This window comes from Bufo gargarizans, chromosome 1 (assembly GCF_014858855.1).
Source record: "Bufo gargarizans isolate SCDJY-AF-19 chromosome 1, ASM1485885v1, whole genome shotgun sequence".
Taxonomy (NCBI): Eukaryota; Metazoa; Chordata; class Amphibia; order Anura; family Bufonidae; genus Bufo; species Bufo gargarizans.
In genome coordinates, this window is record NC_058080.1 from 609,155,117 (window position 1) to 609,443,474 (window position 288,358).

At 43.2% G+C, this 288,358-nt stretch overlaps 1 protein-coding gene across 1 annotated transcript; it reads left to right on the forward strand.

Annotated features, from left to right (window-relative positions):
• The first annotated feature begins 46,943 nt into the window (after window positions 1–46,943).
• DTWD2 (DTW domain containing 2) lies at window positions 46,944–227,213 on the forward strand. Its single transcript, XM_044282411.1, has 6 exons — window positions 46,944–46,987; window positions 52,419–52,761; window positions 131,893–131,983; window positions 206,662–206,756; window positions 222,672–222,864; window positions 227,175–227,213. The coding sequence occupies exons 2-6, from the start codon at window positions 52,460–52,462 to the stop codon at window positions 227,211–227,213; spliced, it is 720 nt and encodes a 239-aa protein (XP_044138346.1). The 5' UTR covers window positions 46,944–46,987; window positions 52,419–52,459.
• Window positions 227,214–288,358: the final 61,145 nt, after the last annotated feature.

A 288,358-nucleotide genomic window follows, 5' to 3' on the forward strand; every position in this document is an offset into this window, starting at 1 on the left:
GCCGACTGTGCTTCCCAATACTACACTGCAGATACAGATAATCCCCCTTCCGCTGCCCCCTCCCACTTGCCCCTAGCTGGTACTGCTTGGGTCGAACCCCTCGCCTCAATCGTGGTGCACCATATGTAACAGCAGAGTGTGAAGTCAAGGGAGCGCGGCCTCCTCGCTGCAAGTCAGGATAACCACGCCCCCTTTCCCTTTACCTCTGATTGACAGCCGATAGTTTTCGGCTGATCAGCAAAGACTACGGCATGCGCACGACATCTCTATTCCCGCAAACGTCTTGATGCGCACTCATACCCGGCACGGGAATAGATATGCGCCAGACTTCGGACGGCTCAGCTGAAAACTATCATCTGTCAATCAGAGGCAAAGGGGGCGAGATTATCCTGACGTGAAGTGAGGCCGCTGCCCCCTTGACTTCAAACTCTGCTGTTACATAGCGCATGCAGGCTTCAGCCCGGCAGTGTGTTCGGTGACGTCACCGGCTCTGATGGGCGTGCTTTGGCTCTGCCCTAGCCGTTTAACTGGCTAGAGCGGCACTAAAGCCCGCCCATCAGTGCCGGTGACGTCGCCGGGCTACCTGGCAGCCCCATGGAGAGCCCAGTTTGTAACCAGAACTCCTGAAAATGCATTTGCCCTGTGCGATTTAACTCAGGGCAAAGGAGAGCCTCAGAGCATGATGCTCAAGTCAGGGGGGCTGCTGGGGAGAAAATGGAAGTATGTCCGGGTTCAGATCTTAACCCGGACAACCCCTTTAAGGTAAGGCTGGTGGCTTAGGACAGGTTTAAGTGACAGGTTCCATTTAAACCAGGCATAATCCCTGGTAGGGTTGATCATGTTCCTCTATTGTGCCCTTCCTGAGCTTTTCATTAATAAGTATTGCAGCGGCCCGGGCAGAGTGTGTGAAGGATGGGAGTGGTAGTCGGTGGCTCTGAGGATGGTGGTAGTACTCACAGATCACAGTGGAAATGTCCACTTGGGTGCTCCGTAGGCAGTGCAGTGACTAGAGGGCACACTGTTTCTTTCCTTGGGACACACCCTGTTATTAGGGCTCCTGCCTGGTGGTAGTTGGGATATCGGAGACAATAATCAGACCCGTTGGTCGTAATAAATTTAGTCTCTACTAGGTTGATGATAGGGATTGTAGCACAAATATATACCTCCCACATGTCCCTCTATTATAGTGACAGTCCCTCATTTGGACCCAAGTCCCTCTTTTCTCCGTAAAGGTCCCTCTTTTTGACATGGCAGATACATTTGAATTAATAAACTTATTGAATTGTTCCAGACACTGTCTGCTTCCTACCTGTATATTAGACTTCACCTTATATATCTTTTCATTATTTGATGCAATTTTGACTTTAAAATATCTATAATCAGATGATTTTTGTGCTAAGATTTAAAGGGCTAGTCCCAGGAGCTGCACATGCATGGAAAAAATAAATAAAAACCGAACTTACACTAGGGCTGGGCAATTATGAAAAAAATGTAAGTCATGATTAATTGAACATGTAACCTTGTTTTTCGATTATAGAATGATTTTTTGGGGGTGTACTCTGGTACCATGGCCGCTTACTGGGCAGTTGTAGGTTCCGAGACTAGGGTTCTCTGAACTTGGGCCTAGTGGTGCAAGAAGTTTCTCAGCATGTCTTTCCTCCAAGCTGCTTCAGACTAGACTCTTTCTCTCTAACTAGCCAGGGGGCGGACCTGGTCCATCATTCTGACAACCTTACATGTTGACCATATGTTGTTCATACTGTGCTATTATGGTAAGTGCATGTGCATAACAAATCACAGTATTGCATTGACTCTGTTGATAGTACTTCAGGTACACCAAGGGGCAGTCCCGATCCTCTTGGAGTACTAGAGCTCCTCTCTGCAATGAGAGCCACCCTTCCCCTCTCTTGGACCTGTACTCTTCCGGCTGCAAAGCAGTCTACACTACTCAGGCTCACCACTCGGTGCACTGAAGACCCAATAAATAGTGAGAAACCGTTATTTTTATAGAAACAGCACGATGGAGGAACATAAATGAGGTATTGGTTTACTGAGCACAATCAATCCTACTGGGCAATCATAACTGTTAGGCTGGCGGCCTGTGTCCACTGCTGTCTTGCTGTTCTGGGCAAGCGCAGGCATCGCCCCACTCTCCCTGTATGTATTGGGACTAGTGCTCAGTGAACTTCCTTACAGCACTGATGGAGTTAATTCTTCCCTTTTTTTACCTGTCCAGGTGCTGATTAGGTAGTTCATCAGCTTCAGTATTTAGCTGGTCTGTGGTTCTACCTCTATGCCTGAGCTTTAAGGTTTTCTAGTATCTAGTAACCAATGATGGTGTGACCTTAACTGTCTACCGATTTTGTTCTTGCTTCCTTCCCCGACCTTGGAATTGCTACCTGGATTATGCATGTACTCAGTCTGCCCTGATCTTAGACTGTGTACAGACAATGACTATCAGTGTCTCTGACCACCATGGTTCAGCAGCCAACTACCCCAGGACTACTCTAGGAGAGAGGCCCTTCCCTGCAGTTAAGGCCAGATCACTGTATAGGGATTAAATGGTGAATACCAGGGAACCGTCAGGACAACGCCCTTAGGTTTAATCCAAAGTCAAACTGGTTATTTGGCACAGAGGGTCCACACCAACTGTTCGTTACAATATCTGGTTTCATAGGTTTGACCCTTCTGACATGCAGTCTAAGGCCCTTTTACACAGACCGACTATGAGGACAATTATTGGGAATGGACCAATCCCAATAATTTCCTGCTCCTCACAGGAGGTAAGAGCTGCATGTACATCTAGCAATCATCTCCTCTGTATGGGGACGTGCAATGGTTACTGAGATTGCTTGTCTCCATACAGATACATGGTTTTTGGGCAGCAAATAGCTGTTTATACACGATAATCTGCTGCCCAGAAATTACATTTTTGGGTGCTGCATTAGCATTTTTTTCACCCAATAGGTGATCAGAGGCACTTTTACTGAGGGCAATTATTAGGAATGAGGGTTCCTATGAATGTTCATTCCCAATAATCAGTGCATGTAAAGGGGCATAAATCAGACATGAAAATTATTCAGACTTCAGACCTGAGAGAAGAAAAACGTACTTGCTTCTTTGTGCCAGGACCTTGTACAGTTAGGTCCAGAAATATTTGGACAGTGACCCAAGTTTTGGCATTTTAGCGGTTTACCAAAACATACTCAAGATACAGTTATATAATTAATATGGACTTAAATTGCAGACTCTCAGCTTTTATTTGAGGGTATTTACATCGTAGTTGGAGGAAGGTTTTAGGAATTGCAGCTCTTTATTATGTAGCTGCCTCTTTTTCAAGAGACCACAGGTAATTGGATAATTATCTGAAAAGCTATTTAAAGGGCTGCATGGGCCATTCACTCATTAATCCATCGTTAATTAAGCAGGTAAAAGGTCTGGAGTTGATTCCAGGTGGGGTATTGTATTTGCATTTAGAAGCTGTTGCTGTGAAATCATAACATGTGGTCAAATAAACTCTCATTGGAAGTGAAACAGACCATCATTAGGCTGAAAAAAGAAAAAGAAATCCATCAGAGAGATAGCGTAAATGTTAGGAGTGGCCAAATCAACAGTTTGGTACAGTCTGGTAAAAAAACAAACAAAAAAAAACACCAGCGAGCTTGGGAACTCTAAAAAGCCTGGATGTCCACAGAAGACAACAGAGGTGGATGATCGCAGAATCCTTTCCGTGGTGAAGAAAAACCCCTTCACAGCATCCACCCAAGTGAAGAACTCTCCAGAAAGTAGGTGTATCAGTATCTAAGTCTAGCTTAAAGAGAAGACTTAATGAGAGCAAATACAAAGGGTTCACCACAAGGTGCAACTCTATGATTAAGGGTGCTAAAAACATGCACCCAAAATGCGTCAGAGAGATGTAAGGCCTGGTTTGTACCTACCATTTTGTAACTGCTTTTTAATGGAGAAGAAATATAACTGAATGGATTTTACCAATATCGGTGGCTGGAAATCGTTTACATTTGTTACTGTGTGAGTGCAGTCCTGGACTATCCGTGCCCCGGAGGTCCGAGCAGAAGCTGTGTTTGCTACTATATCAAACCATTAATCAGCCTCAAAAATAGAAAGGCCAGATTAGACTTTGCTAAAAAAAAAACATCTAAAGATGTGTCACCTCCAGATCTCTGAGAAGCTCTGACAGACGTTCTTCAGTACCTCTTGCTTGAGGTTCTTTTATTTTGGTTTCGTTTTGTCATCTCGTTTCCCTCTCTCAGCTGTCATCTAGTTGCACTGATTGTATCCCTTTATATCCCCTCCCATACTGCATCACTTTGCGGTTTATACAACTTCCTAGATTGTGCTCACTGCTAGATGCTGCAACTGCTGGTTCCTTAGTTAAGTCTTTTCCTTTATTTGTGTTTTCCTGTTGGCTTGGTTCTAGGTGACCCTGACTCCCTCCGTATTAAGTGCAGGGAGCCGGTGGTCATGTCCCCTCACTATTGTAGGGTTTTCAGGTGTCACTCAGTCTAGATACGAGGGCATGCAAGTTTCTATCATTAAGATCTTTGCATGGGCTGAGCAGTCAGGGAGAGCTCTAGGGCTTTTATAGGGCTCACCCATATGTTCCTTAGTTTGGGATCAAGTCAGTTGGATCTTTATTTGTGACTTCTAGTTTCCTGCAACACCATCCGTGACAAGATGCCAGGCCAGTTTTGGAAAAGCATTCTTTGGACTGATGAAACTGAGATCAACCTGTACCAAAATAATAGGAAGAAGAAAGCATGGAGAAGGCTTGGATTGGCTCATGATCCAAATCATCACACCACATCCTCTTTAAAACAGGGTGGAGGCCAAAGATTGAACCGTAAAACAGGGTGGAGGCAGTGTGATGGCATGGCTTCAGATGGTACTGGGTCACTAGTGTTTATTGATGATGTGACTGAAGACAGAAGCAGCCGGATGAATTCTGAAGTGTACATTATACTTTCTGCTCAGCTTCAACCAAATGCAGCAAGGTTGATTGGACGGTGCTTCACCATACAGATGGACAATGACCCAAAACATACTGCGAAAGCAACCCAGGATTTTTAAGGCAAAGAATGGAATATTCTGCAATGGCAGAGTCAATCACCAGATCTCAGCCCAATCGAGCATGCATTTCACTTGCTTAAGACAAAACTTAAGGCAGAAAGACCCACAAACAAGCAACAACTGAAGACAGATACAGTAAAGGCCTTGCAAAGCATCATAAAGGCGATAACCCAGAGTTTGGTGATGTCCATGGGTTCCAGACTTCAGGCAGTAATTGCCTGCAAAGGATTCTCTACAAAGTATTAACATTGACATTTTATTTATAGTAATATGAATTTATCCAATTACTTTTGAGTCCCTGAAATGATGAGGCTTTGTAGAAAAATGGTTGCAATTCCTAAAGGTTTCACGGGATATTTTTGTTCAACCCCTTGAATTAAACCTCAATGTCTATACTTCAGTTGCATCTCATTTGTTTTATTTAAAATCTAATGTGGTGGCATGCAAAGCCCAAATCATGTATAAGTGTCCAAATATTTCTGGATCAGGATTTTGTGTTGGGCACTCATGAGAGGGAACTGTGTAACCCTTAATCATGCCCACCACTTATATTTAGTAGCATGCCCACATAAACAAGGCCATCTGATTGCTTTCCATCTGTCAGACATAGTTCCATTAAAACATTTTGTCTGCCTACAACAGCCACAAAGGGTTGCTTACTACAATTATTTTTACACTGAAGGGCTCCAGCTTCCAGCGAAATGTTTACATATGCATCACAGATTCAGTCATGCTTGCAGCACTATTTTCATGTGCAAACAAAGGACCACTTGGAATCCAACAAACCCAATTACAGGCTAAGGGCGTCTGTAGTTCACCCCTGGTGTCCACTGTACAATGGATCTGACATGGCTCATGGTTTCCATGTGTAGCAGAAACCATGGCAAAGATGTGAACAGAGTCTAAATAGAAAAAATTAGCTCTTTCGAGCACCAAGGGATGGGCAGAAGGCTTGGGGCACTCCTATTCTAATGCCCATCTCCTCTGTGCACTCCCCTGTGCCCTTTAAGTGACAGGGCTGTGTCACAACTGCGACATGAATGCACCGTGTGGTCGTACCCTTAGACTAAAAGACACAGAAATGACAGGCAGTTTGTGTGTTTGATGTATTCATGAGAAGAGTACTCCCTGCCCCTCAAGGCGGCAATTAACAAGCTGCTATGTATACCAACAGGCTGCTTTGTAAATACGTATATTGAAACACTGCTGTGTATGCACGGATGCTTACAGACTGGCGTCTGTAAATAGGCAGCTGGGCTCAGAAGCAAGGTCTCTGTGTTGGGATCTGGGAGCCTTGTGTCTGGACGAAGGCTTGCTACCTGTTTGGCGTCAAAACAGGTTGGTGTTGCTGTGTTCTAGGACTCTTTGAGGCAGAATTGCCGCATGGTGCGAATTACCACCAACACCACAATGTGACTTTTTGCTTGTTTATGACTGCTTGTTTTGTCACCTGCCTAAAGTGTGAATAAAACACTGAACTGTTTCATCCATAGAACTTGTTGTTGCCTCTATACTGCGTCCGTTAATCATGTCTACCAGAGAGAAACCCCACAATTGGTGGAGGATGCGGGCAGGAGCAGTGAGGCTGGCGTGAACGCCGATATTTTTGGTTTCTGCATTTTTCAGGCACAGTTGTATGTCATATTATTAAACCAGCTGTATTACAACCAGTGCCCCACAACAAAATGGAGGCTATTGTGAAGGCTCTCATGGAGGCTAATCTGCAGCAGCAAGAGACAAACCTGCAGCAATGCAAGGCTAATAAGCAGCAACAGGAGACTAACCAGTTGCTGCTGCAACATTTTATGGCTTTGCAGACAGCAGGGGCAACCCCGAGCGTCCACAATGCTCAGAAAGCAGTCCGTGCCACGATTCCTAAGATGACCCCTGCAGACGACATCGAAACCTACCTGGCAATGTATGAGAAAGTGGCCATCAGGGAAAAGCTACCCCGTGACCAGTGGGCTGAGGTCATCGCTCCGTTCCGATTCCCAGCGGGTGTATTTCGACTTGCCGGACGATCAAGCAGCCGACTACCAGAAAGTCAAGGGTGAGATTCTGGCAAGACTGAGGGTGAATGTGTTGGTCCGGGCCCCTAGTGGGGATTCAACCCGTCTGAGCCTGCAAGACCCCAGTATTATAACTTCACCTCTTGCAAAAATGGCTACAGCCTGACATGCTAAGTCCCACTGCTATGCTGGATTGTCTGTTAGCCGATATGTTCTGGAGGGCTTTGCCATACCCTACCTTATGTACAGACGTGGACAAAATTGTTGGTACCCTTTGGTCAATGAAAGAAAAAGTCACAATGGTCACAGAAATAACTTTAATCTGACAAAAGTAATAATAAATTAAAATTCTATAAATGTTAACCAATGAAAGTCAGACATTGTTTTTCAACCATGCTTCAACAGAATTATGTAAAAAAATAAACTCATGAAACAGGCATGGACAAAAATGATGGTACCCCTAGAAAACACAGAACATAATGTGACCAAAGGGACATGTTAATTCAAGGTGTGTCCACTAATTAGCATCACAGGTGTCTACAACCTTGTAATCAGCCATTGGGCCTATATATATGGCTCCAGGTAATCACTGTGTTGTTTGGTGATATGGTGTGTACCACACTCGACATGGACCAGAGGAAGCAAAGGAAAGAGCTGTCTCAAGAGATCAGAAAGAAAATTATAGACAAGCATGTTAAAGGTAAAGGCTATAAGACCATCTCCAAGCAACTAGATGTTCCTGTGAGTACAGTTGCACATATTATTCATAAGTTTAAGATCCATGGGACTGTAGCCAACCTCCCTGGACGTGGCCGCAGGAGGAAAATTGATGACAAATCTAAGAGACGGATAATCCGAATGGTAACAAAAGAGCCTAGAAAGACTTCTAAAGAGATTCAAGGTGAACTTCATGCTCAAGGAACATCAGTGTCAGATCGCACCATCCGTCGTTGTTTGAGCCAAAGTGGACTACATGGGAGACGACCAAGGAGGACACCATTGTTGAAAACGAATCATAAAAAAGCAAGACTGGAATATGCCAAACTACATGTTGACAAGCCACAAAGCTTCTGGGAGAATGTCCTGTGGACAGATGAGACAAAAATCGAAGTTTTTGCCAAGGCACATCAGCTGTATGTTCACAGACGAAAAAATGAAGCATATCAAGAAAAGAACACTGTCCCTACTGTGAAACATGGAGGAGGCTCTGTTATGTTCTGGGGCTGCTTTGCTGCGTCTGGCACAGGGTGTCTTGAATCTGTGCAGGGTACAATGAAATCTCAAGACTATCAAGGAATTCTAGAGAGAAATGTACTAGCCAGTGTCAGAAAGCTTGGTCTCAGTCGCAGGTCATGGGTCTTGCAACAGGACAATGACCCAAAACACACCGCTAAAAACACCCAAGAATGGCTAAGAGGAAAAAATTGGACTATTCTAAAGTGGCCTTCTATGAGCCCTGACCTCAATCCTATTGAGCATCTTTGGAAGGAGCTGAAACATGCAGTCTGGAAAAGGCACCCTTCAAACCGGACACAACTGGAGCAGTTTGCTCATGAGGAGTGGGCCAAAATACCTGCTGAGAGGTGCAGATGTCTCATTGACAGTTACAGGAAGCGTTTGATTGCAGTGATTGCCTCAAAAGGTTGCGCAACAAAATATTAAGTTAGGGGTACCATCATTTTTGTCCATGCCTGTTTCATGAGTTTATTTTTTTACATAATTCTGTTGAAGCATGGTTGAAAAACAATGTCTGACTTTCATTGGTTAACATTTATAGAATTTTAATTTATTATTACTTTTGTCAGATTAAAGTTATTTCTGTGACCATTGTGACTTTTTCTTTCATTGACCAAAGGGTACCAACAATTTTGTCCACGTCTGTATAACCCCCAATTCCTCATAGATTGTAAGCTCTTGCGAGCAGGGCCCTGACTCCTAGTGTTTCAGTTGCATATTATCCAGTGTAAGGGATCACTGTACTTGGGGGGTCATTCTCACAAGAATCGTCGTCCACCGCAGCTTTCGGGGCCAAACATTGCATTTATTGGGACATTCATACACTGAACAGTCCAGTTAATAATCACTGGGGTGGTGAGGTTCCCACATACATCAAAACAAAACAAATACCTGCCCGGCTGGGCTCTCACTACACCTGTTAGCGTGGCCCTGACTCAGCTACAGAACCCTGTTCACACACGGAACCCATATGCGTCTTTTTCTCAGCCTGTAGTTCCCCAGCCTCTCCGGCTGTAATCAGTCCCGTGCCTGTATGGGGAAGTGTGGCCCAACAGTCCTCCTGACTCCAGCCTTGTGAACCTTGAATCCCGGTGTCACGGCATTCCCCAAACTTCAGTCTGTCACAGTGCCCCGGGGTCTCTCAGCCTGGCGAGCTGAGACCACGCACAGAGCCTCTGCTCTGGGTCTCTGTATCTCACAGCATATCTCTGATTACAGCAGGTCTCACCTGCGATCACCTCAGGTAGAAAGGAAAACCTGTACTGGAAGGGTGTAGACTGACAACTCCCTCTACCAAGCCTAGCCACCAGTCCAAGTAAAATCCAGCCCAGAAAATGTATACAAAAATGTCTCAGCAAACTTTGCTTTGCTGAGACTACTGCCACTCTCTGGATTTTATCTGTCTCACACATCTGAGGTACCTGAAGTGGGACAACACACCTTCCAGCACTGTTCACATTACCACACCAGTTATTATTCTTTTGTATATGAACCCTATGAACTTGTAAAGCCCTGCGGAATATGGTGGCGCTATATAAATACATTTATTATTATTATTATTATTAATAAACCCTCTCCAGCACTGGATCGGTCAGGTGTCTCCTGGCTATGCCCTTGAGATGTACCCCAGGTACCCCAGAGTCTCTAGATCATTTGTGCCAGGTGGAAGTGGGAGACACTCCGGCACAGGCTCTGCTGGACTCAGGGAGTCTGGTGACCCTAGTAAGGGCTACCCTGGTGCGGTCCACTGAGTATATTGGACGGAAAGTCGGGGTGATGTGCATCCATGGAGACTTAAAAGACTACCCCACTGCGCTGGTGTCTCTAACCACAGCGGCCGGTAGATGGACCCATGAGGTGGCTGTCGCCACAAATCTACAATATGAATTTATAATAGGGAGAGACTTCCCCGGTTTCCCGGCACTGTGGCCTGTTATGAGAGTGACTGATACCCATGAGACAGGGGTAAACATAGCAGAGTAGCCCAGCCCAGGGGGAAGACCAGAACCCTGGGAACCTGAGACTGAAGGTCCAGCGGTAGGGGTGACCACCACTTCGGTGGAAGAGGGGGAGACAACGTGTGATGGTGGGAGACATGGAGGACTTGCAGCCGGGTCCTGAACTGGCAGACCTAATGTCTCCAGGGATAATTTTGGTACTGCCGAACGTCAGGACCCAACCCTTTCCGACGCCTGGGAAAATGTGTTAATAGTAGATGGTGAACCACAATAACCTGGGGCAGAGTCAATGTTTCCCCACTGGGGCTGCAGAAAACTTAGGATCGTATTCTACAGCGGTTTTACTGGCCCAGCATATTCAAAGAAGTGGAAGGGTTCTGTAAGTCTTGCATGACCTGCCAGGTAACTAGCCCCCAGCCACATTTCCAGAGTCCCCTAGTACCTCTCCCGATTATCAAAATACCGTGAGGTCCAAATAGCTTTGGACCTCATAGGCCCTGTACCGAAGTCTGCCAGAGGGCATCAACACATCTTAGTCATTCTATACTACACCACTTGGTACCGGGAGGTGGTGCCAATGCGATATACCTCGGCCAAACTCATAGCTAAGAGGTTCTGACTGACCAAGGGGCCCCTTTTATGTCCAAGGTGATAAGGGAACTCTGTAAGTTGCTGCACAAAAAACAACTACGGACGTCCGTTTACCATCCACAAACGGATGGTCTGGTAGAACGGTTTAATCAAACATTTAAAAATATATTGAAAAAGGTAGTGTCTAAAGATGGGAAGGACTGGCACCTCCTTCTGCCCTATCTCATGTTTGCAGTGCGAGAGGTACCCCAGGCCTCTACTGGGTTCTCGCCCTTCGAACTGCTATATGGCAGACACCCTTGCAGCAGTGGCGTAGGGATCGCCATAGCAACCATAGTAGTGGCTATGGGGCCCTACGCCACTGGGGGCCCGTCCGGACCGCATCATTTTTTATTAATACACTCACACAGGCAGCCAGCAGCCAGGCCCGACCGCCCGCCCAGTGTAGTGGGCGGGGCGCGGGCGGGGCGCGGGCAGTCCGCGGCTCGGTCCTGGCTGGGGGGAAGGCGGAAGCTAAGGAAGGAGGAGAGGACAGTGAGTGGACTGTAGCACTAGCACTGCCGGCTGCCGCACAACTTAAGGAGTGTCTGGAGAACATGAGGTAGGCGGACGCGGTGGAGGGGGCCGGAACGGGGGCGTAGCGGAGGCGGAGCCAGGCTGGCACCAGCGCCGCAGACCGCACTGCACTTGCCTCTGTGGAAATTGAAGAGAAGCGGCGTAATCTCGCACAGGCGCACTGGCAGAGGCATCGAAGTGCGCATGCACCGTCTTCCTGGCCTCTGCCAGTGCGCCTGTGCGAGATTACGCCACTTCTCTTCAATTTCCACAGAGGCAAGTGCAGTTAATAAATTAGGTAGGAAGCTGCTCTTGGTGGGGGGGATATCTGTGGAAGACACTGAAGGGGGCGGATCTGTGGAGGACACTGAAGGGGGGATCTGTGGACGACACTGAAGGGGGGGATCTGTGGACGACACTGAAGGGGGGATCTGTGAACGACACTGAAGGGGGGGATCTGTGGACGACACTGAAGGGGGGGATCTGTGGACGACACTGAAGAGGGGATCTGTGGACGACACTGAAGGGGGGATCTGTGGACGACACTGAAGGGGGGATCTGTGGACGACACTGAAGGGGGGATCTGTGGACGACACTGAAGGGGGGATCTGTGGACGACACTGAAGGGGGGATCTGTGGACGACACTGAAGGGGGGATCTGTGGACGACACTGAAGGGGGGATCTGTGGACGACACTGAAGGGGGGATCTGTGGACGACACTGAAGGGGGGATCTGTGGACGACACTGAAGGGGGGATCTGTGGACGACACTGAAGGGGGGATCTGTGGACGACACTGAAGGGGGGATCTGTGGAGGACACTGAAGGGGGGGATCTATTGGATGACACTTAGGGGGGGGATCTGTGGACGACACTTAGGGGGATGTTCGGGTGGGAGGTCCTGGAGGGGTGTTTGGATGGGAGCTCTGGAAGGGGTGGGAGGTCCGATAGGTATGTGGGGGTGGGAGATCCGGGAGGGGGGGGCCGATAATTTTTTTTGCTATGGGGCCCAGTCATTTCTAGCTACGCCCCTGCCTTGCAGTCTCTTGGACGTGGCCAAAGAGGCGTGGGAACAACAACCCACTCCACATAAAAGTGTTATTGATTACGTTACCCAGATGCAAGATGGGATAGAGTATTGCCTCTTGTTAGGGAGCATATAGAGGCAGCTGAGCTAGCCCAGAGTCGGGTCTATAATCAGCAGGCTTGGGTCCGGATCTTTAACCCGGGTGATCGGATTTTGGTTCTGGTGCCGACCGTGGACAGTAAGTTCCTGGCAGGGGAAAATTGGAGATGTAAACTGCAAGGTACACCAGCCAGAGCGGCGAAAGCTGGAGCAGGTTTACCATGTGAATTTATTCAAACCGTGGAAAGATAGGGAAACCTTTACAGAAGACAGCCTGCAGCTGAGTTTTCTAGGAGAAGAGGTACCGACCCCTCTTTCTGATGCAAGAGAGGTGGCTGCCACAGTAAAAATTGCAGGAGGCCAGGGAGTTTGTTAGTCGGAACACGGATGTGTTCTCGGACCTCCCTGGACGCACTTCCATAATCCAGCATGACATTATCACTGAGCCTCAGGCAAAAGTCCGATTAATACAATACCGGGTACTCGAGGCTCAGCGACAAGCCATATCGGAGGAGGTGCAGCTAATGTTGCAGATAGATGTCATTGCGGAGTCAAAAAGTGAGTGGGCCGGTCCTATAGTATTGATACTCAAGCTGGACGGGACATTGCGGTTTTGTAACGATTTTCGAAAACTTTACGAGGTTTCCAAGTTCGATGCATATCCCATGCCCCGGGTGGATGAGCTCATCGAGAGGTTAGACAAGCCCGTTATTTTTCTGTTTTGGACATCACGAAAGGGTAATCGCAGGTGCCCTTAATGGAGGCAGCCAAAGAGAAAACTGCTGTATCATTATAAGGTCTTACCCTTTGGTCTGCATGGCCCCCCCTCCACTTTTCAGCGACTAATGGACATTGTGCTTCGTCCACATTGCTGGTACGCTTCGGCTTGCCTGGATGATATTGTCATCCACAGTACTTACTGGGAAAGTCACCTACCCAAAGTGCAGGCTGTAGTGGACTCCCTTCGGAAAACTGGCCTAACCGCTAACCCAAAAAAATGTGCGATAGGGTTAAAAGAGACTAAGTACTCGGGGTATGTCATTGGGTGCAGTCATCAAACCCCAAGTGAACAAAATAGAGGCGATACGGAATTGGCCCCGACCTGTCACCACTAGGCAAATAAAGTCATTACTGGGAATGGTGGGCTATTACATGAGGTTTGTTCCCCACTTTGCTACTCTAACCACGTCCTTGAGAGGACTCTTGAAGAGACACAAGTCAATGATGGTTTGCTGGGATAATCGGGCGGAAGAGGCTTTCTCCGCTTTGAAGTCGGCCCTGTGCAGGTCCTCTGTTTTGGTGACGCCCGACTTCAAAAGTGAGTTTATAGTACAGACTGATGCCTCCTAAGTAGGCCTCGGTGCTGTACTGTCTCAGAAAGTCAATGGAGAGGAGCATTCTGTTGTCTTCCTCAGCCGTAAGCTCACCCCAGCCGAGACCAGGTATAGTATAATGGAGAGAGAGTGCCTGGCTATCAAGTGGGCACTAGAATCTCTCTCCTATTATTTAATGGGGAGAAAATTCCACCTGGTGACTGACCATTCCCCTCTCAAGTGGATGAGCCATACCAAGGACAGAAATGCCCGGGTCACCCGATGGTTTCTCTCCCTACAAAACTTTACGTTTTTGGTGGAACACAGGGCAGGCTGGTTACAGGGAAACGTGGATGCCCTGTCCCGGGTACACTGTCTGGCATGTGTTCACCCTCTCAGGGTTGAACAAAGGTGGGGTATGTGACACAGTGAAAGGTTTGGTCTGGGAAAACAGGTATTTTCCTCCCAGCATGTGCTGCCGGGCTGATTTACAGCCAGGTGAGGTCAAATACCAGACCGGATTTTAAGTGCCGATCCAGGTTCTGGCAGCACCTGGCTGTCCTTAAATAGGCAGCTGGGCTCAGAAGCAAGGTCACTGTGTTGGGATCTGGGAGCCTTGTGTCTGGACGAAGGCTTGCTACCTGTTTGGTTTGAAAACAGGTTGGTGCTGCTATGCTCAAGGACTCTTTGAGGCAGAATTGCCGCATGTTGTGAATTATAACCAACACCACAAGGTGACTTTTTGCTTGTTTATGACTCTTTGCTTCTGTCACTTGCCTAAAGTGTGAATAAAACACTGAACTGTTTGATCCAAAGAAATTGTTGTTGCCTCTATACTGCGTCCGCTAATCCTGTCTACCAGAGCGAAACCCCACATCGTGTATAGTGAAAGTAAATACAGCACCCACCAAAAGACGGAGTCCTGAAAACTTAGATGTACGCCTCCAGAGCTGTATCCATAAAATCAGTGTAGAAGAAGAGGCAGCATCCAGCAAGATTGTTGGATGCTGCCTCTTCTTCTACGCTTATACACATACACTCAACAGCCTGTCAGTCACTGCTGAGGAGAGCACTTTCAACATAAAAAAAAGTTTGTGTGTCACTATCTGGTGATAACTTGCAGAAAAAATTATAGGTGACACATTCCCTTCAACCATTCACTCAGACCAGACAGAGCTCCCCTATAATAACTTACAGCATCACACATTACACTGAGATGTGCAATGCTCTTCTGTGGGCATCTTTATCTAGGCCTATTTAATAAAACTAGTGCTGCTATCCCAATTTTACACCTACTATTATGACAAGGATTACCTGGCAGATAACATTTTCCCCTCACAGAAGCAGTGAACTGATAAACTCCTGTTTAGGAGGTCTTATCACTCGGTGTTAACTGCTATAGGACACTATGGGGGGAATTTATCACTGTAGGTATATGTGACGTTAGTTTTAATATTGGAGTTGCTAGGCTCACCTATGCCAAATTTATACATGTGGTGCTCAGTGTTTTATAAATTTAGTGCAAATGCAATGTTGATTCGCCAGTGAAAGTACACCGAGCGTGGAGTTTCTACTTACTGACAGTCATACTTTAATGTGACTTAAAAGTTATCCACTGTGAAATTCTCACCAACTTTTCACTCCACCTCTGAAAGTGCCGTGGGAAGTTGCAGCTCACCAAAAGTTGCAAAAGTTTTAACAAAAACCACATGCAACAGTTTTACTCTAAAATAATCCATAAATGTCCCCCTATGCAATTAATTTACAATAGCATAGGACTGGCAAAATATAAAAGAAAACATCAGTAATGCTAAAAAAAAGAATGTGTTTTCTATGACTATTAACCGCCTCCGGACCGCCTAACGCAGATGTGCGGTCCGGAGGCGGCAGCGCTGCGCAGAGTCACGCGAGATGACGCGCTTTGCCGGCCCGCGCATGCGCAGTTCCGGCCGGCATTTCGTCAAGGGGGGTCGCGTCATCAGCTTGCCAGCCAATGATCGCGGCTGGCAAGCTGATGATTTTAAAAAAATCCAATGAGAAGCCAGATAACAGATCATATTAGTAAATATGATCTGTTATATGGCTGCCTGCTCCTCTGCTGGTCCTTTTCGTCGGTTGGATCCAGCAGAGGAGCAGGCTTCACAGTGAGTAGCACCAACAGTACACACTTAGCCCCAGATCACCCCCTACACCCCAATTAACCCTTTGATCACCCCTTTGATCGCCCCTGTCAATCACTAGTGAAAGGAAAAAAGTGATCAGTGCAAACTGTCACTTTTTTTTCACTGGTATTGACCGTTAGGTTTTAGTATAGTTTAGGCCCCTTGGTTAGGTAGTTTAGGGATCGGTTAGCGCCCAGCCCACCGCACCGCAGTCACTGATTCGCTGATTAGCGTATTGCTAATCAGCATTTGTACTTTTATAGTATCTGGAAGTGATCAAAACTGATCACGGTCAGATCTATAATAGTATTAGTGTCACTTTAGGTCACCCTCCACCCAAAACGCAGTGTTTGCCCGATCAGGCCTGATCGGTCGCCTACACGTGCGTTCACCCACGCCCGCCCCACCGCAGTGACAAAAAATATATTTTTTTGATCACTGCACATTCACTTTACACGCGCTGCGGCGATAAAAAAATCCGTTTTGATATTTTTTATCAACCGCAGTGGCCTCCGGTACTTTGCTAGCCTCCCCTTTGTAAGACAGGCTTGCTTTTTTTCTTGGGTAGTCTCAGGGAATACCCCTAAATTTAGTTGCCCAAATGTCAAACAGAGGCCTACAGGCTTCTGACCCAGTCGGATAAGGAATGGGAACCCTCATCTGATGAATCTAGCGGGTCAGAATACGAACCTGTAGAAAGCAGTGGCTCTCTGACCCAAAGTTCGGACGAGGAGGCTGAGGTCCCTGATAGCACCAGGCGTACCCGGCCCCGTGTCGCTAGACCACAGGTTGCGCAGGATCCGCTTCAAGAGCAGCAGAGTGGGGCTGGCGGTGTCGGATTACGTGGTGAGGCATACACCAGCAGCGCAGCCCTCCCTGGACCTAGTACCAGCACTGCCGTACAACCTGGTGAAGTGGCGAGCACCAGAAGGGCAGTTGAAGCTGGTACGGTGGCACGAGCAGTAGTGACCCCGTCGCAGCCACCGCAAAGACGGGCCCGTAGAGCCCCTAGAATCCCAGAGGTGCTGGCAAACCCTGATTGTCAGTTCCCAACTTCAGCCGCACCTGTAGTTCCCCCTTTCACTGCCCAGTCTGGAGTTCGGGTTGAGACAGCTCAGATCGGTTCGGCCCTGGGATTTTTTGAGCTGTTCTTGACTGCGGAGCTCTTAGACATAGTTGTGGCCGAAACAAACAGGTATGCCACACAATTTATAACCGCCAACCCGGGAAGCTATTATGCCCAGCCTTTCCGGTGGAAACCAGTCCAAGTTTCCGAAATTAAAACTTTTCTGGGCCTTCTCCTCAACATGGGTCTAACTAAAAAGCATGAATTGCGGTCATATTGGTCCACGAACCCAATTCATCACATGCCCATGTTCTCTGCTGCTATGTCCAGGGCACATTTGAGGCCATCCTGCGTTTCCTGCACTTTAGCGACAACACCGCCTCCCATCCCAGAGGCCACCCTGCTTTTGACTGGCTCCACAAAATTCGGCCCCTCATAGACCATTTCAACCTGAAATTTGCAAATTTGTATACCCCAGAGCAAAACATCTGCGTAGAGTCCCTAATACATTTTACCGGGCGCCTTGGCTTCAAACAATACATCCCAAGCAAGCGCGCCCGGTATGGGGTCAAATTGTATAAGCTCTGTGAAAGGGCCACAGGCTATACCCACAAATTTCGGATCTATGAGGGAAAAGATCAGACCCTGGAGCCGGTCAGTTGCCCTGACTACCTGGGGAGCAGTGGGAAGACAGTCTGGGACTTGGTGTCACCCTTATTCGGCAAGGGGTACCATCTTTATGTGGACAATTTCTACACAAGTGTGGCCCTCTTTAGGCATTTGTTTCTACAACGGATTGGCGCCTGTGGCACCGCGCGAACTAGTCGCACGGGCTTCCCCCAACGGCTCGTTACCACCCGTCTTGCAAGGGGGCAGAGGGCCACATTGTGTAACGAAGAAGTGCTCGCGGTGAAATGAAGAGACAAGCGTGACGTTTACATGCTCTCCTCCATTCACGCAGACACGACAATACAAATTGAGCGAGCAACCCGTGTCATTGAAAAGCCCCTCTCAGTCCACGACTATAACCTTCACATGGGAGGGGTGGACTTCAATGACCAGATGTTGTCTCCGTATTTAGTTTCCCGCAGAACCAGATGCTGGTATAAGAAGGTGTCTGTATATTTAATTCAATTGGCTCTGTATAATAGTTTTGTTCTCTACAGTAAGGCTGGGAGAACTGGATCCTTCCTCAAATTTCAGGAAGAGATCATCGAGAACCTCCTGTACCCAGGAGGTTCCGTGGCCCCATCCACCAGTGTAGTTAGCCGTCTACACGAGCGACATTTCCCCAATGTCGTTCCTGGTACCTCAACCCAACCGTCACCCCGAAAAAGATGTTGTGTCTGTAGCAGGAGTGGAATAAGGCGTGACACCCGCTATTTCTGTCCTGACTGTCCTGACCACCCTGCCCTATGCTTTGGAGAGTGTTTCCGGAAGTACCACACACAGGTACACCTAGCATAGGGATCATCTCACCAGGACAGGCACACAGGGCTATTAGGGCCCATTCACTCACAGCTGCTGCAAACCTCTCCTTTCACCTGGGACAAAGTGCATAACGCACTACGCCACATCTTTGGGCGATTTGCGCTTTGCACATTGACCCATGGGGAAGGAGAGGTTTGTTCTATAAAGGTAAAAAAAAAAAAAAACACGAGTAAGCAAAAAGGTTAATGTTTAGTTCAAAAAGTTCAAGTTTATATGTTCTTTTCCAAAGTTAATAAAATTATTGCGTTGCAGCCTGTTTTTTTTTTTTTTTTTTTTACCTTCCAGGTGGACCAACCGATCGAGTAGCTGCAGCACTGATGTGCATTCTGACAGAAGCATTGCGCTGCTGTCAGATTACACGCAAGTCGGTGTATGCGGCGCTGCAAGACGAGATTTCTACTCTGCAGTAAAAGATACGTTTGCCAAGGCATACGAGCTGAGGAGGAGGCGGCGTTCCTATGCTTTGGCAAACACTTTGTATATAAAAAATAAATAAAAAAATCCCGGCAATGATTTATTCATCCACATCGATTGATGTGAATGGAGAAATCTGGTTTGCCAGGGCATACGAGCTAAGTGGGTATGGATGTTGGGCGGAGCTCCTATGTCCTGACAGACGCCTTTCCCCTCCTTTTTTTTTTTTGGCAGAGATTTTTCATCCACATTGATCGATGCGAATGAAGAAATCTGTGCCGTTCATTTTTTTCTTTCAGCCCAGAGGCGATACCAGATGTGTGATACTTTTTTGCAGCCTAGGTGGGCAAAGGGACCCACATTCCAAAGTGCACCTTTCGGATTTCACCGGTCATTTTTTACAAATTTTGATTGCAAACTACTTCTCACACATATGGGCCCCTAAATTGCCAGGGCAGTATAACTACGCCACAAGTGACCCCATTTTGGAAAGAAGACACCCCAAGGTATTCCGTGAGGGGCATGGCAAGTTCCTAGAATTTTTTATTTTTTGTCGCAAGTTAGTGGAATATGAGACTTTGTAAGGAAAAAAGAAAAAAAAAATCATAATTTTCCGCTAACTTGTGACAAAAAATAAAAAATTCTAGGAACTCGCCGTGCCCCTCAGGGAATACCTTGGGGTGTCTTCTTTCCAAAATGGGGTCACTTGTGGGGTAGTTATACTTCCCTGGCAATTTAGGGGCCCAAATGTGTGAGAAGTACTTTGCAATCAAAATGTGTAAAAAATGGCCTGCGAAATCCAAAGGTGCACTTTGGAATATGTGCCCCTTTGCCCACCTTGGCTGCAAAAAAGTGTCACACATCTGGTATCGCCATACTCAGGAGAAGTTGGGGAATGTGTTTTGGGGTGTCATTTTACATATACCCATGCTGGGTGAGAAAAATATCTTGGTCAAATGCCAACTTTGTATAAAAAAATTGGAAAAGTTGTCTTTTGCCAAGATATTTCTCTCACCCAGTATGGGTATATGTAAAATGACACCCCAAAACACATTCCCCAACTTCTCCTGAGTACGGCGATACCAGATGTGTGACACTTTTTTGCAGCCTAGGTGGGCAAAGGGACCCACATTCCAAAGTGCACCTTTCGGATTTCACCAGTCATTTTTACAGATTTTGATTGCAAACTACTTCTCACACATATGGGCCCCTAAATTGCCAGGGCAGTATAACTACGCCACAAGTGACCCCATTTTGGAAAGAAGACACCCCAAGGTATTCCGTGAGGGGCATGGCGAGTTCCTAGAATTTTTTATTTTTTGTCGCAAGTTAGTGGAATATAAGACTTTGTAAGAAAAAATAAAATAAAAAAATAAGCATTTTCCGCTAACTTGTGACAAAAAATAAAAAGTTATATGAACTCACTATGCCCATCAGCGAATACCTTAGGGTGTCTACTTTCCGAAATGGGGTCATTTGTGGGGTTTTTCTACTGTTTGGGCATTGTAGAACCTCAGGAAACATGACAGGTGCTCAGAAAGTCAGAGCTGCTTCAAAAAGCGGAAATTCACATTTTTGTACCATAGTTTGTAAGCGCTATAACTTTTACCCAAACCATTTTTTTTTGCCCAAACATTTTTTTTTATCAAAGATATGTAGAACAATAAATTTAGCGAAAAATTTATATATGGATGTCGTTTTTTTTGCAAAATTTTACAGCTGAAAGTGAAAAATGTCATTTTTGGGCAAAAAAATCGTTACATTTTGATTAATAACAAAAAAAGTAAAAATGTCAGCAGCAATGAAATACCACCAAATGAAAGCTCTATTAGTGAGAAGAAAAGGAGGTAAAATTCATTTGGGTGGTAAGTTGCATGACCGAGCAATAAACGGTGAAATTAGTGTAGTGCAGAAGTGTAAAAAGTGGCCTGGTCATTAAGGGGGTTTCAGCTAGCGGGGTTGAAGTGGTTAAAGGGGTTCTCCGGGAATTAAAATGGAAATACGGAAATAGTACTTTATTATAAATATATTCTAAAATACCTTTCATTAGTTATAATGGCTTGTTTTGTCTGGGAAGCAATGATTAGGAGAAACAAAATGGCTGCCGTCCTATTAGTACACACAAAACCTGTCCTAATCACACAGCAGGACAAGTTACTTCACAACACTGAGGTAAAGAGCTGCCTCATCCTCCTCTCTGCTCTGCTTGTCAGGAAATATGACCCTTAATACAGTTTAATATGATATTTAGCTGAATTTCTGTGGGAATGGAGTTTATGAGGAGACATCAAGTACAGAGAGAGCAGACAGGACGGACTGTGGTAATGGAGACTGCATACAAGAGCTGCTGCTCATTAGCAACATCTGCTCATGAACTCAATTCCAACAGAGATCCAGCCAAAGATCTTATCATCTCTATTTAGGATCATAATCCCCGACAGGTAGAACAGAGAGGAGGATGAGGCAGCTATATAGCTCAGTGTTGTGAAGTAACTTGTCCTGCTGTGTGATTAGGACAAGTTCTGTGTGCACTAATATGACGGCGGCAATTTTGTTTCTCCTAATTATTGCTCCCCAGACAAAACAAACCATTCTAACTAATGTAATGTATTTGGGAATATATTTATAATGAAGTAATATTTAAGTATTTTAATTTTCTTAATTCCCGGAGAACTCCTTTAAGTTTAACTACATATATGCCTTTGTGATGGAAGTGTCCATTTAGGCAGATACTAGAAGATGACCAGGTTATTCCAGTTATTCCACCACAATAACATGGTGGTGACTGATCCATATCTGTACAGTTGGTGGCCTGTCAGGCCTGATCAGCATAAGGCCCTAGGTGTCTCACTTGGCTTCTTGACATCTTTGTTCATTTATAGTCAATTTTTAGACTTGTATGGAAATGTCTCGAGATCACATTCACATGCACTCACACTTTACATCTGTCCAGTTACACTTTAGCAGAATGTGTTCATTGATGAGTTTGATAAAAGTTTTTTCATTGATATTTTCCACAGGATATGTGATAAATGTAAGATTGCTGGGACTCCCATCAATGACTAAAGGGGATCCCAAGTCCTGCCGCCCAGCTTTTCCACAAGACTGTAGTGAGGAAGTCTTTCAATTAAGTGTTGATCAAAGGGACTGAAGGAAACAGCCCAGTGTCATTCAGAACGCTTTCATACGGGTTTATTTTTGTCAGTATTTTGCATTGCTATTTTTAATCCAAAACCAGAGGTAGAACACAAACAGGAAGGGCAAATGGAAAGATTTGTACCTCTTCAATTTTTGGACTTACACCTGGTTTTGGTTTACAACTACTGAAGCCAAGTACGCAGACTCATACTTATAAATATGTGATTAAATCTTAAAGGGGTTGTGCAAAAATGAAAGGGAAGGTTCTAAATGAAGGATTACTTACCTGCTTCCCGACACAAACTGTCCACCTCTACTCCTCCAGGCCTGTGATGCTCCACTGGGCTCCCCCTATGTCAACATCTAGTTTGACATTGACTTAGGCAGTCACTGCAGTGGAGATCCTCGTAGTGAGACAATCTGTCATGACGTAAGGGTAGCCAGTCACCACTGTGGCCAGTGATTGGCTGCTGCAATGTCAAACTAGATGTTGATATAGAGGGAGCCCAGCAAAGCATTGCAGGCCTGGAGGAGAAAGAGCGGGGAGCTGGCTCAAGGAAGCAGGTAAGCAATCTTTCCTTTACGGTCCATCCAAATGTGGGGTTTGCCAAACCCCCCACCCCCATTTTTTGAAACCCCTTTATAGGGGTTCTTCAGGCTATACATATTAATGACCTATCCTCTACACCCCCACGGATCAGATGTGTCGGGCAGCCATGGCACCAGAATCTAACAGTGTATGGAAGCAAAAGCAGAAGGCTCTATACACTGCGAGTTTCTGGCACTGGCGTACTCAAGCTCAGCCCCCATTCTCTTGATTGATGGGGGTGTCAGGTGTCAGACCCTCACCAATCTGATATTAGTGACCGAATCGGAGAACCCCTCTAAATGGTTACTGTACTTTTAACACAACTTTGCAGAAATCAATAGTACAGCCAAATATAAGAAACTTTGTAATATATCTTATCAGAAAAAATGCCTCTTTCTACCGTCATCAGAAGTTTTCCCCCCTACCTCTGCTAAACTAACTGTCTTTCTGATATTTGTGCATCATCAGAAAATTACCAATTGTTTTATTTTTTATTTTAAACATTTTTTTGAATTTTTTCATGTTACTATTTATATTAAAAAAATGGATATAATCTTGCAATGTTTCACACTGGCACTAGGTCTAATAATAAGTCATGATTACAAGCAGATTACCTGTTAAAATACTCTGCATTACCTGGTCACATAATGCACTGCCTGGCATCATGTGACCTATGATGTAAGAACACCAGACGTGGGAGATCAGACTGATTCCCTGGCAACCGGACGCTGGCACTGACAGGGATTCCAGGGACATTGGCATTGCCCTAACATTTACGTTTTCTTTTTTTTTTTTTTTTAAAGGCTGCTCCTCAGCTTGGAAGCCCTTAGTTTCTGTAGCTGGCTATAGATATTATATGGAATATGTATAGCTCTTATCTCTGATCTGACCTCATAAACACCCCCTTAAGCCATATTCTTTTGGTAACTATTTTTAGCTATAATAAGTGTTTTCGGACGTCAGGAGATCAGAAATAAGAGCTCTACATGAACCAAGGGACTCAGAGTAAACAGAAAGTGACAGTCTGCAAATAGACTGAAATTTAACCCCAGTATCACAAAAACTGCTGAAAACTTTAAATTTTTAAAAGACCAATTGCAAAAATGATTTAAAGGGGTTATCCCATCTTAGACAATGGGGGCATATCGCTAGGATATGCCCCCATTGTCTGATAGGTGCGGGTGCCACCTCTGGGGTCCGCACCTACAAGGAGAACGGAGCCGGGGAGAGTTGTGGCTGGAGTTTAGCGTTATGTATGTTGTTATCTATTGTTTTTGTACCACAATTTATTGCTATGTAAGCTTGCTCTATTACCACACTTCAGTCTGTTTCCTTAGTCCCCTGCACCCTGTGTCCCTTGACCCGCCTGCTTCAGCAGCCTCTGAACAGAGACTACTCCTACAGGTAGAAGACTGGTGACCCCTGCAGCGAAGTCCAGATCCCTGTACAGGGTTGAAAGGGTGACACTGAACACCAGGGGAACACCTTGACAATGCCCTTAGGTGTAGCCCCAAGTTAAAGCAGTTCAGCAGCACAGTGGGTTCACACCTGCTGTGTTACAGCCTTTCTCTAGCAAATGCAGCAGATAGTATGCATGTTTAAAGTTGAAGAGGTTTTACTATATACCATATTTGTCTCCTATAAGACGCACTTTCCCTCCCCTAAAGTGGTGGAAAATGTAACTGCGTCTTATGGAGTGAATACTAATTATTCCAATAATATAGAAGCGTTCAGTACCGGAGGACCGGGAAGCGGTGAAGGCTCTGTACTCAATGCTTTCTGGTCCTTGGCTATGCGTGTCGGGTCACAGCACAGTAGCGGCAGAAAGAAAAGATAGAGTGCTGGCAGTGAAGATCGGTGGCATCCGGAGCAGGAGAGGTAAGTGTTTTATTTTATTTTATTTGCTTTGTGGCATGGGGACTGATAAATGGGAGCTTGATCTGAGGCATGGGGGGCTGATCTGAGGCTTGGGGGCTGATCTGAGGTATGGGGGTCTCATCTGAGATCTGATTGAGGGTTTTATTAACATTGGGGGTCTAATTAGGGCTGTGAGCTGAGGTCTGATTAGCATTGGGGGTCTGATTGCTGGCCCGATCTGAGGTCTAATGAAAAAAATAAAAATTCCTATTGTCCAACTCTAAAACTTAGGTGCGTCTTATAAGCCGGTGCGTACTATAAGCCAAAAATATGGTAAATGTTATACAATGAAAAGCTGTATCATTTTTTTCAGTATACATTCTTTATCAATTATACTTCCCCTCCCTGCACATTGACATCTGTACAGATCACAGAACATGCAAAGAACACATAGAGATCAATGAACATCTCCATCCTACAGGTTCCTGCGATCCATGTGGTTGCTGTAAAGCATATTTCTGAATGCTGTTAACAGCTCAGGCAAGATGGCGGCCCCCATAATCATTTACGGAAACAGAATAACTAAAGAAATACTATTAAAAAAAAATATTAGAAAAAAAAAATTATTGAAAAAATGTGTCAGTATCTGTTTTTAACTACAGTAGTAACAGAATATAAGTGATCATTTCCTAAAGTTCTTCACTCAAGGATATATGTGATATCACTAAGTGTGTTAATAAATTGAATAAAAGTAAATACTTAAAGGGCTTTTCCAGTCATTTCTTCTAATCTGTGATTAGTAATAACCTGTGGAAGGAAGATTTTTTTTTACATGATTTCAATCATTGTGATGCTGTTTTAACAAAAGCTAAAATAAAGGGAGGGATCGGTTTCCAGCAGGCCCGGCACATTTATCTTCATTTACGCCAATTTTCAGGTGTTAATGAAGACAGAAATCTATCGCAGCTCAAAGCTGTTATAGATTTCTGCTTAGGTGCACGGACTGCTGGAGGATGCACCTAATATAAGGCGATGACTGCCGGTCTATGATAAATGCCCCATTAGTTACTAGAAGGACCACAAATTTTTGAAATATCCATTTCTGTTTCAGATACATTTAGGCCTTAAACCAATGTCCATATTCAATTACATTCGGTTGAATAAGGCCTTAGATAACAAGCTGTTTATATTAAAGAAGGAGCACCAACCCTTATCTCTATTACACAGAAGACACCGCCATGTAGGCAACGTTCTGTTACTGACTTGTTTTCTAAGCTTCAGCGCAGCACTAATGTGAGAGGTTGCAATCCTTATTCATGAAAAGATCAGGTCTGACTCATCGATTATAGCTGTGACGCACGCAGCATTCTCTGCAATTATACTGCTACGCGCCCACCGCTAACCTCTTATAAAGCACATGTAATCTGCCGGCCATGGGTCCTTCCTGGGCCTTAATAGAGTACAACCTTGGAATACTGACAGACGTGAAGAACAGGGTGAACTACAACAATGAAGAGCTCTAAGGGAATCGCAGAGCTCTTTGTTATTCCAACTTTAGAGTTTTCATCATAAATGTATAATAGGCGGGGGTCCTACCTTTGAGAGCCCATCTATTGGGAGTCTACTGACCCTTATTATGCATGCCAAGTTTGGTTGGATGTTTCCATAACTTTCACAGACTTTAATGAAGAGAGTCATATGTGGAGATACATGGTCACCACTCCATGTAGTCTCCTTCATGATGTGGAGACCATTCGCCATCTTGGCTTACAGTAGTGGGGTCACAGGCTCGTTCTCCTGGTGGAAATGAGTAGGACTCCCACCTATTAGAAATGTTTATAGTGTTATCAGGGGCAGATTAAGTGCATCATACTGTTTTTGGCTGTTTACCGAACTTGGGCCCCTTTCCTCTATTTATCACCGTCATTGACCACCCCTAACGTACACCCTTAGGCCACTTTCACACGGGCGAGTTTTCCACGTGGGTACAATGCATGAGGAGAACGCACTGCACCCGCACTGAATCCTAACCCATTCATTTCTATGGGGCTGTGCACATGAGCGGTGCATGCTCTATATTGTGCGTTTTTCATGCAACGCAGGCCCCATAACAGTGAATGGGGGCTGCGTGAAAAACACAAGCATCTGCAAGCAAGTGCGGATACGGTTCGATTTTCACGCATGGTTGCTAGGAGATGATCGGGATGGGGACCCGATCATTATTATTTTCCCTTATAGCATGGTTATAAGGGAAATAATAGCATTCTTAATACAGAATACTTAGTAAAATAGGGATGGAGGGGTTAATTTTTTTTTATTAAACTCACCTCATTCACTTGTTTGCGCTGCCCGACTTCTCTTCTGTCTTCTTCTTTGATGACCTGGGAGGAAAAGGACCTTTGGTGACGTCACTGCGCTCATCACATGGTCCATCACCATGGTGATGGATCATGTAATGGACCATGTGATGAGCGCAGTGACATCACCAAAGGTCCTTTTCCTCCCCGGTCATCAAAGAAGAAGACAGAAGAGAAGCCGGGCAGCGCGAACAACTGGAAGAGGTGAGTTTATTTTTATTTATTTTTTTAACCCCTCCATCCCTATTTTACTAAGCTTTCTGTATTAAGAATGCTATTATTTCCCTTATAACCATGTTATAAGGGAAAATAATAAAATCTACACAACACCTAACCCAAACTTCTGTGAAGAAATCCGGGTTCGGGTTTGGGTACCAAACATGCCGTTTCTTCTCACACCCGTGCAAATCACATTAAAACGCTTTGCACTTGCGCAGAAAAATCACGCATTTTCCCATGACGCACCCGCATTCTATCCTGCCCTCACACGCGACGCCCGTGTGAAAGAAGCCTTAGGGTGCTGGCACATAGCGCAGTTGGGATGCAGTTGGGACACAGTTACTGCATCAATAAACATGCAATCACAATGCAGTTTTTGATTGTAGCTACAACTCCCAGTATACCCAGACAGCCTACAGCTATCAGCCTCCAGCAGGGCATAGTGGGAGTTGTAGTTTTACAACACCTAGAGGGCCGCAGGTAGAGAATCCCTGATTTAGATGATTCCTATACAAATAACTAGGGTTTTAATTAGGTACTGAACTTGCTTAACCACTTAGGCCTCTTGCAGACGAGCGTGTCCGGATTATGTCCGGATGCGTTGCGGATGCGTTCAGTGAAAACTACGCGATTTCACAAACAAAGCCATTCAGTTTTGTTTGCGATCGCGTTCCATTGTTCACTTTTTATCGCGCGGGTGCAATGCGATTTACTGAATGTTTACAAACAACATCTTTTAGCGACCATCCGTGAAAATCGCATCACATCCACACTTGCTTGGCGATGCGATTTTCACGCAGCCCCATTCACTTCTATAGGGCCAGTGTTGCAGAATATAGAACATGCTGCAATTTTTACGCAACGCAAAAGTGATGTGTAAAAACCACCGCTTATGTACACAGACCCATTTAAATGCAGCTCGTGTGAAAGGGGCCTTAGTGTCCACCCATACGTGTTTTTACAGCTATCACTAAGGGGCCTTAGGCTGGGCCGCCGCTTTTTTACGGATCCGATCTGTTTAACACTTTACATGCCTCGGGCAATGACGCCCGCTGCATGTAAAGCGGTGACAGAGGGCGCGGACTCCCTCTGTTTCCCATCCGCACCCCACAAATCCGATCGCGGGGTGCCGATGTGTCTGAAGGCTACCTGGCATCTGTTGTAGGCCCTGGTCCCGGCTGTAGTAATTTTCAGCAGCCTGCTAATCAATGTTAAAATAGCATTGCTATTAAAATGCAATGCATTATAGGGATTATGCATTGCATTTTAAAAGCAATCAAAATACTGTCTCTTATAGTCCCTTGTGGGACTATTAAAGCGAACCTTTCACCAGGATTTCACATAATAAACTATTACCAGTACCTTATAGATTATCCTCATTGTGTTTGAATGCATTATTGTGCCGCTTTCCTAGGATGGATATTCATGAAAAAAACAAGTTATAAAGTCCTGTCTCCAGCTCCTGAAGTCACGCTCCTGAAGTCAAGGGGGTAGCCCTTCCCTCACTCCGGGCTGTACCTCCCCTGCCCTAACCCCGCCTCTAAGTAGTGTAACTGACACCCGGCTCAGTCGCCGGGACTGCGCTTGTACAGGCGGGGCATGAGCCGTCGGACTCGAGCGCGATCCTGTAACTGAATCGCGCATGCGCCGTCCCCGATGCCTGCCTGTCTTCTCTTCCTCACGCGCGATTCAGTTACAGGATCGCGTTCGAGTCCGACGGCGCATGCGCCGCCTGTACAAGCGCGGTCCCGGCGACTGAGCCAGGTGTCAGTTACACTACATAGAGGCGGGGTTAGGGCAGGGGAGGTACAGCCCGGAGTGAGGGAAGGGCTACCCCCTTGACTTCAGGAGCGTGACTTCAGGAGCTGGAGACAGGACTTTATAACTTGTTTTTTTCATGAATATCCATCCTAGGAAAGCGGCACAATAATGCATTCAAACACAATGAGGATAATCTATAAGGTACTGGTAATAGTTTATTATGTGAAATCCTGGTGAAAGGTTCGCTTTAAGTGTTAAAAAAACAAAAACAAAAAAATTCCATTAAATTTTTTTTACACATTTTCTATTGAAAATACGCTTTTTAATTAAAGAAGTTGCAAAAAAAATAATGTCCCCGTATATTTGGTAATGCCGCCAGACTACATAAATATCACATAAACTATCCCCTATGGTGAACGCCGTAACAAAAAAGACAGAATTGCTAATTTATTCTTAGTTGCCATAAATGATACCAATGAACTATACAAGTCGTCCCGCAAAAATCAAGCCCTCACTTAACTCCATAGAAAGAAAAATAAAAAAGTTATGGGTCTTTTTTTAGTAGTAAAACCTAAAAAAAACTGTATGTATTTGGTATCACTGTAATTGTACTGACCCATAGAATAAAGATATTTTGTTATTTATACAAAAAAAATTTAACGCCGTAAAATTTATAACGTAAAAACTCAGTGGCAATATCCCTCCCAGATAGAGTTAATAAAAGTTAATCAGAAAGTTATGTGTACCCCAAAATGGCGCCATTAAAAACTACAACTTGTCCCGCAAAAAACAAGCCATCATAAAACTATATAGATGGAAAAATAATGATGAAGAAAGGAAGAAAAATGCTTGGTCTGTAAGGCCCAAAACAGGCTGGTCACTAAGGGGTTAATTGGAGGAGGTGTGCAATTACGTCAGTCCCTCCCTCCTCGCTCTCCCTCACTCCTGCCACTCCAGGCTAGCGCTGCGTAGACGTATGAAAATGTGATAGTATTGTAGCTCATGGACATTTAAGATGGCAACGGGCCGTTCACTGACGCTGGGCCCGGGGCTGCCGACCCAAACTTTAGTTTTACTTTTTTAGTGGCATTTTTTGAACTTTTCAGGAAAAAACGTGGACGGATCCGGTGTTCAGATAAAAAATAATTCCTTTATTGACCCAGAACAATTACTTTATTGACTTTGAACCTGCCTTTTTGTATGTGTGTGTGGGAAAACCTCCAGATGTTACCGGAATATGTAAGGGAAATAGGAAATGACAGTTTTTGATGTTATAATTGTTGCAAGGCCCCTTTTTGCATCGATTAAAGTGCCTGAGAGACCATATTTTGTCATAGGGGCAGTTTTGCCCCATCCTTGCCACTTATGATTTATGATGAGATGCATGCCTGGTCATAAATGAGGCAAATCCTCCAGCAGCACAGGGGAGAAACAGAGGTATTTAAAAATCCGGTCTTAGTACATGACCCCACTGTTTGCAAAAAACTCTAGACTAATTTACAATATACAAGATAAAGGCAATCTTTCCATTACACAAAGCAAGCAGAAGGAAGAAGATGGGCCCGGCGTTTACAAACAAATAGCACCGACAGCACACAATGTATCCACACCACAGATGGTAGGTATGTACATATGTGTCTTTGTATGCAAGTCCCCGCTAGACTTCTTACATCCGGAGCACAAAAGATCGCCAATGAGGAGCTGTCATTGAATTGATTGTGCACATAGGGGGAGATTTCATTTTTGGCCACTTTTTTATATTGCGTTTATAATACCATTTTCTAAAATGGCATCTTTTTGTGCAAGAGTTTTTTCCAGGCTGTTTTTAACCCCTGACAATTTTCAATTTTTTTCGTTTTTTATTCCCAGCCTTCCCAAAGCCATAACATTTTAAATTTTTTCATTTACATACCTTATGAGGACTTGTTTTTTGTGGGACAAGTTACACTTTCTAATAGCACCATTTACAGTTACATAAAATGTGGTGGGATGCACCATTCCTACACAGTTTTGAGACTTTTCAGTATAACCTTAACCTAATGCTGTCAGTCTAATACCATATATTTCAGGATTGTAAGGGTTACACAGCATCATTAGGCCTCATGCACACAGCCGTTGTTTGGGTCCGCATCTGAGCTGCTGTTTTGACGGCTCAGATGTGGACCCATTCACTTTAATGGGGCCGCAAAAGATGCGGACAGCACTCCGTGTGCTGTCGGCATCCGTTGCTCCGTTCCGTGGCCCCGCTAAAAAAATATAACATGTCCTATTCTTGTTCACACTTTGCGGACAAGAATAGGCATTAATATTGACAGCCGCCCGTTCCGCAAATTGCGGAGGCGGCTTCCGTTTTTGGGGGATCGGCGGTTTTTGGACTGCAAAAAAACTGAATGGTGATGTGCCTAAATTAGTAGAATGTTGTGTGATCAAGGATGGGACCTCTCACTGACACACAGCTGCGAGTTTAACCCCTTCAGGCATTTTCATGTACATGTCGGAATGCAGTCTCTTGCCGGCATTATGATAGAAATGCCTTTTCTTGTCCGTGACTGCGGACAAGAATAGGACATGTTCTATTTTTGGCAGGGCTGTGGAACATAAGTGCGGATGCGGACAGCACACGGTGTGCTGTCTGCATCTTTTGTGGCCCCATTGAAAATAAATGGGTCCACACCCGTTCTGAAAAATTGCAGAACAGATGTGGACCCATTTTGCGGACTGACAGCGAGGCTCCTACTGTATCCGCCAGCATGTTTTTAATAATTATAGAAATAAAGGTTTCAAGGGAAAAAAAAAACGCCCTTTCACCTCAAAATCATGTACAATAAAAATAAAAAAGTCAAACGTAAAAACAGACATATTAGGTATTGTCGCGTCCATAACAAGCGGCCTATAAAAATATCACATGATCCTTTCAGGTGAACACCGTAAAAAGAAAAACGGTGCCAAAATAGCTATTTTTTGTCACCTTGTCGCACATAAAAACATAATAGCGAGAGATCAAAAAGTTGTATGCGCCCTAAACTGATACCAATGAAACCACCATCACATCCCACAAAAAACAAGCCTAAGACAATCTCCAAAAAAATTTAAAAATGTCTTTGAGAATATGGTAGCAGAAAAACTAGATTTATTTTCTTTTCCAAAATGCTTTTACTTTTTAAGTGTAATATTGAATGATGAAAAAATCATATATTCCCAAACATGTTACCAATACAAACATCAGCTCTTCCTACAAAAAAAATCCTACATGAGATGAAAAAAATAAAAGAAACATAGCTTTCAGAAACTGAAGACACAAAAAAAGATTTCTTTCCAAAAATGCATTTATTGTATAAACCTGAAATAATAAAATATATATATTAGGTATCGCTGCATCCGTAATAACCTTCTCTATAAAATTATCACATGATCTACCTTGTCAGATGAACGCTGTTTAAAAAATAAATAAAAATAGCCTTTGTGTCAACTTGCCGCAAAAACTGTATTATTGAATAATCAAAAAAAATCTGATGTACTCAAATTATAATAATAAAATGTCAGTTCTTCCCGCAAAAAAAGAGCCATGACACAAAATGATAGGCAGAAAAATGAAGAAACTGTAGCTTTTAGAAAATGAAGACACAAAAACATGATTTATTTTTTTCAAAAATGCTTTACGTAAAACTGAAACCCCAAAAATAAGAAATAGACGTATTTGGTATTGTTGCGTCCGTATCAACCTGCTTTATAAAAACAACACATGTACTGTAAGGCCTCTTGCACACGACCGTTGTGTGCATCCGTGGCCGTTGTGCCGTTTTCCGTTTTTTTTCGCGGACCCATTGACTTTCAATGGGTCCGTGGAAAAATCGGAAAATTCACTGTTTGGCAGCCGCATCCGTGATCCGTGTTTCCTGGCCGTGAAAAAAATAGGACCTGTCCTATTTTTTTCACGGCCAACGGGTCACGGACCCATTCAAGTCAATGGGTCCGTGAAAAAACACGGATGCACACAAGATTGTCATCCGCGTCCGTGATCCATGTCCGTGATCCGTGTCCGTTTTTTCCTATCATTTCAAAGGCAAACTTGACTTAGATTTTTTTTTCATTTTTCATGTCCGTGGATCCTCCAAAAATCAAGGAAGACCCACGGACGAAAAAACGGTCACGGATCACGGACCTACGGACCCCGTTTTTGCGGACCTTAAAAAAAAACGGTTGTGTGCATGAGGCCTTAGGAGAACGCCATAAAAAAACAATATAAAAACTGTGCCAGAACAGCTATTTTTGTGGTTATTTTGCCTCACAAAAAGCGTAATATTGAGCGATCAAAAATCATATGTATATGGGCTCGTTCACACGAATGTGTTTTGCGTTCCGTATACGGGCTGTTTTCTGCGTTTCATATATAATCCATTTACGGAACCGTTCATTTCAAAGCGGGCCCAGCATGCATGTGGAACCTACACTTGCTGAATTATATGATAGCCGTCATGGCACATAACAGATAGAATTTAGTGTTAGGAACCCGTCTAACTAGAGATCGCCTTGACGTGCGGCAGACTGGCTCAAATAATTTTGTACAAAATGATTTTTGCCAAGCATCTCTAACTTATTAGTATAGAATTTGCAACTGTGACGCAATTTTGTACTTTACTTGGTTTGCAGTGAGCTGTTGCGTTGTATGTCTAGTTTAACAGTCTTGTTCTCAGCCATAGCAACGTGCTCCTACGCTTTGGGATGTGCTGACTGACCCCCTTTTTCCCATTCATTTCAATGGTTGTGCAAAAAAAAACGGAATGTACTCTGTATGCATTCCGTTTCCGTATTTCCGTTTTTCTGTTCCATTCAACGATAGAACATGTCCTATTATTGCCCGCAAATCACGTTCCGTGGCTCCATTTAAGTCAATGGGTCCACAAAAAAACAATGGAACCACCACAGAATGTATTCTGTATGTCTTCCGTATCTGTTCCATTTTTGCGGAACCCTCTATTGAAAAATTTATGCCCAGCCCAATTTTTTCTATGTAATTACTGTATACTGTACAGGGAGTGCAGAATTATTAGGCAAGTTGTATTTTTGAGGATTCATTTTATTATTGAACAACAACCATGTTCTCAATGAACCCAAAAAACTCATTAATATCAAAGCTGAATATTTTTGGAAGTAGTTTTTAGTTTGTTTTTAGTTTTAGCTATTTTAGGGGGATATCTGTGTGTGCAGGTGACTATTACTGTGCATAATTATTAGGCAACTTAACAAAAAACAAATATATACCCATTTCGATTATTTATTTTTACCAGTGAAACCAATATAACATCTCAACATTCACAAATATACATTTCTGACATTCAAAAACAAAACAAAAACAAATCAGTGACCAATATAGCCACCTTTCTTTGCAAGGACACTCAAAAGCCTGCCATCCATGGATTATGTCAGTGTTTTGATCTGTTCACCATCAACATTGCGTGCAGCAGCAACCACAGCCTCCCAGACACTGTTCAGAGAGGTGTACTGTTTTCCCTCCTTGTAAATCTCACATTTGATGATGGACCACAGGTTCTCAATGGGGTTCAGATCAGGTGAACAAGGAGGCCATGTCATTAGATTTTCTTATTTTATACCCTTTCTTGCCAGCCACGCTGTGAAGTACTTGGACGCGTGCGATGGAGCATTGTCCTGCATGAAAATCATGTTTTTCTTGAAGGATGCAGACTTCTTCCTGTACCACTGCTTGAAGAAGGTGTCTTCCAGAAACTGGCAGTAGGACTGGGAGTTGAGCTTGACTCCATCCTCAACCCGAAAAGGCCCCACAAGCTCATCTTTGATGATACCAGCCCAAACCAGTACTCCACCTCCACCTTGCTGGCGTCTGAGTCGGACTGGAGCTCTCTGCCCTTTACCAATCCAGCCACGGGCCCATCCATCTGGCCCATCAAGACTCACTCTCATTTCATCAGTCCATAAAACCTTAGAAAAATCAGTCTTGAGATATTTCTTGGCCCAGTCTTGACGTTTCAGCTTGTGTGTCTTGTTCAGTGGTGGTCGTCTTTCAGCCTTTCTTACCTTGGCCATGTCTCTGAGTATTGCACACCTTGTGCTTTTGGGCACTCCAGTGATGTTGCAGCTCTGAAATATGGCCAAACTGGTGGCAAGTGGCATCTTGGCAGCTGCACGCTTGACTTTTCTCAGTTCATGGGCAGTTATTTTGCGCCTTGGTTTTTCCACACGCTTCTTGCGACCCTGTTGACTATTTTGAATGAAACGCTTGATTGTTCGATGATCACGCTTCAGAAGCTTTGCAATTTTAAGAGTGCTGCATCCCTCTGCAAGATATCTCACTATTTTTGACTTTTCTGAGCCTGTCAAGTTCTTCTTTTGACCCATTTTGCCAAAGGAAAGGAAGTTGCCTAATAATTATGCACACCTGATATAGGGTGTTGATGTCATTAGACCACACCCCTTCTCATTACAGAGATGCACATCACCTAATATGCTTAATTGGTAGTAGGCTTTCGAGCCTATACAGCTTGGAGTAAGACAACATGCATAAAGAGGATGATGTGGTCAAAATACTAATTTGCCTAATAATTCTGCACTCCCTGTATATGCCATACAGAAAAACTGAACGGAAAAACCAAATGAAATCGTAAACACTGCTGAAACAAAAAACATTAAAAACGGCTAGGTTTCAAGGCATTGAGGTGATTAGAAAGACTCCTAGAGGGGGTGACTGATACAAAACTGTTACAGAAGGAGTCAGAATGGACATTCAGGCTACGCACCATACGTCCTGAAGGTCTGAATAAACACATTTTATATACATGTTTCATTTAAATGGACATCTTATATGTACCCCAAATGGGAGACAATCCCCCCACCCCCTATTCTAATGAATAGGAGTCCTTGTTTATTATCCTACAGACATGCATGTCTTATTATTTATAGTAGCATGATACATGTGTCTGTATCTATGCATGTCCTTATTGCCTCACATGGACTGTTTATTGTGGACTTTTGGCACTTATATATCTCTGCAAGTAGAGGAGGATCGCGTCGCCGAGATGGGCGGAGGGGAAGGGCGGGTGCATTGAGTCCGTGCGACACGCCCACCACTCTCCCGTTTGCTGATGGCCGCTGGATCCGCCCCTTAGGGGAGGGGTTTCCCCTATTTTACTAGCTGTGAGCGGCAGCCGTATTATGGCCACCCTAGCGCGTTCCATGTGTCTGTTTGTCTGTCTTGAAGTTTATATACCTAGCTCCTGATGAGCCTTAACAGCGAAATGTCGAGCATAGTATAGGGTACAGGTTCAGCGCAATCCTCTTTATGGGGATAGGGTACACAGCCGCTTTGTTAATTTAGCCAAGATATTATAGCTGTTTAACAATATGGGCAGTGAAGGGACTATACATTATTAGTGGGGAGGTCAGCAATTTGCTACCCACAAAGTGTAATTAGATCCCTGCCTCACAGCTTTAAATTTATTGTCTGGCTACTAGTACCTCTGAACTCGCAGTAGCTGGTAATGTCCTGATAATATACTGCGCTACAGCGGTTTCATCAGTGTATACCAGTATGAACGTACACTCTGTAGAGCATCATTCTGGACAGCCAGTTATCCCACTTCAGATACGTAAAGAGGTACTGAGGGGTGATTTGGCTGCCCTCTATAGCAGTTCAGAGGGCCAATAAGATTTAGTTTCCATTTTTTTGTGTTTGTATATATTGAGGTAGGGCCTTACATACCCTCCCCTTTCTTTTAACGCATATCTAATAAACTTTATTTAAAAATATGTACCCCAAACTAGTACCAATAAAATGTCACCGTATCCCATAGTTTAAAAAATGCCCAGCTGTGCCCGTATTGAAGTGAATGGGTCCGCGTCCGCAGATGTCAGCCACATGGTTGATGCCTGTGATTTGTGGAATACACGGTCATGTGCATGAAGCCTAACATGAAGTATAATATCTCACGAGAAAACAATCTTGGAATCGCTTGAATAAGTAAAAGCATTCCAGAGAGAAAAAAAAGGTAAGTCGGTGCATGCCACCCCAATGAAGGCCAAAACGACACTATTTTGGTCCATCGGGTAAATGGAGGTGTATGGTTATGTTCGACACGAGCTTTAACAGCCCATATGTGCTTGCATAAAGAGATATGAGCCAAACATTAACACATTAAAAGGGTTGTGCAGCGACATGTCCTCAGGATAGGTCATCAATATCTGATTGGCAGGGGTCCCCCGCCGATCAGCTGCTTGAAGAGGAGGCGGCGCTCCATGTGAGCGCTGATTCCTGTTCATTACACTGCGCATTGCCTCAGAAGTGCAGTATAATGATGAGTACTCTCTCCATTCACTTGAATGGAGAGAGTACTTGTAATGACACCACGCTGCCACGACGTGTAGTGTAAAGACCAGGAAGTGGCGCTCACGTGGAGCACCGCCTCCTCATCAAACAGCCTATCGGCAGGTGCCAGACCCTCGCCAATCAGATATTGATGACCTATCCTGAGAATAGGTCATCAATATAAAAATCGCTGCACAACCCCTTTAATGTTTTATACACTGAGAGTGAGATTTATCAAAACTGGTGTAAAGAAAAAAAACTGGCTTAGTTGCCCATAGCAACCAATCAGATTCCACTTTTTATTTTCCAAAGGAGCTCTGAAAAATGAAAGGTAGAATCTGATTGGTTGCTATGGGCAACTAAGCCAGTTTAGATATATCTCCTCCTGGATTCTCAGCAGACATTTTATTTTATCATTTTCTCATTTTATCTCTATAGGTCAGTAAGACAAAATGACCCGTAACTCTTTCTATAGTCTTTTGTCAGATATAATCACAAAACAGAAAATTGGTGTATTGTCTGGGAAAGGTATTAATCACACCAGCTGATGTTTTAGTATATTTTTTGTTAAAGTGCGCCCTCTGCTGTTCAATACATGTCATTGCTGTAATATATGTTAGCACTTTACAGGATTTTCTACAATGGCTCCTTCACACACAGCGTTATATTGGCCTCAGAACGCCTCAAAAGTGCCTGACTTGATCAACATTTTTGTAGGTTTTTGAGACATTATTGGCCATATATTGTGTTTTAGCAGCTGGTGTTTCTTAATGGCATTTTTTTTTTTTTTAGAGGAATGCGTGTTCCCTCCAGTAATGTCACTTTCTCTGTAAAGCTGTTTGGGGAAAAAAGGATTAGTAAAAAAAAAAAAAAAGAAAAACATACATTGCACATGCATTTTTTTAAGCAAAACAAAAACTCTGTGTGAGAAAAATGCCAGGAAATAAGTTAAAATATGCCAGAGTATGCTGCAATTTGAAAATAGAGTCATTGACACAAAAACACACTTCAAGGGTGGAAAAAATACCAATCCAAAAAAAGCCTGTTTATCCTGTATTTTCTTCTCTGTTCTGTTTTGCAGAACCATTCTCTTCAATGGTGCTTGAAAAAAAAAAAACGGATACTACTCAAATGGCAAAACAAATAGTCCTAATCTTGTCCGTTTTGCGGACACACGGATGTCATCCCTGTTTTTTTTATCATGAGCCCTTAGGTTACCAGCTCACAGTGCAGATTAAGGGCTCATGGACATAACCGTATGTATTTTTGCGGTCTGCAAAAAAATGAATGACTTCTGTATGATGTCCGTGTTTTTTTGCGGCTCCATTATAATTATGCCTGTCCTTGTCTACAAAATGGATAAGAATAGAACATGTAATTTTTTTTTGCGAAACGGACTCGGACATATGGACATGGATAATGGATAAAAAAAGATTGTGTGCATGATCCCTTATGTCCAGAAAATCCACATGAAATCCACACTACTTATCATGGTTTTGGTGCATTTTTTTGCTCAAATTTTAATGCGTTTTTTATGTGTATGTCTGACATGTTGCAGATTTTAAAACATCTGCACAACAGGTCAGTTTCTGCACCTAAGAAAAGGGGCTGGCGTAGATTTTCCAACAGGTGCACGCCCCGTCATAAATTAGGCACACTTTTTCTGGCAATGGTTTTGAGGGTTCTTTTTTTTTTTTGCGGGATAAGCTGGCGTTTTCATTGGTACCATTTTGGGGTAAATAGCACTTTTTGGACACCGTTTTTATTTTTTAAGCCGTTCACCATACAGGTAGATTGTCATATTTTTAAAGAGCCACGTTATGGATGTAGTGATACCAAATATGTCTATTTTTGTCACAATGATAAATGGCTTGCAGTGTGCAGCTGTGATCTTTGAATGGACGCGGGCGGTTGGGAACTGGTTAAAGACACACAGTGTTATGGCAAAAAGTAGTGGCTTGTTTGGACTAAAAATTTGGCCCCAACGGGGACAGATCCCTGCCTCTGTTTATACACAGAAGAAATAGTGGCATATTCCGCACAAGTATTCCAAAATAATGCCTGCTCGTATTTAGGCTAGGGCTACATGGCGACATGTGCCGCATGGCTTCTTGTCGCAGACAAGTTGCACAACATTTTTTTTATTGGTAGTCAATGGTTTCGCACTGTGACATGCGACACGACAGTTGCAAAAAATCCATCCAAGTTGGATTTCTGTGTAACTGTCGCATTGCAGTCGCAGCGTGTAACAGTGCAACACCATTGACTATCATTACAAAAAATGTTGCGCGACACATGTTGCAGAATAGTTGTACAATATTGTCGATTGACACGTGTTGATTGTCAGAAAATAAGAGTGGCTTGTTCGGAACGAGCCTTGAAAAATTCTCCTTTTTCATGGGGGCCAGGTGGTGAGTGCGCCAGTCTCAGTCCTCCTGAATGAGCTGAGGCTGCCACATAAGTTCCTATGGAGAGTCTTCCTGTGGCAGGGCTCCATAGGAACATAATGTAATCCTACGGGAAGGCCTACAATATTCCAACAAAATTTCCCTATCTCCAGAAGCCAAAGTAGAACTTCTATGGTGGCTCCAACACATCCAGATCTGGAATGGGAAAATGATATTCAATTCCTTACCAGATCTGGTCCTAGAATAAGACGCTAGTCAATCAGGCTGGGGCGCTCGTTGCGGCCCTTATTCCACAGGAGGTGTAGTGTCCCACTAGGTAAATGTGGGCACTACACAAGGGTCAATTGGGCCACGTTGTTCTCCAACTCCTGTGGAACAGTGGCATTGTATTTTACATTACATTTTAATGTATATTACGATGTTTTTATGTGTATTTTCCCTGTTTTCTGTGTTTCAGGCCTGTTAAGGTGTAGTTCCTCCTCCTAGACAGTAGAGGGAGCTAGGGAACCCCTAGTATTTATAGTCAGGCCCAGCTCAGGGAGAGTGAGTCAGGAGTCTGTGTAGAGTCAGAAGAGAGTGTGATCTTTAGCCAGAGAGGAGCTGAAGGCCACCTCCTGATATGCAGCTAGACAGCCCAGGCTTCTAGCTTGCCACCAGAAGAAGAAGCTACCTCCTGAGAAACCTGAAGTTCCTATAACAAGTGCAGAGCAGAGCAAAAGTGTTTCCAGCTGAACCAGAGAGCTGAAGGGCAGAAGGATATATTTAAAGCAAGGATATATATACCTGAGGAAGTTCCCCCTAACCAAGGATAAAGCCAGCAATAGGGCATACGGGCCTTGGGATAAAGACAGACAGGATTCTGAGAAAAAGTGCAGCCTGATCTGTAAGTGTTTAACCCTCTGAGTATCTTGCAAGAACATTGTGCCTGCCAATTGATAAAAAAGCCTGCATGTTACTGCTTACATATGGAACTTTGACCAAAAGACTGTAAATAGTTAATTGTTCCAGTAAAAGGAAGTTTTGGTTCACCACAACATCGTGTCCCTCAATTATTCCTAGCATAAATCGGTGTGCCACTGTTACCAGCACTGGCGTCACGAATTTAAAGGGATCTTGCCACAGGCACATTAAACAAAACCTGCAACATCCAGGGCACCTCACCTACTATCAGGCCTGGTCCCTATACACAGAGAGTGCCCCAGAGGACCCCTGTGCCAGCCTCTCCATCACTGCTGTACATCTGCCCAGGGTATATAAAAGACTGTGAGTACTATAACCACCTTCGGTTAGTAACTACCCCTGTGACCTCACCATTCGCCTCACCCTGCAGGGCGGTGTACTGCAGAGGGAAATGGATCAAAAACAGAATCTCTCCTACACATCAACTGCTTGGAGCTCCTGGCAGCTTCTTTCACTCTGAAGAGCTTTGCGAAAGACAAGTCACACTGATGCATCCTACTGCGTATGGACAATATTGCCGCAGTACAGTACATCAATCGTTTAGGGGGCACCACTTCCAAAATGTTGAGCGACATTGTCAAGGATTTTTGATATTTCTGCTTGGACAAGGACATTATTCTTAAAGCAGAATACATTCCGGGTTTGATCAATTCGGTTGCCGATTGGAACTCCCGATACCTATCGGATTCCAGCGACTGGAATCTCCTTTTCCAACAAATCAACAACTTATGGGGTCCCCTCCACATGGATCTATTTGCGTCACGACTAAACACCCAATTACCCATCTTTTTCAGCTGGCGCCCAGATCTGGATGCTCTGGCCATGGATGCCCTTGGATGCACCAAATCTGGCCACAGAGACGCCTTTAAGCTTTTCCCCCCTTCGCTTTAATCCCCAGAGTTCTGCTTCAGATGATATCCCAGAGATCCATATTAGTGATCATCACTCCTTGGTGCCCGTCTCAAACATGGTTCCCCACTCTACTCAGCCTGGCCATAAATATTCCAAGAATTCTCCCACTTTACCAGGATCTCCTCCAAGATCCTTCAGGACATCCTCATCTTCTTATCTTGTTGAGACACCTATCATTAGTAGCCTGGTTGATCTCGGGCAATCAAGATTCGATCACGGCCTTTCACAATCTACTCTCGACATCTTCTCTGACGCATGGGCACCAGGTACCAGAAAGGCTTATAGATCAGCCTGGAAAATTTGCCTTCATTGGTGCTCTCAACGGATCCTGTTCATGCATCTATTACCCACATCTTAAATTTTTTATCTGCATCCTTTGAATCAGGAAAAGCCTATAGAACCATAAACCTTTACCGATCTGCCATATCATCGGAACATACCCCCGTTAACTCCATCCCTGTTGGTAAACACCCGATGATCTGCAGACTTATGAAGGGCATACAATTTAGGAATCCCCCTGAGCCTAGATATCATTCTACTTGGGATATTACCCTCCTCCTAAACCTCTTCTCATCTTGGGAAGACAACGAACACCTATCCCTAAAACTACTTTCCTTTAAACTCACGGTTCTCTTCTCTATTAAGAGAGTCTCAGACGTCAGAGCGTTGGACATCTCTAACAGATCTTTTACCCCTAACGGAGTAACCTTCCGTATTGTTAGACGAACCAAAACCAATCTACACACGGTCTTCTACCCAGCTTTCCCCTCCCATAATAAATTATGTGTTGTCCGTTGTCTAAAGACATATGAACTTATGACCCAAACTCTACGCACCCCTCAAGCGTCCCAACTTCTTATCTCTTTTCGTAAACCACATCTTCCGGTATCCTCTCCTACGCTATCCAGATGGGTTAAGCTCACCATGCAGATGACTGGGATTAACACATCAATCTTTGGTGCCCATTCAGTTCGAGGCGCAGTATCCACTAAAGTATTCCAAAAAGGAGGCTCCCTCTCTGATATTCTGAAGGCCGCAGACTGGTCTTCAGAATCCACTTTTAAAACGTTTTAATTCAAACCTGAATCTCATGTCTCTATGTCTATGTTATGAATCTTTATTACTTAGCTTTAAACTTGCACAATGAGAGCCTCCTGTTGCAATAAAATTAAAGATTTTCCTAGCTATTGTAACGGAAAATATAGATTTTATTGAAGACTGGAGGCGAACATTGTACCTCCCTATTAACCCAACCCTAACTGTATATATTTTATCTCCGTAGCATACTAGAACATCCTGGATAATTCACAGTTTCATACATCCTCAAAAGTTCCTGTTACTCCAGTTTCCTATCGTCTAAACCTACGACTATTCCATGATTGCATTATTCGGATTACTTCAGACTGGATCCACTCCTTCTCTGGTCGTCATCAAGAAAGAGGAGGGGTCTATGCTCTCTTCACCTTATATAAACTGGGATGCTTATTGATTGGCTACCTGTGATTCCTCATTTACATACTGATTACCTGTTTTGAAAAAACTTTTCATTCACCTGTTGTAATAGTTCTTGTTGCTATGGGAGTAGTAAAAGAAAGTTAAGCACAATGTTCGCCTCCTGTCTTCAATAAAATCTATATTTTCCGTTACAATAGCTAGGAAAATCTTTAATTGCTCGTTATAGTTCCCTATGGGAGCAATAAAAAAGTGTCAAAAATGTAAAATAAATGTTTTTAAAAATAAATTTTTAAAAAAATATATTCAACTCAGCCCCCTTACCCCAAAATCAAAACAAAAGTACAGCTCTGTATACGTAACTACAAAAAAGCTATACGGGTCAGAACATGACGATGAAAAGAAAAAAATAATTACTTTCTCTTCTAATTAGGGCCCCTGCACACAAACGTATTTTCTTTCCATGTGCGTTCTTTTTTTTTTGTTCAGACCGTATGCGGAACCATTAATTTCAATGGGTCTGCAAAAAGAATTGCTCCGTGTGCATTCTGTTTCCGTATTTCCGTTCCGCAAAAAAATAGAACATGTTCTATTATTGTCAGCATTACGGACCAGGATAGTACTGTTCTATTAGGGGCCAGCTGTTCCGTTCTGCAAAATACGGAATGCATACAGACGTCATCTGCATTTTTTGCAGATCCGTTTTTTTGCGGACTGCAAAATACATACAGTCACGTGCATGAGCCCTTACTCGGAGAATGAAAGTAAGAGGTCAGTTTTATCCCATAGGGCACGACATAAAAACAAAACCCAGATAACGGTTGCAGAATTGCGTGTTTTTTTTATATTTTTTTTACTTATTTGGAAAACACTTTCCAGCTCCACACTACATCTTATGCAATAATAAATGGTGGCATTAGAAAGTGCTACTTTTCCCGCTATAATCGGCGCAGGCGCAGTGGAGGAGCCGGCGCAGGGAGCGGTCAGACAGTCACTGCGCCGAATACAGATGCACACGGCGCAGGCGCAAGAATTCGGCTGATGGATGAGATGGAGACTGGCAATCTAGAGGAGATGGGCGGGCTTGACGGACGAGCGGGGCGGAATACAGGGTGAGTAGACGGAGCCTCTAGGTGCTGAAAAGACGCCCCCATAGCACCCGTCCTAGACGCTCATTTGCATAGCAATAAAATTGTTTTTTAGTGTAACGTATCCACACAAAGGTCTTAGAATAGCATGTTTAGGTAGAGCAGACACTAGCAGATCGCTAGTGTCTGACAGCTAATTAGGTCCAAATGAGGTGGTAGAAACCCTTTAAAAGTTCTGGTCCTGGAAAGCTCAAGAATTTGGCATAGGGAGGTGCCATTTCAATTTTTGCCTCAGGCAGTGCAAAGGCTATATGTTTCCCTGCCCCTGCCCACAAAGGACTGAGGGAAGGGGGTCCCAAGCTGAACTCTTGCACCAGGGCCCATGAGCCGTTAGCTACGCTCGTGTGAAACCCTTTTAAATGCTACCATAGTACACTATGTATTTATTGCTAGACTATGTCATACTGTACTGATAATTGGAGATCTGACTTGTGTACAGTGTGCAGCCCCTCTATCCTAGTAAGACTGCTTTCACACTAGCGTTTTTACTGGATCCGGCAAGGTTCAGCAAAAACGCTTCCGTTACTGATAATGCCGTCTGCATCCGTTATGAACAGATCCGGTTGTATTATCTTTAACATAGCCAAGACAGATCCGTCATGAACTCTATTGAAGGTCAATGGGGGACAGATCCGTTTTCTATTGTGGTAGATTGTGTCCGAGAAAACATATCCGTCCCCATTGACTTGCATTGGGAGGACATGACGGATCCGTCTTGTTCCGCATCCCAGGATGGAAAGAAAACTGCAGCATGTTGCGGTCTGGGAACGCAACCAAAGGAACGGAATACATTTTGGAGCATTCCGTTCTGTTCAGTTTTGTCCCCATTGACAATGAATGGTGACAAATCTGAAGCGTTTTTTTTCTGGTATTAAAGAGGACCTTTCACCTGGAAAAACATTGTGAACTAAGTATCATGACATATACAGCAGCGCCCGGGGATCTCACTGCACTTACTATTATCCCTGGGCGCCGCTCCGTTCTCCCGCTATGCCCTCCGGTATGTTCGGGGACTTGGTTATAGTAGGCGGAGACTGCCCTTGTTCTGCTGGGCGTCTCCTCCTCCTAGGCTGTAGCGCTGGCCAATCACAGCGCAGAGCTCACAGCCTGGGAGAAGAAAAACCTACCAGGCTGTGAGCTGTGCGCTGCGATTGGCCAGCGCTACAGCCTAGGAGGAGGAGACGCCCAGCAGAACAAGGGCAGACTCCGCCTACTATAACCAAGTCCCCTAAGTCTCCGCCTACTATAACCAAGTCCCCGAACATAACGGGAGAACGGAACGGCGCCCAGGGATAATAGTAAGTGCGCCGCTGTATATGTCATGATACTTAGTTCACAATGTTTTTCCAGGTGAAAGGTCCTCTTTAAGCCCCTGTGACGGATCTCAATACCGGAAAACTAAAATGCTAGTGTGAAAGTAGCCTAAGGGCTCTTTCACACGAGCGAATGCCGTGTGGGTAATCCTTAGCGTGAATGAGCGCCAAGCCCCGCTCCAGACAGCAGAGACACGGAGCAGTAGCATGACTGATAAAGCTCTTTGCCTCTCTGTGATCTTTTTACTACAAAATCACAGCAAGATAAAGTTATCAGTCATGTTACTGCTCCGTGTCTCTGCTGTCCGGAGCGCGGCTTGGCATTCTTTCACGCTGCGGTTTACCCGCACGGCATCTGCTCGTGTGAAAGAGCCCTAAGGGTACTTTCATACTCTTGTTAGAAGAATCCGGCAGGCAGTTCTGGCAACGGAACTGTCTGACAAATGCATTGCAATAACGGATCCATCTCTCCGGAAAAATGGATACGGTATTTATCTTTTTCACAGATTTAAAGGTCTGCACATGCGCAGACTGGGAAACCGGATCTGTTTTTCCAGAACACTTGGTATTGGATCCGGCATTAATACATTTCAATGGAAATTAATGCCGGATCCGACAATCAGGCAAGTGTTCCGGAATTTTGGCAAATACCGTAAAAGGGACTGAACTGAAGACATCCTAATGCATACTGAACGGATTGCTCTCCATTCAGAATGCATTGGGATAAAACTGATGCGTTTTTTTCCCGGTATTGAGCCCCTAGGACGGAGCTTAATACCGGAAAACTTTAACGCTAGTGTGAAAGTAGCCTAAAGGCTCATGCACACAACAGTATTTTGCGTTCCGTATACGGACTGTATTTTGATTCCGTATACAGTCCGTATTCGGAACCATTAATTTCAATGGGTCCGCAAAAGATGCGGACAGCACTCTGTGTGCTGTCCACATCCGTTGTTCCGTTCCGTGACCCCGCAAAAATTATGAGTCCTGTCCTATTCTTGTCCGTTTTGCAGACAAGAATAGGCATCTCTATAATGGGCCTCCTGTTCCGTTCCGCAAATTGCGGAAGGCACACGGGTGGCATCCGTTTTTTACGTTGGTGTGCATGAGCCCTTAGGGAAGTGTTTTTGCTGATCCCTGCCGGATCCAACATAAACGCTGGTATAAAAGTAGCCTATGTATTTTTCATGAGTTGGAAGGAAGGTGAAAGAATAAATACATATCTGTAAATGTTATGTAGTCTATTCTATCTAATAATGTATCCAGTCTAGTGGCTGTCTGCGTCCACTGCTGGTCCGTGTAAACTACAACAAAAGGAAACAATACAGAGCAACATGAAAAGGTGTTGTGTGTGACAAGGACATCGTGTATTTCGGTCTTCGTTGCCTCATCCCAGCTGAAGTCTCCGTGCAGCGTTTTGTAGTGAAGCCAGACAGTACAGTTAGATGAAGTTTGTCCCAACAGCCTTCCTGTAGTGTGAAGGCCGGAAACAGTCACGTGACCGGTGGCGCTGGAACGCATGAAGTTGTAAGTACGGTCAGAGAGAGGAGCCAGATGTCTGCAGCGCTGGGAGCTTTGCCTAGCCCATCCGAGTGTGAGCTGTGTTGGGTAAAGCTGCCCCCTAACTGCTGTGTATAGACCCCATTCACCTGACAGGACCCGTCCTCCGTCTGCACTGCTGCCATGTGGACGTAGCCTGCAGGGTGATACAGTGACAATGATATGAATGCAGGACCCCACATAATAATCAGCCCATGTATCAGAATCTCTTGGCCCCTCACATTCATGACCATCAGAATAATGCATCCACCTGGGTGCCCTAGTTTTTTTCTGTTATTGAATCGGATAGCCATCCAGGTGTTAAAGGGTTACTTCAGCATATTTGTCTTTTATTGTCTTGTTCTGGGGGTATATTCACATGTAGAGAAGACCAGAAAGGCCGGATTAGGCGACCGGGCCTGCTTAATCCCAAATTAAATGGCGTATGCACTGATCCCGCGGGACAGAGGGATAAAACTTAACATTTAATGTCAGTAAATTCTAAAATAGATAGATAGACATCAGAGGATGAGCCTCTACAACAAACGATAATTAAAGACAGCCCTATGGGCATAAACTTGTACACATACATACATAGTGTGGCCAAGATGGTATAAGTAATAAAAACAAGAACGTTCTCACCCGATTAACGACCAGGGTTTCTCACAGAGATGGCTAGTGATGGAGACGGTCCTGGAGTACTTGATGGCCACACTGGAGACAAGTAGGTATAGGTGCCCCTTTGACATAGGTGGGTAGCAGGGCGATTAACCCTAGACGGCCCTGAATAGGGGGCAGGGGCTAGTACGCCCTACCTACCTATACGGGGATCTTGCCCCGCAAGGAGCTTCCCCGTCCGGATACCTGGCCCTGGGGGGACAGAATCCCTAGTAATCCCTAAAAAGGAGCACATTTTTTTAGGGATTACTAGGGATTCTGTCCCCCCAGGGCCAGGTATCCGGACGGGGACGCTCCTTGCGGGGCAAGATCCCCGTATAGGTAGGTAGGGCGTACTAGCCCCTGCCCCCTATTCAGGGCCGTCTAGGGTTAATCGCCCTGCTACCCACCTATGTCAAAGGGGCACCTATACCTACTTGTCTCCAGTGTGGCCATCAAGTACTCCAGGACCGTCTCCACCAATAGCCATCTCTGTGAGAAACCCTGGTCGTTAATCGGGTGAGAACGTTCTTGTTTTTATTACTTATACCATCTTGGCCACACTATGTATGTATGTGTACAAGTTTATGCCCATAGGGCTGTCTTTAATTATCGTTTGTTGTAGAGGCTCATCCTCTGATGTCTATCTATCTATTTAGAATTTACTGACATTAAATGTTAAGTTTTATCCCTCTGTCCCGCGGGATCAGTGCATACGCTATATTCACATGTAGCAGATTAGTCGCAGAAATCTCAGCAACTGTCTCATCTGAATGAGGTTTATATATGCTGCAGAAGTGACCTCACTCAGATGTATGGAATGGATTTTTCAGCTCGTTCACACGTCCGTTTCCCGGGCAAGCAGCGGGTCTGCAATATGCGGGCACCGGCCATGTGCACCCTGCATCACATATGCGGTCCTATTTAGTGTTGAGCGAACTTGTGTTTTAAGTTCGGCGTCTAAAAATTCGAGTTCTGGTTATCGAAGAATCACGTTATGGATTCTAAATTCCGTTATGGTCCGTGGTAGCGGAATCCATAACACGATTCTTCGATAACCCGAACTTTAGACGCCGAACTTAAAACACAAGTTCGCGCAACGCTAGTCCTATTCACATGAATGGGTCTGCAATGCGGAACGGAGGCACGGAACCCCATGGAAGCACTCTGTAGGGTTTCTCTCCGTCAAGTTGAATGGACCCGTCTGCGGCAGCCGCACGGATGGTGCCCGTGCATTGGGGACCGCAAGTTGCAGCCCCTAATGTGTGGAACGGCCAAACAGCGGCCATGTGAATGAGCCCTAAGGCCTCGACGTAAATTAGGCGCATCTACGGCAGTTCGTGCACCTACAGTAATATGCGATTGCACTCCCCTGGTGGAGTAGTTTTTTCGCAAACACTTACACCCGGCCCCCACCACATGAATCCCAAGTGGCGAGGACAGCGTAAGAAATGCCTTTGCAATAGAATATTGTCGCACCGGCATTTAAAAAGTCTAGTGACTGACGCCATCCGTGTTTGGTCCATGGTTTTCACGGACCACTGATAGATGCTCTGGAAATGAATTTTCAGCCTAGCAGTGTCCGTGGAATATAGTTATCACATGGAGAGCACAAAATGGACGCTCAAACCAAACACAGATGCTTCATTCTTCACACATGAAACACTGACCTTCTTGTCACAGATGTCATCACGGATGTGTGAAGCCTGGGGCTGGATTCATATGTAGATTTTTAGGGATCTTTGCCGTTTGTTGATGCATTTTTCTAGGTTTTATTTTTGTGCAATTTTTTTGCAGGATAAACTCCAACACTTGATGTTAGCTTGAGATCTATGAGAATTTTGAAATGCAGGATATATATATATATTTTTTTTTTGCTTAAAAAAAAAATCTGCATGTCACTGCCAATTTTATCATTTTTTTTTTAAACGTCACAAGTTTCTTTTTTCCCTATATAGAAGAGGATGTGAATTTTGTTTTAATGCAATTCACATGTTTTAAGAAAAAAACACCAATAAAATACATGTGAAATGCAAAAGAAAAATATGCATTTTATTGGTGATTTTTTTTTTGCTGTAAATTACGTAACCAAAAGAGGGCTTTTCAATACTCAAAAAAAAGGCTTTTCTCCCCATGGCGCCTAATGAACTGACTACCTCAGCCTGGAACACCCATTGCAGAGAGATCATCCCCAATAATGGAGGGGAATTTATTAAAACTTCTGATTGTTACGCAAGTCTAAATAAACAAATCTAAAAAAACGTTAAAACATATAATGAAACCATTGTTTTGGCATATGTGTGGGCCAAAATTAAAGAGGTTGGTCCATCTCACACATTAGTGTTATATTGCTAGGATATGCCACCAGTGACAGATCGGTGCGAGTACAAAATATGGGACACGTACCCGTCTCTAGAATGGGGCCCCCAAAGTGAATGAGGGTGCACTGTCCAAGCACAGCCACCCTCCATACACTTCTGTGGGAGTGCTGAAAATGGCGGAGTGTCGGCTCTGCTATTTCCGGAACTCGCCAAGAGGTAAATGGAGGGGTGGCCATGCTCACGCGGTGGGCTCGCCATTCTCTTCTATGGGACTTCCAGAAATGGCCAATTGGGGTCGCTTGGCTCTTTTCAAAGCTCTAGTAGAAGTGTATTGAGAGCACTATCTGCACTATCCTTCACTTTGGGGGCCCCATTCTAGAGATGCTGGTCCCAGAGGTGTATATGACACCCATGTGTGAGCTGGGCCAACCCCTTTAAGGGCACATTTTTATACAGTGGGGCTGATTTACTGTTGCAGATCTTCCAGAATGTATTTAAAAAGGGTTTTCCATCCAGAAGAAAGGATTTAGAAAACACTTATGCCTTATTCACACAGTCAATGGGGGAGATTTACCAAACTGGTGTAAAGGAAAACTGGCTTAGTTTACCTTATCAACCAATCAGTTTCCATCTTTCATTTTTCAGAACTCCTTTGGAAAATGAAAGGTGGAATCTGATTGGTTGCTATGAGCAACTAAGCCAAATTACCCCCAGGGTTCGGTCAATGATTTCCATCGGTCACAGAACAGGTGCAGATCTTTCCCGTAGGCCTCTTTCACACCGTGTCCCCCCCGTGGGAGTGCTTCTGTGGGGTTCCGTTCCGTTCTTCCGTTTTGCAAAAAGATATAATTTGTTCTATCTTTTTGTGGAACCGAGGGATCGCTGAACCCATTCAAGTGAACGGGGTCGCGATCTGCATGCGGCTGGCCCACGGTCGGTGCCCGTGCATTGCGGGCTGCAGCACGGCCACGGGGGGCACATGTTCGTGTGAAAGAATCCTTATACCTTATATCTGTGGAGCCTCCACTCCTGATTTTGGCTCACAGTCACTGATGAAAATCACTGACCAAACACTGACGTGTGAATAAGGCTTTAGGCTGGGTTCAGACATGTTTGTTGTTGTGCCCTTTTAGAGGAGCAGAACAACTAAAATAATGGAGGTGTTGGATTCGTCACCTAACTGACCCAAACGGGGCCGAGCACTGTAATGGGGTCAGTTCTGTTTCTGTTCAGGATGCTGATATTTTTTTTTTACTGGAGAAGGACTTTTTTGTCTGCTGCTTTTGATAAAATCTGTGACAGAGGTCCTGAACTAAAGGGCCCTTTACACGGGCCGATATTCGCTAACCAGCATTCATAGGAATGTTTGTTAGCGATTATCTGGCGGTGTAAATGTACCGCCGATTAACCAACGAATGAGCTAAACACCCATTTATCGGGTAATCTGATCGTTTGTTCAGACACAAAAATCGTCATTTCCGGCAACAGACAGTACTACACTAGGGCACTGGTTGCATCCAGTGTTGGATTTTTTGTGATTCACGCTGGGTTCACACCTGAGCGTTTTACAGCGCGTTCAAACGCGCTGTAAAACGCTCAACACATGAAAACCAATGCTTCCCTATGGCCCTGGTTCACACTTGAGCGTTTTACAGCGCGTTTGAACGCGCTGAAAAACGCCCTACGCTCAAAAAAGTTCTTGAGCTTCTTTGGGGTGTTTTGTCGCGTGTTCCCGTACATAGACTTTCGGGAACGCGCGACAATGGGCGTTCGCTTGTCTCTGTATGCGCGATTGTAAACGCCGGTACAATCGCGCATACAGAGCGCTCCTTTCAGAACGCTCAGGTGTGAACCCAGGGTTAGGGGTTGTAGTCATTGCACACGTATGACTTGGGCTGTAGCGCCATTTATTTTATTTGATTACCACTACACTGCAATGCCCCTACGATCCTGGCTGCGACCTCGGAGAGGAAGTGGTGGGGGCATGGGGAATGTAACTACTCTTATTTCGTTATTTTAGAACATTATAAGGTGGGTTTTTTTATGTTTTTTTTTCAGGTTTAATAGATTTCTTAATCTTTTTGCAGGCAGCCTTGAGCTGATATAAGTAAAAGCATCAAATTTTTAACAAGATGCCCCAAATTGATCAGTAAACACGATGTGGAAAGACCTTTGCTTAAAATCACAGATCACCAAAATGCTCAAATAGGAAAGACATCAAGTTGCATCCTACAAGTAAAAAGTACGCTATACTGTAGAATGCCGTATGACGGGTTCTCCTGGAGTCATTGATTATAGCGGGGAATATCTCCTTAGTACAATGCAGTGTGGAGGAACATGGAATGTCTGCAGCGCGCTGTGCCTCCATACATCTCATGCATCTACTATTATCTAATAGAATAATCCTTGCTGTGTCTTATTTTTGTCTTCTTTCCATGCAGGGAACGTACTCTTTGGATCTCTGGAGAATCTGAATGGTCTAATGGCTCTCAACGCTGCACACGGCAGTGAAGATGTTCTCAGAAGTCCGGCATTATCCTATTGTGAGCAGCCTTGTGCTGATGCACTTGACAGCTCCCTTGTACTTGACTCCGTCCACGAGTCTCAGGAGCCGTCGCCGGAACGTACACAAAGAGAGATTTCCACCCTGACGCAGGAAAATGCGTTTGGCGATTTGTACAGTGCAGACGAGGCTTTATCAGATGATGAAGGAGCGTTTCGAGGGCTGTCTGCCCTTCCTGTGGAGAACAGTGCAGTCCGGAGAGCCCTGTGCGCGCGCTGCAGGTGAGGGTTCCTCATACAATCCTGTATCTAGATATCTTCTTAGACGCTTGGTTTAAGATGAAGATGTGGTATTCTGCAGAGTGCGCTACGTATTAGCCTTGTACAGTGTGGGAAGCTGCATTTATACCAGTTGATAAGGCCAAGTTCACATTTCACTTATTTGGTCAGTTATTTCCATCAGTTATTGTGAGCCAAAACCAGTAGTGAAGCCTCCAGAGATCAGGCGTAATGGAAAGATCTTCGCCTGTTCTGTGATTTTGTCCTGCACCTGACTTTGGCTCACGATAACTAATGGAAATAACTGACCAAATAACTGAAGTGGGAACTGGGCCTAAGAAATGTGAGATGCCAGACCGTCTTCATTTTTTATGCCAACCATAAACTGAGGGCATAACAGAAAAAGGGGCAGATAAGATCATTAGGTTGTGCGTATTGAGATTTGTCTCTTCTAGCAGTAGTTTCCGCTTCCATACTGATGCCTCTGTACACATAGTACCCCTATGTGTACAGAGGCATCAGTATGGAAGCGGAAACTACCCAATTCATTAAGCTCTTGTGCCAAAAATGTGCTGCCAAAAAGTTGCACATTTTTGCGCAAAGCCAGTTTTGAATGAAAGTCTGCGACATTTTGTGATTTTTACAATGCTCACTGTTCTTTTGAAATGTTGGTGGGAAAGTGGGCATGGTTAGCTATGTCGTCACCTCTCCTGACAAGTCCCTTTAAGCAACTACTTGCACTCCCCATTATTCTACAGCTTTTATTGTTATGACTCTTATGTTAAAGGGAACCTGTCACCGGGATTTTGTGCAAAGAGCTGAGGACATGGGCTGCTAGATCGCCGCTAGCACATCAGCAATACCCAGTCCCCATAGCTCTGTGTGCTTCTATTGTGTAAATAAACCGATTTGATACATATGCAAATTAACCTGAGATGAGTCCTGTCCCTGACTCATCTCACATACAGGACTCATCTCAGGTTAATTTGCATATGTATCAAATCGGTTTATTTACACAATAAAAGCACACAGAGCTATGGGGACTGGGTATTGCGGATGTGCTACCGGCCATCTAGCAACCCATGTCCTCAGCTCTATACACAAAATCTCGGTGACAGATTCCCTTTAAGCCATTCCATTATTATTCCTACTAGAAGTGTATAAATTAATTGCCAGCTGTCTGCAATAAATCTGGATGTTACCAATTTGTGGTGAGTTCCTGCAAAGTCTGACATGGGTAGCACTGATTTGATAGTATCAGATTGTGCAGGGATACTCCCCCACCTGGTAACACCCTGTTGACTGCGGGCAATCTATTCATCCACTTTTAATAGGAATAATCGGGCAACGGCACAACATGAAAGCCTCTTTCAGACGAGCGTGTCCAGTGCATAAGGCACACTCCGTTTGGGAGCATAATTTCCCATTCACAGGCGCGCATGACATTTTAAAGATTGTATCTTACTTGTATCTACTGAATTGTACTGACATAATGCTATCACTACAGTTCAGTAGACACAAGGTCAGTCGGAGACACACAGCATTCTAAATCATTATAGTGACGTGCGCTCCTATGAAAGCAGCAGTGTTCATAACTGGAAATCACGTCCCCACACCGCGCGTGCTTTATGCACTGGACACGCTCATCTGAAAGAGGCCAGAGTCATAAAAATGTATGTTCTAGAGTTGTTGTTACATGGGGGAGTGCAAGCCAGTTGTATGAATTGCGTCTGTTTAAAGTCCCCCAAAAAACTTGCAATCTTACTGCGTTATGGGGGTTGTGTATAAATAAATGGAGTGGAAGTGCACATGCCAGACCTACTGTTCCATCACATCAGGGGAACGGGATGCCAGTTCTTAGAATGGTTGGTGGTCCCAGCATTCGGATCCCCCTCGGATGAGTTAGTTACCCCTATCTTTTGTATAGGCGATAACTTCAAAGCTCAGCACAACCCCTTTAACTATTTAACAGTTTTTGCCGGGCTCTGATTGGCCTTTGTGAAAAAAGGACTTAACAGTTCAACCTGAGCAGTGCTCCGGCAGCATGGTGAAGAGGGAGGGCTACTTTAACCCATGTATCTCGGGATCCATAGCAGTTAGAGATATGGGCCTGGTCTTGTGATTGGCTGCTGCAGCCACATGACCTCCATCAATAGGAAGTTGATTCCAGAGACACCCAGGACCTGCAAAGGCGGGTGTGCAGCGCTGGAGCCAGAACCCAACGTTGGGGACCAGGTAAGTATGTGCAGGGAGGGGTGGAGTGGAGAAACTCAGCACAAACAGATACATTGTTACACTTTTGGTCTCTCATAGACTTAGTTTAGAGCTTCAAGGATACTTAAAGGGAGTCTGTCATCAGCATTTCACGTTTGTAACCCTTCCCATAGCTTTCTAGCATCCTTACAGTTAATAAAAACGTTACCTTTAGCATCAATCCTGGACTTATAAAACCGTCAAAAAACATCTTTGTAGCATATGCAAATGAGGGCTCGCAAGTGCCCAGGGGCGGCGATACCCTCGTAGGTGCCCTGCTAGCTCAGCCTTTTCTTCGCTTCCCCCCACCCCTTACTTCCCTCCGCCCACCCATCCTTTCCCTCTGACCATCTATCTACTAACTTCTTGTTTCGCTGAGATCCCACGCCTGCGCACTCAGTCTGTCGGCCGGCGCATGCACACGCTTCTAACAGAACCTATGGCGGGTGACAGTTGAAACCAAATTGTCCTTCTGACATAACCCATAAAGTAGACATGAATAGGGCCCTACTCACAACCTGCATCTGCTTCAGTAGTCTGAATAGAAGCATACCAGGATCAGTGCTAACCTGATACCGTGCCAGGGTGCCCCCACAGTAATACTGCTCCCCAAAGTCTCACCAATAGAAATAATTATCTACTAGACAACCCGTAGTAGTAATAGTGCCCCTACAGTAATAATGTCCCCACTGTGTCCCAGAAGTAATAATGGTCCCATAGTGCTCATACTAGTATTCATGTTCCTCATAGTCCCTTAACTGTAATAAACCCCACCATAATGCCACCGGTAGTAATAATTCTCTTAAAGTAAAAAAAAAAATGCCCTGTTGTGTGACAGTATAAAAAATACCTCCTTTTAGTGCCCCCTGTAGAGCCAATGTCCCCATAGTGCCCTTATAATGTGTGCCAATGCCCCCTACTGTGTGCCCAAAAAACCCTCTTAGTGCCCCCAGTTGAGACAAGGTCCCCATAGTGCCCTATAATTTGCACCAGTGTAAAATACTCCTATCTCGCGCCCCAATAGTGCGCCTCCCCTTATCCCCATGTTGCCTGACATGTGCCAGTATAAAATTCCCCTATAATGTGTGCCAGTATAATTCCCCTATATAATGACCTCAATAGTGCTCCTCTCCCCCTTCTCCATAGTGCCCCCCATGTGTGCCAGTATATAAGATAGGGTCCCCATAGGGCTCCTCTCTCTCCATAGTGCCCCCATGTGTGCCAGTATATAAGATAGGGCCCCCATAGTGCTCCTCCCCCTCCATAGTGCCCCATTAAACCGCCAGCAGTACCTTATTGCAGCCTGTAGCATGACTATAAAGGTGTCTGTGTCTTTTCTGTGCAATGCGGCAAAGGTCCAAAAAAAACCAACTTTTTTTCAACAGGCCATGCTGTGTAAACGATAGTCTTGAAGTCAAGGGGGCAGCAGCTTTCTCACCTGAAGTCAAGAGCGTCCCGCCCCCCCCCCCTTACCTCCCCAAAGTGTTTGATTGATAGGATGCCCGATTCCTTCACTGCCGGTTGCTTGAATGTAGTCTCGCGCATGCCCATGCTCTCGTGTGCCTGAGAATTGAGCTCATAGCGGAGTGGAGCAGGCACAGCGCAGGCGCCAGTATTGCAGGGACACGGTGAACGCGCAAGACTACATTCACGGGGGCGGGGCGCTTGACTTCAGGCGAGATAGCAGCTGCCCCCTTGACTTCAAGACTATCGTTTACATAGAGTAGTTGAATAAAAATATTTTTTCAGACTTTTGCCGCATTGCACAGAAAAGACTCAGACACCTTTATAATCATGCTACAGGCTGCAATAAGGTACTGCTGGCCGTTTAATATGCATTTTCTAGGTGACAGGTTCACTTTAATTATTTATTCAGGCACCCCCATATGCTCATTCAGGCCCCCTATATCGATGTGACAGACCCCCCTCAGACCTCAGATCAGACTTCTCTCCACCACCGCCTCTCTCTTGCGTACTAGAGGGGGCCCATTTATACTAGTGAGCGCTTCCAGAAGAGCTTGGGCCCCTGTGCAGCTGAAACTGCTGCACAGGCGATATGTCCGCACCTGTGCACACCACCGTATGTGTTTTGCAGTCCGTAAAACACTGATATTTGCCGTGTGCATGCCGCCCTTTTCTTTCTCCCTCCTGTAGAAATGTACTATCCTTGTCTGCAAAATGGACAAGTAATAGGACATGTTCTATTTTTTAGAGTGTGCTGTCCGTATTTTTTGCGGCCCCATTCATGTTAATGGGTCTGCATTCAATCTGTATTTTTTGTGGAATAAAACTCGTGTGCATGAGTCGTTATGGTAGAGCTAAAAATCGGTCACAGAAACTTTGGATAAGGGGCTGGTCTGCTCAAACGTAGTCTTTTGGAGACGTTTTATTGTGGAAGTCCCCTTTAAGAATAAGTTATGAATGTTATCTACGAATGACTTGGTAATTTTTTATGTGATTTTATTTTATTTTTTCCAGAGATATGTACGCATAGTCCCTGTTTTTTTTTTTTTTTCCTTCTTTATGAGAGAGACATAAGTCAGCGGCTGAGGATATCTCCTGGGCTTCATTGCTTTGAATGATTTTCCCCGGTGTTCTGCTATTTATGCAGCCTGTCTTCAGAATACACCCCATAAAAGATGCACAAGACGCAGCGTCAGGAATGAAACTTTGTGTAAACTTGATTATGGCCAGTGGTGCCTCGGCTGAAGAGAAAATAAAACAGGGTAATGATGTGTTTAACAAGATGCAGCCTTTTTTACTTCCTATAAAAATAAATGGGACAGATGTTTGTTCCCTATTGGATTTGTCTGTCTATCTGTTCTGAAAATCTCAATTAAACAGGACAGTTGTGCAAAGTAACATAAAAGCCCAGAACTGGAAAGCTCACAGCAGTGCGCGCTATCATTTTTAAAGGTTGCTTCGTATAAAATATATATTTATTAGCTTTGCAGGCTCTATAAGATAACCACGGGAATAGTATATTCACGGGAATGCAGAATGCATTCATCCACCAAACAGCTCAGTCTGTTTTCTTTCACATTTGTGAATACTAAGGCTTTTTTCATTTTTTTTATTTTTTTTTTATGAATTTCTATGAAAATCAAAAAGTAACATGTGAGCATAAGTTTTCATGGTTTAGCATATACCATTAAAGGGGTTGCCCGGGTTCAAAGCTGAACCCGGACATCAGGGTGGATAAAAATCAATGATTTAAAAAAATAAATAAAAATAAATCAGATTTTTTATTTAAATCAGATTTTTTTAAATATAAAATGCTTTTTGAGGAAAATATATTACCATCCAAAGGTTATTCCATCATGAAATAAAGATTCGTTTTTTAATTATGTAGAATAAGGCTGTACGTGGACTCCCGTATTGTTGAATGGATTAGACAGTGGCTGAGGGACAAACAGAGGGTTGTAGTCAATGGAGTATATTCAGACCATGATCTTGTTACCAGTGGGGTACCTCAGGGATCTGTTCTGGGACCCATATTGTTTATTATCTTTATCAGCGAAATTGCAGAAGGCCTCGATGGTAAGGTGTGTCTTTTTGCTGATGACACAAAGATTTGTAACAGGGTTGATGTTCCTGGAGGGATACACCAAATGGAAAAGGATTTAGGAAAACTAGAGGAATGGTCAAAAATCTGGCAACTAAAATGTAATGTTGATAAGTGCAAGATAATGCACCTGGGGCGTAAAAACCCAAGAGCAGAATATAAAATCAATGATACAGTCCTAACCTCAGTATCTGAGGAAAGGGATTTAGGGCTAACAGTGTTCCCAGTGATGTCGCCGGCATTAATGGACGTGCTTCAGCGGAGCCCTACTCTGTAAAATAGGCTAAGGGTACTTTCACACTAGCGTTTTTCTTTTCCGGTATTGAGTTCCATCACAGGGGCTCAATACCGAGAAAAAACTGGAGAACATTCTGTTCAGTATGCATCAGGATGCATTAGTTAAGTCCCTCTTGCGTTTTTCCGGCCAAAGATCCTAAACACTTGACGGAATGCTGAATCTGTAATTAATTTCCATTGAAATGTATTAGTGCTGGATCTGGCTTTCAAACTACCGAATTGACAGATCCGTTCTTCTGGTCCGCACATGCGTAGACCTTTAAATCCGTGAAAAAAATATATATACTAGATCCGCTTTTCCGGATGACACCAGAAAGACAGATCCGGTATTTCAATGCATTTGTCAGACTTATCTGCATCCAGATCCGTCTGACAAATGCCATCCGTTTGCATCCCGCAGGCAGTTCTGGCGACGGGACTGCCTGCCCGAATCCTCTGCCGCAAGTGTGAAAGTACCCTAAGGCAGCAGTAAAGCCTGCCCATTAGTGCCAGCGACATCACTGGGAACACTGCTAGGCGGAAGCCTCCGCCTAGCAGTGTAAGTTTGTAAAAAAAAAAAAAGACCCTATACAGCGCAGGGCAATGGAGAGCATAGGAGCGTCTTAGAGGGGCTGCCTGGGTGACGAAGCGGATATGTTCGGGTTAATCTTTCATCTCTAAACTCGGACGGAGGCACGCTTTCAACCAGTGGGACCCCCAGTGTTCATGAAAACAAAGGGAGCATGGTGCTCAGCTCAGTGCTGCAGCCACTTTGGCTTTTCTCTGGCACTGCAGATTTACCTTCTTCGTTGGCCAGCATCACATGGAGCACCGCCTCCTCGTTACACATCCGGTGGGGGTCTGACATCTGATATTATTGACCTATCCTGACTGTAACGGATCTCCTGGCACCCCGACTGGGTACCTCCGTCGAATGATGCTCCTAGTGCTTCCCGAGGACTCCAAGCACTCCACTTGACACCGTAAGCGCTGCAGACCCCACGAACCGCCGAAGCTTGGTTGAGGTCTCACCATCTCCTACCCACCCTGGACCTACGACAAGGCTTCAGGCTCCAGTGGGTGAACCTCTCCTACATCCAGAGAGTAGGAACAGCTCTTAGAAGAGCTAGTAGTTATGCCAGGGGAGTATAGCAAATCTTCAGCGTATAGCAATCCCCCAGTGTCGATCAGTTATCCAAACACCAGCCTCAACATGGTAAAGGGTAAAACAGGAACTCTTTATTGAGGGCTACCCGCCCGTATTTATGAAGGTCCCCATCTGGTGGACACTCCCCTAGGGGACCAGATGGTAGACTGTGACACAGGACAGATATGCAGCAATTCAGGATACACAGACACAATACATCCCCACAATGCATCATGGTTTCCTCCTCTCTGCCCTGGAGACACCCGAGGAGTAATTCAATTATCTCTCAGGACAAAGGGAAATCGCCAATACACAGGTGGGGACAACAGGACAGAAATCACCATTTAAACATACAATGTCACAACCCTTACAGTAAACACAGACATTTAACATATCCCAAAATGGCACGAATTAGACCAGGAATTCAAAAGTTAGTATCAGTCTCTTGGGCCTGGCTGTACTCATGGCTTTTCTGTCCAAAACCGGTTCTACAGTCTTTTGTCCTGGAGACAATTGAGAAGTGATCCACTTATCTCCCAACGACAGAGGCCAGACTCCATTAGCCACATGGTAGCAAAAGACAGCAAAATACATGAACTTATATAACTATGCCGCTATTGCATAAAACCGGTGCATACAACATGGGACCGTAATCACATGGTAAGAGGCTGGCAAGTAGTCCTCTCCAAGCACTCGTGGCAACCTCAAAAGAGGGGAGTTCGTCACATATCTTCCCTTTTGGGGTTAAGACTAAACAGGTATCTGACCTCCTGTCGGTCAGTACCTAGATTAGTCGGGAAGCCCACCCACAAAGAAACATTAGCAGAGTTGCTCACCCACGGTAAATAGTTAACAGGGTAGCTCACCCACCAGGGACAGTGCTGGTCTGTAGGTCCCAGGTTGCGGTGAAACAGTTCCGCATCCTCCATCTCCCTGGTGCAGCTAGGCAAACCGCTGAGGCTACTTGGGGAACAGCGGCCAGCGGCGTTCTGCACTGATGCCAGCACTTCTGCTGGGGCGAGGGGGGTACAAGCCAGTCCTGTAACAAGGGGGTCGGTGGAGCAGTGGCTAGCGGCGCTTTGCCCGGATGCCAGTTCTTCCGCTGGGAAGGGATCAGTGGGTATCACAGGCTCATCCCCTGCCCCCAGAACTCGGTTGGAGGGATCAGTGGGTATCGCAGGCTCATCCCCTGCCCCCATAACTCGGTTGGGAAGTAGCTGGGAAGGGGAGGGCTCGCTTGCCTCCTCCTCCTGGTATCCCTGCGGAGATGGCTGGGGATCTGGACCGACCGCCCAGCATCCCTGTAGGACTGGCACCGAGCCCGCGGTCTCATCTGTGCACGTGTAGAGGGGTTTGTGTTCCCCTTTTCTTGGTATCTCTGGCTGCTGTTGGAAGGTGAGGCTGGTTGCCTCTCCTCCCCAGGACTCTGGTTGCTGTAGGGCAGAGGGACCCAACATCTCCTCCCCCTGGAACTCAGGTTGCCGCTGGGGAGAGAGACCGGTTGTCTCCTCTCCCTGTGATATGCACTGCCGCTGGGGAGAGAGATCGGCTGTCTCTTCTCCTATTAACACCCTCTGCCGCTGGGAAGGGAGGACGACACACTTCTCTCCCTGTATTACCCCCATCTGGAGTTGGAGATCTGGGCCGGATGCCCAGGATCCCTGTAGGGCCGGTGGAGAGATCTCGGTCCCATCTCCACCTGCCATCTGTGGGTCTTCCCAGGACCAGTCTGTGAGGTCCCTCAACATTTGCGAGTAAGGACCACCTGCGTCCACACCTGGCAACTCCGGCTGCTGCAGAGGGTCTGGGCCAGCTGCCCAGCATCCCGGTGGAGAGACCTCGGACCCGTCTCCACCTGCCTGTTGTGGTTCCTCACAGGACCAGTCTATGAGGACTCCTACGTCGGGTTCCTCTGGCTGCCTCAGGGGGAGACTGCTAACCTCCTTGGATGCAGCCTCTGCTCGGCTGCTGTAACACTCCTTCTGCTGGGCCATTTCTCTCTCTTTCGCCAGTCGGAATTCTCGTTCCATCCTTGCATGTCGCTTGGCTGTGACCTGGTTCCAGATGGGTTGGTATATATCCGTGGACACGTTATCTCCATACTGGGCCACTCGCTGCCTCACCTCGGCCAGCCAGTCATCTTCAGAGCCTTCCATACTTGTCTGCTCCATATCGCTGGATATCTCTGCTCCCAGGGGCGCTGCACGAGTGCTAGCGTTGCCCTCAATTTGTAACTCCACACGTTACTGGTGTCTCTGAGCTGCTTCTCCTCGCACTAGGACGCCATCCCACTGCTTGCCACCAATGTAACGGATCTCCTGGCATCCCGACTGGGTACCTCCGTCGAATGATGCTCCTAGTGCTTCCCGAGGACTTCAAGCACTCCACTTGACACCATTAGCGATGCAGACCCCACGAACCGCCGAAGCTTGGTTGAGGTCTCACCGTCTCCTACCCACCCTGGACCTACGACAAGGCTCCAGGCTCCAGTGGGTGAACCTCTCCTACATCCAGAGAGTAGGAACATGTCACAGCTGAGGATGGGGAAAACCCTCAGCCGTGCGGTATCAGAAGATGGATGGTCAATGCTAGGACAGGAATCAGGGAGCAGGTCACCTCCTACACATTCCTAATTCTGACCCTGTCTCCTATCCGTATGAGCCAACCCTGAAGGTAGGAGGGCTCATACTCCGGAACCTGATATTCCTGCTAGCCCTCAGGGTGGCCCTGGACTAGGAGCAGGGTAAGACTACCTGTTCCTCCTAGACACGGAGGAACAGGAGTCTCACTGGCCAAGCTACATAGAAAGGGGAACATGAACAGACATATGGCAATGACAGGTAAGTGAGACTAGTACCACACTTACCTGCCACAGACACACAACCTGGAACCCACGTGCAAGTGCTGCTGTCCACAACAAACACAAAGGACACAGCACACAACAGACATCACACGGGAACCCAGGAAACCATATGCTGCAATAACAAATAGACCAAACAAACATCTTCTAAACACCATACATGAACTTATGACCACAAGGGTAGCCCCCACTGGCAGATGGAATTACACAGGAGGCTGCTCCAGCTAGCCATGGCTGAAGTACCCCTCAGACTAGAGCTATTCACTGAGGCTTTATAGGCCCAAGTAGCCACACCCAACAGACACACCCAGTGTTCACACACACACAGAAGGGAATTAACCCTTCCATCACAAGGCAAGGCGGCCACTTAAAGGGGAAATGCACACATAAACATACACTTCACCTGTTGCCGCGGGCAACGGCATGCGTGGCAACCATGTCCTGGGGATCAGCCATAGGGCTGAGACACTGCCACCACATGCACACAACACCACACGTTGCCACGGGCAACCAAGTGAAGGAAAGTGTCACAAAACAACATGGGACCGTAATCACATGGTAAGAGGCTGGCAAGTAGTCCTCTCCACGCACTCGTGGCAACCTCAAAAGAGGGAAGTTCGTCACACTGACAATAGGTCATCAATGTATATGACCTGCACAAACCCATTAACTGTATACTGCATTTTCTGGTGCCTACTTGTCTTGAACACGGCTGTGAATTAGAGTAAGGCAGGTTTGAAATGAACTGTGTCCTTTAGAAGCCTCACTTTTTGTGAAAGGGTGGTATTTAATATAGTTTTGGAAATGAATCAGTGCCCTGCTAAATATTTGTTGAATAATGTTCTCCGATTTAGTTATTGTTCAGTGCGTGACCTTGTACTGTCTGTTAATAGTTCATTAGGGGATCATAACTGAGTGAGCAAGGCCATCTAATATGTTGTGATCGTAATTGTTACAAACCTGTTAGCTGGAAAATCGGATTGACAGCCATTGTTAAGGACAACAAGCAAGGGTTCTACATCATTAGCTTTTCAAAACCAAGCCTTTTCATGAAGCCATGATAAAAGCGAACAGATGAAAAGTGTACCTGGGTGAACTTTTCAATGGCTTTTACTTGTCTACTTGTCTAGAAGAAAGCGTCCAATTTTCGATCTTACTAAGCCTGTGGCACTCACGCTCTTAACCTGTTGTAACATTTGTATCATTTAAAAAAAATAATAATTGAGGGACATTTACTAAGCATGTTGCGCCAGAATTATGGCGTAAAATTCGCCAAAAAGTATAGCGTTTTGATTTGCACCAAATATATCAACTGTTTTCTCCAGACGTTTCACCATAAAGAATGCATCATGCCAGAAATGAGTTATAAATGTCAAAGTGGGCGGAGCTATCAAATTGGCGCATATTATGCCTCATTTATCATCTTATAAGCAGAAGTGGCTCCAATTGTTAAGGACAATTAAGCCAGCCAGTGGTGGTGTTTTGTGTAAAAAGTCGCATTTATGGAATAAAGATGTGACTTTTTGTCAAAAAGTCACATTTATGAAAAGAAAAACAAACTCGTGGGAAGAAATGATAGGGGAGTATTAAAACAGGATGCACTTATTTTTATCTAATATAAATGAGCTAAACAGGGTTTTTGTCAGTAAATTGACATTCAATAAGGCTACTTTCACACTTGCGTTAGGAGCGGATCCGTCTGGTGTCTGCACAGACGGATCCGCTCCTATAATGCAAACGCTTGCATCCGTTCAGAACGGATCAGTTTGCATAACTGTTTATTTCAGATCTGATTTTTCACTTCGGAAAACTCAGATCCGATAGTATATTCTAAACACAGAAGCGTTCCCGTGGTGATGGGGACGCTTCAAGTTAGAATATACTGAGTACTGTGTACATGACTCAGACCCCCCCCCCCCTCCTGTATTTAACTTATTGGTGGCCAGTGCGGCCCCCCCTCCCTCCCCAGTATTAATTGTAACCAGTGCGGCCCCCCTCCCTCTATATTCATCGTGGCCAGTGCGGATTCCCAGTATTAAATATGACCAGTGCGGCCTCCCTCCCCAGTATTAAATATGACCAGTGCGGCCCCCCCTCCCTCTATATTCATTGGTGGCCGGCCAGTGCGGATTCCAAGTATTGTGACCAGTGCGGCCTCCCCTCCCCCCCCACCCCCTAATTAAAATCCCCCCCCCTTCCCCATCATTGGTGGCAGCGGAGAGTACCGATCAGAGTCCCAGTTTAAATCGCTGGGGCTCCGATCGGTTACCATGGCAGCCAAGACGCTATTGCAGTCTTGGCTGCCATGGTTACTTGGCAATAAATGCAAGCATTATACTTACCTGAAGAGCTGCGATGTCTGACTGGCCAGGCGCTCCTCCTACTGGTAAGTGACAGGTCTGTGCGGCGCATTGCCTATAGCACAGACCTGTCACTTACTAGTAGGAGGAGCGCCTGGCCGGTCAGACATCGCAGCTCTTCAGGTAAGTATAATGCTTGTATTTATTGCTAAGTAACCATGGCAGCCAAGACTGCAATAGCGTCTTGGTTGCCATAGTAACCGATCGGAGCCCCAGCGATTTAAACTGGGACTCCGATCGGTACTCTCCGCTGCCACCAATGATGGGGAAGGGAGGGGGGTGATTTTAATTAGGGGGGGGGGGGAGAGGGGAGGCCGCACTGGTCATAATACTTGGAATCCGCACTGGCCACCAATAAATATAGAGGGAGGGGGAGGCCGCACTGGTCATATTTAATACTGGGGAGGGAGGGAGGGGGAGGCCGCACTGGTCATATTTAATACTGGGAATCCACACTGGCCACCGATGAATATAGAGGGAGGGGGGCCGCACTGGCTACAATTAATACTGGGGAGGGAGGGGGGCCGCACTGGCCACCAATAAGTTAATTACAGGAGGAGGGGAGGTCTGCCCCCTGCTGCCTGGCAGCATCTGCCAGGCAGCAGGGGGCAGTCATGTACACAGTTCTCAGTATATTCTAACATGAAGCGTCCCCATCACCATGGGAACGCCTCTGTGTTAGAATATACTGTCGGATCTGAGTTTTACGATGTACCTCAAATCCGATGGTATATTCTAACATAGAGGCGTTCCCATGGTGATGGGGACGCTTCAAGTTTAAAATATACCATCGGATCGGAGAAAACTCCGATCTGATGGTATATTAATAGGGACTCCTGACTGATCCGCATCCACTCAGAATGCATTGGGGCTGTACGGATCTGCCGCTTGTGAGAGCCTTCAAACGGAACTCGCAAGCGGAGCCCCGAACGCTAGTGTGAAAGTACCCTAAAACAGTAACAAAAACCTCCCGAGTCTGAGACAAAAGTCACAAGTGCAGTCTGGCAGGGTTGGCTAAAATGGTGCATTTCAGTTTTAAAAAGTCGCATTTTAGTGCTATTGGTGTTAAAATGTCCCAAATCGAGAGAAATAAACGCATAATCAATTTATATTTGAAAAAAGTCACATTTTAAAATTGGCGTGTCCCTTGTGATATGAGGTGAAACGATTTGTAATGTTCAAATTTTTTAGTGCTAATTACGCCATTATTGATATACAGTACAGACCAAAAGTTTGGACACACCTTCTCATTCAAAGAGTTTTCTTTATTTTCATGACTATCAAAATTGTAGATTCACACTGAAGGCATCAAAACTATGAATTAACACATGTGGAATTATATGCATACCAAAAAAGTGTGAAACAACTGAAAATATGTCATATTCTAGGTTCTTCAAAGTAGCCACCTTTTGCTTTGATTACTGCTTTGCACACTCTTGGCATTCTCTTGATGAGCTTCAAGAGGTAGTCACCTGAAATGGTCTTCCAACAGTCTTGAAGGAGTTCCCAGAGATGCTTAGCACTTGTTGGCCCTTTTGCCTTCACTCTGCGGTCCAGCTCACCCCAAACCATCTCAATTGGGTTCAGGTCCGGTGACTGTGGAGGCCAGATCATCTGGCGCAGCACCCCATCACTCTCCTTCATGGTCAAATAGCCCTTACACAGCCTGGAGGTGTGTTTGGGGTCATTGTCCTGTTGAAAAATAAATGATGGTCCAACTAAACGCAAACCGGATGGAATAGCATGCCGCTGCAAGATGCTGTGGTAGCCATGCTGGTTCAGTATGCCTTCAATTTTGAATAAATCCCCAACAGTGTCACCAGTAAAGCACCCCCACACCATCACACCTCCTCCTCCATGCTTCATGGTGGGAACCAGGCATGTAGAGTCCATCCGTTCACCTTTTCTGCATCGCACAAAGACACGGTGGTTGGAAAGAAAGATCTCAAATTTGGACTCATCAGACCAAAGCACAGATTTCCACTGGTCTAATGTCCATTCCTTGTGTTCTTTAGCCCAAACAAGTCTCTTCTGCTTGTTGCCTGTCCTTAGCAGTGGTTTCCTAGCAGATATTCTACCATGAAGGCCTGATTCACACAGTCTCCTCTTAACAGTTGTTCTAGAGATGTGTCTGCTGCTAGAACACTGTGTGGCATTGACCTGGTCTCTAATCTGAGCTGCTGTTAACCTGCGATTTCTGAGGCTGGTGACTCGGATGAACTTATCCTCCGCAGCAGAGTTGACTCTTGGTCTTCCTTTCATAGGGCGGTCCGCATGTGAGCCAATTTCTTTGTAGCGCTTGATGTTTTTTGTGACTGCACTTGGGGACACTTTCAAAGTTTTCCGAATTTTTCGGACAGACTGACCTTCATTTCTTAAAGTAATGATGGCCACTCGTTTTTCTTTGCTTAGCTGCTTTTTTCTTGACAAAATACAAATTCTAACAGTCTATTCAGTAGGACTATCAGCTGTGTATCCACCTGACTTCTCCACAAGGCAACTGATGGTCCCAACCCCATTTATAAGGCAAGAAATCCCACTTATTAAACTTGACAGGGCACACCTGTGAAGTGAAAACCATTTCAGGTGACTACCTCTTGAAGCTCATCAAGAGAATGCCAAGAGTGTGCAAAGCAGTAATCAAAGCAAAAGGTGGCTACTTTGAAGAACCTAGAATATGACATATTTTCAATTGTTTCACACTTTTTTGTTATGTATATAATTCCACATGTGTTAATTCATAGTTTTGATGCCTTCAGTGTGAATCTACAATTTTGATAGTCATGAAAATGAAGAAAACTCTTTGAATGAGAAGGTGTGTCCAAACTCTTGGTCTGTACTGTATGTCCCCCATTATGTTTTACTATGTATATTTTTTATTATATCCCTTCCTTTATCTACTCCATTCTTTCAGTCCTAGTTTGTCTTATTCTACAATTAACCTGCAAACTGAGAACTACATAAAGAAATGTTCTTTGTTTCCCAGTAGTTGTTTAATTTTTTTGTTTCCGTTCCGTAGTTCTGCAAAAAATCTTTGTATGGTTTCTGTATGTGATCGGTTGTTTTTGGATCGCAAACAGAAACCTAACCTTTTTAATCATTACTGTAATGTACAGTAATATGTTTTAACAGTATACACATGGGCAAAGTGGGCATGGATCCGCAAAAAACGGATGACATGCGGATGTGTTCTGTATGCATTCCGTATTTTTTGCAGACCCATTGACTTGAATGGAGCCACGGATTGTTATTTTCCCCACGACTCCACAACGGCACTTCCTGGGGTACCCGCCTCTTCCTGGACAGGAAAACAACGAAGATCAACGTATAAAATCCCCCTCCCCTTTACCTTCACCAGTTGTTTTCCTGTCCCTCAAAAGGCAGGTGGAGATCGACGGTGCGCAGGGCCTTTGGTAAGTTGTCCCGGTTTTTCCGGAGGGCTCCTGCAGGGGGAAGGATCCCGGAGCATTGCAATACTGTTCCTCTTCCCCTATGGTGTTAGTCCGGCGTGTGCTGGCTGCCCCGGGCTCCCCGCTATAGAACAGGGCCATGTATTGGGTATTCGGTGGCTGGGGGGCGTTCCCTGGCAGGAAGGGCCCCGATCCTACTTCCAGCTGCAGCGTGCTGCGTTCCACCGTTGGAACGCAGTGCTGGAGTGACGTCATCACGCCTACCTGGAAGTCTTCAGGTGGCATATTTAAAGTGAATATTGGCGTCCTATCAGACAGCAGCGTGTTAAGAAGGAAGAAACAGCACCACAATGCCTGCCCCTGAGTCTGTAAAAAAGACCACTGATGGGCCCAGGCCTTCCAGCCAGGTAAGCCTCCTCCCTGAGGACATTGTTTTTGCCAAATTCACCCTATATGTGCACAGGTTGTTATGTCTTATCTTCTGGGTGATAGCTCTCCTTTAAGGGGAGAGATAGTCTAAGATCATCTGGAGAACCGTCACAGAAGAGAAAATGTCAAATATGCAAAAAAACATTATCCCCTGCCACGAAAAAATCTCTTTGCCCAAAGTGTATAAATAGAGTGGTAGCCGAGTAATCTCCGCCTATTGTGGACAATCTGAGATTCTTAATTAAGAAAGAGACTGGGGCAGCTATCGACGCTAGACTAGCGGCAGTCTCTCCTAAGCCATCCACCTCCAGAATGGTTCCTTCTGTTACTGAAGAACAGGGATCCAAATTGGATAAACAAAAGGCTTCTTCAGATACGGATTCTAATATATCTGAGGGTCTGAGGGCTCTTCAGGTCTCCCTTTGTGTTTCATTGAGGAGACTTAAAACTTACTTAAGAACATCAGGGCCACAAAAAAATTGGAAATTTGAAAAATTTGTCCGTCTAGGATTTTGGGACTTCAACTTCTGGGGGTCTGATACCCTCTGCAATGCATTACAACATGTAATGCATTGCATGTCAGCTTTTACACTGACAGCCTGCCAGTGAGACCCTGCCTAAGGGCCTGGATCTCACAGGGTTCCGTAGAAGGCAATACCCGATGCCTATAGAAGGCATTGGGCTGCCTTCAGGTCTCAGTCACTGCAGCGTCGGGACCCGATGGGGACACTGAGGGAACCCGTACCTTCCAAACAAAAACCTGCATGCCTCTATCAGCTTTGATCGTGGCATACAAGGGGCTATTAATACGCCCTATGCAGCAGGGGCCCGGCTGTCCGTAACTGCCGGGTTCGTGCTGCTGATTGGGCAGGCGCAGCTCCTGCACCCGCCCGATCAGCCCGCAGTACATGTACGGCGCTGGTCTTTAAGTTGCGTCTACCAGTGTCGTACATGTATGGCGGGGTTCCTCTACAGGTTAATTTCAATGGGATCAGCTTTTCTCTGTGATCCTGGCCCACGACCAGTGTCTCCGTGTACCCTAGCCTTAGCTGGAGAGGGATGACTATAATAGAATTAAAGAAGCGCTCAAACAAAAGTTTTATTCTCTGACCTGTTAGAAAGGTACATTAGGTAAACTGTGGTGAAGGTAATCTTCTTACCACTGACTGTATTTGGAATTATAACCTCTCTTCTGATCCTCAACTGTGTCATGTGACAAACTCTCTGATCCCCAACTGATACAGGATAGTAAGTCAGTTACTTATTTATTCATTCCTTTGAGACTGACATTGAGACTTCCATAGGAACACATGGAGAAACTGGCTTCTTGTCCACACATAAGATACTGTGTCATTTGGAGAGGCAGAGCGTTGGTCACATTGTTATAACTCACAAATACAGAAAATTACCTTCACTACAGTTTATATCATGTACCTTTCTAAGGCTTGTTTCATATTTGTGTGAAACGGATTCGACAGGCTGTAACGGCTGGGAACAGCCTGTTGGATTCGTCCCTGCCGGGCGCAACCGTGCGCTGCTGGAATTCTGTCCGGCCTCATTCACTATAATGAGGGCTGGCAGCGATCAGTCCACAATCTGCCAATCCGAGGAGCAGCCGGATAAATACATGGTTGTGCCCGGCAGGGATGGTTCCGTCAGGCTGCCGGAACTGTTTCACGCATATGTGAAATAAGCTTAAAGGGCTTCTGTCACGCCACTAAACGCATTTTTATTTTTGTCTACTTATAATCCCTATCCTGCCATATTGCCATACATTGTTATTAATAATTTTTGTTCAGTAGATTTTGCCAAAAACTTACTTTTATGATATGCTAATTACCTTCCTACCAGCAAGTAGGGCGTCTACTTGCTGGTAGCAGCCGCAGAAAACCGGCCCCTCCTTGTGTTGATTGACAGGGCCAGCCGCGATCTCCTCCTCCGGCCGGCCCTGTCAGCATTTCAAAAATCGCGCGCCTGTGTTGATTCGGCGCAGGCGCTATGAGATAAGGAGGCTCGCCTCCTCAGCACCCCCTCAGTGCGCCTGCGCCGATGACTTCACCGAAAGAGAAGACGTCATCGCCGCAGGCGCACTGAGGGAGTGCTGAAGAGGCGAGCCTCCTAATTTCAGAGCGCATGTGCTTAATCAACACAGGCACGCGATTTTTGAAATGCTGACGGGGCCGGCCGGAGGAGGAGATCGCGGCTGTCCCTGTCAATCAACACAAGGAGGGGGCGGTTTTCTGTGGCTGCTACTAGACGCCCTACTTGCTGGTAGAAAGGTAATTAGCATATTATAAAAGTAAGTTTTTGGCTAAATCTACTGAACGAAAATTATTATTAACATAATGTATGGCAGGATAGGGATTATAAGTAGACAAAAAAAAATGTGTTTAGTGGGGTGACAGAAGCCCTTTAACAGGTCAGAGAATAAAAAAAGATGTGGGACTGCATAAACTCCCCATCATCACCATTGGACTGGAAGAAGTGCATCATGCCGTCACTTCAGTCCCATACTACCTCTTCACAATAACCCCACCTTGGCTGCTGCTGGAGGAAACTTATCCGTGGCTTACAGCGCCTGTAGAGCCCAGCCAAAAGCCCTAAAGAAAGAAGAGAGAACCTCCCCTGTCGGATCCGACCCCGGTTGCACAGGGGAACAACTAAAATCTGGTCCGGTATTTGACCTCACCTATATATATTGTGACACAGTGAGAGGTTTGGTCTGGGAAAACAGGTATTTTCCTCCCAACATGTGCTGCTGGGCTGATTTACAGTCAGGTGAGGTCAAATACCAGACCGGATTTTAAATGCCTGTCCGGGTTTTGGCAGCACCTGGCTGTCCTTAAATAGGCAGCTGGGCTGAGAAGCCAGGTCTCTGTGTTGGGATCTGGGAGCCTTGTGTCTGGATGAATGTTTGCTACCTGTTTGGCTTAAAAACAGGTTGTTGCTGCTATCAGCAAGGACTCTTTGAGACACAATTGCCGCTTGGTTTGAATTACCACCAACAATGCAAGCTGACTTTTTGTTTGAATATGACTGTTTGTTTGTTTGGATTGGCACTTGCCCTAAAGTGTGAATAAAACACTTAACTGTTTGATCCAAAGAACTTGTTGTTGCCTCTATACTGCGTCCGTTAATCCTGTCTAACAGAGCGAGTCCCCACAATAAAAAAATAAAATAAAAAATATATAAATATATATATATATATATATATACAGTACAGACCAAAAGTTTGGACACACCGTCTCATTTTATAGAGTTTTCTTTATTTTCCTGACTATGAAAATTGTAGATTCACACTGAAGGCATCAAAACTATGAATTAACACATGTGGAATGTTATACATAACAAAAGAGTGTGAAACAACGGAAAATATTCTAGGTTCTTCAAAGTAGCCACCTTTTGCTTTGATTACTGCTTTGCACACTCTTGGCATTCTCTTGATGAGCTTCAAGAACAGTCTTGAAGGAGTTCCCAGAGAAAGAAGAGAGAAAATAAAGAAAACTCTTTGAATGAGAAGGTGTGTCCAAACTTTTGGTTTGGTCTGTACTGTGTGTATATATATATATATATATATATATATATATATATATGTATCATAATATATTTCATACCTTGAATTGCACAGTGTCATAAGGTGAACCACAAATTGTGAATAATTATATGAAATAAGATTTAGAAAGTACCGTATCTTGTGTCTTGTAAACCAGGTTAGTGGGTGGTCTGCTCCAGGTTTGCCTTATATTATTTTCTGCATTCATGTCATTTACAAATTATGAACTGCTGCATGATGCTGTCTCAAAAAGAATGTATGTATTTTAAAGCACCCTTGACCACTGTACAGGACTCCAGGCTTGTTTTGCACCCCTGTGGACTATCCTGTAGTTTTTCTGCAGATCTGGCAGTATAGCTTCAGCTGATTCCAGAGCAAGACATTTAATTTTTTTCTCCTTCAGCCAAGCATTTCTCATGATTCAGATAAATTTATTTTCATTTCATAGCGTTACATTTCAATCTAATCCTTATGGTTTTGCTATCCCAATTCTCCAATGATTTTTTGTGTGTGCAGATTGTATTGTTTTCAAATTTAATGCTGCTAAATAAAGTCAATTTTATGCATCTTCAGGGGATATTCTGTGCTCAAGTGCTTAACACTCCAGGACACACTAAGATGAGCCGGTGTCATGCTGTGGACCCGCAGCGCAGCACCCGTCCTGAACTTCCAGCACTGACCGGGTCACATAGCATTATATTGATTTATGATGCTATGTAACCCTTAGGCCTCTTTCACACGGGCGTCTTATTTTTGGCCCGGATAAGAGGCGGGTGCGTTGCGGGAAAATGCGCGATTTTTCCACGCGAGTGCAAAACATTGTAATGCGTTTTGCACTCGCGTGAGAAAAATCGCGCATGTTTGGTACCCAAACCCGAACTTCTTCACAGAAGTTCGGGCTTGGGATTGATGTTCTGAAGATTGTATTATTTTCCCTTATAACATGGTTATAAGGGAAAATAATAGCATTCTGAATACAGAATGCATAGTATAATAGTGCTGGAGGGGTTAAAAAAAAAAAAAGTTAACTCACCTTCTCCTCTTGATCGCGTAGTTCCCAGTCTCTTTACTTCTTGAATGATGAGCTGTGGGCTAAAGGACCTGTGGTGACGTCAGATCACATGCTCCAATCACATGGTCCATCACCGTGGTGATGGAGCATGTGATCTGACGTCACCACAGGTCCTTTAGCCACAGCTCATCATTCAAGAAGTAAAGAGACCGGGAACTACGCGATCAAGAGGAGAAGGTGAGTTAACTTTTTTTTTTTTTTTTAACCCCTCCAGCACTATTATGCTATGCATTCTGTATTCAGAATGCTATTATTTTCCCTTATAACCATGTTATAAGGGAAAATAATACAGTGAATAGACTGTCACCTAGCAACCATGCGTGAAAATCACACCGCATCCGCACTTGCTTGCGGATGCTAAGCGATTTTCACGCACCCCATTCACTTCTATGGGGCCTGCGTCGCGTGAAAATCGCACAATATAGAGCATGCTGCGATTTTCACTCAACGCACAAGTGATGCGTGAAAATCAACGCTCATGTGCACAGCCCCATAGAAATGAATGGGTCAGGATTCAGTGCGGGTGCTATACGTTCACCGCACGCATCACACCCGCACGGAAAACTCGCCCGTGTGAAAGGGGCCTTAGAGTTCTGGTATGTGTTGGATAACACTAACATAATGCTGTCAGTGTTTTCTAATATATTCCAGAACTGTAAGGGTTACATAGCATCATAAATCAATATAATGATATGCGACCTGGTTAGTGCTGGAAGTTCAGGGTGGGTGCTGTGCTGCGAGTCTGCAGCGTGACACCTGCTTGTCTAAAGAGGCCTAAAAGGGTGTATTAGTCAACAATAAGTTACCTTATTTTAATATGATCATTAAATGAGTGTTAGTGGGAAGTCCTGCAATACAATATTGATGTAATTTCTTCCAATAAAACGTTGCATAAGCCTTAATTTTTTTCATTTTCACAAGGGGCAATAGAAGAAAAAGCACCCCACTTTGTGTTACCTATTTTCTCCTGAACACAGCAACACCCCATATCTGGTCTTAAACTGCTGTGTGGGCACACGGCAGGGCCCTAAAGGAAAAGGAGCATAATTTGGCTTTAGGAGGGCAGAACTTGCTGGAATGATTTTCAGGCACCACGTCGCTTTTGAACAGACCCTGAGGCAGTGTTGTGGCGTGGGTTGCCAGCACCTGGGGCAAGCCAATTATTGCGCACACCCCAACCTGTCGAAACGCCCCTTTTTTTACAGATAATGTAGTAGATGTCAACTGCAGTCCTATGTAACACAACATGTAACAGTGATAACTCTTTTAGTACAGATCATCTTGTAGATGGATGGGAGGCCCTAAAATTCAGATCAAGCATAGTGTGGCCTTAAGTCCTCCCCCCCTTTCCCCCAACCCTACCATGAAAGAAATATGTAGATGGAGATTACATATATTGGAACAAAAAGTACAGTAGAATACAGCAGCACATACCTCTTATGTCCAGTGATATCTTCTCTGAGGTAGACTCTTTCCTCAACGTCTTCATTCGGAGATAAGACCGCCATGATACCTTCTTTAAGCCGCGTTTCGTCTCTACAGAGTTTATCACAGAAAAATGGTAGAGCCATACAGATAGTCCCCCATAATGACACACTCCCAAGCCTTCCTCCATGGTAATAGTGTTCCCTGCATCGCCCTCAATAGCAACCCCATTAGTAGTAATGTTCTCTATATTGCACTCAATAAAAGACCTCAATTGCGGACCACAAAACACATACGGTCGTGTGCATGTAGCCTTATAGTGCAGCTTGTGGATAGTAGGAACTCTACATCTACAGCAAGCATGTCAAACTCAAAGGCTAACATGGGCCAAAAAAACAAAATTTAAGTTTATGTGGGCCGCATAAAAAAAAAACGCCTGGCCGTGCGGAGGCGTGCGGATCCGTCCAGACTTACAATGGAAGTCAATGGGGACGGATCCGTTTGAAGATGACACAATATGGCTCAATCTTCAAACGGATCCGTCCCCCATTGACTTTCAATGTAAAAGTCTGGACGGATCCGTTCAGGCTACTTTCACAGTTAGAATTTTTTTTACAATATAATGCAGACGGATCCGTTCTGAACGGATCCACCGTCTGCATTATATGAGCGGATCCGTCTCAGACGGATCCGCTCTGAACGCAAGTGTGAAAGTAGCCTTAGGGGCGAGAACCTGGGATCTTTCATCCCTTGTCCTATTCAGCTCAGGGTGAATAGGACTTCACACTGTCCCTGCTGCTCTGTGCCTTGTGCACACAGCATCAGGGATGTTACCATGGCAACCAGGGCTTCTGTAGCGTCCTGGCTGCCATGGTAACTGATCAGAAGCTGCCACTGCACCACCAATGAGGGGGAGGGGAGAGGGGAGAGGGGAGAGGTCCCTGTGGCCACTGCCACCAATGATTTCAATACTGGGGGGGTTGAGAGGGGCTGGCGCACTGTGCCACCAATGATTTTAATGGGATGGGGGGGTTGAGGGGGGGGGGCACACTGCACCACCAATGATAAATTACCCCTTTATACAGGAGGCGGGTACTGGCAGATCAGCAGTTAACCCCTCAGGTGCGGCACCTAAGGGGTTAACTGCCTCTGATCGCAGCTCCCTGTCAGGGGCAGGGTGCCGGCAATGCGATTCTGCTGCCGGCACCCGCCTCCTGTATTGTGTTAAAGACTGACTTTCACTATCAGGCCACACAGAGCGGCGCCCAGCGATGCCCCAGCACTTACCATTAGTCCTGGGCGCTGCTCGTTCGACTGCAGTGCTCCATTACTGTCTCCTGCTCCACATGCTGCTGATTACTATCGGAGCGATGGGAGGAGACATCAGCTTCACTAGTGGGCGTTCCTTCTTCCTGGCTGTAGCGCTGTCCAATCGCAGCGCAGGGAGAAGAAACGCCCACTAGTGAAGCTGATGTCTCCTCCCATCGCTCCGATAGTAAGCAGCATGTGGAGCAGGAGAGGAGACAGTAATGGGGCACTGCGGGCGAACGGAGCGGCGCCCAGGACTAATGGTGAGTGCTGGGCGCCGCTCTGTGTGGAAATAGTCCAATCATTGGTGGCGCAGTGCTCCCCCCCCTCTATTCTCATTGGTGGCGCAGTGCGCCCGCCCCTCCTCCCCCCTCTATTCTCATTGGTGGCGCAGTGCGCCCGCCCCTCCCCCCCCCCCTCTCTTCTCATTGGTGGCAGCGGCAGCAGCACAGGGGGAGGGAGGACAGCTTCCTTCTCCCCGTGCTGCTGAGAGAACATGAGCGCGCCGATAGCAGCGCGCTCATGTTCAGAAATACTTGCCGGGCCGCAAAGATATTCATTGCGGCCCGCGGGCCGCATGTTTGACACCCATGATCTACAGTATCTAGATACGGTTAAGTGGCTGATTGCCTTTTTATATTTATACTTGTCACTGCGGCTGGCGTCATTGCCATGGCTTTGGCTGGGACAATGGTATTGACACAGTTTTGTGGAAACAGTCTACCACTGGAACAATCTATGGATGGATCTTCTAGGAGTAATATGTCGGGTTGATTTTGTGAGATGTGGTTGGACTTTGCGTTGTTTATAGGCTCCTAAATGACAGCTCACATCTGGTCAATATTAGAACTTTACATTGTAGTTATTCTAGGTCACACTAGGTGGCAGCATTGCATTAGTCTTCACACACCGCCCTGCTTGCTGCAGGTACTCTGGTTTATAACAGTACATTATATACAATTTTTTCTTTTCTCCTGTACCTGTAGTTTTTTTCTTATCTTTTTTTTTTCTTTTATTAAATGCTACTTAATCAATGGTACCTGACCACCATATTTAGTGTTCTTATGAGCAATCGTATATAAAGAACATTGTTATAGAACATGTGGCAGAAGAAGCATTGCCAGCCTATTAAGTGCAGTAACCATAGTAAAGCTGGTGACTAAATCACTGATCCACTGACTTTTGGTGTTTTTTTGTTTTATAAATTGAGGTGGATTAAGATGAATGCTGTTCATTATTTGGGGAATTGAGCTGATGTCAGTGTGCATCCGTGTTCTCCAGTTCTGTCGCGATCAATAGTTTTTACAGTCACATGGTTAATTTTTACATCCTTGAGGTCAATGGGAGATGAAGTGAACATTTATCATCAGATTAATTGTTTAGAACGATTGTAGAATGTATAAAAAACTGCTTTATTACTGGAGTTTATTTCCATAGGCTTCTCTAACGAGTCAAAATTTGCCAAAAACTCGTCAGGGTGTCTTCACACGTGGCAGATTTTGTTGCAGAAATGTTTGCGACTGAAAATAAGTTTCATTTGTCTGAACGGGGCTGGCAGAAATCCACATGCCTGCCGCCAAAACAACCTCCGTCAGGTGAACGGAAGTGATTTAAATTATTAGAAATTTCTGCAACAAAATCTGCTGTGTCTGAAGGAACCCTCAAAAATGTTACAAAATAAAAAATTTCACCTGAAAGCTCGTACAAATATGCGTGAAATTCATGATTTCTAAAAGCATTCAAAATAACTGAAAACATCCGTCATAGGATCTCAATACCGGAGGAAAACGCTTCCGTTTTGTTCCCATTTATTGTCAACGGGGACAAAACTGAACGGAATAGGGTGCACCAGAATGCATTCCATTTCTTTTGGTTGCGTTCCCATGCCGGACAGAAAAACGCAGCAAGAAAATGGATATGGCGCCCATTGACTTACAATGGTTTTAGTGCCGGATCCGCCATGGCTATTTTTGAAATAATACAACCGGATCCGTTCATAACGGATGCAGCTGGTTGTATTATCCTAACAAAAGCGTTTTTTGCGGATCCATGACAGATCCGGCAAAAACACAGATATGAAAAGTTAACCCTTTTAAAATAGCCATAATGTCTGGTAGGGCGGACCCACTTTGTTCCCTCGATCTGTTGCTGCATTGAGAAGAAATGTGTCTTTACAAATGTGCAAATTAGGCCCTCGCCGCGCTGTGCACACTAGCTCCTCCACTCTGCTATCCTCAACACTACCCCTTCCACTTGATTGACAGGGCCAGGCATCCATCCAACTTGGGAGGGTGCCTAGTGCTGCCAAGCGGAGAAGCTCAGGTGCACCAAGTGGCTAGAACAGTGATGGCGAACCTTTTACAGACCGAGTGCCTAAACTGCAACATAAACCCACTTATTTATCGCAAAGTGCCAACACAGCAATTTACCTTGAATACTACAGTCCAATATAGTATATCTTCCATGTACTTTATCATTTATCTACAATAGCCTGCCTAGATTCAGTGTGCGCCCTGCGCTGCTGAATGGCAGGAAAAGTCTAAGGCATATTGGTACACCATAGACTTTTTCCAGGGTGCTGGGTGCCCACAGAGAGGGCTCCGAGTGCCGCCTCTGGCACCCGTGCCATAGGATCGCCATCACTGGGCTAGAACCTGCCTTTGGTGCACTTAAGCCCTAATTCACATATTTTTTAAAAACACTTATTTCTCCTAAACAATCAGCAACTGATTGGGGGAAGAAAGATGTTTTCAGTTACCAGGGTCAGCCCTACCAGACATTATGGCTGGATTAATAGGGTTCATCCTGCTGACAGATGCCCTCTAAGGAACTATTGTTCTATCCCAGTGAGTCTGTAACCTTGGACCAGTGGCATTTCTAGTAATGGGCAAACTGCCACAGCCAGGGGCAGATTGGGAACTTAAAGTGGCCCTGAAAAAAAAACAAAAAAAAAAAAACTGGCCCCATGTTGTAGGCGGGACTAAATTCATTGGAGACAGGGCAACATAAGCAGACAGGTCCAACACAAGTAGGCACTGGGAAATTGACCCACTGGGGAATTTCCCTTTAGTGTCTATGGCCAATCCGCCCCTGCCCATAGCTCTTTTGACCACATTTTATGTTATCTGCCTCCTCAGGACATGGAGATGATTCAGTGATACACTGTGCCAGTAATCTTGTGGCTTCTGTTTTGAACATGAAGATATGACTCTGGCAGCAGCGGGCACTGTATTCAGGGTACCAAAGGCAGTGTTATGCCCAGTATTGAGTGTGTTAGTAGCAGAATACTAGGGATATGAGCAGCAGGGGCTCAGATCACCGGTTAGATGGCATATAATAATATATTTTAAGTGAATCTCCCTTTTAAATGATTTTAGTTAACCCCCTTTAAGCGGTATGCTCCTGGGATAAATGAGAAGCGCAGACTGTGGACGGGCTAATTCTTTGCTGTAGAGCGCTTCTGGCTAATGTCAGCACCTTTACTCAGGAAAGCTTTTTGAGCTGCTTTGTTCAAACCCAATGAATGATGACATGTGACACATGAGTGGGAGCCAGGCGTAGCATATGCTTGTCCGCCTTAAGACTGAAAAATGAAGGTGGTCTTATCCTTCCGCACAATACACTTCCTATGAGAAGGCTTTGGAACTGTGACGAACGGGGATAAGCGAAATGCATTCAGAAATGTTCACCATCCTAAGTAGAGGTATCAGAGAGCTTTCAGGCCGCAGCTATGTGCACAGCTCACCGCTCCGGTGCACCCGCGCTCAGCAGGCCCCGATCTGAGGCTCATTCATTACTGGTTAAGGTCATCCAGAGTTGATGGCAATGTGAGCGAGCGCACGTATTGATTTAAATCGCTTTACTTGATTGTCCATATGGTATTTTGCTCAGCAAACCTGGTTCTCTTCATGACCACGATGCGTTCATGAATTATGTTTCTCCCATTTTTCTATTAGTGTTGGGGATTTAGTACAGCAAAGCAGATATTTTACATTCGTCTGTATAATGTATGACATGTACGGTAATTCTTTTTCACAGTTGTTTAGTAACCTCAGGACAGGTTTATATAGAATAGTATATTATTTAAAAAAAATGATTTTTTTTTTGTTTTTTTTTCATTTTCTGTTTTATAGCTTTGAACAAAATAAACTAAAGATCTGCTTTAGATTAGTAATGGATTTATATTTAGTAAGTAGAAAATGAGTGCCTGAGTAACCTAACTTTAAAGGGAGTCTGTCACACTGCTTATATTGCCCTCTTGCACGGACACGCACGCTGTCGTAACGTACCTTTGTTGTTTTAGTCTGATTTTCTAAAGCTGCAAAAACAAGGTTTTAATGGTACGCAAATGAGGGCTCGCAAGTTTCTGCGCATGCGCACTGCTGCAAACAAAGCCGATGCCCTCAGTGGTTATCGGAGTGCGTATGCCCGGGCCCGGCGGTGAACAGTGCACGCGAAGGATCTCGAGAGCTGGAGAGGATGACATAAGATGATTCCAGGGCTGGCCAGACGAAGCAGGTACCGTTATGGTTGTGTGTGTGCAAGAAGGCGATATAAACAGTGTAGAACGTGAAAAGTTGGTGACAGACTTCCTTTAAAAAATTTTCACTTTTATTTATTTTTCAGTTTGTCTTTCCTAAATCTGGAAACTGTCAACAAGCAGGCTACTATTGTTTTTTACTCTTTGTAATATTAATCTATAGGTTGATTATAAGTGGCACATTACAGACTTGTCTTGTGCTTAGTTTCTACAGTACAACATGACCGTCTTCCTGAATATATGAAGAGGTTAAAAGGGGACTCCACCTTCAAAACATCTGCTGCCATGTCAGTGACGTGTCTAGATGCCATCGGTGGGGGTACCTGATCTTGGTACTAGATCAAAGGAGAAGATTTTAAAGGGCTTCTGTCACCCCCCCAAACAGCAATTTTCAGTATTGGAAGTATATATAGAGTCCATATATACCCCTCTTACCTCTGGCTGTGCTGTAATTTCAGTAAAAATCATACTTTTGTGATATGCAAATGACTTCACTACCAGCAAGTTTGGCGGTTACTTTCTGGTAGCCACCGCATCCTCAGTCTAAAAAAACGCCCCTCCTCCCCTTTATTGACAGGGCCAGCGAGCACTCTCCTCTTCTCGCTGGCCCTCTGAGAGGAGGACGCTCGCTTGCCATCTCCTTCCTCAGAGGCTTCTCCGGGTGTAGGCTGACGTCATCGGCGCAGGCGCACTGAGGAAGGAGCAGGCAAGCGAGCGTCCTTCTCTTAGAGCGCCTGCACCGAATGAGGACCAGTACGGGGCAGGCACAGGATTTTATGGGCAGAGAGGGTCAGCGAGAGGGGGGTGACAGAAGCCCTTTAAGCAGTTGTACAGGGAATTCCGCCTAATAAATTTTTTTGACTAGCAAGAGGTTTAGTTAAGATAAGTACCAGTCACACAGTTAGAAAAACAGTTAACCCATTGTGACACAATGGCTCAATATTTTTAATAAAGGCCAATTGAAAATATGATTTTTAGCAAAAATGCATAAAATGCAATCAAAAACAAAAATTGCCTTTAAACCGACCCAAACTCACAACATCAGTAAAGGGGTCTCCCCACACAGTAAGGATGCTGCCTTAGTACCCCAACACAGCAAGAATGTCTCTTCAGTGCCACCTCACAATAGTGATGCCACATAGTGCCCCCCTAGACAGTAATTAGTGCTGAGCGAACTTCATGTTTTGAACTTCGAGTATGGCGTTCGGGTTTTCTTGCAATTGCATTATGGATTTCATTAACACGGCTATGACGGAATGCATAACTAAATGCCTTTAATAGAAGTCTGTGGGCCGCATAACAGATGCGCTTTACAGGAGTCCTCTCAGCCTTCACTCAGTATAATGCCCCTAAGAAGCCCAACCCACAGTAGTATGTCCCCTACGTGTCCCCTTACAGTAGGTGATCCATTGGTGCTCCCCCCACAGTTTGCTGCACCTTTAGAACCGCTTAGATAATATGATGCCCCTTTAGTGCCTCCTCACAAAGTATGATGCCCCTTAGTGTCCCCCTCAGAGTAGGATGATCCACACCGAGTTGCCCCCACACAGAGTGACGCCCCCTTAAGTGGCCCCCACACAGAGTGACGCCCCCTTAAGTGGCCCCCACACAGAGTGACGCCCCCTTAAGTGGCCCCCACACAGAGTGACGCCCCCTTAAGTGGCCCCCACACAGAGTGACGCCCCCTTAAGTGGCCCCCACACAGAGTGACGCCCCCTTAAGTGGCCCCCACACAGAGTGACGCCCCCTTAAGTGGGCCCCACACACAGTGACGCCCCCTTAAGTGGCCCCCACACAGAGTGACGCCCCCTTAAGTGGCCCCCACACAGAGTGACGCCCCCTTAAGTGGCCCCCACACAGAGTGACGCCCCCTTAAGTGGGCCCCACACACAGTGACGCCCCCTTAAGTGGCCCCCACACAGAGTGACGCCCCCTTAAGTGGCCCCCACACAGAGTGACGCCCCCTTAAGTGGCCCCCACACAGAGTGACGCCCCCTTAAGTGGCCCCCACACAGTGACGCCCCCTTAAGTGGCCCCCACACAAAGTGACGCCCCCTTAAGTGGCCCCCACACAGAGTGACGCCCCCTTAAGTGGCCCCCACACAGAGTGACGCCCCCTTAAGTGGCCCCCACACAGAGTGACGCCCCCTTAAGTGGCCCCCACGCAGAGTGACGCCCCCTTAAGTGGCCCCCACGCAGAGTGACGCCCCCTTAAGTGGCCCCCACACAGAGTGACGCCCCCTTAAGTGGCCCCCACACAGAGTGACGCCCCCTTAAGTGGCCCCCACACAGAGTGACGCCCTCTTAAGTGGCCCCCACACAGAGTGACGCCCCCTTAAGTGGCCCCCACACAGAGTGACGCCCCCTTAAGTGGCCCCCACACAGTGATGCCCCATATTGCCCCCAATTTAAATACTCATCTACACCACTTTCCCCTGATGAAAAGAGTGGAGCAGGTCTTCTCCAATCTGTGGCTTAGTGCAGCCGGCGCAATGTAGTGACGTTAATCCACAGATAACAGGGGACAGCTCCCCGCTTCACCATTTTATTCAACTGTATCTGCTTCCGGAAAGTGGGATATGTAGGGGTCTGGACAACTGGCAACTGTGGTCCTCCAGTGGATTACTCCCTGCAATAGGCTGTGTCCTACACAATTTGACACTTTCAGCACTGCTTAGTCTATGCTTTCCCATGTGCATTGTGCACAGTTGCCATGCATGTTTAGCATTGAATTTACATTTAATTGCCACACTTTTCTGATATGTCTTAGGCTACTTTCACACTATCGTTTTTCTTTTCCGGCATAGAGTTCCGTCCTAGGGGCTCAAATCAGGAAAAGAACTGATCAGTTTCATCCTCATGCATTCTGAATGGAGAGTAATCCGTTCAGGATGCATCAGGATGTCTTCAGTTCAGTCTTTTTGACTTTTCAGGACGGAGATAATACCGGATCCGGCATTGCTGTCTGCGCATGCGCAGACTGTAAAAGATGTGAAAAAAAATAAATGCCGGATAAGTTTTTCCGGATGACACCGAAGAGAGACGGATCCGGCATTTCAATGCATTTGTCATACGGATCGGAATCCTGATCCGTCTGACAAATGCCATCAGTTTGCATACGTTTTGACGGAACTGCCTGCCGGAATCCTCTGCCGCAAGTGTGAAAGTACTCTTAATCCACATAGTTTCTAAAGTTGAAACAAGTTGAAAGAACTTTTGCAACCGATTTTGCAGGCAGTCTAGTGCTAGGCAAATGTATTTCTGACAATTAAAGGGAATCTGTCAGCAGTTTTGACCATGCTAAACTGTTGACCACACAACAGCAAAAGCTCCACAAAAAGTTATATGGGCTTAGCCTGATTTATGTAAAGCCGAAGAATCATTAGTGCATATTCCTAGGAATCTATATTCTATTTATATTCCATTGAATGGATTTTGTCTGGTCAGAAATACAATTACATTTGGCAAATGATATGCAGGTGGAGAAGAGCAGACAAGATATGTGATGTGAAAGATGTGCTGATGAGAAACAGAAATGGAAATGTGGCCAGTGTCCTCACCTGCGATGAGCGGAGTTTTCTTTTAGGTTGATTTCTATTCATGATCAGTAGAATGACATTTCATTAATCCTGTCGTGTAAACTTACTGCTGGAGAAACCTGGGTTCTGACAGATTATTTGCAGAAAGTTGTGAAAAGCGAAATTTATATTACTTTTTCAAAATTATCAAAAATAGAAAAATGTCAGCAAGCAGGCTGATGAGCCCTGGGATTGGTTCTAGTAATGACACTGGTGTAAATTATCCTATATTTTTCGGGTTTGTGACAGCTGTGAGTTCTGGGGATGAGACTGATGAACTAAAAAACAAATGGGATTTCATTGCTGTGCAGTATATCAGAGAGATTCTGCCTCACTCTGCAAGGCATGAAATACACTCTTGTGTTTCAGAGGATGTATGAGAAATTCATCACCTTAAATCAGGCTGCTCTCGCCTCCCACCATACTTCCACCTGCACGTGAGTCAGTACTGGCCACTCTGATTACTTTGCCAGAAGTGTTGTCATAACAGTGCAACCGTAGATGGGGTTCTAAATGACCTTAGCGTACCTGTAGCAGCAGTTGCATTCTACTCAAGGCGATATGTAAGGGTGCATTCACGCGACAGTGGTAAAAGGATCGCCGTTTTCAGAGCAATTGCAGTCTATAGGTTAATTCACATGGCCATTTTTTTTATTTTTTATTACGAGGTGTCAAAAAAATTGCATCTGTATAGGGGGCACTTTTTTTATGGTTGTTTTTCCGAAAGGCGTCCGTGAAAAAAGGAATGTTAAAAATGTGTATGTAGTCTAAGGCCTCATTCACACTTAAAGGGGTTGTGTTACTTCAGCAAATAGCGTTTATTATGTACAGGAAGTTAATACATGGCACTTACTAATGTATTGTGATTCTCCATATTGCTTCCTTTGCTGGTTGGATTCATTTTTCCATTGCATTGTAAATGGCTCGTTTCCGTGGTTACGACCACCCTGCAGTCCATCAGCGGTGGCCATGCTTGCACAATATAGGAAAAAGCACCGGTCTATGTGAGTTCCTGCAGTCCCGACCACCAGAGTCCGTTGCTTTTTCTTGTAGTGTGCAAGCACGACCACCGCTGATGGATTGCAGGGTGGTCGTAACCATGGAAACGAGCAGTGTATAATGCGATGGAGCAATACGGAGAATCACAATACATTAGTAAGTGCCTTGTATTAACTTTATCTACATGATAAATGCCACTTGCTGAAGTGAGACAACCCTTTTAAGTATTGGTTAAGTATTTTTCACAACATAATATAACAGTAAGGACCAGTTCCGTTATTAATTCACTTGGAGGGGCTGACATAATAGAAACCACTCACGAATGACCCCAATCTACACCCCTCAAATTATTTAAAACTGGTTTTACAAACCTTGTTAATACTTTATGTATTCAATAAGAATTAAAGGGAAATGAAAGTCAAATTTTTTGCAGATTTTCCATTTTAATCAATTTTTCCTGTAACAGCAAGGGTTAACAGCAAAACAAACCTCAATGTTTATTTCCTTGATTCTGAACTTTACAGAAGCTTCCCATATGTGGTTGTAAACTGCTGTATTGACATACCGCAAGCCTCAGAAGAGAAGGAGTGGCATATGGCTTTTGGAGGGCAGAATTTGCTGGAATGGTTTTCGGGCACCATGGCACGTTTGAAGAGGCCCTGAGGTACCCCTACAGTGAAAACCCCCAAAAGTGACTCAATTTTGGAAACTGCAACCCTCAAGGAATGTATTGAGGGGTGTAGTGAGTGATGTGAACCCACAGGCGTTTTATAAAATTTAGAAACATTTGGCTGTGAAAATTAAGGAAAGGGCATTTTTCTTTCTAGAAACCTTTTTATTTTTAACCTTTTTATGTTTGTCCCACTAGAGCTTCAACTTTTGGGGGTCTGATCCCCTCTACAATACATTACAAATCATAGTGTATACATAATATTACACTGACAGTTGCCTTTGAGACCCAGCTTGGGGGCTAAGCCACACAGGCTTTTATAGCTGGCAAGCTGGCCTTTGTAAAGCTTTGACTGCCTTAGCAGCCGTTGACACTCCGCGATGATATTGCGAGGTTTCCCCTTCCTTTCTAAACCCGTTAGATGCGATGGTCAGCATTGAATGTGGCATCTAAGATGTTAATTTGCCGCATCAGAGTTTTCACCTTTGACCGCGGTTACACCAGGGCTTTGCCACTGGCCAGGTAAGTACAGCTCCTGTTCCCTGCCCAAGCATGTACTTCACATCTTCGGAACTCGCTCCCTGTAGGCCTGTACATTTACCGCTCCTGTCGGGAAGTAGTTAATATTCATTTAAAAATATCCCTGATGGAAGAGTCCCTTTAAATGGGGTTGTACTTGATTTAAAAAACATTAGGCTAGGTCCACATGTGACTTATTAGTCTGTGGAATTGCCGTTGCAGATTTTCGAGCTGCAAATCCACAGCATTCTACAGTCCCGTCAGATCTCATCCACATGCTGCGTACACAATAACATTGGAGAGGGTGATGTCGGCAGCCTTTTTCTTTTCAGAAACCGCATGTAATATATGTTTTTTTTTTTTTGAGGAACTGCAGCAAAAACAGCTGTAAACAATTTTTCCTGTATTTTCCAGCACATGAAGACTTTGCCTAACTGTTTGCTTTTAGAAATAGTGGCATGTGTTCATTGGCTTTATTGAATATTGATTGGGGCTGAGCTGCGGTACCACACACATAGCCCAGGGACAAATTTTGTAGCCGCTTCCTCATCTAAATGACCCCTATTATATGTGTAAAATCATTTTATAATGTTTCTATAGTAACAACATCCAGCATGAAATTAAGGATATGATCTGCACACTGACCTTTTTTAATCCCATAAAAGCTCTTCAAGAGTTAAAGGATAGAAAGAATAGGAGTTCTCTTGTTTTCTTATAGTAAGACAAATGATGTAAACTCTGTAGTCTTATCTGTCGGGGAGATACCTGGAATATCTTAACCAAAAATCATACAGGACTACTATGACTATAGCTACAAATCATAGAGGGTTACTGTGGTTTTATCCAGCAAAATTTATGTACAAATCAATGGGAGAACCTTGGCTTTTATACAGAATAAAACTGTGTCTACAAATTATGTAGGCAATGTAAGGTTTTATGGAGCAATAGATGTCAATGCTCCTTTCACATCACTGAACCTGGGGAGCATTTCAGCCTAAAATAATAAACTGTCTGATAAATATATGTCTAGATGTTGGCTTCTTTTGCTCACGTTAAATTTGTCAGCTGTTTTGATTTTCTTCATAGGGATACTGTTTCTAATTGGAGAAACCCAGCATGTATACGGAGGCTTATTTCCAAGACAGTGCTCCATGGTAAAAATATTTAAATTGACTCATCTCAGCCAAACCAGAAGAGTCCTTGCTTTGGCCGACATGAGCTATTTTGGATTTTGATGAATGTAAAACAGGCTCCAAGCCGTGGGTAGAGTCATTCACATGGAGCTACCATTAGCAGAAAGCCGGGATAATCATTCTGAGCCGTTCACTGTAGAGAATTTGTGAAATTGGGGTCCAGATAAATAATTTCTAAAGTTATGCAAACTTTTCCCCCAAATTCAAATCTCAGAAGCCAGCATTACAGTATTGAGCTGTGCTTGTTAACACGCATCAGCCGTGGGCAGATAAGTGTAGTATTGCATGGCACCACATCACTGGTATGGGATCTGCTCTTTGCAGTGGTTTTAGCACAGGAGGTTCCCGAGTGATGGTCGCCTTCTTTCATGTCCATTTGACCTAATATGCCACATGGACCAATTGACTGCACCTGTTTCAAACAAGAATTCAGAATGTGCAGGATATAGAGTTTGGTGTATGTAGTATGCCAATGGTAGATGTTTTGAATGTATACGGTCCCATGGTCCCCAGGATCTTTGCTTGGGTGTTACTCAGTGGGTGTGGAACCACAGCATGAACCAAACACATTTGACTTGAGGCTACTCTTAAGGGTGTTATCCTGGCAATCCCCTGTTTTTCAAATTTAAGGGATTTGGACTTTGCAGGGGAACCACCTGGCTACTACCTCCTGGAGTAGTCCCTGTTTGGTTGACAGCTGACCCATGGGGGTCAAGAGATACCTGTGAGAACACTGAAGGATCAGGCAAAACCATAGTCAGGGACATGGTGAAGTCAGACAGATCACATGTAATCGGATAATGTCACGGGGTAATGTGGATAACAGGTACACCAGATAAACAGCATAGGATAACAGTCTAGGCCTAGAAGCTAGTGAGGGAGAGATGGTTACCTCCTAGCAATCCCTGAGTCTCTCCCTCACTCCTGACAGTATGTGCAAGCTCTGATGGTGGACGAACACATGCACACGTACCTAGACCCTGCTAATACTGTAGCAAACCCTAGAATAGGGAACGGAGAATGAGACTTCCGGTACCTTCCACAGTGAAGGGGCCAGTGTCTCCCTGAGACCTAGACTGACACAAACAAAACAGAGCAAAAGCGGAACTTAGCTTGGGAAGAGTGAGGAACAAGGGATCCACAAACAACCAGCAGGAACTCCAGAAGAAAATATCAAACGCATGGTGGGAAGTCAGAGGCAGACTAAAATAGAGGTTCTAACCAGCAAACGAGCCAAACCTGTGGAGAGGTGGGATCCCACCCATAACAACAAACTGAAAGGAAACACCTAGAACCTGTCAGATAGACTCACGTGCAGCAAGTCTATCTGATCTCCTCAGATCTCTCACAGGGCTGGCAGTGACAGATAAACAGTCTGAGATCAGGGCTGACAACGAAGGGTCAAATCCAGAAAACAGACAGAAGTTGCTACATGGGCAACATTCAGAACTAGCTAGCTCTCCTATAGGGTAAGATGCCTTAAGTATCTCAAAGAGGCCAGCCATTGGTTGGTGTATATTAGGCTGCAAGTGCTGTCCCTTTAAGAGCCAGAAGGAGCAAGCTCGCAAGCCTTATGGGCAGAGGAGGGCAGGCCTTGCTGGCAGGCAGGCCATACTTCACTTGGAGGGACAGAGCTACCCAGCTGGCCAGAAAGGATAGGGAAACAGGCGGCGGGTCCGAGAACCGAGAATAGGAACACAGGGGTAGGTGAGCAGAGCAGGCGCGTGACGCTGCTGTAGCATTGGGGACTGGGTTTTGAAGGTCATATACAGTATGCCTTTGGCTGTAGTCACTTAACCATTATGAGCCTTCACCTGGGGTTATGTCATTTTTAATGGCAAGAATAGCACTGCATGCAGCACTATACCTGCCATTAAAATGACAGTAACATTGCCCCCCATTATACAGTCATGAAACAAAAATCTATAGTTTTACAGAAATAAAGAAAAAAAATTAAAAGCCTTGTGTGAAAAAGTAAGTACACTCCATGTAGCTTGTAGAACCACCTTTAGCAGCAATAACTTTTCTGTACTTGACTGACTTTATCGGACACATTGTTCTAGAGAAATTTTGATCCACTCTTCTTTACAATGTGGGTTCAGTTCATTGAGGTTTGTTGGCATTTGTTGACGTACAGCTCTTGTAAAAAATGAAAATCAGACTTCATATAGTACTTGATAATCTCTTTCTAACAAAGCTAGAACCAGTCCTGTACCTCACATGGATCCAGAAATCTCCTCATTCATTGCTCTGCTAGATTTATATCAAGCTGACAGCTCAAGGGGAGTGTCTTATCTGCTGCAGCTAAGGGGGCGTGTCCATGCTCTCCCTATCACAGCTCAGGGGGCGTGTTCATTCTGCTGCAGCTCTCTTCCTGTCACAACCCAGGAAGAATTTGAAGGATGAAACTGAGCATGTGTGGCCATCTCCGTGAGCAGGACAAGGAAATAAGAATAAAAACAAACAACAAGTGGCACTAAACACATACATTTTATTCAATAACAATGGCTTCGCAAAATTTTTAATTGCATGCAATTACAAAAGTATTCAGATCCAGGTGCTGGTTTGAAAACTGTAGAATATTTTTCATGGAACAACCCCTTTAAGGTACCGTCACAGCATTTCAATCAAGTTGAGGTCTGGAGTTGGACTGGGCCATTGCAAAATCTTGTTTTCAGCGTTTCTGTTGTAGATTTGCTGGTGTGCTTGGATTCATTATCCTGTTGCAAGACCAAGTTTCAGCCAAGCTTTAACCGTCGGCTAAATGGTCTCATTTTGACTTTAGAACACTTTGGTATACAGAGGAGTTTATGGTCGACTCCATGACTGCAAGGTGCCCAGGTGACTGCATAACAAATCCAAATCATCACCGCCGTGCTTGACAGTTGGTATGAGGTATTTGTGTTGATGTGCTGTACTTGTTCTTTGCCAAACGTGGTGCTGTGCATCATGGCCAAACATCTCCACTATGATCTAGTCTGTCCAAAGAACATTGTTCCAGATGTCTTGGGGTTCGTGCAAACTTAAGCCATGCTGCCATTTTTTTTTTCTAATTGTACTATCATGAAGTTGAACATTTAACATGCTAGATGAGGCCTGCAGGTTCTTACATGTAGCCCTTGCGTTTTTTTTTTTTTATGTTCTGAGCATTGCATGGTTTGATGTTAGGGTGAATTTGCTGGGAAGTCCACTCCTGGGAAAGTTGTCTTGAATGTTTTTGCACTTGTGAATAATGTTTCTCATTGTAGAATGATAAAGTTGAAATTGACATTTGATTAGCAGCACCTGGTTGCTTCATACCCTCTTTAGTCTTATGCAAATAGTAAGAGTGCACTTTTTCAGGCACAGTTTCTGCATTTTGGCCTAGTTTTTGTTAAATAAATAGTGACACGTTGTCATTTGTCATGTGTTATTGTTCATCTGAGGTTGGATTTAGCTAATTTTAAGACCTTCTCAGAATCACATTTTTTTTATCTACTGATACGTAAAACCATACAAATCAAAGAGAGTTTACTTTAACATACATAGTAACATAGTACATAAGGCCGAAAAAAGACATTTGGCCTGTTATCCTGCAAGTTGATGTGGAGGAAGGCAAAAAACAAAACAAAAAAACCCTGTGAGGTAGAAGCCAATTTTCCCCACTTCGAGGGAATTAAAAATTCCTTCCCGACTCCAATCAGGCAATCGGAATAACTCCCTGGATCAACGACGATGTAATTACACTCCAGAAATACATCCAGGCCCCTCTTGAATTCCTTTATTGCACTCACCATCACCACCTCCTCAGGCAGAGAGTTCCATAGTCTCACTGCTCTTACCGCAAATAATCTTTTTCTATGTTTGTGTACAAACCTTCTTTCCTCCAGACGCAGAGGATGTCCCCTTGTCACAGTCACAGTCCTGGGGATAAATAGATGATGGGATAGATCTCTGTACTGACCCCTGATATATTTATACATATTAATTAGATCTCCCCTCAGTCGTCTTTTTTCTAAAGTTAATAGCCCTAATTTTGATAATCTTTCAGGGTACTGTAGTTGCCCCATTCCAGTTATTACTTTAGTTGCCCTCCTCTGGACCTTCTCCAGCTCTGCTATGTCTGCCTTGTTTACAGGAGCCCAGAACTGTACACAGTACTCCCATGTGTGGTCTGACTAGCGATTTGTAAAGTGGCAGGACTATGTTCTTATCACGGGAATCTATGCCCCTTCTGATGCAACCCATTATCTTGTTGGCCTTGGCAGCAGCTGCCCGACACTGGTTTTTGCAGCTTAGTTTGCTGTTTATTAAAATTCCTAGATCCTTTTCCATGTCAGTGTTACCGAGTGTTTTACCATTTAGTATGTACAGGTGACTTGCATAATTCCTTCCCATGTGCATAACTTTACATTTGTCAGTAGGGATGTCCCGATACCAGTATCGGTATCGGGACCGATACTGGACATTTGCAGAGTACTTGTACTCGTGCAAATGTCCCCGATACCACTGCCGATACCTGCTGGCCGCTTGCGGCGGCGCTCTCAGCAGTTCGGTGTGGGGGAAGGAATTCTGTGACTCGCATTACCGGCACCCGACCTCTGAGAGGACCCCTCAGGTGTTAATTGCGCGGATCACAGCGTCCTCTCAGAGGTCGGGTGCCGGTAATGTTCTTCAGTCTCTGCATTGGTGGCAGTGGGCAGTGTGCCCCCCTCCCCAGTATTAATCATTGTATGTTAGTGAGCAGCAATATACTCACGTGCGCCATGGGCGCCGGGCGCTCCTTCTTCTCATAGGTCTGTGCGGCGCATTGCTAATGCTATAAGCATTAGCAATGCGCCGCACAGACAGAAGAAGGAGCGCCCGGCGGCCGCCGCGCACGTGAGTATAATGCTGCTCACTGACATACTATGGCAGCTAGGACTTCTGTAGCGTCCTGGCTGCCATGGTAACCGATCAAAGCTGCCCACTGCCACCAATGATTAATACTGGGGAGGGAGGGAGGGTGGGGCGCACTGCCCACTGCCACCAATGATGGGGGGGAGGAGGGGGACCCTGTGGCCACTAATACTGGGGGGGGGGGTTGAGTTACAAGAGGGGGCTGATAAGAGGGAGAGGCTGGGGTGCTGATGGGAGGCTGGGGTGCTGATGGGAGGCTGGAGTGCTGATGGGAGGCTGGAGTGCTGATGGGAGGCTGGGGTGCTGATGGGAGGCTGGGGTGCTGATGAGAGGCTGGGGTGCTGATGGGAGGCTGGGGGCAGTTTTTTGGACTTGTGGTTGGGCAGTGGTCACAAAATAAATGTGTTATTTATTTAATTGTTATAATTGGTATCGGTAATTGGTATCGGTGAGTACTTAAATAAAAGTATCGGTACTCGTACTCTGTCTAAAAAAAAATGGTACCGGGACATCCCTATTTGTCAGTGTTAAACCTCATCTGACACTTCTCTTCCCAGGCCTCCAATCTATCCAGATCCCTCTGTAGTAGTATACTGTCCTAATCAGTGTAAATTACTTAACACAGTTTAGTGTCATCTGCGAAAATTGATACTTTACTATGCAAGCCTTCTACAAGATCATTAATAAATATATTGAAGAGAATAGGGCCCAATACTGACCCCTGAGGTACCCCACTAGTGACAGTGACCCAATCTGAGTGTGTACCATTATTAACCACCCTCTGTTTTCTATCATTGAGCCAGTTACTTACCCACATACAGACGTTTTCTCCCAGTCCGAGCATTCTCATTTTATATACTAACCTTTTATGTGGTACAGTGTCAAATGCTTTGGAGAAGTCCAGATACACGACATTCATTGATTCGCCGCTGTCAAGTCTAGAACTTACCTCCTCATAGAAACTAATTAAATTAGTTTGGCATGACCGATCCCTCACGAAGCCATGCTGATATGGCGTTTTTTGCTTATTTCCGTTGAGATGCTCTAAGTTAACATCTCTCAGAAAACCTTCAAATAGTTTACCCACAACAGATGTTAAAGAGGACCTTTCACTAGTTTGCAAACTAAAAACTAACTATATCAGTGGGCAGAGCGGCACCCAGGGGTCCCCCTGCACTTACTAGTATGTCTGGGTGCCACTTCGTTCGCCCGGTATAGGCTCCGGTGTCTGCAGCTCCCTCTGTTGTACTGGGCAGAGTTTTTGTATTAGGGTTGTCCCTTGCTGCAGCGCTGGCCAATCGTAGCGCACAGCTCATAGCCTGGGACTCCCAGGCTATGAGCTGTGCGCTGCGATTGGCTTACCAGTCTATAGTTTCCAGGCTCTGTTTTTGGACCCTTTTTGAATATTGGCACCACATTTGCCATGCGCCAATCCTGTGGGACATTCCCTGTCAGTATAGAGTCTGCAAATATCAGAAATAAGGGTCTGGCTATGACATTACTTAATTCCCTTATGATATGGGGGTGTATGCCATCCGGTCCTGGCGATTTGTCTATTTTAATCTTTTTAAGTCGCTGATGTACTTCTCGCTGGGTCAGACAGGACACTTTTAATGTGGAATTTATTTTTACATTCTGCATGTCATCTGACAGTTTATTTTCCTCAGTGAGAAAAAATTATTTTCCTCAGTGAGAAAAAAATATTTAACAGCTTTGCTTTCTCCTCATCGCTCTCTGTGACTCCCCCCTCATTACTCTTTAAAGGGCCGACACCTTCAGATTTATACTTTTTAACATTTATATAATTGAAGAACATTTTAGGCTTATTTTTACTCTCTTTGGCAATTAATCTCTCAGTCTCTAGTTTGGCCGCTTTTATTTGTTTTTTACATGTTCTATTTTTTTGCTTATAGTTTTTTAGTGCTTCCGTGCTACCCTCCTGTTTCAGTGAATTATATGCTTTCTTTTTGTCATTTATTGCTTTCTTTACAGTTCTATTTATCCACATTGTTTTCTTTTTGTTCCTTAACCTTTTATTCCCATACGGTATGTACCTCTCACAATGAGATTTTAGGATGCTTTTAAAGATATCCCATTTTGTGGCTGTATTTTTATTTTTGAGGACTTTGTCCCAGTTAGATAGGCCTATGGCCGCTCTTAGTTGGCTAAATTTAGCTTTTTTGAAGTTTGGTATTTTTGTTCCTCCCTGTAGAAACGCTCTTTTGAATGATAATTGGAAGGTTATTACTTTATGGTCACTATTTCCCAGGTGTCCCCCAACCTGCACGTCTGTTGTTCTGTCAGGCCTATTGGTTAATACTAAGTCTAGTATGGCCGTCCCTCTAGTCGGGTCCTGAACCAGTTGGGAGAGGTAATTGTCTTTGGTTATTGCCAAGAACCTGTTTCCCTTATGAGATATACAAATTTCAGTTTCCCAGTCTATATCTGGGTAGTTGAAGTCCCCCATAATAACCACCTCATTATGATTTGCCGCCTCGTCTATCTCGTTTAGTAGTAGATTTTCTGTGGACTCTGGTATATTAGGTGGTTTATAGTAATCTCCTATTAGTAATTTATCATTGTTTTTAGCGCCATGTATCTCTACCCACAGTGACTCCACATGTTCATGTACCTCACTTATATCTTCATGGAGTGTGGGCTTTAGACAAGACTTTGCATAAAGGAAGACCCCTCCCCCTCTCCTGTTTTGACGATCCTTTCTAAACAGACTGTAACCTTGTACATTAACTGCCCAGTCATAGCTATCATCCAGCCATGTCTCAGTTATTCCCACTATGTCATAGTCCTCCTCACACATCACTAATTTCAGCTCGCCAGTTTTACTAGTCAGGCTTCTGGCATTAGTATACATACATTTGAGAGGTTTATATATATTTCTTACCCTACAACTTTCCTTCTGAACTGTTCTAGTCCCTCCTTCAATTCCTCCCCCAGTCCCACTACCTTGCCCCCGGTCTCTATCTGCCCTATCTTTCCCTCCTATAATGTAATTTTCCTCCCCCCCCCAGTCCCTAGTTTAAACACTCCTCGAACCTTCTAGCCATCTTCTTCCCCAACACAGCTGCCCCTTCCCCATTGAGGTGCAGCCCGTCCCTACGATAGAGCCTGTAGCCGATAGAGAAGTTGGCCCAGTTCTCCAGGAACCCAAACCCCTCCTTCCTACACCAGTTCTTGAGCCACTTGTTAATCTCCCTAATCTCCCGTTGCCTTTCTTGCGTGGCTCGTGGTACAGGCAGTATTTCGGAAAATACTACCTTTGAGGTCCTTGCCCTCAGCTTTTGACCTAAATCCCTGAAATAATTTTTAAGGCCTCTCCACCTACCTCTAACTTTGTCATTGGTTCCGATATGGACCATGACCGCTGGATCTACTCCAGCCCCTCCCAATAATCTGTCAACCCGATCCACAATGTGTAGAACTCTAGCGCCAGGAAGACCGCACACTGTTCGGTGATCACGGTCTTTGTGACAGATTTCCCTATCTGTTTTTCTCAAGACTGTAAGTCAGTGGATCTGTTAGATGACATTTGAATCCGGCACAGTGTCCTGACATCCTGACATCGTGGGTGACGCTAGCAAGGCTCGTCCCCATCACCGCCAGCCATTGTCTGCACCCCACACCGGATATTTTCATACGCGCACAGGCAGAAGCAGCGGTGGCTGTGCGGGGATCAGGAGCGATACGGGGATCCAGGTAAGTAGAATCGGTGTGAGGAGCCCGGGCAGTAGGAGAGGCATTTCCAGCCTCGGATAATCCGTTTTAACTGCTATTTTCATACACTGTAGAACTAAGTAAGACCTCATTCCCACTTGGCACCATGACCTTGGACAACAGCAAAAATAAACAAGCAGTTTGTAGCATTATCAGTAGCCATGTTATTCCTCAAGCTGGTTCTATGGGGAAAAAAATCTCTAAAAACCGTGATCGCTGCTTTTATAAGCTGCTATTTATGGCTTGCATTTTGCTTATTTAGCTCTCTAGGGAAAAATAATAAAGATAGGTCATACTGTTGAAGATCATCTTATGTGTACATGATGTTACAGAATTCATGTTTGCTCTTGTATAATTATAATATGTATAAATACAAAGACAATGAGTATAAAAAACAAAAGTCCTTAAAAGTTGTTTTCTTTGTTTTCCTGAGCCGGAGGTCTGCTAAGAAGTCAAACGGCTGGCATGCCTCAAAGTTAAGCTTTTGTTTGTAAATTGCATGTTGTGCCCCATCAAACCCTGTCAGAAATTGTTTGGTACTTAGCAATTCATCAGAAAGCACAATTAATAGAGAAGGGGAAATGCAATGTACGTGACACAGCTGAAAAGAGAAAATGGCAGAAAAACAAGTGGCTCCACTTTACAAATGTAAATAAGGTGTCTACGGTGCAGAGTGAAGAAGATCTGCACTGACAGGAAAGCATACATTAGACGAGATAATGTAGCCGCTCGGTGGGTATTCGCCATGCTATAAGGCAGACATGAAAGCATTTTTGCTTTTTCTTTGTGTTGCATAATTTATCACCATTGTGCTGTTCCAGTTCACGTACTCTTAGCAGTCAGTTTGGGTTTTTCCTTGTCATTCTCATCATATCATCTTCATTCAAGAAGCTGCTTGTTCAGTGAAAATGGGAGTTGCGGATGCAAAATAAAGGGGTTCTCCGGGAATTAAGAAAATGAAAATACGTGAATATTACTTTATTATAAATATATTCCCAAATACCTTTCATTAATTATAATGACTCATTTTGTCTAGAGAGCAATGATTAGGAGAAACAAAATGACTGCTGTCCTATTATTGCACACAAAACCTGTCCTAATCACACAGGAGGACAAGTAACTTCACAACACTGAGGTAAAGAGCTGCCTCATCCTCCTCTCTGCTTTGCTTGTCTGGGATTATGATTCTGAATACAGTTTAATATGATATTTAGCCGAATCTTTGTGGGAATGGAGTTCATGAGGAGACCTGAAGTACATAAAGGACAGACTGTGGTAATGTGGGGCTGTGGTAATGGAGACTGCATACAAGAGCTGCTGCTTATTAGCCACATATGCTCATGAACTCAATTCCAACAGAGATTCAGCTAAAGATCTTATCATTTTCTTAATTCCCGGAGAACCCCTTTAAAAGCACTTGGAATCCTCGCCTAAATCATTACTATAAAAAAAGCACATTCTTTCTGAAGGTCTATCTGAATTTATATTATAGTAATAGAAAATGTTTATTTTTTTTAGAGACTTGGCCTTCATGGAAATAACCATTTCTTTCTGCAGCAGTGCTGCCACCGTCAGTCAGTGCCATTATCAGAATTACATCTGCTATTCTAGTGTTAACCACTGGGTCAAATTCTACAATTGGGTAGCATGGATTTTACCACTGGTGCATTGCATTTGGACCGTCACCAGAAAAGCAACTGCAATCTTGTCCCATATTGTTGTAGACTCTGATGCCCCACTCTCCACCCACACAGCTAACGAATGCTTAGGTTTTCATTTAAATTGTCCCTGTAGCTCAATTACCGGTACCTATATTATTCTGCAGTATGTACTGGCGCAATATAAATAATGGGTAATAAATGAATTGGTACTTTTTTCAGTATTACATGCTCATGTAGTTGCTTACCTCATGTACGTCTTCACCATGATTTTTCTTCTTCAGTTGGACTATCCTGACCCATTTTCACCTTGTGAACAAATCTCAGGGTTCTTTCCATCCTGTATGTAGAACTTCCTGTTGCTGTATCCAGCCAAACCCATGATGCACTTCTCCTTTCTCTGACATCCCTCTGGCACTGCCCCTAAGAACGCCCAGCTAGTTTATAGCTCCTCCCACCCAGCTAGTTACATAGACACTGCCCTATCACTGGCTCACCCATGGACATAACATCACAGGAAATGAGGAGCTGCATGGACATGGTCATATGATGACAGCTGAGAAGAGAAGATGGGAGCAATAAAAGTAAAAGAAATACATTACCAAATTATATAGCTACCTTCATCATAAATAATACTTTTAGAGGATATTGACGTTGTGATGGACTGAACCATCACTGGGGCTTCTGTAGGGGCCTTAGGGCTAGCCTCCTTCCTATGGACTCAGAACTGTGGAGACCCCCCCCCCCGGCTCATTATTTTACAAAAGGAAAAATGGGTCGTTTCTGCTGGTTAGTGATTACGTTATCCCATTGTGTTGGTTAATTGTATCACAGGTGTGTGTTTTCTGCCTGGTACTGCATGTGATTGGTTTATGTAAAAACTGTCTCAGTCTTCCACAAGGTCCCCATGGGGAGTGTCCCTTGCTGGAAGACCTGCATAAAAGGCTGGCATGTAGCCTCATTAAAGTTTCCTGTTCTACCCTTCATGAAGTCTGGGCTCATGTTTGGGGGATTGCTATAATCAATATACTCTCCAGAGTATAATCCCTAGCTCTTGTAAGAGCTGTTCCTGCATCGCTCTCTGCAGGAAGAGAGGTGCACCTACTGGAACCTGGAAACCTTGTCGTAGGTCCAGGGTGGGTAGAAGATGACGAAATCCCAATCAAGCTACGGCAGTTCGTGGGGTCAGCAGTGCTTACGGTGTCGAGCGGAGTGCTTGGAGCCCTCGGGAAGCACTAGTAGCATCCATCAACGGAGGTACCCAGTCGGGGTGTTAGGAGATCCGTTACAGACGTAAATTGGAAAAACCCTTTAAAGTAGCCTCGGCTTTGCTGTCAGAATAAGGAGAACATCACTTTGGGGGAGCTGTGTTCATACAAACAGGTCTGCATTCATGCACAGACCTAGCTAGGGTCAGACATCGTATTATTTGTAGTAATGAAACAAGGTAAGGTTAGATCCCCTTCCAGGCAAGAATGCCACGAGGAGAACTGAACTGCATTCCACAAAACAAGTCATAAGTTCACCAGAAGATGAGAACAAAGTATAAATGCACAAATCACAGCTTGTTGTGTAGTCACATATGGAGACAAAGTAGAAAAGGAAACACGTGGGTTGTGAATAAGTAGTCTATAAACTGTATAGTCTTACTAGATATCAGAATATGAACTGGCTCTTGCGTGTGTTTTTTTTTTTTTTTTTTTTATATTTGTTTCTGCCAGACCTGTTCTACACTTTGCAGAAGTATGAGATTTGTACTTATATTCAACCTGATCCCACATAATGGTCCTTTTAAAGCCGAACTGTAGTTGTCAACAGTAAATAGAATTCTTTAAAATGGACACCCCAGGCAAAACGTATCCACTGATCTATGTCTAGCGCAGGGTCATGTTCTGCACCTTTCATCAGACTTGGCATGATGTATTGTATACACTTTTGCGTGTATTATTTAATGGCTCATGTGACACAATTATGTGCACCCATCACGCCTGAAAACAAGAATACTAATTTCTAAAAATCTAGGTGAGGCATGTGTTCTGTACTTGAGCTTTCACTGGGGCAGCACAATCTTAGGGAAATGTCACCTTGTAATTGGTTCCTTTTAAATAGTTTTCTTGGGTCACAGATTAGTAATCCTGTTTGTCAGTCATTTAGCCAACAGGGAAATGTTGGTATGATTAAGTAGTCATTTCTTCGTGAACTCACACATACAGTATGTTAACAAGTCACAGTTTATTTGGTCTGGCCGGTTAGTTGATCAAGTTTATGGAAATGTCTTGGGACTTATTAATGTTGGATAGGAAAGGTCAGATGTCTGTAGGAGCTCATACACAAGCAAATGTGAAGGTTAGATGTCTCTTATTATAGATCCAAGATGCAATTCACATTTCATTGTAAACACTTAATTAATCTCATTGGAATACAGTTGTTTGTGGAAATTGCATTGACGGCTGCTAATGCATATCAAGGTTGGTTAAAGGTGTTATAAACCTTTTTAGAAATAAAGCTATTTAGTCATTAAACAGGAAAATATGTCACTTTGTGATAGAAATCGTGTTTCTATTCTGCACGCTTTTCTATAGATCTCTGACAACAGAGTTGGCAGGGGCTGTTCTTGGTCTGACTACGGCCAGGGTCAGACCAAGGTCCTCTGATGACAGGCTCTCTTTAAAGGGGCTGTCTCACTTCAGCGAATGGCATTTATCATGTAGAGAAAGTTAATACAAGGCACTTACTAATGTATTGTCATTGCACACATTGCTTCCCTTGCTGGCTAGATGAATTTTTCCATCACATTATACACTGCTCGTTTCCATGGTTACGTCCACCCAGTAATCCGACAGTGGTTGCCGTGCTTGCACAATATAGGAATAAGTGCAATGGCTGGGTTTGGGGTGGCCCCGACATCACGCTGGGTCCTCTGGATACCATCAAGGTGTCACCACATGTTGCTGCTCCCCGAAATGGATGGTAAGGCATGGTGCACCCCAATAGGAAAGAAGTCCAGAGAGTCAGGGTCTGCAGTAAACCAGTGTGCTTCTTTACTGGAGCAATTCAGGTAGGCGTAGGGCTGGCTTATCCAGTCCCCTGCCTGGCAGAAGAAGGGTTTGATGCTGCGTAAAGGCCGGAGCTAGCTGTCTCTGTCTCTCTTTCTCTCAGAAGGCCGGTACCCTGGTACAAGGCTGGTGATCCAGGGTCTGTGGCAGTGTATCCCCGTCTCAGCGTCGTCTTCTGGTCACTCAGTAGCCTCTTCCAAGCACTGGTCCCTAACTGCAGCACACTAGGGGCTCTGACTGCTCTCCTTATATACAGTTTCTAGCTGAACTAGAACCTTCTAGTGGGAGGGGTGGAGTGGAGAAGCTCAGCACAAACACATACATTGTAATACTTTCCGTCTCTCGTTGACTTACATTACAGCTTCAATGATACTCAATGGCAATGAACACATAACAACATAGATGAAACCAGACATTCAAAAGGTCAGACTGTCTGCTTTTGGTGGTAAACTGGCTTTTTCCCTCCAAAACATGTTCTTCTTTTAACTCTATGGCAGCTGTGGAAAATTACCAGTTTCTTATTCAAAGTCCCAGCAGTCTCTCAGTAATTATTTAACCCTTTCTACAGAGCCATGCAAATACAATAATAATGATCAGGAGATATATTACAACATATAACATGCAGTTACACAGTATTAAACAGTTAAAGTTCACCTTTTCAAGTGAAATTAAAGAGGACCTTTTACTAGTATACAAACTAAAAACTAACTCTATCTGTGGGCAGAGCGGCGCCCAGGGGTCCCCCTGCACTTACTAGTATGCCTGGGCTCCGCTCCGTTCGCCCGGTATAGGCTCCGGTGTCTCAGTGCCGTCTGTTGTATTGGACTGATTTTTTGTAGGAGGCGTGTCCCTTGCTGCAGTGCTGGCCAATCGCAGCTCATAGCCTGGCTATGAGCTAAGCGCTGCGATTGGCCAGTGCTGCAGCAAGGGACACGCCTCCTACAAAAAAATCAGTCCAATACAACAGACGGAGCTGAGACACCGGAGCCTATACCGGGCGAACGGAGCGGCGCCCAGGCATACTAGTAAGTGCAGGGGGACCCCTGGGCGCCGCTCTGCCCACAGATAGAGTTAGTTTTTAGTTATTATACTAGTGAAAGGTCCTCTTTAAGTAAGTTTATAACTTTGCATAGGGGAAATAGACAAACGTCCACAAACGTAAAAGTACCCCCTGATTCAAGGCACTACATAAGCACCTGCCTCTCTGGTGGTTGGGAGTGCGCATAGTCCAGCACTCTTTTCTATAGTTTGCAAACACGACCACCGCTGCTGGATTGCAGGTGGTCATAACCATAGAAATGAGAAGTGTAAAATGTGATGGAAAAATGAAACCAGCCAGCAACAGAAGCAAGCACAATACATTAGTAAGTGCATTGTAATAACTTTGTCTATATTATAAATGCCTTTTGCTGAAGTGAGACAACCCCTTTAAGTGGAAATCTGATCTTCTAAATGAATAGAACTATAGAAAAAAGCAGCCTGTGAGCTCCCACATGTGATCACCAGATGGAGGGAGAGACATGCACACACACACTATATATATATATATATATATATATATATATATATACTCACATGTTGAAATACTCATTCTCCTGTGGTAGGAGTCCCACCATCTGGGTGCAGACCCTGCCCATGTTGCACTTGTACATGAGCACATGATTGTAATATCGTGAAGGTCCTTTAGTAAGCCTCCTGTAGAAGGGTTAGGTCCAGTTCAGGTGTTATAATTGTTGCTAGTGCTATCTGCTGGTATCCCTACCCAGGTGTTTGACTTACATGCTACTTTTTTATACCCCTTCTAAGCAATGTCAAATCTCATTTGACATTGCTGAAATTTTGGCATGGAAATAACGTCTAAATGTAAGACAGCTCGGAAGCTGGCTTACATCTAGAACTGGATGAGGATCTGCTGAAGTTATGTGGAGTTCTGTGCCTCTTTGTAACTTCGGCGGAACCACCGCCAGCTATGGGGCTTTATAAAGACCAGCATCTCAAACACCGGTCTTTATAAATGTGTTTCATGTGTAACTTCTCCTGCTTCTGCTTCCCCCATGTGATAACTTTTCGGGAGCATATTTTCTAATGACTGCCATTCCTTTATTATTCCTGCTAGAAGTTATGAATTAATTACTAGCAGTTTGCAATAAAAGTCAAGATAGGTGTCACCAGTTGGAGTGTGTCCCTGCCAAGTCTGACACTGGGGCCCAGTTCACACTTTAGTTATTTGGTCAGTTATTTCCATCAGTTATTGTGAGCCAAAACCAGTAGTGAAGCCTACTTAGATATGTTATAAAGGAAAGAGTTGCACTTTTTCCAGGTTTTGACCCACACCTGGTTTTGGCATACAACTAATGGAAATAACTGATCAAATAGCTGAAGTGTGAGCTAGGCCTAACCAATCAGTGCTGCCAGTTTCAGACTGTGCAGGGACACCCCCCCCCCCCCCCAACTGGTAAGACCCATCTGAACCTTCATTGCAGACTGCTAGCAATTCATTCATAACTTCTAGCAGGAATAATAAAGGAACGGCACAACATAGAGTCATAAGAATAGATGCTCTAGAATTGTTATTACAAGGTGATGCAAGTAGCTACTGAAACAGACTTGTTAGGAGAGGTGAGGGGTCCTCCTTAATGTATTCCTGTGGACTGTGAATGGACAGAAGTTTGTTTGCCTCCCCAGCCAACCTCCAGGAGACAATTGCACTTTTTTTTTTTTACAGCCTGGATCTTATGTTCCCAATTTTATGCCTACTATTTGTAAAAAAAAAAAAAAAGAAAAAAAATTCTATAACTAGTTTTAGTCATTTAGTGCATTAATCCCCTGGATAAAGCTTGCGACGTAATCGGCACGGCTTTCTTTGAGACCTGTAAATCGCGTGCTAATTGCAGCAGTATGATACAGAGGTTCACATTCAATCAATGAGCTGCAATGATTGCTTTTCACAACAGGCTGTTTTTGCATTTCGACCACTAGCAGAGTTGTACTTTTCTTTCATTTCTAGTAGCGTTCAAATGACATGAATTTAATGTAGCAATTTGTTTTTGTCTCACATTGATTTAGAGAAATGTTATTTTACTTTTATTGGGCAGCACTTACCGTGAACACTAAAAAATGCTACACCTCGTATTCCTGCTTGTATGCATAACCTTTGGAATCCAACATGCTAAATCATATTTTCTCTCCTCTGTCTTGGTAAATATAATTAGCAATGATTATTTGCTTAACCCAAAGGATTCAGGTGTGCACGTAGGTTCAATCAACAAGCATACTGAAATCCAAATCATACAGCTCCACTTCATGGAATAGGAACAGACTACCGGAGTTACAGTCTCTGGCTTAGCCGAATACTGCTGCACCCTGCCGGATCCCCATCAGCTGTAATTGGATCCAATGGGGACCCAGCCGCTTTCTAGTATGAAAGCTAGCTTTTGGTTTGACAGATACCACTGCATGTAGCACTATGTGACCTGCTGAGTGTTGGCATTTAGGCCAGAAAGCCATTGAATCCTGTTATAGTCAGTGGGGATCCAGCTGTGTGCGGTGGTATCCGGCTATGCCAGATATGTCAGCTCCGGTAGTCTGTTCCTCTGCTATAACAGACTACCGGATACCTTTAGTGGAGATGTGAACCTACCCTAACATAGATATTGCATTTGTTTTCTTGTTTTCCAAACTATATGAGATGTATGAGAACCTATGGAGTTCAGTTAAATTGTTCCTGTACTTTGGGAAAACGTTTGATATGTCATAGCGAAAAATCTAAAGTTTTGATCGATGGAGGACTGAGATATTTCTGGGGTATCTCCCAGGGAAAGAAAACCATCTTGCTAGTGCCACTTTCTGGAAGTGGCTCTCTATAAATACAAGTCCAACTTTTTAACAAGACTTGGGACATGACAAGGGAAATGGCAAAACCAAATATCCATCAGAAGACAGCTGTTTCAGGCTTCTTTCTCCTCATCAGTATGGAGTAGGATTATGTCTGCCTGAGTGCAATGCATTGGCTGGAGCTTAGGCAGGGTGCTAGGTCTCCTTAAAGACATCAGCTGTGTATGGAGACTTACAGGCAATAGGCCATGGTATGAAGACTTCTTGGCAATGCTCCCAGGGAAAATAACATTCAAAGAGGTATCTCCCAGGGAAAGAGAACCATCTCGCTCATAGGGAGCCACTTACATAAGGGGGCACTAGCAATATGGTTCTCTTTCCCTTGGAGATACTTCTTTGCATATTATTTTCCCATGGACCATTGCCACTAAATCTCCAAACCATGGAGCATTGCTAGTAAGTCTCCATACTCAGCATCTAAGACATTGCTCTCAGCCAGTCAGAATCCTACTCTGTCCCAAAACAGCTGTCTGCGGATAAATATTTGGCTTGTCTATTTTCCCTTGTCATGTCCAAGGGTTGTTAAAAAGTTGGACTTCCAGAAGGTTTGCTAGTGAGATGGTTCTCTTTCCCTGAGAGATACCTTTTTTCATGATGTCACTATAACGTATAAACAATTTTCCAAGGGTACAGTCACACTTTAAGCACATGAGGATGGATTTATTCATGGCTGCTTACAAGACATGGTTGAATTGTGGTTCACGGGGTATGGTAAGTTTTGATAGGTGCTGTGCTTGTAATCGGCTGAGCGGTCCTTTCCTGTGTCAAGAGGGACCAGTAAGTGGGGACCTAGGAATAGTAGGAGCTGGAACACCATTGAGTTGGGGGAAGTATCTCTTTTTATGCCCTACTGATCATTAAAAAATGTATTCATTGGACTGCCTCTTAAATTAACAACAGTTTTGTCAGAACATGTCTTTGAGTCATTCTTGATACGTTTGCTTCTTTGTACTGTATTTCTTTTTAGAGAGCAGAACATTAATTTGTACTAATTAAAAATAAAAATTTCAAGAGGTTATTATTTATTCAGTTTTGAGTTTAAGAATTCAGACAGGTTTCCAAGGTTGCAATGTTAAGTAGTTATATTTTTTTTATTTCAAAACTAAATATTGTATCTTGCGATATTTATTTTCATTTTAGTCATTTCTCTTGTTCTCTGCGGAAATGAATGGCTATTGTAAGGAAAGGGAGACTTCCCTATTATTCCCTTGTCCAGAGAATTGGGTAGTAAGGATCTGATAAGCAGGGGTTATCGATTACCGATCACAAGCGTGAGATGATTGAATCCCTGTAGTGAATGAAGTGGTGGTTATCCATGCACGTTGCTGCTCAATTCACTTCTTCTGAACTGCCGAAGAGAAGGAGAATACCACTCTCGGCACTCTTTGGCACTCCCATAGAGTTGAATGGAGTGCCAGTGCATACATGTGCTCACCGCTTTAAGGATTTCGGCCCCTCACTCTTGTATGGTTGGACAACTCCTTTAATCCAACCAGATAAAGAATGTGTGACAATTAGTGAAACATGTAAATTATTGCCAGCATGAATAAAGGAAGGGAGAGATGGAAGAGATTACAGATTTTTATTTTTTTCATTTTTCCTTCCCCGCTATCATTTTTTTGTTTTCTGTTCACATAGCCTTTTAAGGGCTTGTATTTTATGGGACACGTATTTTTTTAATGGCACTGTTACATGATATGAGGACCTTATTCTGCGGGTCAGTAGAGTTACGGCAATACCAAGTGTATGTAGTTTTTATTGCATTACTTCTTTAAAAAAATTTAAAACCTTTTTTGTCTTTGCATCACCATACCATAACTTTTTTCTATTTCTTGGGGGCTTGTTTTTTGCAGGGCGAACTGTAAATTTTAAAGGTACCATTTTGGGGTACATAAGACTTTTTGATCATTTTGTTGGGGACAGGTTGACCAAAAAATGGCAAATGCTGCATTTTTTCTCTAATGGTGTACACTGCACAGTAAAAATATTATTAGACATTTCATACATTTTCAGATGCAGCAATACATGGTATGTTTGTTTATTTTTATATGTAAAATTGGGAAAGGGATTGGAAGTTTTATAATTTCTGTTTTAGTTTTTTTTTTTTTACTTTCTTAACTGTAATTTTTAGTAGCTTCATTGCAACCAGTCAGAGCCCCTGATTTTGCCATGGGAGCGCATATTGGAAGGCAGAGGTTATCCCCTCTCTCTGCCTGACGCCACAGATGCCGTGATCGCTATTGATTGTGGCATCTGAGGGGTTAAATGATCATTGTGGCTGGGTACTGGCTGTATTATACAGCCAGCATCTGCTGTGTATGGAGCTGTCCTATCACATGAACCCACTCCATACTCCTTACACCACACCACAATGTAACTTTTTGCATTGTGGTGCATATAAGGGTTATACGAATGTTGGCTGAACTCAATGATTTTTGTAGGATTGTATGTGTGTGTTGACCCTCCCCTGTATGTTGGGGAAAAGAAGGATCCATTGTTCCTGCAGGAGATAAGTCTCAAAATCTTCTGTCTTTATTGTAAGCACATGCATGTCTGACCGAGCCGGCCATGCATGTGTATGTGTAACAGTGGAGTAGAATAGCTGTTGGCCAAGCAGTCATTGGGTTGATACCTATTGAAGTTGTATGAGCTACAGTCAACAAGTAAAATACCCGACAGACTTGGAGAAATATTTGGAGGGCTCATGTAACAGTTTATTAAGTGAAGTAATGTCATTATGACCCCATATTAATTCTATTAAATTATATCAAAACAAATCCATCATAGTCTCCTTTCTGTTGTGGCTTCTGTTCTGCTGCTTCAGAATGCAGTGGGGGTGCAGACACTGGTGAGTGATGCCACCAGCTATGCCTGCCCACTTTATCCATTTCTCATTTTCCCTCTAGAACAAAACAAAGACCAAAATGCCAGAGGCTGTGTGCCTCCTGCAGCTTTTTTTTAAATGTAGGGTGCAATTCTCTCAGTGAGCTTTTTTTTTTTTTTTAGAATAAGAAGGACTGTTGATTTGAGTGTTAGACATAGCTGCTACATTCCTGATTTACCTACTTTCACTGATCAGTTTTTTCACGTCTCCCACGCCTTGCCTGTGCTGCAGACCGCAAAAAGCGGTCCACAATGCATGGGCACCTGCATTGACTTGAATGAGTCCGTGATCCACAAGAGACCGTCTGCACTGCAAGATGTTCTATTTTTTTGTGGTGCGGAGGTTTGTAGTACTTCTGCTCCGTGCGTCCACTCTGTATCTTGAGGGTTGCGGACCCTTTCAAGTTGCGTTCCGCAATAGGGGCACACACGTATGTGTGCATGAGCCCTTATACTGAAAGCTTAAGATGCCCAGTAACCTAGAAATCCAGCTAAAACATAACTTTCTATTGTTTGTAAATTTAAAAAATGATTTCACTTTTTTTTTGAATACACATTTTTATTGAATGTTTTCAAATTCAACATGTCAAAGAAACAAAACAGAGTGAACCATGGACTCACACCAGAATTCCAAATCAGATAGCACAACACTTCTTAGTGTTATGATAACTCGTAATAACGTGAAAGAAAGAGAAATAAATCATGAAACATGTAGTAAAGGAGACGCATAGCCATCTTATATCCACTTTCAGAGTAAGTTAGACAGTAGGAAATTAATTCCACAGCAGAGGTTTCTCTTAGTTTGTGGGGCTGGTTCACTGCACTTAATATGATATAGTTTTAACACATGGAGGGATCTAGACATTTTGGAACCTCAGAAAATATATAATCTAAAGGTTAAGAGACATCTAAAACTTTGAGAGATTGAGCTTGGTGTATAGAAAACTTTGAGATACTAATCTTGGCAGGGTTGCTAACCAGAATTTTTTAACCAACATTTTTTACAGACAAATTGGATGATAAAAATTATAAATGATACAGAAATTTCTGGACAGTTGGCAACCCTGGATCTTTTCTGGATGGTTGACAAACCATTTTGAAGTGAAGAATAGCGGTGAGATCATCCTTACCTCTGTTATCGTCTCCATGCCCTGTGTAGCTTGGATGGTATTTATTAATTCCACTATAGTCAATGCTGATGGTACTTTCCAGGTTCCCGTGATCATGAGTCTAGCAGCTAGTACAACTTGGCCAAGAATTATAAAGATACTAGGTGAGAATGTTTACTAGCTCAGTAAAGCATAACCCCAGCCCTGGGTCTTCAGTAATGTGCACTCTGGTAACACAAGAGATAAACAAAAAAGTAGGTTTTCAAAAGCGATATACTGTGGAACAATGCTGCCAAGAGTGAAAAACGTCTCCAACAACCTGAGGGGGTATGTTCAGTTAATCTCGGAAAGGTGGGCAGGTGTAACATACCATTGTAGAATAATCTTAAAGGTGTTGTCCGGGTTCATACCCACATTTTCACCCAGGCAGCCCCCCTAATACACGCAGGGCAAAGCAATTTTATGGAGATCTGGTGACATACCAGGATCTCCATAGGAACTGCTAGCTGGAGGCTTCTGCCTAGCAGTGAGCCCGGTGACGTCACTGGCACTAAAGGGACAGCTTTAGCGCTGCCATAGCCTAATTGATGTCTCAGAACACCCATTTAAACCATTATTTGCATTATTTAATCTTGTCTTCTAGATACCTTGAGGCAATGATAGAAAATAATTGAAAAAGTGTACGTACCATTTAAGAGATGCTGGATGCCCACAATGTAATTTTGGTCTCCAAGGATCTAAATAATGAACTCTCACTGTGCATGTAACATGAAAGCACAGTGTTGTACAGCCCTATGTACTTTAGTTAAATTGCCTTTTTTTTTTTTTTTTTTTGCTTTTGGTAATTACCATTAACCCAAACCCTGAGACAGGACTTTATAACATTCAAAGTGCTTTTAATTTAAGATATAATTACTTTTTGACAGCTGCATTTTATTAAATTTAACAGTATAATCCCTGTCTTCATAATTGTGTGCACTTTAGATAGCGGTATTGAAAAAAAAAAAGGCATTTACTATCAATTTTATCTTAGAGGGTGAAATCATGACCTGAAAATGGATATTCAGCAAAGCCGTGCCATTACCTGTATAGTGTGGGCAAAATAAGTGTTATTGATTAAAAGAAATCAGGAGCTGGTCTCAGCAGTACCTGCTGGTGGCTTCAGAAAAGGCTTATTTGCTTTTGTAGAACAAAATAACATGAGCACTTATGGAAATGTAGAGAATTCTTGTTTGAACGTTCATTCAGTCGGATCACCACTTGGACTCAGGAGCTATATTTTTTTGCAGATTGTTTTTTGTTTTTTTTTCTATCTTTTTCTAAATCAGTGAGGGGGAAATAACTCTAAAGTTTTGCCATAATCCTTCTCTTTTATCCATATCCTCTGCTATTCTGTTTGAATTTGATGAACATATATCTTTTATCAATAGTTGCCGGGACTAGGTCATCATCATCAGTTCTTGGATAACCTCTTTTAATGCATACCATATCAATTTACTACTACTCAAACATCATACTATTGCCCATTTTTCCAATTGTCAACCAGTTTCAGACGAGCGTGTTAACAGCGTGAAAACATGCTCTGTGTGGTAGCGTGAATTCCTATAGTGAGCTCTACTCCTTTGACTGAAATGCATGGCGTTATAATGATTTATAATGTTGTGTTTTTTTTATCTTCCGTGACCTCAACTATAATGGTTTAGTATCCACCACCATTTTGTCTTCGCTGCCATGGTTCCTATCTCCAGTTGATGAGGAGACAGCCAGTGTTCGATTTCTTTATTGATGATGTCGAGCAGTTTGTCACCGGTGTGGCTCTGTTCGCCAAGGCTGACCAGGTGCAGAACCGCGTGGCAACTCCTAGCTTTGAATAGGTGATATGCTGGGGGATCACTGTGAACTGTGCCTAGAGAGGTGAGTAAGGACAAGTTGGAGGATGAGGAGGACATTGGTGCAGGATTCCCAGCATTACAAAGCAGAGGTGGCATTGCCATCACCTAGCCAAGTTGCTGGTGTGCCTGTTCTGTAACCACATTTACCTGGTGGGCTGTGAATGACATATATTGTCCTTGACTATAGTTGCAATTCCGTACATCAGCGCTGGCGTGAACTCTACCAGACACCAAGAGGTCCAAGGATTGTCCCACCTTCTGCTCAATGTACGTGTGTAGGGCTGGAACAGCTTTGTTTTGGAAAAGTAATGTAATAACGTTCTCTGAACTATGCAGAATCAACTACATAGAAAAGGGACTGTAGTACCAGCAACTTGGCCAGGTGCACATTCAGCTTCTTCACCGTTGGATCATGCATACTCTTTTTGCAATCCCCTCTGTGATCGATTGCTGTCAAAAACAAGTGACAAAGATAAGGAGGAGCAATGGACAACACTAAAGTTGATGGGAAGGAACGACAGCTTCCTTCTGCTGACGTTGTCAAGCCCTGACTGCTGTAGAGGGGGTGCGGGCCGATGGGAGATCCAGCGGTTGCTGCATCAGGCTGTGACACTAAATGAGTGGCACGGTTTTCCCACGCCACTTTATAATGACTCTCCATGTGATGACACAGGGCCGCCGTGCAAGCATTAGCCCACTGGCCGCACCTCACCTTCTGCCCACACATCCTACATACTGCCATACTAACATCCCCAAGCGACTTGGTGAAAGATTCCTGCTTGCTGCTGATTTTATGAACTCGTGCACTGCTAGTGTGTTTCTCACAAGTAATCTCTCGAGTAGCAGATGGTGTACCCCTCCCACGTTTGGCTGCAGATCTCTCAAGTTTCCACCCTGCTGTCTCACGGGCACGCTGCCACCCTCACTCCCTGATGATGATGCCCCCTCTTCCCCCGGCTCCCACATACGATCAGCTACATCATCATCTACATCTGTTTGGTCGTCACTTGTGTCACCGTCACCTGTCTCTTGCACACGTCCCTGACCTCTCGCAACATGTGCTCCCACCAGACTGTCATCATTGGTAGTTGCACGCCTAGGGCAGTCCGCAGCAGACCTCTCCTCCAAGTCTGTGCTGGTCTGTAACTGCTCACTGTCCTCACAAAGCTCACTCTCGCTGAAAAGTGGAGCAGAGCCAGCAGCTATCATTACTTGGCTAGCAGAAGGAGCAGCAAAGGCAAGCGTCAGGTTCTGGAAAGGTGAAGGCACAGAGGCAGTTCCTGGGCCATGCCAACTAAGTGTAGTGTCAGAGCAACCAACCGATTCCTGGCTGTGTGTATTTTGTCTGAGCATGTCAACCATTCCATCACAGCTGAATTGTTGGTCAAAACACGACCTCTGGATGACAGTGGTAGCTCTGGCCTGTTGCTGCGGCTGCTATCAACCACCCTTTTTTTGCCACTTCCTGTTCCTTTGGAGGGCCCAGGCAACTGTCTGTTGGCCATAGTGTACAGTAACTGTATCAGTAATGAAACAGATTAACTAAGAATGTGGCAGCAGTTAAACAAATGCACAAGGTGATGTATTAGACCGCCCTAAAATACTTAGGCACAGAAATTCTATATATAAACTAACAGATTAATGCCTCATGCACACAGCTGTTTGCAATTTGCGGCCCTCAATGCGCAGACACTATCTCATTCAACTTGAATGAGTCCGTGATCGATCCGTCTGCACCGCAAAAAAATAGCAGATGCAAATTGCGGACCCCATTCAAGTGAATCAGGCCGCATCCATGATGCCGTGAGCACGTGGCCAGTGCCCGTATATTGCGGACCCGTTGTGCCGGCTGTGTGCATGAGACCTTACTGGGATTGTGGAAGCAGTTCACCAAGATGCACACAGGATTGCACTCAACCTGCTCTGTCCCTGCTTTCTCCCTATGCTCTCCCTACAGTCTCTAAAAAACTAAATATGATCTCCCTGGACTGTTCCTGCATTCTTCCTATCCAATATTCTTCTAGTAATAACTTTCTGCAACAGTCCCTAGCGCATGAGTGCTTGTCGTGTCTCTCCCTAAGCTGAGCTCACAGTGAAATGGCAGAGACCGCGGGGGATGAGGGTTTTAAAAAGCTGTGACATCATAGGGGATAGCTACCCGAGGATTGGCTGGCTGCATGGCATTATGGGTCATATCTGATACGATATATACCGTATTTTTCGCCCTATAAGACGCACCGGCCCATAAGACGCACCGGCCCATTAGACGCACCGGCCCATTAGACGCACCTAGGTTTTTGGGGAGGAAAATAAGAAAAAAAATATTTTTAACCAAAAGGTGTGCTGTGTGTTTGGGTTTGGAACTAATGGTGGTCTGTGGATGGCACTATTACTGGGGATCTGTGGATGACGGACACTGTTATGTTGGATCTGTTTATGACGGACACTGTTATGGGGGATCTGTGGATGACGGACACTGTTATGGGGGGGATCTGTGGATGACGGACACTGTTATGGGGGATCTGTGGATGACAGACAGACACTGTTATGGGGGGATCTGTGGATAACTGACACTGTTATGGGGGGGGGATCTGTGGCTTGCACTGTTACGGGGGGGGGGGGGTCTGTGGCTGACACTGTTACAGGGGGGATCTGTGGATGGCACTGTTACAGGGGGGATCCGTGGATGGCACTGTTATGGGCTGGGGGGGGTCTGTGGGTGGCACTGTTATATATGTGCCATCCACAGACCCCCAGCCCATAACAGTGCCATGCACAGACCCCCCCAGGCCATAACAGTGCCATTCACAGATCCCCCCCCCTGTAACAGTGCCATCCACAGATCGCAATCCGAACCGCCCCCCAATCCCCCCCCTCCTCCCTCCTCCCGCCCGCCCGCCGCCGCCGCACAAAATATAAGTTGTCATATTGAATTAATAGTTATTAAACATGCCCCCCAACTCCTATTACTACCTTTCTTCCTAATCGCTGCTGTAGAAATCAGGCAGGCAGGACGGCCGGACGGCGCGTCTCACTGACGTCACTTGCCTGCGCCGCCTACTTCATTCATAAAGTAGGCGGCGCAGGCACGTGACACGAGTTACGCTGCCGCCCGCCCGCCTGGCCTGAATTCTACAGCAGCGATTAGGAGGTAAGGTAGTAATAGCAGTTGGGGGGCATGTTTAATAACTATTACTTCAATATGAGATCTTATATTAGCATACCGGAGCGGCGGGGCGGTGCTATACTACACTGACTGCACCGCCCCGCCGCTATTGCCGGCCCCCAGCTCCTCCCAGTCCCTCCCCGAGTCCCCGCTCTGCTCATACATCGCAGCTTGCGATGTAAAAGTGGCAGCATTCGCCCCATAAGACGCAGGGGCATTTCTCCCCCATTTTGGGGGAAGAAAAAGTGCGTCTTATGGGGCGAAAAATACGGTAAGTGCATAAAAATAAATAAATATCGCATTCCCGGGCGTCTTACTTTCACTTTGTAACATGTGCAGCAGCCATTTTAGAAAAAAAAAGTATTTGTCACCACGAAGTGCGATTCATGGCGAATGACATTTTTTCCTGTACTTATGATTGAATTCCACTTCGGATGCTTTGATTCGCTCAACACTATTGATAACCTAAATAAATACCTATAAAGCAATACCAGACCGCTTGCAAATCAAATACAAAACTTTATTACAGAATTAAATACATAATTAAAAGACATCAGTACAGGGAAAGGTGACATCAACTGGAGAAAGACACAGCAGATCTGAGCATAGGTCAAGTATCTGAGCATAGGTCATTAATATCTACAGGCTATTAAAAGGGGTATTCCGGTTATGTAAAGTTATTCCCTACCAATTGGATAAGGGATAACTATTAGATCAGTGGGGTCCTACTGCTGGGACTTTCGTGGATCATACAGTAAAAATGCGGATCCTGTGGAGCCCCCCAAAATGAATAGAATGGCTGGTGAGGCATGCGACCGTCTGATCCATTCATTTCTATGGGAGTTCCGAAAATAGCAGAGTACAGCTTTTAACTATCTCTGGAACTCCCATAGAAATGAATAGAGCAGCCACACGCATGCCCTGACTGCTCTGTTAATTTCAGGGTACGGGCTATCCGTTCTCATGATTGATGGGGGTCCCATTGGTAGGACCCCTACCGATCTAATAGTTATTCCCTATCCTGTGGATAGGGGATAAGGCTACTTTCACACTAGCGTTAATCTTTTCCGGTATTGAGATCTGTCATAGGGTATTAATACCTGAAAAAAACACTTCCGTTTTGTCCCCATTAATTGTCAATGTGGAAACAACGTAACTGAACAGAATGGAATGCTCCAAAATGCATTCAGTTCTCATACCGGAGAGCAAACAGCAGAATGCTGCGGTTTGCTTTCCGTCCTGAGATACGGAGCAAGACAAATCCGTCATGACCCACAATGCAAGTCAATGGGGACTGATCAGTTTTCTGTCACAATCTGACACAATAGAAAATGGATCCATCCCCTATTGACTTTCAATGGAGTTCATGACGGATCCGTCTTGGGTATGTTAAAGATAATACAACCCGATCCATTCATAACGGATGCAGATGGTTGTATTATCAGTAATGGAAGCGTTTTTGCTGAACCCTGCCGGATCCACCAAAAACGCTAGTGTGAAAGTAGCCTAACTTTGCATGACCAGAATACCCCTTTTAAAGTAAATACTCTGACTTGGCCATTCTAAAACAATTATCTTCTTTTTCAAAAATTAAAACACAATGCCATGAAAAAGTATTTATACCCCTTGAACTTTTCCAGATTTTTTCACGTTACACCCAAAAACTTTAATGTATTTTATTGTGATTTTATGTGATAGACCAACACAAAGTAGCAAGTATGCATGAAGTGAAAAGGAAATGATACATGGTTTTTAAAAAAATGTAAAAATAAAATATGGAAAGTGTGGTTTTGTAGTTGAGTCAATACTTTGTAGGGCCACCTTTCCCTGCAATTTCAGCTGCAAGTCTTTTGGGGTCTTTTTTTTTTTCATCAGACCTCATATCATATCCTCAGATCAGATCCCCATAAACATCAGGACATCATATCAGACCCCCATACCAGCCCTCCATGTCAGACCCCCCAACAGACCTCAGAACAGCCCTTTTCTTTCAGACCTCAGATCAGCCCTTTTCTTTTAGACCCCATCAGACCTCAGATCAGACCTTTTCTTTCAGACCCCCATCAGACCAAAATAAAAAACTTCCTTACCTCTCCTGCGGCGGCTCCACTGCGGGTCCGGCGTCATGTTCCCCCGTCTTCTCCAGCCTGTGCTGCACCGTCACCGGACTGTGTGCAGCGTCAGGTCATAGTGTGCACACTACGTCCTGTCGCTGTACGGGGTCAGGACAGTGGAGCGCGTGCCCGAGCAATAAGACCAGGGAGGGTGAGTATCTGAAGCGCTTGCAGTGCTTTTTCCCCGCTCCCGAAACCTAATGCATACTAGTGAGCTCTTCCATAATGGATGCGCTTACTAGTATTCGCTTCATAAGATGCACGGCCATTTTCCCACAACTTTTTTTGTGGGAGAAGTGCTTCTTATAAAAGGAAAAATACGGTATGTCTCTACCAGTTTTGCACATTTAGAGGCTGAAATGTTTGCCCATTCTTCTTTGCAAAATACCTCAAGTTTAGATTGGATGGAGAGAAAATGTGAACAGCAATTTTCAAGTCTTGCCATAGAATCTCAATGGGAGTTAGGTCTGGACTTTGACTGGGCCGTTCTAACACATGAATGTGCTTTGATCTTTGATGTTTAAGGTCGTTGCCCTGCCGAAAGGTGAACCTCCACCCCAGTCTCAAGTCTTTACAGCCTCTAACACTTTTTCCTCCAGGATTGTATTTAGCTCCATTCATAGGCATGCACATGGGGTGTGCCTGGGCACACCCTAATCAAGCCTCAAAATTGAGGTTCTGTCACCTCCATGCTACCGGGTGCCGCCCCGCTGATTCCACTTTAAGGGCTGTTTCACACGAGCGGATGCCGTGCGTGACATCCACTCCATGAATGGCAGCCAAGACCCGATGCGAACTGCAGAGACACGAAGCATTAACATAATTGATAATGCTCTTTGCCTCTCTGTGATCTCTTTACTACCAAATCACAGTGACAACTTTATCTCACTGTGATTTCATAGTAAAGAGATCACAGAGAGGCACGGAGCATTATCAGTCATGTTACTGCTCCATGCTTCTGCTGTCCGCATCGGGTCTTGGCTGTCATTCACGGAGCGGATGTCACGCATGGCATCAGCTAGTGTGAAACAGCCCTAACTGTTACACTGGCCGCTGGCTAGTAATTCGCATAGGGGGGCAGACCCGGCGGAGGCAGAGCCGTGTGTGCTGTGCAGGCGCAGGCTGGGAGTGGTCCCGTCTGGGCGGCAGACTTGACGTCACGCTGTGTGCCCCGCGCGCCTGCTAGTGAGGTGGAGACGGCGGCGTGGCGGGATAGTGTTGGAAGAGAACTTGGTGCCCCGCTGCTCCGGTCCGGAACCCATAACGCATTATAAAAAAGAAGTATGTACTCTGTCTGACAGTGCTACCCCTCCTCAGTTGTCCCATTTATAATGTACCCTGATACCCCTGAGTTATATAATATAACTAAGGGGTATCAGGATACATTATTATACAGGGGTAATATAACTGAGGAAGGGTGTCCGACATTATACAGGGGTAAAATAACTTATATTACCCCTGCATAATGTACCCTGATACCCCTTAATTATATTACCCCCTGTATAATGTCCCCTGTTAGCCCTCCTGAGTTATATTACCCCTGTATAATGTACCCTGATACACCTCCTCAGTTATATTACCCCCTGTATAATTTACCCTGATACCCCTTAGTTATATTACCTCCTGTATAATGTCCCCTGATAGCCCTTCTCAGTTATATTATTTTCTCAGTTATATTATTTTGCATTTAGTTCAACTTTGGTCTCATCTGACCAGAGCAACTTCTTCCACATGTTTGCTGTGTCCCCTACATGGATTGTGGCAAACTGCAAACGGGACTTCTTATGACTTGCTTTCAAAAATGGTTTTCTTTTTGCCCCTCTTTTAAAAAGGCCAAATTTGTGGAGTAGAGAGCTAATAGTTGTCCTGTGGACAGATTCTCCCACCTGAGTTGTGAATCTGTGCAGCTCCTCCAGAGTGACCATGGGCCTCTTGGTTGTTGAAAAGTTCAAAGGGTTTGAATACAATTTTAAAGCACTGTAGTTGATTTGCTTGTGTGATTTGGGGTATTGTCTTGGTGCATCAGCCCTAGTCTCTTCAGCTTGGTCATGAACTGCTGCCCTTGCATTCTCCTGTACAAACTTTAGAATTTATTCCTATTCACAGAAGCTATTCTGTGTTAAACCCCCTAAAAATAACAAAAAAAAACAAGGGGCCACTCCCTACGCCTGGAGAAAAAAAGATTCAGTCATAAGAAGCGACAAGCATTCTTTACAGTAAGATCTGTGAATCTCTGGAATAGCCCGCCACAGGAGCTGGTCACAGCAAATACAGTAAATGCCTTAAAAAAAGGTTTAGATGACTTTTTAATTCAAAATAACATTGAGGCTTATGACAATGTATAGAAATCTTGTTCTACACACCCTTTCCCTTTGGTCCAACCCGTTTTTAAAGGAAAATGGACATTGATCCAGGGATTTGTTCCGTGGATCGATATAGCAGGATTACAGGTTGGACTTGATGAACTTTTGTCTTTTACCAACCTTAACAACTATGTAACTTTTGTGGGAGTTATGGAAACAGTGTAGCACAGTAAGCTCATCTATTTCCGTACACCTGACCATTTCTCACAGCCTGGATGCAGTGGCCATCGGGACTTGGTGAGGTGGGATATGCTTGGGGACCCCCTTGTTCTAGAGATAGGTGCAGGTCCCAGGGGTGGGACTCACATTTATGTCAAATAATGCGAATATGCCATAAATGTCTGAAAACCCCCTTTAACAACCAGGTAAACAGAATTTGTAAGAATTTGATTGAACATTAATACTGTGGACCTGATTTATCATATGATAACTCCACATGCCGCCGGAGGCTGCTCCTTATTTATGACAAAGCATATGCCTTGTCGTAAATTAGGCAGAGCCTTCGGCAGTATGTGTGCCTGAACTTACATCTATGTCAGTCCCTGGTTGTCATAGATTTCCATCCATCTATGCCAGAAAATGGCATAAAAAAATAAGTAAATGTGGTAGGGCCACTGGCCTCTCGCTGCCACGGCTCCTCTTCAAGAAAGTGGCAAAAGCGGCGGAGAAATACCACTTGCACAACATTTTTCAAAAAGTCTCAAACATAAAGTTTATGACTTTTTCACGCCAGAAAACTAGCACATATTAATGATAAATTAGGCCCTACGTTCACACATATACACACGGTATGTTCACATATGGCAGATAAACTGCTGATTTTCTGTTATGGAATTGCTTGCTAGAAATTCACAGCAGATTATCAGAAAGTGGATGAGTTATTAGCATCCCTCACCCCAGTGTAAATTGACTTGTGATGAGGATTTTAAATTCGCAGCATGTCAATCTTTGGCTGCAGATTTGCCCTGTGGATTTCAATCTTTGCAGTGCAAATACGCAGCAAAATTCTTGACACATCCGCAAGAAGCACAAGTGGATGTTGCCACAAATTGAGCCTCATTTGACTGTACCATTCAGTTAATTGCCTATGATTTTGTACAGCAGGCAGCTTGCTTTTAGTATGTCCACAACAGTTTTCTAGATTGGAAATGTTTGCATTTTGTAGAGTCAGGGAAGAATTTCTTCTGATTTGGGCTAATGTTCCTATGTGTGAACCATAAAAATGTTGCTATTCTAAGGCTTAATATTAACGTCATAATAGCATTTAATTTTTGTGGTTTCCTTACATTAAAATCCACAGGGATCCTCATATGATCCTTTTTCACCTCCACATGAAAGTTTTGTAGTTATTCATCGATGCTAATGGAGAGGGAAAGGCAGAATTATAAATTGAAAGATACTATTATTTTATCCTCAATCACATTGGCCTTTTGGGTCAGATAGATAGAGAATGAAGACTGCTTATGGTGATTTCAGTATTTATGTTCTTATCAATATTTAATTATATACGCAAAATCTAAAGTACATAGAAATTGAGTTTTCCAAGGGAGGTGAATGTCAATTTTTTTTTTTATAATTATTAGTGTAGAGATCCGCTCACTCCTGCTCTCTCAAGGTAGGTGCGCCAACCAAATTTGAGACACCCCTCAAAATTGGATTAAATGTAAAAAAAGAATTATGGATGGGCACTCGTACATGGAATTAAAGGACAGGTTTTATTGAAACATACAAACAATATAGCAATAAAACAATAATAAAAATATAAAAGCAATTAAATGTAAAAAATATAAAAATTGTTTTTCAAGCAGAGGTTATCCACTCCAGTCGATCTCACTGGAATAAATTCCAGTACTAGGTATATAGGAGGAGGTCACACTGGGTAGGCAGCCTCTACCGAAAAAATCTATTCAGTCTTCTTATACCCTTAAAAATACATTAAACATTGTGATCCTATGTCCAAATAAATGCACATGAGTAATTGACCTAGGCGAATAGACTATTTTCAGAACACAGATATCTCAACTATGTTTCCTATTGTGGATACACAATAACACTGTGTGTGTCAGTTTGTGTCCTATTAAGTAAGCGCAAGTATCGCTAATGTCCCGGTAGCTTCTCCTGAGACTGGCAATCTTTATAAACAGTATGAGTCTCTATATGTTTCCAATGCAGTTCAAGCGGAGGGGTTAAGATGAAATGGCCAAATATAGATCGTCAATTTCTTCGGTCTTATTAACCTACTGCCTCTTGATTTTTTACCCACTATGTGGGCTTACCTTTTGCCTGATTGTCCACTTTCCTGGGGGTAAAAAGACGGTCTCTGCTCCGTGCTGTGAGCCGGCGTCCCGGCTGTAGAGTCCGTTACACCCCACGTGTGTTGCGCAGCTACTTCCCACAGCTGACTTGGTATAGGAGCTGCGTGCTTGTGATCTCAGGCGCAGGTTAGATGACGTAATGGAGATCTTTTCCAAAATAGTGGCAGATATTCCTCTTTAAAGTGCAGGTATTCCTCTTTAATGCACTTTTTCTTTCATGAAGAGCGGGGTATTCTTCTAATTAATCACCAAACGCGTTTCGGGGAGACGCTGTCCCCTTCCTCAGTGGCATACCCCGACCTTGTAAATTCACTTCTTTTATACCTGTTCTTAGTCTTACTCAAAATCCGGTTCGGACCTGGAGTGCTGACAAAAAGCCGGTCTGGCTTGAATTTTCTGGATTGAATTGTTTTGTAATATTGCGGTTTATTTGTGATATTCATGCGATTTTTTTCATGCGGTTTTTTCATGAAGATGCGTTTTTTTCTTTAGTGGTTACGGCTTTATAATTCTAGTCTATTCCATTGTTTGATTTTCAAAAATACCATTTTATTCTCAAAATGTGCATTTTAATATAGGAATTTCTATGTATTAGTATGTATTTCTATATACCACTCCATATGTTAGTATATATTTCTACATACCAATCTAACCTGCGCCTGAGATCACAAGCACGCAGCTCCTATACCAAGTCAGCTGTGGGAAGTAGCTGCGCAACACACGTGGGGTGTAACGGACTCTACAGCCGGGACGCCGGCTCACAGCACGGAGCAGAGACCGTCTTTTTACCCCCAGGAAAGTGGACAATCAGGCAAAAGGTAAGCCCACATAGTGGGTAAAAAATCAAGAGGCAGTAGGTTAATAAGACCGAAGAAATTGACGATCTATATTTGGCCATTTCATCTTAACCCCTCCGCTTGAACTGCATTGGAAACATATAGAGACTCATACTGTTTATAAAGATTGCCAGTCTCAGGAGAAGCTACCGGGACATTAGCGATACTTGCGCTTACTTAATAGGACACAAACTGACACACACAGTGTTATTGTGTATCCACAATAGGAAACATAGTTGAGATATCTGTGTTCTGAAAATAGTCTATTCGCCTAGGTCAATTACTCATGTGCATTTATTTGGACATAGGATTACAATGTTTAATGTATTTTTAAGGGTATAAGAAGACTGAATAGATTTTTTCGGTAGAGGCTGCCTACCCAGTGTGACCTCCTCCTATATACCTAGTACTGGAATTTATTCCAGTGAGATCGACTGGAGTGGATAACCTCTGCTTGAAAAACAATTTTTATATTTTTTACATTTAATTGCTTTTATATTTTTATTATTGTTTTATTGCTATATTGTTTGTATGTTTCAATAAATCCTGTCCTTTAATTCCATGTACGAGTGCCCATCCATAATTCTTTTTTTACATTTAATCCAATTTTGAGGGGTGTCTCAAATTTGGTTGGCGCACCTACCTTGAGAGAGCAGGAGTGAGCGGATCTCTACACTAATATTTTTACCTAATCCAATCACCCATTGGGATCAAGCTCCCCCTGCACTCATCATGGATATATGGAATTATATGGAGACGAAACAACGCAAGGCAGAAAACTACAGCTTTGAAGATATGGAGGGAGAAAATAATAGTAATCTAGAGGAGAGATCTTTAGTGGAGACATTCCGAGATTTGGAAGATTTATTACGTAAAAAACTAAGACAAATCTGGGAAATACGCTCCCTACAGTTATATTTAACCCACAATAAAATCCCCAAAGGCCTACAAATCGGCAAGATCCCAGCACAGGACTTAATAGGGGAAAACTTTGATAAAGAATGGGAGGATTTATTGTCTACACAATCACGTGCTCTTATGGAACTTATTATTAAAAGGAGAACTGTGATTTTAGACAGTATGTCTGAAAAAATAATGAAGTTAAAAATAAAATTAGAAAAATTTCCAAAGGATCAAATGTATGAAACTTGGCAGGAGAGATTACATAAAAGCCTGGATAAAACAGAACAGGAAATTATAGCTAAAAAAACAAAAAAATATAAAAATATAAATAGGAAAGATGAGAAAAAATATGATAGAGAAGAACATATAGAAGAAAATCCCCAGTCTAAAAACAAAGAACAGAAAGACCCAAAGAGATATAATATACCAACCCAAAACAGATATGAAACTTTGGCTGATGTTTCTTTTTTAGACCATACCCCCCCTCACCATTCACCTCGGTTGAAACAAAAACAATCTCAACCAGTGAGTCAAAGAAAAACACCCCCCCACACATACAGGACACCATACAATTTAAGACACAGGACACTACAGGAACAGAAAAACCAAACACATCCAAAAATGGATATAGGAAGACACGAAAGATGGACATCGAACACACAGGACAATTATTATTTAGGGAACACTTGGGAGAACCACCAATACAGGGAAAATCAGCAAACAAGAAGAAAACACGAAGATCACAGAGAAAGAGGCGAACACAGGAATCATCATCAAAATTGAATGATAACATTATTAACTTGAGCACAATTAATCTCACTTCTACACAGATTACTCTTTTAAATAAGGGCCTAAAATTTGCACCATCAGCCACCTTGAACAAATTCGATACCTATATAGGTATTCAGAAGTTTGTTCGAAAAATCTGTTTAAAAAAATATTTCTTAAAAAATCCACCGACTGTGGAACAACAAACAAAAGATCCTTATATCCATACACAGCTAAGAAACAAATCAAAAAAATTTCCTAGAGCTGAAATAGGCCCTGAAATAGCTGCATTCCAAAAAAGTGTGGAAGTAGATTTAGAAAAATTAAAAATAAAAAAAGGATATAGAAATAACTTAACAAATGGAGAAATGAATGCTATAAGGGAACTACAAAAAAATGAAAAAGTAGTTATCCGCCCAGCGGATAAAGGGGGAGCGATTGTGATCTGGGGAGAGGATCAATATAACATTGAATGCCTCAGACAACTAAAAGACCAGACCACATACACCCCCCTAAAAAAAGACCCTACAGAGAGTTTTAAACAGGAACTCTCCCTCCTATGTAAAAGAGGATTACAACAAGAAATTCTGACACAACAGGAATTTAACTTCATTATGGACACACCAGGTAGACTACCCATCTTCTATTGTTTACCAAAGGTCCACAAAAATATTGTGGACCCACCAGGCCGCCCTATTATTTCGGGCATTGGATCTTTGACTGTAAACCTGTCACGATATATAGACACCTTGCTCCAACCGGAGGTGAGAAAAATAAAATCCTATATACGTGATACGACAGAGATCGTGGGTACTGTGGAAAGCCTGGACGTCCAGGACCATTGGATTATGGGTACCTTGGACGTCCAGTCTCTCTACACTATCATCGATCACAATCAGGGTATTGCGGCTTTGAGAGAACAACTATCTGGAAACAAATTGTGGAATGTGAATCAGATTAACTATGTATTAGATGGTGTAGAACATATTCTGCACCATAACTACTTCCTGTTCTCTGACCAATTCTATGTACAGAGAAGGGGAACCGCCATGGGTACCAGGTTCGCCCCCAGTTATGCAAATTTGTTTTTGGCACACTGGGAGGCTATCAACATCGAGCCCGAATTGGGGGCGAACCTGGTCCTATGGCGGAGATACATAGATGATATCATATTTATTTGGGGTGGAACACGGGAGAATCTAGATAACTTCATCAATAAAATTAATGATAATACAAGTAATTTAAGCTTTACCTCGAATATTGGAAAGGAAAGGATAGAATTTTTAGATATTGAGATTACACGAAAGGAAAATAAATACGTGTGTAACACTTTTCAAAAACCGACAGCCAAAAACGGATACATCCCCTTCTCGAGTTGCCACCTACCAAGGTGGCTAACAAATGTCCCTTTCGGACAGTTTCGACGTTTAAAGCGAAACTGCACGGAAGACAATAAATTCGAGGAGGAGGCCAATATCATGAAAAACCAGTTTAAAGAAAAAGACTACCCAGAATCCATTATAAATGAGGCCTTGATGAAAGTAATAAACCTAGATAGGAAGACCTTCTTTGAACCGTCACAAAAACTAAGACAGGAGGAAGATTGGAACTTTCGCATAATACTGCCATACAATACCCAAACAAAGCAGATTGAATATATTATAAAATCTCATTGGCATCATCTGCACAATGATAAAACCATAGGGAGGCTTTTGCCCCCAATGCCCAAAATAATATATTCAAAGGCCCGAAATTTGGGAACACAAATAGCACCCTCGGTAAAGGAAAAACGCAAGAAAAGTCCAGTTACAAACTGGCTTCAGCCAAAAGGCTTTTTCAGATGTGGGAGATGCTTGGGCTGCAAAAAAACTAAATTCCCAAGAAAAACAACATCAATCACTTCCACACAAAACTCTCACTCCATGACTATCAGACATTTCCTCACTTGCAATTCCGCCAATGTTATATACCTGATCCAGTGTCCATGTCGGAGACAATACATAGGCAGGACCAAACGCACCTTGAAGATCAGGATAGCGGAGCACCTAAATAATATCGTCAAGGGCTATGACAAACACGTGCTATCCAGACACTTCAAGGTGGCACATAATCAAGACCCCGGGGGCCTGTCCTTCATGGCACTGGAAAAGGTGGACAAACATTGGCGAGGAGGAAACCAAATTGAAAGACTCTCAAGGGCGGAATCTAGGAAAATTTATGAGTTTGGCAGTTTGTTACCAAGGGGTTTAAATGCAGAGTTGGAAATATTTGGATTTATATGAGAATTGGGTGGCCTGTGTGGGTGTCGATGCAGGGTTGCATGCCAGGCTGTTTTATTCCAGCGCTGCAACCCTTCCTCTACCCCACATAGACAACCCACTTTCCTACAATGCCCCATCTGCATTACTTTGGAATATTCCCTCTGGCAAGAATCTGCACTATATGTAGAACAATAAATAAGATCCACACAAAGAGAATAAGAATAGATCTATCCGGTTAATAAGAACTCCATATATTAAAAGCTGTTTATTTTTATTCACTTTTAAGATTTTTTATGGATTTTTATCTCTATGCTTTGTCTACGGATTTTAGCGATTAATATATGTATTTCTTTTAATATGCACGTAAGAGATTGGTATGTAGAAATATATACTAACATATGGAGTGGTATATAGAAATACATACTAATACATAGAAATTCCTATATTAAAATGCACATTTTGAGAATAAAATGGTATTTTTGAAAATCAAACAATGGAATAGACTAGAATTATAAAGCCGTAACCACTAAAGAAAAAAACGCATCTTCATGAAAAAACCGCATGAAAAAAATCGCATGAATATCACAAATAAACCGCAATATTACAAAACAATTCAATCCAGAAAATTCAAGCCAGACCGGCTTTTTGTCAGCACTCCAGGTCCGAACCGGATTTTGAGTAAGACTAAGAACAGGTATAAAAGAAGTGAATTTACAAGGTCGGGGTATGCCACTGAGGAAGGGGACAGCGTCTCCCCGAAACGCGTTTGGTGATTAATTAGAAGAATACCCCGCTCTTCATGAAAGAAAAAGTGCATTAAAGAGGAATACCTGCACTTTAAAGAGGAATATCTGCCACTATTTTGGAAAAGATCTCCATTACGTCATCTAACCTGCGCCTGAGATCACAAGCACGCAGCTCCTATACCAAGTCAGCTGTGGGAAGTAGCTGCGCAACACACGTGGGGTGTAACGGACTCTACAGCCGGGACGCCGGCTCACAGCACGGAGCAGAGACCGTCTTTTTACCCCCAGGAAAGTGGACAATCAGGCAAAAGGTAAGCCCACATAGTGGGTAAAAAATCAAGAGGCAGTAGGTTAATAAGACCGAAGAAATTGACGATCTATATTTGGCCATTTCATCTTAACCCCTCCGCTTGAACTGCATTGGAAACATATAGAGACTCATACTGTTTATAAAGATTGCCAGTCTCAGGAGAAGCTACCGGGACATTAGCGATACTTGCGCTTACTTAATAGGACACAAACTGACACACACAGTGTTATTGTGTATCCACAATAGGAAACATAGTTGAGATATCTGTGTTCTGAAAATAGTCTATTCGCCTAGGTCAATTACTCATGTGCATTTATTTGGACATAGGATTACAATGTTTAATGTATTTTTAAGGGTATAAGAAGACTGAATAGATTTTTTCGGTAGAGGCTGCCTACCCAGTGTGACCTCCTCCTATATACCTAGTACTGGAATTTATTCCAGTGAGATCGACTGGAGTGGATAACCTCTGCTTGAAAAACAATTTTTATATTTTTTACATTTAATTGCTTTTATATTTTTATTATTGTTTTATTGCTATATTGTTTGTATGTTTCAATAAATCCTGTCCTTTAATTCCATGTACGAGTGCCCATCCATAATTCTTTTTTTATAATTAGCCTGTTCTCACTTCAGATTATGCAAAAATACACACAAAATCTGCTGTGATTTTTTTTCTTAAGAGGACAGCTTTTGTGTGCACAAGTTCTTGCCTTAGGCCTCCTGTATATGACCACATCCGTATTTTGGTCTGTAATTCATGGTTACATAAAAAATGGTTAGCTTCCATGTACATTCCCCATTTTTCTCACTCCCTTTAATAGAAATTCCTATTCTTGTCCACAAAACGACCACAATAGAACATGTTCTATACTTTGTAGAGCGGCCACGCGGATCCTCCTAAAAATGTGGACATATGCATGACCCCATAGGAAAGACTGGGCCTGTGTGCCACCCACAAAAAACTACAGATAGCCGACTGAAGAAAAATACATTTGTGTGCATGGGCCACCACTGCTGTAGAGGCTTTTTTTCCCCACTTACTTTTTTTTATTCAGATTTTAATTAACAAACAGGTGCATATGTGATATAAGAAATATATATTGAGGTTCCAGAGCTAAGAGTACACACAGATAGTGATCAAGTCGGTCATCAATAGTATGACAGTAAAGGTTACAGGAGAAATTTCATAACTGCAGGAATAAGTGGAAACCGAGAAAAAACAATAACAACACAATAGAAACAGGTCATCCTGATATTAGTTAATTATGAGCATTTACATATCTGAAATATATATTTTTACCCAATAGGCTGAATCCTTCTATGATGACGGTTGAGAAAGTGTTGTCTATTGAGGGTGTCACAATGATGCTTCTGGAATAATATCAGCCTAAATATCAGCATAATATGAGCCTTCCCTACAAGCCTAAAATCTGAATTTAGTATTCCAGTGCCTAAATCTGGGGTATAAATTAGTTGATGTTGCATATACTGTTTTATGTGAGTGATTACATCAGCGATGGCTGGAGTGTGGGCAGGTGTTCAGTACTTGGCTATTGTTTTGCAAGTCGCAACTAAGTCATGTGTCCAGATCCATCAATAACAACGAGAAACCCAGGCATAAGATGGCTAAAGCATTGGAAAGAGAGCCTTTGATTGCCTTTTATTGAGAAGACTTCGATCTTCTTTTCCCACACGAGCCTGAAGTAGGTCCTGTAGAGTAGGTCCGAAGTGAAGAAGGAAATCTAAGACAGAGAGCAGCCTTTCATACGGGTTTTTAGAATGCAGAAAAAACTGCCTGTTAAGGTCTCCTGTGAGGATGGGCAGGTATAACGCATGGTCATTAGAAAATGGCAAACTGTCAAATACTGGTAGGCTGGTAGAATTATTTATTTGTGATGGAGTACTGAGAGTGTAATGCCTCAAATGTGTCAAAGACGCCATCCTGATAGAGTTTTCCTGTGGTGTGAATGCCATGACTGATCTAGTGGGTTAAGGATTATCCAGGGATGTGCCTGAATTGCAATGCTATCTCTAGGTGGGGAAGAAATGCAAATGAGCTCTTAAGCTTTGCCTCTAATTCCACCAGATGTAAGGCAGCTATCTGGTGCATTAGAGGCAAAGCTTGTTAAGAACTCATTTGCATTTCTTCCCTCCCAGAATTCCAGAGGACCATGTATGGCCTATAAGTCTCCTCACACTGATTAAGGTGCTCTCTCCCTAAGGAGAGTTAGTTCCCTCCTATCTCTAGGTGGCAAGACTGTTGACAGCACATGCCTGCCGCTGTCCTGCTACTCAGGGCGGGCACGGGCACAGCTCCACTCACCATGTGTCTAACGGAATCCCAGAGCTGCGGCAGCGGGCAGGGTTAACTCTCCTTTGGTTCTCTGTGCATCTGCCTCTAATGTGTTAATCAGCTCTGCTATGTATGCTGTGCCGTTTGTCTCATTCACTGCATGAGCATTAGGTTTAGTAACTTGCTAGATCCAGCAAAGCTGCTATAATTTGCTTGTCAGACCTTTGGACTATTTGTCATATTTGCCCAAAATCTGCCTGCTATGACCTCGCCCTGTCTATTATTTTGCCTGACCCCTCGGTGCCCCAGCATTGGTGTCTCTGACTCCCATGGGGGTCAACCACTCCTAGACTATTCCAGGAAGTAGCAGCCTGGTGGCTCCCATGCAGCAAAGTTCAGATCCTTGTATAGGGTTCAAAGGGTGAATACCAGGGGATTGCCAGGATAACACCTTTTAGGTTTAGCCCAAAGTCAAACTGGTTGGTTGAGTCAGTGTTTCCACATCCACAGATCATTACATTGGTATGATGATACCTAAACACATCTGGGTCCCCTAGGCTACCCTTGCACAAAGGTCGGAAGAGAGTTATTTATTCTAGGATGGACATCCCCCCGTATAAATGTCAACACCCATTTACTATATACAAAATACTAGTGATGAGTGAACCAAGCTTCAGATACTACATCAGAAGTCGCTTTGTTCAAAACTTCGGATTAATACTGTACGTAGATTTGTCTCCGTACAGTATTAAAATGTATGGGCTCCGATGAGCTGAAGTCATTCAACTTATTCACAAAGTTGTGCGTGACTTCATTGAATAACTTTGGTAGTTGATTTTTTAAGTGGAAAACCTCGGGTTTGGTTCCAACTGGTACTTCGGCTCATTGGAGCCCATACATTTTAATACTGTATGGAGACGGATCTCCGTACAGTATTAATCCGAAGTTTTGAACGAAGTGACGTTGCTCATCACAAACAAATACACTTTACATAAGTGGAAAACATGATGGGATTGAAGATCTTTCCTGAAAGCTTACTCTATTCAGAACTTTAGTACAGTTTTTGACCAATTTATGCTGTGTCTTGAATTTTGATTTTGTATAGTGACATGAATGGCCGTTCTTAGCCCTTACTTAGTGGTGTTTTATCGGCAGCATCTGATGGAACAAGTTATTTGTGCTTGGACAGTTTCTTTGATGTTCCTTCACCTCTTCTGTTTTGGAGTGAAGCTTGAATTGCATGACTTACCTCTCACCTCCTAAATCTATCCCAGGTCAAACCATGCATGATTTGCTTGGTGAAATGCCTGAAACCTGAGCGAGTGTTCTAGACCATGTAAAGGTCCACGAAGCAAATAGCAGGCTTCTGATTTTGTCAGGCTGAAATTGATTAGCTGGAGCAATGTGTTTTCAAGCAAACGTTTGTATAGCAGTTTCCTTGCACCTAATTATTGTGGCAATTGAAACAATATATTAACTGTTTTTATGTCATTACTTTATAATCTTAATAATCACGTCTAGGGCAAAGCATTAACACTGCTATTAAATCTTTGGTCCAGTCAACGACTGGTGCTACTTTCCAATCTCTTCATCTAATATACAACACATAATTCTAGTGTTTTTCTGATTTATAGACTGATATGTATATATTCTACAAATATTCCTCATTATCCTTAATACATTAATGGTGTTTTTTTTCCTGGTCCTAATGCAAAATGAAAGTTGTATTTCCTTTGTAGAATGTAGACATTATACAAAGCTTGGTTTACTCCTGTATGAAAACACATAAACCTACTATATGTTCTTTATAGGATAATGCAGTCATATGCATTTACTTGTACCGTAAAATTCAGTGCAGGTTTTTTTATGACGTGCTATATGAGATCATTATTCATTGTCCTGTCATTAAAGAAATATCACAGAAGGAAAAAATACAGTTTGATAAAAAGTTTTTTTTTTTAAATGAATACAGTTATTTTTTCTTTTTAAATAAAACATAACCAGAACATCACTAACAATAGCTAAAGTGGTATGATAGTGAATGACTTCTAAAACAATGTAGTAGAATATTTTTTTACTTGTCCAGAAAAAATAAATATTCAAATTAAATGCTAATGTATATGTACCCTTTAGCAACTCACCCTTTAAAAACCCAAGACCTTAAATAATGCCAACATTGGCGACATCCTTACACAGCTTGTCACAAGTTGTAAACTTATCACCTATGGACAGGATAAATTATAACTAGTGTTGAGCGAACTTGTGTTTTAAGTTCAGAATTTTTTGATAACCCGAACCTTGGACGCCAAACTTAAAACACAAGTTCGCTGAACACTAAAAATGATGATGTTGAACTGTCCTCAGGCTAGGTCATTATTATCATATCAGCGGGGTCTGAGTCCATGCACCCGTGTCGATCAGCTGTTTCATGGAGCCACAACGCTCACTGAACCTCCAGTGAGTTCCAAGGTGCGCTGTACATTGTATAGCAGCTGTTCTTGGCATTGCACCTCAGCCCTTCAATGGGACTGAGCTACAGCTAGGCAACGTGACTGAATTACAGCGACATCACATGGCCTAGGAAGAGGCAGCGGCACTCACTGAGCACCCAACCTCTTCTAACAGCTGATCAGCACGGTAGTCCCAGGAGTCGGACCCCTTGCCTCTGGAAACATATAATACTAGTGTAGTTGAATATATAAGTAATTCTGATCTTTTCTGTTCATCCCAGTCATAGTCTTAGTTTTTCCCCCCTTAGTTTTATATCCATTAACTTCTTTTTTTTCCTACCGTCTAGCCGTCCTGAGAAGGTGTGTCTGTGTCCTTTCCTGCCGGCTCATCCCCTCAGTGTTTCCACATGTTTATACATTGTTCAGCATCCCGCTGAGGTGAGTAAAGATATGGGAAGTGTTCACCAATTTCCATCACCTTGTCTAGTCTGGAGTTGTGGAAACAGATTGAACATTGTCTCCCAACTTCCTGCTGTGCCCAGAACTGACCTATTAAGTGCTATTAATCAGCGTACTTGTCATCTCCGAATCTTTTCTTCACTGGATTGTTACATTTTAGATTGATAAACACAGATTTCACCTGGATTTCACATACTAAACCAATGCCAATGTATTGTAATACACTTACACATTAAGAAAAGCATATGGTATGTTGTCCACGGTGCGTAAGTGTACTAAAGTATGATATGTGAACTGTACTGTAGGTGACAGAATCCCTGTAAATAACATTTTGAAAGCTAATTTGGATGTATATATTTCACTAATCTTGATGTGGGGACACCTATTCCAAGTTCATGTTATATCTTCATTGGAGAGCACTTACATGTTAAAAGGTCTTCACTGTGCTAAGCATTTCTTTTTTTTTATATAGTATCTAACTAGTATCTACTATATAGTATTTTATAGTATTTACTCAGGGTATGTCTGCTCGGAAATAGACTGATATTTTAAGAAACCTCATCCATATGCTGCGGAAAAAAAAAACTAAGCTGCATAATTCCACAGCATTTCAATTTATAAAAATCACAGAAAATAGATAAAAAACAAAGATAAAAACATTCTGCACGATATGATAAACAAATATGCGGATGTCCATGGCTATATTATTGAAAAAAATCACAGAAAAAAAGAATAGATGCAATCTAAGCCCTCATTCTGATGTAATAAAATCTGAGACTCTTAGCCAATATATTTTGATCAAAACACATCTGTGCCCACCCACCCCCACCAAGGTAGTCTCAGGTCAGGCAGGTCCTATGCTAAACCTACCTATGCCATTGGGCTTCTATGTTCAGGAGAGCAGACCCTGCACATATACTTTTATCTCTTTTCTGTGATTTTTGTTTATTTTGTAGTATATGAGGGAGTGGCACCTTCAAGTGTAAAAGCGCTCCTATTTTATCCTGGGAGTAGCATTCCTGTGCACTTTTGCCCTTCATATCAAACAGGCCACCTTGATTAGGGTTGTACATATAGCTGTGCTCGCTCCTCCTCTCACTGGTTGCTGGATGCACATAGAGGTGACTAAGAGCAGCACAGTATATGTGCAGGGTCTGCTCTCCTGAATATAGATGCCCATTGGCATAGGTAGGTTTAGTGAAGGACCTGTCTGACCTGAGACCACCTTGGCGGGGGTAGGTGGGCACAGATGTGTTTTGATCAAAATATATTGGCTAAGAGTCTCAGATTTTATTACATCAGAATGAGGGCTTAGTCCACATATAATGCTTGCATCTGTTCTGCTTATTATCTTTTTTTTCTGTGATTTTTTTTGCTGTCCATTCATGTTGCAATTTTACCCCTTGCGGTTCAGGCTAATTTTTGCAGTGCAAACTATATGCACTAGAAAATGAATCTTTAAAGGATAACTGTCACACTTAGACCCTAATTTCAATTTTCATATATGTAGTTACTAATAACATGATATTCCAGAATCAGTTACTATTAGACTGACTTACCCCATATTTAATAAGATTCAGCCCTTAGCAACCAGTCTGCATAAAACTGCAATTTCACTATTCAGTTAGGATGGCCACCACTGCCCTCCCCCTGAGGCTAATCCCGCCTGCCCTCACTAGCCAGTAACAATAGCCCCCCAAAAGTGTCAGTAACCAGAGCCCTTCCCCCTAAAGGATTAATCTCCTGCAGCACAAAGGGGTCCTCTTACCACATGTTGCTTTCATTTATACACTGAGCAGACGGCAGATCTCCCTTCCCTGGTCTGCGCTGCTTCCACTCTGCATTGTCCCAGTCTGCTGAGTGAGGGAGCGTCTGCCAAGTGCAGGGACAGGGAGAAGTGCACACAGCCCAGGCACTGTTATCAGCTGCTGGGGAGGACCTGACTTTAATCATTTACTACAGTCCCTGGCTGTCAGTAATGTGACCTTGCACGCTGCGTGCTTCTGCGTCCTCCATCCTTCAACACATAGACGGACCCTGCATAGCAACCTTATTTTAAGCACAGGTAAAAATAGACAGTAGAGGGAACAAAACTGTGGAATTAAGGGGTAATTGAATACACAGTGAAAAGTTGAAATAGGGCCACCAAGGTGATATTAATCACCACAATCCAATACTCAAAAAAAAAAGATGACAGTTATACTTTAAGATGTACACATTGTTTTACTACAAAGTTACATGTAAATAATATATGTTTATGGGAGGTTGGCTTTGTCTTGCCTTTCAGCAGCCCAAATCAATCTATATTAAAACTGTTAATATGAGATGGTGAAGAAAGCAAACTTCAGCAGGATCTCTCCCTCAGTGCATGCTGTGAGAAGGAATGGGGAGGAAGGAGAATCATAGTCTCCCTGCCATAGGCCCCATGTACATGACAAAGCCAGGGCAGCATTAAGTTGACGACAGGTTCGCTTTAAATTGAAAGAGACCTTCTGTTAGGTGGGGCTTACACCTCTGGAACCCCCTTCTGTCACGGTCTAATTTCTCCAGTTTTTCTTTAGAAACCAGCTGATAGGAAAGATGCTTTGGCTGTGTGTGGCCCGCTCTGTTATAGTCTATAAGAGATAAGGATACAGCAAAGCACACTCCCAACCAAATTATACATTTTTTTGGGCCAAAGTGAAACAGAGATTCAGCTGCTCCCTGTAAAACTCTGGACTGGGTTATATGCATAACTGCAGCCAATTATTGGCCTCAGAGGTGAATTGTCCCATCACTCCTGGGTCACATGCATCTTGGGAACACAAAACACATCACTGCTGAGGCCAGTGATTGGCTGCAGAAGCACACATGACCTAAAAGCTTACACAATGGGGAGTGGAAAAGGCAGGACTGGACCTTTAGCATTGGAATGGAGCAGTGAGGAGCAGATGAATACCTTTTTTTTACCTTAGGAACAGTGCTGTCCTGGTCATAGCTAAAAATGAGGTTGAAGCTGAACAACCTCATTAAAATTTTGGGGCATTTATAGATATTGATATAACTAAAATAAAGGCGGATTTTAAAATAAAGCCTTCCGATTTTCACCGGCAAAACACATGTGAACATCTGTTTGGTGTACGTCGGTTCGTCGGTCCTGCCTTTTTGCCCATTAGTGACATATTATGGGGTCTTTAGGCTAGTTTATATAAAGTTAAACTCTCGGCAGTGATCTCCTTGTTCTGCATGCAGTACTAAAAGCATTTAGACAACGTTTGCTTTTCATTTTTAGAACAGATTTAATAGCTAACCTGGGGTTTTTGAAAGTTTATCCTCTTTGCTTATTTGGAGCAGTTCACAGTAAATTGCATTTATGTGAGTGTATAAGGACTGTTACAAGAAGCTTAATTAGCTGCTGGATGCATGACTGTCATTCCCATCATTGTCATAGAAGACCCGAACCCAATGAGTGTTTTTCCTTGTCACGCACTTGGTAGTGGAAACCAATGTCCTGACGCAACCTTTCTCACTGTTGGAACCTGCCTTGACATCCTCATGCCATACATTACATACTGCGTTTCTGATTTACGGCATCTATCAGTGTAAATGTGTAAGCAGTGGAGGCAGCTTGTGACACGCAAAGCTTGTTTATGACAAGTGCCTCGAGAAACGTTCCCATTTTCATCCTTAAGATTTTATGTGAAATGTTTGCCACATTGTGCTGTTGTAAATGTAGTCTCAAAGTAGTCATAATTGTATATCCGGGCAGATTCTGCATGTCAGAGAATATTAATTAGGAAGAGAAAATCTCTTGTTATTTCGCTTTGGGGTTGACACTATGTCAAGAACACTGAACAGAATCGCAAAAAAACATTTTGAATCTCAACCTTTGTTGTTTAATGACCTCCTGTTCAGAACTCATGAAGAACCCAGTTTACGTGATAAATAAAGTGTTTGCATGTTTCCAGGTATTTTACAACAGGTCTCTTGTAAAAAAAAAAAGGTATTGCTATGTTACTCAGACTATGAGATAAATTAAAATCATGGCTTATTCCATTGGAGGATATATTAGATATTATTCCCTAGAATTACTCCCATTTTTTTAATGTGTAGTGAAAGTGATAATAAACATTTATTCAATATACTTTATTTTGTAAATAAATAAATGTAGATTTTATATGATTTGGGATTTTATAATGAAAAAACTGACCCTGAAGTTGTCTTGGTAGTGAGCTGCCCCTCTTCACTGTTCAGCGCAGCACTGAATAGCAAAGATGTCCTTCACTCACTGCCTCCCTTATATATAACCTAAAGATGGCCATGAATACTATATATACATATATACAGTGGAAATAAAAAGTCTACACCCCTCTGTTAAAATGCCAGGTTTCTGAGCTGTAAAAAATTTGACAAATCTTTTCAGAACTTTTTCCAACTTTAATGTGACCTATAAACTGTACCACTCAATTGAAAAACAAACTGAAATATTTTAGGTGGAGGGAAGAAAACAACAAAAAACAAACAAAAATGATGTGGTTGCATAAGTGTGCACACCCTCTTATAACTGGGGATGTAGCTGTGTTCAGAATTAAGCAATCACATTCAAAATCATATTAAATAGGAGTCAGCATACACCTGCCATCATTTAAAGTGCCTCTGATTAACCCCAAATAACGTTCAGCTGCTGTAGTTGGTCTTTCCTGAAATTAGTCGCATCCCACAGCAAAAGCCATGGTCCACAGAAAGCTTCCAAAGCATCAGAGGGATCTCATTGTTGAATGATATCAGTCAGGGGAAGGGTACAAAAGAATTTCCAAAGCATTAGATATACCATGGAACACAGTGAATATGGCACAACAGTGACATTACCAAGAACTGGATGTCCCTCCAAAATTGATGAAAAGACGAGAAGAAAACTAGTCTAGGAGGCTACCAAGAGGCCTACAGCAACATTAAAGGAGCTGCAGGAATATCTGGCAAGTACTGGCTGTGTGGTACATGTGACAACAATCTCCCGTATTCTTCATATGTCTGGGCTATCCGGTAGAGTGGCAAGACGAAAGCCTTTTCTTACTAAGAAAAACATACAAGCCAGGCTACATTTTGCAAAAACACATCTGAAGTCGCCCAAAAGCATGTGGGAGAAGGTGTCATGGTCTGATGAAACCAAGGTTGAACTTTTTGGCCATAATTCCAAAAGGTATATTTGGCCCAAAAACAACACTGCACATCACCAAAAGAACACCATACCCACAGTGAAGCATGGTGCTGGCAGCATCATGCTTTTGGACAGTTTTTTTCTGCTGGAACTGGGGCCTTAGTGAAGCTAGAGGGAATTATGAACAGTTCCAAATACCAGTCAATATTGGCACAAAACCTTCAGGCTTCTGCTTGAAAGCTGAACATGAAGAGGAACTTCCATCTTTCAGCATGACAATGACCCAAATCACCAGAAGAAGATTAAAGTTTTGGAATGAGCCCAGACCTGAATCCGATTGAAAATCTGTGGGGTGATCTGAAGAGGGCTGTGCACACGAGATGGCCTCGCAATCTGACAGATTTGGAGTGTTTTTGCAAAGAAGAGTGGGCAAATCTTGCCAAGTCAAAATGTGCCATTCTGATAGTCTCAAACCCAAAAAGAGTGCTGAAATAAAATCAAAAGGTGCTTCAACAAAGTATTAGTTTAAGGGTGTGCACTCTTATGCAACCATATTATTTTATTTCTATATTTTTTCTACCCACTACCTAAAAGATTTCAGTTTGTTTTTCAATTGAGTGGTACAGTTTATAGGTCACATTAAAGTTGGAAAAAGTTCTGAAATGATTCATCTTTGTCTCATTTTTTTTTACATCACAGAAACCTGACATTTTAATAGGAGTGTGTAGACTTTTTATATCCACTGTATACAGTTGCAAGAAAAAGTATGTGAACCCTTTGGAATGATATGGATTTCTGCACAAATTGGTCATAAAATGTGATCTGATCTTCATTTAAGTCACAACAATAGATAATCACAGTCTGCTTAAACTAATAACATACAAAGAATTAAATGTTACCATGTTTTTATTGAACACACCAACTAAACTTTCACAGTGCAAGTGGAAAAAGTATTTGAACCCCTAGACTAATGACATCTCCAAGAGCTAATTGGAGTGAGGTGTCAGCCAACTGGAGTCCAATCAATGAGATGAGATTGGAGGTGTTGGTTACAGCTGCGCTGCCCTATAAAAAACACACACCAGTTCTGGATTTGCTTTTCACAAGAAGCATTGCCTGATGTGAATGATGCCTTGCACAAAAGAGCTCTCAGTAGACCTACAATTAAGAATTGTTGACTTGCATAAAGCTGGAAAGGGTTATAAAAGTATCTCCAAAAGCCTTGCTGTTCATAAGTCCACGGTAAGACAAATTGTCTATAAATGGAGAAAGTTCAGCACTGCTGCTACTCTCCCTAGGAGTGTCCGTCCTGTAAAAATGACTGCAAGAGCACAGCGCAGACTGCTCAGTGAAGTGAAGAAGAATCCTTGAGTGTCAACTAAAGACTTACAAAAGTCTCTGGCATATGCTAACATCCCTGTTAGCGAATCTATGATCTGTAAAACACTAAACAAGAATGGATTTCATTGGAGGATACCACAGAGCAAGCACGTTCATAGTTTGCACAAGAGCACCTGGATGTTCCACAGCAGTACTGCAAAATATTCTGTGGACAGATGAAACCAAAGTTGAGTTGTTTGGAAGAAACACACAACACTATGTGTGGAGAAAACATCAACATCAAAACCTCATCCCAACTGTGAAGTATCGTGGAGGGGGCATCATGGTTTGGGGCTGCTTTGCTGCGTCAGGGCCTGGATGGATTGCTATCATCAAAGGAAAAATGAATTCCCAATTTATCAAGACATTTTGCAGGAGAATTTAAGGCCATCTGTCCACCAGCTGAAGCTCAACAGAAGATGGGTGTTGCAACAGGACAACGACTCAAAGCATAGAAGTAAAACAACAACAGAATGGCTTAAACAGAAGAAAATACGCCTTCTGGAGTGGCCCAGTTAGAGTCCTGACCTCAACCCGATTGAGATGCTGTGGCATAACCTCAAGAAAGCGATTCACACCAGACATTCCAAGGATATTGCTGAACTGAAACAGTTCTGTAAAGATGAATGGTCAAGAATTACTCCTGACCGTTGTGCATGTCTGATCTGCAACTACAGTAAACGTTTGGTTGAAGTTATTGCTGCCAAAGGAAGTTATTAAATCAAAGGGTTCACATACTTTTTCCACCTGCACTGTGGATATTTACATGGTGTGTTCAATAAAAACATGGTAACATTTAATTCTTTCTGTGTTATTAGTCTAAGCAGATTGTGATTGTCTATTGTTTTATTGACTTAGATGAAGATCAGATCGCATTTTATGACCAATTTGTGCGGAAATCCATATCATTCCAAAGGGTTCACATAATTTTTTTTTGCTAATTATATATATATATATATATATATATATATATATATATATATATATATATAGAAAAAGATGGCGTGGGCAGCACCACTGTCGACAAAGTGCAGTCGGAGTGCCAGCGGCTGTGGGGGCGATCCACCTCCAAAATGTAAAAAATAAAGAATTCCGCAGCACATCCAATTTGTATAAAAGTAGAAAAAGGCTTTATTCACCAGACATGCGACGTTTCAATCCTCTCAATGGGATTTTCCTCAAGCAGTAACACAGTGGGCAGTGCAGTGTGCATATTTAAGCAACTTCACATCATTATACAATCATCAAATAAAATACATTCATTAGAGACAATATCTTAAAAATTATTAATACAAATAGTATTGTCAGTGTGCTGGTACAATCACAACCTATTCCAGATCTTAATAAAGCAATATGATGTCAATCCTTCTCATGACAATTTCAGCATAATCATGTATACTATAAAATACTCTAATTGTGACAATTATTAACACAGGTGTGGGTCTTCTTCAAACCCCAAGTGTACAGGTGTACCTTCAGTATAGGTGATGAGTTGGACCGCAGGAGTGTACGACGAGGTCAATCCACGTGGGTCCTGGCGTCTCTAGCATTGCATTGCGCATGTCGAAGGACCTTCCTGATTATTCCGATCACATGATCATCCATCCAGGCCGATCCTCAGAATGCGCATGTCCAAGGACCTTAGAGCATGTGATCATATCATGTGATCGCAACCCCGATCATGTGGCTGGACGCATCATATCATCAGAGGGACAACATAAGCTTCCAATTGCTCCACAGTCTCGCGGTCACATCAGATAACATGGTCACATGTTCGATGTTCTCATATACATAAATATCATGCCTAAGGTATTTACAATTTTGCTAGAGAACCTCACGCACGTCAACACATAAAATCATCAAAAATAAAAATAAAAATTGTGGATGTGCGCATGAAACTTGACACAATACACAAATTGGCAGCGGCTCAACATAGGGATCCATTGCAATCCGCACGCTGCCAGTTCACAAGTGTGGATCAAGACGAATGGGTCAACAGTCAATCTAAGTGATAAGAATGACTGTGTAGACGGAAGTACCGTTAGTATAAAGAGGGTAAAAGATATATATGCGGTAGTACCGCCACTATTCATATAGAACATTGGACTCAGCATGGTAATAATTAAGTAGCCCCCTAGTCTAAACGAGGATTTTAGCTTATGTGGCTCATACTGTAATCATGGAACCACAAGCCAGACTGTCCCCCTTGTATATCGGATACCATTCCTGGACATCCAACATAACAGACCCGGGACCACCCTCTAGATTACGGGGGCAAACTTATAACAGTCCATAGAAAAGACTAAAGTGTCACTAATCTCACTAGAGTCAATGACTCCAAAGTCATGTTCACACTCGGAAACCAAACGTGTAGACAAAGCAATTGGACACTATAGGTGTCTCGTGGCAATGTCGCGCATAGTCAAGTTCATGTTGCGTATACTCAGGTTCGTGTGTGAGATACAAAGCAAATAGTACATAAAAATCACCTAGTTAGTTTAGTTATTTAGTATCAACCAAAGTTTTATTATACACTAAGAGACAATGTGTATACAAATTTATAAAGCAGATAATTCGGGTCCCATCATGATTCGTAAGATTGACCTTCCATTGCTCACTCCTACTGTAAACAAGCCCAATGTTCACCATAATCCTGAAGATAATAAAAACAACATATAAAATCACCCTGTTATATAAACAAGGAGCACTACCACACATAACTCTATATAGAAACAGGCGAGCAGAATCCAGGGCACATTCAGGACAATAACCAGGGCCTATAATCCACATTTAATCCCCGGGGTCTCAATGTGTTTAATTTAGCAATCCAGCGGATCTCACATTGTTTAAGTAAACCATGTCTATTGCCACCCCTGCGTGGAGTGGGAACATGATCAACCAACATACATTTAAGATCCCTTTCTTTGTGGCCCATGTCGGTAAAATGCTTTGGGACTGGAAGGTCCATACGTTTTTTGCGAATGGTATAACGGTGCTGGTTAATTCTACTCTTAAAATCAACCGAAGTCTCACCAACGTATAATAACCGGCATGGGCACCAAAGAATGTATACGACAAATGAAGATTCACAAGTCAAAAAATGCTTGATATAATATTTTTTCTGTGTCAATGGGTGCAAGAAGAAACTGCCTTTCTGCATGTACCGACAATTGATGCAATTTAAGCAAGGGAAACTCCCCAATTTGGGGCAGCGTATAAAGGTCTGGCCAGACTCTTTTTGTGGACCTATATCAGTATGAATTAATTTATCTTTGAGATTCCTGGCTCTCTTGTATGACATGAGGGGAGGAAGAAGAAACTCTTAAATCCCCCCCATGTCCACTTTTCAAGACAGGCCAGTGTTTTAAAATAATTTGCCGAACATGTGTACTATCCTCTGTGTAGACGGTAACTAGAGGAATTCTCTTAATTTGATTATTACTGTTTTTGTTCCTACTTGTGAGTAGGTCACTGCGTAATTTATCCTGTATAGAGGCAAGATGTTGATCCAGTAAGGATACAGGATAATCTCTATCTATAAAGGATTGTGTCATGCGTTTTAAGGTACCTGACAATTCATCTGTGTCACTCACTATGCGTTTAGCACGATAAAATTGGCTTAGAGGAAGGGACTTGATCATAGCTCTAGGGTGTGCACTGTTGTAACTCAATAGTGTGTTGCGATCGGTGGGCTTAGAGTACAAGCTCGTCGATAGCACATGATCTCTCAAAGTCACAACAGTGTCCAAAAAATGTATTTGTTCACAAGAGTATTCCAACGTAAATTTAATGTCTACATCAATAGTGTTCAAAAATTTTAAGAACTCCATGAGTGAGTCCTCTGTCCCTGTCCAAACCAAAAAAATATCATCTATGTACCGCCACCACTTCAGAACATGTCAGAAGTGGGGCGATACATAGATGTACGTCTCCTCGAGGAAGGCGACCGCCATGTTGGCGTAAGTCGGGGCCACATTCGACCCCATGGCGGTCCCCTTCCTCTGGAGAAAAAATGATCCCCATATATATATATATATATATATATATATAATATATGATGAAAAAGGACAGCACTCCGGATAAAAATCAATGATGTTTAATCACCCATGTGAAGGCAACGTTTCAGCTCATACAAGAGCCTTTCTCAAGCTTGAGAAAGGCTCTTGTATGAGCTGAAACGTTGCCTTCACATGGGTGATTAAACATCATTGATTTGTATCCGGAGTGCTGTCCTTTTTCATCTTCTATTGACGGGGTAAGCTGCTACATCCCTGGACATAGCACCCTCCTTGTGCTTTCTTCCAGTGCCGCCATTGTTTTCCCATATATATATATATATATATATATATATATATATATATAGAAAAAAAACAAAAGAAAAAACACAGCAGCACGAGACCAAACAATGGTGGGTGCAAATCCTCACAGCCGCAGGCTTAGACGGCTATAAACAAGTAGAGTATCCAAAGATGAGGCAGCACTCCAATAGAAAATAAAAAGTGGATCCTTTATTCCCCTCTGTGCAACGTTTCAACCGTCTCAATGCGGTCTTTCTCAAGCATATAGCCAGGTGTCATACAAGGGTATATATACCCACAATCCAATGCAAACAATGAAAGTAACAATTATTCAATACTGAATGTGATATCATATATAATACATTATATAGTGCATAGAAATTCATGTGCTTCATATAACCAGTAGATTATCATAACATAGTATTCATCATGTTACAACACACTGTCCAAACACATTAATCATCGTGATAACCTAGAAGTGAGTTTAATTGATCAATATCATATCCATCAATAAAAGTGTCATGTCACCTGTGTACATAAAGAAAATTCATTAAGGTTAAAAACAACTCACGCCGAGGTATCAGGACAGGAGCGGCAAAAGTCCGCGTCCTCACCGCCAAACCACGCATGCACAGAGTCCACGCTACGTCACAAGAAAAGCGCCCCAAGAAAGGAGCCAGGAGTCGTCACCATGGAAATGTATATCCACATGACCAGAGCGATCAACCCGTGACCCATCCGAGGGGCGCGTCGGGTAGAACCACGCCCACGAGGCCGGGCACGCGTCACCAGGCAACAATGTAAACATTGCCGGCACGGTAACAACAGCCCAGCTCACGTGCGCCAAGGTCCGCCCCAAACCTGTGACCGATACGGGCACCGGGGCACAGGGATCGGCAGGAGAAGAGGGAAAATGTAGGCGAGGGGAGAGAAACATAGCTGGCACCGCAACATAAGAATATGTAGAAATATGTAGAAATATGTGGGTAAATGGAAACACAATACACACATACACACACTGCCTGTCCCAAAAAAAAGTCACCACCTGGATTTAACTAAGCAAATAGGTATGAGCCTCCTATTGGATAATAACTGCATGGGCGATTATCTTTCAGCTGGCAATAAGTTATTTTACCCCAAGTGGTGCAATGAGTTGCTTCTCAATTGTTAAACAACCATGTCGAAAGACACATCTCGTGGTCGTGAGAAAGATGTTAGTCTGTTTGAGAAGGGTCAAATCATTGGCATGCATCAAGCAGAGAAAACATCTAAGGAGATTACAGAAACTACTAAAATTGGGTTAAGAACTGTCCAACGCATTTTTAAAATCTGGAAGGATAGTGGGGACTCATTGTATTTGAGGAAGAATGGCTGGAAATAAATCCTGAATGATCGTGATCGGCGATCACTTAAACGTTTGGTGAAATCAAATCGAAGAAAGACAACAGTAGAACTCGGGGCTATGTTTAATAGTGAAAGTAAGAGCATTTCCACACGCACAATGTGAAGGGAACTCAAGGGATTGGGACTGAACAGCTGTGTAACCGTAAGAAAACTACTAATCAGTGAGGCAAACCAGAAAAAAAGGCTTCAATTTGCTAGGGAGCATAAAGATTGGACTCTGGAGCAATGGAAGAAGGTCATGTGGTCTGATGAGTCAAGATTAACTTTATTCCAGAGTGATGGGCGCATCAGGGTAAGAAGAGAGGCAGATGAAGTGATGCACCCATCATGCCTAGTTCCTACTGTACAAGCCTGTGGGGGCTATGATCTGGGGTTGCTGCAGTTGGTTAGGTCTAGGTTCAGCAACAGTATGTGCTCCAAGAATGAGGTCAGCTGACTACCTGAACATACTTAATGACCAGGTTATTCCATCAATGGATTTGTTCTTCCCTGATGAAACGGGCATATTCCAAGATGACAATGCCAGGATTCATCGGGCTCAAATTGTGAAAGAGTGGTTCAGGGAGCATGAGACATCATTTTCACACATGGATTGGCCACCACAGTGTCCAGACCTTAACCCCATTGAGAATCTTTTTTTTTGAACAGGCAGTATATATATATATATATATATATATATATAGTGCCTCCTATAATGTATTTAAGTCAAACTTAAATGTATTTTATTGGGATTTTATATAACAAACCAACAAAAAGTATGTGTGAAGTGAAAAGAAATGATACAGGTATGTGGTTTTCAACATTTTTAATAAATAAAAATCTAAAAAGTGTAGTGTGCATTCTAACTCATAAATATGCTTTCGATCTAAACCATTCCATTGTAGCTCTGACTGTATGTTTACTGTCGTTGTCCTGCTGGACGATGAACCTCCGCCCCAGTCTTTAAGGTCTTTTGCCGCCTCTACCATGTTTTCCTCCAGGCTTGCCCTGTATTTAGCTTCATTCATCTTCCCTTCAACTCTGACCAGATTCCCTGTCCTTGTTGAAGAAAATAATCCCCACAGCATGATGCTGCCACCACCATGTTTCACTGTGGAGATGGTGTGTTCAGGGTGATATGCAGTATTATTTTTCTGACACACATAGCGTTTTGCATTTAGACCAGAAAGTTCCACTTTGGTTTCATCTGCCCAGAGCAGCTTCTTCCACATGTTTGCTGTGTCCCCTATATGGCTTGTGGCAAGCTGCAAACGAAACTTCTTATGGCTTGTTTTAAAAAAAGGCTTTCTTGCCACTCTTACATAAAGGCCAGATTTGTGGAGTACCTGACTAAGACTACTTTCACACTGGCGTTTCTGGGTCCGCTTGTGAGATCTGTTTCAGGGCTCTCACAAGCGGCCCAAAACGGATCAGTTTAGCCCCAATGCATTCTGAATGGATAAGGATCCGTTCAGAATGCATCAGTTTGCCTCCGTTCAGCCTCCATTCCGCTCTGGAGGCGGACACCAAAACGCTGCTTGCAGTGTTTTGATGTCCGCCTGATGATGCGGAGCCAAACGGATCCGTCCTGATTTACAATGTAAGTCAATGGGGACGGATTCTTTGTCACTGACACAATATGGTGCAATTGAAAACGGATCCGCCTCCCATTGACTTTCAGTGTAAGTCAAAACGAATCTGTTTGCATTATCATGAACATATATATATATATATATTTTCATGGTAATGCAAACGGATCCGTTCTGAACGGATACAAGCGTTTGCATTATAGGCGCGGATCTGTCTGTGCAGATACCAGACGGATCCGCACCTAATGCAGGTGTGAAAGTAGCCTAATAGTTGTCCTGTGGACAGATTCTGTGGATCTCTGCAGCCTGACTGTCAGTTTAGGTGGACGGCCATGTCTTGGTAGGTTTGCAGTTGTGCCATTTTTGGATGATGGATTGAACAGTGCCTTGTGAGATGCTCAGAGCTTGGGATATTTTTGTATAAATTAATCCTGCTCCACAACTTTATCACTGACCTGTCTGGTGTGTTCCTTGGTCTTCATTTTCTTTTCACGTCACACATACCTGCTACTTTGTGTTGGTCTATCACATAAAATACCAATAAAATACATTTAAGTTTAAGGGTGTAATGTGAAAAAATGTGAAAAGGTTCAAGGAGAATGAATACATTTTAAAGGCACTGTATACACTACTTTCGGACAGCTTTAGGAAATATATTAGGGAAATAGTGAGTGACGCACTTCCTCGCTATTCAGTACTGCACTGAAAGTGAAAAGGGACAGCTCACTGCCAAAAAACTATTTCTGGGTCATTTTTTTCATTATAAAATCCAAAATCAATAAATAAAGAATATTGAAAAAATGTTTATTATCAATTGCCCTAAACATTTAAATAATGTTATGTACGTGTGCCATCTTTTGACAATGTATTTATTAAGGCTACTTTCACACTAGCGGCACGGACCTCCGGCAGGCTGTTCCGTTGGGTGAACAGCCTGTCGGATCTGTGCTGCCGCTAGTGACCGTTTGCCTCCGGACTGCCGCTCCGTCCCCGATGACTATAATGGGGGCGAGAGCGGAGTTCCGGCGAGGCACGGCGAGAAGCTACCGGAATACAATTACGACATGTCCGTCATCTATTCCGGCAGCCTCTCGCCGTGGACTGCTGTGCATCGCCGGAACTCCGCCCCCGCTCCCATTATAGTCAATGGAGACGGAGCGGCAGTCCGGAGGCACACAGTCACTAGCAGCAGGACGAATCCGACAGGCTGTCCACCCGACGGAACAGCCTGCCGGAGGTCCGTGCCGCTAGTGTAAAAGTAGCCTAAGCCCTGCAGATTTTATTTCTGAAACTTGTAAAGTGACAGAAATAAGAAGACATGACTGCAGAGTCTCATGCAGGGTGGCTATAAATAAATGCATGGAAAATTGATAAGGATCTGCCCTGATTATTCTTCATTTCTTCTGGAATCAGAAGTATTACCAAACTCTAGAGTTCAGGACAAACTAAGTACATAGCAGCTGTCATGTAATAACACTTCTGCAAATGGAATTTATCATGTAGAGAAAATTAACACCAGGCACTTACTAATGTATTGTGATTGTCTGTCTGTATTTTCTCCTTTACTGGCTTGATTCATTTTTCAATAATATTATACACTGCTTGTTTCCATGGTTATGACGACCCTGAAATCCAGCAGCGTTGGCCATGCATTCAGACTATAAGAAAAAGAGCTGGCGTCTCTGGTGGCCATGGTCATGGGAGCACGCATATCTGTGATGCAGCGCTAGTCAGAATCTTTGGAAACAAGCAGTGTATAATGCAATTAAAAAATTAATCAAGCCAGCAAAGAAGGCAATATGGACCATCACAATACATTAGTAAGTGCCTGGTATTAACTTTGTCTATATGGTAAATGTAACTTGTTGAAGTTGAGACAACCACTTTAAAGGGAGATAGTCTGGAGGGGATTGTGGCTGTTACTGCTGAGAGGGGCAGGCTGGAGGGGATTGTGGCTGTTACTGCTGAGAGGGGCAGGCTGGAGGGGATTGTGGCTGTTACTGCTGAGAGGGGCCTGCTGGAGGGATTGTAGCTTTTTGGCTACTAAGATAGGAGTGGGCTGGGGCCATTGTGGCTGTGACTATTTGGAGAGGAATGGTCTGGAGAAGATTGTAGCTGTGACTGTTTAGAGAGGAGTGGGCTAGAGAAGATTGTAGTTGTGAGTGTTCAGAGAGTAGTGGGCTAGAGGGGATTGTGGCTGTGACTATTCAGAGAGGAGTGGGCTGGAGGGGATTGTGGATGTGACTGTTGTGAGAGGAGTGGGCTGGAGGGGATTGTGGCTGTGACTTTTCAGAGAGGAGTGGGCTGGAGGGGATTGTGGCTGTGACTATTCAGAGAGGAGTGAGCTGGAGGGGATTGTGGCTGTGACTTCAGAGAGGAGTGGGCTGGAGGGGATTGTGGCTGTGACTATTCAGAGAGGAGTGAGCTGGAGGGGATTGTGGCTGTGACTATTCAGAGAGGAGTGGGCTGGAGGGGATTGTGGATGTGACTATTCAGAGAGGAGTGGGCTGGAGGGGATTGTGGATGTGACTATTCAGAGAGGAGTGGGCTGGAGGGGATTGTGGATGTGACTATTCAGAGAGGAGTGGGCTGGAGGGGATTGTGGCTGTGACTATTCAGAGAGGAGTGGGCTGGAGGGGATTGTGGATGTGACTATTCAGAGACGAGTGGGCTGGAGAAGATTGTGGCTGTGACTCTTCAGAGGAGTGGGCTGGAGGGGATTGTGGCTGTGACTGTTGTGAGAGGAGTCGGCTGGAGGGGATTGTGGCTGTGACTATTCAGAGAGGAGTGGGCTGGAGGGGATTGTGGCTGTGACTATTCAGAGAGGAGTGGGCTGGAGGGGATTGTGGATGTGACTATTCAGAGACGAGTGGGCTGGAGAAGATTGTGGCTGTGACTCTTCAGAGGAGTGGGCTGCAGGGGATTGTGGCTGTGACTATTCAGAGAGGAGTGGGCTGGAGGGGATTGTGGCTGTGACTGTTGTGAGAGGAGTGGGCTGGAGGGGATTGTGGCTGTGACTGTTGTGAGAGGAGTGGGCTGGAGGGGATTGTGGATGTGACTATTCAGAGACGAGTGGGCTGGAGAAGATTGTGGCTGTGACTCTTCAGAGGAGTGGGCTGCAGGGGATTGTGGCTGTGACTATTCAGAGAGGAGTGGGCTGGAGGGGATTGTGGCTGTGACTGTTGTGAGAGGAGTGGGCTGGAGGGGATTGTGGCTGTGACTGTTGTGAGAGGAGTGGGCTGGAGGGGATTGTGGCTGTGACTATTCAGAGAGGAGTGGGCTGGAGGGGATTGTGGCTGTGACTATTCAGAGAGGAGTGGGCTGGAGGGGATTGTGGATGTGACTATTCAGAGACGAGTGGGCTGGAGAAGATTGTGGCTGTGACTCTTCAGAGGAGTGGGCTGGAGGGGTTTGTGGCTGTGACTATTGATTTCAAAAAGGATTGGGCTGGTGGGATTATAGCTGTGACTATTCAGAGAGAGCGGGGCTGGAGGGGATTGTGACTGACTACTCAGAGAGAAGTGGACATAAGCCATTGTGGCTGTGACTACTCAGAGAGGGGCGGGCTGGAGTCAATTGTGGCTTTCACTGTTCAGAGGGGTGGGCTGGAGGGGATTATGGCTGTGATGACTCAGAGAGGTGTGTGCTAGGGGGATTATGGCTGTTACTACAGAGGGTCATTTATATAAAATTTTGGTCTGGAAACGAGGCTAAGGTTGCTGCATGTTTCATGCATGTAAAAACTATTAAGTGCATCTCTAAATCAGAGTGAATTTGGCTCCGCCTAAGTGTTATGCATTTTGCCATTTATTTCTGACATATGGTCTTCATAGGAGATGTGTTGGCTCTTTGGCTATGTATAATCTGCACATTTTTTATCCCAGGGCTGATTAATATTTTAAAGGTGTTCAGCATGTTATCTCATTTTCTACTGTGTGATGGAATAATTATGCATGGCTTTCATTTGTCTCTTATGGTGTTTCTGCTATTTTTCACGGTACTAGCTGAAAAGATGTTCACTAAAATACACATCTCTTTAATGTCCTACACAGAAATGGTCTTGTATCGATCTCCTTGATCCTATGAAGGGAAGACTAACACCTTTATACCTTTTATATGGTCTTTGGTAGTAACATGTTTTAGTAACATAGTAGCAGATTAAACTCCTGCTGTAAAGATGGGCATCATCATGGGGCATCAATGACAGATTTGATGTAGAAAGGTGACCAAAAATACCAGACCAATTGTAGTAAACACAATAGCACTATATGGTTTGTGAATGTTGTGTGGTATAGGATCAGATAGCTAAGAAAACAGCCACAACTAAAATCCATTTTACTTCGCTTCCAAAACACTGATACATGAAAGACAAAACTTCTCTCTTTGACCAGCTCAGATTAGGTGATGTTAACAGCAATATCATGTCACAACGGTATGGTAGTATCAGGATGGTTTTATAATCGCCTATCACTCAGTATCCATAGATAATCATTGCATTAACATCCTGCAGTACTAAATTTTCAATCTTAGTGAGACTGTGGTGTTTTTTTATTTATTTATTTTTTAAGGTGTATGTGTTTATGTGTCCTTTTTTTCTTTCTTTTGGAGGTTTAATACACATCAGTTTGTTTTAGGGTAGAGTTATGCAACTCTCTTAAAGAGCTCTTGTCACCACGTAATACATTGCAATCTACAGGCAGCTTGTTATAATGCAATAGGGCTGAGCAGATTTTGTGGGTAAAGATTCAGGAAAGCTAGTAATATTTACATTTAAATCGCTGCTCTTTCTGAGCTTTGTTGTACGTGGGGAGCATCTTATCAGTGATTTGATAGCATTCTCTGTGTAAGGGAGTACACAGAGATAGCTGTCAGTCACTGACAGTTGTACACAGAGGATGTGCTATCAGTGATTGATAGTATTCTTTGTGTAAGTGTATACACAGAGATAGCTGTCAGTCACTGACAGTTGTACACAGAGGATGTGTTATCAGTGATTGATAGTATTCTTTGTGTAAGTGTATACACAGAGATAGCTGTCAGTCACTGACAGTTGTACACAGAGGATGTGTTTTCAGTGATTGATAGTATTCTTTGTGTAAGTGTATACACAGAGATAGCTGTCAGTCACTGACAGTTGTACACAGGGGATGTGTTATCAGTGTTTGATAGTATTCTTTGTGTAAGTGTATACACAGAGATAGCTGTCAGTCACTGACAGTTGTACACAGGGGATGTGTTATCAGTGATTGATAGTATTCTTTGTGTAAGTGTGTACACAGAGATAGTTGTCAGTCACTGACAGTTGTACACAGGGGATGTGTTATCAGTGATTGATAGTATTCTTTGTGTAAGTGTATACACAGAGATAGCTGTCAGTCACTGACAGTTGTACACAGAGGATGTGTTATCAGTGTTTGATAGTATTCTTTGTGTAAGTGTATACACAGAGATAGCTGTCAGTCACTGACAGTTGTACACAGGGGATGTGTTATCAGTGTTTGATAGTATTCTTTGTGTAAGTGTATACACAGAGATAGCTGTCAGTCACTGACAGTTGTACACAGGGGATGTGTTATCAGTGATTGATAGTATTCTTTGTGTAAGTGTGTACACAGAGATAGTTGTCAGTCACTGACAGTTGTACACAGGGGATGTGTTATCAGTGATTGATAGTATTCTTTGTGTAAGTGTATACACAGAGATAGCTGTCAGTCACTGACAGTTGTACACAGAGGATGTGTTTTCAGTGATTGATAGTATTCTTTGTGTAAGTGTGTATACAGAGATAGCTGTCAGTCACTGAGAGTTGTACACAGGGGATGTGTTATCAGTGATTGATAGTATTCTTTGTGTAAGTGTATACACAGAGATAGCTGTCAGTCACTGACAGTTGTACACAGAGGATGTGTTTTCAGTGATTGATAGTATTCTTTGTGTAAGTGTATACACAGAGATAGCTGTCAGTCACTGACAGTTGTACACAGGGGATGTGTTATCAGTGTTTGATAGTATTCTTTGTGTAAGTGTATACACAGAGATAGCTGTCAGTCACTGACAGTTGTACACAGGGGATGTGTTATCAGTGATTGATAGTATTCTTTGTGTAAGTGTGTACACAGAGATAGTTGTCAGTCACTGACAGTTGTACACAGGGGATGTGTTATCAGTGATTGATAGTATTCTTTGTGTAAGTGTATACACAGAGATAGCTGTCAGTCACTGACAGTTGTACACAGGGGATGTGTTATCAGTGATTGATAGTATTCTTTGTGTAAGTGTGTACACAGAGATAGTTGTCAGTCACTGACAGTTGTACAAAGGGGATGTGCTATCAGTGATTGATAGTATTCTTTGTGTAAGTGTATACACAGAGATAGCTGTCAGTCACTGACAGTTGTACACAGAGGATGTGTTATCAGTGTTTGATAGTATTCTTTGTGTAAGTGTGTACACAGATATAGCTGTCAGTCACTGACAGTTGTACAAAGGGGATGTGCTATCAGTGATTGATAGTATTCTTTGTGTAAGTGTGTATACAGAGATAGCTGTCAGTCACTGAGAGTTGTGCACAGGGGTAGTTTTAAAGAGGTTTCCCTGGTTTACTTTGTTTTTTAACAGATATACTCTTGTAGTCGCTTACTACTTGTACATGTTCCCCAGGATTCTTTTATGTGGATTCTCCTGACCCATTGTCATCATGTAAACAAACCAATCGGGTTTGTTTGCTTCCTGTATTTAACACTTCCTGTTGCTGCATCCAACCAAACCCATGATGCACTTCTCCTTTCCCTGCCACAGCTCCAGCACCACCCCTAGCAATGCCCACTTACTTTATAACTCCTCCCACCCAGCTAGTTATATAGACACTGCCCCATTACTGCCCCTGTTGCTGCTTTGATACTCCGATGGACATGACATGTAGGAAATAAGAAAGAGCTTAATGGTAATATTCATGTGACAACAGCCCAGAATGGAAGATGGGAGCCATAAAGTTAGAATACATACAAAATTACACCTAATGATTATTTTAAAGGATGTTAGTGGAAACTGGAAAACCCCTATAAGTTCATAAAAAACAGAGCTTTAAATGATCAAACACAAGTTTTACTGAGTATTTTCCCATAAAACTATATATCAATCCGCTCAGCTCCTCCTGCTCTATTACATGCTGCTTGTAGATTGCACTGCATTTTTGGTGAAGGGTTCTCTTTAAAGAGTAACAACACTTACCTTGTCATAGTGACAAGGTTTTGATTGGTGCAGGTTTGAGTGTTGACACCCCTGCCGATAACCAAAATGAGGAGTTAGAAACCCTCAGACAGAGAAGCATCTCTTCTGGCTGCTGAAGATGGAAATCAAGATGGAGCCATAGATGTTCTAAAGAGTCCGTCTTCAGCAGCGAGGAGAGATAACACTCAGCGGAATGCTTCTAACTCCTCATTTTAGAAGTTTTGCAAATGTTAAATGTGTATTGCTTGACTCCCTCTCCGAGAAATATGAGTAATTGATACACAAAGTACTTTAGGAAGTGTAGGAGAGTCCCCGGGATAATAATGGACGGACGATACGTGCCACCAGAGTTTCTGGCCTCGGTGGAGTAAGAACCGGATCATTGCGGTTACAGTGGCGAATGCTGCTGGCGCAGCGTGTCCGGGCCGGTTCTTACTGGGAACAGGTAAAGAGCAGGGTGGGTGCCTGTTCCCCACGGCCAGCCCAAGTTTTTGGTGTAGCTGGGCCTTTGAAGAACCCAGCCTGCTGAAGATGGGGGGTGGGGTGTGTCTTGCTGTGCTGGAGATTTTGACAGACTGTGCTGGTCAAGGAGAGACTGGGCGCAGCACAAACTGAAGGATAGCACTGGGAACTGTGGTGCTACTAGCCGAAGGGGCTCTGGCCTGAGAGAGACAAAGGCAGGTAGCCTAGAAGCCTGCAGGACCAGTGTGGTCTGTCCAGAAACAAGGTCTCTCAAACCTGCTGTTTATTTTGCTATGGAAGGACTTTTGTTCTATGCTCTATGTGGATACGCACCTATGTGGTCTGCACATTGCCTGTTATGCCTTTGGTGTGAATAAAGTCACGGTGTATCACAAACACTGTCTGTGATTGCCTCAATACTGCCGCCGCTACCGTAGCCTACCACGAGCACATCCCCACAGAAGTTACATATTTTAAAATTATACACCTTGGGTACTCCAATGTGTAAGAAATACATTAGAGCATATTTAGCAATTTAACTGCAGCAACTCTCTGTGCTCCAGACAAAAAAAAAATAAACAGGAGCCATTGGCCCCTAAACGGAAAAATATAGGAGCTAAATTAAATTTTAATCAGCAAATTGAAAATATATATAATTATAATAAAAAAAAAGACTTGGAGAAGATGAGACACAGGTCACAGTAATGAGCCAGCACTACATATCGGAGAGTACAGCACCACATACCTGTTACAGATGTAGCATGGTTAGCACTCCTTTTTTCTGAGATTTCTGAGTTTGTTTGGTTATCTAATCTAAGCAAACACCTTCAATTGCTTTTCAATGGCTTTTGTCTCAAGATAATGAAATGAGTTAAGAAATTTGAGTTAACAGCGGGAGTGCTAACCCTGCTACATCTGTACATCTACTGTCATGTAGCCCTTCTCTTTCCTCTTCTCCATTTGACCCAGACCTCCATGACAAATTCTTTCAGCCATATCTCGTCTCTACAGTTTGTTACGGACACGTTAGATTTTTACATGAACTCCCCCATCCTGGTGTCCCAACAATCTCATCCTGCTGCCATTCCTAATACTGTGCCTGTGATGCTCCCCAATGCCCCAGGTACTATACTGCTGAAAAAATAGTGACCCCACTAGAAATAATGTCCCTATAGTGTCTACAGCAATTATAAATGCCACCTAGAGTTCCCCCGGTAATAATAATAATAAAACCTTAGATTAATCCCCCCCCACTGTCCTCACATAGTACGTGAGGGCAGTGAGGGGGGAGGTTACTACTGTGAGGGCAGTGTGGGAGGAAATTACTAATTTACTCCGACACTGCCCCCATATAGTAAGTTCCCCACACATAGTAATTACTCCCCCACAGTAGAAATATCCTCCACAGTAGTAATTTCCCCCCTATGGCTAGTAGTGTCTCCCAGTGTCCCCCTTCTGGCAAGTAATGTCCCCCACTGCCCCCTTGCATCCAGTAATGTCTCCCACTGCCCCCCTTGCGGCCAGTAATGTCCCCCCAGTGCCCCCCTACAGCCAGTAATTTCCCCCAGTGCCCCCCTCATGACCAGTAATGTCCCCCCAGTGCCCCCCCCCACGGCCAGTAATGTCTTCCAGTGCCCCCTTACGCCAGTAATGTCCCCCCAGTGCCCCCCTACAGCCAGTAATGTCCCCCAGTGCCCCCCTCATGACCAGTAATGTGCCCCCCCCACGGCCAGTAATGTCTTCCAGTGCCCCCTTACGGCCAGTAATGTCCCCCCAGTGCCCCCCTTAAGGCCAGTAATGTCCCCCCAGTGCCCCCCTTATGGCAAGTAATGTCCCCCCAGCGCCCCCCTTATGGCCAGTAATATTGGCACTTTAAAAAAAAAAAAAAAAAGCTAAAATCTTATACTCACCTGTGTCCTTTCGCTGGCGCTCAATAGCTGCTGCTACGGCCCGGGATGTTGCGACACAGACGGACACACCTCACTTCTGTGTGTCCCGACACAGGTGGGCATAATGATGTCATGCCTCACTGCAATATTCAGGTACAGCGCGCCAGCCCTATTGCAAATGGCGACAAGGCTAAAAAGTCTTGTCGGCATCTGCAAATTTTAAGGCGCATTGGCAACCATTTTGGTCGCCATCTGGAGCGCTGTCTCTTGTACAGTGTGGTAGTCTATTAATAAATAGTGCCCTATTATTAATTTTCTTCCTTGTAAAGAGCACCTATCACCATGCAAATTGTCTGGTAGGGTTGATATTGCAGAACAAAATGACACCTGCCTTGTGAAAATCTGTTATGCTGTCCCCAAGCGAAAACATTCTTTATACAAAGAGGCCTTCAGTGCACTAAGGGCTGTAGCCTGCACTGGAAAGCTCAAAACCTAGAGTGCTCCGAAGGGCCAGGCCCCGCCTCTTAGTGCACTGAGCATAAAGAATGAAAATCTTTTTCTTTTTTTTCTTGGAAACACCACAAGACAGGTATCATTTTAAATATCAGGTTCATCCCTATACCTGGTTTAATAGGGTTGATCATGCTGACAGATGCACTTTAACCACTTCAGCCCCGCTAGGTGAAACCCCCTTCATGACCAGGCCACTTTTTACACTTCGGCACTACACTCCTTTCACCGTTTATCGCTCGGTCATGCAACTTACCACCCAAATGAATTTTACCTCCTTTTCTTCTCACTAATAGAGCTTTCATTTGGTGGTATTTTATTGCTGCTGACATTTTTACTTTTTTTGTTATTAATCAAAATGTAACGATTTTTTGCAAAAAAATGACATTTTTCACTTTCAGCTGTGAAATTTTGCAAAAAAAACGACATCCATATATAAATTTTTCGCTAAATTTATAGTTCTACATGTCTTTGATAAAAAAAAAATGTTTGGGCAAAAAAAAAAATGGTTTGGGTAAAAGTTATAGCATTTACAAACTATGGTACAAAAATGTGAATTTCCGCTTTTTGAAACGGCTCTGATTTTCTGAGCACCTGTCATGTTTCCTGAGGTTCTACAATGCCCAGACAGTAGAAAACCCCCACAAATGACCCCATTTCGGAAAGTAGACACCCTAAGGTATTCGCTGATGGGCATAGTGAGTTCATAGAACTTTTTATTTTTTGTCACAAGTTAGCGGAAAATGATGATGATTTTATTTTTTCTTTTTTTTCTTACAAAGTCTCATATTGCACTAACTTGCGACAAAAAATAAAAAATTCTAGGAACTCACCATGCCCCTCACAGAATACCTTGGGGTGTCTTCTTTCCAAAATGGGGTCACTTGTGGGGTAGTTATACTGCCCTGGCAATTTAGGGGCCCAAATGTGTGAGAAGAACTTTGCAATCAAAATGTGTAAGAAATGACCGGTGAAATCCGAAAGGTGCACTTTGGAATATGCGCCCCTTTGCCCACCTTGGCAGCAAAAAAGTGTCACACATGTGGTATCGCCGTACTCAGGAGAAGTTGGGGAATGTGTTTTGGGGTGTCATTTTACATATACCCATGCTGGGTGAGAGAAATATCTTGGCAAAAGACAACTTTTCCCATTTTTTTATACAAAGTTGGCATTTGACCAAGATATTTTTCTCACCCAGCATGGGTATATGTAAAATGACCCCCCAAAACACATTCCCCAACTTCTCCTGAGTACGGCGATACCACATGTGTGACACTTTTTTGATGCCAAGGTGGGCAAAGGGGCGCATATTCCAAAGTGCACCTTTCGGATTTCACCGGTCATTTTTTACAGATTTTGATTGCAAAGTACTTCTCACACATATGGGCCCCTAAATTGCCAGGGCAGTATAACTACGCCACAAGTGACCCCATTTTGGAAAGAAGACATCCCAAGGTATTCCGTGAGGGGCACTGCGAGTTCCTAGAATTTTTTATTTTTTGTCACAAGTTAGCGGAAAATGATGATGTTTTTTTTTTTTTTTTTTCTTACAAAGTCTCATATTCCACTAACTTGCGACAAAAAATAAAAAATTCTAGGAACTCACCATGCCCCTCACAGAATACCTTGGGGTGTCTTCTTTCCAAAATGGGGTCACTTGTGGGGTAGTTATACTGCCCTGGCAATTTAGGGGCCCATATGTGTGAGAAGTACTTTGCAATCAAAATGTGTAAAAAATGGCCTGCAAAATCCGAAAGGTGCACTTTGGAATATGTGCCCCTTTGCCCACCTTGGCATCAAAAAAGTGTCACACATCTGGTATCGCCGTACTCAGGAGAAGTTGGGGAATGTGTTTTGGGGTGCCATTTTACATATACCCATGCTGGGTGAGAGAAATATGTTGGCAAAAGACAACTTTTCCCATTTTTTTATACAAAGTTGGCATTTGACCAAGATATTTATCTCACCCAGCATGGGTATATGTAAAATGACACCCAAAACACATTCCCCAACTTCTTCCTGAGTACGGCGATACCAGATGTGTCACTACTTTTTTGCAGCCTAGATGCGCAAAGGTGCCCAAATTCCTTTTAGGAGGGCATTTTTAGACATTTGGATCCCAGACTTCTTCTCACGCTTTAGGGCCCCTAAAAAGCCAGGGCAGTATAAATACCCCACATGTGACCCCACTTTGGAAAGAAGACACCCCAAGGTATCCAATGAGGGGCCTGGCAAGTTCATAGAATTTTTTTTTTTTCGCATAAGTTAGCGGAAATTGATTTTTTTTTGTTTTTTCTCACAAAGTCTCACTTTCCGCTAACTTAGGACAAAAATTTCAATCTTTCATGGACTCAATATGCCCCTCAGCAAATACCTTGGGGTGTCTTCTTTCCAAAATGGGGTCAGTTGTGGGGTGTTTGTACTGCCCTGGCATTTGAGGGTCTCCGCAATCATTACATGTATGGCCAGCATTAGGAGTTTCTGCTATTCTCCTTATATTGAGCATACAGGTAATGAGATTTTTTTTTCCGTTCAGCCTCTGGGCTGAAAGAAAAAAATGAACGGCACAGATTTCTTCATTCGCATCGATCAATGTGGATGAAAAAATCTCTGCCAAAAAAAAAAAATGGAGGGGAAAGGCGTCTGCCAGGACATAGGAGCTCCGCCCTACATCCATACCCACTTAGCTCGTATGCCCTGGCAAACCAGATTTCTCCATTCGCATCAATCGATGTGGATGAATAAATCATTGCCGGGATTTTTTTTTTATATATATATATATATATATATATATATACATACAAAGTGCTTGCCAAAGCATAGGAACGCCGCCTCCTCCTCAGCTCGTATGCCTCGGCAAACGTATCTGTCACTGCAGAGGAGAAAATCCCGTCTTGCAGCGCCGCATACACCGACTTGCGTGTAATCTGACAGCAGCGCAATGCTTCTGTCAGAATGCACATCGGTGCTGCAGCTAGTAGATCGGTTGGTCCACCTGGAAGGTAAAAAGACAAAAAAAAAAAAAAAAGAAAAAACCAGGCCACAACGCAATAATTTTATTAACTTTGGAACAGAACATGTAACTTTAACTTTTGGAACTAAACATTAACCTGTTTGCTTACCTGTTTTTTTTTTTTGTTTTTTTTTTTGTTTTTTTACCTTTATAGAACAAACCTCTCCTTCCCCATGGGTCAATGTGCAAAGCGCAAATCGCCCAAAGATGTGGCGAAGTGCGTTATGCACTTTGTCCCATGTGAAAGGAGACGTTTGCAGCAGCTGTGAGTGAATGGGCCCTAATAGCCCTGTGTGCCTATCCTGGTGAGATGATCCCTATGCTAATAGTGTACCTGTGAGTGGTACTTCCGGAAACACTCTCCAAAGCATAGGGCAGGGTGGTCCGGACAGTCAGGACAGAAATAGCGGGTGTCACGCCTTATTCCACTCCTGCTACAGACACGACATTTTTTTCGGGGTGGCGGTCGGTTTGAGGTACCAGCAACGACACTGGGGAAGTGTCGCTCGTGTAGACGGCTAACTACACTGGTGGATGGGGCCACGGAACCTCCTGGATACAGGAGGTTCGCGATGATCTCTTCCTGAAATTTGAGGAAGGATCCAGTTCTCCCAGCCTTACTGTAGAGAACAAAACTATTGTACAGAGCCAATTGAATTAAATATACAGACACCTTCTTATACCAGCGTCTGGTGCGTCGGGAAACTAAATACGGAGCCAACATCTGGTCATTGAAGTCGACCCCTCCCATGTGGAGGTTATAGTCGTGGACTGAGAGGGGCTTTTCAATGACACGGGTTGCTCGCTCAATTTGGATTGTCGTGTCTGCGTGAATGGAGGAGAGCATGTAAACGTCACGCTTGTCTCTCCATTTCACCGCGAGCAGTTCTTCGTTACACAGTGCGGCCCTCTGCCCCCTTGCAAGACGGGTGGTAACGAGCCGTTGGGGGAAGCCCGCGCGACTAGTTCACGCGGTACCACAGGCGCCAATCCGTTCTAGAAACAAATGCCTAAAGAGGGCCACACTTGTGTAAAAATTGTCCACATAAAGATGGTACCCCTTGCCGAATAAGGGTGACACCAAGTCCCAAACTGTCTTCCCACTGCTCCCCAGGTAGTCAGGGCAACCGACCGGCTCCAGGGTCTGATCTTTTCCCTCATAGACCCGAAATTTGTGGGTATAGCCTGTGGCCCTTTCACAGAGCTTATACAATTTGACCCCATACCGGGCGCGCTTGCTTGGGATGTATTGTTTGAAGCCAAGGCGCCCGGTAAAATGTATTAGGGACTCGTCTATGCAGATGTTTTGCTCTGGGGTATAAATATCTGCAAATTTCAGGTTGAAATGGTCTATGAGGGGCCGAATTTTGTGGAGCCGGTCAAAAGCAGGGTGGCCTCTGGGACGGGAGGTGCTGTTATCACTAAAGTGCAGGAAACGCAGGATGGTCTCAAATCGTGTCCTGGACATAGCAGCAGAGAACATGGGCATGTGATGAATTGGGTTCGTGGACCAATATGACCGCAATTCATGCTTTTTTGTCAGGCCCATGTTGAGGAGGAGGCCCAGAAAAGTTTTAATTTCGGAAACTTGGACTGGTTTCCACCGGAAAGACTGGGCATAAGAGCTTCCCGGGTTAGCGGTTATAAATTGTGTGGCATATCTGTTTGTTTCGGCCACAACTAAGTCTAAAAGCTCCGCAGTCAAGAACAGCTCAAAAAATCCCAGGGCCGAACCGATCTGAGCTGTCTCAACCCGAACTCCAGACTGGGCAGTGAAAGGGAAAACTACGGGTGCGGCGGAAGTTGGGGACTGCCAATCAGGGTTTGCCAGCACCTCTGGGATTCTAGGGGCTCTACGGGCACGTCTTTGCGGTGGCTGCGACGGGGTCACTACTGCACGTGCCACCGTACCAGCTTCAACTGCCCTTCTGGTGCTCGCTACTTCACCAGGTTGTACGGCAGTGCTGGTACTAGGTCCAGGAAGGGCTGGGCTGCTGGTGTATGCCTCACCACGTAATCCGACAGCACCAGCCCCACTCTGCTGCTCTTGAAGCGGATCCTGCGCAACCTGCGGTCTAGCGACACGGGGCCGGGTACGCCTGCTGCTATCAGGGACCTCAGCCTCCTCGTCCGAACTTTGGGTCAGAGAGCCACTGCTTTCTACAGGTTCGTATTCTGACCCGCTGGATTCATCAGATGAGGGTTCCCACTCCTCATCCGACTGGGTCAGAAGCCTGTAGGCCTCTTCAGAAGAATACCCCCTGTTAGACATGTGGGCAACTAAATTTCGGGGTATTCCCTGAGACTACCCAAGAAAAAAAAAGCAAGCCTGTCTTACAAAGGGGAGCCTAGCGAAGTACCGGAGGCCGCTGCGGTTGATAAAAAATATCAAAACTGATTTTTTTATCGCCGCAGTGCGTGTAAAGTGAATGTGCAGTGATCAAAAAAAAATTTTTTTTTTGTCACTGCGGTGGGGCGGGCGTGGGCAAACGCACGTGTGGGCGACCGATCAGGCCTGATCGGGCAAACACTGCGTTTTGGGTGGAGGGCGAACTAAAGTGACACTAGTACTATTATAGATCTGACCGTGATCAGTTTTGATCACTTTCAGATACTATAAAAGTACAAATGCTGATTAGCGATACGCTAATCAGCGAATAACGGACTGCAGTGCGGTGGGCTGGGCGCTAACTGATCGCTAACTACCTAACCAAGGGACCTAAACTATACCTAAAACCTATCGGTCAATACCAGTGAAAAAAAAAAAAGTGACAGTTTGCACTGATCACTTTTTTTCCTTTTCACTAGTGATTGACAGGGGCAAGAAGGGGTGATCAAAGGGTTAATTGGGTGCTGGGAGGTGATCTGGGGGCTAAGTGTAGTGTAGTGGGTACTCACAGTAATGATGTGCTCCTCTGCTCCTCTCCTGGAACCAACCGACCAAAAGAAGGAGCAGAGGAGCACAGCAGCCATATAACCCCATCATATTTACTAATATGATGGGTTATCTGGCTGCTGATTCGTTTTTTTGAAAATCATCAACCTGCCAGCCAATGATCGTGGCCGGCAGGTTGATGACGAAGTTCTTCTTTGAATTTTGCCGGCCCGCGATGCGCATGCGCGGGCCGGCATACCCGGAAATCTCGCGTCTCGCGAGAGGACGCACCGGCGCGTCCAGCCAGAACAGCACGACCGCCGCGAAGACGCAATCCTGCGTACGGCGGTCGTGAGGAGGTTAAAGGGTTTGTCCTTACAAGAAGTACATGCTTTGCATGTAACGCATGCAGATTTTGCCACAAATTTGTCATCTCAAAAAGCAACATGAACTACCTAAGGAAAACACGTCCCATGTGGGCATCACCTAATGGTCAGTTATTTGTGTAGGTGAAACGTCTGGCATCCAAACAGTTCTAGTGGTTGACATATACTAGGAGTATCACTGGCTGCTTAGTCTCCTCTTCATACCCTCTGCTAAAGGTAGGGATGTCCCGATACAATTTTTTTAAGGCCGAGTACGAGTACCAATACTTTTATTTAAGTACTCACCGATACCAATTATAACAGTTGTATGTAGTTTTGCAACAGCTGGAGGAAAACTGGTTGGGAAACACTGGCATATAATGAGGGGAATGGGCATATGCCAGTGTTTCCCAACCAGTGTGCCTCCAGCTGTTGCAAAACTACAACTCCCAGCATGCCTTTGGCTGTGCGGGCATGCTGGGAGGTGTAGTTTTTCAACAGTTGTAGGCACACTGGTTGGGGGTCACTATTATATGCCCATTCCCCCCCACACACCTTTTTTTTTTATTCACTTTTTGTCTGTTGTAAAATGAAATGGAGAGAAATGAACTAAATTTTTCCTCCATTTCATGCACCACCATACCCACCTGGCCTGCTGCAATCCTTCCCATGCAAATGCTACAGAGTACTGGGAGGAAGTGGATTTAACTTCCTCCCAGTGTTAGGCAACCTCTTGGGACTAGAAACACCGCCGCACAGAGGTCCCGCCCCAAGCCGATCAGCTGGGACACGCTGCCATCCCCACGCTGATCGGCTGGGAGCAGTGACACCCGGAAGAGAAGATAAGGCCACTCTGCCGCCGCCATCGCTGATCAGGACCATGAGTTATCGGCGACATTTGCACTCGTGTCAATGTCCGGTATCAGCCCCGATACCAATACTGGTATCGGGTCATTCCTAGCTGAAGGGTAATGCGGTTTAATCAGTTGGATTATCTTTTTATATTTTCCACATATAAAATTATAGTTTGTAACTTGTATTCTGTTGATCATTTTTGAAGTTTGAAGAAATCAGTAAATCTGAAACCACGCATTTACAGTTGAAACAAGCCGATATAGTTCCTTGTGATTGCCCGTTTCCAGAACCCACCTCATAAAACATATGCCTGGCACAGTATGTGGCAAAGTACAGGTGAAACTTAAAAAATTTGAATATTGTGCAAAGTTCATTTATTTCAGTAATGCAATTTAAAATGTGAAACTAACATATGAGATAGACTCATTACATGCAAAGCGAGATATTTCAAGCCTTTATTTGTTATAATTTGGATGATTATGGCTTACAGCTTATGAAACCCCAAAGTCTCAATCTCAGGTCCCCTTTGCTCAGGGAGTATGGATTAATTAGCTGACTAGAGTGTGACACATTGATCCTAGAATATTAAACCTTTCACAATATTCAAATTTTAAGTTGCATTACTTAAATAAATGAACTTTTGCGCGATATTTTAATTTGACGTGTTTCACCTGTACTTTGCCACATACTGTGCCAGGCATATGTTTTATGAGGTGCGTTCTGGAAACGGGAAATCACGAGTAACTATATTGGCTTGTATTTGATCCAGCAGATGATACGGCCTGTGATCGAGATCACCTAAGTAAACATTATTCATTTGTGTCATTCACTTAATTTGTCCACTAATTGTCTCCTCTACATTTGTAACTAATGCGAGTACTTGTAATTGTATACATTTGACCCATGGCCAGAGTAGCACTCCTCCGCTCAATGTGCCTTTTAGTAGGCTGCGAGGAATTGAACATGAAAAGAAAAATAGCTGTGTGGTTAAGAGGTGATCTTAAATGCAGGAGTGCTACTTTTCAGGGTTCTACACATTTCTGACACTCCATTCTAGGCTCTTACAGGATGCTTGAAGGTAAAGTTAATTGCTGTTCAGAATCAAGATCTCTCATATGTCTTACTTTTTTCTTTTAAGACTCCTTTGGCTTGTATATTCCCTTGTATAATGGGGTTGAAGGTCATTATGTACTGTTCACACAAGTCTTTAATTTATCAGCTATTTTCATTGAATGTCAGCCTACCCATAGTTATTCTGTATGTATGTATAAATATAATGGGTGTAAATATGTATTGCTATTATTCTCTGTTAGAGGTTGATCCAAGTATATCTAAAGATATGTATGTAGAGTGGGGAACAGCAATCCTAAGGAATAGTAAAAATAAATGTCTTTGTATCCTGTAAATACAGATGTCGTGATGTCAGTGAGCCTCAAAAATGATGTAAATGTCTCTGCAACCAATTTTATTTGTTCATTTGCATCTCGCATTTCAACACTCTGCACCATTGCTAGTTTCTGGTTGTGCAAGCATAGATGAAAGTCTGGTATAGTACTTCCTAATATGCCATATAATAGATGGGGTGATCACGGACCCCTCCATCAGTTGGTAGCAGGGGCGGACATACCGCATGTGCAGCCGGTTCGGTTGCACAGGGGCCCAGAGCAGGAGGGGGCCCCTTCTTACCGGCTGCAGGGGGAGATAAGAAACTCCCAGGGCTGTCATTAAAGCGGGGCAAAGGCAGCTGCCCCCGGGCCCAGTTCTTCCTGGGGGGCCCAAGCAGGGGCGCTCTGACCGGGCCCAGCATGAAGTACAGTGAGAATGCCGGGCCCAGTCAGAGTGGCACAGAACAGGTGGCACAGAGACAAGGGGGAGGGGGTGGAGCACTCACCCTGCCCGGCAGTTCTCGTCACTGTCGGGCTGTTAGTTTCTATAGTGAAGCAGGGAGACCTCTCTGCTCCCTGCTTCACTGATATTCAGAGCTCAGGCACTCCCCCTGCTGGCCGCACATTGCGCTGCTGGCTGTGGGAGGAGCGCTGAATGCTCGGGAATTTGCCTTCAGCACAGCCAGCAGCACGATGTGAGTGTGGGAGCACGTCATCAGGGAAGAAGGTAAGTATTACGTTTTTGTTTTTTTCCCCCATAAAGCTGCAAACAGGAGGCAACCACTAAAGTGAGGGGGCACAAATGAGCCACTGTGAGGGGCACATATCTGGGTAAAACAACTAATGTGACTGTGAGGGAGCACAGATATATAGGCATAACTACTATGAGGGGCACATATCTGGCATAACTGTTATAGGTCAGCTCATATCTGGCATAACTATGGGCACTGGGCACATATCTGGCATAACTACTGTGAGGAGCACATATTTGGCAAAACTGTTATAAGGCAGCTCATATCTGGCGTAACTATGGGCATTGGGCACACATTTGGCATAACCACTGTGAGGGGCACATCTGGCATAACTGCTGTAAGGGGGCTCATATCTGGCATAACTAGGGGCACATATCTGGCATAACTGCTGTGAGGGAGGCACTTATCTGGGCATAACTACTGAGGAGGCACATATCTGGGCATAACGACTGAGGAGGCACATATCTGGCTATAAATACTGTGAGGGGCACATATCTGGGCATAATGACTGTGATGGGGCACATATCTGGGCATAACAACTGTGAGAGGGGCCCATATCTGGGCATAACGACTGTGAGGGAGGCACATATCTGGGCATAATGACTGTGAGGGAGGCACATATCTGGGCATAACTACTGTGAGGGGCACATATCTGGCATAACGAATGTGAGGGGGCACATATATGGGCATAACGACTGTGAGGGAGGCACATATCTGGGCATAACGACTGTGAAGAAGGCACATATCTGGGCATAACGACTGTGAAGAAGGCACATATCTGGGCTTAACGACTGTGAGGGAGGCCCATATCTGGCCATAATGACTGAGGGGGCACATATCTGGGCATAGCTACTGAGGAGGCACATATTTGGGCATAACGACTGAGGAGGCACATATCTGGGCATAACCACTGTGAGGGAGGCACATATCTGGCTATAACCACTGTGAGGGGCACATATCTGGCTATAACCACTGTGAGGGGCACATATCTGGCATAATGACTGTGAGGGGAACATATCTGGCATAACAACTGTGAGGGGCACATATGTAGGTATGACTGCTGTGAGGGGCCACAAGGAGGACATAACTATTTTGACGACTTAATTACTGTGAGGGGCCACAATGTGGGCATTAGTACTGTATGGTAGCACTAGTTTACCTTGCTATACATTGGCAATTTGGCATGGCTCAGTCTTACAGGACCAACATAGTGCCCTCTGCTGGCGATTTCACAGGGGCAGTCACCATCCCTTCCTTATGTGATTTTTCTTTTTCTCTATCACCACAGGGACCTTGTTCTCGATCCAGCGGACATCACGCCGACGCCAGTGACATCCTGGATGAGGTAGGGTGAGTGTAGCCATGCATTGGGCTTAGGGCTCTTTCACACGAGCGGATCCTGTGCGGGTAATCCACTGCGTGAAAGAGTGTCAAGCCCCGCTCCGGACAGCAGAGACATGGATCATTACATGATTGATAATGCTCTTTGCCTCTCTGTGACCTTTTTACTACAAAATCACAGTGACACTGAATGTTTTGTATTGCTATAAGTAATGTTAGGACGGAATTGGTTATGTTGAGAACTTGGCTTGGAGAGGAGGGGGCCCAGGCACATTCTTTGCACAGGGGCCCTCTGCTGTCTGTGTCCGCCCCTGGTTGGTAGCTAAAGAACATTGCAGTCATTCTAAAGACTCAATACGAAGGTCTTAATCTATTGTCAACTGGCATTAGATGCACAGCCACACGCCGTTTAAAAATTGGGATGCATTTTAGGCCGCCTTCTGTTTGGCAGAACTGATGTCTCGGCCAGCCGAGAGCTGCCGAAGATTTCATGTATAATTTTACTCTGACATAATTAATAATAGTAATATAACCTCTATAGCATTCATCAAACTAAAAGTGACAGGTGAACACAGCCCTTTCCCCTCCCACAACCCCTCCCAGTCCCACTGAAACCAAGCCTAAATACCACCCCAAACCACGCCTAAATACCCCAAACCACGCCCCTTTATTCTGTTAGATCTGATATTACGTCAATAATTTCATTAGGTTTTAATATCTTTAAAAATAAAATGCTATCAAAAAAGCTCTATCTATGAATCTATTAAAAACTGTATGAATCTATTAAAAGCTTATCAAACTCTTACAATCTTTAATAAGACCATTTTTTATTTTGTGTTTTTGTTTTTCACTCCCCGCCTTCCCGTAGTCCTAACTTTTTTATTTTTCCATTCACAGAGCCTTATGAGGGCTTATTTCTTTAGGGACAAGGTGTACTTTCTAATGGCGCCATTTACGGTTGCATACCATGTAGTGGGAAGTGGAAAAAAAATATTCCAAATTGGGTAGAATTGGGAAAAACTAAATTCTGATAAAGGATTTTATTTTATTTTTATTACATTGTACACTATGTGGTAAAATTTGCCTGTTGTCTTCATTCTCCAGGTCAGTACGGTTCCAACGACAGTGATGGCCAGTTCGCAGTGTTCACCCGTGAACACATGCGAGCTGCCATCCTAAATCACAAGTCCGGCGAGGCACAGGTAAGTCCTTACCTGAGCCTGCGCCGCGAGCTGGTCTGAAACAAATGCGGTTACCGGGAGCAGGCAGTTCCGAGAACAGCCGCCAGCGTCCTTCATCGGGCTGTTCTCGGAACTGACTGCTCCCGGTGACCGCATTTGTTTCAGACCGGCTCGCGGCGCAGGCTCTGGTAAGGACTTACCTGTGCCTCGCCGGGCTTGTGATTTAAGTTGAAGTGACAAAAAATGGCAAATTGGCTGTTTTAATTTTTTTTTACCATTTATGCCATTTTCCGTAAGCCCTTAATATTGTTATATTTTATTATTATGGGCATTTTCGCACGCGGCAATGCCCATGATGTTTATTTTTTTTATTGGCATAGTCCTGAAATGAGCTCTGAAGCCTGCTTGAGGCTTCGGGCTATTTCATAGATATAACAGGTTCCCCGATCTCAGTCGGGGAACGCTATTACCGGAGCGGAAGTGCGCAACTTCCACTTCCGGACTGCTAAAATGCCGCTATCTATCTAGCCCAAATCTATAATTTAATAGATAAATATTTTATCTATCAAGCTATCTATCACATATCTATCCACCTATCTATCTAGCTAGCTATTTATCTATCTATATATCTATCTATTTATCTATTATCAGGAGAATTGACAGCCCCTTGTGGTTAAAACAACTCATGCATACTGCTTGTGACGGAAAGTGAAAGCAAAATAGGGCCAGCATTCTTCATGTAAAGGGACAGAGAAGAAAGCATTTGCAAGATCAATGACAGTAAAAGATGTGGCATCTGTAGGTACTTGGTTTAACAGCGTGTGTAGATTGGGCACTTGTGGTGTATTTATGACAGTTACAGCATTTACTGCCCTTGAATCATGTACCATGCGATAGACTGGAGGCTGACCCTTCACAGTTTGTCTCTTCTTCACAGGAAATAGGGGTGTATTGAAGAGGCTTTTTATAGGGATCACATGCGATAGCATCTTCCTGTGAAGAATTTAGTGGGTACTGACGTACACATAGCTGCTTAGTGCCAGGTTTCAGCTGTACGACTACCGGAGTTACTGGTAGTCTACGCAGGTCTGTCATAAAAGTCGCCCACAAATGTGATAGGACTTCAGACACCCAGTCTGGGGGTGTAAATTTAGAGGTAGAGGAGGCATTGAGCGTCATTAAGGACATAAGTGCACACAAAATCTCTTCAGGCACAGGGGTTGTGATGAAAGTCTCGGCTTTACAACCTCTCTCAACCCGAAAGAGAAGTCATGTGAAAATATATTGCCGAGAGTTTGGCAAAAGGTCATATTAGGCCATCTAAGTCTCTGGTGGCAGTAGGTTTGTTCTTTGTAAAAAAAAAAAAAAAAAAAAAAGGATGGATCGCCGAGACCGTGTTTGGATTTCCGGGAATTGAACCGTATTACGGTCCTGGATCCATATCCCCTGCCTTTGATCTCTGACCTTTTTGATCAGATTGTTGGAGGTGTTCTCCAAGTTGGATTTCAGAGGGGCCTACAATCTCATCAGAATCAAGGAGGGGGATGAGTGGAAAACAGCCTTCAATACGGGTCATTTTGAGAACATGGTTATGCCTTTTGGGTTGACGAACGCGCCAGCAGTATTTCAGCGATTCGTCAATGACATTTTTCATCATTTGGTGGGGAGGTTCGTAGTAGTTTACTTGGATGACATTTTAATTTACTCTCCTGACCTGAAGACCCATCAGGATCACGTGAGACAGGTTTTGACGATCCTTCGGGAGAATAAATGATATGCCAAATTGGAGAAATGTTTGTTTGCGGTGCAAGAGCTTCCGTTCTTGGGATATCTGCTTTCTGATTTCTGGTTTTCGTATGGACCCCGAAAAGGTCCGGGCGGTTCTGGAATGGGACCGACCAGAGAATCAGAAAGCTTTGATGCGGTTCTTGGGGTTTACGAATTATTATAGAAAATTTATTTTGAACTATTATACCATAGTAAAACCTCTCACGGATATGACTAAGAAGGGCGCCGACATCTCTGTCTGGTCGGATGAGGCATTGCAGGCCTTTTCGGCTATTAAGGAGTGTTTTGCGTCTGCTCCCATTCTGGTGCAGCCGGATGTGTCTCAGCCATTCGTAGTGGGGGTTGGAGCGGTGCTGTCACAGGGTTCATCCCCTGGCAAATGGGTCTCGTGTGCTTTTTTCTCCAAGAAGCTCTCGGTCGCCGAGAGGAATTATGATGTTGGAGATAGAGAGTTGTTGGCTATCAAGTTGGCCTTTGAGGAATGGCGTCACTGGTTGGAGGGGGCGTCTCACCCCGTTACGGTATATACAGACCATAAGAATTTGGCTTACCTGCAATCTGCCAAGCGTCTGAACCCTAGACAGGCCAGATGGTCACTGTTTTTTACCAGGTTCAGTTTTGTGGTTACCTTTCGCCCAGGGGTTAAGAATGTCAAGGCAGATGCCTTGTCTCGCAGCTTTCCTGGGGGAGATGATTCAGAGGATCCTGCGCCGATTTTAGCGTATGGGGTGGTGGTCTCCGCTCTGTACCCTGAATTGGAGATGGAGGTGTTGGGAGCTTAGGAGGGGGCTCCTGGTTCTTGTCCCCCAGGGAGGTTGTTTGTTCCTGAGGGCCTGCGATACAAGGTGTTCAAGGAACATCACGATACTGTCCTTGCTGGACATCCTGGTGGTAAATCCACCTGTGATCTGGTGTCCCGGAGGTTCTGGTGGCCAGGGTTACGTAAGAGCATTGAGGATTACGTGACAGCTTGTGAAACCTGTGCTTGGTCAAAGGTTGCTCATACTCAACCGGCTGGTTCACTTCTTCCATCATCTATTCCGTCTCGTCTTTGGACGCACTTGTCTATGGACTTTATTACGGATCTGCCGAGTTCCTCCGGGAGAACAGTGATTTTAGTGGTAGTTGACCGTTTCAGTAAAATGGCTCACTTTATATCATTAACTAGTCTGCCTAACGCCAAGACTATTGCGCAGATTTTTGTGGATAATATTGTGAAATTGCATGGTATTCCTTCAATGTGGTCTCTGATAGGGGCACGCAGTTTGTCTCCCGGTTTTGGAGGGCGTTCTGCTCTCGGCTTGGCATTCAACTATCATTCTCTTCGGCTTTTCATCCTCAGTCAAATGGTCAGACGGAGCGTACTAATTATAACCTGGAGACCTACTTGAGGTGCTTTGTGGCTTGTCCCTAGCAGAGTTTGCATTGAATAACCTCAGTTTGGTACCTTTTCTGGGACTAGTTCCTCTGGGATGCCAGAGGAGGAGAGATTTTCTTCTGCCTTATCCTCTATCTGGCGGAGGATCCAAGGGAATTTGGAGAAGATGGGTGAGAGGTATAAATGAATGGCTGACAAGAGATGTCCGGACCTGTGTGTGGGTGATCTGGTGTGGTTGTCCACTAAAAATATCAAATTGAGAGTGCCATCTTGGAAACTGGGTCCAAGATTTATTGGTCCGTACAAAATATCTGTGGTGATCAATCCAGTAGCGTTTCGGTTGGATCTTCTGCAGACTTGGAGGATCCATGATGTGTTCCACAGGTCTTTACTGCAAAAATATGTGAAACCGGTGGAACCATCGCCATTGCCTCCTCCTCCTGTTCTGGTCGATGGAAACTTGGAGTTCGAGAGCTCCAGTATTCTCAACTCTAGAATTCTTTGGGGTTCCCTTCAGTACCTGGTACACTGGAGGGGATACGGCCCTGAGGCGAGGATGTGGGTTCCGGCGCTGGATGTCGACGCCAGCCGACTGGTGAGGGCTTTTCATAGATCCAATCCGGATAAGGTTGGTCCGGGGTGTCCGGAGGTCACCCGTAGAAGGGGGGGGGGGGTACTTTCATGTCCTGCTCTGACTATGTACGGAGGTCGGCCAGAATTGCAGCACGTGTTTAGTGTTCTGTTTAGGAGCCGTGCTGGATCCGCCTCCCATCAGGTGCACTGGATGGGGTCATTAGTTTAAATAGCTCTCTATCCCAGTGCTCTGAGCGGGTTATAGAAATCATTCTGGGCTTGGAAGCAAGGAGGGAAAATTGTCTGTTCCAGCTCAGAAAAGATAAGTGTGGTTTCATTTTTTGTTGTTTGCTATCTTGGTTGTGTTGGTGTCATCTCTCCCATCCAGGTTCTGTGCGAGCAGGGAATCTAGGGTGTTTTAGCCCAGGCACGAGGACACATCATTCCTACCATTAAGGTGTGTATGTGGGCTGAGCAGAGCAGGGAGAGAGGTCAGGGAGTTGCTAGGAGGTGACCCTTCCCCTGCTTCTCGCCTAGAGCCTGGTTTGCTGGTCTATCTGTATGTCTGAGATCCCATCCGGCGTGACAGCCCTGTTACAATAACGGGCTCTAGAATTGGCCGGCGCACAGACCAAGCAGCACACCACGTGTGGAGAGGCATTGATCAGCCGGTGAGCGGGTGTGGGCGTGGTGTCAACGGGTGTGGGCGTTCTGGCACCTGCTATTGTAACGGGGCATAATGTCTAGTTATTGTAGGGGACAAACAGCTGACATAAATATTAAGGTGTCAGTTACTCATTTATATCTTAATTTCTAGGAGGAATAACAGAGTAACAATATAAAGTTCTACTCAAAAAGGATAGATAGATAGATAGATTAATAGATAAATTGATAGATAAATAGATAATAGATAAATAGAAAGATAATATATAAAATATTTATAATCTTATTTTATTAAACCTGATAACAGATAGCTAGATAGATAATAGCTAGATAGATGGTTAAATTTTTTATAGTATTATTTTATTAAGCAGGATTATAGATAGATAATAGATAGATAACAGATATCTATATAATAGACAAAATATTTATAGTATTATTTTATAGATTAATAGGTAATAGGTAAATAGATGAATAAATAGATAATAGATAAATAGATAGGTAGATGATAGATAAAATATTTATAGTATTATTTTATTAAGAAGGATTATAGATAGATAACAGATAGATAATAGATAAAATATTTATAGTATTATTTTATTAAGCAAGATTATAGATATATAATAGATATATAATAGCATGAAAAGATCTATGCCTGCTTTGTGGACTTTAAGAAGGCCTTTGACTCAGTGTGGCATCCGGGCCTATTCCTGAAACTTCTTGAAAGTGGAATAGCAGGAAAAACATATGATGTCCTCAGAAGTTCCTACACTGAGAACAGATGCAGCTTGAAGATAAATGGGAGGAGAAAGGCTTATTTCCGGCAGAGCCGAGGAGTCAGACAGGGCTGCAGCCTCAGTCCAACCCTGTTTAACATCTACATCAATGAGCTGGCGGCGGCTCTGGAGTCCTACACAGCACCTGGTCTCGCTCTCCATGACAACGAGGTGAAATTTCTCCTTTATGCAGATGATCTTCTGCTACTATCGCCAACTGAGAAAGGTCTCCAAGATAACTTGAAAGTTCAGTAACACGTGGGCACTGCCCATCAATCCAAAGAAAACCAGAATCACGGTGTTCCAGAAAAGAAACCGGAAAGCAGCTGGGCGTCCTCCCTTCTTGCTAAACAACTGTCCACTTTCATAAACCGACAGCTACACCTACCTGGGCCTAGAAATCAGCCAATCAGGGAGTTTTAAGAAAGCCATGGAAACACTGAAAGACAAGGCGAGCAAAAACTTCTATGCCATCAGAAGTCGTCTGTATCACCTTAAAGCACCAGTGACCATCTGGCTTAAAATCCTTGACACCATCATCGCCCCAATCCTTCTGTATGGCAGCGAAGTCTGGGGCCCAAACATATACCCATACTGGGCAAAGTGGGACTCTGGGCCAACAGAATTATTCCACCTAGAACTCTGCAAACACTTTCTCCAGGTACACAGGAGCACCTCAAACAGCACCTGTCGAGCAAAACTGGGCAGATTCCCACTTTATTTTGCTGTCCAGAAGAGGGCGCTATCATTCAGAGCCCATCTGTATAGCAGCAGTCCCAGCTCCTATTATCACAAAGCCTTCCTACACCAAGAAGCCACAGAAAAACAAAGCATCCTGCAACAAATCACCCAAACCCAGCCTGCCCAAGCCACCAAACAATACCAGAGGACGATACAAAAGAGCAAAGAAGAGTATATTAGCGTCTGGAGGAACGACATACGAACATCACAGAAGCTGACAGTATAACAGAGCCTGCAGAGGGAGTACAAACTGGCCTCATATCTGGAGAAACTCCCCAATCCAAAAGGCCGATAGATCCTGAGCCGGTACAGACTGAGCGCCCACAGCCTGATCATCAAATCCAGCCGTCAACGACAGAGGTACATGCCCAGGGAGAGCAGACTGTGCCAGCAGTGCGACCAGGAGGCCGTGGAGGATGAGGCTCATTTTCTGCTGCGGTGCCCCATATAATCAGCAGTGAGGGAGACTCACTTCACTAGATTGTCTGATCTCTGCCCAGACTTCACCTCCATGGAGGCGGAAGAGAGACTCTCCATACTGCTGGGGGAAGAGGAGAACACAGCGGCCATAGCAGCACAATATATTACTGCCTGCCATAGACTGAGAGGAGCCTGATATACCATGGACTCCTTTATCCCCACCCTGGATGTGTCCCCACCCCCCAACCCTACCCAGTTATTTCCCACTTGCTTTGGCAATGCTAAAATGTATTTAGTCCTGTCAATAAAGCTTATTTGATTTGATTAATACATAGATAATATATAGCTATATACTGTATTTTCCGCCCTATAAGACGCACCTAGGTTTTTGAGGAGGAAAATAAGAAAAGAAAAAAATTGAACCAAAAGATGTGCTTTTGGTGGGTTATGAACTAATGGTGGTCTGTGGATGACACTATTATAGGGGATCTGTGGATGACGCACTGTTATGGGGATCTGTGGATGACACACTGTTATGGGGGCATCTGTGGATGACACTGTTATGGGGCATCTGTAGATGACACTGTTATGAAGGCATCTCGGGATGACACTGTTATGGGGGCATCTGGGGATGGCACTGTTATGGGGGCATCTGGGGATGGCACTGTTATGGGGGCATCTGGGGATGGCACTATTATGGGGGCATCTGGGGATGGCACTATTATGGGGGCATCTGGGGATGGCACTGTTATGGGGGCATCTGGGGATGGCACTGTTATGGGGGCATCTGGGGATGGCACTGTTATGGGGGCATCTGGGGATGGCACTGTTATGGGGGCATCTGGGGATGGCATGTTATGGGGGCATCTGTGGATGGCACTGTTATGGGGACATCTGGGAATGGCATAACACTGCTATGTGTCATCCACAGATCCCCCCCCCCCCCCATAACAGTGTCCCTGTGTAGTGAATGATCCCCATTACAGTAGGTGGGGGTCAGCATCTTGTTTTGTAATGGCAGCGGGGCCCGATGCAGACACTGTATTCTACTACATCGGGCCCTGCTGACTGTAGTAATCATATAGGCAATGTTAATTAATCTCAGATCCAGGCTGTAGTACGGTACTTACTACTAACTTCCCTAGCAGGCAGGAGGCTGCCTTCACCGCCTGCTTCATTCATAAAGTGGGCAGAGCAGACGCGTGACATAGTGAGTTACGCTGCCGCCTCCTGCCCGCCCGGCCTCCTGCCTGCTATGGAAGTTAGTAGTAAGTACCGTACTACAGCCTGGATTGGAGATGAATTAACATTGCCCATATGATTACTACAGTGAGCGGGGCCCGGTGTAGTATAACACAGTTACTGCACTGGGCCCCGCTGCCATTACAAAACAAGATGCTGGCCCCCAGTCCCTCCTCCCTCCCACTGATGCACACTCCGGCCGCGCTGTGCAACACTTTTGGGGGGGTGTAAAGTGCGTCTTATAGGGCAAAAAATACTGTAATAGATAAAATATTTATAGTATTATTTTATTAAGCAGGACTATAGATAGATAATAAATAGATATCACATAGCTATATAATAGATAACATATTTATAGTATTATTTTACAGATCAATAGATAATAGATAAATAGATAGATAAATAGATAATAGATAGGTAGATAGCCAGATAACTAGATGGATAGATAGATAAATAGCTGGCTAGATAGATAATATATAATAGATACAATATTTATATATTAAATGGGTAGATAGATAGATAAATAGATTAGATAGATAAGTAGATAGATAAAATATTTATGGTATTATTTTATTACGCCGGATTATAGATAGATAAAAGATAGATAGATAATAGATAAAATATTTATACTATTATTTTATAGATATATAGATAGATAGATAAATACATAGCTAGATAGGTGGATAGATATGAGATAGATTGATAGATATGTGATAGCTAGATAGCTTGATAGATAAAATATGTATCTATTAAATGATAGATTTGGGCTAGATAGCTTATATATAAAATATTTATCTATTCAATGATAGATTTGGGCTAGATAGATAGATAACTAGATAAATAATGTATATAGAAAGAAAAATGGATAGATAGGTAAATATATATGTGCTAGCTAAATATTAGATGATAGATATATAGATGGATAAATAGCTAGATATGTGATAGAATGATAGATAATAGGTAAATAGATTGATAGATAATAGATAAATAGATAGGTAGATAAATATATATTAGAAGATAAATAGATGATAGATAGATGGCTAAATAGCTTGATAGATAAATAGATATGTGATAGCTAGATAGATATTAGATAATAGATAAATTGACAGAAAGATAGATAAAAAGAAAGATTGATAGATAATAGATATATAGATAAATAGCTAGATATGTGATAGAATGATAGGCGCTAAATAGTTAGATAAGTAGATAGATATTGTCAATATTTATAATATTATTAAATACAGTAGTATATAAAATACGATACTATATAAAAAAAATTAGATTTATATTTTGTATATTTATATAGATTTATGGTTTTATATATATTTTTATATTTATATTTGTATATTTTTAAAAGATAGTTATATAGACAAGGTGAGCGAAGCTGGCCCCCCTTCAAACAGCACAAACAAAAACTCCAATGTGTTTCTTTAGTGCTACGTTTGTGCTGTTTTGTGCCGCAAAAATTAACATTTGTGCTGCTTTTATTTTAAAGATAATAGCAACTGTTTGTTTCAACATGATGACATCACCAGCCCCCCTACAACAGCAAAAAGACATGAAACTTGCTGGTTGGTTAGTGCTACGTTTGTGCTGGTTTGTGCCGTTTAAATCTCCATTCTACCTCCTTTCGTTTTCGAGTTATTAACCATTTATTGAAAGGTCACCAAAGGTCACCTAGCCCCCCATCACAGCCAAAAGACACGAAACTGGGCCGGTTGGTTAGTGCTACGTTTGTGCTGGTTTGTACTGTAGAAATTAACATTTGTGCTGCTTTTATTTGTAAGATAATAGCAATTGTTTTGTTGTTGTTTTTTTTAAGATGATGCCATATTAGATGCCATATAAGATGATGCCATATTAGATTGCCATAGCACTAGCATTGGAATATATGAGAAAATCGCATATTTCCTATGGAGCTCTATTACAGGCTATGGCTTCATAGGAAATACTATGCAGCAGCCTGGGTTTCATTCACAGAGACCCAGGCAGCTGCAGGTAGTCTTCTGCTCCCCTATTGGCCAGACGGGAGAGTCAGAGCGCAAACCGAAAGTGAAAATATTAACATTATTATGCTATTAAAACATTATGGATATTGCAAAAAGCAAAAGTCCTGACTAGCCAGATGTGTTTGATTACTTTTGTTGTGTTTATTAGTACCCCTAACACCCTGGTGGAGGCAGTTATTCCTTGCTATACTCCACACTCAGCTTAGATTGTCTTTTGCCAATGCTCCTCCTCTTTCCTCGGCTCTGTAAGCGCTGCACACAGCACCCTGGTGGAAGGCAGTAATACAGCTTAAGTAACTGCATACTAGATATTTTGACTGCTACCTGAGAGAATACAGGGTAAATCAAGGTAATTGAAGTTTAACCCTCTTTTGCTTTTGTTGTGTTTCTCAGTGATGCAACCATGTTAATAAAATGTGTTCTGGTTCTGTGTTAGTCAGAATTGAAAGTCCGTGTAGCAACATATAGAAATCCAGGGGTGGACATACCGCCTGTGCAGCCGGTTCAGCTGCACAGGGGCCCTCCAGCTCAGCTGTTTTTGCGTCCATAGGACGCACAGACAGCTGCTTGTAATGGTGAAGCAGGGCCGCTTCACCGTTCATTACTTCATCCAGCATATGGAAGGGGCCCCCTGGCAACCTGTGTCTCACTATCTAACTTTAGTCTGTATCTAGGATGCGCTGCCTCCTGGTGTGGACACTAGGGCAGCATCATGAGAAGTTTTAAATGAGCTCAGCCAGGCCTGTGCTTGAGCCACTTCACTGTGTCGGTGGGTAGCTCCGCCTCCCGTCTAGCCGGCAATTAGGAGGATGCAAGTGATGACTGGAATCTGCCTGTGTGCCCACTGTCCCAGCCTGATGCTGAACTTGACTTGGTATTAGGGATGAGCGAACCCGAACTGTATAGTTCAGGTTCGTACCGAATTTTGGGGTGTCCGTGACACGGACCCGAACATTTTCGTAAAAGTCTGGGTTTGGGTTCGGTGTTCGTCGCTTTCTTGGCGCTTTTTGAAAGGCTGCAAAGCAGCCAATCAACAAGCGGCATACTACTTGCCCAAAGAGGCCATTACAGCCATGCCTACTATTGGCATGGCTGTGATTGGCCAGTGCAGCATGTGACCCAGCCTCTATTTAAGCTGGAGTCACGTAGCGCCGCCCGTCACTCTGCTCTGAACAGTGTAGGGAGAGGATGCAGCTGCTGCTGTTAGGGCGAGATTAGGCACTAGACAGGGATTTACTCAGCAAAAACGATCACTTTACTTAATGAAGTGATCGATCTACAGCTGTGAATCATTGATCTTCTGCTATTCAATTGCTCACTATTTTTAGGCTGCCCAGAGCGTTTTTCAGTCACTTTTTTCTGGGGTGATCGGTGGCCATTTTGTGTCTTGTGGTGCGCCAGCACAAGCTGCCACCAAGTGCATTTAACCATCAATAGTGTGTTTTTTTTTTTTGCTATATCCTACATCAGGGGCTTGGCTGTGCTTGCTATTTTATTGAGGGGTGAAATACAATTGCCAAAATAGCAGTACCCTAAATCTGGTGTTTCAGCTGTGGCTAGCCAATTGTAATACTGTCTGCTGTCTGGCAAAGGATATATTTTTGTTCTGGGTTGAAATACAATTCCCAACTTAGCAATTCCCTAAATCAGTGGTTTCTGTTGTATCAGGCCAAGTTTAAATCGATCCATAAAAGGGTATATTAGATTAAAGGTGCTGATAGGGTCATCCTCAATAACTTCACACGCTACCGTGCATTTCCAAGTCTAATTCTGTCCGTAAACTTATACCTGTCATCCAGGGCCTAAATACTAGGCCTACAATTTATATTCAGCTAAATCTGTCGTTACTCCTGTGGCTGGTCAAGTTATTTGGTGTTCGTCGAAGCACAGTTTTTGTTCTGGGTTGAAATACAATTCCCAACTTAGCAATTCCCTAAATCAGTGGTTTCTGCTGTATCAAGCCTACTTTAAATCTATCCATAAAAGGGTATATTAGATTGAAGGTGCTGATAGGGTCATCCTCAATAACTTCACACGCTACTGTGCATTTCCAAGTCTAATTCTGTCCGTAAACGTATACCTGTCATCCAGCGCCTAAATACTAGGCCTACAATTTATATTCAGCTAAATCTGTCGTTACTGCTGTGCCTGTATTAGTGTAATACGGTACCTAAATAGATAGCCAGATAGGTACCGTATTACACAGATAGGCCTGAATTTGAATTCAGTACATTGGGCCAAATAATTGTTTTCTTATTGTGGTGAACGGTAACAATGAGGAAAACATCTAGTAAGGGACGCGGACATGGTCGTGGTGGTGTTAGTGGACCCTCTGGTGCTGGGCAGAGGACGTGGCCGTTCTGCCACAGCCACACGTCCTAGTGAACCAACTACCTCAGGTCCCAGTAGCCGCCAGAATTTACAGCGATATTTGGTGGGGCCCAATGCCGTTCTAAGGATGGTAAGGCCTGAGCAGGTACAGGCATTAGTCAATTGGGTGGCCGACAGTGGATCCAGCACGTTCACATTATCTCCCACCCAGTCTTCTGCAGAAAGCGCACAGATGGCGCCTGAAAACCAAGCCCATCAGTCTGTCACATCACCCCCATGCATATCAGGGAAACTGTCTGAGCCTCAAGTTATGCAGTAGTCTCTTATGCTGTTTGAAGACTCTTCTGGCAGGGTTTCCCAAGGGCATCCACCTAGCCCTTCCCCAGCGGTGGAAGACATAGAATGCACTGACGCACAACCACTTATGTTTCCTGATGATGAGGACATGGGAATACCACCTCAGCACATCTCTGATGATGACGAAACACAGGTGCCAACTGCTGCGTCTTTCTGCAGTGTGCAGACTGAACAGGAGGTCAGGGAGGAAGACTGGGTGGAAGACGAAGCAGGGGACGATGAGGTCCTAGACCCCACATGGAATAAAGGTCGTGCCACTGACTTTCACAGTTCGGAGGAAGAGGCAGTGGTGAGACCGAGCCAACAGCGTAGCAAAAGAGGGAGCAGTGGGCAAAAGCAGAACACCCGCCACCAAGAGACTCCGCCTGCTACTGACCGCCGCCATCTGGGACCAAGCACCCCAAAGGCAGCTTCAAGGAGTTCCCCGGCATGGCACTTCTTCAAACAATGTGCTGACGACAAGACCCGAGTGGTTTGCACACTGTGCCATCAGAGCCTGAAGCGGGGCATTAACGTTCTGAACCTTAGCACAACCTGCATGACCAGGCACCTGCATGCAAAGCATGAACTGCAGTGGAGTAAACACCTTAAAAACAAGGAACTCACTCAGGCACCCCCTGCTACCTCTTCTGCTGCTGCCGCCTCGGCCTCTTCTGCTGCTGCCGCTGCCTCGGCCTCTTCCTTCGCCTCTGGAGGAACGTTGGCACCTGCCGCCCAGCAAACAGAGGATGTAACACCACCACCTCTGTCACCAAGCATCTCAACCATGTCACACGGCAGCGTTCAGCTCTCCATCTCACAAACATTTGAGAGAAAGCGTAAATTCCCACCTAGCCACCCTCGATCTCTGGCCCTGAATGCCATTTCTAAACTACTGGCCTATGAAATGCTGTCATTCAGGCGGGTGGACACAGACAGCTTCAAACAGCTCATGTAGCTTGCTGTCCCACAGTAGGTTGTTCCCAGCCGCCACTACTTCTCCAAGAGAGCCGTGCCTTCCCTGCACAACCAAGTATCCGATAAAATCAAGTGTGCACTGCGCAACGCCATCTGTAGCAAGGTCCACCTAACCACAGATACGTGGACCAGTAAGCACGGCCAGGGACGCTATATCTCCCTAACTGCACACTGGGTAAATGCAGTGGTGGCTGGGCCCCAGGCGGAGAGCTGTTTGGCGCACGTCCTACCGCCACCAAGGATCGCAGGGCAGCATTCTTTGCCTCCTCCTCCTACTCGGCTTCCTCCTCCTCTTCTTCCACCTGCTCATCCAGTCAGCCACACACCTTCACCACCAACTTCAGCACAGGCCGGGGTAAACGTCAGCAGGCCATTCTGAAACTCATATGTTTGGGGGACAGGCCCCACACCGCACAGGAGTTGTGGCGGGGTATAGAACAACAGACCAACGAGTGTTTGCTGCTGGTGAGCCTCCAGCCCGGCCTGGAGGTGTGTGATAATGGGCGAAATCTCGTTGCAGCTCTGGGACTAGCCGGTTTGACGCACATCCCTTGCCTGGCGCATGTGCTGAATTTGGTGGTGCAGAAGTTCATTCACAACTACCCCAACATGTCAGAGCTGCTGCATAAAGTGCGGGCCGTCTGTTCGCGCTTCCGGCGTTCACATCCTGCCGCTGCTCGCCTGTCTGCGCTACAGCGTAACTTGGGCCTTCCCGCTCACCGCCTCATATGCGACGTGCCCACCAGGTGGAACTCCACCTTGCACATGCTGGACAGACTGTGCGAGCAGCAGCAGGCCATAGTGGAGTTTCAGCTGCAGCACGCACGGGTCAGTCGCACTGCGGAACAGCACCACTTCACCACCAATGACTGGGCCTCCATGCGAGACCTGTGTGCCCTGTTGCGAGTACTCCACCAACATGGCCAGTGGCAATGACGCCGTTATCAGCGTTACAATACCACTTCTATGTCTCCTTGAGAAAACACTTAGGGCGATGATGGAAGAGGAGGTGGCCCAGGAGGAGGAGGAGGAAGAGCGGTCATTTTTAGCACTTTCAGGCCAGTCTCTTCGAAGTGACTCAGAGGGAGGTTTTTTGCAACAGCAGAGGCCAGGTACAAATGTGGCCAGCCAGGGCCCACTACTGGAGGACGAGGAGGTGGAGGAGGATGAGGATGAAGCATGTTCACAGCGGGGTGGCATCCAACGCAGCTCGGGCCCATCACTGGTGCGTGGCTGGGGGGAAACACAGGACGATGACGATACGCCTCCCACAGAGGACAGCTTGTCCTTACCTCTTGGCAGCCTGGCACACGAGTGACTACATGCTGCAGTGTCTGCGCAACGACAGCAGAGTTGCCCACATTTTAACGTGTGCGGACTACTGGGTTGCCACCCTGCTGGATCCACAGTACAAAGACAATGTGCCCACCTTACTTCCTGCACTGGAGCTTGATAGGAAGATGCGCGAGTACAAGCGCACATTGGTAGACGCGCTACTGAGAGCATTCCCAAATGTCACAGGGGAACAAGTAGAAGCCCAAGGCGAAGGCAGAGGAGAAGCAAGAGGTCACCAACGCAGCTGTGTCACGGCCAGCTCCTCTGAGGGCAGGGTTAGCATGGCAGAGATTTGGAAAAGTTTTGTCAACACGGCACAGCTAACTGCACCACCACCTGATACGGAACGTGTTAGCAGGAAGCAACATTTCACTAACATGGTGGAACAGTACGTGTGCACACCCCTCCACGTACTGACTGATGGTTCGGCCCCATTCAACTTCTGGGTCTCCAAATTGTCCACGTGGCCAGAGCTAGCCTTTTATGCCTTGGAGGTGCTGGCCTGCCCGGCGGCCAGCGTTTTGTCTGAACGTGTATTCAGCACGGCAGGGGGCGTCATTACAGACAAACGCAGCCGCCTGTCTACAGCCAATGTGGACAAGCTGACGTTCATAAAAATGAACCAGGCATGGATCCCACAGGACCTGTCCATCCCTTGTGCAGATTAGATATTAACTACCTCCCCTTAACCATATATTATTGTACTCCAGGGCACTTCCTCATTCAATCCTTTTTTTATTTTCATTTTACCATTATATTGCGGGGCAGCCCAAAGTTGAATGAACCTCTCCTCTGTCTGGGTGCCGGGGCCTAAAAATATCTGACAGTGGCCTGTTCCAGTGTTGGGTGACGTGAAGCCTGATTCTCTGCTATGACATGAAGCCTGATTCTCTGCTATGACATGAAGCCTGATTCTCTGCTATGACATGAAGCCTGATTCTCTGCTATGGGACCTCTCTCCTCTGTCTGGGTGCCAGGGCCAAAATATCTGACAATGGCCTGTTCCAGTGGTGGGTGACGTGAAGCCTGATTCTCTGCTATGACATGAAGCCTGATTCTCTGCTATGACATGAAGCCTGATTCTCTGCTATGACATGAAGCCTGATTCTCTGCTATGGGACATCTCTCTTCTGTCTGGGTGCCGGGGCCTAAAAATATCTGACAGTGGCCTGTTCCAGTGTTGGGGGACATGAAGCCTGATTCTCTGCTATGACATGAAGCCTGATTCTCTGCTATGGGACCTCTCTCCTCTGTCTGGGTGCCAGGGCCAAAATATCTGACAATGGCCTGTTCCAGTGGTGGGTGACGTGAAGCCTGATTCTCTGCTATGACATGAAGCCTGATTCTCTGCTATGACATGAAGCCCGATTCTCTGCTATGGGACCTCTCTCCTCTGTCTGGGTGCCAGGGCCAAAATATCTGACAATGGCCTGTTCCAGTGGTGGGTGACGTGAAGCCTGATTCTCTGCTATGACATAAAGCCTGATTCTCTGCAATGGGACCTCTCTCCTCTGTCTGGGTGCCGGGGTCTAAATATCTGACAGTGGCCTGTTCCAGTGGTGGGTGACATGAAGCCTGATTCTCTGCTATGGGACCTCTCTCCAATTGATATTGGTTAATTTTTATTTATTTTATTTTTTATTCTTATTCATTTCCCTATCCACATTTGTTTGCAGGGGATTTAACTACATTTTGCTGCCTTTTGCAGCCCTCTAGCCATTTCCTGGGCTGTTTTACAGCCTTTTTAGTGCCGAAAAGTTTGGGTCCCCATTGACTTCAATGGGGTTCGGGTTCGGGACGAAGTTCGGGTCGGGTTCGGATCCCGAACCCGAACATTTCCGGGAAGTTCGGCCGAACTTCTCGAACCCGAACATCCAGGTGTTCGCTCAACTCTAGACAGCACCTTTGGATTGACACTGACATAGGACTCTGGGCAGCTTGTGAAACACGAAGCAGAGGTTCACAAGAAAGATTTCTTGAAGCAGAACTCTCTTAATTTCCAGCCTACCTTGAATTAAATGAGAACAGGTTCACTTTAAAAGCTGTTGTTGCATTTTGCCAACCAGCTACCAGAAGCTCTCTAGGCCGTTACATAGCCTACTGTAAAATGTCTGATTACGCATGGGAAAAATATGATGATTTGACAAATGGTATGGCAGTGGTAAATTCACATACCAAGATCTGCCCCCATACTGTTCTGTACACAAGAGGTAGCTTCTTGTAGTCCACAATAGAAGACACCAGCACTGGATAATATGTGCCAGAAGTAAAGCACTTTTTATTAAATTGACACATACATCTAACAGCCAACATTTTGGGGCCATGCAGGGTCCCTTCTTTTGGCCAACATAGTGACGGTCACTATGTCGCCCAGAAGGGACCCTGTATGGCCCCCAAATGTTTGACGGACACAGCGCCATCCATGTTGTCACTTCAAGCACCAACCTCTTACTCAAGGTCTGTACACTGTATGGAGTGCTGATGATTTTGTATTATTAGCTGCTTGTAGTTCCAAGTTACTATTTGTTAAGCGTAGGTAGCAAAGGTTTTAGCTTGAGATAATCTACTTTTTTATGCACTTCCTATGGACAAGTGCAGTTACCGTTTGATGAAGACTGCGAAAAAATCAGGACTTAATATGGATATCTCTATGTTTGGGTTTATTTGTTCTTTATTTGTCATTGATTTTCATGAAAACTTTATGATCTTTAGTTTATAAAATGATTTGTAGAATAAAAATGTTTGAGACACATTTTACTATTCTACTTCTTGATAGTTAGTATTTATTTTTTTGGCTGTAGCTATAATCATTCTTACTTCAAGTGATGCCAGTCCACATTAACTTGTCTTACTACCTGTGTAAAGTCAGTCTGCTTCAGCCCTGTTAATGGAGTTCAGAAAAATAAGCAGCACAAATGATCATTTTTACAGCACAAATGCAGCACTAACCAACCAGCCCGGTTTTGCTATTATCTTACAAATAAAAGCAGCACAAATGTTAATTTCTACAGCACAAACCAGCACAAACGTAGCACTAACCAACCGGCCCAGTTTTGTGTCTTTTGGCTGTGATGGGGGGCTAGGTGACCTTTGGTGACCTTTCAATAAATGGTTAATAGCTCGAAAACGAAATGAGGTAGAATGGAGATTTAAACGGCACAAACCAGCACAAACGTAGCACTAACCAACCAGCAAGTTTCATGTCTTTTTGCTGTTGTAGGGGGGCTGGTGATGTCATCATGTTGAAACAAACAGTTGCTATTATCTTTAAAATAAAAGCAGCACAAATGTTAATTTTTGCGGCACAAAACAGCACAAACGTAGCACTAAAGAAACACACTGGAGTTTTTGTTTGTGCTGTTTGAAGGGGGGCCAGCTTCGCTCACCTATATAGACAGATATTAGCTGGAAAACTGGGTAGATAGATAACAGGTAGATAGATATTAGATAGCTTAGGTTTTTATAAAATTCATACATGAGATTAATAGAATTATAATAGCCTGATAAAGAGTTCAATTCAAGCTTAATATCATTTTATTTTTAAAGATATTAGGAAATATTAGACAGATAGATATATATAAAATGGGTATTCAATTTAAAAAAAGTAGGGGAAAAGTAGGGGACAGTTGGAAAGAAGTAAGTCTACAAGATTAGAATACACAGGGTTCAGTTGTTGTCTGTAACCATGGAAACACAAAGCTCTGCATAGGAAATGTAGAGCAATAAAAATAGTAGGAAAAGGTGAACATATCCTATATTGTAATGGATAAACTGTGCATGTAATTTTTTTTCTTTTTCTTTAAATGCAACATATTCTTTTACATGTTTGATTTGACTTTGATGAATAAGGGTTTGAACTTATTAGATTGGATATCACTATGGTTGATTATTTTAAATTAGGATATCTATAAACTGACTTTACCATGTTTATGACGTCACCTATCCCAAACTGTAGTCATCTCTTCTCCATTCCCTTTTTACCCAGCGCCACACCATTCCCTTACAGCATGCATCAGCCATGATATAGTGTGTGGAGTGACTGGAGAATGCCTGTATGGAGGCTTTAGCAATGTACACTGTTTCCTCTCATCAGTTAGTATCACCCCTTGCCTGCTTTCACTGTGCAGGTCTGTTTTCGCTTGGAGTCTCCACTTGACATTTAAATGTTGCCACTTTAATTAATATTGAATAAGCAGTCTCCTTATTAGTGCGGGCAATGTTTGCAAAGGAAGGAACTTTAAATATGGTGACTTGCTTTAAAGCACGTATTAAAATATTTAATATTAAAAGCTATGGAGCACCGTGCTGTTAACTGGCGAGTAATTTGGAACCCACTTATATCAGAAAGAACATTTGCAGCAGTTTGCAGCAGATTTCAAGTAGGCTTTTTAACTTGAAGTTGTATGTATATTTATTAGAGATGAGCGAATCGAAGCTGACTAAGTGGAATTCCATCCGAATTTCAGGAAAAATTTGATTCGCACTGAACCCGATTTTCCTGACGCTTTGTGGTAATGAATCATTCCACAGCATTTATTTTGAACAGGGTTCAGTAGGTGAGGTTACAGCCTGGGTAGAAACAATCCTGTTACACCTTGCTGCACTGACTGGGGACTTAAATTGCCATTATACAGCTCTGTAATACCAGCAAACCGTTCCTCTTATTGGGGTGTTACAGCCATTAACAGGTGTAGGGATTCGCACTGGTAGACAGGACAAGTGGACGTAGTTTGTAACTCAAAAAAACTTCAGTGTTTTATTCACACTTATGGCAACAAAACAGTACGACAGTCCATCCGTTTTGGTGTTCGTTCACTCCTAGACAGTTCATACAGCAACACAGTCACCTGTTATTCTTGGTGTTAGGTCACACCCGATCGGCATTGCCCAGGACAGAGCAGACTTCCCAAACTCAGGCCTCCAGCCTAGCACACGGCTCAGATCCCAATCCAGTAATTGCCAGAGCTCCTTTGTCAGAGAGAGAGGTAATCACACCCAGCTGACACTGCCGGCTTGGTTTTCTATAGGCCAGTCAAGAACCAGCCTGGAACGCGGGGAGTAGTCACCCACCCAGCTCTTTGGAACATCGACACAATTCTAACATTTTTGGCTCTATACACCACCACAATAGATTTGAAATGAAACCAACAAGATGTACTTTAACTGCAGACTGTCAGCTTTTATTTGAGGGTATTTACATCCAAATCAGGTGAACGGTGTAGGAATTACAACAGTTTGCATATGTGCCTCCCACTTGTTAAGGGACCAAAAGTAATGGGACAATTGGCTTCTCAGCTGTTCCATGGCCAGGTGTGTGTTATTCCCTCATTATCCCAATTACAATGAGCAGATAAAGGGTCCAGAGTTCATTTCAAGTGTGCTTTTTGCATTTGGAATCTGTTGCTGTCAACTCTCAAGATGAGATCCAAAGAGCTGTCACTATCAGTGAAGCAAGCCATTATTAGGCTGAAAAAACTAAACAAACCCATCAGAAAGATAGCAAAAACATTAGGCGTGGCCAAAACAACTGTTTGGAACATTCTTAAAAAGAAGGAACACACCGGTGAACTCTGCAACACCAAAAGTCCTGGAAGACCACGGAAAACAACTGTGGTGGATGACCGAAGAAAACACCCTTCACAACAGTTGGCCAGATCAAGAACACTCTCAGGAGGTAGGTGTATGTGTGTCAAAGTCAACAATCAAGAGAAGACTACACCAGAGTAAATACAGAGGGTTCACCACAAGATGTAAACCATTGGTGAGCCTCAAAAACAGGAAGGACAGTTTTGCCAAACGACATCTAAAAAAGCCTTCACAGTTCTGGAACAACATCCTATGGACAGATGAGGACCAAGATCAACTTGTACCAGAGTGATGGGAAGAGAAGAGTATGGAGAAAGAAAGGAACTGCTCAGGATCCTAAGCATACCACCTCATCAATGAAGCATGGTGGTGGCAGTGTCATGGCGTGGGCATGTATGACTGCCAGTGGAACTTATTGATGATGTGACTGCTTGCAAAAGCAGCAGGATGAATTCTGAAGTGTTTCAGGCAATATTATCTGCTCATATGCAGCCAAATGCTTCAGAACTCATTGGATGGTGCTTCACAGTGCAGATGGACAATGACCCAAAGCATACTGCAGAAGCAACCAAAGAGTTTTTTAAGGGAAAGAAGTGGAATGTTATGCAGTGGCCAAGTCAATCACCTGACCTGAATCTGATTGAGCATGCATTTCACTTGCTGTAGACAAAACTGAAGGGAAAATGCCCCAAGAACAAGCAGGAACTGAAGACAGTTGCAGTAGAGGCCTGGCAGAGCATCACCAGGGATGAAACCCAGCGTCTGGTGATGTCTATGCGTTGCAGACTTCAGGATGTAATTGACTGCAAAGGATTTGCAACCAAGTATTAAAAAGTGAAAGTTTGATTTATGATTATTATTCTGTCCCATTACTTTTGGTCCCTTAACAAGTGGGAGGCACATAAGCAAACTGTTGTAATTCCTACACTGTTAACTGATTTAGATGTAAATACCCTCAAATTAAAGCTGACAGTCTGCAGTTAAAGCACATCTAGTTTGTTTCATTTCAAATCCATTGTGATGGTGTATAGAGCCACAAATCTTAGAATTGTGTCGATGTCCCAATATGTATAGACCTGACTGTATGTCACCTTGCCACTCTGTGGTCTCCTCATGCTGCTGCCACCTCAACACTATGTCACCTTGCCACTCTGTGGTCTCCTGATGCTGCTGCCACCTCCACACTGTCACCTTGCCACTCTGTGGCTTCCGGATGCTTCTGCCACCTCCTAACTTTGTCACCTTTCCACTCTGTGGTCTCCTCATGCTGCTGCCACCTCCACACTATGTCACCTCTCCACTCCGTGGTCTCCTTATGCTGCTGCCACCTCCACACTGTCATTGTGCCACTCTGTGGCCTCCGCATGCTGCTTCCACCTCACCACTATGTCATTGGGCCATTCTGTGGACTTATCATGCTGTTCCCACCCTTCCCACTTCATGAACAGGCCACTATTTTGCCTTTCGGGCCTGGCTGACATCCTCATTTAGTTGACTCTTCTTCTGATCTGTCAGATGGAAGGAAAAATTAGACGCACAACGGATCCTTTCTGTGTAGCTGCTGGTGGATCAAGTTGGAATCCAGCTCCCAAGAGTCATCCTCACACCAGGTGTAGACAACACCTTCCTGCAATCTGTAACAAGTTAGACATTACCAAAATTATGTATTTATGCAGTGGCCGGGTTTGGTGTGGCAACAACGCTACACTAGGTACCCCAGACACCGTTGAGGTGTCACCACATGTTGCTGCTCTACGGAAGGGATGGTAAGGCATGGTGCACCCCAATGTGAATTAAGTCCAGAGAGTCAGTGTCTCCAGTACACTAGTGTGTTTCTTTACTGGAGGAATTCATGTGTAGAACAATACAGGCGAGGCATAGGGTAGGGTTCTCCAGTCTCCAACCTGGCAGAAGAAGGGTTCAATGCTTTTGAGACCTTAGCTAGCTGTCCCTCTCTCTCAGAAGGATGGTACCCTGGCCAAAGGCTGGTGATCCAGGTGTCTTCTTATGATCATTCAATAGTCTTGCAGAGTCTCCTCTTCTAAGCACTGTTCCTAACTTCAGAACAGTAAGAGCTTTGACGGCTCTCCTTATATACAGTTTCTATCTGAACTAGAACCTTCTAGTGGGGAGGGGTGGAGTGGAGATACTCAGCAGAAACAAATACAATGTTACAACTCTCATATCTCATAGACTTACAGCACAGCTTTAATGATACTGAATGGCAACAACACAGGAGTTTTTTCAGACACAAACTGGGTTTCAGACATAATAACAGAGCTAAATCAGATATTCAAAAGCTTAGTCTGTCTGGTTTTGGTGGTAAACAAGTCAGTTTTTTTCCCCTTCAACTAATGCCCTTCTTTAAAGCCTATGGTAGCTGTGGAAAAATACCAGCTGCTCATTTTTAGCTAGAAAGTCCCAAAAATCTGTGTTCATTAACCCTTTCACTGTGCAAACACAGTGCAAATGATCAGGATATAAATCTAAACAAACATATCAAATCCAGTTATACAGTATAAAACAGTATAAGTTAGTGCAAGTTAGCTCTTTAACGTGAAATAAAATGAGGAGTTAATAACTTTGCATAGAGGAAATGGACAAATGTCCAGACTTCAAAGTATCACTGCTCGAGGGTACTACATGTACTCTCACTGGCTATAATTTCAGATCATTAGGTGAATCCCAGCACACATTTTGATGGTATAGTTTCACAATTTGACTTGTTTTTTCTTCTATTGTAGGTTTATTTTACATTGAGCTTAATCTGATAGTGATTATATTGGCTTTTAAATAGAACATATGCAGTGTCCCACTGGTAGCACAGTGCTCCACTGCTTAAGATGTTATTGTCATGTCGCTGTATTTGTGTACTGTTTATCCTAAAGTTTGTGTTTAGGGAGGTCTGGGACGTGTGGGGTTAATTAGCCAGCTTCCTGGCTCAGTTGCTAGATGTGGGCAGGCCACACCCTTATTCTGGAGCAGAATCTACTAGTAGTCTGGAACAGTGTGTGAGAGCAACAGCAGCAAGCAAGGAACTCCTGCCCTATAGATTGTAAGCAGCTAACAAAGTGAGCCAGCCTCATCTATGATGCGGAATGCACACGGAACGTTGCCCATGTATTGCGGATCCGCATATGCAGTCCGCAATACGGCAATGGGACACCTACGGTCGTGTGCAATAGGCCTAAAACATGATTTTTTTGTTTCAAAAATGCTTTTATTATGGTAAATGTAGAAAAAAAAAGTAGACATATTAGAAATCGCCATGTACGTAACAACGTGCTTTATAAAAATACTACATGACCTAACCCCTCCATTGAACACCGTAAAAAATTTAAATTAAAACGGTGTCAAAAACGCTATTCTTTGTCATTTTACATCACAAAAAGTGTAATAGCAAGCGATCAAAAAGTCATATGCACCCAAAATAGTGCCAATGAAACCGTCATCTAATCCCGCAAAAATGATACCCTACCTAAGACCGTCACCAAAAAAAAAAAAAAAAATAGGGCTCTCAGAATATGGAGACACTGAAACATGATTTTATTTTTAGTTAAAAATGCTGTTATTGTATAAAACATAAATAAAAAAAAGTATATATATTAGGTATCGCTGCGTCCGTAAGAACCTGCTGCATAAAAATATCACAAACTAACCCCTTAGGTGAACACCGTAAAAATAAAAATTGCGGGGTAAAAAAAAGCAAAAAAGTGTAATAGCAAGTGATCAAAAAGTCATACGCACCCTAAAATAGTACCAATCAAACCGTCATCTCATCCCGAGAAAAATGAGCCCCTACATAAGACAGTCTCCCAAAAAATAAAAATAAAACATAGCTTTCAGAATATGGAGACACAAAAAAAAAATGCTTTATTATGTAAAACTGAAACAAACAACCAAAAACGTAGTCATATTCTGTATTGTTGCGTCCGTAACAACCTTCTCTATATAAATTCCACATGATCTAACCTGTCAGATAAACATTGTAAATAACAAAAAATAAAAACGGTGCCAAAACAGTTATTTCTTATATCTTGCCTCACAAAAAGTGTAATATAGAGTAACCAAAATTTATATGTACCCTAAAATAGTACCAATAAAACTGCCACCTTATCCCGTAGTTTCCAAAATGGGGTCACTTTTTTGGAGTTTCTACTCTAGGGGTGCATCAGGGGGACTTCAAATGGGACATGGTGTCAAAAAAACTGTCCAAAATAATCTGCCTTCCAAAAACCATATGGTGTTTCTTTCCTTCTGCGCTCTGCCGTGTGCCCATAGAGCTGTTTACGGCCACATATGGGCTGTTTTTGTAAACTACAGAATCAGGGCAATAAATATTGGGTTTTGTTTGGTTGTTAACCCTTGCTTTGTTAGCGGGGAAAAATGGATTAAAATGGAAAATCTGCCAAAAAAGTGAAATTTGGAAATTTCATCTCCATATTCCATTTATTCTTGTGGAACACCTAAAGAGTTAACAAAGTTTGTAAAATCAGTTTTGAATACCTTGAGGAGTGTAGTTTCTAAAATGGGGTTATTTTTTGGTGGTTTCTATTATGTTAGCCTCACAAAGTGATTTTAGACCTGAACTGGTCCTTAAAAAGTGGGTTTTGGTTCTAAACTTCTAGACTTCTAAGCCATCTATCGTCCCCAAAAAATAAAATGTCATTCACAAAATGATCAAAACATGAAGTAGACATATGGGAAATGTAAAGTAATAACTATTTTTGGAGGTATTACTATCTATTATAAAAGTAGATAAATTGAAATTTGCTAATTTGCTAATTATTCAATTTTTTTTTAAATTTGGTATTTTTTAATAAATAAAAATGATTTTTTTTTACTCAATTTTACCACTGCCATGAAGTACAATATGTGACGAGAAAACAATCTCAGAATGGCCTGAATAAGTAAAAGCGTTTTAAAGTTCTCAGACACGTCAGATTTGCTGAAAATGTCCTGGTCCTTAAGGTGAAATATGGCAGGGTCCTCAAGGGGTTAAAAGGTTTCGTTTTTATGATGTTTCCTCTGTGGTAAAACTGACCTGTTACTTTCAATTCTTTGGTTCAGTACGATTATTGCAATACCATATTTGTGTAGTTGTTCTTGGGTTTGAATGTTGAAAAAAGATAAAACCTTGAAAAAAAATTGTTTTTTCTTTTTATCACCATATTATGACCCCTATTTTTTTGTAGTTATATTAACAGTATGTGTACAGAGCTGTGCGAGGGCTTCTTTTTTGTCGGGCAATCTGTACTTTTCATCGATACAATTTTGGGGTGTTTATGAGTTTTGATTACTTTTTATTCCGTTTTTTTGTTGGAGCTGAAGCGACCAAAAAACATCAAATTGGCCTTTTGACTTTTTTTGGGTTTTGTCGTATGGTAAAAAAAAAATATTTTTAATAGTATGGGCATTTTTGCATGTGGCGATGCCCATGATGTTTACAGTATTTTTTTTTTTATTGTTCATGTATTTTTTTTTGAGGAAAGGGGGGGTGAATTACATTTTTGTATTTTCTTGTATTTTTTGTATTTTTAAATTTTTTTATTTATTTTTACACTTTTTTTATAGTTCACATATGGAACTTTAACAAGCAATCATCAGATTTCTTTTTAGTAGCCATCTCCTTATTTTTAAAGGATCGGGTCAATTTTTGGTTTGAAATTTTCATTTTTTCCTCTCCACGTTCCAATAGCCATAACTTTCTATATTTTCTGTTCATATAGCCATATGACAGCTTATATTTTGCGTGATAAGTTGTATTTTTTTTAATTGCACCATTTAATTTATCATGTCTTGTATTGCAAAATGGGAAAAATTATTTGCAGAGTTATATTGAAAAAACACTCAACTGGGTTTGGATATCGTGGCGTTCATCATGTGCTAAAAATGACATGACTGATTTTGCAGGTCAATATGATTATTGCGCGACCAGATTTGTAATTTTTTCATAACTTAAAAAAAATAATGGCGTTGCCATTTTCTGGCAACGCCAGGCCGTAGGTTTTTTTAAATTTTCCTTCCACAGAGCAGTATGAGGGCTTATTTTTTGCAGAACGAACTGTAATTTTTATTGGTATGGTTTTCGGGGTACGTACACCTTCAGTGTTTATTTTTTATTTTTTGGGGTTATTTTCTTCCATTATGGTGTACACTGCACATGAAAAATATTTTTAGATTTTAATAGTCCAGACATTTTCATTGATACCTATGTTTTTTAAAAAAAAATTAAAATATATATTTTTTTTATATGTAATATTGGGAAATTGGGATCTTGGTCATTTTGGCCAGGTGCCTGCTGTATTATACAGCTGGCACTCGCCACGTAGGGAGCGGGCTCAGTGCAGCAGCCCACTCCATACATTTCCTCAGCCACAATGACTTACAGGTACGTCATTGTGGCTGAAGGGGTTAAAGATATCACTGATGCATAGATAACACAGGATCCACTATTCACATTAGGTGAATGGTGGATCTTTCCCTCTGACCTTTGCACAGGTTATAGAGCATGCCTGGAAAAATCTCCCATAGTCGGTGAAGTCAGCTGCAGTCTGTTGTGTCTATGACCTACGTGGCTGTTCTCAAATAACAAGAAGTCTTGGCATATTTTGGGCCTAGTGGCCAGTGCGAAAACCGCATGCTTTTAGGATTTATTTTTCAGTATAGTCACAAGGAAAATGTTTTAAAAATTCTAAAAATATGTTGAATATGAAAACTTGATTTAAACTTGTCTATTGTATTTACAATATAGATAAGTCTTAAACTGCAATATTTGTGAGCAGCGAAGTATGTTTAGATTGTCTTATACATGTGCACTTTAGCACCTTTAGGTATAGTTATATTACTTTGTATCAGCCCATTTATGATAGTCCCAGTAGGAATAATATTTAAGATAAAGCCCTTCTGCAGCTACTTTCTGATGTGCAGTGACTGTGGGGCAATTATGAATCCAATGTTGTTTTGATTGTCGCCCTCCTGCTAGCTTACAGACATTGTCAGTATCTGAATGAAAGTATCTTATGTTTTATAGCTTTCGCAAGCGCTAAAATGATTTATCATTTAATTATGCTTCCCTGGTAACTACATTTTCAAGAATGAATCCTAGAACGGAAGATTTAAGTTGTGTTAAGTGCTTAATTTTAGGCAGCTTTTCTACCATTTTCCTCCTAAATGAACAAGCCCTTGGTGATTAGGATGCCTCATAATTAACATGGCGTAATTAATAGCTCTGCCTGTTTAATGAGAATTTCTCTTCCCTCAATTATGACTGTACTGGGATCTGGCACAAGTCCAGCTGCATTCTCATTTTTATAGTTCTTAGAAATTTGCTCGATTAGAAAGTCAGGTTTTTATGAGAAAGGAATGTCACTAAAGGTTAACATGACTCGTAAAAATTAACGTGACAACTCCAGAATGCACCCATAGCTGTTGCTCTTGTTCAGATTTGAGATGGTTTGGCATCCCTCCTCAAACCACATATAACATCACAATATACCCATCCATAATGACAATGTTTTCTATATATCATCATGCATGACATTGGTAAATGATGCATACGCCAGCCATTAGAGGAAAAAAAAGGAAAGTCTAAAACTATCTGGTGAAGCTTGGCTTTGTAATTTCCAGAAATCAATTTTATTTAGAGAAATAAACATTACACGGAATACTTTTATGTTGGGAAAGAGGAGTTTATGCCAGGCTAGTGATGGATTATGCTACAGTAAAGCCCAACCTGCTTCTTCATGCATTTTGTGATCATAAAAGTTTACGTATTCTCAACCAGTTGTTGCACTGCAGACATGATTTGTTTGTCATATTGTGATTTCACTATTAATTTTATAAAACATAATGTGTAATAATTCATTCAGTATTTTCCACATTCGGTCTTCAGAAAACTACAAATGCTGTAACTAAAAAGCCAAGTGTATTAAGTAGAGGCGAATGCATGAGAAGTGAGATGTCTCCTCAAGATAACCCAGAAATCCAAGCAGGTTGTGTATTGCATCTGTAAGTTTTTGACTGCCTTGATAGTACTATAGGATGAAGAAAGCTAAGCACCATGGTCCATCCAGTCTGCCCTTATATTATTACTTATCTCAGCATAGAAATGTGTTTACCAATACTTACACTAGTTTATGAATCAGGTAATATCTAAATCCTATGCCAAGTCTTAGCCGGGGTAGCTTTCAGATTCTGGTTCATGGACCATCCTGGTTGAGACAGAATGATGTGTCTCTTAATAATTTTTACTGTTCTCATATCACCACATTTGAGATCAAGACTAGCATTAGAAACGCCAGTCTTGATAAATCTCCACAAGTTTTTTTCTGTCAAAAGGCCACTGCAAAAGCCAGTAGTGGATCTGGCGAAATTCTTATTGAACTGACTGCTTGCATTAATCTGCACCAAAGTAGCGTTAAAAAAAAAAATATATATGTGGAACCACTCTTAACACACAACTGCTGACCTTAGATGCAGCTGATTGACATTGCTGTTAGTCTGTGACCTACAAGTACACCCAGATTCTTCTCCTCATGCAACTCTCCGTTGTACACTCCCTAGGACAGTGGAGGCAAACCTATAGCACGGGTGCCAGAGGCGGAACTCGGAGCCCTCTCTGTGGGCACCCAGCAGCCTGGAAAAAGTCCAGAGTGTACCAATAAGCCTTAGACTTTTTTCCTGCCATTCATCATCGCAGGGCACGCTATGAACGGCACAGGCAGTGCATTGAATGTAGGCAGGCTATTATAGCTAAACGATAAAGTACATAGAAGATATACTATATTGCACTCTAGTATTCATGGTAAATTGCCATGTTGGCACTTGGTGATAAATAAGTGGGTTTTGGGTTGCAGTTTGGGCACTCGGTCTCTAAAAAGTTCACCATCACTGCCCTAGGACATGTGATGCATGTAGAGAAATAGCACCAAGAAGCATAACTTTACATGTATCAACATTTACCCCTTTTTGCCAAATGAATGCCCAAAATACTCAGTGTCCAAGTTTGCTTTTTATTTATTATTTATTTATTTCATTTTTCGTTTTTGATTTTTCTTCCCTATCTTCGTTGAGCCATACCTTTTTTTTATTTTTCCGATCACATATATGAATGAGGGCTTATTTAATAAAATTATAAAAACTCAATTCCTCCACCGATATTTTTCCAACAGCGTTCCCTTTGCGGCAAAACTGACCTGAGCCCTTCTCTGGGTCAGTATGATTACGATGATACCACATATGTATAGTTGTTTTTTTAATTTCTAAATAGTGTAAAAATAAATTAAACTTTTTAAAAAACTTTTTTTTTTACATCACCATATTCTGACCCCCATAACTTTTTATAGTTATATCTACTGAGCTAATTTTTTGCAGGACCATTTTGAAGTGGGTGTGACTTTTGATCACATTTTATTACATTTTTTGGGTAAAAGAAGCAATAAAAAATAGCAAATTGGCCATTTTGACGCTTTTTTTCTCGTATTGGAAAAATATTTTTATATTTTAATATTACGGGTGTTTTTGGATGCGATGGTGCCCATGATGTTTATTTTTTTGTTATCTATGTATTTTTTTTTATTCTTTGGAAATGGGGTGATTTAAACTTTCATATTTTTAAAATTTTTTATATATATATTTTTTTATGATTGTGAAGCTCTTATTTCAGCCTCCAAAATCCTTTTTTTTTTTTTTCTGGACCCTCACGGATCTTTTAGACCCATGTTTTTTTGCAGAATTGCTCATTTCTTATGTTGGCCTGCCACCTGCTGGATAAAATAAGATTGGATGCTTCAATACCCAGCATATTGGAGTCAATTAGTGGCATACTCATTGGTCGCAATTGGACTAATGAGGATGGGTTTTTCACCCTTTAGATGCCGTAATCTGACTTGATCACGGCATCTAAAGACATTTTAATGACCATGATCGGCATTATTGCCAGTCGTGGTCATTAGCTGTGAGTGGGCGCCATGTTCACACTTTGCTCCAGCGCCGTACATGTATGATGCTGGTAGCGAACAGGTTAATCCCATCTTTTATATCACTGAATAAAAGTGGACCCACTATTGAACCTTTTAGTATAACGCTTATACAGTCAGGTCCATAAATATTGGGACATCAACACAATTCTAACATCTTTGGCTCTATACACCACCACAATGTATTTGAAATGAAACAAACAAGATGTGCTTTAACTGCAGACTGACAGCTTTAATTTGAGGGTATTTACATCCAAATCAGATGAACGGTGTAGGAATTACAACAGTTTGCATATATGCCTCCCACTTATTAAGGGACCAAAAGTAATGGGACAATTGGCTTCTCAGCTGTTCCATGGCCAGGTGTGTGTTATTCCCTCATTATCCCAATTACAATTAGCAGATAAAAAGTCCAAAATTCATTTCAAGTGTGCTATTTGCATTTGGAATCTGTTGCTGTCAACTCCCAAGATGAGATCCAAAGAGCTGTCACTATCAGTGAAGCAAGCCATCATTAGGCTGAAAAAACAAAACAAACCCATCAGAGAAATAACAAAAACATTAGGCGTGGCCAAAACAACTGTTTGGAACATTCTTAAAAAGAAGGAATGCACCGGTGAGCTCAGCAACACCAAAAAACCTGGAAGACCACGGAAAACAACTGTGGTGGATGACGAATTCTTTCCCTGGTTAAGAAAACACCCTTCACAACAGTTGGCCAGATCAAGAACACTCTCCAGGAGGTAGGTATATGTGTGTAAAAGTCAACAATCAAGAGAAGACTTCACCAGAGTGAATACATGACGGTTCACCACAAGATGTAAATCATTGGTGAGCCTCAAAAACAGGAAGGCCAGATTAGAGTTTGCCAAACGACATCTAAAAAAGCCTTCACAGTTCTGGAACAACATCCTATGGCCAGATGAGACCAAGATCAACTTGTACCAAAGTGATGGGAAGAGAAGAGTATGGAGAAGTAATGGAACTGCTCCTGATCCTAAGCATACCACCTCATCAATGAGACATGCTGGTGGTAGTGTCATGGCGTGGGCATGTATGACTGCCAATGGATCTGGTTCTCTATGTATTTATTGATGATGTGACTGCTGACAAAAGCAGCAGGATGAATTCAGAAGTGTTTCGGGCAATATTATCTGCTCATATTCAGCCAAATGCTTCAGAACTCATTGGACAGGCGCTTCACAGTGCAGATGGACAATTTTTAAGGGAAATAAGTGGAATGTTATGCAATAGCCGTGTCAATCACCTGAGCTGAATCCGATTGAGCATGCATTTCACTTGCTGAAGACAAAACTGAAGGGAAAATGCCCCAAGAACAAGCAGGAACTGAAGACAGTTGCAGTAGAGGCCTGGAAGAGCATCACCAAGGATGAAACCCACCGTCTGGTGATGTGTATGCATTCCAGACTGCAGGCTGTAATTGACTGCAAAAGATTTGCAACTAAGTATTAAAAAGTGAAAATTTGATTTATGATTATTATTCTGTCTAATTACTTTTGGTCCCTTAACAAGTGGGAGGCACATATGCAAGCTGTTGTAATTCCTACACCGTTCACCTGATTTGGATGTAAATGCTCCCAAATTAAAGCTGACAGTCTGCAGTTAAAGCACATCTAGTTTGTTTCATTTCAAATCCATTGTGGTGGTGTATAGAGCCAAAAATGTTAGAATTGTGTATATGTCCCAATATTTATGGACCTGACTGTAGGTCCCTCTCAATAAATTATAATATCATCAAAAAGTTAATTTATTTCAGTAATTCAATTCAAAAAGTGACTCATATTATATACAGTAGATTCATTACACACAGTGATCTATTTCAAGCATGTTTTTCTTCTAATCTTGATGATTATAGCTGACATCTAATGAAAACCCCAAATTTTGTATCTCAGAAAAGACCAATTAAAAATTATTTTTAATACAGAAATGTTGGCCTACTGAAAAGTATGTACAGTATATGGGAGCTCATTTTGCATGAATTATTGCATCAATGTGGCACGGAAGCGATCAGCCTGTGGAACTGCTGAGGTGTTATGGAAACCCAAGTTCCTTGGATATTTCAGGCAACCAATGAAACACAGTGATATATTGGTTATTAAACCAGGCATTTGGTAGTGTGGGCAGGTGCCAAGTCCTGCTGGAAAATCAAATCTGCATCTTCATAAAACTTGTCAGCAGAGGGAAGCATGAGGTGCTGTAAAGTTTTCTGGTAGACAGCTGTATCAACTTTTGACTTGATATAACACAGTGGACCAACACAAGCAGATGAGATGGCTTCCCAAACTATCACTGACTGTGGAAACCTCACACTGGACCTCAGGCAACTTAGATCGTGTGCCTCCCCACTCTTCCTTCAGACTCTCTGACCTTGATTTGTCTAAATGAAATGCAAGATTTACTTTCAACTGAAAACAGCAACTTGGACCACTGAGCAACTGTCCTTTATCTCCTTTAGGCCGCATTCACACATCCGTGGATTTTCACGTACCACTGTCCGTGAAAACCCGTCCTGCTGAGTGCACGAGCGCACGGCGTCATTGGTTGCTATGTGTGAATGAGGCCTAACCCTGGTAAGATGCTTCTGACATTGTCTCTGGGTCATGAGTGGCTTGACACAAGGAATGCGGCAGTTATAGCCCATGTGCTGGATATGTCTGTGTGTGGTAACTCTTGAAGGATTGGATCCAGCCTCAGTCTACTTATTGTGATTATCCCCCAAATTCTTGAGTGGCCTTTTCTTGTCAATCCTTTCAAGGCTGTGGTTATACCTGTTGCTTGTGCACCTTTTTCTACCACCCTTTTCCTTCCACTCAACTTTCCATTATTATGCTTGGATACAGCACTCTGTGTACAGCCAGCTTCTTTAGCAATGATCTTTTATGGCTTACCCTCCTTGTGGAGGGTGTCAATGACTGTCTTCTGGACAACTTTCAAGCCATCAGTCTTCCCAATGATTGTGTAGCCTACTGAACCAGACTGAGAGACCATTTAAAGTCTTAGGAAACCTTTGCAGGTGTTTTGTGTCGATTAGCTGATTAAAGTGTGACACCATAGGTCTACAATATTAAACTTTTCCACAATATTCTAATTTTCGGAGATATTGACTTCTGGGTTTTCATTAGCTGTAAGCCTTAATCATGAACATTAAAAGAAATAGATCACTCTATATGTAACCCTATGTGTTACCCTTTTTTAATTGAATTACTGAAAATAATTAACTTTTCAATGATATTCTAATTTATTGAGATGCACCTGTATGCTAGCGCTGCATAGCAAATTTATCTGTGACACACCCAGCAGCCAAAAAAGCACTATTGTAATGCTATATTGTAACATGATGAAAGTGAATGTGATTGTATTGTGACCAAAACACCCAAGTTACCAGAAATCCACGCCTGCTGGGTTTCCAGTTACAAAGTATACTTTCTAAACCTATAGGAATTGAATATACCCTTTAGATGTATATGAGGGGCAGTGTTAAAAAAGTGGCGAGAGCCAAATAAACCGGGGAGAGTTTTGCTAAAGAATTTGGGACTGTTCAATGTCAGTTTTACAAGCGTTAATAAATCAACCACTATATCCTCAGCCACCCCTCTGTCCAGGCTCCTACTCGCTTCTTCATTAAAACAAATCCCCCCCTAACAGTGTCATCCACAGATCCCCCATAAGTGTGTCATCCACAAATCCCCCATAAGTGTGTCATCCACAGATCCCCTATAATAGTGTTATCCACAGATCCCCTATAATAGTGTTATCCACAGACCACCAATAGTTCAAAACCCACCAAAAGCACACCTTTTGGTTAAAATTTTTTTTTTCTTATTTTCCTCAAAAACCGAGATGCGTCTTATCATCAGGTGCGTCTTATAAAGCAAAAAGCAAACTAAGCTGTAGAAACCAGTGTCAGGCAGTTGCAGCCAAGGCCGATAAGATAATGGGATACATCAAAAGGGGCATAGATGCCCGTTATAAGAACATAGTCCTGTCACTTTACAAATCACTGGTCAGACCACACATGGAGAACTGTGTACAGTTCTGGTATCCTGTGAACAAGGCAGACATAGCAGAGCTGGACAGGGTTCAGAGGAGTGCAACTAAAGTAATAACTGGAATGAGGGAATTACAGTACCCTGAAAGATTATCAAAATTAGGGTTATTCACTTTAGAAAAAAGACAACTTAGGGGAGATCTAATAACTATGTATAAATATATCAGGGGTCAGTACAGAGATCTCTCCCATCATCTATTTTTCCCCAGGACTGTGACGAGGGGACATCCTCTGTGTCTGGAGGAAAGAAGGTTTGTACACAAACATAGAAGAGGATTCTTTATGGTAAGAGCAGTGAGACTATGGAACTCTCTGCCTGAGGAGGTGGTGATGGTGAATTCACTAAAATAGTTAAAGAGAGGCTTGGATGTATTTCTGGAGCGTAATAATATTACAGGATATAGCTACTAGAGAGGGGCCTGGATGTATTTCTGGAGTGTAATAATATTACAGGCTATAGTTACTAGATAGGGGTCGTTGATCCAGGGAGTTATTCTGATTGCCTGATTGGAGTCGGGAAGGAATTTTTTTCCCTAAAGTGAGGAAAATTGGCTTCTTCCTCACAGTTTTTTGCCTTCCTCTGGATCAGCTTGCAGGATAACAGGCTGGACTGGATGGATAGATGTCTTTTTTTTGGCCTTATAAACTATGTTTCTGTTACTATGATTTTACGACATGTGCATGTGTATTTTCCACCATGTGAAGGTACTTTAATGCAACTCTTACATCGGTTTCATAAGAGGATGTAAACAGAAGTAAATTAGGGAATTGGTGTACTTAACTAATATGCTCGAATATGGGTTTAGAGATTTAAACAAGAGTAACCAAATGAAAATGCTGTTACAATTTATGAATTAAATATTCTAGTTGTAAATGTTTTATAGCAGACATGGGCAAATTTTAGGTAAGTCTAAGATCCGGGCCATGTAAAGGTGCCATCGATCATCATTTATGCAGCGCATTAAATCATTGTTTCTGGGCCGCAGATCATACTGTATAAACAGCGATCTGCAGCCCAAATATGATGAATCTACATGAGGACTGAGGAATTGCATTAGCCATCGCTTATCCCCATACCGTGGAGGCGATCACTGTATGTTCTGTAAATGCAGCTCTTTCCTCCACTGACGAGCAGGCAGTTGTCGGCAACGAGCGGTTCCTTCCTGATAATTGCCTGCTCGGTCTGACCTTGTCAATGTGCCTTTACTCACTAGCCTTTGATTCCCCCTCCTAATTTCTCAAAGCCAGATTTAGTCACATACGCTCCCCCACTATAATATGAGCGGGTCCCCCAATCAACTAGTGATCAACTCTGTGTTAGGTACTGGGTTGCAGCACCAGGCCACCATATGCATATAATATGGGGAAAAATTCTAGTTGCCAGGGACAGTTTTCTAGACACCCTGGTGACTGTAAAAGCTTTGTGTTATATAAATTTGTCTTAACGTATCTAGACATTATGTGGTTGAATGCTGATCTATAGCTAGGAGAGGAAAGCTGCTGGAATAGAATGTGTAGTGTCTTAGATGCGCCCTGGTCTTTTTGTTGTAACCTCCCCACCGCTGTACCCGAGCAGCTCAGGAAATGTATGTTTACAAGGCAGAGTGCAATATGCATGAGTGTCCTGTTATCTATTGTCTGGAAACAGGTACACACACTTACAATGTGCAAGCACGAAATAATGAGCAGATGCTTAGTATTCTGTTTGCATTATCTGCCATGTAGAGGAAGCTTAAAGCTGGCTTTCTAAAAGTTATATTTTCTGACACTTAGGCACAGTTTCTAGCAACATGTTTTGACTCTGATTAGAATTTTGTGAGCCGGAATATCCATTCTGTGCAAAGTGATTATTGCCTTCTGTAGGAATTTCAAAACTGTATTCAGTTATGAAGTGTGTTGTATGCCAGTACTCTTGGAACAGTTTTTTTGGCAAGCCTTTTCCATAATTATAAAACAAATCTCCCGGCATCTAGTTGGGTAGCCAGTGTAAGAAAATGTTATAGTAACCAAAGAAGAAAAATATTTATAAACTATATGGAAATATATGCAAACATATATTTTTCATTCCTGGTGCAGGTAGTGTTGACCCTTGGGTTTAGAGCACCTGAGAGAAGGAGTGTTTCTGTTAATCTAGTTTACTTAAAGGGACTTTCTGAGGTTGCATACACCGGTGACAGAGACTCTCAGCAAAAATGCCATTTCACCTACCAGTCGTTTTGCAGAAATCTGTATTGATCAGCTCCAGTTGGAGTCTGCTTAGCACAGAGCGAATGCAATAGAGTCCTCACATTCATAAGCTCTCTCTACCCTCCGACATGCTAAGACATCTTTTTCCTAATACAGTCAGCGGCAGTGGAGTGTGGAGAGCCAGTAGCTCATGAATATGAGCAAATTCCAGCACTGGATGAAGCTGTTCAATGCAGATTCAAGTAATGCTAGTTTCACACTAGTGGTGAAGATCCAGAAGGCTGTTCCAGCATGTTTTGCTGATGGCTGCCAGCTAAAGGGGTAATGGAAGACAGGGAAGGGGGGTGGGGGTTGGGAACCCCCCCCCCCCCCATTGGCCAGACCTGTAAATTGAGGCTTACTTACCTGGCTCCCTGCTCCTCCTACTCCTGGACTGCGATGCTCCGATGGGCTGCTTAACTGAAAACATCTGGTTTGACGCCACTTGCAGCCATTCACCCCCCCCATTCGCGCACAACCCCTTTAACCACTTCACATCCGGGCCATTTGCCCCCTTCCTGACCAGCCCTAATTTAGCAAATCTGACATCTCACTTTATGTGATAATAACTTTGGAACGTCAGGGTACATGAAACAGGAGAACCAGAGGACTTTTGCTATACTCTGCTTGCTGTTTGAAAGGGTCTGAATCCGTACAGCTGTGCTGTCCATCTCTACTTATCCAAGCCATTCAGAGATTGTTGTCTCGTGACACATTGTACTTCATGATAGCCATAAATTTGATTCAATATATTTCACCTTTATTTATGAAAAAAATCCCAATTTACCAAAAATTTTGGAAAATTCGCAATTTTCTAAATTTCTATTTTTCTGCTTTTGAAACAAAAAGTGTTGTCTCATAAAATATTTATTACTTAACATTCCCCATATGTCTACTTTATGTTGGCATCATTTTGGAAATGTAATTTTATTTTTTTAGGATGTTAGAAGTTTAGAAGCAATTCTTAAAATTTTTAAGAAAATTGCCAAAACCCACTTTTTAAAGACCAGTTCAGGTCTGAAGTCACTTTGTGGGGCTTACATAGTGGATACCCCCATAAATGACCCCATTGTAGAAACCACACCCCTCAAGTTACTTAAAACTGATTTTCCAAACTTTGTTAACCCTTTAGGCGTTCCACAAGAATTAAAGGAAAATGGAGATCACATTTTTATATTTCACTTTTTGTGCCGATTTTCTATTTTAATCCATTTTTTTCTTTAACACATCGATGGTTAATTAACAGCCAAACTAAATTTCATATTTATTACCCAGATTCTGCGGTTTACAGAAACACCCCACATGTAGTCATAAACTGCTGTTATGAGCACACGGCAGGGCGCAGAAGAAAAGGAACGCCACATGGTTTTTGGAAGGCAGATTTTGCTGAACTGGTTTTTAGATGCCATGTCCCATTTGAAGCCCCCCTGATGCACCCTTACAGTAGAAACTCCCAAAAAGTGACCCCATTTTGGAAACTAGGGGATAAGGTGCCAGTTTTATTGGTACTATTTTTGGGTACATATGATTTTTTGATCAATCATTATAACACTTTATGGGGCAAGGTGACCAAAAAATGGTTGTTTTAGCACAGTTTTTATTTATTTATTTTTACTGCATTCACCTCAGGGGTTAGGTCATGTGGCATTTTTATAGAGCAGATGGTTACAGACGTGGCGATACCTAATATGTATACTTTTTCTTATTTATTTAAGTTTTACACAATAATAGCATTCTTGAAACAAAAAAATTATGTTTTAATGTGTCCATATTCTGAGAGCTATAGTTTTTTTTATTTTTTGCGGGATGAGATGACGGTTTTATTTGTACCATTTTGTGGGACATACGCCTTTTTAATCACTTGGTGTTGCACTTTTTGTGATGTAAGGTGACCAAAATGCCTTTTTTTTTTTTACATATTTTTTTTTTTCCTATGGTGTTTATCGGACTGGGTGGATCAGCCTCAGTGCAGGGCGGATCAAGGTCTGTGCACTCACCCGGCTCCGGCGTTCACAGGCAGGGATCTAGAAGGCAGGGACACCTGGGAACTGTCCCTGCCTTCTCTAAGGGTTGCCCTGCTGTCACTGACAGTGGGCAACCCGATCTGCAGCTGCACGATTAGCGTGCAGCTGCGATCTCTGAATGGACGTTCAGAAACGTCCATTCAGAGATAGAGAACCACCTCCCGGATATTTATAGTCAACGTGCGGACGGGAGGTGGTTAAAAAGTTGCTTAAAGAATACATCTACATCCTAAAGACATCAAGATGTTTAATTACTTAATGTTATGGCAAGGTTATAATGATGTAGACAGTAGAACATACAATTCTTCCTTTTGCTCCAGAGAAAGATGAAAATAATAGTAGCAAACAACTTTGCATGTTTCTTTTTCTCATTTTTTGGCACAAAATTAGGCACAGACTTATGTTTGCTATCAGTTTTGTTGACTGTGCAATCCATTTGAGAACAAGACAGGCAAAATTTGTTTTGTGTATTGTGTTTGTTGTTTTGGTATAATGATTTTGGTTGAATTCAATGGCGTCATGTACGTTACTTACATTTTTCCACTGTTTTCTCCACGTAGGAAAGTAGAGTTCTTCGGACAGTCCCTCTTTTGGCAGCTTGTCTCCCTGAAGACAAATGTAAAGTCTTAATTGGTCGGCGTTTTGGAGAAGAAAGGTAAAAACACAATCACCTTATTTTCATAGTATTTCTTTTTGTTCGAGAAAACAATATTTTCTAATAATATCAATAAGTACCCTTACAGTCAGGATGGTGTAATACAACATTTTATAAACTGTTGATTACTAATCAAATCAACTAAGGGAAGCACACATGTAATAGCAACATTTAATTCTATATATGGCAAAGATGGTAAAAAACATTAGTGAATTTAAACAAAATATTTAAAAATGATATTTGTATGTATTTCTACAGTTTCTACATTATCTCATGTTTGGTTTCCTTGATTCACCGTGTTCGGTGCTATATATACAACAATAGAGGCATATAGGTAAATCAGGTGCTGATAGAGTTTTTTTTACACCAGGTTTCAGCTCGCTACGACATACCATTCTTGAGATATTCCCCAAAAATACAAAAATGTCACCATCACATGACCCATATTAGCCAATAGAAGCTCTGAGGTCCTTCAGTCATAACCTGAATGACATACAATGACTTACATGACCTTTATTCAGTCTTCGCTGACATACACACAGTTTTACATCAGGTTTCCATAACAACAAGCCATTTTTCTTCGCTGAAGTAGGTCACTGTTAAGGGGGCAGGGTGCTGTGGAGGTCATTGTTAAGGGGATGGTGCTGTGGAGGTCACTGTTAAGGGGGTGTGCCGCTATGGAGGCCACTTAAGGGGGTAGGCGCCGTGGAGATCACTTTTAAGGAGTGGGATGCTGTGAGGTCACTGGTAAGAGGGCGGGTGCTGTGCAGGTCACTGTTAAGGGGGTGGGCCACAATGGAGGTCACTTAAGGGGGTGGGCGCTGTGGGGATCACTGTTAAAATGCGGGATGCTATGGAGGTTATTGTTAAGGGGGTGGGGTGCTGTGGAAGTCACTTTTAAGGGGGCAGGGTGATGTGGAGGTCACAGTTCAGGGAGTGGGGAGCTGTAAAGGTCACTGTGTATACCTTTTAACCACACACACAACATTAAGTGAAATAGACTAAATATACCCGTACGAAGCTGGGTCGTTCTGGTAGTGCGTGTGTGTGTGTATATATATATATGGAGAGATTTGTGTGTGTGTGTGTGTGTTTATATATATATATATATATATATATATAAAGAAAAATAGACGAGCAGCACACAAATCCAAGAGGTGCAATTACTTGAAATGGATCGCGGACTCTGATCCAATTAGATGTATGTAGAGAAAGAATCCAAGGCAGCACACAGGTATCCGTGAAAAATAAAGGGTATTTTATTCACCCATGTGTGGACAGCAACATTTCAGCTCGCTCTATGGCTTGACAAAGGCTCCATAGAGAGAGCTGAAACGTTGCTGTCCACACATGGGTGAATAAAATACCCTTTATTTTTCACGGATACCTGTGTGCTGCCTTGGATTCTTTCTCTACATATATATAGTATGTGTGAATAAAACGTCACTGAATTTTTCACAAGACCGGAGTGCTGCCCATTTCGTCATTTCTATATATATATATATATATATATATATATATATATACACAGTCCTGATCAAAAGTTTAAGACCACTTGAAAAATGGCAAAAAATCATATTTTAAATTGTTGGATCTTAACAAGGTTCCAAGTAGAGCTTCATCATGGAACAAGAAGAAATGAGAGTGAGACAAAACATTTTTTGAGCATTCAGAAAATAACGATTAAAATTTTAGGACCACATGCCTTTAAAAGGCCAAATCTGTGCAAAGATGTGGATTCATTGTCATTTTCTGTCAGGTAGTCACACGTTGTGATGGCAAAGGCAAAAAAAAACCTCTCCTTTTTGAATGTGGTCTTGTTGAACTTCATAAGCAGGGTTTCTCACAGCCCCCCCTTGGATTTTGATTATCCTGTGGCTATTTTCTGTCCTCTATAGACGTCAACCACTGGTGCATCTATACCCTAAATAGGAGTTTGTTGCTGCGGTCATGCTGTGTGTTTTTGTCTGACTACACACACACTTTGTCTTATTTTTTGACATTGACCCCCACATTCCCTCCTTTACCATCTTTGGGAGCACCCTTATAGGGTTTATTAGGGACTCTGCCCCCACAGGGTCAGGCATCCGGACGGGGACGCTCCTTGCGGGGCAAGTTCCTCGTGTAGATAGGTAGGGCGTACTAGCCCGTCCCTTTTTTTAGGGCTGTCTAGGGCTAATCCACCGTGTCACCCACCAACGTTAAGGGGCACATACGCCTGATACCTTCCAGTATGGCTACACACTACTACAGGTCCGTCTCCATCCTCTACAACCTCTGAGAGAAACCCCTGATCTACACCTGGGTGAGAACGTTCTTGTTTTTATACCATCTTTGCCATACTGCATATACAGGTCCTTCTAAAAAAAAATAGCATATTGTGATAAAGTTCATTATTTTCTGTAATGTACTGATAAACATTAGACTTTCATATATTTTAGATTCATTACACACCAACTGAAGTAGTTCAAGCCTTTTATTGTTTTAATATTGATGATTTTGGCATACAGCTCATGAAAACCCAAAATTCCTATCTAAAAAAATTAGCATATCATGAAAAGGTTCTCTAAACGAGCTAGTAACCTAATCATCTGAATCAACTAATTAACTCTAAACACCTGCAAAAGATTCCTGAGGCTTTTAAAAACTCCCAGCCTGGTTCATTACTCAAAACCGCAATCATGGGTAAGACTGCCGACCTGACTGCTGTCCAGAAGGCCATCATTGACCCCCTCAAGCAAGAGGGTAAGACACAGAAAGACATTTCTGAACGAATAGGCTGTTCCCAGAGTGCTGTATCAAGGCACCTCAGTGGGAAGTCTGTGGGAAGGAAAAAGTGTGGCAGAAAACGCTGCACAACGAAAAGAGGTGACCGGACCCTGAGGAAGATTGTGGAGAAGGACCGATTCCAGACCTTGGGGGACCTGCGGAAGCAGTGGACTGAGTCTGGAGTAGAAACATCCAGAGCCACCGTGTACAGGCGTGTGCAGGAAATGGGCTACAGGTGCCGCATTCCCCAGGTCAAGCCACTTTTGAACCAGAAACAGCGGCAGAAGCGCCTGACCTGGGCTACAGAGAAGCAGCACTGGACTGTTGCTCAGTGGTCCAAAGTACTTTTTTCGGATGAAAGCAAATTTTGCATGTCATTCGGAAATCAAGATGCCAGAGTCTGGAGGAAGACTGGGGAGAGGGAAATGCCAAAATGCCTGAAGTCCAATGTCAAGTACCCACAGTCAGTGATGGTCTGGGGTGCCATGTCAGCTGCTGGTGTTGGTCCACTGTGTTTTATCAAGGGCAGGGTCAATGCAGCTAGCTATCAGGAGATTTTGGAGCACTTCATGCTTCCATCTGCTGAAAAGCCGAAAAAGATGGAAAAAACCTGCTCACAGTGCCAGAACCACTGGTAAATGGTTGACTGACCATGGTATTACTGTGCTCAATTGGTCTGCCAACTCTCCTGACCTGAACCCCATAGAGAATCTGTGGGATATTGGGAAGAGAAAGTTGAGAGACGCAAGACCCAACACTCTGGATGAGCTTAAGGCCGCTATCGAAGCATCCTGGGCCTCCATAACATCTCAGCAGTGCCACAGGCTGATTGCCTCCATGCCACGCCGCATTGAAGCAGTCATTTCTGCAAAAGGATTCCCGACCAAGTATTGAGTGCATAACTGAACATAATTATTTGAAGGTTGACTTTTTTTGTATTAAAAACACTTTTCTTTTATTGGTCGGATGAAATATGCTAATTTTTTGAGATAGGAAATTTGGGTTTTCATGAGCTGTATGCCAAAATCATCAATATTAAAACAATAAAAGGCTTGAACTACTTCAGTTGGTGTGTAATGAATCTAAAATATATGAAAGTCTAATGTTTATCAGTACATTACAGAAAATAATGAACTTTATCACAATATGCTAATTTTTTTAGAAGGACCTGTATATGTTCAGTCTATGCCCCATGGTCTGTTTTTCATGTTGTTTGTTACAGAGGCTCACCCTCTAGTGTCCACCTATTTTAGAATTACCTATATTAAATGTTAAGTTTTACCCCTCTGTCCCCCAGGGGATCAGTACGTTTGCTGGAGTTCAAAAATACATGAAAGTCCATCAGTGCCTCCATGGTGCCAGTCCAAATGAGGAAAATGTCGTCTATGTATCTCCACCACGTCAAAACCTGGTTGAAGTGGGGAGATACATAGACAAGCCGTTCCTCAAATGACCGTACAAATATATTTGCGTAGGTGGGCCCGGCATTGGACCCCATTGCCGCGCCCATCAACTGCAAATAGAACTGTCCCTGGAACACAAAGTAATTGTTCCTCAGTGACAACTCCAATAATGTCAAAACAAACTGGCGGGTTGGAGCAGGATAATCAGAATGCCGCAGCATCTCCGCTACAGCCAACAAGCCCTTTTCGTGATCAGTCGAGTTGTATAAGGATGCCAAAATCGCCCCTTTCGGAATCCGCATCCCTCTGATCTTACTGATGAAATCTCCAGTGTCCCTAATATATGATTTTGCACCCATAGCATATTCTCTCAATATTTTGTCAAGAAAGACATTCATATTTGAGAAAGACATTATATATATATATATATATATAGTCACCTTTAGTGTTGATGTGCATTGAGCACGTAAATAAACTGGCTTACTGTTAGATATCCCCAGTCCTATGCTGAATGGATTCTGTACATTTTAAACTCCTTTGGAAAATAAATGAGTGTTTAAAACAGACAATGTATAAAAGAAGAATAGCTGTCAGCAATAAAGAAAGCATTTCAGTTAAACTCTTATAGAGATAAATTCTTCCCTATAATTTATACCACCTCCTTTCCTTTCCAGATATGGGGCATGTTGCCTCAGAGGAGAGACTACAGCTTTACAGGACTTGCCAGTGGCTTTGGCATATAATTAAAAAGAAAATTTGTAAAGGTTTTAAATGCCAAATTGCATTGTTAAGCAGGTTGCTTCCATAAATAATGCTCATGTTGAATCCTACAAACAACGGACCCGAGAGCTATTGTTAATTATTGGCTTTTTAATTGCTAATTAAGAGTGTGAGGGTCAGTCATCGCCTTAAGCTCGAAACATGCATGGAATGCTATGTGTATTGTGTTTATAGCAAGAGAACGGAAAATGCAGTCTGATCAGCAGGAAACATGTTATAGAGCAGGAGGAGCTGAGCAGATTCATACATACGTTTAGGAAAAGATTCAGTGTTTAAAGGGCTTCTCCAGGAATTAAGAAGATAAAATGAATACCATTATAAATATATTCCCAAATACCTTTAATTAGTTATAATGGCTTGTTTTGTCTAGGAAGCAATCATCAGGGGAAATAAAATGGCTGCCGTCCTATTAGTACACATAAAACCTGTCCTAATCATGCAGCAGGACAAGTTACTTCACAACACTGAGGTAAAGAGCTGCCTCATCCTCCTCTCTGCTTGTCAGGGATTATGATCCTGAATACAACTGATAAGATCTTCAGCTGAATCTCTGTAGGAATAGAGTTCATGAAGTGACATGAAGTAGAGAGAGGACGGACAGGACAGCGATTTTTAAACAGCTGATCTAGGGGAGAGGTTTGCTGGGTGTCGGCTTGGGTAGCCCGCCACGATCTGATATTGATGATAGGATAGTTCATCAATATCAATAAAGTGAACAACCTCTATAAGCTAATGACCAGGGACCAGGATGCCAGAAGTGGAATTTCCTATATGTTAAACCTTTTTTTCTCCTTCTTAAAATATTCTGTGCAGTTGTAATGCTGTTCCCAAAGAGTTTTAACTCAAGTATGCATGTAAAAATGTCAACATTTCTTATGAATTTTTGTACAAAACATAGTTATCAAGCGGTTCATTTTATGCTGGATATACAATAATATATCTGATGCTTTTCATTTTTCTTTTCTAGCTTGCAATATGTTGTGGCAAAACATGTCAGTGTCACCAAGTGACATCTGATTTTGACAAATTAGTTTATCTTGATTTTTCTTTTCCTTGAAACTAGGGGTGGGCGATATAGGCGATATGTGATATAAATTTGTGCCACGATATGAATTTTGTGCATATTGCCGGACCGCAATATGATCACGGAGCGGTAGTGAAGATCGGTTACCATGCCAGCCAGGAGTCACGCTACTGAAGTCCTGGCTGCCATGGTATGTTAGTGAGCAGCATTATACTCCCGTGCGCTGTGGCCGCCGGTCGCTCCTTCTTCTGTCTGTGCGGCGCATTGATAATGCTTATCGCATGAGAAGAAGGAGCGCCGGCGGCCACGGCGCACGTGAGTATAATGCTGCTCACTAACATACCATGGCAGCCAGGACTTCAGTAGCGTCCTACTGCCATGGTAACCGATCAGAGCCCCAGCATTACACTGCTGGGACTCTGATCGGAACTGCCCACTGCCACCGATAATGAAGGGGGGGAGGAGGGGGACCCTGTGGCCACTCCCACCAATGATTAATACTGGGGAGGGGGGGGGGGTTGAGTTTCCAGAGGGGGCTGATAAGAGGGAAAGGCTGGGGGGGCGGATCAGGGGCTGGGGGACTGATCAGAGCCTGGGGGGCATATGAGAGGCTGGGGGGCTGATCAGGGGCTGGTGGACACATGAGAGGCTGGGGGGCTGATCGGAAGCTGGGGGGGCTGATTAGAGGCTGGGGGGCGGATCAGGGGCTGGGGGGCGGATCAGAGGCTGGGGGGCGGATCAGAGGCTGGCTGCCATGGTCAGCTCCCTGCTGTTGTGTGCACAAAACACAGGGCAGCAGGGAGAGTGTAAAGTCCTATTCACCCTAATAGAGCTCTATTAGGGTGAATATGACAAGGGTTCTAGCCCTTAAGGAGGCTAATAGTTATTAAAAAAAAATAAAGTTTAAACCCCCCCAAATATAGAAAGCAATATATATCGCATATCGCACATGCTTAAAATTATATCGCAATATAGATTTTAGGCCATATCGCCCACCCCTACTTGAAACCTTTTCTCTGTATGTATCCCTAAAAAAGGCTTGGTCAAATTTTAGCTGTCTTTGAGCGAGCGTTAATGCACCATAGGATTGGATCCACACAACACAACCAGGGATGAGCTAGTTTGGTCATGCACATCACCTGTGGTTTTTGCTCTCCATCAGTTCAGGAAAGAGATCCCTTTTATCATATCCACAGCATTGTCCTTCTTTTAATTCATTTAATGGTTGAAATCCATGTCCCCACTCGCTCCTCCACTTATCGCAGCTAGGATTCCCTAGTAGTCTCAGTAGGGCCCCGAATTCTCCATTTCCCACATCAGGCCCCCACCTTGCACTTTCACATTAGAGCCAAGCTCTTCCCTGCCCTAATTTTGCAGTCAGAGAATTTACCTTTGATTTAAAAAGTGATTTAAATGCATAATCCATTGTTTTGTCTTTGGATCTACTGGTGAACTTCATGTTGAGTAGCCTGTAAATGCCCGAGTAGTTTCCTGTGGTACTAGTGGCATGCCCTGTGATTTTTCTGTGCCCCCACCCTTTTCTACACTTCGTAGATGTCGGATGGCACTAGTTCTAGAGTAATATTCAGTTCATGAGCATACCGATGGAGGAGATTGGTTGACCTTGTGTACTTAACCATGAGCTGCACTGATTTATACTGAGCAACTGCTCCAGATAAAAGAGATTTGTAGTGTAGATGTTTACACCCGTCATTGTGCGGAATATGCTGATATCCCAAATTAACTGCCGTGTGCATGTATCATCTGCTCCATGGGCGCAGTTGTTGTGCCCTTTCCTTTTGATTTGTTTCCAGTCTGCTAAGTAATCTGCCCTTGGTCATTTCTGTTTCTGCAAGCCTGAGATTTATTTCCTAAACTGTATAAGGAGCAGACCTTTAAGATGGAATAATTTGGCAGCCAATGTGTGAACATTTGATGTTTTTTATTTTTTTTCCCTTTAAATGATTGCAAGCAGACACTAAACTGGGAAAGTACATGCATCGCTATTGGACGCCATATCTATGCCATTCCTCAGGCAAACTTCCGCTGGTTTAATGGTACGCTACTGAAAATGTCATTTTGTTTGTGTCTTAATAAGGCATTACAAGGTGAATGCTGCTGAGACACCATACTTTTCCCACTCACGCTGCTTAATTCATGTTTCCTTCAGCTCTTATATATTACAAAGCCATAAAAGTTTCAGTTTCTACACAGTAGTAAAACGGCTATAGTGTCTGTTAATACTCTAATATGCCGCTATTCCAAACTGAGATTTATATGGCATGACTGTGTTTGTACTATATTGTACTTGAAGCACAGATAAAAGGCCATTTATCAAGGGAGTAAGCTTAGTGCTGGAATACAGGAGGCTGTAAGGAAGCAGAAAATATGGCGCTACAGGGATTTTTTGCCCCAATTTTATGTTACTGCAATAAGGGTAGAATTTGTGCTGCATGGAAGCAGTGTATAGTTTTCTGCTTTCTTTGATAGAAATCTGTGCAATAGTGACTCATTTTTATTAAAGGGGTTTTCTGAGATCAGGAATATTTGGCCAAGGAGGAGAAATGCCATCAAATTATTAAAGGGGTTGTCCCACGACAAATACGTCCACTGAGGACCCCGCCGATCACAAGAAAGAGAGTGCCTTGTTTACCTGTTTGAATGGAGCAGCAGTCACACATGCGCGCTACCACTAGGTTTCTTCCAGTCAACTGTATGGGAGCACAAGAGCTAAGCTACGTGCGGCAGTCCCATAGTGTTAAATAGAGCCGCAGCGGTCATGTGTGACCCCTTCCCTTCCGTTGGGAGAACAAGGGGTCTCTTTTCTCCTGTGAATAGGGGAAAGTGGTTTTCATGGGACACTCTGCCACTCCTGTGGAAACTGCCAGTGTTTTTTTACTGTGCTGAAGAAGTGACATGCCTGTCTATCCACATCGCCGCTGCAGCCAATCGACCGACCTTAGGCCTCTTTCACATGAGTTTTGCGCTCGGGTGTGATGCGTGATGTGAACGCAAAACACCCGCACGGAATCCTGACTCATTTACTTCAATGGGGCTGTGCAGATAAGCGGTGATTTTCACGCATTACTTGTGTGTTGCGTGAAAATCGCAGCATGTTCTATATTCTGCGTTTTTCACGCAACGCAGGCCCCATAGAAATTAATAGGGCTGTGTGAAAATGGCATAGCATCCGCAAGCAAGTGTGGATGCAATGCCATTTTCACGCATGGTTGCTAGGAGAAATAATTTTCTATGTTCATTCAGCAGGACCTGCTCTGACGTCACTGCGCTCACCACGTGGTGGGCGCGATTACATCATCAAAGGTCTTATGCAGGTCCTCAAAGAAGACAATGCCGGCTGCGCGATCAAGTGGATAAGGTGAGTTAATTGTTTTTATTTTTTAACCCCTCAAGCAACATTTTACTAAGCATTCTGTATCAGAAATGCTATTATTTTCCCTTATAACCATGTTATATGGGAAAATAAAAAGATCTACACAACCCCAAACCCGAACTTCAGTGAAGAAGTTCGGGTCTGGGTACCACATTCAGTTTTTTATCACGCATGTGCAGAACGCTTTGCACCCCCACGATAAAAATTGAACAACGCAACGCAATCGCAGTCAAAACCGACTGAAATTGTGTGCGCACTCGCGCAGGTTTCCCGCAATGCATCCGGGACGCCCGCGTGAAAGAGGCCTAAGTCATTTATTATTTTACAGCATCCCTCCTGGCCCAATGTTTTGCTTAGCTCCTTCCTGCACCATGTCATAAATATATAAAGCATAGATGACATGATATATTGTAGAGTATTGAACCAGCCATCAGAGCACTTGGAAAAAAAAAAAAAGTTTTACAAATTTTTATTTATTTATCCATGCATTTATATAAGGAAAAAACATGTGAAAAAGTAAAATAAACTGCATATAAAATGCTGCTTCCGTAATTACCTGATTTACTTATCCCATGTGGTGAACGGCATTGAAAAGCTTATATAAACAAACACGTATTCCCTCTCCGCAGGACAGGGGATAATTGTCTGATCGTGGGGGACTGACCACTTATCACCCCACTAATCATGAGAAAGAGAGCGTCTTGTTTACCTGTTTGAATGGAGCAGCAGTCACAAATGTGCGCTACCACACAGTTTCTCCTATTTAACTGTATGGGAGTACAAGCGCTAGGATATCTGCGGCAGTCCCATAGTGTTAAATGGAGTCACAGCGTTGATGTGTGACCACTGATCCATTCTGTCGGGGGAACAAGGGGTCTCTTTTCTCCTGTGTATAGGGGAAAGTGTTTTTCATGGGACACTCCCTTTTAAGATTCATTACCTGATAAAACACCAGGTATTCCAGCAGTGCCATTCCTGTGGAAACCGCCAGTCTTTTTTACTATGACAGAATTGCTGTTTTTGTCACCTCACCTCACAAAAAATTGGATAAAAAGTGATCAAAAAGTCAAATGTACCACAAAAAACAAGCCCTCATCCAGCTACATTGACGGAGAAAGGCTATGTTCTTATATATGGTGATCCAAAAATTATGCAAAATTAATAAAACATGAAAAGATTATAGAAATTCATATTTGTATCAACCTGCAGAATAATATTATATCATATATACTGCATGGTGAACCCCATAAAACATAAAATAAAAACACTGACAAAATTTCCATATTTGCCTACCCCCCCTTCCAAAAAATGGTATAAAAAGCAATTGGAAAGTCATATGTACCCCAGAATGATAGGAAAAAAACTATAGTCCAACCCCCCAAAATACCCTGAGACAGCTATGCTGGAGAAAAATAATAATGTTATAGATATTAGTATATGGCAAAGGAAAATACAACTGATTTTTTTTTGATTTTTTTTATAAATGTGTGTTGCAAACTTGGTAAAACATGAAAAAAAATAATAATAAAGTTATCATATATAACGCATGGTGAACCCCATAAAAATGAAAATAAAAAACATTGAAAGAATTGCAACTTTTGCCCACCTCACCTTCCAAAAATGAAATAAAAAGCGATCAAAAAGTCATATGTACCCCAAAATTCAAATAAAAACTATAGCCTGTGATGCAAAAAAAAAAAAAAATTATGGCTTTTAAAAACATAATTTCAACAAATTCGACGTTTGAAACTCCATAGCTGATTGCGACATCGGACATTAATATTACAGTGTAAAATAGAAAAAAACCTTTAAAAAAAAATCATACTTACCTCATTCATTTAATCACGAAGAGCCAGCCACCGCCATCTTGATTGAAGATCTAGTGCGAAATTTTGCACGGCCTGTGATGAGGTCATCACGTCGGCCGGCATGGTGACTGTAAGATCCTTACCTGTCTCGCACTCCGGTGTGACCAAAAAGGGTCCCCGTGGAGCGGCGGGCCAGGTTACGCGTGTCTCCACTGATACATCAGATTTAACCCTTTTGCGAACCGAAACGGGGATGAGTTCACATGTGCGCCAGAGGGGAAGACCGCCGGGGTCTCGGGGACAGGTTGGTTAGGCTAGTGTCAGTACGCCGCGGCCGGGCTTGTCTCCAGTACCTCTTGCAGATTCCACTTTGGTGTCCATGTCGACGCGCTCGTACTCTTGCTGAGCCTGTCGGACATCCACGTGTACACTTGAGAACAGGTTTGCAAGATGATGCGCGGTCGCGCTGCTTATGCGCTTCGCCGACCAGTGATGGGAATAGCACCTGGCCACAAATTCAAAGTAGATTAGGGGGCCTGCATTGGTCTAATTGGCCAATGATCGGCCAAGGCCTTGTACACAGGTGTAGGGCAGTTTCATGACCTATGGGGAGTGGACACTTGGCGCCCTGGTATTTGTTAGCAGGCACATAAAAGATGGTTTCCCCGGTCGGTCACTGTCCACTGTTATCCTTCCCTTTCCAGATATAGGTCATAACTACTTGTGCTATTGACTGAAGGTTACCTGTACTCCGTCCTTTCCAGTGGGACCCAGGATCCAGAATCCCCCGTGACACATCCTTTCGTCTGGCAAGTGTGAACAGCCATTTAAAGCACGGATTGGGACTACACCTGGCTTCCCCTCGTTTTTGCATTCCTGTTATTTGTTACCAGTGAAGTTTGCCTGGACTTTGTTTATTTTCTTTTGAATAAACCACTTGCTTCATGTACACTGGTCTGTTTCGTTGGTGCTTTGCATTACAGTGACGTTGTTAGAGATGCAACATCTTACAGTTTCGTCTATTGCTAGATTAACTGCAGTTCATAGTTATGACACTAGATGTCGCTGTTACTAATGCTTCACTTGTAGTCTCTCTATGCATTTCTATGATGTGTTGTATTTCCTGTACATTGAGGTGCCAGTCACCATGCAACGTGACCTTCTGTTATTGCACGCATGTTCCGATAAACCCAGTTCCTGTTACTCCATAATGTCTGATCTGAATTGACTCAGCTGCACCCAGCAATCCTACTCTGCAACAGGTTATGGGCCCAGTGACTGGATAAAGCCCAGTGACCAGGCACGGCCCAGGCAGAACAGAGCCCCGAATGGAAGACAGTGTGGCTGATGCGGAGATTGACATAAGGAAGCTTTTCAGAGACATTTCCTGTAGACAAGTAAGACTGTTCATATATAAAGGAGGAAAAATGGCCAGAATCTCAGAGGTTAAACTCTCAGTGGCCAAGCTGAACAATGACAATTATCAGCTGTGGGAGTTTAAAGTGGTAATGCTATTATCCAGAGATGACTTGTGGGAGGTCACCACCACAGAGAGGCCACAGGACAATGATCAGGACTGGGACAAGAAGAACAGACAGGCACGGGCCACCATACGCTTACTAGTAGAGTATGATCAGCTCATTCACATACGCCATGAGGGCACAGCGAAAGGCATGTGGGATGTACTGAAAAGACTGCATGAAAGATCCAGTTTAAACAGCAAGTTGTTTCTACTGCGGAAACTTTACAAAATGAGGCTTAGCAGAGAACAGGACATGCAGAAGCATATAAACGCCATGCTGGAAGTGATTGCACAACTCAGATCAATCGGGAAGAATATAACAGACAGTCACACCGCAGCCATGTTGTTGTGCAGTTTACCCGATATATATACTGCACTGATCAATGTGCTGGAGACATGGCCTGAGACAGATCTGACACTAGCATTTGTAAAAACCAGGCTCATAGATGAGTACCAGAGAAGAAAGGAATTAGTGCAGGACTCCAGAGAAACCAACACCAGAACCGCTCTTAAAGCTACAGACACAAGGTTACACAGGAAGGAGACCAGGGTGTGTTTTGGATGCCACAAACAGGGACACATAAAGAAAGACTGTACTATATGGAAAGCAGAGCAAATGAGACAGAGTCCCTCTTATACTAAACAAAAGGTCAAAGCCACAATCTCTGATCCATGGGAAGGAAACTGGAACGCCACATTTAAAGCGACCGGCAACCATAAATGTCGAGGCTGGTGCATCGACTCGGGGGCAACCAGTCACATGACAAGTGCTAGAAGTTTTCTCACGGAACTTGATCTGAATAACAAAGAAACAATTTACCTTGCAGATGGAAGTAAAATACATGCAGAAGGATATGGGCATGGAACCCTTGTATGCCCTGATGATGCGGGACACAATTTAGCCATACCAGTGAAAGATGTGCTTTATATTCCTGATCTAGAAGGAGGACTCTTATCCGTGAATTGTCTAACAGCCAAAGGACTCACTGTAAAATTCCAAGGTGACAAGTGTTCTATCCTGGATGGCAAGCAGACAATAGCAAGTGCCAAGCTGGATGATCATCTGTATCACCTCAACACACTGAAGGAAAAGGTGAGACTATGTACACATAGTACACAAATGTGGCACAGCCGTCTAGGTCATAGACTCCCAGAATGCATGCAGGAACTACAAAAGAGGATCTAAGAGGATTGTCTGCTTGCCTTGTCCAGTTATTGTTACTGTGAATGTTGCATCAAATCCAAAGCTACAAGAGCAACACTTCCCAAAGTCAGTCAGAAGAGACCTTCAAGACCGCTTGACCTACTTCACGGTGATGTATGTGGTCCCCTAAACCCACCTACACCTGGAGGCAACAGGTACATAGTGACTTTCATAGATGACTATTCAAGATACACAGTCACCTACCTAATGTAACACACGAGTGAAGTTCTTGACAAATTACAAGACTATGTAGTAAAGACCAGTAACAAGTTTCAGAGGAAGCCTCTCATACTTCGGAGTGATAATGGAGGTGAATTTACAGGACATAAGATACAAGATTCCTTTAAACTGAATGGAATAGAACATCAAAAGACAGTCCCATACACACCAGAGCAAAATGGGGTAGCTGAAAGAAAGAACAGAACTCTGAATGATCAGATGTATAGACTCTGGACTACCACAAAAATACTGGGGTGAGGCAGCAATGGCAGCCACATATTTTCAGAACAGACTCCTTTCTAGAACAGTGGAGAAAACTCCATATGAACTGTGGCACAATGAGAAGCCAAGTGTAAAACACCTAAGAGTTTCTGGATGCAAAGCGTTCATCTACATTCCAGAAAAATAATGCACCAAACTCCAAAACAGAGCATTTGAAGGTGTCTTTGTTAGATACAGTGACCATGTTAAGGGTTACAGAATCCTAAATCCCTAAACAGACAAGGTTACCATTAGCAACAGAATAACTTTTGTTGAAGATCTGAGAGATAATGTAATGACAACAGAAGAGAAAACTGACACTGACCAGCCCACCTCTGTAACTTCTGAACAGTTGAAGTGAGTGCAGACTCTACCAGTACTGAAGAGCAGCCACAAGCAAGCTCCGACTCAGAACCGAGACGCTCAACAAGAGAAAACAAAGGTAAACCACCTGTACGTCTCTCATACAAGGCAAGCACTGCCAGTGCCAATGAACCTGCAACCTGGGAAGACAAATCTCAACTTTCAGAAGGGGAAGCCAGTAAATGGATAAAAGCTGATAAGGACGAGATAAAATCCATGCATGATACTAAAACATGGACACTCACAGAAAAACCTCCAGGGTTCAAAGATGAACAAAGGCCAAACCTAGTATGTAAACTTCACAGGAGTATATATAGCAGGGATGGCCAACCTGAGGCTCTCCAGCTGTTGCAAAACTACAACTCCCAGCATGCCGAGGCTACCTACAGCTATAAGCCTACAGCAGGGCATGGTGGGAGTTGTAGTTTTACAACAGCTGGAGAGCCTCAGGTTGGCCATGCCTGATATATATAGTCTAAAGCTAGCAGCTAGAGCGTGGAATATAAAAATAAATGAAGTGCTTATACATCAAGACTTTCAAAGTAAGGCTCCATTCACACATCCGTAATAATGGGTCCGCATCCGTTCCGCAAATTGCGGAACGGGTGCGGACCCTTTTATTCTCTATGGGGACCGAATGGATGCGGAGAGCACACTATGTGCTCTCCGCATCCGCATTTCAGGAGCATGCCGCCGATCTTCTGGTCCGCGGCTCCCGAAAAAAATAGAACATGTTCTATTCTTGTCCGCAATTGAGGACAAGAATAGGCATTTCTATGGGGGTGCCGGACGGTGTATTGCGGATCCGCAATGTGCGCCTGATCTTAATTGACTCCGCTGCACCTAGCAATCCTGCTCTGCAACAGACGTCATACGTTGCCACGCACAGGATTTCGTGCGAGATCTTCAATCAAAATTGTGGTGAACGGTTCTTCACGCTGAAACGGAGGAGGTAAGTTAAGTATGTTTTTAAATTTTGTACCGCTCAACACTACTCTGGAGGACTAGTATTTTTAAAAATCTGTCAGAATCTTAAAATTTTCCAAAATTAAATCCGCTAATAATTGACATGATGCTAGCCATCCAGCTGGGTAATTTCAGGTGTGATAATACTATGCTGCTGAATAAAGCCATTCTTTTATTAACATCATCTCTCGTTTGCTTTCAGGTTTCCAGAGCTAGCAGCCATTTGCAGGAAACCTGGTACTTTTATCCTTTATCCTGGAGCTGAAGCAGCTAATTTGGAAGAGCTGTCCCTAGAAGACAATCATCACCCGCACTCCCTCATCATAATAGATGGCACATGGAGCCAGGCCAAAGACATATTCTACAAAAATCCTCTTTTTCGGTTGCCAAAGCAGGTAAATCGGGCTCATACCACTATAAAATGAGTGCCTGCTCGTGTTCCATAGATCCAAGTATTTCTTAGTCTCGGTTTATTTATAGAGAGTCGCTGTTCATGAATCATGGCCGGTAACGAGACAGTGACAGACAGTATTCAGGCTTGCTTACACCTGTATTTGACGTTGTCATAACTCTGCACCTTCAGGGATGATTTTGGAAATATTTTTTATGATATGATGAAAGGGCTGGCTGGTAAGTTACAGCAGGAGGGAGTATTGACTCTGGAGCTCTGCTGTCATTTTTATCCCATTCTTAACCTTTCCTGAACCATACTGAACAAAGATGGAAATTAAAAGTGTTTGTTTTATTAAAGATCCGCCCTTGCGATTTTTCACAGAGGCGCTGATCAGACAGAACGTATAAATTGTGTACGCCAGATGTCAGACTGGCTATATTTGCTAAATTATACTTCTGTTGGGGTCATGGTGAAGAGGGAACCTGTGCCGAGTTGCCGGCATTCATGCGGATAACTGTCATCTATCATTTTTCTAAGGACAAATTGAGTGAACAAAATTGCTAAATTGCTGCTTACTTTATGTTCTCGTGACAATAGTTCTTTTTCTGTCGCCTATAAAATACAGATATAGCATTAATTTGAATAGTTGGAGTCATTTTCTACCGATCTAGCAGTGTAACGTTTCCCTCGCTTTAGTGTAGCTGAGTGCTTTGTCTTTTACTGTATAGAGAATTTGTGGAACAGTAATTTACTGTAAGCCGTCATCTATCTGCATGCTGATATGTGTTTAGGTAATTGTGGGGTCATCTGTTAACGCTTACATGGTTATATCCACCAGGTTGTTATATATGCATTTATAGGGAATCTGTCACCATCTGTTTCAGACGCCAGTCTTAATACCCCGTTGCGCCAAAGCTATGTAGAGGCGCTGTCCTCTACAGTAACTTCGGCGTATCCACTGCCTGTCTAAATGTATGCCAGCTTCCTTTTTTTTAGACCTGGTGTGAGCGGGGAAAAGTCACATATTGCAGGCGCAAATAACCTTTGCATTGCAATCTGCGCCAGAGATACATCAAAAATTGGCATATATCTGTTAGTAAATGACCCCCAATGTCTTGTAGGGCTAGCTGAGCTGCATGTAATGATACCTTTTACTTAAAGGGCATCTGTCAGTAGATTTGTCCCTATGAAACTGGCTGACCTGTTACAAGTGCACTTGGCAGCTGAAGGCATCTGTGTTGGTTTCATGTTCTTATGTGCCTGTATTACTGAGAATAATTAAGTTTTAATGTATAGGAACGCCTCCATTGCTCCTAGAGGTTCCTAAGGTCTGTCTCTCTGTATTCATAGTAAGGTTACGGCCAGAGTGTGAGAGAGGCGCTCATAGGGTAAATAGGTCAAGATTCGACAGCTTCCTTCAAAAACGGGTGGATATAATAAACTCACCTGTTTTTGGTTGCACCGAATTCAGATGCAGCTGTATTGAAGGTAGGCTGTCAGATTTGTAGGTAACAGGTTGGTGCTGCCAGATGCGTCAGGAAACCCTTAGGGCGAAGGCCAGGTCGCCACTCGGGTAAATATTGGAAAACGTATCTCAGCTTGTCATGGTGGAGTGATGCCAGCCAATATACGATCGTAAGGCGCATAACCACAACCCGATGCTTGATACAACAAAGTTTATTACGAGACAACGCGTTTTGGTGTCTCGACGACTCCTTTATCAATCTGTGTCACCCCAGTTTAAGTGCAGCTGGGTGTATACTGCCTGGTTCCTTTCTAAAAAGTTTTACTGCAGCAATTTCTTAGTTTTGGCCATTTAAAGCCTTTTTCAAACTACTGTGGTAAAGTGTATGGAAAAGTCTTGGAAATGGGTGTGTGACGAATACCACACCTCGTACCCGCTTGACATTGGCTACGTCGAGATCACGAGACGCGGTATGGTCACGGGTTTACCTAAAACTTGACGTTACGCCCTCCAGAGGAGCAGGTAGGGTCAGCTTGGTACAGTTTACACAAACATCTCCTGTCCATTCGGGCACAGAAAGGCAACAAGCTGAGAGAGCCTTTTCACTGCCGCAGTGAAAACAGCGCGGTCTCAGCCCGGGTATCTGCCACCAGCTTCTCATTTGATATAAGCCCGGTCCGCTAACGGCATTATATAGGGTGAGAAACACGGACGTGGGGATTCGTGATCGAGATACAAGATAGCACAAGATTAAATTATATATTTAATTGCCGCAAGGGCACACTAGATATAACACAATATACACAGAGAATATATACAGTGGTCTGAGGTTACAGATACAGGTTATATGGGTAAAACAGGATTAAACAGAGCAAAAGTCAGTTACCGGGTAAGGCTACTTTCACACTTGCGTTCAGAGCGGATCCGTCTGAGACGGATCGCTCATATAATGCAGACGGTGGATCCGTTCAGAACGGATCCGTCTGCATTATATTGTAAAAAAAATTCTAAGTGTCAAAGTAGCCTCAGACTGGATCCGTCCAGACTTTACATTGAAAGTCAATGGGGGACGGATCCGTTTGAAAATTGAGCCATAGTGTGTCATATTCAAACGGATCCGTCCCCATTGACTTACATTGTAAGTCTGGACGGATCCGTTTGCCTCCGCACGGCCAGGCGGACACCCGAACGCTGCAAGCAGCGTTCAGGTGTCCGCCTGCTGAGCGGAGCGGAGGCCAAACGCTGCCAGACTGATGCATTCTGAGCGGATCCGCATCCACTCAGAATGCATTAGGGCTGGACGGAAGCGTTCGGGGCCGCTTGTGAGAGCCTTTGAACGGAACTCACAAGCGGAGCCCCGAACGCTAGTGTGAAAGTAGCCTAAGATGAAAGTTCCTTTCGGTTGTGGTGTGTTCTTTGCTGTAGTCACATGAAGGGCAGTGATCTCAGCTAGTTCCTAGGTCCTCCGAAAACATATTACACAATGTGACCCTTCTTCAGAGAAAAGACCCGCCCGCTTGCTGGCACAAGCCTTTTAACCTGTAGCCGGCCCCTCCCCTCCCAGCCTTTGGGAGTAGTCCACCCCCCCCTGCTGGACTGGCTGCAAATTACCCACAAAACCCTTTAGGGTTCATAGCTCCAGTCCAGAAGGTCACAGGAAGATGGTTCTGGGACCAACGGATCCGCCTGGGTTCCGGCTTCAACTAAGTCCAAACTTGATACCATTAGTTATTTTCTGTGGGGAGATACGTATATATCCCTTCCCTGGCATCCCACTATCAAATCAAGAACATAGGCATGTTCCTCGTGCCAACCGGGACACAAATATGTATCCGGTTTGCGCCTGCGATGGCCGGGCGATTAATAATTCCTTATGAAATGTAGGTGCCAACATGTCTGGGAGGTATCATTTATCTTGGGCAAGAGCTGAGACCCCCTGCTGGGAGTTTTGCTGCAGATTTGGTTGCCTCCAAACTGGCTGGTTGAGGTGTGACTCCTATTAAACTGGGGCCTCCTTGAAGCCTGGACCCTGGGGCTTTCTTCCTTGCTAGCTGACAATCAGATGACTGGGGGGTGGGAACATATTTTGCATGTACACTGACTGTGTACAAGCCAAAAGGTGAATCCACTGATAATCAGGGCTGCCAGTAAATAATAATCCATATTCCTGACAGGGTGTATGTCTCACCCAGGTTCCTCAACTGGGTGAGGTAAGTAAAATCCAGAAAAGTTAAAGTGGTTTCAGCAAGGTGTAGGTTGCTGAGACAGTTTTGTTAAAAGTTCAAGGGCTTGATTTTATTTGGACTGGGAAGGTAGGTTTGGTAGTGGGACATCCCCAGTCCATCCCATTCCCAGGGCAGGTTTTCCCCTAGACTGAGGGATCACCAAGTGTAGCCAGCTGGGATCGTAAGGGGGAAATAAAAGCACATCCCAGGCTGTCAGTCAGAGAGAGTTATGCCTGTAAAAGTCTTGGAAGATGGCTACCTTGCAGGCTAGAGACGCCGGATTCTCTGTGTGTGACCTGCGCTAGAAACTATTCTGTATTAGTTAGAGCCGAGACGGGCAGGAGTTTATTTTGTTTGATTTATGTTCTGTGGTGCAGGAACTTCATCGTACCTAGTGAATTATAACTGGGTTTGCCTGTAAATTGACGGAGTGTCATAAAATAAAGCTTCGATTTAGACTTTAATCCTGTTGTCTGCAAACGAATCTGTCACCGCCGCCCTGCTTGAAGAGAGCAACCCCTTACACTACGGTATTAATAAAATCATAGAAAAAAACAAGAAATCTCCAGCATTATCTTAGGTATCATTATGTTTTTTTCTTTGATTTTCTTTATACCTTAGTTTGAAAAAGACTTTAAATGGCTGGAACATAAGAACTAAGAAATTGCTGCAGTCAAACAATAAAACATACATTCCAAGCAAGAATACATATTTTTGTTTCTTCTTCTTCCTGGAGTTTATTCAATACTACTAAATCAGGTGGGAACACGACTCCAGTGAACCTGTCTTTAAGAAGAGCAGTGTGCGACTAAGCTTTTTCTATGTGCTAGTAACCCAACAATAGGGCATGGCTTAATGAAAAAGAGGCAGGATTTTCTGTGAAAGGGGTTCCGGTATTGAGTTTCGTCACAGGGGCTCAATACTGTAAAAAAAAAAATTCAGTTTTATCCTAATGCATTCTGAATGGAAAGCATTCCGTTCAGTATCCATCAGGATGTCTTCCGTTCAGTCCCTCTTACGGTATTTGGCCGGAGAAAATACTGCAGCATGCTGCGGTATTTTCTATGGCCAAAATCCTGGGACACTTGAAATGTATTAATGCTGCAATCGGTACCAAGTGTTCTAGAAAACCCGATCCGGTTTCCCGGTCTGTGTATGCGCAGACCTTTAAAAATGCCCCAAAAAATAAATACCGGATCCGGTTTTCCCGATGACGCCGGAGAGACGGATCTGGTATTTCAATGCATTTGTTAGACGGATCTGCATCTGGATCCGGAAACTAAAGTTATCCGTTTGCATACGAATTTCCGGATCCGACAGGCAGTTCCGACAACAGAACTGCCTGCCGGAATTCTATAACGCAAGTGTGAAAGTATCCTTAGCTCAAAAGTTGCTTCAAACTAATATTTGGAGTTAGACAAAAGTGTCTGTCTGGCCATGCACCTAATTTTTTTATCCAGCCTTTGCCACTCTGTCCTCTATGGTCAGACAGAGTGCTCATATTTAACTGGTGATCCCTAGGCTTTTCGTTGGGCATCAAAGACAAGTATCACTGTAGAGTACCGTGCCCCTGTCCAGCCTGGTGAGGCAACCCCTGCATTGAGGCAAGGAAATAATGGAAACTTGCTCAGCTGTTTCTGTAACTTGTACATTAGAATATGTAGTGAAGGAATCACTGAGAAGAAAGCTGTCATGTATATTCATGTAAAATACAATTCACTTAAAGAGGATCCATCAGCATTCCTGACATGCTTATGGAAATTACTGTATTCCTCATAATATATTAATTCTAGAACATCTTTTCATACAATTGTGTTTTATCATTCTTCTGTTATTCCTTCTTGAACTTTCTGACTACACTGACAACTGGGTGTTACCAGTTGAGGGTATATCCCAACAGATTCTGACACTGTCCAATCAGAGCTGAAAGGGCCAGATTGTGTAGGCACACTCCCTTGGACAAGGGGAGTAGGAAGGCCCAGCTGTCTTTTTATACATACATTTTAGCATTTTTGTGTTAAGTAGAATACTTACTAAAACAGACATGTCAGTAGAAGTGACAGCTCATCTCTACGTTCAGCCTATACACTTCATTATATACAGGCTGACAAGCAAACAGTTTAATATTCTGGCTAATATTTAGTCAGGGTTTGAAGGAGCAGTCTACTAGTAGGTTCTTCCATGAACTCTTCTGCAGCAGTTTGATAACACAGTATGAATAATTGGCAGCCCTGCCGAAATTTCCCATTTTATACTTTTTCTGTCTGGCCGTGAGCACAGTGCATTAGCACAAGTATATAGCAGGCCTTTCTACAAGCATATGGCAATGCACAGCCTGTTATTTGGACTAAGTGAAAGTGTCCTGCTGATGACATGACCTTTTGATGTGATCAGAGGTACCGGTAATATGTACCTTCTTACAGAATCATGTCTAATTCACAGAAAAGTTATATAGTTGTACTCAAGATTTAATTTGCATTGCTAAGGAAAATAAGACTACCTGTATTTTTCGCCCTATAAGACGCACCGGCCCATAAGACGCAACTAGGTTTTTAAGGGGTAAAATAAGAAAACAAATATTTTTTAAACAAAAGGTGTGCTTTTGTTGGGTTTTGAACTAATGGTGGTCTGTGGATGACACTATTATGGGGGATCTGTAGATGACGCACTGTTATGGGGATCTCTGGATGGCTCTTATTGGGGTCTCTGGATGGCACAGTTATAGGGATCTGCGGATGACACTGTTATGGGGGGGGATCTGTGGGTGACACTGTTATGGGGGGATCTGTGGATGACACATATATAGCATCTTATGCTATGTGTCATCCACAGATCCCCTCCATAACAGTGTCCCTGTAGTGTGAATGACCCCCAATACAGGGGGTGGGTGTCGCATTTGCTTTTATGACAGCGGGGCCCGTGCAGTGACTGTATTCTACTACACGGGCCCCGCTCACTGTATATAATCGTATCTGTAATTGTTATGTATATAATCGGGTAATCAGCGCCTGTATACTTACAAGCGTGAGGGAGGAGGGGCGCTGGCAACGTGAGTCACCACTGTCATGCAGCCCACGCCGCCTGCTTCATTCATAAAGTGGGTGGCGCAGGCGTGTGACGTAGTGACTCACGCTGCCAGCACCCGACCTGCCGGCCTGCCTCCTCCCTCATCTCTGCTACTGAGCGCTTGTAAGTATACAGGGTCTGATTACCCGATTATATACATAACAATTAACAATTACAGATACGATTATATACAGTGAGCGGGGCCTGTGTAGTAAAATACAGTCACTGCACGGACCCCGCTGTCATTATAAAAGCAGATGCCGGCCCCAGCCCTTCCTCCCTCTCAGCTGATACACCCGCTGCGCGACGTATCATTGAAAATTGGCAAAATACAGCATTCACCCCATAAGACGCACTGCTATTTTCCCCCCACTTTTTTTTGGGGGTGGGGAGTGCGTCTTATAAGGCGAAAAATACGGTATGTCCTTAAAAAAAAAATAGGGGAATGTTTTGCTAAAATACGTCAGACTTTCTGTTGTGCATTGTCCTTATTTTCATTGATGTTTTTGGTTGTACAGACAGAACAATCTACATTCTGTACACCTCAAAATGGTTTGCTGATACCCCCTAGACCAGGGTTTCTCAACTCCGGTCCTCGGGACCCACCTACCAGTCTGGATTTGAGAATATTCCACAGAATGAATACCTGTGGTACGTCCTGATGCATTGACACTAATTATATCACCTGCTCAATACTAAGGAAATCATGAAAACATGACTGGTAGGTGGGTCCCGAGGACCGGAGTTGAGAAACCCTGCCCTAGACCAATCCCTGTGTAATAAAGAGGTTATGCCACAAAATTTAAACTTTCTTTTATTCACTTTTCTGCTTATCTGGAGGACTTTCTATGGGTAGGATACAGCTCCCATGAGACAGCACCTGTATCTTCCATGAACCACTGCAATTAGCTCTTATTAGCCCCTTCCTCCCCTGCATACAAAATAGTACCTCACAAAAAAGTCCTAGATATACATATGTAATGTACAACCTCAATTCCCAAAAAGTTGGGATACTGTGTAAAATGTAAATAAAACCAAAATGCAATAATTTGTATCCGAGGGCCTGTAGATCACTACATCCAATATTGACCATTGGCCTTGTCCATTGCGCATGTGGATTTCTCCAGGTTCTCTGAATCTTTCAATGATATTATGTACTGTAGATGGTGAATTATTTTTTACAATTGTATATTTAGGAACATCTTTTTTTGACTCTGTTTTCACAGTTTGGTTAATTCTCTGCCCATCTATGCTTTTGAGCGACTATGCCTCTCTAAGGGGGTAGGTTCACATCACGTTTTTACCATCCATTTTACGTGTACAAAACACGTTAAACGGATGCCTCAGACTGATGCCATACAGTAGCATCCGTTCACCATTGTGAAAAACATTAAAATATATACTTCTTTTTACTATTGTAAAATGGGACTGTGCGAGAACATGGCGTGCTGCGTTTTTGTATCCTTTTTTTGTAATGTATACATCAAATGGAGGCATAAAACATGATGTGAACCCATCCTAACATGCTCTTTCTATACCCAGTCACGTGACTTATATTGTTTCATCAAGCTGTTTTTTAGCACCACTTCTCAAGCATTTTGTTGCCTCTGTCCCAACTTGTTTGAGATGTGTTGCTGTTGTCTAGTTGTAAGTGTCCCACTTCAACATCGGATATGTGCACAACGATCTAATGTAAATAAAATATGGGTCTATGAGATTTACAGATCATTGCATTCTAGTTTGATTTTTTTTGGGGAAAAATGTTTTTTCTTCCTGCTTACCAAGCACAGTGTCCTACATTGCATAGCGGCTGTGCTTGGTATGGCTCTCAGCCCTATTCACTACAATGGGGCTGATCTGCACCTAAGCCAAGTGACCGAAGAACGAGTCGTCACTCGGCCTAGGGAAAGCAGCAAGAAGGCCACGGCACTACTGCGAACGCTGCTGCCTTCTCGAACAGCTGAATAGCGGTGTCTTGGGTGTCAGACACCCACCAATCAGATACCGATGACCTACCTTGGAAAAACCCTTTAATGCCTGTTTAACTTTTACTTGTTGGTATATCTAATTAGGAACATAAATAGCAAAATCAGAGATTTTGAAATCTGTTAATACCCCCTCCACCCATCAAAAGATTATACAATGTAAAATAAGGATATAGTGTAACTTAACTACTTGTGATAACGGTAATAAGACCGCCGCTGGAAGGTTGTGTCCCTTAGTGCTTTTGAACATAATGAATATGACCGGCTGAAAGGGAACTTCATATCTAATTCTGTTTGCGCATGCACTGTATGTGTGAGAATGTTTGAATGTTAGTCTGCAGGGGTTACATACAGAGACTGATAAATATCTAAACAGGCTCTCATAGTGCAGAAAGGAGATTCATGATCATTGCGTCTTTATGATCTGGGCTTAACATATATATATTTTTTCATGAAATTGCCAGGAGCAAGAGCAAAGTCTGTATTTCAAGGATGCAGATGATCTTTCTACTGAAAAATGCTTTATGTATTAGTTACACAGTAGGACTTAGCAAAGGGAAAAACACAAACAAAAACTATCTGTATTATCTTAAATGGCACACTATAACTGAAACTGCTAAATAATATATCGTATATATAATAATATGAAAAGTTCAGTAAGACCTGCTCTTATATTCTTATGCATGGAAAACTGTTCGAGCAAGAGATGTATTATAATCCACCAATGATCAGCATTTTGGTATGTGAGTTAGGGTACTTTCACACGAGCGTTGCTGGATTCCGTGAGGCAATCTGTATGCAAACGGATAACATTTGTAGACAGATCTGGATGCGGATCTGTCTCACAAATGTATTGCAATACTGGATCCGTCTCTCCGGTTGTCATCTGGAAAAACGGATCCGGTATTTATCTTTTTACACTTTTTATACTTAAAGTTCTGTGCATGCGCAGACTACAAAACCAGATCCGATTTTCTGGAACACTTAGGGCCGGATCCGGCATAAATGCATTTCAATGTAAAATAATGCCGGATCCAGCATTTCGGCAAGTGTTCCGGAATTTTGGACAGAGAAAATACCATTCACAATGCATTAGGATAAAACTGATTAGTTTTTTTCCGGTATTGAGCCCCTAGGACGGAACTCAATACCGGAAAAGAAAAATGCTAGTGTGAAAGTACCCTTAGGGGTGTATAAACTCTAGTGATGAGTGAATCGAAGTCCCCAAATTTCAGGATAAATTCGATTCATCGCAAAGCCGAATTTCCTCATGCTTTGCGGTAGCGAATCGATTTAACTCAAAATAGTGTAAAAAAATAATACTTACCTGCTCCATTTTCTCGTGACGGGCCGGCCGCTGCCATCTTGCTTGAAGATCTCGGCCGAAATCCTGTGCGCGGTGACGGCGTGAGAACGTCATCTCGTGTCGCGCGAGATTTTGCGCCAGACTTTTAAGCAAGATGGTGGCGGCTGGCCTATTACGAGCAATTGGAGCAGGTAAGAATTATTAATATTCTTTTATATTTTACATTCTCCTATTAATATCAGATGCCGCAATAATGTAAGAACGCGGCATCTGAGGGATACAATGATGAGGGTTCCATTATCGCACCCACTATTTACAAATTTTTAAACAAATTGGACCTGACCTAGGTAAAGGTGCGTTAACTACATTATTTATTAAAGCCTCAAGGGCTCATAACCAGGTTTGAAGTCAATTTGAAATGTCACTTTTATTGATACAAATTAAAACGGCTGTGAGCCTAAACGCAAGTTTTAAAACACTGTTTGCCACCCCAGTGTATAGTTGAGGGGACTGCCTTAGGGGTGGTGGAGATGTGCACCCTCTCCTCCCACACTGCAGTGAGCTTTACTTGTCTTGTAAGTTGTAGAACTGAGTCGTAACCTCTACTATCTGACGTTGTGTCAATAACTGTCAGATCGGAAATTATGAGTCAGTTTATTCACTGACATCCACATACATTTGAATCGTAGCAGATACTGTCTGACACTATGTCAATAGCTGTCAGGTTAACGGTCGCTCAGAGTCAATCACACTGCAAACGCTCTCATGCACAGCTACTCGCTATGCTAGCTGACTGATTCTTAACTACACTTGGCTGCCTGACTAATACTGTGGCGATTGTTCAATTGCACTGTCTATTATTGAATGTACGTTGTCTGGCTAACTAACAAACACCAATGGGGTGGACAAACAGACATAAAAAACTGTATCTGCCCCCCGCCATGTTTCGCCAGTGACCTGGCTTCTTCAGGTGTATGGGCAGAAACTCTGTGCTGAAAGTTTACATGCAAAGTGTGAAGCGCTTTGAAGACAGCTTTGGACCCAGGGAGCCAGAGTTGAGCGTTGGAGAGTAGCTAGGTAGGTTTGCTTCCTTTGACAGATCCCACTGGTTAGGGGGAGCAGTATTTAAAATGCACTTAAAAGTTGGTCATCCCCTTGAAAGGCGATATCCGGTAAAAGATATTGATGATCTATACTCAGGATAGATCACCAACATAAGATCGGTGGGTTTCCAACTCCCGGGACTCTCACCGACCTATTAGAAGAGACCTGGCACTCAGTGAGTGCTGTGGCTCTTCTTAGGCCAGTGATGACACCGTACATTGGTCACATGGCCTAGTTACACCGTGGCGCTCACCAGAGCTTCAGTAAGCATCATGGCTCCCTGAATCCGCTGATTGGTGGAGGTGCCAGGACTCAGGTCCTAATTTGTTTTTCCTTGATAACCCCTTCAAACAGTTTTTCGCAAAGGTGCTAATTATATTGGCCCACATTTACTTTTCTAAGTGTGCCACTTTCTTGGCATTGCTTGCACCCAAATTTTAATGTATCTTCTTTTAGAACCATTTATTATTCAGATGTGCCAAAAACATCAGATTTTTTTCCAATATCCTCAACATTTCCTACTTTTGAACTAGAATGTGTGTGGTGTCAGCTGTTGACTACCTTTTAGATTTATAAAGCTGAAATCCAGGATTCTGGTTCATAAAAGTGGTGCAGATTAGACCAGTTTACAGTTGGTCTAAAGATTTTGCTGGACATATTTTTGTGCCATTTGTACACATTTTTTGGCTCAGGGAGACATATTGCATATTGGAACAAATTTTCAGGGCATGTGGCCACATTTTCAGTGTAAGGCTCCTTTCACACGGGCAAGATTTCCGCACGTGTGCAATGCACCCACACTGAATCCGGACCTATTCATTTCTATGGGGCTGTGCAGATGAGCAGTAATTTTCACACATCACTTGTGCGTTGCGTGAAAATCGCAGCATGCTCCTCTTTGTGCGTTTTCCACGCAACGCAGGCCCTATAGAAGTGAATGGGGCTGCGTGAAAATCGCAAGCAAGTGCGGATGTGGTGCGATTTTCACGCACGGTTGCTAGGAGACAATCGGGATGGAGACCCGATCATTAATATTTTCCCTTATAACATGGTTATAAGGGAAAATAATAGCATTCTTAATACAGAATGCATAGTACAATAGGGCTGAAGGGGTTAAAAAAAATTAAAAATGATTTAACTCACCTTAATACACTTGTTCGCGCAGCCCGGCTTCTCTTCTGTCTTCATCTTTGCTGTGCACATGAAAAGGACCTGTGGTGATGTCACTGCACTCATCACATGGTCCGTCACATGATCAATCACCATGGTAAAAGATCATGTGATGGACCATGTGATGAGCGCAGTGACGTCATCAAAGGTCCTATTCCTCAAAGAAGAAGACAGAAGAGAAGCCGGGCTGTGCGAACAAGTGGATTAAGGTGAGTTAGATTATTATTATTTTTAACCTTTCCAGCGCTATTGTACTAAGCATTCTGTATTAAGAATGGTATTATTTTCCCTTATAACTATGTTATAAGGGAAAATAATACAATCCACACAACCCCGATCCCAAACCCGAACTTCTGTAAATAAGTTCTCACGCTTGTGCAAAACACATTACAATGTTTTGCACTCGTGCTGAAAAATCGTGCATTTTCCCGCAACGCACCCGCATCTTGTCCGGGCTAAAAACATAACGCCCGTGTGAAAGAGGCCTAAGGGTTTGTTCACATCTGCCTTGGAGGCTCAGTTCGGGGGCCTTGTTAAAGATTCCTTCAAAAACTGCAGAGAGCATAGTCCTGCATGTAGGACGTATTCTCTGATAAACAAAAAAAGTGGACTCAAGGACAGAAGCCAAATAGATCCCATTATAGTCAGTGGGATCTGTTGGGCACCATTCAGGTTAGTTAAGTGCCAGATCTGGTACTTACGTTATTTTTGTTCTGCTTTTATAATGGAACGCAACAACGGGAATAAACAGAGGTGGTGTGGAGGCCTGAGCTAAGCCGACATATAGGTGGTAAGATGTTTCAGATTTATCAACCTGCATCAGCCAGCATGATAAATTTGGCAAATTTTCAGTCCGTCTCTGTTTGTTCTGTCTGCAAATTAGACAGGATTAATAAATGCCGGCCAATTTGTCTGCAGTGGTAACCTTTTGTGGCTAATTGCTGTTCTCTATAAGAGCAGTCAGTCAATCCATCAGATCTTTGTATTGTTGGTTTTTTCTGTTTGAAATATTTTGCAGACATATCTATATGATATCTGTATGGAACCTGACATTTTCTAGACACCAGTTATTATCAAAAAATTATGAAGACTGCTGTCGCCAATGTAGTGCAGTGCTGAGCAAGCAGTTTCCCTGGAGAAATATTTTAAGGGATGATTTAGATTATAACTAAAATGAAAAAAGAAAAATGCTTGGAGCATGTGATTTTTCTGTGTGCATGTGGTGTGTTGGAGTTTGTGTCTAACAGTTTTCCCCTTTCCTCCAACATAGAACTCAACTGCATGCTTGTAGTAATCCATTTCACAGAGTTGCAGAGAACATGAATGGTAACCTGTGTTTTGCTTTTGGTTTTGTTGAATTGAATCACTTAGCAGAACATAGACTGCCTTTTCTAGTGGCTTGTGTTTTGTGCCTATGTGCCTATGGATTAGCACTCAAGATGAAAAATTTGATCAGCAATTTTGCTGAAGTTAGCCAAGAAATATGATATTTTGGGAATGAATATGTCACAAATCGCTGTTAATGGCCGTGTAGCACCTTTTAAGCAGGGGCTGTTGCTGGTATGGGGTTTAGCTTGTTAGGTGGGGGCACAATATGCATTATTGCTATTCTGGCCTGCAATCTCCTGCAGGTTATTTCCCAGTGAACACAGAATATTACTTAAATCTGGCATACCCACTTCTCCAACCCCAGCTCTCTCCTGGCCTAGAGGTGGGAGCCCTTCTTCTGCGATCTGCATTTCCTCCTTTTTCACATCATCTAATATCGATGAGAATATGTCATCAGGAACGTCCAGCTCCTCCTCTCTCTGCTTCCTGCTGACTTTTCTAGGACATGGAGACTTTAAAGGATGACTTGAAAGAAGTAAAGCCGGCAAAAGAGGAGTATGGTCATCATTGAGACCTGGCCCCCTTAAGGGGTGCCGACTGGATAGTATTGGTTGGCACGCTGGCAGTTGAATAATAAAGGCTTCCGTCTTATTAGTATTGAATTACATATCTTATTTTATGGCCAATGTAGTAATAAGTAAATGTAGAAATAAATAAAACTGATGCAGAATAATTTTCATGTAGTATCCCTGCACTCTCCCTCTTTATTATTCTTCTGTTAATCGTTTTAAAAAACACTGTCCCTAGACCATGAGCGCCTGCCAAGTCTCTACCTATGTTCAGCTCACAGAGCAATGGCGGAGACCGCACAGGATGAGGGTTTTATAGGGGGATGGCTATCCTTGGATTGGCTGGCTGCATGGTATTATGGGTGAACTCACATTCCCAGGCTTGTTACTTTTACTTTGTAATGCTTCAAATTCCACTATTTAGCACAGAATAAGTTAAAGGGGTTATGCAGGATCCAAAAAATATCATTTAATTGTGTAAACCTCGTCTAGTCTTCTACAGAGCATATAATAGTGTCAACCTGTCAACTTTTTCTCTTCACTGCAGTCTCCTTTCTTGAACTGCACTCCTTTATGTATGACCCAAACTTCCAGGTTGTGGGTGTAGATGAACAGGAACCACAATCCTTCCCATAGTGCTGTAAGATCAGCCCTCAATGTAAACACCCTCTACACCTTTTCCTGGGCCGAATACTCAGTCTACTACACCCTCCATCATCCCTTTGCTGGCTCCTCCTCATGTTTCCTCGATATGACAAGCAGTGGACTCCAACTATCCAACTAGTGGATTGAGAGTATCAACTAGCCCATTCCAAGATCACATGGGTCTGACATCATGACCACTCAGTCTGGAATTCTGAAAGAGGGCAACATGGGAGACCCGGCCATGACATCAGAGGAAATACAATATCCACAGAGGCCACAGTATTATGACCACTCTTCCAATATCCAGAGTCAGACATAAAAAGTAGAGTAAGTGCATTAGTAAATCGCAGGGCCTGGCAGGGAAAGCATAAGGAAAGTGAAAATGTATACTTGGATGACTCTCCCAGTGTCCACTAAACAGCTACAGGGAAGAAGTAGGAAAGTTGTTTTCCCTGTGACTTCCTGAGTCTGTCGTCAGTGTGCTCCTACCTGTAAAGTAAGCAATTCAGATTCTGTGATTGTCTTTGGTTTTGTGTTGTTTACCCTGGTACTTTACGTGGTTGGACAGGTGTAAATATTGATGTGCCTACCGTACATTTCTTTTGCTTTTCTTTATTATGCTTCCAAATGAAATTGTACTATAGTGTATCATCCCAGACGATTCTAGTCTCGATCATGCATTTTTTAGTACATTTCCATTAACAGTCTATCTTTACTGTAATAAAGGAAAAAGTGTGTTTAATACAAATGCACTCTTTCTAGCTAGATTTTCATTCCCTGGTGAACCAGTGAGATGGTGTCTGCTCAGCAAATGGATTTATTTCATGGCATATTGATGAAAAAATCTGAGCATATTGTACATAAAAAAAAAAAAACATGGTGAAATGGAATGTGTCCGAAATGTTTTGAGTTTTAAAAAGTAGTAAAACATTTTGGCCCAGATTTATCAACCTGGTTCTTTATTTTGGAGTAAATTGCAACTTTTCGGTTATCATTGTAAGAGACAATTATCATTAATCTGCAACAGGCTAATATTATTTTTTGTTCCTGCTAAATCAACTTCAGAAATCCGGTTTTGTGGGTCTTCCTGTGGAGCACATCGGTCTTTGGCCTTATTTATCATAGGAAAAATCTCCAGAAGTTGTCTTAGGGCTCTTTCACACCTGCGTTATTGTCTTCCGGCATAGAGTTCCGTCGTCGGGGCTCTATGCCGGAAGAATCCTGATCAGTTTTATCCTAATGCATTCTGAATGGAGAGAAATCCGTTCAGGATGCATCAGGATGTCTTCAGTTCCGGAACGGAACGTTTTTTGGCTGGAGAAAATACTGCAGCATGCTGCGCTTTTTGCTCCGGCCAAAAATCCTGAAGACTTGCCGCAAGGCCGGATCCGGAATTAATGCCCATTGAAAGGCATTGATCCGGATCCGGCCTTAAGTTAAACGTCATTTCGGCGCATTGCCGGATACGACGTTTAGCTTTTTTAGAGTGGTTACCATGGCTGCCGGGACTCTAAAGTCCTGGCAGCCATGGTAAAGTGTAGAGGGGAGCGGGGGAGCAGCATACTTACCGTCCGTGCGGCTCCCGGGGCGCTCCAGAGTGACGTCAGGGCGCCCCAAGCGCATGGATCACGCGATCACATGGCACGTCATCCATGCGCATGGGGAGCTCTGACGTCACTCTGGAGCGCCCCGGGAGCCGCGCGGACTGTAAGTATACCGCTCCCCCGCTCCCAGCTCCTACTATGGCAACCAGGACTTTAATAGCGTCCTGGGTGCCATAGTAACACTGAAAGCATTTTGAAGACGGATCCGTCTTCAAATGCTTTCAGTACACTTGCGTTTTTCCGGATCCGGCGTGTAATTCCCGCAAGTGGAGTACATGCTGGATCCGGACAACGCAAGTGTGAAAGAGGCCTAAGCTGCACTCCACTGCAGATCTGCCATAGCCATGACAGGTGAAAATAAGTCGGAATGTGATACTTTGCCTGTGCTAAATTTAAAAAATGCTGTGTGCCGGTTTCATAAATTTGGTGCACAGGTTGTTAATCAAAAATCACAGAAAAAGATACAAAACATCCTGCTCAATATGATAAATGAATTTGCAGATGTGCATGGCTATATTTATAAAAGAAAAATCTTCATATAAAAATAATGCACTAACACAATAGATGCAAACATTATATGTGCCACGCTGGACAGGATACAAGATACACAGAATACAACAAAACAAATGTCTAGGCAAGAAGCTGGGGATCAAGGTCACCTCCTGACAAATCCCTACCAGCTATCCCTAGACTTCTATGCCCACATTCAGACCCTGAAGGTGGGAATGAACGTGTCCTCGTGCCTAGGCTGAAGATTCCCTAAAATCCCTAAGATGGTGAAAGGGGGAAAGAGGCAGCCTGCTCCCTCAGGACCTGAAGGGGGCAGGCGTCTCTCTAACAGCCTAGACAGACAATCACAAGAAAACAAAACCAACTTATCTTGTACTGAGCAGGAACAGCAATCCTTCCCTTCTTCCTTCCTCTGAACAAGACAGAAGCTATAACCCGCACAGGACACTGGGAGTGGGCGTAATTTAAGCTCATACCAACTACCCCACCCAGTGCACCTGAAGGGAGGCGGATACAGCTCAACTCCAAAACAATAACAAAAAGGCTACACATGTACACATGTGCTGCTAACCTAGCAGACCTCCGCACATGACCTGAGCAGGGCATGACAATATGTGGACTAAGCCGTCATTCTGATATGATAAAATCTGAGACTCTCAGCCAATATATTTTGATCAAAACACATCTGTGCCCGCCTGCCAGGGTCATCTCAGTCAGGTAGGTCCTACTCTAAACCTACCTATGCTGTTGGGCATCTACATTCAGGAGAGCAGACCCTGCACATATAGTGTGCTGAAGGTAGCAGTGACTATGCTATATGTTTCTCTAGGTATCTATGACCTTTGGACCTGCAGCATTTTACTAAACTCCTCTGACTTTGTAATTTAAAAGATGCTCTCACTGCCACCTAGGCTATATCACAAAGGTAGGATAAATGACATTTAAAGGCTGTAATTGTCCACCAGGAGCACAGGTGCATGCTGCAGTTTTAATGAGGAATTTTCAGATAAAACCTTGTTGGCTTATACCTGACCTGGGTTCTAATCTCTTTTTAGACTTTCTTAAGGGACCCCTTATTGTGAGACCAGCTGTTAGGGAACTAGAGTTTGTAAATTTCACTGTAAAAGGTGCATATGAGAGCTCTTTGTTGCAGAATATAAATTGTCTCTGCATCACGCCAATATTGCACATCCAAAATTTCAACCTAATGTGTTTTTATACAAGCAGGTTTTGTGGCTTTTTTGCTGCAATAATAGCAAAGTCATGGCAAAAAAAGGCTTCAGTTGTGCAAAATTGAAACAAAAACATGAGTTTCATAAAACCATGGAGTTTTGCTGTAAATAATACCCTCACTAAACACGGTGGCTCACTGGTTAACGTTGTTACCTTCTGCATTGCAGACGAGTAGTGTCATGGCTGCACTGCAGTTCTCTTCTGCATGTTTCAAATCTAGTAGTTTGGACAATCATGGGCCCCCCCAGGAGCCTCAGGGAGACAACCAATTCACCCATACTCTGCCACTGTATTGAAGGCTCCATTAGAAACTACCTTGCAAATTCAGTCCAAAAAGCTGGAATAATTGCAGAAACTATAAGGGAAACCTGATGGATCTCATTATAGTCAATTGGTTTCAGTTGTGTGACTGATCCGGCAGTGCTGTTATATGTTCATTGTTATTGTTTAGTGGTAACTGCTCATTAATCATGAGAAGGTTACTTGCCTGAATAAATGATTAACATAATTAATTTATTCTTCCTGTTTCTGTCCTTAAAAATGGCTGTCTGTGTGGTTCATGAGCAAGTGCTAAGGAGGAGGTGTAAACAGTCCCTTTTACTCTGTCTAGGCACAGTAGGATAGACCTGTTAGCAGATAGCCAGGATGAGTCACCCATTCGCCAAGTAAGTAAATCAGCAGTTTTGACTGCTACCACTGTGACCCTTACGCCTCATACACACGAACGTATTTTTATTCCGTGTCCATTCCATTTTTTTGGGTGGACCATATACAGAACCATTCATTTCAATGGGTCTGCAAAAGAAAAAAACGGAGGCGCAGTGAGTGAAGGACGCACTCCTGGTGCCGGCTTCCTCACTGCGCCTGCGCCGACTATGTCACAGTGAGGAAGCCGGCACCAGGAGCTCGTCATATATCATGTGCTCTTTTTATAGAGCAGGTTGTTACAGACGCGACAATACCAAATATGATTTTTTGGGTTGTTTGTTTCAGTTTTACACAATAAAGCATTTTTGCAAAAATTTAAAAAATTTTTGTCTCCATATTCTTATAGCCATATCTTTTATGTTTTTCTGGAGTGATTGTCTTATGTATGGGCTCATTTTTTCCAGAATGAGATAACGGTTTGATTGGAAAATTTTTAGGGTGCTTATGACTTTTTAGTCGGTTGGTGTTGCACTTTTTGTGATGTAAGGTGACAAAAAATTCCTTTTTTGACACAGTTTTTATTTTTATTTTTTTGCAGTGTTCATCTGAGGGGTTAGGTCATGTGATATTTTTATTCAGCAGGTTGTTATGAATATGGCAATGCCTAATATTTAAAATTTTACACAATAAAAGCATTTTTGAAACAAAAAAAAAATCATGTTTTAGTGTCTCCATATTCTCTCAGAGTCATAGTTTTATTTTTTATTTTTGGGTGATTGTCTTAGGTAGAGTATAATTTGATGAGCTGACTTGATTGGTGCTATTTTGGAGGGCATAAGCCTTTTTGACTGCTTGGTGTTGCACTTTTTGTGATGTAAGGTGACAAAAAAAATGGTCGTTTTAACACAGTTTTATTTTTTTACGATGTTCAGGTGACGTGGTGTGTCATGTGATATTTTTATAGAGTCGGTTGGTACAGATGCGGCAATACCCAATATGTCTTTTTAATTTTTTTTTATTTTTTTTACAATTTTATGTGTTTTATTTAAGGATACATTTTTTTGTCCCACTCTGCGACTTCAACTTCTGGGGTCTGATCCCCTCTGCAATGCATTACAATACATCCTGACATCATCTTTAGGCGTTAACTGCCTTGGAAATCCAGCACCGCAGTGCAGGAAAGTCAGACTGGGGTCTGGTGCAGGAAGGAGTAGTTGAGTTGAAAGATCCTGGGTTGAGGGGTAAGAGTCTGTGGAAAAAAGCTTGATAGAAATGGAGTATGAGATTTATTTACTATACTGTTTTATATACAGTTGTGTTCAAAATTATTCAACCCCCAATGCTGTAAAGGGTTTTAGGGAATTTAGTGTACATTTGTAATTGTGTTCAGAATGAAATCTTACGAGGACTTTTTAAAGAACCAAATGCAACTAAAATAATACAGTATTAAATGTGTTTTTTTTTGTGATTTCTTCATTGACACAATTATTCAACCCCTTAAAGACTACCACTCTTAAGAACAGAGGTTCATTCAAGTGTTTTCGATCAGGTATGTGGATGTCAAGGATCAGCAATGAAGCATAATAAGCACCAATTAGGCAGATTTAAAAGGACTGTGATACTCAGCTCCTTCTAGACATTTACTGCCATGTTTACAAACATTGTGAAGTCACGAGAATGGTCCAGGAAGACAAGAGAAGAGGTGATTTCTCTTCACAGGAAGGGCAATTGCTATAAGAAGATTGCAAAGATGTTAAACATACCAAGAGACACCATAGGAAGCATCATTCGCAAATTCACGGCAAAGGGCACTGTTGAAACGCTACCTGGTCGTGGCAGAAAGAAGATGCTGACTTCGACTGCTGTGTGCTACCTGAAGCACAAAGTGGAGAAAATTCCCCGTGTGACTGCTGAGGAACTGAAAAAAGATTTGTCAGATGTGGGTACTGAAGTTTCAGCTCAGACAATAAGGCGCACACTGCGTAATGAAGGCCTCCATGCCAGAACTCCCAGACGCACCCCCTTGCTCCAAAGAATAAGAAGAGTCGACTGCAGTATGCCAAAATTCATGTGGACAAACGACAAAAGTTTGGGGATAGTGTTCTGTGGACTGATGAAACAAAATTAAAACAGTTTGTGCCCATTGATCAACTTTATGTTTGGAGGAGGAAGAACAAGACCTATGAAGAAAAGAACACCTTGCCTACTGTGAAGCATGGCGGGGGTCAATCATGCTTTGGGGCTGTTTTGCTTCTACAGGTACAGGGAAGCTTCAGCGTGTGCAAGGTACCATGAATTCTCTTCAGTACCAGGAGATATTGGATGAAAATGTGATGCAGTCCGTCACAAACCTGAGGCTTGGGAGACGTTGGACCTTTCAACAGGACAATGATCCCAAGCATACCTCCAAGTCCACTAGAGCATGGTTGCAGATTAAAGGCTGGAACATTTTGAAGTGGCCATCGCAGTTACCAGACTTAAATCCGACTGAGAACCTCTGGTGGGACTTAAAGAAAGCAGTTGCAGCGCGCAAGCCTAAGTATGTGACTGAACTGGAGGCTTTTGCCCATGAAGAATGGGCGAAGATACCCGTAGATCGCTGCAAGACACTTGTGTCAAGCTATGCTTCACGTTTAAAAGCTGGTATAACTGGAAAAGGATGTTGTACTAAGCACTAAGATTGAATGTCACTTGGGGGTTGAATAAAACTGATAACGATGTGAGCACAGAAAAGACATTTGTGGTTATTTCATTATAAATGTTATGTTATATTTGTCTGACTTACAAGTGCCTCTTTGATTTAATTGTAAACAAGATGACTGAAATGATCAAAATCAATGTCCAACTGGCCAAAACACTCAATTTCAGTGGGGGTTGAATAATTTTGAACACAACTGTACAATCGCCGGCAAAATTGTTGGCATTCTTCTGTTAAAAACAGAAAAAATGTACTGCAAATCAAATAATGAAAATCAGACATTGCTTGAATTATGGTTCAACAGAAGAATTTATTAAGTAATCTAATGAAACTGGCCTGAACATAATATTTTGTTCCGTAACCTTTTGAGCCAATCACTGCAATCAAGTGATTTCTGTCATTCTCAATGAGACTTCTTCACCTGTCCACAGGTATTTTGGCCCACTGCTTGTGAGCAAACTGCTCCATCTGTTTCGGGTTTAAAGGGTGCCTTCTCCAGACTGCATGTTTCATCTCCTTCCACAGATGTTCAAAAGGATTTATATCAGGACTCATAGAAGGCTAATTCAGAATTTTCCAGTTCTTTGTTCTTAGCCATTCTTGGATGTTTTTATCTGTGTGTTTTGGGTCATTATCCGGTTGGATGACCCACGACTGAGATCAAGCTTTCTGACACTGCCCAGCACATTTCGGTTCAGAATTCTTATATCATCTTCAGATTTCATTGTACCCTGCACAGATTCAAGATGCCCTGTGCCAGATGCAGCGAAGCAGCCCCAAAACATAACCGAGCCTCCTCTATGTTTCACAGTAGGTATAATGTTCTTTCCATTATATGCTTCATTTTTACATCCGTGAATATAGAGCTGATGTGACTTGCCAAAAAAGCTCCAGTTTTGTCTCATCTGTCCAATGGACATTCTCCAAGAAGCATTGTGGCTTGTCAATATACATTAAAAAAATTCCATTCTTGCTTTTTATGATTTGATTTCAGCAGTGGTTTCCTCCTCAGTCATCTTCCATTAAGTCCACTTTGGCTAAGATGTTGATGGATGGTGTGATCTGACACTGATGTACCTTGACTTTGGGGTTTACATCTAATCTCTTTGCAAGTTGTTCTGGGCTCTTTGGTTACCATTCATATTATCCATCTCTTCAATTTGTCATCAGTTTTCCTCTTTTGGCAACGTCCAGGGAGGTTGGCTAAAGTCCTGTAGTGTAGACCTTAAACTTCTGAATAATATGTGCAAGGCACTCTCTCTTCATATCTTTTCATGGGACAACACTGAAGATATGACACTTTGATACCACGTAAAATAGTCAGTGTACAACATGTTTAGCAGTGTAAATTCAGTGTGCCCTCAAAATAACTTACTACACAGCCATTAATGTCTAAACTGCTGGCAACAAAAGTGAGTGCACCCCTAAATGAAAATGGCCAAATTCTGCCCAATTAGCCATTTTCCCTCCCTAATGTGATGTTAGTGTTACAAGGTCTTATGGCCAAATTGTGCCCACAGTGTCAATATTTTGTGTGGCCACCATTATTTTCCAGCACTACCTTAACTTTTTTGGGCATGGAGTTCACTAGATCTTCACAGGTTGCCACTGGAATCATCTTACACTCTTTCTTGACAACATCACAGAGCTGGTGGATGTTAGGGACCTTGCACTCCTCCACCTTCCGTTTGAGGATGCCCCACAGATGCTCAGTAGGGTTTAGGTCTGGAGAAAGGCTTGGCCAGTCCAGAACATTTACCCTCAAATTCAGCAAGGCAGTGGTCATCTTGGAAGCATGTTTGGGGTCATTATCATGTTTTAATACTGCCCTGCGGCCCAGTTTCCAAAGGGAGAGGATGATGCCCTGCTGCAGTACGTCACAGTACATGTTGGCATTCATGGTTCCCTCAGTGAACTGTAGCTCCCCACAACCGTCAGCACTCATGCAGCTCCAAACCATTACACTGCCACCACCATGCTTGATTGTAGGCAAGACAAACTTGTCTTTATACTACTCACCAGGTTAACTGTTGTATCTGTGCTCCGTGCCAGAGTTGACTTTCTGCTTTAGTCTTGTACTGTTGTTAGGGCATGCACAGGCGTGTTTCTCCTCCCTTGTGAGGCAGCATGTACACACCCTCTATTTCCCCAGTCTATGGCTGAGTTTCAGGAAGTATTTAAGGGTGCTTCCTGTCCCAGGAAGGCGCCTGAGCAATCTTGGTAATTAGCTTGTCTAGTTCCTAGTGTGAAGGTGTTTTTGGAGTTTCTGCTTTTCTGTGTACCCGGACCCTGCTTTTGGATTTAATGGGTTTTGCTTGTTTGCTGCCTGCCTCTGACTTTGGCCTTCGTTTACAGACTTTGCTTGATCACTGCCTGCCCTGACTCCAGACTTCCTGACAATGTAATTCCCCTCAGTGCTTACACCGGTTTCTCTGACCCCCTGGTCAGCTGCCACTTACTCAGGGACTGCTCAATAGTGGAACCTGGTAACTTACCTAATGGCCCAAGCCTATCCTCAGCATCAGAGGCTCTAGTGAAGACCAGGTGGTTACTTAGTCACGCCCCTCCAGGGAATAGCCAGTCAGTGGCGCAGTGGGTCCACACTCGCTTGCATAACATCCATGTCCTTAGTCTGCTTGTCTTCAGCAAACTGTTTGCAGGCTTTCTTGTGCATCATCTTTAGAAGAGACTTCCTTCTGGGACGACATGTGACGACATGCAAACTAATATGATGCAGTGTGTGGCGTATGGTCTGAGCACTGACAGGCTGATGATGCCCCCCCAACTCTTTAACCTCTGCATAAAGTCTGGCAGCACTCATATGTCTGTTTTGAAATGGCAACCTCTGTATGTGACGCTGAGCACGTGCACTCAACTTTGTTCGACCATGACGAGGCATGTTCTGAGTGAAACCTGTCTTGTTAGACCGCTGTATGGTATTGGCTACCGTGCTGCAGCTCAGTTTCTGGGTGTTGGCAATCTTCACACTATTCAAGCTATGCGTTACTTTGCTTTGTATTAAAATGTCATATCTTCAGTATTGTCCAATGAAAAGATATTATAAAATAATCACAAAAATGTGAGGTGTGTACTCACTTTTGTGAGATACTGTACAGTACATATATATACTGGTAACATCATGTCTGGAAAAGTATTCGACGAGATGTATATCTCACCCAGTATGCCCAGATGGGTAAAGTAAAAAGAATCCGAGAATGCAGTTTAATTTCAGCAAAGTGTAATTTGTAGAGGAACATTTTTTAAAGTATTTTATGGGCCTGGAATTTTATGGAATTTTGGGTAGGTTGGTAGATGGACCTGCCATTCCCTCCTCATTCCAGTACAACATTTTCCCCTGTGTATCGCTACCTAAATGTACAGTTAAAAGAAAAACTTTATTAGAGAATTAATTAAAATTACTAGGCTCATATGCCCTTACTAGGACAAGGCAGAAAAGGCAAAGCGCCAAATTGAAGCTGTGTAAAGTGATACCCACAGTCCCAATAGCACTCTGAATGGTCAGAGCAGTAGGTATGCTGATCGATGGTCGCAACACCTATGTACAATACGGTGCTACTGTATCTCTGCCCTGAACCACTTCCGAAAAGAAAATTAGTGGTAATTTATAAACTCACTGGACCTTTGTATTTATATCAGTGTCATACGCTATTTGTATATCAGTAATAATATCAGTGTCATACGCTATTTGTATATCCTGGATAAAGGTCACCAGGTATCCCAACAAGATAGCCGTATGAGCACTAAAACTCTATATCAGGTTGGGGCATTTGACAAGTGTTAGCCCACTACTGGCCTGACTAGAGGTGTACCAAGAGCGTCAGGGAGAAGGACAGTAACAAAGCCTATTGCCTATTTCAGACTGAGCGCTATTGTGCTGGCTGATAAACTGTAAATCCCTGTGCTACTTAACAGCCGCAACATTCAGTGTCCAATTTGAATGCCCTGCATGCGATCTACGCATTTCCGTGACCCTATCAGCAGGACACTTCATCAGGAGCACCAGGCACAACAGAAGGAATCATATTCTGACAGTCACTACTTTGTAATTGAGTCGGCGGTGAACGCTGCACATGTGAGACACAGCATTAGCGGCGCTGTGATGGCCGTTTTCCCCTAGCCTGAAGTAATCCCAGGTGTAGATGCTGGACTTACTGTGGGGATAAATAGTGGGATGAAAGCCTCATTCAGTGTCAGTGCCTGAAAGCTGCATGATCTTCTATCTGAGGTTAGCTTTAACCTCTTGTTTGTGTTAATGTACTTAGGTGAAGTGAAATTCTGTATAGCTGGAGCCCAGAGAGGCAAAGGATTTGTTTTGTTGTTTATGTTGTGATGATATTGTTTTTATCTAGCAAGGGGACACTATATCCCTTGACAGTTTTTTAACCAGTCTAAATAAAAATGAATTTTATCAGCAATTTACCCCATCTTATGATAAAGTACAGATTCATTTCCTTGACCTGAGTATATTTATTGAGAACGGAAAATTACATACTAAAACATACCACAAACCCACAGATACTAATGGATTTATTCACCTGGACAGTTGCCATTTACCTATATGGCTAAATAACATTCCCTACAGCCAATACATACGAGCACGAAGAAATTGTACCACTAACATCAACTATCAAGAAGAGGCTGAAATGCTAAACGCAAAATTTACAGAAAAAGGTTACAAACTAGAATCACTTATCCCAATCATTAGAGCTGTAGAAGACTTGGACTAAAATCCCTTACTAGAGGACAAAAAAACAAGGATAAAGATCATTGGCAATAAGATCCCCAATAACCCCACATTTATCTTTAAAAAAGCTCCAAACTTGGCCAACTTGGTGGCCCCCTCTATTAAGAAAGATACAGTGAACCCAAAAATATGTGCCAAAAAGGGCTTTTACCCCTGTAGACTGTGCACTAACTGCAAAACCCTGAGGCATCAGGTTAAACCCACACTCCAAATAGACACCCCACAAGGCAAACATATAATAAAAGACTACATCACCTGTCATACCAAAGGAGTTATCTACTATATTAAATGCTCATGTGGCAAAATGTATGTGGGTCGAACCAAAAGAGAACTGAGAGTTAGAATAAGGGAACATATCAACAACATTAATAAAAAATCAGATAATCATCCACTGTCACGCCACTACACAGAATTCCACCAGGGAAAATTCCTAGGATCCAATTTTGGGGGCATAGAAAGAGTCAAGCAAGATAAGAGGGGAGGCGACTATATTAAATCCATGTCCAGAACTGAGAGCAAATGGATATTTAGATGCAATAGTTTAGCCCCAAACGGACTAAACCAAGAAATAGAACTGTTTGCATTTCAGTAACAAACAACAGCAAAAAATGTAAAAATGTATTTGTGGTGCTTCATGGACATTTAGATAATCAAAAGAAACTGTAGCCATCACTCTTGAGTATAATTTACTCCCAGGTACCCCATTAATAAATAAATAAATGAACATTCTAAAAAATCAATGGAAAAAAATCGCATCTAGCGTGCCTACTCTAGATCGATACACTGGCACCTCCGTTACTCTAAGACCGGTGTTTGTACGTTGCCATAGGAAACCGGAGGAGCTATTTAAACCTCCGATGCACAATCAGCAGACTAACCCTGAAGAAGGATCCCGATAGGCCCCGAAACGCGTAGGTAGTAGTTTTTTGTCCTACGGAGGCCCCTGTACTCGTAACGGTGACGTCACCGCAAGCGGTTTCCCGGGTAACAGACTCACAAGCTCCCTCGCGCCGCGCGTGCTTCCGGCCGGGGGCCACGCTGCTGGTGGTAGGTTAGCAAGGAGGACGCCGCGATTTAAAAGGACAGTAGTGCCATTATACGAACAGCAACAGAAACTCACAGATAGCGAGTGGCATAGCGGATCATCAATCGGGGGACCATTTTGGAGGAAAGACAAGGTACCAACGGCACTATTATTACTAACTTCGTTCTCACCATTAAATCTCTGAATTCACAGTGCAAATACTTATATTTCCTTTGCCTCTTGTCACCCCCATCAACCGACTATATGCTCAGATCCTTATAATAATACATATTTACCTTGGTATAACCTATTTCTGAAACTAATCACCCAGTTATTCAGGCTGGCACTAATTGATGGTGCCAACTTAAAAGATTAGTTGTTTTTGATTGTGTACAAAAGCGCTTATGACCCATATCCCCTACGGGTGATATACTATTTTCTTATATGTTCTGTTTTGGGCTTTGAACATATTGAATCCAGTGAAATATACCATCTCTGACCCTGCCCACGCACAGACCTGAGGAGGCCTTCTCACTGCTGGTGCCACACACTGTGCTGTGACGTGCACACAGCGGGAGGTGATAGCCCAGCATGCCAGGAAGACGTGAGTTGATTTGTTTTTTGTCTGATTGGGGTTCTGAGCTGCAGTCTTGTTCACATTGGGGTCTGATCTGAGGCCTAATTAGGGGTCAGTGCTGGGGTTTAATTAACATTTGAGGGTCTGATCTGAGGTCTATTTAACATTGGGGGTCTGATCTGAGATCTGTTGGGGGGTCCAATTAACATTGTAGGCCTGAGCTAAGGTCTGATTAACATTGGGAGGTCTGATTGGGGCTCTGAGCTGAGATTTGATTAACATTGGGGGTCTGAGCTGAGGATTGCTAAAAAAATATATATACAGTGGCGGAAATAATTATTTGACCCCTCACTGATTTTGTAAGTTTGTCCAATGACAAAGAAATGAAAAGTCTCAGAACAGTATCATTTCAATGGTAGGTTTATTGTAACAGTGGCAGATAGCACATCAAAAGGAAAATCGAAAAAATAACTTTAAATAAAAGATAGCAACTGATTTGCATTTCATTGAGTGAAATAAGTATTTGAACCCCTACCAACCATTAAGAGTTCTGGCTCCCACAGAGTGGTTAGACACTTCTACTCAATTAGTCACCCTCATTAAGGACACCTGTCTTAACTAGTCACCTGTATAAAAGACACCTGTCCACAGAATCAATCAATCAAGCAGACTCCAAACTCTCCAACATGGGAAAGACCAAAGAGCTGTCCAAGGATGTCAGAGACAAAATTGTAGACCTGCACAAGGCTGGAATGGGCTACAAAACCATTAGCAAGAAGCTGGGAGAGAAGGTGACAACTGTTGGTGCGATTGTTCGAAAATGGAAGGAGCACAAAATGACCATCAATCGACCTCGCTCTGGGGCTCCACGCAAGATCTCACCTCGTGGGGTGTCAATGGTTCTGAGAAAGGTGAAAAAGCATCCTAGAACTACACGGGAGGAGTTAGTTAATGACCTCAAATTAGCAGGGACCACAGTCACCAAGAAAACCATTGGAAACACATTACACCGCAATGGATTAAAATCCTGCAGGGCTCGCAAGGTCCCCCTGCTCAGGAAGGCACATGTGCAGGCCCGTCTGAAGTTTGCCAATGAACACCTGAATGATTCAGAGAGTGACTGGGAGAAGGTGCTGTGGTCTGATGAGACCAAAATAGAGCTCTTTGGCATTAACTCAACTCGCTGTGTTTGGAGGAAGAAAAATGCTGCCTATGACCCCCAAAACACCGTCCCCACCGTCAAGCATGGGGGTGGAAACATTTTGCTTTGGGGGTGTTTTTCTGCTAAGGGCACAGGACAACTTATTCGCATAAACGGGAAAATGGACGGAGCCATGTATCGTGAAATCCTGAGCGACAACCTCCTTCCCTCTGCCAGGAAACTGAAAATGGGTCGTGGATGGGTGTTTCAGCACGACAATGACCCAAAACATACAGCAAAGGCAACAAAGGAGTGGCTCAAGAAGAAGCACATTAAGGTCATGGAGTGGCCTAGTCAGTCTCCGGACCTTAATCAGGAGTGGACCAACATTCCTCCTAAAATGTGTGCAAACTTGGTCATCAATTACAAGAAACGTTTGACCTCTGTGCTTGCAAACAAGGGTTTTTCCACCAAGTATTAAGTTTTTTTTTTGTTAGAGGGTTCAAATACTTATTTCACTCAATGAAATGCAAATCAGTTGCTATCTTTTATTTAAAGTTATTTTTTCGATTTTCCTTTTGATGTGCTATCTGCCACTGTTACAATAAACCTACCATTGAAATGATACTGTTCTGAGACTTTTCATTTCTTTGTCATTGGACAAACTTACAAAATCAGTGAGGGGTCAAATAATTATTTCCGCCACTGTATACATAGGGAAAAAATATAGTAGTATATAAAATAAAACTACCGTATATTAAGGTAAAAATAAGCTTGCTGGGTGTGTTCATTAATAACGATTGTACAAACTAAAAGATTTAATAGTGTGCAGTTCCACAATGGCCTTGAAGCGTAAGTGCATCCTATCCTTTTTTTTGTTTCGGTACATTTTATCTGTTGTGACATATCTATTTTATGGCCAATGTATAAGCTTAGTAGAAAGATATAAAATCTTGCAGCAGTGGCATTTATCGAAGTCCTAGTAGTTTATATGACCAGGTTGCAAAGAATGGGGTTAAAGTACACAATATTTTCACTGGCCATTTCAGATAATAGTAGTTTTGTTTTAAGATGTTATAGATGCTACATTGGGTTTCACTGTTTCATTCTAGAAATACTCGTTTGTGTGGAAAATTACACATGTTTTAATGCTGTTGTTTTTTTTATATATATAACAATATAAAATTTTACTAAAGTGCTTAGTGTGGGGAGAAAAAAAGAATCAATGCTCAATCTCACTGCTCTCCTGCTGCTTCAGTTTTGACATTTATGGGGTCCCCGATCTGTCCTTCCTGGTCCGGTCTTGACACGCAGAAAATGCCAGGAAAGAACCTGCCATTTCCTTTGTGTCGAATTAAGATCGGAACCAGGTTCGAGCCACTGTGAGCGTACTCCAGTAACAGAAGTGCTGGTCTTTCAGCAGATTTTTATTATCCTATGTGACTGGCTGAAAATGTTGTTTGTAGCTCCATCTGCACTATGATGTAATGCATCAAGTACATTTGCACCATGTGTTAGTATTAGTCTTCAGCTAAGCAAAGCATTTGAACTGGAATTTGGTCAGAATTTTAGGAAAACCTAAATTCGCAACAAATCTAAAATTTCCATGCACTTCATGGTAACACATCAATTTTTCCTAAAATGGCGGCTGCATGTGCATGGTAAAGGTAAGAAACCGGGGAACACAATATTACCCATAATGCCGTGCAGCCAGCCAGTCTGCAGGTAGCCATCCCCTGTGATGCCACAGCCATATAAAACCATCATTCTGTGCGGTCTTCGCCATTGTCCTGTGAGCTGACCATAGGGAGAGATGTGGCCAGCACTCATACGCTAGGGACAGTGATGCTGAAAGTGATTAATAGAAGAATTTTGCAGAGGGCAGAGAGACTTATGCTGCATCCGTTTTATTTATTTATTTTTACATTTACTCATTCCTTCATCAGCCGTAAATGTAATTCAGTACCAATAAGATAGAAGCCTTTATTATTCTGGTGCCAGCATGCCAACCAATACCATCCAGTCTGCACTCCTTAGAGGGGCCAGGTCTTCATGATGACCACCCTCCTCTTTTGCTGGCTTTACTTCTTCGAAATCATCCTTCAAAGTCTCCATGTCCTAGAAAAGTCAGCAAGATGCAGAGAGAGGAGGAGCTGGGTGTTCCTGATGTCATATTCTCATCGATATTAGATGACTTGGAAAAGGAGGAAAAGCAGATGGCAGAAGAAGGGCTCCCAGCTGTAAGGCGGGAGAGCGCTGGGGTTGGAGAAGTGGGTATGCCAGAGCTGATAAATATTCAGTATTTACTGTCACAACCTGCAGGAAATTGCAGGCCAGAACAGCAATAATATTCATATTGTGCCCCCACCTAATCAGCCAAACTCCATATCAGCCCCTGTTTAAAGGTGCATTAAAGGTGCCACGCGGCCATTAAAAATGAAAACCGACTATACAGTGTGGTCTTCATTATTAAATGAAAGGCAGCTGCGGGCTAATTGGCCACACCGTTCTTCACCGCAGCGTGGCTGCCAACCACCCACAGCACGTCTACTACGTGTGGCCTTACCATAAGGCAGAGAGGCCTTGTTATACCTGATTTACAGCTATTCGTGACAAATTAATTCATAATAAATTGAATTTCTTGGCTAACTTCGGATAAGTTGCCGAATCAAATTTTTCTAAACTTCACTTATCTTTAATTATTATAGTTATAGCTGTGGTTTTGCTTATTATTATTATAGATTAACGGGGTATTCCCATCTTTAAGATCATATCTACAAAAAAATCCCCTAGTGCCATAGACTATTTTTGCAATTAGGTTCTATTATTTATAATGCAGCCATTCTGAAAAATTCCTTCCCTCTTACAGCATTGTTTATATTTAGAAACCCATAGATATGGGCACCGCTCCACGGCCGCATCTATGGGCTGCGCTTGTGAAGACCGCACTTACTGTTCACCCGGGCGGCCAGCCATTCTCACAGGAATGCGCACGCTAGCCGCGCATGCGCTGATCTCATTTCTTCTCTGCCGCGTCTGATACAGAGCAGCACATGCTCTGTATACAGCGCGGCCTTCCAGGCGAGCGACGGAGAGATAGAGAAGACGTGCCCATAGGAGCGAGCGGCAGTACCGAGGAGGTGCACAGACAGCATAATGTAAGTGCCAGGAGAACCTCAACCACTAATCCCACCAACGATTTTATTTATTAGAACCATCAAAGGGGGTAAAATATATAGAGCAGGGAAGCTGGGCACAATGTCATATAGTGCAGGGATGCCGTGCACAATGTCATATTTTTTTGCAGGGACGCTGGGCACAATGTTATGTAGTGCAGGGACGCTGGGGACAATACTATCATACTATCCACATGAACGAGCACGCAGGACTCAGCTCTCAGTGTGATGTCATAAGGAGGCGTGGCCAGGCCTTCACTCTAGCTGCCTAAGCCTGCCCAGCTTTAGAAGCCTCAAAGCAGGAAGTGAATTCTGCTGTAACTGCAGCTCAGGCTGATTTAGCAAGATGGGAATACCCCTTTAAGGGTCAGTTCACATCAGCGTTATGTATTCCGTTATGGATTTCCGTTATAAAATGGTTATAACGGAATCCATAAGACGGAAGTCAAAATGGAAGCCTTTTAGAGGGAAAACGGAATGCATTTTAAAGGCTTCCGTTTTTCATTCCATCATAATACAAGTCTATGGGCAGCATAACGGTTCCATTATACAGGAGTCCAGTCCTGCATAATTGAAATCAGGACAGATCCGTTATGCTGCCCATAGACATGTATTATGACGGAATGAAAAACGGAAGCCTTTAAAGGCATTCTGTTTTGCATTCTGTCATAATAGAAGTCTATGGGAATCATAACGGATCCGTCCTGATTTCCGTTATGCTGGACGGACAAAAAAGTCTTGTCGACAGGACTTTGTTTTCCGTCTTGCATAACGGGAACCAGAAGAATCCCTTATGATTCCCATAGACTTTTATTATGACAGATCAAAACGGAATGCCTTTTAAAGGGAACCTGTCACCGGGATTTTGTGTATAGAGCTGAGGACATGGGTTGCTAGATGGCCACTAGCACATCCGCAATACCCAGTCCCCATAGCTCTGTGTGCTTTTATACATATGCAAATTAACCTGAGATGAGTCAGAGCTTGAAAATATGACTCTTCTCTGGTCACACAAGTAAGATATGACTCATTTATGTTAATTTGCATATGTATCAAATCCCAAAAAAATTACATACCGTATTTTTTGCCCTATAAGACGCACTTCCCCCCCCAAAAGTGGGGGAAAAATAGCAGTGCGTCTTATGTGGCGAATGCTGCATTTTGCCGAACTGTCAATGATACGCCGCGTCTGGATGTCGCGCGGCGGGTGTATCAGCTGAGAGGGAGGAGGGGCTGGGGGCCGGCATTTGGTTTTATAATGACAGCGGGGCCCGTGCAGTGACTGTATTCTACTACAGGGGCCCCGCTCACTGTATATACCGTAATCTTGTCTATAATTGTAGGCATTGTTAATATATACAAATTCAGGGTAATCAGCACCTGTATTACTTACAACAAGCGCTCGGTAGCAGAGAGGAGGGAGGAGGCAGGCTGGGAGGAGGGCGCTGGCAGCGCGAGTCACTACGTCACGTGCCTGTGCCGCCAACTTTATGAATGAAGCAGGCGGCGTGGGCGCATGACGTAGTGGCTCACGCTGCCAGCGCCCGTCCTCCCGGCCTGCCTCCTCTCTGCTACCGAGCGCTTGTTGTAAGTAATACAGGCGCTGATTACCCTGAATTTGTATATATTAACAATGCCTACAATTATAGATAAGATTATGGTATATACAGTGAGCATAGAAACATAGAATGTGTCGGCAGATAAGAACCATTTGGCCCATCTAGTCTGCCCAATATATCTGAATCCTATGAATAGTCCCTGGCCCTATCTTATATGAAGGATGGCCTTATGCCTATCCCATGCATGCTTAAACTCCTCCACTGTATTTGCCGCTACCACTTCTGCAGGAAGGCTATTCCATGCATCCACTACTCTCTCAGTAAAGTAATACTTCCTTATATTACTTTTAAACCTTTGCCCCTCTAATTTAAAACTGTGTCCTCTTGTGGTAGTTTTTCTTCTTTTAAATATGCTCTCCTCCTTTACCGAGTTGATTCCCTTTATGTATTTAAAAGTTTCTATCATATCCCCTCGGTCTCTTCTTTCTTCCAAGCTATACATATTAAGGTCTTTTAACCTTTCCTGGTAAGTTTTATCCTGCAATCCATGGACCAGTTTAGTAGCTCTTCTCTGAACTCTCTCTAGAGTATCTATATCCTTCTGGAGATATGGCCTCCAGTACTGCGCACAATACTCCAAGTGAGGTCTCACCAGTGTTCTGTACAGCGGCATAAGCACTTCACTCTTTCTACTGCTTATACCTCTCCCTATACAGCCAAGCATTCTGCTGGCATTTCGTGCTGCTTTATTACATTGTCTTCCCACCTTTAAGTCTTCTGAAATAATTACTCCTAAATCCCTTTCCTCAGATACTGAGGTCAGGACTGTGTCAAATATTCTATATTCTGCCCTTGGGTTTTTACGCCCCAGGTGCATTATCTTGCACTTATCCACATTAAATTTCAGTTGCCAGAGTTCTGACCATTCTTCTAGTTTTCCTAAATCCTTTTCCATTTGGCGTTTCCCTCCAGGAACATCAACCCTGTTACATATCTTTGTGTCATCAGCAAAAAGACAAACCTTACCATCGAGGCCTTTTGCAATATCACTTATGAAGATATTAAACAAAATTGGTCCCAGTACAGATCCCTGTGGAATCCCACTGGTAACATGACCTTGTTTTGAATGTTCTCCATTGACACAACCCTCTGTTGTCTGTCACTCAGCCACTGCCTAATCCACTCAACAATATGGGAGTCCATGCTCAATGACTGCAGTTTATTGATAAGTCTTCTATGTGGGACAGTGTCAAAAGCCTTACTAAAATCTAGATATGCGATGTCTACTGCACCTCCACCGTCTATTATTTTAGTCACCCAGTCAAAAAAATCTATAAGATTTGTTTGACATGATCTCCCTGAAGTAAACCCATGCTGTTTTTCATCTTGCAATCCATGGGATTTTAGATGTTCCACAATCCTATCCTTTAATAGGGTTTCCATTAATTTGCCTACTATTGATGTCAGACTCACTGGTCTATAGTTGCTCGATTCCTCCTTACTACCTTTCTTGTGAATGGGCACGACATTTGCCAATTTCCAATCTTCCGGGACGACTCCTGTTACTAATGATTGGTTAAATAAATCTGTTAACGGTTTTGCCAGCTCACCACTAAGCTCTTTTAATAATTTTGGGTGTATCTCATCAGGCCCCTGTGACTTATTTGTCTTCACTTTAGACAGCAAACTTAGAACATCTTCCTCTGTAAAGACACATGCATCAAACGATTTAATAGTCATCCTTTCTAGTGGAGGTCCTTCTCCTTCTTTTTTTTTTTTTTCTTTAGTAGAATACAGTCAGAATACAGTAGAATGTAGTAGAATACAGTCACTACACGGGCCACGCTGTCATCAAAACCAGATGCGACCCCCACCCCCTGTATTGGGGGTCATTCACACTACAGGGACACTGTTATGGAGGGGATCTGTGGATGACACATATATGTGTCATCCACAGATCCCCCCATAACAGTGTCATCCACAGATCCCCATAACAGTGCCATCCAGAGACCCCAATAAGAGCCATCCAGAGATCCCCATAACAGTGTCACCCACAGATCCCCCATAACAGTGTTACCCACAGATCCCACATAACAGTGTCCTAAACAGATCCCCCACAATAGTGTCATCCACAGACCACCATTAGTTCAAACCCCACCAAAAGCACACCTTTTTGTTCAAAATATTTTTTTCCTTTTTTCCTCCTCAAAAACCTAGGTGCGTCTCATGGGCAGGTGCGTCTTATAAGTTAAAAAATACGGTAATAAAAGCACACAGAGCTATGGGGACTGGGTATTGCGGATGTGCTAGCGGCCATCTAGCAACCCATGTCCTCAGTTCTATACCCAAAATCTCGGTGACAGGTTTCCTTTAAAGGCTTCCATTTTGACTTCCGTCTTATGGATTCTGTTATTTCCCATTATAACCATGTTATAACGGAAAGCCATAACAGAATACATAACGCTGATGTGAACCAACCCGAAGTTGATGCTTTCTTGTGACAATGTAGCGGCTCTTATTTACTATTTGGAACAGAATTTACAGTTTAATGCAGGCAGTACATGACCTCGGATTCTGACAATGAATTGTTAATGTGATTACTTTACTTTCGAGAACATGCATAAGTCAAATATTTTCTTCTTTTCCCAACCCCTAATATAGATTTATACTAGGTTATTGTGCAAAAAGCTTTTTGATAGAGATGAATGTATGTTAATATATGTAATTTTCAAAATGGAAAAGCATTGTTAAAATCACTTTAAACGCCAAGATATTTTTATGCCTTTTTACAGTGTTTCCATGGCTGTGTAATTTGCAGAACATGACTGCTGATTCCATATGCCTTGTAATTTGGATACTTATTTTGATACTTGTAGTTGTGTGGTGCGTAGTTCCCTCAGGAGCTCTTTATTTGATCTCTGATCTTTTGGCTTTTCATTTCCCTTTTAATATTCTTATTTCAGAAAGATGTGGATGATGGCTGCATATCTTCACTCTCCCTTTCCGTAGTCAAAGTTCTTTTAATAGTTACTGTAATTTAGATTTTTTAATCAATAAGCAAATCGACAGTAGAGTCATGTATTAATCATATTGGCATTTTTGGACAGACATTATGGCGCTGCAATCATATCAGACGGCTTAGAATAAAGTTCTCTTCTATAAATTAAGTTCATTAGTAACAGTTTCTTCTTTTGTGATGCCTTTGCTTTGACCTTTTATACATTTCCTTCTATGTCATACAGAACGTACTTTATAATAATTATTTTAATTGTCAAAATCCGTCTGGTCCAGAGTGTTCTTAAATTTAGAAGTAAAGGTTTACACTTTGACTTGCTAGACTATTTCACTTGCCTTTATTTATACTTGCTGTCTGTCTGTTCACATGGATCCAGTACCTATTTAGGGTCTTTTTATACTAGTATTGTTATTCCAGTTTTGCTCTTAATAGGACACTTCATTTTTTTTTTTTTTACCCATATTGACAGCCTGTGTCTGTATTTTTTTTTTAAAGGGAACCTGTCACCGGGATTTTGTGTATAGAGCTGAGGACATGGGTTGCTAGATGGCCGCTAGCACATCTGCAATATCCACTCCCCATAGCTCTGTGTGCTTTTATTGTGGGGAAAAAAAACGGTTTGATACATATGCAAATTAACCTGAGATGAGTCCTGTCCCTGACAGCTTGGAAGCTGTTTTACATTTAGAAGCAGCGGTGGATCCGCCAAAGTTATGTAGAGGCCAGCGCCTTTACATAACTGCGGCGGATCCATCGCCAGTGCAGGGGCTTAGTAAGACTTAATAAGGTCTTAAAGAGGACCCCCCGTTCGGCCGCTACGCTCTTTGTTAGTTTTGTCGCCTCATATGCAAATGAGGCGACAAAGCTATAGTAGGCGTTGTTCGCTAAGTTCTGGTGGGCGCGGTTATGCTCTCCCTGGCAGCGAGCGCATCCAATCGCAGCGCCCTGCTCTTTGCCAGGGATAAGGAGCTCAACTGCTCGTGAGATTCGCGAGAACTTAAGCTTCTAGACATCCGGACCGAGTGCCATCTTGAACTCCAAGATGGCACTCGGTCCGGATATCTAGAAGCTCAAGTTCTCGCGAATCTCGCGAGAACTTGAACTCCTTATCCCTGGCTTAGAGCGGGGCGCTGCGATTGGATGCGCTCGCTGCCAGGGAGAGCATAACCGCGCCCACCAGAACTTAGGGAACAACGCCTACTATAACGTTGTCGCCTCATTTGCATATGAGGCAACAAAACTAACAAAGAGCGTAGCGGCCGAACGGGGGTCCATTTGAAAAAAAAAAAAGTGTCCGGACATCAGTGGGCGCGTCCCATATGGTCGTATAAGAATTTAACACACTATTTTCTGATGAAAGGTCCTCTTTAATAAATGTGCCCCTTTATCCTTATCCTGAGAGTGCTGAGCAGACTACACTTCAGACAATCTGATTATCGGGGACCCGGCCCTGTGTTCGTGCACCGCCCCACCTATGGAGGTGAGCTGGTTCTATCCCACGTTCTCTCTTGTTTAAATGGATAGTACTAACATGTGACGATCCCTGTTTACTGTAGTTTTTGTTGACTCTCGCATAGCAGATGCACATCATGTGGAATGAAAGACTAGGCCATCATCGATTCTCTGTAAAAAGCCTCCAACTACTGAAGAAACAGTTGCCCTAATCCTATTGTGTAGAATGTTGGAGTGGCCTCTAAGGCTCCATTCACACGTCTGCAATTTCGTTCCGCATTTTGTGGAACGGCAATTGCGGATCCACTCATTCCTATGGGGCAGCACAATGTGTTGCCCTGACACAGAATTGCGAGCCGCACTTCCGTTCCGCAAAAAAATAGAACATGTCCTATTCTTGTCCACAATTGCGGACAAGAACAGGCATATTCTATTAGTGCCGGCAATGTGTGGTCCGCAAAATGCGGAACGCACATTGCTGCTTTCCATGTTTTGCGGTTCCGCGGATCCGCAAAACACATTGCGGACGTGTGAATGGAGCCTAAATGTAGAGAAAAAATGTTTTAGTACGTAACATTTTTATTTTACACCTTTTTTTTTAGCTGCTTGCAGTGCATTAGTAATATAAATAACAGTCCCTGTTTGATTTCTTATAAATCTAGGTCTCTGAAGTGTAAACTGCATTCATGTTAATGCTATGTTTCAGCATGGAAGGCGATTCTAATGTGCCATTTTAGCAAACAGCATTGCTCACAGTTTATCTTACAGAAGATTATGGGTTCTGAAGAGGTTCTGTGAACTGATCACTGCCTTTATACTACAGTATATTTTGCTTTTAGGTTAATGTCTCCTTGAGTTTAAGCTTTTAGAATATTCTACTAGTTTTTCCTTTTCTTCCCTCTGTGCATAACACTCATTAAAATGAAACCAACTTCCTCTAAGTAAGTCGCACTTTTTTATGTATTCGCATCCACTGCGCTATATTACTGGAGACATACATTTGATACAGCACATTGGTATTAAATTAAATTGTGTAGCCTGTTATTGATAAACGTCCTTTATCGAGACAAATGGTTTTTGGTGCTTGTCGACAGTAACTCCTCAGAGACTCCACGGATGTAAAAATCCAAACTATATTCTATTCAGTCCAAACAGAATGGTTCCAGCAGTAAAATACTGACACTTTTACAGCATAGAATAGAGATGAGCGAACCACTCAAGGTTCCGAATTTAAAAAAATTCGGTTCGGACCTGAATTGATTCTGACTGACCTAAAGTGGCTCCAATCGCCTTGAAATTTGGTTTATAACACCCTCTAGTCACCTAGGAATTAGATTTTTTTTTAGGTAAACATCTCTTTTTCAGTTTTTTTTTAAAGAATTTGAGTTTTTTTCTCTCCCCCCTCCTCAAGCTCTCGAATGCAACAACAGCAATAGTAAATGATGTTTGAGTGACATTGACATCCATAGTTATGGGTAAATGCACGTTTGATGGCATTAACATACAGTGTCGGCCCATGTGCTATGCTTTTTCATATTCCAAAGCTTCCAAAAATTGTCCCTTATGGGGGCAGATGATGTTTAAACACATACAGTGTTATAGAATAAAAACTTGGGGGACCAGATATCCAAAAATGATTCCTTGACAGGGTCAGAATGCCTTCTTATACGACATGCACAAGTGTTGATTGTCAGAAGAAAAAAGTGGCTCATTGTGAACCAGCCTAGAAAAATTCTCCCTTTTTAGTGAGAGCAGCAGCAGTGCAGTGCGGATGTGGAATGGGTAGTGTATAAGAGGCACATGCCCGCAATAGCAGTGGCAGCATAACTTGGAACATACAAGGCAGTAGGTCGGCTGTCTAAGTAGTAGTAGTGGTAGTAGTGACAGATTCTTTGCATTAATAGCAGTGGAAGTAGGTGGACTAGCAGAGAGGAGCAGCAGCAGCCATATGGTACGTGTTGGCAGGCAGGCGGCATCATGATGGAGGTGGCAGTAGCCATACAGTACATGATGGTTGGCAGATGGCAGCAGTGGCATGATGATGGCGATGTCATGGTGGAGACAGCAGAAGCAGCCATACAGAGCATGATGTTTTGCACTCTGACAGAGGACAACTTGGTCTGTTTGGGTGTTACGAACCCCCCTGCGGAGCTGAAAACCCTCTCTAAGATGACAGTGGATGCTGGGCAAAAAAGGAGAAAGAGAGCCTGCTGTGCCAGTTTGGGCCACTGTTTCAGTCTGCTTGCCCAGAAATCCATGGAGTCAAGGAACATGGTATGCTGCAGAGATTGGCCATAGTGTAGGTAGGCCTGAACCTGGGTGTTGAGGCGGGAGCTGCCAGCTTGCTGACTGGCCTCATCCTGGCGTCGCATATGCAACAACTGCTCCATCATGTTAAGGAGACTGAAATGGCTGCTGAAGCTACTACTGCAGCAAGCTGGTTGCTCTGTGTTTCCTGGTAATTTGGCCTCCCATTCTTCGACAGGAAAACATCCCCCCATTTTGTTGTGATATCAAGGGTCTAAAAGCATGGCTATCCACTAACCATCAGACTACTTCAGCGATCCATGTCACTCTTTCTCCTCCAGTGGCAGCACCTCCTCCTTCGTCCACATTAGTTTCTTATTGTGGGTCCCCAACAGCTGCAGGGCAGATAAGAAGATATGTTAGCTGTTCTTCTTCGTCCTTTGTTGCCACCAGTTTCATGACCGTCAGCGTCTCTTCAAAAATGCATATGATGAGGGACAACGGCAGCATAAGTGGCATGAGCTGCCACTGCCCGACCTGAAAACAACACATGCTCTCTGCTGAGGTGGTCTGGTGCACTGTGCAATGAATGAATTCCAGCACTTTGGAACTTCACAGATTAAGTGGTGCAGCTGCAGAGCATTCCTACGCTGCAAGTCCAGGAGAGCATTCCTCACAACGTGAGAATGGCTGAAAAGAGGTACAGTCTCCTGGACGTTGCCAGTACCTTACGCAAGCCAGTGCATTTTTAAAAAAAGGCTATGCAGGGAGCATCTGTTCTTTTGCTCAGGTTAAGGGCGGCCAGGATGTTGTGGCCATTATCCCTGACCACTTTAACCAGTTTGAGACGGCGGTGTGACAGTGGGTTGTTTGAGGCTTGAGGTATTTTAGCTGCAACTGCTTGCCGGTGTGGATACTGTCACCCAGGCCAATCAGCTCCAAAAGGGCATGGCAACACTTGACTTGACACGTTATAGGAAGAAGAGGTAGTGTGAGCAATGCTGTGCCCTGCTGCTGTTAGGAATGGGAGGTTGCCCATGGAGGAGGAGGCAGAAGAGATGAAGTGCCTGGTTTGGGAGCCAGGCCGATACAATTTTGGGGGTGGTCAAAGGGACCTGGCCATGTTGCTTGGTGCTGTCTCTCCACTGCCACGAAAAACGTTGAACCAGTGGGCTGTGAAAGACAGGTACTGTTCCTGCCCTTAACATCTGGTCCTGATGTCCACTATGGAGTGCCTCTTGTTTACCAGCATGAATCGCAAGGAGTGACCAGCGTGACTGCACCACAAGCAACATGGCCAGGCGGGGGATCAGCTTGTAGACAAGCCAATTGCTAGTGGAGAAAAGATTTATCATGGCCAAACATTCTCTTATAGATGTCTCACAAAGAAGCAGAGGACAAGGAGGAGTATTAGCAGGAGAAGAAGAAAGTGATTATGTTGATTACAAAGATTCTGTAGTGTTCGGGGATCTGAGTTGGCTGCCACAAAGAGGACTAGGAGAAGGAGGACATACTTGTTCTGATTTGGAATACTGGCCATTGTATTTTCCCAAAGGATCTGGTGATGCTGCCTCATGTTATGCAGTAGACCTCTGGTATCTATGATTGTGTTTGAACGGCCATGGCTTATTTTAATCCGGCACTTCTTGCACATCACTGTGGTTTTGTATGCCTGTCTTATGGAGAAAAAAAAACATACAACAGTTGCTTGCACAGGGCTACAGTACAAAGCTTGGCTCAGCTTTGGCACATTTTGGGCCTAACTCACCCACAGTGTCAGCCGCATTACCAGATCCCGATTCAGACATGGCCCTGGCCTTCTTTGGGAGATTTGTCACCTCTGCTCTTTATTGCCGCTGCCACCACCCTTCTTGACTGATGTTGCCTCCTCCTGAGCTCCCCGATCCAGCTCCCAGGTCTTGTCCAGCACACATTTGCCATTGGAGTCCTCACCCTCCCTGCCGCTTTTATCAAATCGTGAGATACCATGGTGGGCTCATGGGCCCCTCTCCACTGCTGTTTCTTTTCCCTGACTGCCACTGTCACTGCCCCCACTGTCACTGCCCCCACCGTAAATTCTGTGGCTAAAGGTGCCACGACCACCATCAGCACGGCTATGCATGGGGTCTCCAGCCACCTCCCGAACCTCCTCCTCAGGACAGCCCAAACGGTGACAGCTCTCACACAAGTCATTATCAGGGAGACTATCTTGACTATCTATCATAGTGCGTGGTGGGGTTTTCTTGCCACTTCTTAGGAAAAAGGAAGGTGCCCCACTAGGAAGGGGCAGTGAAGACTGAGAGGACTCCACTAAAGGCCTTCTCTGGGGCTGTAAGGAGCCGAGGAGCAGGAGGAATTCTGTGACCCCTGGCTCCACAGCACGTTGTCAGATTCTGAAGTCACCTCCATTTCATCTTGCTGTGACTGAAAAGAGGAGTGAACCATCCAGTCTACAATCTCATTCTCTTTCTTCTAAATGATAATCTTGCGTCTTTCTGAAACCTGACTCCTACTACTATTACTACTACTACTTCAGGCCGGATAGCCGATGCTGCTATTACCCATCGTCTGGCTCTAGCCCTTTCATTTGGAAGCCTTCCATAGCCCATACATTTTTGGGCTTTACAGATATGTTCTGTTCTGTGCTACCCTATGTATTGATGTGGTAATCACGTATATATGCTGGTTTCAACAATGCAATGTGTACCAAAGTGGGAAGGTTTTTGACAAAAAGATGTAATATACTACAGATTTATCCCATTGTTGTCTTATATTGGAAAGGTAATGAGATTCTCTGGGATTTACATATTGATGACTCCTCACGATAGGTCATCAATATGAGATCTCCAAGGGTCCAACTCCCAGTACCCCTGCCAACCAGCTGTTTGAGGAGGCAATGCTGCTCCTATGAGCACAGCAGCCTCCTTACAGCTTACCAAGCACAGCACATTTCTTTGTATAGCTGCTGTACTTGGTATAGCAGATCAGCTCCATGGGCCTAAGGCTTAAGTGTTCATAGAGCACCAAATCTTATTCATACAGCCGAGAGAACCCCTTTAAAGTATTCCTCTGGGTATAAAACAACTTTCTATAAATTAATGGTATAGATGAATATAAAAAAAACTGAAAAAACATTGTAATATATTTTATTAAAGAAAAAGGCATCATCTGTTTTTATCAGGCTGCTTTGCTCTTTCCTGCTTTTAATGTCTATGGAGAGAGGAGGGGCAGAAGGAGGCTGCTGGATAATAGACACACAATGTGCAGTTTCATAGCTCTACTACCCTTAGCACTATTGAGCCTAATATATCTGGCAGGATAAGGCCCTACCAATGTTCAGAGTTAGGTAATAAATAACTTACTAGCTAGCAGCAGCCTCCTCATCCCCCAATGAAATCAGGAGGTGGAAGCATAATTGTTAATCAGATGTATTACAAATTTCCTTAAGGGTCCTTTGCACTGGCCACCAGATAATCACTAACAAGCATTCATTACCGATTATTTTGTGGTGTAAAGGTTCCACCAATTACCGGATAAATGAGCAAAACACTTGTTTGTCGAGTAATTGGATAGTTTGTACATGCACCTAAATCGTCATTTGCTGGCAGCAGATCTTTCGGGCACACTGTGCTGCCGGAAAACAATGAGTCTTTATGGTGACGAGCGATTGCATTAGCGATCGCTCCTCCCCATAGTGTGGAGGAGATCACTGCATGTAAATGCAGCTGTATCCTCCATTGACAAGCAGGCAATTGCCAGGAAGGAACGTTCCTGTCCCATCTAAAGGCACCTTTATATTCACCTGTACAATTAATTTCTGAAAATTTGTTTCTAACTGGAGGCACAATTTATGATATTAAAACGCCTTTATAATAATACATAGTAAATATCTGCCTGCTAATGCCAGATTTATCATAAACATCCACAAATCTACTGTTCTCAAATAAGCAAGTATAGATTACTGGTCTAAGTGTTTAATGCAGTCAACAAACATATACACTGTAAAAATTAACCCAATGATTCCCAGTTTACCCTACTAGAAACTTATGTATGATGAAAATTTTAGTTTTATAATGGCTGGATGACCATAGGTAGAAGAACACTTCAGAAAATCTTAGTACAGTACAATTTCCTTCTCATTCCCAAGCGTGGCTCCTCTCTCCACAGTACCCAGCAAGGCCATACTCCCCTTCCTAGTCCCCTGGATAACTTCCTTTTTCATGTTATTCCCAAGCATGGATTCTGAGCATAGCATCCCGTCTCATTCTAACTGACATTGCCAAAGGACCCCATGCACATTAGAGTATTTTAAGCAAGGCCTCTTGTTTTTGCTGGACCAACTACTATCTTATCTACATGGGAAGCTCATGAATTTCGTTTACTGGTGGCCAATCGGTTGATTTTAAGTTCAGTTCCCAATCCTTTTGTTTTCACAGGAGATAAGCCACCACCAGAGGTGTCTGGCAGCGGCTTTCTTTTCTATGCCATTGAAAACACCTGCGCTGAACTGAGCATGTAAGTGTATGATGGAGTTGAGAGAGTTAGCTGTTGGCCAAACTAGCATTCAGCCAACAGCTAATGAAGGTGTTCCTCCCTCAAAAGGTGGCAGTCTTTGCTACTGAATATTGCTTGAACTGAGCTTTGCTCAAGTGCAGAGTAAAATAATAGCATTCAAAAGTTGGTATCATCCACCCTGCAGTTCCCTTCCGTACTCCAATAAGCTACGCCTTTTACCCCTGCACGGCATTTAATAAGGAAGATCACCAGAACTGGATGTCAACAAGAGCAGATTGATTGTTGGCAGCTCCATCCCCTTCTCTGACTCCCATACATCATATGCTAGACTTTGCTGTCCCTCTTTGCATTTCATTGCAGGTTAAATAAGTGGTCTTTACAAAGGAGGCCTCAGCAAAAAACCTGTTCGTTGGTCAAATGAAGGGTGGCCTTTTTAGATCCCCACTGAACACTAAAATTAAGTTCTCCACTGAGCACTGTGTCCCTTTGTTTCTATTTGGCTCTCTTCGGAGGGAGCTGTGTACATTTTCATAGAAACACTTTTTATAGATCTAATTTAACCTATATTTCTGAAAAAGCTTGTGACGGGATTTGAACTCACAGCTTCTGCATCATAGCCCAGAACTTAAAAAAAATATATATTATTATATGAGACTTCTACTGTATAGGTCTCAGTAGAAGTACAGTAGAAGTATCATATTTTATTTTTTAAATTTTTATAAGTAACTGGCTATGCAGCTATTATAGCTGAGTGGTTAAGTGCCTTGCCTCTAATTCTGAAGATTGTGAGTTCAAGTCCCAGCAGAAACTTTTCTGAAATACAGGCTAAATTACATTTAAATACACTGGGGTGTCCCCAAGCACTAACCCCATATATGGTCATAGCTATATATGGAGTCAGAGCAGGGACTCCTAAGCCGCACACACTGAGGGATCCCCTCACTGTACAGTGATCTTCTGCATAGAAATATAGGCTAAATTAGATTTAAATACACTGACTCCAGCATCGCGCTCAAGCACACGTGGTGTTCGCCTGAACTCTGCGATGTACTGAGCATAACAATGCTCGAGCCGAACTGGTGTTTAGCCGAGCATGCTCGCCCAAAGCTAATAATTAGACTATAATGTAATTGCAAATCTTTATGGGGGAAGCGTTTTTCAAAGATGTGGTCTTCTGGGGAGTTTTCACTGTAGACGCTAGCAACTTAAAATGATACAGTTTGTGATTACAATATTTTCTTAAACCGAATGTATGCAAATCATATAATTTTTTAGCTTTGAATATGTACATGTAATTTTGCTTATTTTATTTACATATTTATTCACATAAACATTTGTACATTTGGTAGTTGATCATAAAATATTCTGATTAATTGGTTCTTGTTTTATCCCTTTCAACTGTACACTCCATATCTTGGAATTACCGTAGAGCTAATTCTTTTACATGTGTATATTGCAGTTATTATCTTTAAACATCTATATTTAAGTTATATGTGACATTTTCTTGGTTTGCATCTGTTTTTCTGGTATTTTCATATGTGCACATTTTAGCATACCAATTTACAATTTGTTAAAAATAATCTACATGATGAAAATTGTATAATAGTTGATTAAAATCTTAGCATCATGTTCAGATGTATTCATGAGTACATGCTTTAAAATTATTAAACCTAATTACTATAGGGGTTGGAGCAAACATTATGACCTGTATTGTTTTATACCTTACATACAAACTAAAGTACACTTTCCATTGACCCTATACTATAGTTTATTTATTTTGTTTTACTTCATAAATAATAAAATTATGTAATCCTGGTGTGGATCATATTTTGCTTCCCATCAAAGAATCATACAAAATTATAACTCACCATAAGAAGTTCTTTACTTTTTATCTAGAGCAAGAACTGCTCTTACAATCTATTTTTGCTCTGTCCAAACAGGGGACAAACCTCCATTTTTACCATATGCTATAGTAAAGTGTACAGATTTTTCAAAGTAGTGAAGGAAGAGTTCATGAAATTATGGCTTCTGACTAAAGATGAGCGAAGTTTTGTATAATTCACTTCGACTGCTTTGACAAATTTTACAAAAATATCTGCTTTGTGACTAATTACTTTGTCATGAAGCACATCTCTTTGTAAGTAGTGGGTGCAAGGACAGGGAGCAGCGATTGTGCTGCTTCCCACCATTGTACCCTTCAGATGCTACCATCATAGCTGATTGCGGTATCTGATAGGAATAATACAGTGTAAAATAAAAACAAAAAATAATACTTACCTGATCCATTTGCTCGTGACGCAATCTTGCATGAAGGTCTGGTGTGAAATCTTGCGTGGCCTGAGATGATGTTATTACGCTGTCACAAGCAAATGGATCAGGTAATTATTTTTTTTTTATTATTTTTTTTTAATTTTTTTACACTATTTCAGGTTGAATCAATTTGCTACTGTGAAGCTCGAGGAAATTCGACTTCGTGGCAAATTGAATTTATTCTGAAATTCAGATCAGTGGACTTCGATTCGCTCATCACTACTTCGGACGTGATTTAACACTAATCTCATTGGTGCAGTTGCATTGCCAGACCCCTTACCTGAGCAGCCATCAGCCACTTGCCTCAATTCAGCTTAACTTGCAAGTTGCCAAACACTTTGCTTCTGGGGAAACGTGGTATTAATTGGTGTCCATGTAAGACAATCATTTAATATGTCAGCACACCATGTCTTCAAGGGTAAGCTGTTCTTTCAAGTGGCACTCTACTCTGTGTAGTAGGGGGTGCTAAATAAAATCCTTTATGATGTCCACATGCCCTAATAATTATCCTTATGAGATATAAGATAGCCGAGTCATCTTTTTTTGCTTGTCCCAGAGATGAATGAGCAAATATGCTCCACCTATTTCAGGGGTACTCACTTGGTATGGGCCCCCCCCCCCCCCCCCCCCCCTGTTGGTAGGGGAGAATTTGAAATAACCTACTGAAGACATATAGCTGTGCTACTGAATTCTATACAGATATATTCTAGTACAGGGATTTCAAACTCTTGGCCCTCCAGCAGTTGTAAAACTGGAACTCCAGCTGTGGTAGTTTGCCATTCCTGATCAAGTAACATATGCAACTTATGTCATTGCAGAGTGCCCCATGGAGCAGTACTAGAAGTGTCCAGTTAATTATTAGTTATTATGAAATATATAATTCCTTTAAACCGCCATGGTGTATCATTGAGTGTTAAAACTGCACCTGTAACTATGGTTTACCATTTGTTTTATGTAGTGAGTATTATTATGTGTTCAGTATTTAATCCAACTAACTTTAAAGACTCAAGCAAAATACCAGCATGTAAAAATATTGTTATAGGTTTATTTTTCTTGTACATGTTGGGTTTTATTTTCTTGTCTCATGCCACCAGCCTCCTATTTCTGAAGCAGGCAAGCCATTTTATTTTACAAACCTGTATTTATCAATTCCATAAACTATAATCTTTAGCTTTTGGTGTAACATAAATGGCAAGGAATTAAAGCATTGTTCGCTTGTCACTATGTTAGCAGTCGAATATACAGTGGTCTGTCAAGCAAAAACTACTTGAAGTTACATTCTGAAGCTTTGAAGTCAAATTAAAGTTCATAGGTGCAGAAAATGCTGAATTCTACAAGTTAAAAGTTTTGGCAAGAGCAGACACAGGCATAAAAGAACATGAAAAATCCTTTCTGCCGGGGAAAGAAAAAGCTATTATATTATTGTAGCTTTACGGCTTTGAAATATGGGACATCTTTCCCTTGGTCAAAGAGAGGCAGTGTTGACGGTAGCTGGGAAATTAACCACCTCTAGCAGAAGGGAGTAAGATTCATCTGAGCAACGAAGCAATTTGAAAACATCTAAGGAACATTTTAGATTGAAGCAAAAATATCAACAAATGCAGTTACAAGGTTGACAGTGTGAAATTGCTAACAGTAAAAGAACTTTTATCTTCAGAGAACCAAATGGTTTCCTGACACACGCTGAAGGAAATGTTTCATATATCTGTGTGCTATATATAAATATGAAGAGAGAAATGAATGCATTTCTAGATTTAAATATCTGAAATGATTATTTCTAGAATGCATGGTTTTTAAACACTATAATGATAGGTCTGCAGAGGTTTATAGAAAGCCGAAAGAAAAAGCTTAAAGCAGAGGTTCCGTTTTACACGCCATCTTCTATTTTATATAAAATCCCTGGACCATTTAAAGATGCTGTTTTTTTCCTTCGCAATCTTGACTTATTTCATGTTGTTTTGACGTCTGCAGTTTCAGCATGGCTCCTCATAATTTTTTTAAATTAGAGCCAATTAGATGTTATTTTTGAGAAACACCCCCTTGCCTTCTATGTAACCACAGCATACTGCATTATTGCACATACTACACACCCTCCACCTTCCTTCTCCAAATGTTTTCTCATATACCAAGGCACACTTCTCCCCCCCCCCCCCCTCCTTTCACCACTCACCATTGGGTTGTAATGTCTGCCCAGTGCTTCTTAGTCACAGCAGCCTGAAAAAGATGAACTGAAGCATTAATCCCTGGAGAGGATAGTTGGTGTGCTGGACACCTAACCGTAGCTTCTACTGAATCCAAATACACAAAAAGAGAGGCAGCACTCCAAAGGAATGAATGCATGGGATAAATAAACGGGTCCACCACCCATGTCATGTTCCTTTGGAGTGCTGCCTATGTTTTTGGTGTATTTGGATTACTTATTAGAGCTATAGCCTATACAGTCTATGAGGGATTGCACACTACATTCACCATTTTACATGTGCTGCTTTTTTTTTCTATTTTTACCGAATCCAACAACAGAGGAGACCACGCGTTTCTTTACATCAGTTGCAAACAGCATTCCCTTTAGGGCTCATGCACACGACCGTATGTATTTTGTGGACCGCCAAAAATACGGATGTCTACTAGGTATAGCAGTGGTACATCACACCCAAAAATTGGTGCATTTTACCTGAAAATGTAACTTACAATTTTATTTTTTTACCGGTCTACTAGGTATAGCACGTCCGTGTGCATTCCGTATTTTGCGGAACAGAGCAGCTGGCCCCTAATAGAACAGTACTATCCTTGTCCATAATGCGGAAACGGAATGCACACTGAGTAAATTCCGCCTTTTTTTGCGGATCCATTGAAATGAAAAAAACGGAACGGACACGGAAAGAAAATACGTTCGTGTGTATGAGGCCTTAAGCTGTGCAGCTTCTTTAGTCTCCATGCTGAGCTCACTGCCACAGGTCCGGACTTGAGTTCATACTGTGGACCACATGGACTGTGCCTGTTCTGAGTTTTAGGGCCACCTACCATAACAATGCACACAAGTTTTGCTATGTGCATTGCGAGGTTAGAGGCCTCTACAGAGGCATTCTGCATGGGATAAAATGGTGAAAAGTGCGGCACTATGATGAGACACTTCCTAAGTATATATAACCAGGACTGCTGTGGGATACCCCTCCTCTTCCTCACATGAAGATTATCTCTTGTGCTGCTGTTTTCAGATGGGTTTACAGTTTACCCTTATTGCATTATTTCCCATGGTTTTCTGTAATTGTGTAAAAAAATGCAGCTTTTGCCATCCATACAGAAAACTGATGCAAAAAATGCACCATGTGAAGTCAGCCCACGTGTATAGCTTTTGAGAATGTTGCAATTAGCTCTGCACTTACCAGTTGCTGATTGTTAAAAGGTTTTTTTCCGAGATTTTAATACTGATGACCTATCCCTTGGAAAGGTCATCAGTAGCTGATCGGTGGAGATCCAACACCCGCGACCTCTGCCAATCAGCTGTTTGAGACGGAAGCTGCGCTTGCAGTAGCACTGTGGCCTTCTCACAGCTTTTGCTAGGTCAGCGACGACACGTTCACGTGGCCTAAGGGCGGCTCAGCCCCATTGAAGTTAATGGGGCTTTGCTGCGATACCAAGCACAGTGATTATGTTAGGTACAGGGCAGTGCTTGATAACCACTGAGAAGGCCACAGTGCTGACAGGAGCTCCAGTCAGAAGCCCTCAGCTAATCGCTGCTTCTCCTCGCTGCTGAGCATGATAGTGAAGATGGCTGCATAGACTTTCTATTGAGACCATCTTCACTGTCGCGCTCAGTAGCGAGGAGAAGCAGTGCTTGGCTGAGAACTTCTAACTCCGCATTTTAGCAGTCAGTAGGGGTCTAAGCGCTGGGACCCCCACTGATTAACACTTTTGATATGCCCTTATGACATATAAAACTTTTTCACAAAGGTATAGCTACTCTTTTGGTAGTCCTTAAAGGAAATGTGTTAACAAAAATGTAACACATCTCCTTTTTTACTAATCTATTTTTATTTTGTGAATGTAGATTTTTTTTATCCTGTGCCCTGAACATGGGGGGCGGCCATTTTGCTTGAGTTATTAATAGCATTTAGAAAGCATTAAGAAAATTGCTTTACAGCAGCCACATAGGCATTGTGCTGGCTGTGTGGCTGCTTCCTGAGAGCTCATCCAAGCTGAGTGACAATACTGTCTACTGCAGACAATGTACAAAAACGTGTGCATTTAAGAAAAAACAAGTAATGTGTAATAGCACCCTCAAAGTTAAAATGAATATAAAGCTACTAATGGTGAACTAACGTTGTGCTGTATTGTAGTGTTTGTGTTGTTTTCATATTGGCCACCTTTGTCAGAACATTGCCCAGCATCCTAACTGCTCTGCTCAGCAGATGCAAAGGCTCAGAGGGAACATTGATAGCAAATACACCCAAGAGTACTACTATCAGTTTGGAGGACGACACCTTCTTCCATCTCAATGTCATCCAGAGGTCACTACTTGGTATCTGCGTGTAAAATACTGTTGATGATGGCTACTTAGCAACTTCATGCCTTTTTTAGCGTTACTCCTCCCTAGCCTCCTCCTTTGCCCGCCCTCCTATTCCCTTGTATCATCCCTACGTCCGGTGTTCTATAAAATTTCCCTGCCCATGAAATTTCTCTTACCTCGTCACTTCCAGCCGCACCGGACATGACGTTACCAGCTTTGGAAGGAGGTGTGCCGTGCCGCGCAGGCGCACGACGACGGGGTAGGGAAATTTCACAGCAGAACAGCGGCCAACACTGCGCACGCGCCGGGAGCCTCAGCAGCATTACAGGGTAGGGAAAAATTATGGGCCAGTGCACACGCGCAGCGGACAGGGAGATCTCTCATACCGAACATCCATCCGATCATCAGGCGATGTTCGGTATGAGAGATTTCCCTGTCCACCGCGTGTGCACAATGGCCCATTATTTTTGCTTACCCTGTAACGCTGCTGAGGGTACCGGTGCATGCGTAGTGTCGGCTGAGTCCTGCTGAGAAGTACAGCGCAAGCCCATTGCTTCTCAACAACTCTGCTATGTCCCTACACCGTCTTTGTGCGCCTGAGCGGCACACTGGCAAAGCAGGTAACGTCATGTCCGGTGCGGCTGGAAGTGACGAGGGTAAGAAAATTTTATGGGTAGGGAAATTTTATAGAACACCGGCCGAGATCCCATGCCTGCGCACTGCTTCGCCGGGTCAGGGCATCTGGTGAAGCAGTGCGCGGGATTTCGGACGGACCTAGGGATGATGCAAGGGAATAGGAGTGTGGGCAAAGTAAGAGGCTGGGGAGGAGTAACGCTAAAAAAGGCAAAGCAGCCTGGGCACCTACACACTGAATGCCGCCCCTGGGCACTTTTGAGTGCTCATTTGCATATGAAATAAACCTGCTTTTTCTGCTTCTGGATGTCTAAAGAAAATAACAAAGGTACCATTACATTCATGTACAAGTGTGCTACAGCGCCATGCAAGAGCTGTATATGGTCATATAGTGGTGACAGACTCCCTTTAGGTCCACTATTTACTTATTTGGCTGTGAGCTTCTCTTACCCCCATTTCTTTTGACTTGGTCTTTTCTTCTGTACTATGCAATGAGGGCTTATCAAACCTGCTCAGCTCAGGCATTCCTTACTTGACCTTCAGTGAATTCTTTGGATGCTTTGGTCCATCCACCCTGTGGTGTTTTGCTAGTCTTGACTACGACAACATGTATGAGATGAATTCTTGTTAATGTATTACTTGGATAAATGGGCAGTTTGGTATAGGTGACTTTAATGCTATTGTACTTTTTCTTTTTCCGACAGATGTTTTCATTAACCTTGGCTCCACGCGCTGGTCTTTGGTTACCATGCTATGTTTAACAGCTGTCATTGTTGGCACAAGTAGTTCTGAGGAGACAATACGCTATTGACCTAGTGGTCACTGTATGTTCATAAAATGATGAATTTTTGCAGTAGTCTCAAAAGTACCACTATCGCTGCATAATGTATTTGGAGTATTGTGTGGAATTATGATAACACAGCCTGCATTTGAGAAGATATTTATACAGATTAGGAACAGATGGTCAGCAACATTTGACCTTCTAAACTTCAGCTGAAACTTTTTCCTCCATTCTACTGATTAAAGGAATAATAAAAGGTTAATCCAATCTAATCTAATCAAAGGGAGCACGTCACCATGACAATGCAATTTAAGCTACAAGACAGCATGTTATAGAGCAGGAGGAGCAGAGCAGAATGATATATATTTTTGTGGGACTAAAATTCAGTAAAACTTTAGTAATTTATACATTTATATTCCTGCTAATTCTGGGCTTTAAGACGGTCCTATCAGTGACTACAGCTATCTCTGTATACAGTCATAGAGGGAAGGATGTCAATCACTGATAGGACCGTCTCCTGGACTTCAAAGCTCGAATGAGCAGGACTTAGGGCTCATGCAAGCAATTGTATTTTTTTTTTCCGTGTCCGTTTTGTTTTTGTTTTTGTTTTTTGTGGACCGTATTTGGAACCATTCATTTCAATGGGTCCGCAAAAAATGTCTGCATGTCCGTTCTGCAAAAAAATAGAACATGTTTTATTATTGTCCACATAATGGACAAAGATAGGACTGTTCTATTAGGGGCCAGCTGTTCTGTTAGCAAATTACGGAATGCACACGGACGTCATCCGTATTTTTTATTTTTTTTGTGATTCCGAGTTTTGCGGTCCGGAAAATATATACGGTCATGTGCATAAACCTTTAAAATAATTAAAATACAAATTATACTGACTCTTTCCCCGCAAAACTATATATCAGTCTGCTCAGCTCCTCCTGCTCTTTAACATGCGGCCTTCGGCTCACACACCATGTTCAATGTGACAGGTTCCCTTTACGGAAAAAAAACCTTTCATTTGTCCTACATATTTAAAAACTGCATGCATTTTTTTATAGACCTTGCCATTCCTCTTTACAAATACTTATTCAGTTTTTGTCCCATTGATCCCATTGTTTTCACTGAAGAAAATCTCAACCAGGAAAGTTGTCATTTATTTTAATAAATCCAAAAACAAATGATAACAAAACCACAGTGGAGCTATCTACGTGCCGCCATCCCTTCACTGAAATGAGTTGGAGTTATGGGAAGTTGTTGTGATTGCAATTGTACCTTTCTCTAAGTTCCATTGATTTTAGTGGAGAGATGACCGCAAATGGCAAATCCGTCCTGTAATAAAGAGATTTGCCCTTTATAATCCTATCAGTGACCACTCTCGCGGGAGCTGTGATGCGAGGCGTGTTTTATAGCTAAGCAATAGCTGCATTAAACATTAATGGGAACCTGTCACTAGTGTTTTAGTGATTAAGGAACAGGAAAGTGCGAGGCGGCTTGTTAGGAAGGTTATGACACTGTGTATCACTGACTGCCAGTCGTCTGGGTGGTGCTGGAGTGGTGGCTACCAACATGGTATATCTGCCTTGATCAACACGTGGCATGACAGATCTAATGATTTATACAATGTGAACAAGGCCTTACTGTGTTAACAGCCAGAAAGAACATCATGACTATTCACCATGGGTAAACGTACACCATGTCTCATAATTTCTTTTTTTCTTTCTCGTTGTTCGGCCTCTTGCACGCAAACGTTTATTTTTTCCCCGTTTACGTTCAGTTTTTTTTGCGTTCCGTATAGGGACCGTATAAGGAACCATTCATTTAATTGGATCCTTCAAAAAAACGGAAGGTACTCCGTATGCCTTCCGTTTCCGTTTTTCCGTTCCGTTTAAAGATAGAACATGTCCTATTGTTGTCCGCATAACGGACAAGGATAGTACTGTTCTATCAAGGGCCAGCTGTTCCGTTCCGCAAAAAACTGAATGCACACGGACGTCATCCGTATTTTTTGCAGATCCGTATTTCGCGGACTGCAAAATACAGAAAAAGCCATACGGTCGTGTGCAAGAGGCCTTAGGCTACATTCACACGACCGTATGTTTTTTGCTGTCTGCAAAACACTTTCTGCAAAAAATACGGCTGATGTCCTTTTGGCATCCGTGTTGCATCGTTTTTTTTCTGTGGGATTAAATTGTAACAATGCCTTTCCTTGTCCACAAAGCCGACAAGAATAGGACAAGCTCTATATTTTTGCAGGGCTACGGAACAGACATACGGATGCAGACAGCACACGGTGTGCTGTCCGCATTTTTGCCAACCCAATAAAATAATTGAATCCTCATGCAATCTGCAAAAAAAAACAGAACAGACATGGAAACAAAATACGTCCATGTGCATGTAACCTTAAAGTGACACTTCCATGAATTTATTTTTAGCACATACAGTCCTGATCAAAAGTTTAAGACCGCTTGAAAAATGGCAAAATATTTAGTTCCAAGTAGAGCTTCAACAAGCAACAAGAAGAAATGGGAGTGAGACCAAACATTTTTTGAGCATTAAATTTAATGAAAACAACGAATAAACTGAAACAGGCTGTTTTTCAGCTGATCAAAAGTTTAGGACCACACCTCCCAAAAAAATCTAACCCCCCCCCAAACAGAAATCCAACTTCCAAACATGAACTCAGTAATGAGTAGCACCGCCGTTATTGTTTATCACTTCAAAAATTTGTTTCTGCATGCTTGATGCAAGCCTTTCCATGAGGTGAGTGGGAACATTTCTCCAAGTGGTGAAGACGTCCGCACGAAGGCCATCTACTGTCTGGAACTGTTGTCCATTTTTGTAAACTTCCCTTGCCATCCATCCCCAAAGGTTCTCAATTGGATTTAGATCAGGGGAACACGCAGGATAGGCCAAAAGAGTGATGTTATTATTCTGGAAGAAGTCCCTTGTCCTGCGGGCATTGTGTACTGTAGCGTTGTCCTGTTGAAAAACCCAGTCGTTACCACACAGACGAGGGCCCTCAGTCATGAGGAATGCTCTCTGCAACATCTGAACATAGCCAGCGGCCGTTTGACACCCCTGCACTTCCTGAAGCTCCATTGTTCCACTGAAGGAAAAAGCACCCCAGACCATTATGGCGCCCCCCTACTGTGGCGCGTAGAAAACATCTCAGGTGGGATCTGCTTGTCATGCCAGTAATGTTGGAAACCATCAGGACCATCGAGGTTACATTTTTTCTTATCAGAGTATAAAACTTTCTTCCACCTTTGAATGTCCCATGTTTAGTGCTCTCTTGCAAAGTCCAAACGAGCAGTTCTGTGGCGTTCAAGGAGACGAGGTCTTTGAAGACGTTTTTTGTTTTTGAAGCCCTTCAGTCTCAGATGCTGTCTGATGGTTATGGGGCTGCAGTCAGCATCAGTAAGGGCCTTAATTTGGGTCAAGGATCGTCCAGTGTCTTGACGGACAGCCAATTGGATCCTCAGGCTCAGTGCTGATGAAATTTTTTTGGGTCTTCCACTTGACTTTTTTGTTCCATAACCCTCAGGATCATTTAAGAAATTCCAAATGACTGTCTTACTGCGTCCCACCTCAGCAGCGATGGCGTGCTGTGAGAGACCCTGCTTATGCAGTTCAACAACCCGACCACGTTCAAAAAGGGAGAGCTTTTTTGCCTTTGCCATCACAACGTGTGACTACCTGACAGAAAATGACAATGAATCCACATCTTTGCACAGATTTTGCCTTTTAAAGGCATGTGGTCCTAAACTTTTGATCATCTGAAAAACAGCCTGTTTCAGTTTAATCGTTATTTTCTATTAATTGAATGCTCAAAAAATGTTTTCTCACTCTCATTTCTTCTTGTTGCATGTTGAAGCTCTACTTAGAACCTTGTTAAGATCCAACAATGTAAAATATGATTTTTTGCCATTTTTCAAGTGGTCTTAAACTTTTGATCAGGACTGTATTAAAGGGGTTTTCCAGGCTCCTGCTATTTATGACTTGTCCTCAAGGTGATCCGCACCCTCACCGATCAGCTGTTTATGGCAGCCTGCAGTGCTGAAGTTGGCACAGCTCCATGTAGTGGTCGTGTTGCGTTACTGCAGCTCAGTAAGGCTACTTTCACACTTGCGGCAGAGAGATCCGGCAAGCAGTTCCGTCACCGTAACTGCCTGCCGGATCAGGCAGAATGTATGCTAACTGATGGCATTAGTAAGACTGATCAGGATCCTGATCAGTCTTAAAAATGCCTGATCAGTCGAAAAAATGGATTGAAATGCCGGATCCGTCGTTCCGGTGTCATCCGGCAAAACGGATCCGGCATTTATTTTTTACACCTTTTTTTCAGTCTGCGCATGCGCATAACGGAAAAATGGATCCGGTATTCCGGTATTCTGAATGCACTAATACATCCCTATGGAAAAAAATGACGGATCTGGCGTTCAGGCAAGTCTTCATTTTTTTTCGCCGGAGATAAAACCATAGCATGCTGCGGTTTTCTCTTTTGCCTGATCAGTCAAAACAACTGAACCGAAGACATCCTGATGCATCCTGAAAGGATTCCTCTCCATTCAGAATGCATGGGGATAAAACTGATCAGTTCTTTTCCGGTATAGAGCCCCTGTGACGGAACTCAGTGCCGGAAAAGAAAAACGCAAGTGTGAAAGTACCCTAAGGCTACTTTCACACTTGCGGCAGAGAGATCCGGCAAGCAGTTCCGTCGCCGGAACTGCCTGCCGGATCTGCCTGCCGGATCAGGCAAAATGTATGCTAACTGATGGCATTAGTAAGACTGATCAGGATCCTGATCAGTCTTAAAAATGCCTGATCAGTCGAAAAAATGCATTGAAATGCCGGATCCGTCTTTTCGGTGTCATCCGGCAAAACGGATCCGGCATTTATTTGTTTTCACCTTTTTTTCAGTCTGCGCATGCGCAGAACGGAACGACGGATCCGGCATTCCGGTATTCTGAATGCACTAATACATCCCTATGGGAAAAAATGCCGGATCCGGCGTTCAGGCAAGTCTTCAGTTTTTTCGCCGGAGATAAAACTGTAGCATGCTACGGTTTTCTCTTTTGCCTGATCAGTCAAAACGACTGAACTGAAGACATCCTGATGCAAACTGAACGGATTACTCTGCATTCAGAATGCATGGGGATATGCCTGATCAGTTCTTTTCCGGTATAGAGCCCCTGTGACGGAACTCTTTGCCGGAAAAGAAAAACGCAAGTGTGAAAGTAGCCTTACCCAGCATGGCCGCTACAGTTTAAATGGAGCTGTGCTTCCTGCTCTATTGAAAAGCTAGTGTACTAGGAGCTTGGAAAACCCCTTCATAAAACTATTTGAAAATAATAATGTTACTTTGTTAACATAAAAAACATGTGGATGGTTTATCATTTTAGTCACTCCAGGTATTGCACTTCCTTTCCTGTCTCTTTAAAGAGTATCTGTCATCAGCATCAGCCATATTAAACCAGACATACTGTCAGGTAGGGTTGATCCAGCTGATTAAAGTGCTACCTGTTGTGCAGTTTCCAAGAAAAAAATACACTTCTTCTCCATGCACACGAGGGCTTCACTGAACAATGGGCTTAGTCCTCACTGCACCTCCGCTCCTCAGCTTTTAAGTGCTGGCCACAACACAGATTGCACTGAAGCTCTAATTTGCCCTGTTGCCGCTATCGGGCTTATTTTTGTTGTTGCATTTTTGGTTTTTGGTCTCCAACTTTCAAGAGCCACAGCTTTTTACATTTTCCATTCACAATTTTCTGAGGAACAAGCAATAGATCGAAGCCCCATGAATTCACTGCTGGGGATTTGATCTGAGGATAGCCCCTCCCACTACCCATTCCTGGCCCCTCCCCTTGCTCCCTGAAATGTGCTAGCTGCTACATGCTATATTGTTTGCCATCAGGGCCGGACTGGGATTACAAAACAGCCCTGACACACAAACCCTATCACAGGTCCTGGCAGCTAAACTTCCTAACCTGGGAACTACGCATTTGTCTGTGCAGTTCCTTTACTAGATGTTTTCATCACAGGTCCTTTAGCTTTCTCCACAATGACAGGGACTCTGGACTGGAAACAGATGGCAACCTGTATTGAATGTACTTAGGGTACGGGGCCTTACATCCACTGCGGAGGGGCCTCTTTTCCCTTATGGGCTCCATAGTAGCTGCGTGGTCTGCCTCCATTGGAGTTGCGCCAATGGCAATGCTATTTCCTTCTCTACTGCCTAGAGAGAGTGATTCAGTAGCTACACTTCATTTCTATGAATTTAGAAGTAGGGACAAATTAAGGAAAGATGTTTTGGACATTTCACCTGGTTCTCTATGGGATCACTATGCTGGTACTGAGAGGAAGAAGGGAGCAAGGAAGACCCTGCGCATGTAAGTCCACCACTGAATGCAGGAGAAAGTGGATCAGAATTTTGGCCACAGTAGAAACAGCAGGGGGTGCTACCATACAGGAAAATGTAATGAGCATAAAAACGGAATATATTTATTGCATGCATATTGCAATAGTACTTCATTTGACATGCCCTATTCATTGCATTGGAATACTTTTCGTGCGATAACCCTTTTTTGGACTTTTCAGGTTGTTAGAGACACTAAGGGGGACATTTATTAAGACAGGTGACTTATTCGCTGGTCTTAATCCCTCCTTGCTGCCGGTGGATGTGCCAAAGTTATGTAGAAGCCTGCGCCTCTTGCTGCCGCCGGCTGTGCTACATGCTGGGGTGGAAAATGATGAATGAGATGGACCAGCCAGCCCACGCTCTTCCCTGCCGACGCCACGCCCCCTTTTTCTGCCACTTCGCAAAAGTGGCGTGAGCGGTCAAAATTCTCATATTTTGACGCAAAACACCTTTGCAACAAAATCTGCGGCCTACTTACCCGAAAACTGACCTCCTAGGTATTTTTTTCTACTTTCCAGAATGGCAGGTAGTGTACTACAGACCCTGTAAGAAAAAGACTGAGCAGTCACACATCAGGCTCTTGTTATTGCACAGTTTTTGTGAACATTTTCAGTCTGGCACAAGTCAAAAAATGTAAATGTCAAAAATGATTAAGAAAGGAATTCATCTGGATAAACTACATCCTGCTTCTATATAGATTTCTGTGTGATGGCCATGCGTCACAACTTCATTTGCTTTACAAAGAAATACATTTCCATAAACCTTTAGCAACCGTATTGAAGTAACTTCGTGTTGAAAATATCTGATATCCAGATATTCGACAATTAACTATGTCATTACCTTATTTTTTTTCAAGCATGTTGTCCCCGGTAGTGCCGTTATTCTGCTCTTGTGTTTCATGGTTGCAGAAACCATATGCGAATGAGGACTTTGAAGTCAAGAAGGTTGGTTCCTGCATCCTTCAAGTCAAGTTTGCACATTTCAGAGTGATGGCAATGTCATCCCTCTACTTCCCCACATCTCGTGCAGGTGCAGTTTGTCTACCCCAGTGAAGCTGGATGTACAGCGCCTGGCTTTAGCATTTTTTTGCGCCTGTGCACGTATTCTGAATGACCAGCTAGAGTGCCATCACTCTGTCCATCCAGCTTCACTGTGCAGGTGCCCTGGAGGAGACAGAGTACACCTGCACAAAATGTGCAGAGGCAAGGGGATGATGTTGCCACTGCTCTGAAGTGTCAATCATGGGGTACAAGGCAGGAACAGAACTACTGCCTAGTATCAGAGAACATGGCGCACAGTGCTCTCATCGCACGCCATGTTCTCCTAAGCAGCATAGGGAAGAAGGAGTCTCTCTCTCCCTCCCTCCCCCCTTTTCTGCTGCTGCCAATAAGAAGAGAGAGAGGTGGAGGAGAGGGGCTGTGGCTACTGCGCCACCAATGATGATAACTCACCCATTAATACAAATATAGGCGGCGGGTGCCAGCGGCAGAATCACATAGCCGGCACCCGACCTCTATGACAGGGTGCTGCGATCGGCGGCAGTTTAACTATCGCCGATAGCTGCGCCCTGTCATAGAGGTCGGGTGCCGGCTATGTGATTCTGCTGCCGGCACCCTCCTCCTGTATTTGTATTAAAAGGTTACTTATCTTCATTGGTGGCGCAGTGCGCCCCCCCTTCTCCCAGTACTAAAAACATTGTTGGTGTAGTGCAGACCTCCTAACACCTCCAGTATTATAATAATTGGTGGCAGTGGCCACAGGGTCCCCTCCCCTCCTCTTCATTCATTGGTGGTGCACTGGCAGCATTGTAATCTTGGGGCTCCGATCGGTTACCATGGCAGCCAGGATGATACTGAAGCCCTATTAGGGTGAATAGACAAGGGATTAAAAGATCCCAGGTTCTAGCCCCTAAGGGGGCTAATAGTTATTAAATAAAAAGTAAAAAAAAAATATATAAAGTTTATATCACCCCCTTTCCCAATTTTACATATAAAATATATAAACAATAAATAAATGAACATATTAAATATTGCCACACCCCAAAAAGTGCAAACTATTAAAAAAAATCTCCTTTTTTGGTGTTTTATTTTTTCTTATGGTATCGAAATCGAATTTAAATTTTAGTATCGAAACAACATTAAATCCTATTAGATCTGAGAGTGACCATACCCATAAGGGATCAATGTATAGCAATCACAGCCATAGAATGGGGTAAAAAAATGTGCAACGATCTTACCAGGAACCCAATGGACATAACGACCATCTGGTTACTGTTTAAGTCTATAGTTCCAGGTAATTAAGCAAGTGGGGTCCAGGTGTCTGCATTGTTGTGTGCAGATAGCAGGTCAAGAACCTGTTTCTAAGTAACCCTGTCAGTGAGGGGACGGACCTATTACACCCTGCCTATCTAAATACAGAGCACCCACCATAAAAGGGGCAACCTCATCCAGAACCTGCCCCTAAGAACAGCCAAATCTCTCTACAGTACCCCAACTCCAAACCCGACGTGGCACGTTTCTGTTCACTTTATCTGGACTCATCAGGGGCTAAGTCACAAAGAGAGGCTGACTATAATAAATAAGAATCCCATCAGGAAAGGTGGGCATAAAACACAACAGAGGTAGATTATGGATTCCACAGTGGTGGACCTAAATGGCCAGAGACTCCTGCATCACAAGGCAGTAGGCCGAAGTGAGCAGGGGTCAGGAGAACACCAATAGTGGGGCTAACTACTCACAGACAGCGACCACCTTGTATTAATAATTATTAATAAAAGTTATGTTTTAGTAATCACATAGTTTCCCTTCTGGCATACAGGAGGCTTGCTCTAGGCTTCAAATTTGAGAATAGTCACTGGATACAGTAGATTTATGTCTCCATATTTTGATATATGTATTAGACTTGAAGAATGAAAGAGCCAACCTCCTTGACTTCAAAATGCTCATTAGCACACGGCAGGAGCATGGGATAAAGTTGAATTTCTCTGCAACCATGAACCACAAAAACAGAATAACGGCACCATGAAGGACAATATGCTTGAAATAATAAGGTAATGTATGTAGTTAAATATCTGGATGTCCGGTTCCCTTTAAAGTGCAAAGATATTTTACGGTAGTCCTCAATCCACCTTTAACCATGAAGTGCACTACATGAACTACATCTATGCCAATTAGCTGCAATGGTATGCTGTATTGCATCATAGGGCTTTGGTTTTAGCCTGGCTCAGTCTTTCTGTAATGATTTGAAGTCACTTCTATGTAATATTAGCATTTAGAGCTTTCTCAACATTTCTAAGCCATGTGCCCCCTAGTAAAATAAAACCTACGGTATATCTCTCCAAGGCTGCAAATGCTCAACTGCCATAATAGTTACTTTATGAAATTAACTATAAAAGAAATTACTGCTCTGTGTGCAAATTAGACTTGAAGCATCTGCTGTTGTTGGAAGAGAAGCAGAAGAGTCCTCTTTTCAGAAAATTAAACCTGCCTTAAATGGCTTGATTGAATTTCCGCTTTTTTTTTTTTAGCTATGTCTCTAAGGTTGGTCCAAGATTGATGCTAGCCCTGCAGTTATTAATTTCAGAGCCTGTGCAGTGGCATATAAAGCTGAAAGCAAAGACATGTGATTGTCACTGCACAGGCACTGAATCTTGTCCTTGTTGTGCTGAAACAAGCGGGCCTTGAGCAGTGACTTAAGAACTTTTGTACATTGGAGCTACGCCCAGCAGACACTTCAATGCTAATTTGCAGAAATTGGCTCGGAAATATTTTTTAAGCTGTAATATTTAGCTGCAGGAAACATGGACATGTCACATCAGATGACACTAGGGACCCCAATTATTCCACTGTCTGAAAGATCATCTAAAAATTGAGAATATTTCAAATAACTGTCAACTTACCCAAGTCAAGCCATTTCAGCAAGTTGAGTCTAAGAGACATTCTCTCAGAACTCCAGGATATCACCATACAGGAAGCTCTTGCCACCATTGGTTTCAAGAGTCTTCCATGAGAAAGAAGCTATACAAGTTAGATGTACATAGCAGGTGTTAGGAGGAACCCTTAACTGTCCAGAGACATCAAGGCAAGACTTAAGTTTGCCCATAAACATAAAGGATTTTTGGGACATTGGCCCACATTTAGTAATGTGGTTACACCTAGAAACTGTTGTAAAATGCTGCAAAACATTCTTTCATTTCTTGGCCCATAATGCATCAAGTTTTAGAAATATTTGTGATGCAAATGGGGCAAAAAGAATAATCCACTGTATCTCGCTTGAGGGCGTATGACATCATGGTAAAGGAAAAGTAAGACAACCAGTGATTGGTGTAAAGTTATAGGGGCACATTTATCAACCTGGTGTAAAGTAGGAACTAGGCTTAGTTCCCCAAGGCAACCGATCAGATTCTACCTTTTATTCTCCAAAGGAGCTGTCCGACATGAAAGGAGGAAGCTGATTTGTTGCTATGGGCAACTAAGCCAGTTCTACTTTACACCAGTTTGATTAATGACCCCCATAGTGTCTAACCATGCACCAAAATTATCATCCAGTTTAAATCACCAAATCCAACTGCCTGATCCTTATTTTCCCTGTCAGAGAGGGAGAGTCGGGAGGCTGCCATACTCATTTAATAGCTGATTCCGCCAAAATAGGCTGGGTTGGACAATGCACATCTAATGTGTATGACCAGGTTGTGGCACCCAACCATCTTTGCCTACTGGGCTCCAGAGATGTAAATCAGGTATTACATCTTGGCTATATTATGAAAGATAGCCATAGTAGTGAGACTATAGAGCTCTTTGACATGTGATGTTGTGATTATTAATTTATTAAATTAATTGAAGAGGGGCCTGCATGCCTTTCGTGAAAGATTTAATAGCACCAAGTTAAGGGTACTAGATTTCTGGAGACGGGATGTTGATCCACAGATTTATTCTGTTCACCAGAAATTTCACCTTGAGCATTTAGCCCAGCTGAGTGGAGCGGGCACAGACAGGAGCCCCCTCCGTTCAGCTAATCCTGGTATAGCACATTATGCCACCCTTTAGCCAAGCTTAGAGGGCACAGGCAGGAGCAGCGACGTGTGAAACTGCCTATACACTGCTTGCTGAGGCCCCATTTCTACAATGCACAGTGCGTACTTCATTCACCGCTGACGACTCTCCGATAGAAAATAGTGAATTTAAACCACTGTAGAAAACAGGATTTTGGGTGTCAATTTCTATATTAAAAAGGCAAAATCCATCAATGAAATATAATATAAAAATAATTTTAGGTAATTTGGGACTTTTTAAATAAAGTTGCATAAAAGTTTAGTTATTCTAAAGATAAAACTTGGTAATCTTGCCTGCTGTGCTACTGGGTGCTCCATCTGACTGGGCATTTTTTCTCCAGGGAGCTGATTGGTTGCCCCAGGTGTTTACTTCAGGCGATAAGGCTATTAGGGACTAAGGGCACCCTCTATGCAGGCAGCAGGTGACATTTTTTAGATGGACCAGTGGTTTTCCCTTCATCTTGACATACCTCCTGGATGCTCAGAAAATAATTATTAAAGGCTTCTTTTATCATCTTGCTAGATGGCTGCTTATACACCACTATACTGGTTCTCCTTTAGTTTTTACAGTTTTGATTGTTCCTGTCTGTCTACACCATCTAGAGCTATCATTCTGTTATTTCCATTCTTCAACTACTATTATATTGAGATTACTTGCTGCAGGGTTTTAATGTGAGTTTAGATTTTCCTACAAAGATGTTGAGCTTTTTGCGCTAAATGCTAGAGAACAATATTCAAAGGCTATGTACACCTTTGGGGACAATTTTTTGTAA

Bases quoted from the DNA above. Each gene is read 5' to 3' on its own strand.
- DTWD2 (XM_044282411.1), top strand. From the start codon at position 52,460: ATGGCTCTCAACGCTGCACACGGCAGTGAAGATGTTCTCAGAAGTCCG. The intron at 52,762-131,892 runs GTGAGGGTTCCT...CCTACCGTCTAG, and splicing joins GCCCTGTGCGCGCGCTGCAG to CCGTCCTGAGAAGGTGTGTC. The intron at 206,757-222,671 runs GTAAAAACACAA...GTTTGCTTTCAG, and splicing joins CGGCGTTTTGGAGAAGAAAG to GTTTCCAGAGCTAGCAGCCA.